The 202,298-nt window shown below is 40.2% G+C and overlaps 11 protein-coding genes, 1 non-coding gene and 1 pseudogene across 20 annotated transcripts; 8 read left to right on the plus strand and 5 right to left on the minus strand.

The window, feature by feature from the left end:
* Positions 1-5,757: 5,757 nt before the first annotated feature.
* On the plus strand, positions 5,758-22,965 carry samd10a (sterile alpha motif domain containing 10a). Of its 2 annotated transcripts, XM_086277772.1 has the most exons (7): positions 5,758-6,265; positions 7,833-8,014; positions 19,204-19,372; positions 19,459-19,599; positions 19,763-19,855; positions 22,063-22,185; positions 22,600-22,965. In XM_086277772.1, exons 1-6 carry the CDS (start codon positions 6,253-6,255, stop codon positions 22,158-22,160), a joined length of 696 nt encoding a protein of 231 aa, XP_086133898.1. In that variant the 5' UTR covers positions 5,758-6,252; the 3' UTR covers positions 22,161-22,185; positions 22,600-22,965. The 2 variants fall into 2 exon arrangements, with proteins under 2 accessions (XP_086133898.1, XP_086133897.1); XM_086277771.1 differs by lacking the exon at positions 19,763-19,855 and having other exon boundaries at positions 5,771-6,265.
* A 128-nt stretch (positions 22,966-23,093) lies between these two features.
* Positions 23,094-53,614, plus strand: LOC147306172 (uridine-cytidine kinase-like 1; annotated as a pseudogene). The gene is made up of 15 exons (XR_015126642.1): positions 23,094-23,183; positions 27,596-27,783; positions 27,989-28,095; positions 32,023-32,193; positions 32,433-32,504; positions 32,642-32,831; positions 32,933-32,994; positions 34,077-34,093; positions 34,300-34,398; positions 34,479-34,572; positions 36,585-36,647; positions 36,748-36,870; positions 37,096-37,203; positions 37,454-37,610; positions 40,453-53,614. The product of XR_015126642.1 is annotated as a uridine-cytidine kinase-like 1 (transcript).
* Positions 44,325-67,477, minus strand: LOC147306173 (uncharacterized). 2 transcript variants are annotated; one of them, XM_086277768.1, is made up of 7 exons: positions 67,118-67,477; positions 57,371-57,597; positions 56,374-56,431; positions 56,126-56,204; positions 53,975-54,321; positions 48,750-48,887; positions 44,325-46,736 (listed from the first exon to the last, which is right to left on the minus strand). In XM_086277768.1, exons 2-7 carry the CDS (start codon positions 57,502-57,504, stop codon positions 46,197-46,199), a joined length of 1,296 nt encoding a protein of 431 aa, XP_086133894.1. In that variant the 5' UTR covers positions 57,505-57,597; positions 67,118-67,477; the 3' UTR covers positions 44,325-46,196. The 2 variants fall into 2 exon arrangements, with proteins under 2 accessions (XP_086133894.1, XP_086133893.1); XM_086277767.1 differs by having other exon boundaries at positions 53,975-54,438.
* Positions 67,478-70,112: 2,635 nt separating this feature from the next.
* Positions 70,113-79,234, plus strand: nkain5 (sodium/potassium transporting ATPase interacting 5). 2 transcript variants are annotated; one of them, XM_086276918.1, is made up of 7 exons: positions 70,113-70,354; positions 71,310-71,447; positions 73,612-73,692; positions 75,274-75,471; positions 77,621-77,681; positions 77,817-77,887; positions 77,979-79,234. In XM_086276918.1, exons 1-6 carry the CDS (start codon positions 70,301-70,303, stop codon positions 77,870-77,872), a joined length of 588 nt encoding a protein of 195 aa, XP_086133044.1. In that variant the 5' UTR covers positions 70,113-70,300; the 3' UTR covers positions 77,873-77,887; positions 77,979-79,234. The 2 variants fall into 2 exon arrangements, with proteins under 2 accessions (XP_086133044.1, XP_086133045.1); XM_086276919.1 differs by lacking the exon at positions 77,817-77,887.
* A 201-nt stretch (positions 79,235-79,435) lies between these two features.
* Positions 79,436-88,798, plus strand: ythdf1 (YTH N6-methyladenosine RNA binding protein F1). 3 transcript variants are annotated; one of them, XM_086276915.1, is made up of 7 exons: positions 79,436-79,772; positions 79,862-79,981; positions 80,181-80,208; positions 80,711-80,805; positions 82,076-83,689; positions 87,100-87,144; positions 87,267-88,798. In XM_086276915.1, exons 2-7 carry the CDS (start codon positions 79,871-79,873, stop codon positions 87,279-87,281), a joined length of 1,908 nt encoding a protein of 635 aa, XP_086133041.1. In that variant the 5' UTR covers positions 79,436-79,772; positions 79,862-79,870; the 3' UTR covers positions 87,282-88,798. The 3 variants fall into 3 exon arrangements, with proteins under 3 accessions (XP_086133041.1, XP_086133043.1, XP_086133042.1); XM_086276917.1 differs by lacking the exon at positions 79,862-79,981 and having other exon boundaries at positions 79,436-79,810; positions 80,720-80,805; XM_086276916.1 differs by lacking the exon at positions 79,862-79,981 and having other exon boundaries at positions 79,438-79,810.
* A 4,213-nt stretch (positions 88,799-93,011) lies between these two features.
* Positions 93,012-103,536, minus strand: LOC147306176 (voltage-gated purine nucleotide uniporter SLC17A9-like). Of its 2 annotated transcripts, XM_086277342.1 has the most exons (14): positions 103,302-103,536; positions 103,046-103,205; positions 101,940-102,137; positions 101,672-101,811; positions 98,758-98,857; positions 98,545-98,669; positions 97,032-97,128; positions 96,812-96,908; positions 96,631-96,718; positions 96,495-96,529; positions 95,951-96,066; positions 94,624-94,679; positions 94,508-94,537; positions 93,012-94,413 (listed from the first exon to the last, which is right to left on the minus strand). In XM_086277342.1, exons 2-14 carry the CDS (start codon positions 103,168-103,170, stop codon positions 94,244-94,246), a joined length of 1,377 nt encoding a protein of 458 aa, XP_086133468.1. In that variant the 5' UTR covers positions 103,171-103,205; positions 103,302-103,536; the 3' UTR covers positions 93,012-94,243. The 2 variants fall into 2 exon arrangements, with proteins under 2 accessions (XP_086133468.1, XP_086133469.1); XM_086277343.1 differs by lacking the exon at positions 96,495-96,529 and having other exon boundaries at positions 103,046-103,536.
* Positions 103,537-103,683: 147 nt separating this feature from the next.
* LOC147306177 (glucose-induced degradation protein 8-B homolog) lies at positions 103,684-109,569 on the minus strand. Its single transcript, XM_086277344.1, has 5 exons — positions 109,343-109,569; positions 108,868-108,994; positions 108,578-108,774; positions 108,136-108,333; positions 103,684-105,000 (listed from the first exon to the last, which is right to left on the minus strand). The coding sequence occupies exons 2-5, from the start codon at positions 108,986-108,988 to the stop codon at positions 104,827-104,829; spliced, it is 690 nt and encodes a 229-aa protein (XP_086133470.1). The 5' UTR covers positions 108,989-108,994; positions 109,343-109,569; the 3' UTR covers positions 103,684-104,826.
* Positions 109,570-111,710: 2,141 nt separating this feature from the next.
* LOC147306178 (tripartite motif-containing protein 16-like) lies at positions 111,711-114,427 on the plus strand. Its single transcript, XM_086278449.1, has one exon. It carries the CDS (start codon positions 111,764-111,766, stop codon positions 113,453-113,455), a length of 1,692 nt encoding a protein of 563 aa, XP_086134575.1. The 5' UTR covers positions 111,711-111,763; the 3' UTR covers positions 113,456-114,427.
* A 3,575-nt stretch (positions 114,428-118,002) lies between these two features.
* Positions 118,003-123,682, plus strand: dnajc5aa (DnaJ (Hsp40) homolog, subfamily C, member 5aa). The gene is made up of 5 exons (XM_086277713.1): positions 118,003-118,161; positions 118,982-119,110; positions 119,192-119,405; positions 119,493-119,664; positions 120,566-123,682. Exons 2-5 carry the CDS (start codon positions 119,001-119,003, stop codon positions 120,667-120,669), a joined length of 600 nt encoding a protein of 199 aa, XP_086133839.1. The 5' UTR covers positions 118,003-118,161; positions 118,982-119,000; the 3' UTR covers positions 120,670-123,682.
* Positions 123,683-126,017: 2,335 nt separating this feature from the next.
* Positions 126,018-132,972, plus strand: LOC147306180 (tumor protein D54-like). The gene is made up of 9 exons (XM_086278022.1): positions 126,018-126,048; positions 126,958-127,067; positions 127,171-127,319; positions 127,551-127,598; positions 128,032-128,133; positions 130,690-130,716; positions 132,267-132,302; positions 132,396-132,444; positions 132,518-132,972. The coding sequence occupies exons 1-9, from the start codon at positions 126,036-126,038 to the stop codon at positions 132,593-132,595; spliced, it is 612 nt and encodes a 203-aa protein (XP_086134148.1). The 5' UTR covers positions 126,018-126,035; the 3' UTR covers positions 132,596-132,972.
* Positions 132,973-135,081: 2,109 nt separating this feature from the next.
* On the minus strand, positions 135,082-135,153 carry trnae-cuc (transfer RNA glutamic acid (anticodon CUC)). Its single transcript has one exon. It is a non-coding gene; the product is annotated as a tRNA-Glu (tRNA).
* A 561-nt stretch (positions 135,154-135,714) lies between these two features.
* On the plus strand, positions 135,715-138,314 carry ppdpfa (pancreatic progenitor cell differentiation and proliferation factor a). Of its 2 annotated transcripts, none has more exons than XM_086278201.1 (5): positions 135,715-135,874; positions 137,331-137,470; positions 137,546-137,623; positions 137,718-137,811; positions 137,906-138,314. In XM_086278201.1, exons 2-5 carry the CDS (start codon positions 137,419-137,421, stop codon positions 138,060-138,062), a joined length of 381 nt encoding a protein of 126 aa, XP_086134327.1. In that variant the 5' UTR covers positions 135,715-135,874; positions 137,331-137,418; the 3' UTR covers positions 138,063-138,314. The 2 variants fall into 2 exon arrangements, with proteins under 2 accessions (XP_086134327.1, XP_086134326.1); XM_086278200.1 differs by having other exon boundaries at positions 135,716-135,874; positions 137,331-137,433.
* A 7,464-nt stretch (positions 138,315-145,778) lies between these two features.
* nol4la (nucleolar protein 4-like a) lies at positions 145,779-181,417 on the minus strand. Its single transcript, XM_086276894.1, has 11 exons — positions 180,607-181,417; positions 167,892-168,047; positions 163,084-163,195; positions 160,691-160,800; positions 157,575-157,716; positions 156,595-156,887; positions 156,310-156,495; positions 154,253-154,441; positions 154,044-154,163; positions 153,710-153,899; positions 145,779-151,364 (listed from the first exon to the last, which is right to left on the minus strand). Exons 1-11 carry the CDS (start codon positions 180,946-180,948, stop codon positions 151,147-151,149), a joined length of 2,058 nt encoding a protein of 685 aa, XP_086133020.1. The 5' UTR covers positions 180,949-181,417; the 3' UTR covers positions 145,779-151,146.
* Positions 181,418-202,298: the final 20,881 nt, after the last annotated feature.

Raw genomic sequence — 202,298 nt, forward strand, 5'->3', positions numbered from 1 at the left:
TGAACAACTGTGTAGCTAGGAATAAAGGGCCCTATATACTGAAGGGACCTCTGGGTCCTTAAGCAACCATCCTCAGTTTTGATATGCAACGTGAAATGCTTGTATGTCTTTTGCCATGCCTTAAAGAATAGATGTTAAACTCATTTTACATTGTGGGCCACATGCACAGTACACACCTCACTTTGATCTTAAGTGTGCCATACCAAAGAAGCTCTCCAATCCATCATTCTAAGAAAGTTTAACTACATATGAACTACGCATTGTAAAAGAAAATAGACATTTTTATTGTAGGTGGTGAAAAAATGGGAAATGTTGTGTCATATAATTGTTTATTTATCACTTAAGTACTTTGCTAGTATTACTAGCATTGGGAGAGCTCTTCATCAATAGGAAAAGCTGCCAAACAAAAATTTTATTCCCAGTGTAGAGACCTTGATCAGTCGATTCTGGAGCCGGGCCTTGTGTTTGACACACCTGCCTTTAAAGAAACACTGTTAAAATTTTATTTTGGCAATGATTAAAAATTGCAACTTAGCTTAAAGACCAGAAACTGTGGAAACTACGTGACGGGTGCTGGCTGCACCTGTTAAACTCACCAAGTAAAGCACCGGGTGTTTAAGCTGCTGCCGTCTGGCAGGAGGTTCAGGCTGCTGAGGTCCCGAACAAATAGACTCAAGGACAGCTTTTACAACAGGGCAATAGCCCTGATCAATGTAAATAGCTGACCTGACTGGATACCTCCCTGGACTTTTTAGGGGGAGGTAACAATGTTTAAAACGATAACAATAATATTTATATTTATAACAAGGTGCAATAATAATTAATGTGCAATAATAACAGTGTGCAATACACATACACTTATTCTTCTTTTTTATACTAAGTTAATATACTGTGTTGTGTTGTTTGTTACGTTATGATGTGTCATATCGTGTCGTGTTGTGTTATATGTAGTGCCGACGTAGGACAGTTTTTCCAATTTCATTGTACTACTGTACTATGTATGACTGTGCAATGACAATAAAGAGTTATCTTATCTTATCTTATCTTATCTTATCTTATCTTATCTTATCTTACAACGTGTCTCTGTCAGACTTACTGACTGACTGAATAAGCAAGGGAGTTTCAAAATGTTAAATTCATTTTAGCTGGGTTGCTTGGTGCCCTTTAATTACTTTTACAGTGCAGCTTTTCAAAGCACTTTATGGTGCTTTATAATATAATAGAAAGACCCTGGAATAGTATAGACAGAACCCCAATGAAGGGCGAAGGAAAAAAGTTTCCATTTAACAGAAAGAGACCTTCGGCATAAAGGCATAAATACCTAGGCTGGTTAAACATTTGACCTAGACCTTTATTGTTAGCACCCAAGGTCACAGTTGAACTTGAAAAAAGAAACATATGGAGTAATAAAGCATCTGAAAGAGAATGTAGAGAGCTGTACAACATACTTTAATTTTTTTAATATGACGCTCTACGATGTCACAATAATGCCATAATATACATGTTTAAAGCGCATTTTCTCAGTCTAGAACACTTCTGCACATGCAGCTGTTAATGTTTGACTTTAAATCTTTAATAGAGTTGATCATTATTTCAGTCATGCATTGTTTAGTCCTTAATTCTTGTGCAACAACATTTTATATTAGTAGCAACCGGTGACTCGCAGTCAATGTTCATGTTCAGGGTTTGTGTTTAAATGTGAAGAAGACCAGCTTTCTTTTTTCCTGTCTAATAAAAAAAATGCTAAACTGAGGTTGTATAGAATGCATTTAACATAATATTAAAGAGATTCATTGCTTTGTTGTACCATAAAAACTTTATATGACTTATCCTTCTCCAATACTGCATGCTCAAAGTAAACACATTATTATAAATCACCCCTTTTAAGCTGATGTTACTTATTTTCTCAGGCAACGAGTTTGCATAATGTTTTAAGCAAAGCCAGCTTATCAGATTTTACAGTCTAATACCCCTACTTCACTACATATCAGAGAAGAAAGCCTTCTACACGGCTACCGTTTTTTGGAAGCTATAATTGGGAAATGAAAGCTCTCTGCACCAACACATGCATTCAATGGATTAGACCTTTGAGCTCTTTAAGAATCTCTGTCAAATAAAAACCACGGATTAAAAAAAGACATACTGATTAAACTACCAAACATGAATAAGAAGTCTCCTGATAATAGTCCTAATTAATATCACATGACCTTATAAAAACTGACAGCATTAACTGAGAATTTGTTTTTGTCCATGCAGGACTTAACTCATTAACATCACTACAATATTTTGACACTTTGAGGTGTTGATGGAGGCAGAGCTGGAAGAGGCACAGTTTAAGATGTTATGGTTTCAACTTGGAGTGACCAGGATGAGTACATCAGACAGCTCAGATTTAGCATTTTGGAGACACAGTCACAGAGGAGGGATAGAGGATATACTGGACAAAGAATGCTGAATATGGAGCTGTCAGGCAGGAGGCAACGAAGAAGAACAGAAAAGATTCATGGATGTAATGAAAGAGGATATGGTAAGGGATTGTGATAGAGTGAGATGGAGGCAGTGAAATCACTCTCTCTATAAAGAGAGTAAACTTTGTTCTCAAAATCCAAAATGTCAAACTTTATTTTTATTTTAAAGACATTCTTTGAATTTAATCTCAGGTAGAAAGAATTGTAGCATATTTTATGTGTCCATCCAACTTTTGTCATTATATATATATTAATATTACTTGAGATCTCTGCTTTCAAATTTTGGTGCAATATAAGTAAAATTGAATTGAAATGGTGTTTGATAATGTGTAAGACACATGGAGTAAAAGTACAGAATCCAAATCTTTAGAACAACAATAAGACAAAGCACTTTATTTATCCCCAAAGTTAGGAAATGACTGTGTTACAGCATCTTTTACTTTAAAAATATAAGTCTAGAGATCAGTTGGGTCATCATTTAATTGTCTGCTTGCTGTAGAATTCAAAACCAGCTCATGGAGCACTCCTTGATTGTCTGAATTCTCCACAAACTTACATCTGCTCAACATTCTCCTTTTAAACCAGACTAAAAATATGTCTCTGTTCTCGATTTTTTAATGAGGACACATTTTTTGTTGTGGAATCAATATTTCTTTCATTATTTAGTTTTTTACTTACTCAAATGATTTGTTTTTATGTGTGCAGATTCTAGGATTAGATTTTCTTTATTATTTCTGTCACATTTTCCCATTTTTTCTCCTTTTTGAAACATTTTGAGGTTAAAAATGCCATATTATCTGATCTTTTTAAAGTTAATTAATTATGCAGATTATCCAGTGATAAATACCTGGTATATATTTCACTGATCAAGCACCATGGACACCCCTGTGCTACCTTGATCTCTCTAATCTGCTTTCATTAACACACCTACAGCACTGAAACAGCAGGACAATCATGTTTTATGATAGAGGATTTAAAAAAAAAACTCAGTTTAATCTGTGCTTTTGTAAGTTGATAGCACTCATTTGTATTTGTTTGTGCTGTCAAATGAGTACAGTGTCATGATTTGAGTGGGTTGTTTCCTGATGTTCTGTAGAGTTCAGCCAAACCGTTATAAAACCAGAGCAGCCTGATATAAAAGCATGAAATATTTATAAATATACAAATGAGAACCAAAAGAAATTCTAGTCGAGACCTTCGGGGGCAATCCCTCAGCTATCTCCTGAAGCTCTAGTAAGGCAGAGCATAAGAAGATTCACTTTATCCTCATGTTTTTAGTTCCTTTTGGGGGGTTATGTAAATATTTTATGAGAAAACACCACAGTCTGGAACTGCAATACATTGAGTTGAGGTTAGAATATGAAATAAAATGGATGCATTGGTGGATGGATGGATGGATGGATGGATGATTGATTGATTGGTTGGTTGATTGATTGATTGATTGATTGATGGACTGATTGTGTCACAGCTTGGTGGCTCTGTGGTGATTGTGGAGGTGAAGAAGACCCAAAGTGTAGGATGCAAAAGGCAGAGTTTATACAAAAAACAAGTTTTTAATACTGAAGGGCACGTCAAAGTCCAAAACATAAATCCAAAACAGCTAGACGCAAAAAGAACAATGGGGACCAAAAACACCAGGGAATTTCACCTGGAAGGCAGCAAGGCAACACAAACAACACAACACCTATAAAAGGACAAAGGACTATAAATACTTGAATGAAGCAGGAGAGAAGTGAAGGAGGTGAAAACAATTAGAACTGGAAAAAAACAAAACTGACACAGGACATAAAAGAAAACAAACCTTCAAAGTAAAACTGGGAAGAAAAACTAAAGAGATTAACACAGACATGACACTTTAGGGAAACACTAATACCATTAACATTGATAAAAGACGCAAACTAAAACAAAAGATAAGATGAAAACTAAAACTCTGACAACTAACCCAAACATCATATCCTCAAACAACAGGGAGGCTAAACACAATTATTAACCAAACCCTGATGAGAATGTGATATTTTACAGTCTTTAACATTAAGAGGGATGAGTTAAAAATACAAAATAAAAGATTTTTCGTGCACTTAAATTTAGAGTAAGTGAACCTTTGTGCTGTTGTATCATCTATCCTCAGCATGTGCATACATTAAAGAGAAATCAACATGTGTGCATTCATTTTGTGAAGGGATTCAGGAGGGTCACGAATATGTTTAAAGGTGCTTTTGGTACGGCTTTTTGTTTTCTCTTGGGCAGGTCACAGAGGCAGGTTCATCTGCAATTTTGGCTGATAGGTTGATCTCAGTGCCAGCCTATATGAGATGATGGCTAAGCTGGAACACTTCTACACATCCTATCTGCAAATCTCACACAGCATGCACTGGTTAAGGTGCTTTAGACGGCCTATGGTTGCTACTTTGCAACCCACCTCCACCCTGCTGTTTCTGATTGTGGTTAATGACGCCTCTTCTGTGGGCTCTCTCACCTGAACTTTCTTTTTTTTTTCTCTCTCTTTTTTGTGACTGAATGATCATGAACTAATCACATGGCAGTAACTCAATGTGTTCAGGCCAATATGACCTGCTGAAGTTCATACTGAGCATCAGAATGAAAACGAAAGGTCATTTAAGTGATTTTGAATGAAGCATGTTGTTACTGACGAACAGGTTGGTCTGAATATTTCAGAAATTAGGATGTATTGAGATTTTCAAACACAAGCATCCCACTCAGGTACTAATCTAAAAAAGAGAAAAATATCCAGTGAGCAGCAGTAATCTGGGTTTTTTCTATGGTGTATTTTTTCTGTTGTTCGATATTCAAATGGCTGGTGTAAACAGCATGAAAGCAAGGAGCAACTCTGCCTTCTGTCAGTCTTCAGGCTGGTGATGGTGTAACAAGAGTGATGCTGTCATGTCTGTACAGACCACACTGTTGAATCTTGTTCGTATTCCTTTTGTTTTGAGTGAGAGAAATAAGAAAGAAAGACAGATAGTCTTTTCCATGGCTTTGATTGTATTTTGAGTTATGTTGGATGCTTAAAGTTTTGTGCTCTTTTGCTCCTACGGAGGTCTCTCTTTTACTCTGCGGCCAAATGTGGCCAATAAAGTGAGTGCAAGGGCAGGTGTGAGCAGGAACAGTCACCGTCCTGCAGCTCTCCTGCACAGACCCGACATAGAGGGTCCATCACAGGGAGGGCGCAGTGCCCACGGGCGCGCACAGAGCTCCCTTTCTTTAAGAAAAGGCAAAGGGGAATTCCTTATGGTGGATGCTGCAGCTATGAGAAGCCTTTTCATCCGGCTGTTTTTCAGAGTCTCCACTGGCTGCGTTAATTACAGGGCCCGGGGCTGCACTTTGAGCTCGCTGTGCTCATGCATGCTCTTGAGAAAAAGCCGCGCATCTGATTCTCACGACATGGACGAAAACCACACACAAATACGCACGCGCGCGCACATGCTCGCGCCCGCCTGAGCCCGCGGAACCAGTCAGCCAGCTGCTCGGGGACATTCTTGTCCAGTCTTCTGCAACTTCGGCTTCACAGACAGCAGCAGCCAGTGACACTGAGGACGACGTGAGCTGGTTTTAAGACGTGGTTGTTTGTTTATTTTTTTAAATTCCCACTTAGCCCAGCAGCTCAGGTCAGAGGATGTGGAGCGTCGCTGCTCCTGCCAGACCTCAGTGAAACTTTTGTCGGTGAGCGGAGCGCACACAGAGGGGAAGAGCTGGACCCGCAGCCCGTGTGTCGGTCACCGGAGAAGATGGGAGACTTCCACTAGGCTGTCTCCGAGAAAACATCATGGCTGTAGACGGTAGGAAGGTTACACTTCAATATTATTAATAATAATAATCAGTAACTCTTTTCTAAATAGTCCGACTCACATTCCGCCGAAATCTAAAGCACGCTGATTCCATTACTTTAACTCATTACTTGCTAAACCAGTTTATCTGTTACGTAAGTGGCCTCAGCTGGAAAGAGCTCTCTGAAATAAAGTGCAGCTAAACGCTGCCACATTAAACCTATTAAAAACAGACTCTGTCATATACATGCATTCAGACATTATAAGAATATTATGCATAAGAAAGGAACAGAAGGGGGTCGCTGATGGTCAGTGACACGGTGCTGAAATGGACAGCGCATCCAGCATCGCCACCATCATCTGTTGCTGTGGTCACTTTTCTGCCTTGGCTTGCTCTTAATTGAATTTACTCCCAGCTTCTGAAGTCCTGATGTGCATATTTCTGATAGGTAAAGATGTGTGCCAAGTCAAAATTTTAAATACCCCAAATAAGAGCTTTAATTTAACTATATTCATCCAAAATACAGGATTAAAGATATTGCAGGCAGGCCAGATACTTCATAATTTGTTTAGTAAGGATTTTGATCATGAAAGTGTTTCCTTTCCAGTACTGGCACTTTTTAAAGAGAAGGGTTTTTTTTCTCCATTTGAAGGGAAAAGGCTCTGACAAATAGTCTTAATTATGCATACTACATCCATGAAAGGGGCACATTTGTGTTTACAGCGGCAGCCTGGGTGAGTAACACTCTGAAGGAGGGTTCGTACATGCCTCGAGTAAAACCTCAAAGAAACCAAAAATCGCACACCAAGTTTTATTCGTAATAACCTGATAGTGCTGGTTTGCCTTGATGATTGCAGGACGCAGAATGGCTCCGCTCTCGGTGGGAGATGGTGAATGACAGAAAAGAGAAGCACAAAGCAGGAGAAACGAAGGCACTCTTTCATCTCCTCAAAACCTCGTTTCCCCCTGACAGCCTCTCTCGTTCTGTCCTCTTTTCAAATTCTCTTAGTCAACTTAAGATATTGAAAATGCACATTAGCGCACACGCAAACACAAGCTGCACACGGAGCTTCAAACGTGGTAAGAAAATCCTTCCAATCTGGCACATGAATGTGTAATGACCCGTGGCTTTCTGCCAGAATCTGTGCCAGTAACAGCGTGTTTACTGTAGTTGCACACTCTTTAATTACTGGATGTTGGGAAGCCACCTGCTGTTGAGTCAGTTTGGATATCTGCCTGCAGGCCTCATCCTAATGATGAGAAAGTGGCATGTCTCACAACTCTACAAGCTTTTCACAAAGTAATTGTGGTACCTGAACGCTGACTTCCAGGATTCATCTACGATTTTATCAAGGCTCAGATAACTAACTCAAGCCTGGTTTGTGTCAGTAGAGCAGATTTGCAGAAATTTGCTAAGGAGACCATTCCTGAATGGCAGGTTATCCATATGGTTTCAATCCTGCCTTTTGTTTCCAAGTCATGCAGAGCAAGGGAGTAGGGAAGTAGTCCCATGCTGTTTTTACACTGTCAGCAGGTCTGCCTGTCTAATCATTATACCCCCTCCCTTTATCTCTCCAGCTGCATCCAGTTTCAGTTTCTGCAGGCCAGCTGTGGAGTACAGGGCTCTGCCTGAGGACTTTAAGCACCAGCTGAGTCGACGGACAGGTGGGAACCTGACCTGGCATGACGGCCGTGGACAGAAAACAGCGGGAGGCAGAACAGTGAAGCTGCTACAGCAGCCGGGGACCGAGGCCCTGCAGGTACTGAGCACCTACATGACTTCAGCATGTCGAAAAGCGCACCTGGTGCATGTTGTCATAATCCCCTTAGGTTTTCTTTATTCTTGCAGCTCAGGGTGATATGTTTCTTTCTGCCTAATTAAGCTTGATGATGTTTGCCACAAATCCAGAGTTAGGAAAACCATATATATTTACTTTGGAATTCTAATATGTTAAAGATTAATTTAATTGCTAAAAAAATTAACAAGAAATGTAAGAATGCAAACCTAATCAAAGAAAAGGAGAAAGGTCCTGTGCCGATAGTTTCTCAGGTCAGACATTGAAACCTTTACTCTTTCACTCATTTTAGAGGTTTTTCTGATACTGCAGAGAAAAATAATGACAAGTTTCCGACTAAAGTTTTTCACGTGAACTACTGTATATGCCTATCTGAAAACACGGCCACCTATCTGGGCATGATTAGCTGGTTGCAGGCATGACTGCTTAAACTAATGGTCACAGATGTGACTGTGGTGAAATGTAAACAAGAGGGCCAGTCAGAAAATCAAGCATTTAAGCACCTTTAGCCAAATAAACAGACTCTATCTGGACATAGATGTAGAGCTTCTTGTAGGCCATACACTATGTCTATGATGTTACAATCCTATTTGTCCCAGTGGCTTTGCTGATCTGTGTTGAAGGCATCAAAATAAATGTGTGTGGATATATACACTTCTCTCTGTATCTCATTCCAAATGCATTGATTTTTGTAACACAGTTCACTACATGGAGATAACCACCTCAACGCACCGTGGATGACTTACAGGTGTTGTAATAACATGTAACATCCACAAGGACTCAGAGAAGACCAATATGAAAGTGTCATGGTCCTGGGCCATGTTGGCCCAGTGTTCTTAGTTTTCTTGTATGTTTGTATTTTGTTCCTTATTTAGGCCATGTTTTCTGAGTTGCCCTGTTGTGTTGTTCCCTAAGTGTTTTCCCTTCATGGCTTTTACCCCCTGTGTGCCCCTCTGTGTATCTGTGAGCCCTCGTCTCTCCTTATGTTTTATTCCATGTTTCCCCTGCCCATTATGTCCAAGTTCTCCCCGTGCTCTCTCTCTCCCCCCTGTGTGCCCTGTGTATTTATGAGCCCTCGTCTCCCTTTGTGGTTGTTTCATGTTTCCCCAGCCCGTTATGTCTGTGTTTTCCCCGTGCTCTCTCTCCTCCTGTCTGAACCTCTGTGCACTTCCTGTTTACTTTGTGACTCTCACGCCCGTACATGTCATGTTCAGTTCACCCCGCCCTGACTCGTTATGATTATCAGTGTCACCTGTATTCCCCGTGTGTTCCCACTTTCCTCGTTAACCCTCTGTGTATTTCTGTCTGCGTCTCCCTCTGTTCGGCGTGACGTCGTCCCTCATGCTGTGTGTGGATCTCCCTGTGTCTCGCTGTGAGTTCTTAGTTTGTGGCTTCCCAGTTTAGTTTAGTTTGTATGTTTGTTCTACCGGCAAATAAAGCTGTGTTTTGAGTTCATTCCCTCGAGTCTGTGAGTCCTGCATTTTGGGTCCAACTCCCGCCTGCCGCACAGCGATTCATGACAGTACGACGTCACCAGATATGGACCCAGCAGCACTCAACCCACCAGAAGAACTGCGTCTGGACATAATCTACTCCGTGGAAAGACTCCTGCATCTGTGGCTCGAACATGAGGGGAAGGAATTTCGCTGTGCTGTGGAAACCAAACTACAGCGTTTAATCTCTGGTCTTCCCTGGCTACTCAGTGCGCTCCACCCACTCGAACAGGATTTAATCCAAAATGAGCTCCACCTTCATCCCCCAGCTGCTACTGCCCACCTGCCTGAAGGGCCGGATGTGGAGCCGCTCGGCCCGTCAGAGCCATCATCTAAAAAGAAACGACGACCACGCCGCCAGCGCGCCACCCCACAGCCGGACATTCAGACTTGTACATCGCCGGCTGTGGTGAGTAAGGACTCTTTTTTTGTGTCGAACCGTGGAACTATTCGTTCAGGGGCTGTGTTTTGTGCTACGGACGGTAATGTGAACAGTTTATCAGCTGCCCAGCCTCCTGAAGCTCTCTTAGCTGCCCAGCTACAAGCTGCGTCTCCTGTGTCCCCGCTAGCACAGCCATTAACTCCACCACACGCTCCATTTTCACCTCTACCATCGCTTCAGTCATCAGTTCGGTCTGCCACTCAGTCGCCCTTAGTTCCGTCATCCACACTACCACCTGTTTCCCTTCCACCACCACCATCACTACACCCAGCCATTCAGGCTGCTACTCAGTCAGACATTCAACCCATAGCCCTGCCGTTAATATGCTCTGTAGCTGAGCCACTAGCCGCCCGACCCGCAGCCACTTCAGCCACTCCTCCACCCGTCACACCTCCACTACAACCATCACTGCAGTCTCTAGCGCAGTCTCCTGCAGCTCTGCTTTCCCCAGTGCAGTCTCCAGTGTCCCCAGTGCAGTCTCCAGTGTCCCCAGTGCAGTCTCCAGTGTCCCCAGTGCAGCCTCCTGCAGCCCTGCTTTCCCCAGTGCAGTCTCCAGTGTCCCCAGTGCAGCCTCCTTTAGCACAGTCACCCACTCAACCACCAGCACCACAACCGTCACTACCTCTAGTTCATTCCCCTGTGAAGTCATTAACTCCACCACCTACTCCACTCTCACCACCACCGTTACTACAGACATCAGTTCAGTCCCCTGTGCAGTCATTTACTTCTCCACCGTTAGCAGCTCAGGTCCCCGTGTGTCCAGCAGCTCAGGTCCCCGTGTGTCCAGCAGCTCAGGTCCCCGTGTGTCCAGCAGCTCAGCTCGCACCTGAACCTTTGGCCCAGTTCCCCGTAGCAGTGCAGTTTTCTAGCCAGCTTAACGTTGAGCCCGGGGTCCCAATTCTCTCTGGCTCTACATCGGCTCCTGCTGGAAGCTCGGATGAGCTCATCCAGCACTCCGCGGCTCCCGTGTCGCCATCTACCTCGTCCGCTGGGGGTTCCAGTGAGCCCAGCCAGCACCTCCTCATCTCCGCTGGAGGGTCCGAGGGGCCCGTTCAGCCGCCCGTCTCCGCTGGAGGGTCCGAGGGGCCCGTTCAGCCACCTGTCTCTGCTGGAGGGTCCGAGGGGCCCGTTCAGCCTCCTGTCTCTGCTGGAGGGTCCGAGGGGCCCGTCCAGCCTCCTGTCTCCGCTGGAGGGTCCGAGGGTCCGAGGGGCCCGTTCAGCCACCTGTCTCCGCTGGAGGGTCCGAGGGGCCCGTTCAGCCTCCTGTCTCCGCTGGAGGGTCCGAGGGGCCCGTCCAGCCTCCTGTCTCCGCTGGAGGGTCCGAGGGGCCCGTCCAGCCTCGCGCCTCGTCAGCTGGAGGGTCCGAGGGGCCCGTTCAGCCTCCTGTCTCCGCTGAAGGGTCCGAGGGTCCCGTCCAGCCTCACGCCTCGTCAGCTGGAGGGTCCGAGGGGCCCGTTCAGCCTCCTGTCTCCGCTGGAGGGTCCGAGGGGCCCGTTCAGCCTCCTGTCTCCGGGGGGCTGAATGCAGGACTCCTCCTGAGTCCTGCATTTTGGGTCCAACTCCTGCCTGCCGCACAGCGATTCATGACAGAAAGCCTTACTTTATATGTTTATGTAACAGAGACAGTGCATGTTAATGAACATTAGCAGGAAAATATAAGATCGTTTATTTAAGTAATTATGCTGGATTAATTTAGATCCGCATCCCCTGGGTAGCTTGCATTCAAAAGCACACAAAGACACACAAAGTCAAAAGAATAATCCAAGTCCTGCATCATCCAAAGTTAAAAACGACTATAGAACTGGTTTGCCACAATGTGCTGTTTGAAATGTGGATTAAAAGTAGGAATTCTGCTTTATTACAATTAATAAGCAATGGAAATATTTAGTTCTTTTTACTGACATGAGCTACTTCACAGTCACCTATGTTTTTAAGCATATACATTTTTAAAAATCCACTAAGATCAAAATATTGTTGTTGTTATTTGATGCTACCAGGATGAAATGAAAATTACTTTTTTGAAAATCAAAGCTTTTAGTGGCTTTTTTGAAATATGTTTGCACTGAATAAAGTGTTGTTCCACCTGTTAGTGGCCAGGTAGCAAAATCTTTTAACGTTGCATTTTATGATGTTAGATAACTTAGTAGAAGGACTTTTAAAGGTTAAATAGAGTTCATTTTGAGTCCAAGATACTTAAACTTGTTTACAACGTCATGTCCTCGCCTTGCAGTGAACACGCTGGAGTGTGTACTCTCTGCTGGTTGTTTTCTGCACATCATACACACTGTTTGATATTTACTAAAAGACATAATTCCTGGACCTGAGCCAGTGCCTGTGCCTGGGAGATTTTTCAAATTACTAATGCATCAATATGTTTAATAAATTGAGGGTAATCCACATCTACATAACTTGTCAGTATAATAACCATTTATAGCCATTCAGTTTCCATGGCTATTAAGCACTGTTGTATTTCACTAAAAATAACTACTGTGATTTATGTAAACTGCACCAATGGCGATATCAAGAAATTAGTGGTGTTATGTGTTTCTGGTTTTATTTTTTATTTTCCATTCCACTGACTTCTTGCATGCAGATATGAAAAAGTTGCACTGCTCATACAAGAAACTGCTGTGTTTGTTGCATTAGCAATATATGAGCACATGCAAAAACCCCTGCTGCCGTTTGGCAGCTCTCCTCTCAGATTTCTCCACGGAAAAGTCTGAAATATAAAAAAAACCTCATAGTCTGACAAATGCAGCCGGTCATCATCTATTGTTGTAAATGGACACTTTGTTAGTAGAGAATGAAAGTTGCCCTCTCCCCAGCGGGTTGGTGAGCTCTAACAGCCTTTTAGCTTTAAATAGCACAGGTCTTCCTATGCTCACACTATGCTGCACCACCACTGTGCTTGTTGACTGAGAGCAGAGAAAAGTTGAATTTATTTTGATCCTAACTGCCTGATAGTATCCAGCCTGTGCCTGTTGTTTCAGGATAATAAACAGTTAGCCATTTCTATAGATCTTCTCGCGTGAAAACGTCCTCATATCTACTTCCACTAGTCATTCTGTTCCGGTATAAATTAATAGTTTTTTGTTATCTGATACAGCATTGTCTCTTCACACAGCCAGTTTGGGCAGCAGAGACAATCCATTTATACTGTAAGCTGGCCTCATTTAAAGCTCTTGGTTACAAGTCAGAGAGCCCATGCCTTTGTCTTCACCCCATGAAAGGCTCTTTAAAAGGCTGTTACAAGCTGAAGCTAAAGCTGCAAACATAGAACTGGGCTGGGCTGATAACATAGTTGTATGCAATGCATTATGTCTTTGCTTCAATCCTCTTGGATGCACATAAAGTAGTGGTCTGTTTATTTTTGTCTCGACGCACATGAACTTAATCGGTGTTGTGTGTCTGTGCTGCATTGTAATGTGTTTACAGTATTTTCACTTCCTCCATTGTTAAGTTTTTCCACTTACTTTTTTTTTGGCATGCTGTTCTCGTATTCACTCTGTCAGTATGCATCTCTGCCACCTCTCACAGGCATCCAAACACTCATTATGGTCTCTATAGTGTTTTTATACTTCACAGCTGTGGACTCAGAGCAGCAAAATACATATAGTAACCGCTGAAAGGAAAATTATTTGGAATGTTTTTGGTAATGACTTCATAATTTATGTGTGTGGGTTAGTGAGAATTTTTAGTGAGAATATAAACTATATATTAACTTCTGATTCTAAACGCTCAATGCGTGCGCTTAATATGCCTTAATAAAAGGTCTTTAGAGTTAGTATTCCTCAACCTGTTTAGATTTATTAATAGAACCAGCGAGAAGAGGCTTTGGTGCATGTGTTTACTGAGATATACTTCTTAAGTTTTGCCCATGAGAAATAGGCCCATATTTGAGGTTTTAAAATATTAAACTACTACTGCAATAAAGGCTTCACTACACTAAAAATTAAACAATAAGAAACCAGAGCTTAAAACACAATTTAGAATATAAATAATATGAAAATATACATAGCTATACATATAAATACATAACTTTTGGTCCATATTGACGTGATAGCATCACACAGCTGCTGCAGATATGTCAGCTGTACATCAATGATGTGAATCTGCTGCTGCACCACATCCCAAAAGTGCTCTATTGGATTGAGATCTGGTGACTGCGGAGGTCATCTGAGTAGAATGAACTCATGCTCATGAAAGCATTTGAGATTATTTGAGCTTTGTGACATGGTGCGTTATACCCATCGGAAGATGGGTATATTGTAAAGGGATGGGGATGGTCAGTAACAATACGTAGGTATCAAAACTCACCTATTTAAACCTGTCAGCTGCAGTTCTTAGCTGACAGGAGTGGTACCTGGTGTGGTCTTCTGCTGCTGTAGCATATGTGCTTTCAAGATGTTGTGCATTCAGAGATGCTCATCTGCAAACCTTGGTTTTAACGACTGGTTCTCTGAAGCAGTTTGGGCATTCTCCTCTGACCTGAAATATTCAGACCAGCCTGTCTGGCACCAACAGCCACGTCATGCTTTAAGTTGGAATTTCAGCAGGTCGTTGAGGTCAAGTTGCTGCCATGTGATTGGCTGATTAGATATCTGCATTAACGAGCAGTTGAAGATGCATACCTAACAGAGTGGTCAGTGAGTGTATTTAAATTAGTCCTCAAGTGACCCTTATCCAACTAAATCATTGCTAGGATTTTGCGATGGTTCTTGTTCTGCCTCTAAGGGATCTCTGGCCTCAAAAAGTTTTACAACTCCTACTTTACATGACTGTGGTCAATTTTCACATATTCTGACATTTTACTGGGCAAACAGTCGTTTTATTCACAAAACAATTAATAATGAAAAATCATAACCTGCAGCCAAATTAGAAATGGAGCTTTTTGGGATTTGGGGGGATTGTTTTGCATATTGAAGGACATCTGACTCATTTTATTTTTAATGAATTAAGGGAAATGTTCACTCCTAATCAAACAATGTTTAAAAAATACCAATAAGTAGAAATCCTTTGTGCGATCACTCCAACCACATTTATTCATATACAAGCCAAACATGAGGGCTCAGGTTTTTACAACGGTAGGGTGTGAAGTTAGGAAAAACTGTTTGCTGCATAAATGGAAGTGATGAAAGGAAATCCAGAGGGTGAGAAGGAAGTCTAAAGATAAAAGCTCACCATAAAAGTATTCATGGTGCATTAGAAGTCAGTCAGAGCCAGAAAAATACTTGATTCAAACTCTGAATGTGTCTTTCTTTGTTATTTAGATCCCCATTAACTGCATTGCCACAGCAACAGTATCTGCAGCATGTCAGTGAAAATGATGCACATCACGTCCGACATGCCCGTTCACAAAAAGACTCGGCAGTAAACCTCCCAGTGAGACAAAACTGTAATCAGAAAGCAGTAAACACTCTGAAGTGAAGCAGAATAGGTCACTTTCTTGATCAGCATGGCATGTTTTTGGAGAAATAAAAGTTTAATATCATTAGCTGCTTGATTTATTGTGTGAAAACTTCAAGACAAATTATTGTTCTTTGTGTTAAACAAAATTTACACAGGGGGGGAAAACAAACTGAGTGCACTCGGCTCCAAACCCCAAATCCTCTATTGAGTGTTCAGCTATGCCAAATACAAAAACAAACAGAATAACTGGCTTCTTATTTATTGTTGGTGAAGAGCATATTCCAGCTAAAAACCATAATTACCATAATCTGAAAACTCTCACCAGGTGAGGCTCACACTGAGGACTACAATGTCGTGACAGAAAGACTGTAAATGTCGCCCTGTGTGCGAGTAAACCACACAGGACATCGTGCACAGTTAAAACTCCTCTATGTCTTTAAAAATTGTGTAACATTATATATTAGATTACATTAAACAACCCAAAAGTGATTATTGATTAAAAACGTCTCGCAAAACATTAATGTTTTGTTTGTTTCAGCTCACAGCTCGAAGCCCAATGTCATTCATTCTCCTCAAAAATAAATATTATGTATCAGTTTTGTGAACAGGTCAAAGGCATTTGTATATTTCATCACAAATTAATTGCTGATCACAATAAAGGAGACTTAAAAATAAGCAGGGTGGCATGGTGGTGTGGTGGTTAGCACTACTGAAGGTCCTGAGTTCAAATCCTCCATCTGGCCGAGTGTAGTTTGCATGTTTTCTCTGTGTTTGCATGTGTACTCTGGCTTCCTGATAAGGAGGAGAATGGATGGATATTGTTGATATACTTTCAGTATCTGTATGATTGCACTACACTCCGGTGTTAAAACCAAAAGCAAGCAAACTACTTCTTTTTTAGTTACTTCGATTTTTAGTGCAGATCACCATTGTGTTATGGAAAATCTCCAGAGTCTGTGATTCATGCAGGAGTGGAATACTGTCCCGTCTGTAACAACTGAAAATAAAAATACATAAATAAATAAATAATAATAAAGGTCAATCAAATGGACCACTACGGCAAGGCCGTGATGATCCACTTGGTAAAGTAAATCCGTTGGGCATCTTTCTTGGCCTTCAGACAGTAATTCTGATGGCTAAAAAGAAAAAAAAGGAGTTGAATACTTTCATTCTTCTTGCTATTATTCATATTATTACTAATATTATATTTTAATGAAATGAATCATTACTGACATCCTATGGATCAAAAAATTGTTGGTGAAGTGATGAACATGCTTAAAAAAATATATCAAACTCACCATTTTTGGTTCTATTTTGAGAATAAGAATGTTTTTAACACCACTGCATCCTGACATATCAGGCAGACCCTCCTGCAAAACATTTGCTCCACTGACTCTTGCACATCAGCCAGATGTGATATTTTTTATCTTGCAAATGAACTGCTGAACTTGCTACATTTTTAAAAAGTGATTGGCTGATCAAAGGCGCAGCTTGATTACAACTCCAGTTTTGCATCCTGTACATCTATAAGATAAAAGAGCTGAATCTCAACATGACACTGGCCTACATGCATGTCTTTGTGTGCTTTTTCTGCTGCTGTTGCTGCTGCTTGTTCGCCACTCTTCTAGGGAACTTCACAGCTACACAGATGTGCCTACACTGCCTATACATATGGCAACGATCGCCCCTGTGTTCTTTAATGAGGCTGAAACATGTTCTAGCCCTGTAGAGGCCCAAACTTGTCATCTTTTGATGTATATAAGGCATGTGAAATGAAATGTGATACTCAATATTCATCTTATAATCCTCCCAGCAGATGCTCACTTAATTGGCTGTGTGCACATGTTATGTACAGCGAATAAAAGACAGTGTGCAGATTTGTACACAGCGCATGATAGATGTGGGTTGTATGGATGCACAGCGGCAACAGCAGGCGAAAAGATTAAAAGAGCTTTAAGGTTCATTCAGGTTTTAAATGGAGTCTGAATTTTGTGCCGTTCCTCTGGATATATTTTCATGGGAGACATCTCCTAGCAGTCAAATGCCACCGATAACTGAATATCTTTGGCAGTTAATGAGAGATATGCCTGTGGTAGGTTATCTATCTCAGCACAAAGCACATCAGTACAGTATGTCCCCTGTGTGAACATGTTAGTGTGAAGTTTAAGACTTTCTTTTTTAAAAGATAAATTAAGGGATACAAGTCTCTAGTGTGCACAAGGGAGGTAGAACTGGCCTTCAGCTAATTGAAGGATGATTCACTAACTCAATCCCTGGCTCCTCCTGTTGGCATGTCTTAGATCTAAATACTGAACCCAAAGAAGTGGAAGTAGTGTAGTAGTATATCTGTGTAGGTTCTCAGGCATCCAGGTCATTGTCAACTATGGAGCGTGGAAAGAAAAGCAACTGCACTTTGTTATGTTTCTTGAAGACATTTTACCTTTTCAGTTGAACTGAGGAAGCTTCTCGGATAAGAGGGGAAATGTCTTCAAGAGACTTGAAGAAGTTCAGTTGCTTATATTTCCAAGCTCTTTACATTGGTGTAGTAATAGTGCAAAGGACTTTGAGTCATTGAACAGATCTCACCTCTGAAAAATGCTGTCTGTTTACTTATCTTAGTATCTCTCTATTTGAAAAATCTCCTTAAGCCTCTTTTTCACTAGCACATGCTCAGCTTGATTCAAGTCCATTTTGGGGGTTTTGCATTTGATGGCAGTACCTCGTACCAGGTTAAACTCCTTCACAAGAATCAACCTGGCATTTTTAAACACAGCAACAAGGGAGATGGCTGCAAACCAAGGAGCCTGATTCACCCACGCAAACACTTTTTTTCTGTGCTTGAGTGCTTTCTGTCTATCAATCACACACATTCATCAGAGAAAAACTTGGGGTTAGTATCTTTCCTAGGGATATTTGGCATGCAGAGTGGAGCAGCCAGGGATCAAACCACCATCCTGCCAATTAACCTATGACCTGCTCTACCGCCTGAGCTACAGCTACGTCTTCTGTGGTTGGTGCCTGTAGATTTCAAGATTTAAAGTTCAAAATAATCCTTTTTTATCTAAGACTGAGCATTGCTGTAGCCTCTGTGTTCTTCTTCTGTTAAGCTACTTCAGCTACCTGCCCCTGTTCTGATTGGCTGCCCCTCAGAAACACATGATTTTAAAAGGTGGTGGATGGTTTTCTGTGCTCAAAGCCAGTGTGTGTCCTGGTAATAACAATATTAGGTATATGCACTCTGTTTGACATCATTTGGATCCAAGAGTAGAAAAACTTTCTGAAGTTGTGTATTTAGTGCCATTTTAAACCTGAGATTTTGGTTTCACTCACCATGGCTCAGGGGGTTGTGAACCGGAAGGTTGCTGGTTCGATCCCCAGCTCTGTCTGTCTTGGTTGTTGTGTCTTTGGGCAAGACACTTCACCTGCCACCTACTGGTGTTGGCCAGAGGGGCCGATGGCGCGATATGGCACCCTCGCTTCTGTCAGTCTGCCCCAGGGCAGCTGAGGCTACAACTGTAGCTGCCTCCACCAGTGTGTGAATGTGAGAGTGAATGAATAGTGGAATTGTAGAGCGCTTTAGGTTCCTTGAAAAGCGCTATATAAATGCAATCCATTATTATTATTATTATTAATTTGCACATACTCTGACCTCAATATGTGCAGCTTTACCCAAGTTTGATGTGAATGTCCTCTACTCCAATGGTACACATATGACAGACATAAGGGGAAAAAAAGCATTAAATGTCCCCTTATATCACTAACCCTCTCCATTTATCTGTATGTTTTCCTGTCTGCCTTCTTATCTACAGTACCGCTCCAGTGACAATTATGGGATATATCACACAAGCCCAACACAGCCCAGCCTGATCCGTCCTGTTGTTCTTTGGTCTCAACAAGATGTGTGCAAGTGGCTGAAGAAACACTGTCCACACAACTACCTGACCTATGTGGAAGCGTTCTCCCACCACGCCATCACAGGTCTGAGATAGTAGAAAAACAGTTCCACTAGTGAATTCATGAATTACAGTTTAATTGTAAAAAATTACTTTGTCATCACCTTAAAGGCCGAGCGTTACTGCGCCTGAATGGGGAGAAGCTGGAGCGCATGGGTTTAGTGCAGGAGACACTTCGACAGGAGCTGCTGCAACAAGTGCTGCAGCTCCAGGTGCAGGAGGAGGGACGCAACCTGCAGCTGCTCAGCAGAGGTGAGAGTGTGTGTGTTTTCAGTCTTCCCAGTCCTTGACTTTGAAGACACAGTTTGACATTTTTCACATTAAAATTTCTGACTCCTATTCCTGTCAATTAAAAATTAATCTTTAGCTAGCAGTGGTTTAGCTTAGCACTAAAATTACATGTTTTATGATGAAGATAGCTGGAAAAAAAATATTGACGATGGCTCCATAGTTTGTGCTGCCGTCCCACAGCAGGAGGGTCCAGGTTCAAACCCAGGCAGGCAGGCAGGCAAGTTAAAACTTGCATGCTCTCTATGCTTGTGTGAGATTTCTCCACTCTGTTTTCTCCTGTCCTTGTAAAACCTGCTGCTGTAATTATGCGTATCTGTGCCAAGGATACATTTCACTTCTTGGTTGAATAACGTTGGAAAAATGTTGGTGGGTGTAGTTCCAAAACAAAGGGGCTTTTCACATGGGAGGCATTCTGCTGTGTGTCCACCGCCACCAGCCCTGCATCTGTCTGGGGTCAGGGAAGTGTTATGGCTCTCTGTGATGTAAATATGAGAACAGCAATGTAAACAAACAACACTTACACAATAAGCGGGTCTGTTTTCTATGTATTCCCATTCACTTTATTCAGATGAGACTACTGTGGTTTTAATATACAAAGCAACACTGTGACGGGGGCCCCACCCTGTGGGGTACTCGGGGTAGAGCACCTGGTGGCCCATGGTGACTGGCCAGATGGAGCCTGCAAGCAGTGCATGGGTCAGCCCTTCACACGGGTTCAGTAAAAGATGTGGTTTTCTTTGTTTCTTAAACCAATTTTTTGTTCACATGTCTGTGAACTAAGCACTGCGACTTCTCATTGAAAATAATTGAATGCTAGCAGTTGTTATAAGCCAACAGTGGAGTTTGACGTAACTTGGCTTTAAGATTAATGGAAAAGATTCGATGTCTTTAAATCATGCAGTGACATTTTTAGTCAAAATTCTGTTCAAACTAGAGCTAAGAGAGATAGCAGAGAGGATTTTCTACCATGCTTGTATTAGGCAGCAAAGTAAGACAGTAAGGCTGAAGTCCCAAAGCTAAACAACAGACATTAGTTTCCTCTGCCTGCACAAAGTCGCTGCTTACAGCTCATAAAACTCTCCTAATTAGAAACATGAGAGCCCAGTAGAAGTGGTTGCATCTTAGCTGTACATGATTGGCAGAACAAATGAAAATCAATCAGTTAAACAACTTATCAGAAACTCTTGGCTGGCTGTGCCTTTTCAGTCTTTGGCCATTTAAAAAAAGGAAGTAAAAGCTAAAGTATAGAAAGTCCCAGTTATTTGTTTTTGTGGGGGTTTAGGTGGAATGGATGGATGCCTGAAGAAAGAGTTTGACTCACAGCACCCTTTTAATTAACAGCAGATTGTTGGTGTTACATTTAAACAGTGTTATGTGTTAGAAGTGCTGGTAGGTGCTTCTTTTGCTAGCTGCTTTCAGGTGATTCCTGTCTTTATGTTAAGCTACTTTATGCCAACGGCTGGTTGTCGTCTAATGTAGATATAGACGCGTTAGGGATGTTATGATAGTAGAAATGTAGTAGTCAGTACTAATATCAGTGTTAGTTATATGATTGTTGATACCCAATTAGATAACATAGTTACAAAAAAGCGAGCAAACAAACAAACTGAATGTTCCTTGTATTTAAAATTATGGTGCCTCTGTCACTTCCAGACCTGCAGCCTCGGTACAGATGCTGTCTATGGTAGATGTAATAAAAGGACAAAACAAACTTGACGTGGATGGGTGTGTGTTTGTTTGTGTATCTGTTTTTTTGTTTTTCTTCTCTTTCAGCGACAGTGTGTCCTTTTGCTTTCTTTGTGCTTTGACCTGTGATCTTATCTTTTCTCCTGTTTGTCCCCTTTTCTATTTTCTTTTGTATTCTCTTTACTTCCAGCTGTCGGCTCAGGCATTATTACACCATACATGTATAAAAATAATTAAATAAAAAGAAATTGGCTAGCAAAAGGAGCCTATACAGAGTTGATAGTTTATAGAGCCTCTTGGCAAATCAAATATGTTTGGCACATCAGTGCATTCAGACCATGATTCTGCTTGCTGAAGCTTGTAGAAAAGAAAGGTTTAAAAACAAACATTAAACAATTATTGTCATATTTTGAGAATTTTGATATGAATTGGTATCTTCTGATGATATCCCTTAGACACATGCTATATCAGGCCTTGTGACATGTGTCTCTTTAGACTGAACATAAATGTTTGTGCTGATCTTTTATGCTCTAGTGAAAGAAAAGCAATAGTCATAATAAGCAGTCTGTTTTTAAAACTGACTTAATTTGCATGGACTATCCTGACACAAAATGGTATTTGTCACAGTTTGTGTTACTGTGTTAAGTTGTCCTAAATTATCTGACTGTTAAGTATTTTTCATGGTACTAACAGCTCAGTAACAGCTAACTGACATATATTCCTGATTTGTATCTACAGAAACCGTCAGACCTCCACAGTGTTGTTCAGATGGACTTGTTTTGTCTGCAGATTCCCAAAAGATAAAGTTAAAAGCCATTCATGAACCACAGCACTGAAGATAACAGACTCAAGACATGACAAGTATGGGAGTATTCCTGTTGGTCGAAAAAGCATCTGCAGAGAGCTGTAATATTGAGTTATTATTGTGTTTTATAATTATGTTGTGGAAATATTACAGTTATCAACAGAATATAAGCCTTTTGTACAGTTCTGACATTTATAGCTAACCAGAACAGTTTAATCACTTGTAAATTCAGAGGGTTTGGGATATGTACGGATTACATGGTCCAGCTCCCACTGAACAATATGGTGGCAGCAGTGATGTATTGTTCCAATAACCAGCAGGGACCAACACAAAATCTTTGTCTATACTTATCTGTGAGATCGAGCGGTGAAAGCTTATTATTGCACCTGTAAAAAAAAAAAAGTTTAAAAAACTTGCTATTAAAAGTAAAAAAAATATCTGAAAAGTGTTCATCGTTCTGTGTTTTGCAGGGTCCTTTGGAAGAATATCCTAGCTGGATGATGGAAACACCGGAGTCAGAGAACATATAATCACGTAACATGAAATGTGAATCAGATCTGTAGGATATGTGCATCCAGCGAGCTGTGGTCTCCAGAATAAAGCTGTTAACTGGAAGTTGGCAGCTTTTCATTCCCTGTCTGCACGATAAACTGATATCATCTTTACAGACTGACAATGAACTGTGATGAAAAAGCATCATGACAATCCATTTATCAATTTATTGCCGCCTGTGATTAATTATTAATTTACTGTTCCTCTCTTACCGTCTCTTCCTCTCATTCTTCTCTTTGAAACGTTTTTTAATGTCAGAAAAACAAATTAATAAATACAAATATTAAAATTTAGTCGTTTTTTTGCAAGTGAGTCGTTAGGCTCTGTTGAGCTGAGTGGTGTGTAGTTCCTTTGCCTGGGTAAGATACTACATTACCCACAATCCCTCCGCACAGCTACGAAGAAACTATCCATGGCTCTAACCAGCCGCTACCGGCTCCGAGGTCTCAGGATCCCAGCGGAGGCGAAGTGCGGTAAAAATAATGACGTCCCGCTCGGACAGGTACACGATGCTATCAGTATTTTTACCTGTGTTTGAATTTTTTTGAATCCTGAAATAATTAATGCAGTTTTTATTTTATTTTATTTTATTCACATTTTTATAGTCCGCAGCAGCTTCGTCCTGTATAACGCTAACCACACTGACGCCCCTTCTCCTCTCCTCCTCCTTCCTTCACCCCCTATAAACAGATGTTTACACACCATTCCGTTAAACCCTGTCTCTGTTAGTTAGTTATTAACTGATCAGTATCATCACGATGGGGGATGAAGGTGCATCAAATGCGCTTCAGAAATAGGTGAGCTGCATGCTGACACAGTCGTGCGTCACAGTCTCTGAAGTCACGAGTTCAATCTGTGATCATAAATAAACCTCTGCATTTCAAGCTTTATTACAAACATTAGCAAGGAAGTAATACCTTAATCATTTTTTCTGTTGGAGAAGTTTGAGGTGGCGCTCGTTAAACTTATTTTAGCCTGTTATGAATGTAATCAGAGTACTACACGCCAGACAGTTGTTGCAGATTTGTCAGCTGCACATCCATGATGCAAATCTCCTGTCCCAGCACATCTCAGAGGTGCCCTATTAGATTGAGATCTGGTGACTGTGAGTACAGTGAACTCATGGTCATGTTCATGAAACAAGTTTGAGGTGATTTGAGCTTTGTGACGGGACACGTGACATGATAATGGACAGAATAAAAATTAAAACGCAAAAAAAAACAAGAATAACGATCAAATAACAACAGCCAACAAAGACTCAGTGTCAAGATTCATCGTAAAGACGAATATTAAAGAACTCAAAACTCAACCCAGTGGTCAGACACCATAAGCATTAGAATGGTGAAGCGATATTGAAGATAACGAATGATAACGAATGATTTTTACAGTTTTCAGTTTTCTGTCTGTCTTCTGTCTTTGTCCTTTGGGTTGTTGGTCAGCCGAACTCCCTCTGTAAGGGCTGAGACTGACAGTTTTCGCTGTTTTCTCACATGACGTGTATCATAAGAAATCATTTTGCCCCATTTGGTTTTCTAGTGTTTCTGTTGATCAGGTCGGTGAACTGAAAGGAAGGATCAACAGAATCAGAATCAGAATCAGAATACTTTATTGATCCCTGGGGGAAATTATTTTGTCTTCTTAATTATAAGAAGACATCCATCATGGCTTCTTTTTATTTAGAGGTGGCTCTATTAATACCAGCCAAGCAGCTCTTTGCTGTCAGTGTTACAGTGATCCTCTTAGACGCTGTCACTCACTCTCTCGCAGAGAGAGAGAAAGCAGGACACGGAGAGAAGAGCAGATTTTTCAGATGATTAAGGCTTCACAGACGTGTGAATGCACAAAGTGAAAACAGACTAGAAATAGACCTGTATTTAACACGTTCACGGCCTCGGTCAGTGCTGAGGGCCGCTTGCTGTTGTTTTTGGGGAGGTTGCCACAGTGACGGGTGAGCTGGAGGGTAACAGGTTGTCGTCCGAAGCAGATATGACTCTGCTGGACTGCACAGGAGCCAGAATCTCCGGCTGCTGGTCGTTGAGGTCTGACCGCAGGTAAGATGTGGCTGACTGCAGTGTTGCTGCTGTTGTTTTCTCTCAACACAGACACCCTGCTGGTTTTCCCCCAACAAAGCTCACATACACACTGTGGATACATGTGTGAGTGCTATAAATAGTCTGCAACCAGGGGTTGTTGACAGGTCAGAGGGAGTGCCGTATCCGGATTAGTTTGCAGTGATTTGGTGTGAGAGCTGGGTTTATTTGGGTTGCTTGAAATGTGTCATTACTGCACATTTATAATGACCTCGAATATGCAAAACACTCATTAGTCTTCACTTCCATTCAAGATTTGTCCCATTTAGTATGCATGCGCTGTAGTAGTGCATCACATCCAAAACAAGCAGGGTACCGATTTAGTTTCTAATTATTGCCTGTGGGAGTGTATAAGTCCAGAAAGAGTCCCCAGAGAGCATGACGCAAAAGCTAAGCTGACTTTTCCATGTTCCATAGTTAACGGTGATGTGAGCCTAATCTAAATCACTGTAATCTAAGCTGCCGTGTACCTAATAAATTACCTTACAGTCTTACTACTACACTATAGGTAAAGCAGTATTCATATTCTTTATGCCAGTACTGCACCATAACCGTAAAAGAAATGACAATGTAACTTAAAGCTTTTGTTTTGTGGCTACAGTATCAGAACTTAAAATAGTGAAGAGAAAGAATCACAGCATGTGTTTATAGCATTGTTACGATAACAATAATACAGCTCCACTCCTACTGAGCTCTCACAATGCCTTTATACTACAAGCTGCAGTCACCCTCACGCACACTTTTTATCTATGTGCACAAATGCCTATGGATCAACTTGGCATTCACTATCTTGAGCGTACAGTGACGTTAGCTTTTCAAACTCTCAGCTTGCTGAGGTGGAGCCGGAACAGTATTCACTGTGGATTAATCGGCTGTATACTTTCTTGAAGCATGTTTATTTCTGTATTTGTAAAATGCACAACAGTAGTAGCAAATTTCCATCCTATGTAGGGACAGGGATAGCTCAGTAGGTAGAGTGTTGGCCCCATTATTGGAAGGTTGGGGTTCGAATCTGGCTACCCTGAGGTACCCCTGAGCAAGGTACCGTCCCTACACACTACTCACCGGGTGCCCAATGGCTGCCCACTGCTTCACTGAGAGAATGGGTTAGATGCAGAGAAGAATTTCCCCACGGGGATCAATAAAGTATACATTACTATAAACCACTATCTCTTTATGTTAATAAAGTGTTCTCATACCACCATGCTAGAAAAGCTCCAGTAATTCATATGTGTAATTCCTGAAGACTCAGAACTTCACTGGAGGGATGAAACGCCATTCTTCTTAATTATGGTGGCACAAACTGTCAGTGTAAAGTCTCCCAGAAACGCTCACTTATGTTTAAATGTGGTTCCTGTAAATCTCAGAGCATATGATTTATATCATCTTAGTACTGAAAGAGCTCCTTCTCATCAGGATAGAGATTTTCCTCAAAGAATAAAGGTGAGCAGTCACAACAGTGAAATTTTAGTCAAAGCAAACCTAAAAAACCTACCAGCAAAACACCCCAGAGCCACAAGACCCTCTCACTTTAATATGTCTTGTTATATATGAGGAATAGTCTAAACTTCACATTTACTGTAACCGTATACAAAGAAAAGCTGTGATTTCTTGCAATGTGAGAATCCACTCTCCTCCAGTCCTTGGGCAAGATACTAACCCCAAGTTCCTCTCTGATCAGCCTGAGTATGAATGTGTGAGAACGTTAGCTAGAAAGCACTTACATACAAAAGAACGGGTGAATGAGGCATGTTGTATGAAGTGCTTAGAGTGCTCAGATAGACAGAAAAGTTCTGGGTTACATTTTTAAATGTTCTTGATTTGTATTGTAATGAAAGTTGTATTTTTTTTTAAAGTTGTGCCAAAATGTCATGCAGTCAAAAGTGCAGCAGATGTCCTTAAACTGCTATTACAGAAAAACTGGATGTGGATATGAGATTTTACATCCTCTGTGATCAACAGCAGAGCTCATAAACAGTAATGTGTTTGCGTAAAGGGACAAAACTCTTTTCTGCTTGCACAGCAGGTGTTGGCATTCTAGAAATTGTGTCTTTCTGTTGTTGTTTTTGACCATGAGCTCCACATTTTTAGTAAAATATTTAAACAGGATGTTTAAGGATGGTTGGCTATGGTACAGATTTAATGCTTTCTAAATTCAGAATTATTGGAAGAAAAGAACTAATTAACTTTAATATGTATAAATGTATAATTTAATTTGTGTTTGTTTGTATTCCTATGAATGCGTAGGTATGAATGTACATGTATGTGTATATGGGCCAGTTGCATTTCTATTCAAGCATAAATTTGAGTTGCTTCTGTACAATTAGTTAAAATATCCTCCTGAGAACTGAGGAACTTTAACTTTTTTTGTGATTTCCTTCCTCTTTGGAGCTAAGAGAGGCCACCCAAAAACATGAGATATCATGGAAAGCCCAAGATGTCCTCTATTTACTACATTAAGACTTAGTAAGCTAGCTTAAATAAGTCAAAAGATACAGACCAAATCAATTCAATCCATCTATCTCTATTGAAGACGCCATAAGTTTTAGCTAACCTTTAACTCTTAAGACCATAAGCACAAAAAAATACGTGTTAGTGATGTTAGTGTTAGCACTGTGTGTGACTGTAAATTAGCTGCATCATGCAGAAAAGCCCAGTAAGTATTTTCAAAATAAATATACATTTGCATTAGAAATCAGAGAATGCAGACGACATCATTTGCTATAATAACTCCATAGGCCTAGCTGTGACAGTTTCCTTCCTGTTCCTTCCATGGATCGTTTGTTCAGGCTGTGACCTGCCCTGCTGTTTGCTGTTTTTGCAGTGGGAGCGGGGAGGACTCGTTGGACCGCCTCCTGCCCTCGGCTGGGGCCCCTCGCAGGAAGAGCGCTACCTCGCTGAGTAAAACAGAGCCTCCTCTGCTCCGCACAGGCACACGCACCATCTACACCGCTGGCCGCCCGCCCTGGTATGACGAGCACGGCGCTCAGTCAAAAGAGGCCTTTGTCATTGGTACGACACTCACTGATGATGTTGTTGGTCCTCCAGACTGCCAAGTCGTGGCTTTGAGCTGCAGAAGCTGTCCTTAATGTCCTATTCTCTCATATTATACCCATAAACATTTTAGTGCTATCACACATGCATACCAGCAGACAGCATTAGACACACTCTGAAAAACACAAATAATGGGCCTTTGAAATGCTGTGTGGATCTGCAGGGCTGTGTGGGGGCAGTGCCTCAGGGAAGACCACCGTAGCCAATAAGATCATTGAGGCCCTGGATGTGCCGTGGGTTGTGCTACTGTCGATGGATTCTTTCTACAAGGTGATGCCTGTTTGTGTTTTTTGTCTTTATCGATTTGGTAATTATTACAGATTATCTGTTGGCTTGTTAAAGGAAGAAATGATCTATGTGCAGAGAAAATCTTTCGGTAATCTTAGGAGCTTTTCCATCACAGACTCGAAGTAATCACTGTACTGCTGTCACTTGATTTAATAAGAGGTTGTGGTTTTGCCTTAAAATTACAGCCTTCGAATGACAGACTATTCATGTGCCGCAGCAGTGAAAATGAACCTACAGAGACCTGCAGGGGAAAAGGAACAGAGAACAATGGAGTAACATATTTCTGTTTAGGCGGAACCTGGAACAAAATGCACTGTAAGAACATCAATTAAACTTCATTTAAATCACCCAGTGTATACTAAACAAGAAAGAGTTTGAGGTTTCCACCAAGACTAAAGATTCCCTCCACAGCCTTTGTGAATTGAGTTTCTGGATCCAAAAGTATATCTCTCACTTTTTATTTTAATATGTGTAAAGAAGTCTCATTAACAAAACCCTGAATCCATATTTCTAGGTGAAACTAAGCTACACCACTAATAAAATTTTCATGTAAATTTGTTTTAGAACTTTTTGTGTAATCCTGACAACAAACAGAGCCAATCGCATAACTTTCTTGGTAGAGGTAATCAATTTGAGTCCCAACAGGAAACCAACATATTAGGCTGTTTGTTAAATCTTCAGAAAAGATGTCAGATTAATTGAAAATTTCCATCCATGCTCTAAACTGGCATGTAACTGATACAGTGCAGAAACATTGCATATTTTGTTTAGACAGTAGATTGTCCTCCATCTTGTTCAAACACAGAAAGTTCCCATTTGATGCTCAAGCCAAAACAAGTCATTATACGATCCACCATACTGTCTACACAGGATTATGGACCTATCCTGTAGGTTCATGCTGTCGCTAATGCTATAAACCACTGGATGCGCTCTACCACAGCGTCACGTGCTATTCATTACTGCAGACAGCTACGGCTCTCACCAGCTGTGAGTTACACAGTCAACAGTCCAGAAAGCACCCACTGATCTGTGATCTGTGTTTGTTTTCATAGACTCAACTTCTTTAGTTGAGATCAGTTGGGAAAACATAATCATTACAGATAGAGAGTCATAACAAGTTCCTCAGACCAACTTTTTTCTTGTAAGCCGCACACTCATAAGCAGAGATGTTCAGTCCTCTATAAGACTTTAAATCTTGCTCATGTTTCCAATTATTTTTGTGTTTTTTTGAGTGAAAGAGTGTAACTATTTGCTCTGCTGCAAAGGAACTCTTGATCTCAATTAAATTTGTCACATAAATAAATCTTAAGTTAGTAAATTACAAAGAGAAATGTTAATATTTATGTTTTCTGTCCCAGTGTTCAGAACCACATAATAAAAAAAATATTCATCACCATCACAGAGACACGAACCAATCATTTTGAATAAATCACATAAACTGTTATCAGGTTTAACATCTTAAAATGTGGTTTAGCCAAGAAGATGTATCAAAAGTATAATTTCATCTTTTGTTGATAGAGTCCAACATTTTAGAAACTGCAAATGTTTGTTGTCTTGTAGAGTTTAAAAGATCAGTAAAAGAAAAATTGTAGTTAGTTAGTTTATTTCGTAAATAAAATACATAGAAAATGTTAATTACCACTAACTTTCCAAATGGTAATTGAGCTAATCCACCACCCCTGCCATCCAGCATTAAATCAGTGCCATTGATTATTAAATTTGGATTTTTGAGCCCAGTAAATAATATTCCCGTCTTTATGCCACGGTCGGCAAGGTCTGTCATCTCAGTTGTGGGCAAATAAAGGCTATCTCATCTCATCAACATCATCAAATCTTCCCACTATACAAAGTGACATCAGAGTGACGTCTTTTATGTGTCAATTTTGGATGTCAAATTTTGGGCCACTGAAGGAGTTGTTTTGTAATGACAGGCAACGTCTTTTTTTTCTACATCTACTGAACATGTAGTGTTGATGTCCATAGGACCTTCGTGTACAGTCTATTTGTAGTCCCGATGTGGTCATTGTGGACCACTTTTCAACGTCAAACTTAGACACATTTTACACGCCATTTTTTTTCGTTGCATCTTAAGGCTTTTTAGTCCCGTGTGTCCAGAGGGTGGAGGACATGTTTTCTATAGCCTCCTGACTACCAGGAAAAAAAATGTTGTCCAATCAAAAAAATTTTTAAATCCCCCAATGTTTGTAAGGTAATTAGAAGACTGAAATAATTTTTTGGGGAAAAAAAAATTTACATTTTTTAGATATCACATGTCCACTGCAGAGGACATTGGAAGGCAAAACATGTAAAAATGAACTTTGATGGCAAATATTTGCTTCAACTCTTCACCAAGGAGAAGTTTGAACTCAAGGAACTGTAGTGGTTTCTTCCCCCAAAACTGCAAGTCATTGCTATACTGAAGCCATGAGTTGGTGATTGCCAGATCAAAAAGTAGAGAACTGCACATACTGTCAATTTCTGAGTGCGAGAGACCATCCTGTAGAAACTCAACATTCGGCAACAAGGTCCACGTCACCTATGTTGGTAGTGTACTCAGCAATTGCCAGTGGACTTGGCACATGGACAAACCTTTTGTTTTTCTTAGACCATCTTGTGGACATTTTTTAAACACTTCAATACTATACTAAAATGAAGTTAGAATTAAGCATACTATGTTTTAACGTGTTATTAAGAGACTTATTTAAAATATGTTAACAACATTTATAGCTAAAAATTGCTCAATAAGAAGTTTTATGCACTTACTTTTCTTCTTCCCATAAAATGTGCTTGCAGCGATGGCCGCCATGTTCCTTAATGAAAAAACTAAAGTTCCCAAAGCTCCACCCCTTCACATTTGGTATCATTGGAAAGCCCTAAATGTCCTCTGTAGATACCAAAAGGAGGCAATTCTGTAGTATGCAGTGCATGGGAGATATTCAGGTTTAGAAAGGTGCTCTACAGAGGACAAATTTGCATTGCTGGTAGTCAGGAGGATAGGCTACCAGTTGATTTTTGTTTACACCTTTATTATTACCTTTACATTTATTAATCATATAAATTTCCTGCACCTATCATAGACGTCCAGATGAAGTCCAAAGTTCAAATGTTGACGTCCAAGCTGGGTCATGGTTGGACGTCCAAATTGTAGACCTAGTTTGGTTGTGTGTAGTTGTCCAGAACTAGTTGTTGACCAACGGACCCAATATAGATCTGAACGTCTATCCGACGTCCAATGTTTAGTGGGATCAGTAAATTAAGACAAAATCAGGTATGCTGAAGTCTTACTTCTCTCTTCTGCATTCACAGACAAAGGTATCAGCTAATTAATAATATAATCTAAAAGTAATAACACAACTTCACAGAAGAAAATCTGCTGTTACAATTAACAACACAGCAATCTGTAGTTTTTGTCAGATAATTGCATTAATAAGAAGGCACCAATGCAATTGAGACGTCCATCTCAGTGACTGGCTGAGCTGAAATGAAGTCTCAGTCAGATGGTCCACGTTCCTAACTTTAGGCGTTAGCAAAGGATAAACGGGTCAGTTTTTGAAAAATTCACCCTCACTACACTTGTCACAAATGGGTACATTAACTTAAAACATCAAAGCTGTGTTTTGTGCCAGAGTTAAAACATTATTTGAATTCTGTCAAGTTCCGTATTTTAACTTTGGAGTCTATGAGGACTGACTTGTTTGCAGAGCCTAAAGAAGTCATTGGCCATTAGAAGAAGTGCAGTTGTTAGCATTATAATAAAACTGCATTTTCAGCCCAGGAGTTTAATGGTTCATATTTGTGGTAATAAGCTGATCTAAATGATAAAATAAACCCTCATTTAAAATCTTTAAATAGTTAATCAAGTTAATGAGGAAGATCCTCTGAAATTCATCTTTATTTTGTGTCTTTCAGGTTTTATCCCCCGAGGAGCAGGCTCTGGCCGCAAAGAACGACTACAACTTTGACCACCCGGGAGCATTTGACTTTGAGCTGCTGGTTTCCACCCTGAGAAAACTGAAGCAGGGCAAGAGTGTGAAGATCCCGGTGTATGATTTCACCACACACATGAGACATAAAGACTGGGTGAGTTTGGTTTTTATTGCTTTAAAGGAACCTCAGTGTTGATTATGCCAAAGATGAGATGGACCAGAAAGAACCCCAGTGTTGAGGCAGCATTCAAAGCTGAAAATGTATTAAACTTAAATGAAATTTAAATTTTTAAAAACTATGTGTCAAAGTGACACACTGCACCTTTAATCTTATAAAAGCTCAAACAACTGCTTTCTTCTTTAAAGACTCGACTTTCCCTCCTCTTCTTGCAGAAAAATGTGTACGGTGCCAGTGTGATCATTTTTGAAGGAATTATGTCCTTTGCAGACAAAGAGCTTCTTCAGGTAAGACAGTGCATTCTTTTATTTCCTTTCTTTTGAAGAATTCTTGAGTGAAGCAGACTAATCATCACCAGGAATTGTTTGTGCAGCTGCTTGGCTGAAATGAACATTATTGAACTGTTGGCTCTTCGCACCTGCAGCTCCTGGATATGAAAATCTTTGTGGACGCAGACTCAGACATTCGGCTCGTCCGCCGGCTCCGCAGAGACATCACAGTGCGTGGACGGGACATTGAAGGCGTAATCAAGCAATACAACAAGTTTGTGAAACCAGCCTTTGAGCAGTACATCGAACCCACCATGAGGCTGGCAGATATTGTTGTACCAAGAGGTGAGTCAGACAGACCTCGTCTTTCCTAAAGACCACCTAAACTAAAATGTTTGGACATATTTGTTAACACTGGCTGTTCTCGGCTTTTTGTTCCCTCCAAGGTGGTGGGAATATGGTGGCCATTGATCTGATTGTCCAGCATGTTCACAGCCAGCTGGAGGAGGTGAGTCACCAAATCGCTCCGTATACTTGAGAGCATGGTGCCACCATGTGTCTGAAGGCTGAAACATGCAGACTTCCAATTCTTTGTGGGATAAGTGGCATCAGAAGAAAATACATCGAGCAAGCTTTCACATTTTTAACCCTTTAACTTTGAAAAATATTGCCAGCAAACTGAATTAAAAACACAAAACCTGAGATTTGTTGATTTTACAAGTGTTATGTGTGTAGCCATGTGACCTCTACTGTTGTTCAAAAGCCAGTGAAAAGTCCTGCAGTTGTAGTGGATGACATGTTCCTTTATTGTGATGAACATGCTGAATCAGTCGAATGTGGCTCATTCTGAAACCAGTAAAAGCAGTATATGTGTTTGAGTCACATATGATAAAATCCTCAGTGCCCTGCTGTTTTAATAAATTATCTATTCAATTAAAAAAATAATTAGGAAGAAATGTACTCAGTAACTAAAACGAAAAACAAAGACTAGATGTGAATGTCGATTTTAGTTATCAAAATGCAAAGACAGAAGGAAACCAACTAAAATCATACAGGACTCTGCCAAAGTCTTGAGCCGTCCCTCATCTTTTTTGTGTTTAAATGCGAAAGAGCTGCAGTGATTTATTGAAACATGCAAACATACAGTATATAAGGCAGAAATAGAGTTTGTACAGTTCTAATGCATGCACGTGCAAAATATTTGGTGTGACCACCTTTATTCTTGAGCACAGCCTGAACTCCTGAAGCTTTTTCTTTAGGAATAGTTTTCCAAGCTTCTTGAGGGACGTTCAAAACTCTTCATTGGATTTTGGCAGCCTTTTGTTTTGTTCTGTGTCAAGATGATTCCACACTGCTTCGGTAGTGTTGAGGTCCCGGCTGTGGGGAGGCCGATCCAGGACTGAAAGTGTTTCATTTTGGTTTTTCTATCCAAGTGTGCTTTTGCTGCATTAGTAGTGTCAGGGCAGGATATTAAAAGGTTTTTTTTTTTAAATAGGAAAAACAGCATCACCATCCTTATCTTCTGAAACATTATTTTTTCCTCTACTATTATTTTCATTTATCGTCTCTCTCTGTCCTCCCTTTATGCAGCGTGAACTCAGTGTCAGGTATGCTGATACATATTTTCACTTCTGTGACTTTGGCCGGCTTATTGTAATTGGAAATTTTATATTCAAACTGTGTCCTCTATGGCTTCCACACTGTGCCCCATCTGCCCTCTCTGAAAACTCCCTGCCGCCTCAGAATCTCTTTTCTCTGATAGTGTGTCGGACTAACAAAGTTAAACCTTTTGATCTGATCTGCTTTGTCTCAGGGCACTCCTGGCCTCTGCCCAGCAGACGCAGCCGTTGCCCCAGACGCTCAGTGTCCTCGAGAGTACGCCGCAGGTCAGGGGCCTGCACACCATCATCAGGTAGTGACATGTGATCATGATGTCCTTCCTGCAGTCCTATAATTTGAAATTTAAAAACGTTTTGATTCCCTCCGCCGCAGGAACAAAGAAACCAGCCGAGACGAGTTTATCTTCTACTCAAAGAGGTTAATGCGGCTTCTCATAGAGCATGCTCTAACATTTCTACCATCTCAGGTGAGTAATCTTGGTTTGAATATCTAGAATCATTACTTTTTATTAATATGATTACCCTTGCATGAAAAGAGTTGCTCATAGTGATTAAAACAAACAAAACAAACAAAAAAACAGTAATTAATTCCCTCCAAATCTCTTGAGTTTCTCATATTTTAATTCATAGTTTTGGTTTCAAGCTGACTGCATTTTGAAGCTTTAACATTAGCGTTTTGGCCCCCACCGTGTTGGGTTTTTTTTAGAGCCACAAGTTACCTTGCATGGATAAAAGGGCTTGAGAAACAACATACCAGATAATTAATCCTAAATACACTCACCAAACCTGAATAACAAACTACTGGGATGTTCTTGACTACACAGCAAGCCATAACATTAGTCAGGTTATCAATCAAAATGCTCCAAAAGTCACCAACGGCACACACAGTGAAGCGAAGTGTTGTGATGAGTCTGACAGGTACCGTTTGGCTGCCTGTAAATCAGCGCAGCCACATCTTTTACTCAATCATCCTGGTGGGTGACTTATAAAAAACTCACCTGTCTCAGAGTTTTTGGAAGAGTCAAAACTATCCGTAGAGCCCAAAAAGCTTTTTTTAAAGCTGTAAAGTTGGACATTTTAAAATGGGAGTGTATGGGGATTTACTCGTTTTTGCACCCAGCCTCAAGTGGTCACTAAAGGAACTGCAGTTTTTTGCACCCCTCAATGGACACAAACACAGCAACAACAACAAAGTTGCAATGTGCCTGCTGGATGTATGAAAGTGCAATACATGTGTTCCTTTAAATAGTCAAACTAAGTATGTTATTAAAACATAATCTGAATTTTACATTTCATGTTTCGTAAGTCGGCTGTATCAATTAAAAAAGTAAAGTAAGCCATGGTGAACCCTGTCGGCTCCCAAATTTCAGTGATGCCTGTCACTGTCATGCAAATAAGAAGTTTTGTCTGTAACTATAGCGTTATGTTCCACATACTGTGTATGAAAACCACTTCATATTCTATCATGACAAAACAGCTGTAAAGCTTTTTGCGATTATTTTTCTTTCTTAAGATTTTTTTTTATTACATCTTTGATTCACTGAACTGCAGACAACCCTGTTTTCACTTTTTTCATCCTCATACCTTCTACTGTTTGCCTAGCGGTTAACAACCAAAACCACTTAACAGAACATATAATTATTTCTCTGTATTTCTCTGAAAATGTACTTGTGTTAAAGCTAAGTGAACACTATTAATGTTGAATTGAGGAATGAAAAGCTGCCCTTTTTGATGCGAACTCTTGTAATAAAACTTGTTAGGCTTACTGAGTAAAGCACCTCATTAGAGCCCCCTTCACAGTTAGCTCATGCATGTTAGTCATATTATCCAGAGGGCATGTTTCATACTTCACATTCTAAATCTGCTGACTTTACCTTTCTGCATAATGAGCTGATATTATTAGCTTCTCCTCAGTCACATAAAACAGTAACAATTAATTTCACTGGGGATTTTCTTTTAGTAGCTTTGCATAATTCACATTTTAAAAATAAACTTTTTTTAGGGGATTGAAGAGCCTAGGTGCAGCTCAAATCTTCAAAGCTACTCTCTCTTGGCTGCCCCTTGTGAACAAAATCTTTTATATCAGGTGGGCGTGGCTTCTGGGCGGACCAAAGCTTCTTGCTAGTTAGAGCTGTGTGCATGAGATGACCATGTCAGGGATTTCTGTTTTCACTGCCATCACACAGAGTGACGAAAAAAAAAAGAAAACTGCCTTACACTGAGTGTGTGAAGCTTGAGATTTTGATTCATAGGGATTACCTACTGAAAAAGAAACTAAATACGTCACTATGATACTCATTACAGCAAAAAATAAATAAATAAATAAATCTGAGAACTCTTGTGCAAATGTAGTGTTTGTGTTAAAGATCAGGTTTATATTTGTGTATTTTTTCTTTAGTGCCACTTTTTTATGTCGGTGTGTTTGTTTGTGGGGTGTTTGGTGTGTAATAAAACATCATTTCTTCTTCTGCCTTTGCAGCCGTGTTCAGTTCAGACCCCACAGGGCCATGATTACGAGGGCTGCAGTTACAACGGTAAAGGGGTAAGTGATGTTCTTGTTTTACAAGGTCTTGCTAGCTTCCAGTCGAATATGACCTCAGGGTTTCTGTCATCATGCTCGCTCTGCTGCCTCGTCTCCTCAGATCACCGGTGTGTCGATCCTGCGTGCAGGAGAGACCATGGAGCCCGCCCTGAGGGCCGTGTGCAAGGACGTCCGCATCGGCAAGATCCTCATCCAGACCAACCTCGACTCAGGCGAGCCAGAGGTAGAAAAATATGAGTCATTTACCATCAAATCCATGTGCGTGCTTTGCTTTCCAGACTTCACGCGCTCCTGGGTGTGTCTCAAAAATCACATCAAACAAAAGATGAAAATGTTTTGATTGTTTTTTAATTTTTTTTCCCTTCCACATGATGTGTGTCTCCGTGGTAACTACCCTTCCTGCTTTTGTAACCATGGTAACTGGTCTCCTCCTCTCTGGCCTCACCAGCTGCATTACCTGCGTCTGCCCAAAGACATCAGTGAAGATCATGTCATCCTAATGGACAGCACAGTCTCCACCGGCGCTGCTGCCATGATGGCAGTTCGAGTCCTATTGGTGGGTGGAAATTAGCATCATTACCCTGCAATAAGGCAGCAGTAGGGACCCTCTCCTCTTGGGCAGTCACATGTGTTTTATTACCCATCTGTGTGGGCATTGAGTAGATGTTATTCTTTTTCTCTGGTGCAGTTTGAGTTGTATTATTCCTGCAAGGAAAACCTCAAATGTATCCTTTCCACTTACTGAGCTTCTTAAAGTGATCAAGAAGCCACTAACTGTTGTTGCTGTGATGTGTGTGACTGAGCAGGATCATGAGGTGCAGGAGAATAAGATCATGTTGGTGTCGCTGCTGATGGCAGAGCTCGGGGTGCACTCTGTGGCCTATGCCTTCCCAAAGGTCAAAATCATCACCACTGCTGTGGACAAGGGCCTGGATGATTTTTTACATGTAATTCCTGGTATCGGTAAGCACTTCCATGCATCTTTTCATTCTTTCACGTACTGTCTTGTAAATTCAGATGGCCTGTGTTCCTACCTGTGCACACATTTTACCTGAAGTATTTTTTTTTACAGTTTGGAGTCAGCAGGAGAAAACTTTTGAATTATAGCTGACGTATAAAAATAAAAATTTAATGCAAGTTCATAAATCTTCATTAGCTTACCACACCGCCTTCAGCGTGCAGGTGTTGGGTTCATGATTTTAGCTTTGTGCAGGAAATAAAAAGCAGCAGACAAAAAGATAATAAGCATCTGTTTCTCTAGTTGACAAATTTAATTTCTTGTACCAGCAGTTTGTAATATTATGATTGTGTCATGTTAGATTTGAAGCAAACCTCTCTTTCTGTCACTACTGAGTGAGTGAGCAACGTGAACATCAGATGGCCCACTCGTAGCTTTACAAACAGAAATACTTACATGTGATTATGTAACTTGTCCTACAGAGAATACAAGTGAAAATACTGCAGCTGTTTTTTGAGGTGTACTAGACGTGATGGCACAAAATTTTTTGCAGGTATAGGAAGTATAAGATTACACCTGAAATCTCATAAAACTCATTTGCTTAAAGGCATTGCAGTCCTAAACTTTTCTCACACTTACCTGATAAAGGGACAAGTGTTAACACAAATGTCCGATGCACTCACATTGCATTTTAGCCGGTCTTTAATCTGCCTGCTCCCTAGTACAGGATCCATTTGGTATCAGATTGCACCAATGTCTAGCTAATCGTCTAGTACATTTGCTGCTAATGAGTGGTCATCCTTTGTCCTGCCTCCAGTTGCGCCATCCTGGCAGCACCCCACCTAATCCACACAGAGTATTTCTAGTAGTGACAGTGTGTTTGAAGCTGACTATTTCCTGAAGCATGCACATCAGAAAAGATAGCTGTGGAAACCTGATCACAGCCTGATCGTAGCAATGCTATTTGAAGTTCATGTGTGAAAATGCAGTTAGGGACAGCAGTGCCGAATGTGGACATATTGGAGATCCCACCATTCAGCTTAGCCAAAATCAGGAGTGTCTCGGTTCAGCTTTGCCGAGGACTGCAGTGAGTCCAAAAGAGTTGCAGAGGTGATATTGTTTAGCTGTTAAATAAAAAAGGGAAGTTAAAGAACAATTTGGTCTGCACTTTTTCTTTCAATGAGAAAGAACAAGAATTAAAACATATGGCGGCCTCTAAGGTCAAAGCACATGCAAGAAAATGCAAACAGGGAAATGCACAAGTTTATAAATGTTATAGTTACCGGGGAAAAAACAGATAGTCTTGTGCAGGCTAGTAGTTGTGAACATTCAGTCAAATCTGCAGATGTAACATAAATCTCTACCTATCAATTTAGACTCGTTATGAACTATGGGTCAAATGTGTATAGTTTGAAAGAAGCAAGTCTTGGGGCTGCATAATAAGGTTCAATCAAATAGTGCAACTTCATATGTATTTATATACATAGAGTATTGTGTCTGTGTGTTTATGCAAACTGATATTTTTAATCACACTGAGACAAAAAATAGGGGTAGTTGATGTTTTTATATGCTCAAAATGGGTCATTAAAGCCCGTGGGTAGGCGGTTACTAGGCAGCATGATGGTGTCATAATATATCACGTGTAATTCAACATTTGTGGATATAAATTAGATGTTAAGGTCATAAAATTAAAACAACAAGATGCTTTAATGAGGTGCTATTCTGTAGCATTTGTGTATTGTTGGAAGATTTATTATTCATCTAACTGATAACAGAATATCTGTAGAAGCACAGATTTTTTACCAGAAATTCTTCATTTGATCACTGTAACCGAGCACATATGTGGAAGTCGAGAGTCTCCTGAATGTTTGAGTGTTGTGTGTGTAAACTGATGTCCGTCCAAGCAGTTGTTGTTTAGATTCAAGCAGGTAGGAAGCGAGTCGAGTTTAATTAGAAAGTGAAAAGTGAACATAAAATCAATTTAACGTCCTTGAAAAATACCAGTGGAAAAATAGCTTTCTCTTATTGAGCCATTGCTTGTAAAAAAAAAAAGAAAAAAGAGAGAGATCTATATGAAAAGCAGAAATTCAGTTTAAACTTTCATTCAACCTTTGCTGCTATTGTCATGGTCCTGGGTCATTTTGACCCAGTGTTCTTAGTTTTTCTGTAGTTTTGTATTTTGTTTCTTATGTCCATTGGATTGTTTGGTTTGGTATTTGGATTCCCCCTGTGTCCATGTTTTTATTGTGGTGTTTGCTCTGGTACCGTGTTCCCATCCTATGTGTTCTGTGTTCTCCTCATCCCCTCGTATTCATCCTTCTTCTCTGCCTCTCTCTCTGCCTCTCTCTCTCCGTGCTCATCTCTGTATACTGTGTTGTGTTTAAGGTCCACATCTTGGTGTCAGTATCGTCAGTTTCGTGTCCTCCCTGCTCGGCCATGAGTAATTGTCTTCAGCTGTGTTCCCCGTGTGTTCCCACTTCCCTCGTTACCTTCTGTGTATTTATGTCAGAGTGTCCCTTTGTTCTGTGTTGCGTCGTCCCTCTAGGTTGTGTGCATTTTCCGTGTCTTCCCAGCGCCTCAGCTTTTAGTTGCTCCCAGTATAGTTTTATATGACTTCTTATGTTCCTGTTAATAAAGACCGGCCTTTGAGTTCATCCCCGTGTGTCTAGAGCCGTGCATTTGGGTCCTCTCTTGCCTTCACACAGCCGCCGCCTGACAGCTATTTAGCTTTACTATCTCTTCACACTGTGTTTTTCAGTGTGTCTTATCGTTACATATTTCTCTTGCCTGGCTTCGGGGGCGATGTCTGCTCCGCTCTGAGTGCACTGCTGTGTGTGTTTTTTTTAGGGGACTTTGGGGACCGTTACTTTGGGACTGATGGCTTCGACAGCTGGAGTGATGAAGAGGACCAGGAGCAGCTGCCACACTGACTCAAACATTTGTGAGACTCTGTGAAAGAAAACACAAACTACTTGAAAACTGTTGTGCATCCTCCTCTTCAGGTGTAGACTAGCAAAAAAAAATTGTTATATTTACTTTTGTGTACTGTAAAATTTTATTTTTTTTACTCCTCTGAAGATGATGTCTGAGTCCAGGTTTGTGCATGAGGGATATTTTGTTCTGCTCATCTTAAATATTTTAATACTGAACAGTAAAGCAGTGCCATTGCCTTTGAGGTGCAGTAAAACAATAATCCAATAACGTTATTAAATGGGTCCAGGTTGCACCAGCTGTTATTAAATCCAGAACTTAGTAAGAGCCAAAGAGTAAAGGAGTAAGTTCAAAGAGTAATGTACTAAATTTAGTTGGGCAATTAAAATATAGTGAATGTCTTCAGTAGTTTTGACTGTAGTAATGTGTAAATCTGTCATGCATATAGGGAGTTCCAGTTCAATACAGCAGCACCGTGAGGCAGCATCAGTATGGAAACATGCCCACAGTAGCAGGTAATGTTTGCCTTGTTCACAGTCTCAGTTTTACATATTACCAAGCCAAAGTACAGCAGATTGGACCAAAGAAAAGCTCACATATGATATTATTTGAATAAAAATTAGGAGATCACCAACAGTAAGAAGTTTCTAGGCTCGATTTCTGCTGATTGCTAGGCTGTCTCCCTGTGCGTGTGGTGGCTTTCCTCTTACGAGCTTGAAGTCCAGTCGCCTTCTTTTGAAGCTCTTAAGACTACCATGACCTGGATGACTGAGAGCCTGCAGACATGTGGGCTTTCCTCCAGTTTCCTTTCGCAGTTCTAAGACACGTTTGTCAGGTTAACTGGTGATTGGTGAACTTGTCTGTGGCTGTAGAAGTGGTTAAATAATTTAATTTTTCTTCATTAATGGACATTAATGAATACATGTAATTCATCTTATAATTGTTTGGAAGTTTCACATTTAAAAAAACCCCCATAAATTTCATCCTCATGGTGGTGCTAGATGAAAAGTTAGAGGTGCTTCTTTTTGGGGGTGAACAGCACAACAGACAATTTTGAAGGTATTTGTGTGATTCTTGAAGTCGCAGATGAACTGATCTCTATCGATAAAACCAGTTGTGTCTAAACGTAGCTCTGACTATGCTCCATTGGAGAAATGTGTGTTTTTAAGAAGAAAGACATTTCACACAATTTAGATTGAGTGTGAAACGTCTGATTGCATGAACCCTACCACCATTATAGGTCACGTGTTTGGTCATTAGTTTGACCATTTTGTGAGCATAATTTTAGACCTTTACTGTTATAATGTAATTCAACCATATCTTGATAGCAGCAAACTAAAACCAATTAACTCTTTTGCACTCATCTGAACGGCTCAGGCTAATATTATATTCTGGGTATTTGGTTCACATAGAACGCAGCAGTGATGTATAGGATTTACAGGCTATAAAAGTTAGTGTGGTGAAGCCTGTTATAAATTGGGGATATGTTCATTTGCACGTAGTTGTTGAGTCACTTGTATTTTTATAGCACATTTAAAAACAACTGGCTTGGACCCAAAGTGCTTTCCAGTTCAGGCAGGTGGATTAACAAAACAGAGGTAAAACATGGAAGGTAAAAACAGCATTAAGAGAGAAATATGGATAAAGGAACTGGGAACATATAAAAGTAATGGCATAAACACAGTGTAATTACACTTACACAGCATTTGATCCCCTTTCTTCCACATATCCAATTCATAGGATCATAGAGGGGCTGCGGCCTATTTCAGTTGTCATGGAGTGAGAGGTGGGATACACCCTGGCAAGTCACCAGTCTTTCACAGGCTAAGAGACACAGACAACCATCTACAGCCAATGCAGAACCTAACATGCAAGTCTTTGGATTGTGAGAGGAAGCCGTGGGTGCTGGAGGGACCCCACGCAGGCAGAGGAAGGGTTCCAGTCGGGCAGTGAATTTGAACCAATGCCAATTAAACCAATTAAATATTGGAAATAACATTGTTGTAGATCACTACTGTTTTTCAACTGAAAAGAGTTCTCTTTTGTCCTCGACATAAAAAAGAGCAAAAAGTAAAAAAGGTGAGCACTTTTTATCCAGTAGGGTTTATTGTGTCTTATAAATCAAATTAAAGCATTAAAATTTACTGTAAATACATAGTTACAAAGGAAACAAGTCTGAGTTTATGAATAGCTGGTGCAACAAGAAAGTGTTCAGTGAACTTTCACACTGCTCTAGAAGGATTTTTCTGTATGAAATGGGATAAACTTATGTCTGAAGCAGAGCTGTTGTTTTAATTTATAGTAAAGTCACATAAGAGGAGGGATTAGATAAGGATTTAAATGTAAAACATATAAATCTTGGATTCAGGGTATGAAAAACATGAGATTTTGATACAGATTCAGTTTTCATCCCTCACATCCACCACTCCAAGTTACTGCTGGAGTTTGACATTGTGTGTCTGTAAGGTGCTGGGTCACGGACGGTCACATGCTCATGCTTGAATACTTTAAAAGCTCCTCTCAGGGTTCACGCACAGGCCGCCTTGCTCCTCTCTGCAATGCACTTTAAGGCCTGAAGGGGTCAGTATAGCTCACATTAAGCTTCTTCCAGTATGATTTATAGTGTGTTTATTACCTTTGAGAAATGTGTTATTTTACAGCACAGGAAATGCACACGGACTCACCTGAATCACAATTTAGAGGTTTGAGGTGAGCAGCTGGAAACATCCTTGTGCTTCTCAGTTTAACTGACTGATCTGTTGCTGGGTGCGGTGTGTTAATGCTCACTTGTGAACATGTAAATAATAATGTTTCAGGGCTAAAAATGAGCAGTAAAAGATCACCTTCCTGTCGTGTTCGCGTCTCTTGATCCTTCTGGAGAAAAAACGGACTCCCCAGCCACTTTGTGACCTTATGCTGAGTGTTATCTCTCCTCTGTCTCTCTCTGATCCTCTGTTTTTTCACCATCATGCACTTTGACTGTGTCTGACGACCTCATTCATTCATGTTTATTCAGTCATTCATGCTCCTCACAGCGAGATTATCACATCACATAAGCTGTGAACGTGGTATCATCTTCACACCTACAGAATCTCCTACTCGTTTGTTTTGGGCTGTTTTCCTTTTTTCCTTCCTGTGATAGCTCTTCGCCGAGTGGGTGACACTGTGATCACGGATGTCATACGACGCACGCTGTATTCTCCAAGACAGCAGAAGACTCGCTCAGCCATGTGACTACTGCCTCAAGGTTAACCTGTTACCATGGAGACAAGCCCACCAATGAAAATTCAGCAGACGGTTGCGCTGTTGACTGCAAGCTTTTTGTTTTAAGGGGTGACCTATTTTTTTTTCCCTCCCCCTCCCTCCCCAACACTTCACAGCCACTCAGACGCAGACCCCGCTACTCTGGCACATGTGCACGTGCGCACAGACATGCACACTGATGGGAATGCTACTCACACACATGCACATACATGCTCCTCAATGAGGTCTGCAAGGTTGTGCACAGAAGAAGCAAAGGACAAAATGCACAGCTTTAGATTTAAATCAGTGGGAAAACATTATGTGTTTATAAATCATTTCCCTAAAGGGCCATTACAATTATTGGGATGCATTTCTAGAGATATTTCTTCTTTCCTTCCTAGGCCTAAATACTTGAATCTACAGGCAGCTTTTAAGATCACAAGATGGCAACTGTTAGAGAAATCCATCATCATCAGCAGTGCTTGGCAAATTCTGCTTTCTGTCCGTTTTAATAACCGAGACTATGAGATAAAGCATTTTTTTTTTAAAGTGCCACTTTATTACAAAAGTATAAACTTGACTGACATTTCATGAATAGTAATCTTGATATAAAACATTACAATCTTTTGCACTTAGCACTTAATTACACGCTTTTGAGTACAAGACCCTGTAGTCTGAATAGCAAACACACAACATTAGCTGCCACATTTAACTTAGCAGGGCTTTCCAAGACCACACCGTAGCTCCACGGCTTCGAAAAAACAACAAACAGAATACACTGAAATTTACATTGCAGCTGTTTTTGCAGTTTGTGTCACAAGATAAAGTCATTCCAAAAACACAACTGAACATAATAGAAAAAGATAGATTTCTTGACACTGATGATATATTTATTATTCTTTCTCTTTTGTCATGTACATACACATTGCATCAACATACAGTATAATCACATTGTTTGCTGGGGATATTTGGTCAAATGAATTTGTCATTACTGTCCAGGCTTTGTATGCAATTTCTGTGCGGTGTCCTCGGGGTGATGCTGCTTAGCCAACCATTTGCTTCACATTTCTGCAATATTTTTAACACTGATAACGGAGAGAGAGAGAGAGAGAGAGAGAGAGTTCGTCGATGGGGTGATGATGAGACATGACGTTTTGCTAATACACATCAGTTCTAGTGGAGCTTTCCATACTGCACTATGATGAAACCAAAGCAGACTCGTATGACCACGAGGAGGGTACTATGTAGATGAACAGTCCACAGATATGAGTGAGGACTGAACAGACGGGAGGATTGTGTGTATGTGTTTCTGTGTGCGTATGTGTGGGGTGGGGTTGAGTGGACTGTCTCCACCTTTAGGACTCGAGCAGTTCTCCTCAGTCTTGTTACATCTGTACTGTGTCTCTTTCAGGTACAGGAGAGAAAAATAATCCTCCCCTCTGCTGCACAGAGTCCCACTGAGCCAAAGACATCCTTAATCTATCTGGCTTTGAGCTCTACAGAGAAATAAAGCAACACACTAACAAAAAATAAACAACCAACGACAATAGAAAAAAAAAACATTCATATAGAGGTACCACATGACAGTGCTTAATTTTTTTTCATGGTTTTTTTTTTTTTTTAGCATGCAACTTGTAGCAGGCAAAGTGCAGAAACAGGATCAACAAAGTAAAACACTTCATTTACAGACGGCAGTGGAGACAGTGTTCAGTCCATGTATAATGAAACAACATGACGGAGGGGAAGAATCTGGTCGGCTTTTTAAAATGTGAAAACGGTCGAAATTAGTCAAAGCTTTTAGGAGGAATGCAAAATATGTGCAAATTTTTTATTTAATTTATAATACTCTCATAATTGTTTCTCTTGGTCCCTGAGCTTTCAAGTATTTTGATTAGTAATTCGTTCATTTATATCCTTTAAATTCCGTCCTGAATCACGTCTTGACCAACTACAGGGAAGGTCTGTTCACAACAGACTGAGTGCTACCAAAATATTTCACACAATGCTTTGCCTTTTTCCCCCAAATAGGAGTCCTACTATATGCGACTTTTTTTACCCGTTAGAATTGAGGAAGAATTTAGGCTTTTTACTTTATTGTGCTTTGCACATATGTATCAGTAAAATAGAAGTGCTACTGTTACCTACAGATTGCTCTGCAATGGTTTTGTGCTCATTTATTTTTCACTACCTTTGGATTCCTTATAAGGATAATAAATTGGACTTTTTATTCAGCCCAGGTCATAACAGAGCAACTTTACTACCTCAAGGCCTCTGGAGCCCGTGAAAGGCTTGACGTTATGACTTGAATGTAAACAGTATGTGTGGGTGAGCATGACAGGGGCTCAGCCGTCACTCCTTGTGGCATTAGCTCAGCTCCTTGTGTTGGAAGGATAGGGGGTCACAGTGCAGCCGCTGCCTCAGAGCCCTGTTACGTACATCTCCATGCCATCGTTGAAGGTGAAGATGGTGGTGGTGCTGGAGGTGGCAGAGCCCTGCTTCAGGTCGCCGATGCTCTCGTACAGGTTCTCCCCCGGCAGCAGAAGGGCTTTGGCAGGCAGGTGCTGTAACTTGGGTGTCTGCTGCGTTGGTGGCGGTGGAGGGGGCTGCTGCTGCTGCAAGGGCTGCTGGGCTTTCTTCCTCCTTGGCCGCAGGGTGGCACACATGTTAGGGGGTCTCTCTCGCTTCCAGGCGCCTCCGCCTTCCATGTTCTCATAGGCCAGATCACACTCCTCTGTCCCAATGGACTCGTAGCAGTGGTCGTCAAGGGGCCCGCCAACTGCTTTGCCCTCTTGAGGTGCCCACGTCTGGGGTTTGACCACTACACTAAACCCCCCATCCCGGTCTCGGTCCCGGTCACCTCGACCCAAGGTCCGGAAGCCGAGGTTGGCTGGGGGAGACCCCGGCACAGCTCTCTTCTTCTTTCCTGGTTTACACACCTTAGAGTACATCTCGGCCACCTGCAATCAAACAAGTTCAGAGATTATCTTCTGTAAAAAGGACTTTAAATAACCCACTCAACCTGCCATTTTATTCACACTATAGCTAAAAGTTGTGTTAGGCAAGCTGCGTAAACCTCCAGAACTGAAGAATAAAGCCAGCAAGAAGCACCCAAAACCTTATAATCTCTGCAAGACTTCACCTTTACCAATTTGAGTCCCTGCATTTGTACTTCTCACACATATTGTTGACCTTTGGAAGCTTTTAATCTGCAGTCATCTGATAAATGGTCTGTATTTGTATAGCGCTTTACTAGTCCCTAAGGACCCCAAAGCATTTTACAACCAGTCATCCACCCATTCACGCACACACCACCAGTAGGCAACAGGTGAAGTGTCTCGCCCAAGGACACAACGACCGAGACTGTCCAAGCCAGGGCTCGAACCAGCAACCTTCCGATTACAAGGCAAACTCCCAACTCTTGAGCCATGATCGCCCCACAATAAGTAATGTGCTTTTCTGAGTGGTAGAGCCTGTCAAACACATTAGTTTTTTAGTTTTGATAACTGAAATTCTTTGTTAGCACTTCTACATTGTCTTGATAGGGCCAAGGCCTAATAACTTGTCATTAGTGATCACGAGTGACTACAGCACTCTTTGCCAGCAGGATTTGTTTGAGAGCACTTGTTGGATTAATATTTGGAACAGTGAGGAAGTCCAAGGAATTCAGTGAAGCTCCAAGAAGGAGAACTGTAGATTTTCACAACTTGAGAAGGTCTCTTGGAGCCACTTATAAAAAACTGCGAAATCCAACATCATCATTTCAAAATATTGTGATAAATACACATTATTAAGATGTGTAACCACTTTTTCAAGACCTTCAAGAGCCAAGCTGTCACTCTCAGATGAGAGGAAATTGGTAAGGATATTCAGGAACCATCAAGGCTCAAGCCTGCCATGAAGTGGAAATTTCTGGAACACCAGCATCACTGTCCACAGTGAAATGAGTTTTACATCATCATGGACTAAGAGGGTGCTGACCAAGTAAAAAGCCACTGCAACAAATCTGACACCTTAAGGCTCCACTGAAATTTGAAGTTGCCCTCATGGCCAAACCAAATGCCTTCTGGAGAAATATTTTACAGTCAGACAAAGATGGAGCTGTTTGGCCACAGTGACAAGATGTATGTTTGGAGCAGTTCAGGTGAGGCTTTCAAACCTAAGAACACTGTACCAGCTGTCAAGCATGGTGGTGATAGCATCATGCTCTTGGGTTATTTTACTGCCGGTCCAGTATCACCTCAAATTAACAGCTACATGGTGGAAACTTGGACAGAATTGGGTGTTTCAACAGGACAATGTTTAGTAATGGATAAAGGAAAAACAGCCCATATGCTAGAGCCACTACAGGTAGGGAATTAGTACGTCTAAAGCTCACCAATTTTCTTTTACATCATTTATTAAACCTTACAGAAACCCAAAGAAAAAAGTAAGAGTTTTGGGTTTTAAAAAATCACTGCTCCCAGACAAGAAGTAGTCCTGGTCATACAGCAGCATACACAGTTTTATTTTCCAACAGACTAATCAATTAAGTTTCTTATCTGTACACTGGGGGAGTCAGGATGCACACAGATCCAGGCAAGCTGCTTCCTGTCATTTATGCTCAGTTATGTGTCTCCTGGGTCCTGCAGATATGAGGTAGTCTCTCGTAACCCTTGGTAAGAAAGCCATGGCTCCTTTACCTCTTTACCCCATAAAGACAACCTCCCCTATACCCTTAATGATGAGTTTTGAAACCTCAGTATAGGTCATTAAATGCGAGGTTTGACAACTCTTTTTTTCCAAGGCCAGACCTAGTAACCCATATAGGAGGAGATCATCCTCCCTAACTTCTAAGGAAAACCCAGTTTTTAAATGATTAAATCAATTAAATAATGTGCGTGAAACATCTTGTTAAGCATTCATTTAAGAGGGAATGGGGAGCTCTAAATGGGATGATCCATAGACGGAAAAAATAGAAACCCCCAGCTTACCGCAGCAGCAGACGGCTGTATATTCTCCACTGTGTGAGCACTCAGCGGGCCCAGGGCTTTATTTTGGAGCATGAGCATGTCATCATCCTCTGGAGGCTTCCAGATGTACTGCTCTCCGTTGCCCATAAACATCACTTCCTGTCAACAGAACAATAAATCACATTTGGGGCAGAGCTGGTCACATGGTCATGCGTGAATCTGCACTGAAAGAAATGAGCATTCATGAATTTAAAAAGCGGATTTTACTAAACAGACGCAACAGGGCGGATGCATGGCAAATTAACCCCTCTTAAGAATCCTGCGGCACATAAAAACATACTGGATGGATTTCATACAGGGGTGAATAGATTTTCCCTGGAAGGTGGAGCCTGCTTATATTCTGGATGACTCAATTTCAACACCTTGCGTCATCCACGGGAAAATCAGCAGTGAACAGGCCTGTGAGCAAACTGCTTACACATGTAAGCCTGTGAACTGTGCGTGCTGTTGAACTCAGGTCACAGCAGATAGAGCGACCCCCCTGACCTCACGCGGGGCAGCAAATGGTTTCCCACTGTTACCTGGAGGGGTGCACAAAGCCTTACAGCCACAGTAATAGCAGACAGTCTGCCTACACTCCTGCTGCTGCGAACATATGGAGGAGGTGACACTGCTGAGAGCAGAAATACCCCACTATCACCAAAAACTCTTCGACAAATAAACACCGCTCAGCGCCTAGACTTCAAAGAAATTCTAACATATCACAGCACCATGCATGATGTAGCCAAGTGCTCTGGAAACTGCAACACTGGCACAATTACAACCGAGCAGATCCTCTGCAGTATCAACAGGAACTGTGAAAGAAATATTCTGCAGATCCTGATCACAGCACCACAAACTGCATATTAATGCGTCGTACTGCTGCTGACAGAGAATAACAGAATGAAATAATGATCACAGTGACATTTCTGACATTTCTGTCCAAACAGAAACTGATGGCCCCATGTTCTATGGAAACTTGTTATCCGTTTACTTGGCTTCTGTCATGTCTATATGTACAATAGCAGTTGCTCATACATGGCTTCACACTGCTCTAAGCGATCAGTTTCAGACAGTTGATTTTTTTTCTCATGGCTCTGTTCAGTGTCAGAGATTAGATATCACTAATGTGGACATCTCAGGCACACAGCTTTGGCTGTGAGCACAGAAACCCCACCCACATCTTGGCCTAACCTTCTGGTTTAGAGCAATAGCCAATCAGAAGAAAGGGGGTTAAAGGAGGAGGGACTAAAACTGCTTGTTTTAGAAAGTGGATGACCTGAGATACTGCACCAAGCTCCAGTGTGAGGAGTGGAAAAAAATCCAAGGCTGATCTGCACAAGACACTAAAAACTCAGCAGATAATTTTTTCTCTCCCTCTAGACATCCTCCTTAACTTCCTTCAGTTCATAAAACCGACCACTTAAGGTGATGCTGTGTTTCTGTGGCTTATTGCACAGAAATATGTAGCTGTCAGGCATCAACATTACTTTGGGTTTTATTTATTTAGGAATCACTTTGCATTTATTGCTTAAATGATAAATATTACATGTTTTCCTAAGTATCGTGATGATTTGTAGAGAGGCATATCCGTCAGTCTTTGTCCTCTCATTTCTTGTGTGCATCTCAGCAAAGTGCTGCTAAGTTTTGCCACCCAGCTGCAAAATGTGACAATGCTATCATATGAGAAAAGGTAATTAACTGCATGTTTTGGCAAGCTAAGTATAATTTCACTAGCCACGCTAAGGCCTGATTATTGCCAGACCTGTTGAATCGAGAAATTACTCAAACAGATCCTTTTGGATAAAATGATTTAAAATATTTAGAAAAACAACACCGTGCCACAGTCTAAAGAAAATCAAGAACTACTGAGACACAAAGTCATGGACATCCATCAGTCTGGAGAGCATTATAAAGCCATTTCTAAGGCTTTGAGACCGCAGTGAACCACAGTGAGAGCCATTATCTACAAATGGAGAAAACTTGGAACAGTGATGAAACCTTCCCAGAAGTGGCTGGACTACCAAAATTACACCAAGAGCGCATCAATGATTCATCCAGGTCGGAAAAGAACCCAGAACAACATCTAAAGAGCGGCAGGCCCCGCTTGCTTCAGTTAAGGTCAGGGTTCATGTTTCAACAATTAGAAAGAGACTGGGCTAAAATGGCATCATGAGCGAGTTCGAAGGAGAAAAATAAACACAGATGAGTGAAAAGAACACAAATGCTCGTCCCACATTTGCCAAAAACACCTTGATGACCCACAAGACTATTGGGGACATATTCTGTGGATTGATGAGACAAAAGCTGAACTTTTTGGAAAGTCTGTGTTCCTTTACCGCTCGTGTATTACCACTGGTTATCAGTTCATGCCCAGAAGTTCAAGCACACTTGGGCTATGCAGCAGGATAATGATCCAAACCACATCATTGAGTCCACCTCTGAATGCCCCTAAAAGAACTTGCAGTTCTCGTTGCCGTGTGGCACAAGCTATTTGGTTTAGGAGGCAATTACTTTTTCACACAGGGTCAGATAGGTTTGGATGACTTTATTCCCTTAAAGAATGAAATCATCGTTTAAAAACTGCTTCTTTTATTTACTTGGATTATCTTTGACTAATATTAGAATTTGTCTAATATATATTTATATAATATAAAACATGAAAAAATAAGAAATCAGAAGGGCGCAAATTTTACTACACTGTACCTGAGAAGTTATTTTTAAGAATTATCTTGATTAAATTGAATTTTTAAAGTATCTCTCCCTCTTTTCATTAAAATGATCACTTGAGTGTTGTATAAAAACCACGTCTAAAAGTCATGTGGAGTCAGCATCAAGTATAAATCACACCTGTGACAAGTTTTAAAAGAATAGTTTAACATCTGGGGAAACAACCCGTGCTTATTTTCATGCTAAGAGTTAGATGATAAGATTTCTGCTGCTTTCATGTCTCTAACGGAAATCTGAAGCTTAGCTCTGTCCACAAGTAACAATATCCTATTATCAGGGCTCACTAATTAATTTGTTTGATCTAATTTGATAAATTCCCACTTAAAACTGATAAAACTGAACAGCAGGAGAAAAAGAATGGTTTTATTTCTATTTCTTTCCTTCTGTTGTAAATTGCTCTTTTTCAAATCAGTTCTCTAGTTCCAGGTGCAAACACCAGCTGTTCAGGTGTTAGTATTTTTATAATGTGCCTGAGAAAGTTTTATTTCTCTAAACTTGAATGTGTAATAACCTCAGAAAGTACTCAAAAGCTGTTTGCGCATCTTATTAGGGGTTGGGAAGCTCATCTTGTAACCGGAAGGTTGCCGGTTCAATCCCCAGCTCTGTCTGTCTTGGTCGTTGTGTCCTTGGGCAAGACACTTCACCTACCACCCAACTGGTGTTGGCCAGAGGGGCCGATGGCGCAATATGGCAGCCTCGCTTCTGTCAGTCTGCCCCAGGGCAGCTGAGGCTACAACTGTAGCTCGCCTCCACCAGTGTGTGAATGTGAGAGTGAATGAATAGTGGAATTGTAGAGCGCTTTGAGGGTCTCGAAAAGCGCTGTATAAATGCAATCCATTATTATTGTGTTGTAGATTCCATTTGAAAGGGAAAAATTATAAAGTGAAAATAGATCTTTGGATTTTTGTTGCAAACTTATTGAGATCAAAAATTGAAAGCTTATTTATAAAAGTGTTCTGACCCTCAGTTCAATGCTTTTTAAAGCCCCTCTGGCATCCTTTAGAGCATTGAATCGTCTTAGGTTAGTCTCTGAAGGCTTTGTACACCTGGATTTGGACAGCTGATCCCATTCGTTCTGGCTGATTTTAGTGGCAAAAACTTCCTCCTTCTCAAAATTATTGAATCCACTGTACTCCTGGGGGCACTCGAAGCTTTAGAAATGGTGTTGATCTATACTTCACCACATTTTTATCATGGAAGTCTACAAAGTTACTTAAACTTTATGGCTTGGTTTTTATCCTGACCTGCAGGAAGAAGCAATGTGCTTTTTGAAACTGTTCAGCTGATTTATTTTCTCATAAGTGGAGTTCGGTTTGACTTTAAAAACAACTGAAGGTTTATTAAAGCAAATTATTATTAATCATTATTTATGATCATTTCTCATGTTTAGTTTTTTGAAAAATCAATATAATAAAGGTGTTTTTAAGTTGTGGTGAAGATTGGCGTTAAAGCAAGCCTTTCTTATATATGGGAACATACCTGAGTGGTGAACGACAGGTATATAAAAGCAGTAATTGAGATGAGGATATCTGATATTGTGAGACAAACAATTCTGAAATGTTTAATAATAGTCTTTGTAGAAATTAGAGAATATTTAAGCGAGAGCTCCAACTGGAAAGTTATTTGTGTAGTTTAGATCATTCTAGTCGGTGTTATTTAGCATGTTAGTGGTTTCCCAGTAGATATGGGCAGATTTTACGGAGTTGAACATATTAAACATTTATGTGACCTTTGTAGCTTGGAAAAACTTGGAGATGAGTGTCATTATTTGAATGCAGTCAAAAATATCTGCCTGTGTATTTTAGGTTGAGACCAAAGGTTTGGAATAGTTGTTTAATACTTAGGATAGTTTACTGCCTAAACTTGCAAAAATTAGTAAAGAAATTGTATCTGTATTTGGATGTGGGTGATTTGTTGACAGTTTTCTTTTTTCTTTTTTGTTAACGATGATTATTGATGATATGTATTATATAACCCTATGTTTTGTTTGTTGTATATTTTCTCTTTTACCTCTGGAGGAAGTTTAATGGGAATGAAATAAAGTCTAAAGTCTAAATAAAGGCAATCTCAGCGTAGAAATGCCAAAAAACTGCAGTTCCTCTTTTGGTCATTTAAAGCCAAATTCAAAAGTGAGTCAATAAGCTTAGAGTTTAATGTTAAAATGCCCATTTTTACACAGCATAGTTACAAAAAAATATGGGTTAGGTCAATCTAGCAAATTTCCTCCTTCATGGAAAGTATACTTGTAATTATTCTCTATGACTTATTTGTTATAGCTACCCATTTCTGCTGCATCAATCTTTTTTTGAGGTTTGTTGCAACTTGGCTTCATACAGTCTACAAATGCATCTTACTAACCAGCTGATTACTCCAACTTCTGATCCAAACACGGTAACTTCAAATCTAAAATGTCAAACTCTTCCTATCAGATCATAAAGATTAGGTTTTCAGCATGCAAAACATTTAACCCTACCAACCTTTGGGAAGGACGGGACATTGAAGGCCTCGACGTTTCTACGGGGCAACTTGGTGCTGTGAGGGTGTGGTGGAGGAGGAGCTGGATGTGAAGGCGGGGCATGTCTTGGAGGCGGTGCCGGTGGTTCTCCCATATCCGTCCCGCTGTCCCTCTTTTGAGGCGCCTTATCTGCTTTCCTCAGCTTCCTGACGCAGGCGTACTCGGCCGTCTCCGGAGGGTGAGGGGGTGTCATGACCTGGGCCTCAGGTTCGGGGAGCCCTCCTTCCACATCGCCGTCTGGGTCTGGGGGCGCCGGGGTGTTGGCAGGGACGGCCGGAGGGGCCGGAGTGTCTGTCTGCCCGGCCCTGCCTACCATGGCGTAGAGGGCATCATCAGTACGTGAAGTGGAGGAGCGCCGGCCCACTTCAGAGTAAGTGTGCTCGCCGTCCTCTCCAGTCCCAGAGGGGATCTGGGGAAGCTGCCTGCCTTGAGAACGAAGGTCAGAGTTAGACCGGCGGCTGGGCAGCAGCAGAAGGTCCGTGCTGGCTAGCCTTTTCTTTTTAGATGCCTCTGCAAGGCACATACAGCCTGCTGTTCTACCGTCCGTGCAGCCGATACCCCCCTAGGGAGCAGAACTCACAAACTATGCTCCTCTTTTACCGGAAGGTTCAGCAAACATTTGTGAACATGAATAAATCTCTCACTGGTAAGAGGAAATCTGAAGCTGACAGTAAACTGGGAACTGACATAGATGTTTGAGAATATGCATCCAAATGGGCTTCATTCCACTGCAGTGGAAGCAGGACAAGTATGAAGCAGGACATATGCTTATATTTCTTCAAACTCTCTGAGGCTACTGTCACAGTGCCCACAAACACAGTTCCCCTGTTGACTGTCAGCGATGTAGCTCCAGGATTTATCTTGGCACTGTGATTTGTGTCTTTGAGAGCGAGAGAGAGATGCACGTTCATAAATCAAGACTGAACCGTCTAGTGGAATAAGGCTGAGTTGTAAATGTAATGTGAATTCTGTTTCAGGGTAAATTTCTCCGCAAATATGTCCTCAAATCTTTTCAGAAAAGAAGATTTGTGGATTTAGGGCCAGATCGGATAGTACGGATGTGGAGAAAAAATTTTGCACTTATTTGCAATATTTACATTAATTTTTTTTATCACCGCCAAGGAAGTTATGTGATTGGTTTAATTCTTTTTTTTCCTTTCTTTCTTTTCTTTTAATTTTTACTTTGTTGGTTCGTTAGCAGGATTACTCTAAAGGTTACGGATGGATGTGCATGAAATTTTACCAGAGATGATTAACTTTTGAAGTCAATCCAGATCCAGCTCTTCATCCAGGAAGTTTGGGAGGATTCTTTACCAGATAGGGCAAAATTGGACATTTTCACATCATAGCTTCACAAATACATTTCAGATTGAAATAAGAAAAAATCTGGAGATGTCATCGTGATGACCTCAAAACAATATCACAAACAAGTCTCAGGAGGGAGGGAATTTTCAGTCTCAGATGACTGTTTGAGTCAGACTGTGACCTGGAGGCTGAAAATGAGGACAAAATGAGTAAACAGATAAATATATGTATAAAAAAAATCCATTAAAGTCCTTTCAAGTGTTTCGCTTTTGAAGATTTCTTAAAATCTGACTGACTTTTGGAGTTGACCCAGACTTGTGTCCAGCAGTTTTCCAAGGTCTTCTTTACCAATACATGATTACAAAACTGGATATTTGTATAAATGTATAAATAATAACTATAAAGTTAAACAAGCCAAAACAGAACAGATAGTGGTTACATTTTATTTATAGTACTTCTACTTGTTATGCTGTTAATTGGCTGTTACATTTTTCAAATTATTTTCTGTTTTACCATTTCATGCACAAATTTGTTCTCGCTCTAGTGTATCTCCAGCTTTGGTGACTGACACGGATTTAAATTAACAAAACAATTACAAGCTTCTAATGTGTCTAAGGAAAAAATGAAATACCCCATCCCTCTGAAAATTCCCTCCAAACCCCCCCGCATAATATCAAAAGTGCTTTGTCATGCAGCTGGTCGGCTCCTAAAGAGCTGATATCATGGCGATGCAAGGTTTTCGTCTGACACCAGCGGCGTACCATATAAAAAGCCCAGGTCAGGATTAGTACGTAAAAGATGCACTCACTTTTGCCATTGCAGTTCATCTTGTTCATCTCAGTGTCTGATTTACTGATGGACCGCAGCTTCGACTGCCTGAGTATACCCTGACAACACAAACGCACACAAACAGACAAACACAGGGGCCAGTTAAACACTAATTAAGACTGAAGAGGTGCCCTCTGAATGATAGTGCGCCCTGCTGGATTGAGTTTATTCAGCTACCTCTGCTGCAATACAAACAAAACACTGAGGAGCATGTTGTCTGATACCTACCATGTCCATGAGGCGGTGTTTTCCACCCTCGCCGGGGACATTGTGTGTCTTCCCCTTCCTGTGACAAACACAACCACTCTGTCATACACGATTCAACACTGTGTGTGTGTGTGAGCCTTGTTTGTGTGCGGCTGAGTCATCCTATGACTGTGCATATGTGAGAGAGACATTCAAAGTACATTTGCACATGTGCATACCAGTGGTGGAGGATTACTGAGCACTCGAGCACTGTAGTGCAGGTTTGATGTTCTCTACTAGATTACAAGAGCCCTTCGACCACATTTAACCAGATTTCAGATTAATATGCATTTTTTTAAACAGCAAGTTGTTAAACTTTAAACCGGGCATGTCAACCTTTTTGCTTTTTTCCTCTTCAAATCAGTTTTGCATCAAAAATAAAGATTAGAAGAAATTCAAAGTTTAAAACCTTTTTTTTTTTGTTATTAATCGTGTTATGAACCCTCACTTCTGCCTTTTGACCCTTTGCAGGGGGCCTAATACTTATGCTTGAAACCACAGGATTAAACCACTCAAGTAGGTAAAAGTAGTTCCAGCTTGGATTTTGCCAGTGGAATAGAGCTTCTACTTTATTTTACTGGCACTTCTGCTGAAGCTTATTTAAAAGGTTTGAAATAGGGATTCATTGATTGTGACTCGCAGGGAATCATAATTTGGTCTAAAGATGCTGCCAATACCAATTTGTTTTTAGTCTTTATATTTTGTTTTTGTTGTTTAATTCTTCTTTGATTCTAGCAAAATAAAGTAATCTTTCTAAAGCAATATCTGACTTGTTTTAAAGTCTTTCTGCTCGTATCACACAATCTTTAGCTGCGATAACTGACAAATATGAGTAACTGGCATCCATAAATCTAAACTCATCCACCAATATACCAATATCATTCAAAAAGGCCAAGAGCAACCAATATACAGATCTTAAAAATGAACATCCTGATTCTGAACATGTGTGTACGGTCATTCATGCGTGCATAGCGCTCACCTCTGGCAGCCCACGCAGAGCACCACAATAAGGATCGTAACTACAAAGGCTGAGGCAGCAGCGATAGCACCCAGCAGCAGGACCTTGCCGTAGGGAGGAGCCGTGAAGTTCAGCCCGTCCTGCATGGAGGCCATGTGGGAGCGCTGGCGCTCACTTGCTCTCACACACACTCACACTCACACCCTTACACTCATGCACGCCGGGAAGTGCCACGGTCTCACTGGGATCTGCAGGGAGAAGGCACAGAGCGGTGCTTAATTACAAAGTGATCTAACCTTTACGAAACATTAAGTACGTTAACAAAGCAGCGGAGCCAAAATATTATATTCACGGTGCAGAAGGAGAGCAGCAGTTTGAAGAGAGAGTGAATTCCCATCCAGGATGAAGCACTGAAGTGAACAGACATTACGCCTCAGGCATGTGCTGCTGCTTTACCTTGTTTGGGGGATTACCAAGCTTTGTGTCACACCTACATAGACATCAACAGCATACCTGCTCGGCAGCATAGCATCTATGTCTAAACATTACCGCATCGATCCAACAATACATTTAAACGGGACCTACAATTTTTTTTACGTTTTTTTCCCTTTTCAGCAGTGAGTACATATAAAACTCAACCAAAGTTGTCCCTAAACCAATTTGAGCAGCCAAGGAACAGAACAACAAGCTCCTGCCTTCAGCTGCTACCTTTCAGTCATTGCCCAAGATCTGTGAGTAGTGATTGTAAGAACAAGATGGTGGATATGAGCGGCAAAAGTGAGCTTCCATCAAAGGGTATCGGGGCTCAGCCAAAAGGGTAAGATGAAGAGTATTTGGCAATGTGGGAGGACTTCTGGCAGAGAGAGTCTCTCCTTTACTGCACCAAAGGAGAAAGTTGAGGTAGTTCGATCATCTGATTGGGATGCCTACTGGGTGCCTCCACTGTCCAACTGGGAGGAAACCCCGGGGAAGACCCAGGTCACGTTGGAGAGATTATGTGTCTTGGCTGGCTTGGGAATGAATAAGTGTTCTCTTCTTGAAGAGCTGGAGCAGGTAGCTGGGGAGAGGGAGGTCTGGGTATCTCAGCTTTAGACTGCTGCTCTGGTCACCCAGACTTGGATACACAGCAGAAAAAGGATGTATAGCCAGATTTTCAAAAAGATTGCAGTACTTGAGTCGGCAAATCTCAGGCTACACACTTCTCTGAACACTCAATTTCAAACACTTGTTTTCTGCTCTTGACTCTGCATGATGGAAAAAAAACAGAGCAGATATCCTTAACATGGCCATCTCAGCCCAAACACTTATGGCTGTTAGCACTAAATGTGCACACACTTGCTGTTTTAATCTTTAAATTGTGAGGGCCAGCCAATTAGAAGGATGTTATAAAAGGAAGGAGAAGGAAGCCTTTTTTTAAGAAAGTCTATGAACTGACAGACTGCAAGAAGACCCAGAATAAGATAAACTCTTTAGAACCATGAATTATACAAAACTACTCTAGAAAAGTCCAAGAATGCAAACATAAAGTTTGAAACAAACATAATAGGCCCCCCTGTCACTGAATACACTGTTCTAACTAAAAAAAAAAAATCTGAGCAGTTTTGTGAGACACCGTGCTATTTTTCAGGTTGTTTTAAATGGTTAATGTAAATTTCCCTGTTTTGCTTGTTCTGCCATGAACAAACTTCCATATTGAGGAGGTACAATGAGTCACAGTAAAGCCGAACATGCCAGCATGCAGAGTGACCTGAAACACCGAAGGAGACAAGTGTGAAAGCGGAGCGAGCAGACACACACATCTCTCCCTCTTCCTCTCTGCTGCTTGGTGCTTGGCAGACAATTTTCACATTTGGCAGCATAATATGTTTCAAGTAAACAATAAAAAACACGGAGCTATAACAAAAAGACCAAACAAACAAGCCTAATCTCTGTCAAATTATGCCATCTGTCTACTATGACAACATCTTTTCATGTGTGTTAATGCGTGTTTGTCACTTGTCTATCAGCAAAAACGCTGCAGACTGCAGGAAACATACTGAAGTTGCATGTATCTGATTCTTATCTGTTTATTCAGTTTAAAGCTACGGATTTCTTTTTAAGCAACACAATCTATTGGACTGTGTCCTTTTAGACAGACTCTTTGTAAGGTTTGCGTATGGGCATCCTCTTTAAACAACGTAATTTAGTTTTGGATTCCACGCAGACAATTTCCTTCTATTCAAGATTTAATCACCACAGACTGAATTACTTTACCAATTTGTCTGGAGTCTTGTGAGCAACATGTATCCTCTCTGAAGGTTAACTAAAGCCTTGAACACCTTCGGGCTGTTTTTAGGAGGAACTACCACATTACCACTGGGCTTTTCAGAAACAAACACATCAGCCTGAAGCGGCTCCGGTAATTCAGCCCTCGCACTGCATTCTGAGTGTGAGGCCAAATAAGGATTCAGATCAAGTGTGAATTGCTGTTATACTCTTCTTCATTCTTCCTTGTACCTGTGCACATTCACTGTCACCTTGTGATTTGGTTGAATACAGTTTGGGGTTCATTTTTCTTTGGGACAGTCATAGATTTGAACTGTATTTCTGGTGATTCTGTCCACAAATATTTTATGTACCAAGTACCTGGTAACAAATAAATTACTAATTAGTCTCTCATCCAGCTCATCAAGTCTTAGACTACAGTCCTTGTTCCTTGTTAGGATCACTGTGCATGAACCAGAACCAGTTATCCACCTGCCACAGGTTCAGCTTTTAGAGGCCAGTCCAGCTTACGACAGATCTCAGAACAGAAGGAGGACTACCATCATCATCTTCAGTCCAGGATAGTGGAGGCAGGCAGCTAATTAATAATAACAGTTCTCATGACGTCGAGTTACTGTTTAGTCACTTCCTGTTTTGTTTTGAAATCTATGTTTGTTATGAACATCAGTTACTCCTTTCTTTACCCGCCTTTTCATGCCACAACTCCTACATAACTCCTCCAAGTTGACTGATTGCCCGATTTGTTATCACCATTCAGGATTTCATGCCATTTCTTACTGTCCCCTGTTTTGGCGACTTATGAATGTTTTTGTTTGTTTTATTTGTAATTTATGCTTTTTTTGAGCATTTGCCTATCTTGATAGATTTGTTTCCGCTCTCTAACTAAACACCTGTATATAACCAGTTAAAAGTTCTGAATTTTGGTCTCCTGTGTCTCCCTGTGGGAAGGTTGCTCTTGCCTCCCAGCAAGAAAGTGCTGTGTTTGAATTCACCATCTGGCTAAGGCCTTTCTGTGCGGAGTTTGTATGTTCTCCCTGTGTCTTCTTGGGTACTCCAGATTACTCCCACAGCCAAAAGATTTGCATCTAGTGGGGCTAGGTTAATTGGTGAGACTAAATTGCCCAAAGGTGTGAATGTGAGTGTGAATGGTTGCATGTCTCTCTGACTGGCAACCTGTCCACGGTGTGCCTCTTGCCTCATGGCACCTGGGCTAGGCTCCAGCTCCCTGTGATCCTGAATTGGATAAATGAAAGAACACGGATGGATAGATCCCTATAAACAAACAGTTATTCCAATTCATTCTGACTGGGGATGAAGATTTTGTTTAAAACCCTAAATGAGAACCTGAAATGGTTTGTCAAATCTTTTGTTAAATGTTGGTAGATTTCACTTGATGATGAAAACTTTGACCTTCTGATGGCCCTACAGGAGAATCACCAGACAAAATTTGCCTTACGGGAATTATAATTACCACTACCAAATTTTATGGCAATACATCCATTGAGTGCGGCTATATACTGTAATAAGTGGAAACTAAAAACTTTAAACATAAACCAGGTTTCAGCCAATATTGATCTGTTTTACTCAATAATGAATAAAAAATTGAGGGAATCACCAGTAAAATGTATACTTTGGGAATATTATGAAAATCTTACCAAATTTGATGGCTGTCTCTATCAGATATTTATTTTCAATTAAAAAAAAACTCTGCTGTGGCCTCTTCACAATAAAAGTCTTTGTTGTTCTCCAGTGGAGTTGTACTGTGAAGGAAATGTTGACTGAGTATTAGCCACATGAAAAAAAGCTGCGTGAAGTGTTGAGTTTAAAACAAAAAACAGTCAAATGTTTCTAAAGTTGCCTGAGAAACTTTGCACAACTCAGAGAATGGTGGGATTCTTCTCGCTTTTATATCAATGGTCGCTGCAGTAAACCCACAATATTTGATTACAATGACTATTATTGATTCCCGTGGCTCATGCTAACATTTATCCCAAGTTAACAAGAAAACAAGTCTAATCTCTCACATTTCATGTTATCTGATGTACCTTCATCTCTCCCACAGCCCTTAACAAAGCATGAGCATGTGTCTCCATGTTGGGGGAATGTACATTTGAAGCTATGAAGAACATTTAAATAAAAGTGACCCAAGTTTTAAAGGCAGACATAATGTCAGAAAGGGGCTTTTAACATTTATTTTAGTTCCTGCTTTCTTAGTCTTTCCTCCAATCGGTTGCTCAGAACATATTGTTTAACTCAGTTAATCACATAAAGTACAAACATATGGCATTTTTGAATGTCTCTATGGTATTGTAGGAGTTTTGCAGACTTTTGCTAGTTTGCATTTGTTCCAGTAGAAATCCAGAGATGAACTCAACTGTTCCCACCATCAAATCTAATTTGCACAAAACTTCCTACACGGTCGTGTTGATCGGTTTTTATGCGCTCTGGTTAATTTTTCTATTGCAAGTTCAGTGTGATCTAACCAGAGCGCTACACTAACGAGCTTTGTTTTCTTCAGTGATTGTTATTAGTAAGATCCATGTCACATTTTCCCACAGTGGGTAAAATGCAATTTTTAAATTCTCTGAGTGTGTCTCAGGAATCTGGTTTCAAAGCACATCTGACAAAACTATTCTGGCTGTGACCTGCTTTTAATGCCTCTTAATCATCTACCGGTGCTACGCCTTAGCTGAACAACTTCCAGAGCAAGTAGTCTGAAACATCATGTTGGATTTAAAGAACCATAGTCACCTAGGAGGCAATGACCAGTTAATTCATAGAGTAATTATATGTGTGCAGATTTGACAACAGAGCAGAGGAGTGGATATGGAGCGGGAGAAGATAATTAGAGAAAAGAAAGGGAAAAGATGTAGGTGTGGAGGAATAGAAAGGAGAGAGAGGAGGGAGGAAGACATGTGTGGGAGTCTTGTGGCAGGTGTTTTTGAAAACACTGAAAGCAGATGATGAAAAGAGGCTGTCACATTTCCTAACAAGGTTTCCCAGCCTTCCTTCCTTCCCTCTTGCTCCTCTGTGTCAGTGAGTGTGTCCACACCTCTCTGGCCATTCTTCTTTCTCTCTATCCCCTTGCCTTCGCCTGCGGTGTTGAGCCAGAGTGACGCCTCAGCACTGCAGTGTAATCTCTGGCCCTAGAGCTGCTTCGTATGAGCCAACCAATTGAACGTAGTGCTCAGAGCAAGAAATGGCCATCCACTGGCTGCCTTTATGCTACACAAAGCCCACCCTCCCTCCTGTCTGTGATGCTTAGTGTGCTCATTACAAACCACGGGCTCTATCCTTCAATACCTGCAGGTGTGGATTTGCCAGGTGTTGCCCTGACTGTTTATCACAAATGAGATGAGACCGTATGTGACCAGGAAACTGGAACATCATTGATCAGTATTGGTTTTGACAAATGTGGTTCTTTGATGATTCAAAATATCACATGGGAGCGCGATTTTGACTTTTGGGAGTAACAAAACGCTATTGATGTGGTTAAAAGCTCCCAAGGCTAGAGCGTAAGGTTTTGGATCCAGTTTTGTCTTCATATTTTGTATATCTTCATCTCTGCACGCATCAGGGGAGAAAAGGCTGCAAGCGCCGCAGCAGTCAGTCGATAAAGACAAAAAACAGTTAAAAATATCTGACACCGTTTCATTGATGTCAATAAATAACCTGTTTTGTTCAAAATATTTTTAAAACATGAATTGATCACATGGTCATAACGCATTGACTGTGGGAATGCAGCGATTATTCAGTTAACTGACTCACAGAAAACTGATTTGATGACTGACTAAGAGTTGAATTTTCACAGAGAGGATTTGTTATGTTTGGTCTAAGGAAAGAGTAAAAGTGACAGTGCGATATTACTACAATGCAATATCATACATTCACCACAATAATGATGGCATCACAATACAGCAATTCTACAACACATGCAAGCTATTCATCTGTGATGCATTACAATTACTGTGTAAATAAAGAAGAAAATATTGTATTTTTTGCTTAAAAAAAAGCTAAACTCCACATATTACTTAAAGCTGACTCATTATGCTCATTTTCATTTCCATATTTTTATTCTTGGAGTCTAATTGGCAAACTTTGCATGGTTCCCCTTTCAAAACAAACCCTGTTTCTCTTCCTCTGGGGCTCAACTCATCATGTATCTGAAACAAGCTGTTTTAGCTCCCTCTTTCAGGTAACTGTCTTCTGATTGGCTGCCCCTCATATGCAGAAAGTTTAAACAGCATGTGGATGGAGCTTCTGTTCTCACAGCCAGATCTGTGCCTGTGATTACCCTATCAGGAATATCTGCTCTCAGTGACATCATCCAGAGTCAAGAGTAGAAAAAAACTGTTTGAAACAGTGTGTAGAACCGTTTGAACTTTCATCTCACAGGGATTAGAAATGCACTGACCTCATTATGTAACAGTATATCTAAAACAGTTTCTTCTTTTCACCACAAGCTGACTTCAGCTTCACCTTCATTCATTTGATAAGCACCACTATGAGGAGTCATGAAGCGGTGACTCTGGTGAGTCAAACTGATGGCATGTTTTAATAAAAATAGTGAAATATTTTGCTGTGTTTTTATTGCATTCCTGTAATTTCCACCTTATGATAAACTGGTTGGCAAAAATTTAGAGTGTTTATCAGATGACGCAAAAATATTTGAGAAAACAGGAGATTTTGCACTGATCTCCGATGTTTTACGGACCACAGCGTGAATCAGAAAAGCGGTCGATAGCTGCAGGTCACCTGTTGACTTGGACCTGATTGGAATGGCTGCAGAAGAAGAGGGATGGTTTACAGGACTGATGTGGACTCATACTCTGTAACCATAAAATTTCACCCTTTTTTTTAACATGTACATGATTTCAAAAAATAACATGCTCATTTTCTCTATGTGTGGCATAAAACAAGCCCATGGGGATAAAATACAGAATTATGGTGTAAAACCCACAGGAAATGCATCTTCAGGAATACATTTAACGCTAGAAGCAAGTCATACTAGTAGGCCTTTAATTTTCTAGGAACATGTGTCATCCAGGGAAGGACGGATGTTGTTTTGCTGTGCTGTATTTTAATGTGAAGTGTACTTATTATTTTTTATATTGCATGTATTGGTTATATTTTGTGCAGTGTTTTATTTAGTTTGCATGTTTTAGTTATCGTCAAATTGTCCTGGAGAGACTCCGCCCTTTTCCCCGTTTTGACTAATTGGACACACCTGAAGAGGAAAGGAAAGGTAATTTACAGAGTGCTCAATGACACATAAAGGGTTGGAGCCGGTGTTCAACGGAGGATGCAACACGAAGAATGCGAGACAGACAGAGGAAAGACACAGACGATCAGAGAGTAGAGATGATCAGATGAAGCAGATGACCAGCGACTGGAGAGGAAAAGAGATTACCAGTGACTAGGGACGCGTAGCGGCAGTCAAGTGGCAATAACGACAAGAGCCAGCTTGTGCACTGCGGGAGAACAGAAGCAGTGAGACAGCGGTACCGATTCCAGTTTAAGGAAGCGGCGGGCGGAGTTGAGAGCTCTGCCCACCCGGGTAAGTCTTTGACTTATCCTTTTTATAAAGTAAACTGCCAAAGGAATAGTGACTGCCGTTCCCTCCCTTTCTTCAGTGCACCAGGACGTGGAATGCGGGGAGGAAGGCGAGGACTCCGCTGGGTTTCCCTCTTTTAATACTACGCTGGACCTTAGTTTTCTGTGACTTTTAGGCCGTGGTGGATTCCACTGGACTCTTAATGTTGTGTTATTGATTTTTATTGTGTCTTCCCTTGGCCAAGGTTGTTTTAATTCATTTTATATTTTTAACTATTTAAACATAATAAATTATATTTTTAATCTTACAGTTTAAATTGTGTGCTTTTCCCTCGGCGGCTCCACTGCTCTGCCCGCTTTGAGGAAGGTTTCCTTCCTTTTAAAAAACACAAACCATCTTGGAAACATAATCAGCCTTTCCGCTCCGGTGTCACACATGCACTGCATTCACATGTTTGTTCATTATTAATAATCCTGGAGCTCCTTTCAAACAAGCCCAGCCAGCCAACAGTGGCCTCTCCACCAATCTGCTCAGGTTTTGATAAACCACCTGGGAGTTCATGTGGAGCAAAAAAAAAAAAAAAACCTCACCCTCTGTGTGACACAAATAACAGCAGTGTGTGTGTGTGTGTGTGTGTGAGAGAGGGAGGGAGGGAGAGGAGTCTGCTATTGTGTGAGAATGTGAATTAGGTCAAATGTTTGCTTGCAACAACGACTAACCATGCCCCTGTGAGGAAGAACGCTGAAGCCCGTGTGGAAGAGGCTCCGTCTTTATCCGTGGCTACCCCTGCCTCTGACACCATGTGACACTTTCCTATCTAAATCAAATCAGAATAAATATAATTTCTTGAGATCATATGATTGCCATCCTATCCGAAGTGAGATGCTGGAGAAATGGTGTGTTCACACTCAATGATAGCCCTCCACGAAGGGCTTGCGTGCGTGCGTGTCTCAGGGGAGGTTGTATGTATGTGGCTCATGATGGCACCCACTCAGCAGGCATCAATCACACACTGGGTGACGGTTCGGCTGCTGGCTGCCCGGCTCGCCGCGCCTCCGGCTCTGGCAAACTGCAGTGATGCTGGTGACAACAGGTTACAGACCACGACTCAAATGAAGCCGCCTGAGACCGAAAACCATGCAGGGTGTGAACGGGGATTATTTAGGGTGGGAGGAGAGGTGGAGGAGGGGGTTAAAAAAAAAAAAAAGGAAAAGATGCCCGTGCAGGTAGATGCTATAGGCGGTTATAGAAAATGAAAAATGTCAGGCTGATGCAGTGTGCTTTTATCGTGGTTTCATTAAGCCTGTAGCTCATTTTTCCCTCCCTTTTCTTCTCCTCTAATCATCAAAGCGTTTCCGATTAATTCCAGATCAAAGTGAGGATGGTAAAGGATGTTGTGTCCCTGAGGTCAGGTGGTAACTTACACGACAAAGCCTGTCCCCACCACCACAACCACCCCAACCCCCTGCTCCCCAATTTATGAGTGCTAGAAGGGAGGGAGACGGGGGGGGGGGCTGCAAATGTTAAGGGCAGGTCTAACGTTAATGATCTTTTACGCTTTACAGTCAGAGAAAAACGCGTGATCGGAGGTTTCCTGTGCCCCTCTCTCGTCAAATCACTACTAAGTTCTCTGATGAATCCCTTAATTTCGGGGTTTAAATCACGCAAGACAGCGCAGTAACGCTGAGGTGGGTGCACACGTGTCTCTGTGTTAAATGTATGACCAGGGGAAATGAAGAAACGGCAGGTCGGGCACAAAGAAAAACAAGAAAAGCTGCACAGGCTACAGACCCTGGATGAATTAAGGATGTTGAGTACGTGTGCAGCTTATCGAGCTGAATGTATAGTCACATATCAATGACCCCCTCCGTTCACTCTCTCCCTCCTCCCTCCAGCCTGTCACACAGCCACGGGCACAGAGCATTGCGCTATAGCATCCCTGTACTCACTCAGCTCAGAGATTTTGGGAGGCGCAGCGTCAACCCCGGTCGCTTCCTTCAGTGTCTGCTTCCCCTCGGACCGGCCGCTCCCCGCGAGCATAATCAATCAAAGGCGATAACTTGGCTTTCCTGGGCTTCACAAAACAGGAATGCACCATATTGCATGTGCCATCCTTCGAGCGCCCGCTGACCCCCTCGTGCGCCCTGTCCGTGCTCCTCTGCTCCCCAGCCAGAAGGGAGGCTGGGAAGTGTTAACCTGCCTTTCTGCTGCCGCGGCTGTATCTCCACTATTATCTCCAAGGGCCAGGTTTTTCCTCCACAGTTCCTCAAGCCCCCTCCATCTCTGCTCGCATCCCCTCGACTCAGCTACTGTGCTTCCATGTGACACAGGCAGAGCTGGAGACCCCCCAATTATGATTTTTGTCTTTTTGATTCTAGCGTCATCCCTCGGCAGGACTTGGAAGTGCAGGTGGAGGTCTAATATATGGAGTGACCCTGGTTTAGGAGAGTTTAGGAGGGTTTCTCAGTCCCCGCTGTAAAATCAAATCAACGGTTCTGTTAATTCTGATGCAGAAAAAATACAATTTGATCTGTATCAAAAAATTTGGAAAATTCAGTCAGAATTATAGGCAGTGTACTGCTGAAAATGAACAAAAATAGTTTAAGGAGTAGTATTTTTGTCCTAGAAATAACTTTTCTGGGGTTGTTTAAATGGCTGATGTGTGAGGCAAGGTTTATGGCAGCCTACAGTAAAACCTTTAGTGTCAGAAAAACTGCCATGACCAATTTAAAAAAAATTTGAACCTGGACGTGAGATCACACATAAGCTTCACAGCACGATCATGGCCCCTATAAGAGCCTCTAGTGTGAGATACATTTACCCTATCCACTTAGGTGAAAGCTGGAGTCAGGGCAGATGAGATGAGATATATCACATTTCCCTAAAGTTATTTTATGTCCAATGTGATGTAATAAAGGGATATAAAAGTAGGCCAGTGATGATTTTTCACTGGTGTAGTTTGGCGTAACCTTGCCATACGCAGACCTTTGAAGCCTTTACCTCTACCACTACCACCACCTGCTGGTGTTTTCAGAGCATTGTGGAAGCGCAACCGCCAATCAGGGCGCAGTAGACGGTGTTGCTGTATGAGGGTCGATCCGTGCCACAGAGGATCGTAGAGGACAGGTACTTTAACACTGGAAGTTCAGTAAATGTCCTGAAATAGTTCATATGTCTAATTGTTGTTTGTGTTTCATACTGGCACTAAGCATATATTCTAAGTACTCATCTTCCTCAAACCCTGACCAATTTGTTTTTGCAGCTTCTTTAAGCAGAGATTTTTAGAAATCTGACTGACATCCTGCTTTTGATTAGAAAAAAACATGAGTGAGTGGGGGGAATGAGAAATAACGCATCAGAGTTTATTTTACACTTTTAAAATGTGCCAGTTTTTATCTAAAACTAAGATGTATCAAGGTTAGTCTAAGTGCTATTTTACTTTAAGCGGTGTTAATATTATTTTACTATTTTAGTTATACAAACTGAATTATTACAGCATCTGCTGTGCTTCGGTTCTGGCAGAAGAACATTGATTTATAAGGAAAAGAATGAAAATTGCTTCCTGGATGAACCCAGGGGCAGTACCAGGGTACAGTAGAAGATAAATATGGATTATTTTGAACTTTGAATCATACATATCATATTTTATGTGGGCTTGTTATGTCAATTTTTTTGTTTTTTATTCTTGGCCTCTACAAAAATGATTTTGCTTGCTTTACAGTATATTTTAGGCTACAATGTGAAGCCGTTCAGTCCTGGGAGGCAATGTAAATCCCTTTGGAGTTGTCTCTGGAACGATATTCGCTTAAAAACAAAGAAAAATGTCTGCCAAATCAAATATGCAGATCTACCCGCTGTGGTTCCCTCTAAGCTGAGCGAGTGAGCAATCGCGCACCGCTCACATGGTCTCCCCACACAGAAAATCTGCGCTGCACACACAAAAAAATCCAGTCTGAATTGGAATTAAAGTAAATACATGTATTTATTTTATTTCGCTGATTTTCTGTGCGCGGAGACTGTGTCAGCAGTGCACGATTGCTCACGCGCTCAGCTTAGAGGGAACAGTTGGGGCCCTTGCTAATAAGAGAGAAGCTACAGTCAGCTTTAATACCCTGTATTTGAACATATTGCAGTGCGTATTGCATTGCTTTTTGTTTGTTTGTCTGTGGTAGAAAGTACCATTTACTTTGCTGTTGTCTGCTGGGGTTGCAGGATCAGTGCCAGAGATGCCAACAGGATCAGTAAACTAATTCAAAAGTCTGGAACCATCATTGGCCAGAATCTGGAGGCATTTGAGTCAGTGGGGGACGGGAAGTCACTGAACAAACTGCTCTCCATCATACCCACTCCATGCCCCACAACAGAGGCAGCAGAGCGCCGTCTCCCTCAGACTTATTCAACCCCGTTTCAGGAAAACGTTCCCACCTTCTTTTCAAAACCGTCAGGCATAAGATTCCTACACTTTTAGAAGCTGTTTCTCAGATTTATAGTGTGCATATTATTTATTCATGCATTTTTTACTACCCTTCTGCACAATATCATCCTTACTTTGTTTTTAACTTTTCTTTAATGTAACCTCATTTTCATTTTTTTTCCATTTTTCTTTGTTGTTGTTTTTTTTAAATCATTGTCACAATATAAGATACTTACTAAGCATCTGTAGTACTTTTATTTTACCTAAACATACCACAGGTACGCAAATAAATGTGCAATTGTATCACATAATCTACATATGGCATATTGTGCAGTTTACAAGGTTGAGGTTGAACCGAATTGAAAACCAACAGCAACATGAAATAAATTCAGCAGTAAAAGATGAAAACACAGTCTTTAGTTTCACTGAGCATCACAGACACTTTCTGCCAAAAAAACATAAATAAAAGTTTGGTGTGGCACTATTCACCCTTTATACATCAGCCTGCCCTCCCCCTTCTCCGTAGTTTTCGCGCAGCAGCCTCCGTGTTTTACTCGTGGAGTAAAGGTACCTATCCTCACAGAGTCTGCCACTGGGTGTGAAGCTTCACAGGTCTGGTTGTTGTGTTTGAGCGGATTAAAAAAATCCTTATTATCCACATCCGCATCCCCACAACCACCATCATCAAACCAGCGGGGGCAGGGAGCAGAAGAAGAAGATGGGGTGCTGCTCGGCGCGATGCATGTTGATCCTCCTGTGTTGTTTGCAGCTGGTAAGAGCTTTTCGCACATGATGCTTCGACATAAACACATCTGTTTAGGCATCAGGCCAGCTGCTGTCTATCCCCTTTAATAACTCAAAGCAACCTAAAAGAAAAAAAAAACAACAACAACAACAACAGTAAAAATGCTATTTAAAACTGCATGTTAATGACTGTTATGCTTGAATCATTTCTTTGTTGTTTATAGTGAAAGAAGTTCCGCAGCATTAAGCTTTAAGGCTTCAGTTTTTTTAAGACTATATTAAATTTAAGACCATTTAAGGCAAACTGCGACCAAAAGCAGGTTAAACGGTTTTACGCATGTTCTTTCATTCACATTAACTCAGGTTTGTCATTCAATTATACCGCAACAGTTGGTAATAAATTAAATTATAGTAAAATTTGCTAGTAAAATCTAAAAAGCAGAAACGCCTAAACGAACTGCTCTTTTATTATTTGCCGTTTTGTTTTTTGTTTTTTCTGTTAGCGCTTCTGTTACAGTAAAGTCAATTTATTTGGGACTTTTGGTTCGGCCAGTTGAAAATGACTGCATTATGGCATTTTATAGATCAAACAATTAGCAGAATAGGCTGTAATGAAAATAGTAGGCTACTACTTGTTGACTGCAGCAAATCATTTATTTTCTGTAGCGGGCAATTTTAGTTGAAGGTGGAGAATAGCAGTGACCGCCCACCACCACAATAAAGGGCTGCTCCCACTTTGCCCTCCTCCTCTGTGTTTCCCACCCTGCCCCCTGTATGGCTCACTGGGACTGTGACCCCAGAGGACATGACACTATAAACCAGCTGTATTTCCCTGAGAATGCTTTGTCTCCCATGGCTCAGTTGCCTTGGAAACTTATAAAAAGAAAACAAGGTCAAAGATCATGGTCTAACAAGCCATGGCAGCATAGGCTCAACTGACACTCACTGCTGTTTTAAAATTCATTTAAAACTCTGCCCTGCAGATTACAGCGCTGGAGAGGCAGGTGTTTGACTTTCTGGGCTACCAGTGGGCTCCCATCATGATCAACTTTTTTCACATCATCATGGTCATCCTCGGCCTGTTTGGTGCAGTCCAGTACAGATCACGCTACGTTATAATGGTAAGTCTAATACTGAGTGTTGTCTCATAAGAAACAGCTGTTTTTGGTTTGTCATAAAAAAGTTCATTCAAGCTTCCCATCAAGAAGATCAGTACTGTGAATACACAGTAGTCAGGCTCAATATAATGACTGCTAACTTTATTTAGACTTACCAGCATCTCCACAGCTACTTAAATCATATGTTATATCCGGAGTTGGCAGCAGACCATGTGAACTAGAAGGCAACCAACTTTGACAGAGGAGTCAGAAGAGTGCAAAATTATCTGTCTTATATTTCAGGGGCAATGCAGGAGGGAAAAGAGGAGGGACAAATTCTCAAGGTGCAGAAACAGGTCAATGAACTCCCCACACACTGGGGCAGCTGACTGTGAGCACACAATATCTTCAGCACAAAGGTCGCGCTTTAAAACAAGCAGCTCAAGCTGACCTCTTTTTAGTTTAAGAGACATCAGGGCTACTTTCCAAAATCTGACCTGCACATGCCCTGTCCGCTCAGTGTGCTCCTTTGTCATACTGGTTGCCACAATTGCTGCAGAAACAGTAAGATACTCTGAACCAAATAATTAAATTGTGCTAGCACTGCAGAAACATATCTGTCTTATGGGTGTTTAAGTTTTTCATTACCAAACTGTTATGAATCAGTGTAACTTACAGCTGAAGTATATCAGGAGAGATCAGCTGAGTGGGCACAGTGACATTATTGGTCTCGTCTGAACTGCTGAGGCCTCTCTATTATGCCAGTGCTGGTTATATGTGAGATATATATGAGTGGCCACTTCCAGGGCTGAAAAATTCAGTTGTGCAAAGGCTGAAGTTCCTCCAATGACCACTAGACGCTGACTCCAAAAGCATATCAATCCCCTTTGACTTCCATATTAAAATGTTTTTATTGATGTATTTAAAGCCTAAAAGTTAAAAAATGTCCCTATAGGTATTTTCCCCTTTTCATAACAACTGCAGTGTGTATCAGTTATTTATAACTCATCTATTTTGATTTTAGTTTATGCTTTAGTTCAGTAATAAATTGCACTCAAGCATAAGTGTACGAACACAAAGAGATAATCCACCAGCCAGAACTGAGAAAAGCTTTGCAAAAAGAACAATTGCACAGTTATTCACAATATTATCTTATATATGTATACATACATACATACATACATACATACATACATACATACATACATACATACATACATACATACATACGTATGTATGTATGTATGTATGTATGTATGTACATACATATATACATACATACATACATACATACATACATACATACATACATACATATGTATGTATGTATGTATGTACATACATATATACATATATATATGTATGATAAACAGTGATATTTAATGGTTATCTTGCTGATGACTTTGCTCTTCTCATTAAAATATGTTTTAATTCTAGCTCTAAAAAACAATATAACAGCAGCCAGATGCTTCAAGATGCAGTCCAGAAACAAATGGGTAATGCAACTGTAGCTATACTCATCTTTTATACACAGTCACAGCCAATAACCAAAACGAGTCCTACTAGAAAACAACATACTAGAATATACCACTAAAAATGGCTTTTACACTTCCTTTTTGCGAGAATTACAAAAACAAGATGCAGTTTGTTTAGTGCAGATTGAAGTGCCATCTAGGCTATTTTCTCCCATTTTCATGTCATTGTACCAAGCTAAGCACTAAAATGATCAGTATTTTCTGCACAGACAGAGGTTTTCAGCCTTTGTTTTCCATCTAATGTATGACAAAAAAGGGTAAGACATTAAAAAAACATAATGAAACGCATTTAAAAAAAGCCCCACAAAATATCAGGTAGTCAGTGGAAAAAAGCAGCTCCCTGTGCTATGCAGCATTAACTGTGCTGGTAGTGTATGGTATGGTGTTTGTGACCAAAACCATCTCATGTTAAGTTTGTAAGAAAGCTGAGTAGTATAATAACACCAAGCAGCAGTGAGCTGGGTTGATCTGGATTATGCTGAATATGTCATGGTAGTATAACTTTACTGTATTTAACAGGAAAAAAATATACATTTTATTATATAGTGATATATATATATATTATATATATTTCACTACATCTCAGCCCAGCCAACCTCAACCTCAGTCCATGCTGTCATTCCCAGTGTAATTCTGTGCTTCTATTTTCTCAGTACCTGCTGTGGACGTTGTTGTGGGTTGGCTGGAATGTCTTTGTGAGCTGTCTCTACCTGGATTTGGGAGGGCTTTCAAAGGTAACTTTAATGGTCACGTACGTGTCAGGTAATTAGGGACCAAGAGCTCCTAAATACAATGTTCAGCTCTGTCCATGTCACTCTTTTCAAGATCTGCCTCCAATTACAGACTCAGAGTGACAGACACCTTACAGCAATGTGCCTATCCTCAGCCGCAAACAAGTCTCGTTAAGTTGTTTATGTACACTGTCTGCACTCGGGAAGACCAAACCCTAATTATAATTTAGGGAAATGACGACAAATGTTAAAAATAAAACTGTTCAGAATAATTTTCAAGTCAGTCATTCAATCTTGTCTTAGCTCCCCGAATACAAACAATGCTGTATTTTAATTTTAATGATGGTTGGATTCTGTTCACTGATTTAAAATGTAACATTTGGTCGAGTAAAACATTTCTTAGGCATTTCTCCTGCAAATCATCCCTGTGTAGTGTTTTCATAACTGGATCACTACAGTTATGCAATATTTATTAGTGTTACTCTGTTATATCAATTTGAAGATGTAGCAATGCAAGTCTCATCAGCTAGTTACATCACAGCAACTCAATGTATGTACACGTGTAGACATGGTCAAGACAATATGGTCAGAGGAGAATAAGCAGACTGCTTTGAGCTGGTACAAGGGCAACAGATACTTAAATAACCACTTGTTACAACCAACATATGCAGAAGAGCATCTCTGAATGAACAGCATGTGGAACCTTGAAGCAGAAGACCACACCAGGTGTCTTTCTTGTCAGCTAAGAACTAGAAAATGTGGGTAAAATTCACACAGGCTTACCAAAACCAGACAACAGAAGATTAAAAGAATGTTGCCCATCTCTATTTGTGCCAAAACATTCAGAATAGGGTCAGAATTTAGGTTAAACAATATGAAGGCATAAATCCATCCTGCCTTGTATTAGCGGTTCAGGTTGCTGATGGTGTAGTGTTATGGGTGATATTTGTTTTGGCACACGTTGACCCCTTATTGCCAATTTACCATTGATTAAATAAATAAATAACAGCCTACCGGTTCTGTATTAGTGTTGACCATGTCCATCCCTTTATGACCACAGTGTAAACATCTTCTGATGGCTGCCTCCAGCAGGATAACGCACCATATTACAAAACTCAAATTCATTTTGCTGTACTTAAACAGTGAACAGATCACAAAAAGAGCACCTTTGGGATGTGGTAGAATGAAAGCAGCAACTGTGTGATGCTATCATGTTAAAATGGGCTAAAATCTCTGAGGAATGTTTCCAGTAACTTGTTAAAGCTATGCCATGAAGAATTAAAGCTGGGCTGAAGGCAAAGGTCAACCTAGCACTGGCAAGGTGTACCTAATAACATTTCTGGTAAGTATATGCTTGTAGCAACACTCTTACGTGACTGGTGCATAAAGAAAAAGGACAAAAAGTAAAATTAGGTGAAATAAGACTTGGTTCTTAGTGCATGGATTCATTTTCACTAAAGTCAGAATAAAATTTGTACTGCATTGAGTTTTTTATGTTTTCTGAATTTTATGGATATCATGCTGCTTTTCAGGCTTAATAATATTAACAAAATGAACTACCACCTGTCTGTTTGCTCCCTTAAGGATGGTGATATTCTGTCCTTCGGTGTATCCTCACATCATTCCTGGTGGAAGGAGAATGGGCCGGGATGTGAAAGCGAGAGACTTCCCTCTGCTGGATGGAAGAACCAGCAAAATCCAGAGCTTACCACAGTGCTGAGCTGCTGGCTGGAATACCAGTACATAGAAATCCTGCACTGCATCATCCAGCTCCTCGTATCAGTGAGTCTTTAGTTTTGTTCAACACTTCATTTAACAAGACTTTAAAATGGCACCATTGCCAGATGTCGCCTTCACAGCAAGGGCTGGTTAAAAAGTGAAGTGGAAAAGCTGTCTTTTCATGTCATTAGAGCTACACTGGTCCAGAAATCCATAAAAATAAGATCAGCATATGTCACCCCATGACAACAAAACCAAATAATAAAATAGTATGGCAAAAATAAAAAAACATGTGTCATTACCCCAAAACATATGGACATAACTGTATTTATATATTATTTAATGTCATTTTAATTGTAATAAGCATGCATCAGTACACCTGGGAACTAACTGTTGCTTAGCAACAGAATCTGTAGATTAGTAACAGAGCCGATATTTAAGAATAACATCATATTATCACACTAGAGAGAGCTGGTACACACTTTCAGTTTGTGTATTATCTACAAAAGTGAATTACTGCGATATTAGGTCCTGTTTTTGAAAACATTTTGAAGCCAGTTCAATCTGCTGGGTGTGATTTATTTCAATTTTGTTCAATTAATGAATCTATATTTATGTCTTTTTTATACAGCACTTCATTTCTCTGGTCAACACTGGGTTAATTTACGTGACTAAAAGTAGTTTTAATTATTCACTTCAAACAGAATATAAAAAAATTGACGGTTGAGTCTGTTTGATATCAGATGTCGTGGAGACTCCAGCGACACTTAAAGTAATAGAAATCTTTATTAAGTGACCAACATGGTTTGGCTTGTGGCCTTCATTAGGGGACCCTGATGAAGGCCTACTTCCTTACACAAAGTATTGCATATGCTAAATACACTCAACACAGCAGCTCTGCCATAAATTCTGCTTTTATAAAGCGTGTTTTTCAGGTTTGCTTATGATTAGGAAAGGTTGTGTTTTTGAAATACCAGTAGTTGGTTGTGGTGTTCTGGACTCTATTACAAGTGCCTTAATTTCATTGATAAAAAAGAAAAATATAGTTCTGATTTGATTTTGGTAGATCTTCACTTCTAGTAATGTCCTCACACATTCCTATTTTGGCCACTTGCACTTGTGCATTTGTGATCTCCTTCTGTGCTCAACTTAAATTTCATGTTGATGAAGGAGATACTGTAGAATTGCAAGAAGCTGTACTTGCAAGTAGAGCAGGTGGACAAAGATTAAGTCTTCAGTGTCCTGTGAGCAGGCATGAAAGCCTCAAACACCTCAGGGGACTAAAGCATAAATCTACACAACAGTCTGAAACTGCAGGGTGCATTCATGGGTCAAAACCTTTATGAATATCATGAAAATGACCAGTATACTCATGTCTGTGCTTCCTTCACACTTTGAAACATAACTGTTCCACTGAATGCTGCTCTTTCCTCTCTGAGTATCAGGAGTATTAGCAGTGATAAACATAAAAGTTGATGCAAAAAGTGGATGCTATTTTGAGGTGCATGCTAAAAATCATTAAAATGCACGAGCAAGTGGTCCTAATAGAACATAAAGGTAGAAAGTTAAGAATAGCCAAATTTCTGGCAGCTCAATGGCAACTTTTTGATTGTACTCCATATATTGAAGACCCAATCACTATTAAACTGAAGACTTGGTCACATGATGTCATGTGATTGGTTGATATTTTCTCTGTATTATTGTGGGGTCCTTACCGTACAGTATAAATCGCCTTAAGGTGTATGCTGGTGAACATGTATATTAAACTGTGTTTGAGTCCTTATGTGAAAATTTCTTCTAGCTGATGAACGTCAGTTGGAGAAAAAGGTTTTGATTTAATAAAGTCATGGCAAGCAAGACGTAGTGCAGAGGTTACAATGAATCTTTTCAATACTAATTCTTTCTTCCTACGCACCTGTTGTTCATTCAGGTGTGCAGAGATTTTAAACCATTAATATCTAAAACAATTTCTTGTGTAATATTTTAAGAGTACATCTACAGACAGATAGTTTCTCTGAGTAGGAATGCAAATAAGATAGCTAACTGGAATTAAGAGGTAAGTTATTATTTACATGTTTTTTTCCCACTAACTCATAAAATCTTTCGCTGTCAGCAAAGTCTACTGTCTGCTTTGTGTTTTGCATTAATATTAAAAGACAGAAGATTTTAAAATATGCTGTTCTTTTCTTATGCTTTTGTGATAATCCTACAGCTCCCGGGATTTGTTTACGCCTGCTATGTGGCCAGCACATTTTCAGAAGAGGATGACAGCTGTAAGTGTCCTCCTGATCAGTGTCAAATACAATCTCATTTTCTTACATTATCTAATTTATTGGATAACAATCCATTACAAAGAAACGGCATGTTTATGCACGCCTTTCATTCATTTTGTTTTATGTTTATTTTAGTTAACTTCATTGGTGAGTTTCACCATCCATCCAAACCCTCTAAGTTGCTTTTCTAGTGTTACAATCCATTGGTAAGTAGCCCACATTTGTTTGCACTCATGTAAGCTAAGCTAGGCCCATCCTCTGCTGCACAATGTATTTCCTATGTTTTTTGTTTTTTAGATTATAAATAAAAAAAGTGAAAAGCTGAGAAGGAACTAAGAAGAAGATCAAACAACTCTGCAGAGTCTGATAGTGCGTCATCTCTGACATGGTCAATAACACTCACACAGAGATGCCGAATCTCACTGTGTACATTTCTCACACTGTGGCCTGATTCAAAAGAGGAGTCTCCAGTCTATTGCATGTTGATATTTTCTAGTTTTATCCAGTAGTAACGCTACCTCTCAGCATGTATGTGAAAGACTGTTTGTAGGTTCGGCTGTCTGACAGAATACTGTGGTTCTAAATTTGTACATATGCAGCTAGTGTTCTTTCTGATGTTTCATAAAATGTACAAATTATTATTATGTGTAATTTCAATTAGAAGAAGGGAGGACCCCAACGTGTATAATGTGTGTCATCAGTCAGTGGAATAAACTGTGTCCACAATTTGCCTTATAGTGGATTACTGCTAATGTTCATCTAATGTTTATTCATTCATATACAGTTTTACCTCCATTAGTGAAATGTAAGTACATTTACTCAAGTACTGTACATTACTTAAGATTACATTTCTTTGTGTGCAATTTTGTCTCGTGTACAGTTTAGATTAAAAAAAATGTTGCACTTGTTACACTGACAGCTTTAAATGCTAGCTACATTTAAAATTAATTATGTGAACTTATAAAATATGTTTCATTTATCACCAAACTACCAAACAGTAATAAAAGAAAGAGTAAAAAATAAAGTAATATAGCAATGTTGTCATTTACTTTAGATGATTTTGTACCACTACTGCACAAAAAAGCATTATGAATATAAGTGACTGTAATTTGATTATTCGTCCCATATTTTGGAAATTATTATTATTAAACATAGTGTTATAGTATAGTGTTCTTGGACCATTTTCAGTTGATTTTTTATTTATTTATTTGTTGTTTGCTTTCAAATATTTTTTCCCCTTAAGAGATTTCTTTTGTCATACTGGATTGTATTTTATTGAGCTACAGTTTATACTGTTCCACTTATTTAGGTTATTTTGATATATTTTGTGTTTAAAGATAAGATATACTGATTTATTTATCCCCAAAATTTGGACCTACAGAAACATTTTTGTCATGCATATTTCAGGATTCCGTAGCATTATCTCAAATGGTTCGACTTAACTAAAAACGTCCGAGAAAAATCCAAATAACTTCTGAGAAATTTTTTTATTTAAATTAACTTAATTTTTGACCTATGATTAGTAAGTTTTAAAAAAAATCGGTGGCAGAAAAAAAACTTCCATTCCTAGAAAAAATGTTTTCTTAAAAAGCCGTAATTAGAATTAGATTCCATACCTTTAAGAAATGATTTAATCAATTAATTTATTTTTAATTAAAAAAAATGAAATTAATGACATGAGCTCGCTCTGCTACTTCTGCTGCTAGGTAGCCTTGGACGCGTTTTTCACATTAGCGGCGTCATTTCCGCCCCGCAGACCCCGGATGAAGCTGCCGTTTGGGGCAAGTGAAGCAGGGCCACCGAGGCTGGTTGGGTTTTAATTTAGCAGAGAGGGGGGTCGGAGCGGATCGCAGCCCCGCTGGATTAATGTGGACAGGGCAGCGCGGAGTGCCAGCAGGGCTACGAGGAGCAAACAGTCCGGGTCGAGTAGAGACACCGGCTAAAAGCTGCTGCTAACTCTGTTTAACTGTTAGCAGCAAAGTAACGCAGAGCAAGCAGCCAGCTTCTCCGGCTAATAGCCTCTCCACACCGCGGAGTGTGCAGCTTACACACGGCACGTCTCATCGGAGCTCCAGTCTAACACAGCACCTGGTGAATGAATGATGTCTGCCGCTAGCATTGACCCTCAGGTAAGCAGCAAACAGGGGGATACCTTCAGCTTCGGGTTTATATTTCTGCAGGAAGGAGAGATGAGCATGGTGTGCACCCCTCTCTGGAGACGATGCCCCCGCTGCAAGCTAAGGATAGCTGGAAAACTACTCACTGCTGGTAACAAACCAAGGCCTGGACCACAGCTCCCAGTGGGTATCAGAGTGGCCCTAACATACCACATCGCCGAGCGCTGATGCTTTTTATGTGTCAGTGAGGTTTTTCGGAGGAAATGTCTGAATACATCTCAGTGTGAGGCTAGGGTGATGTCTTAATGCTCTGAATTTTCCAGTCGTGACCCACACAAGCTCTCTCTCTCTTTTTTTTCATCCTCCCAAAACGACTGATAAGACATCGAAAGGACAAGATGCAAGCAAAGGTAAGAGATGATGGATCTCTAGATGTTTTCTGTATCTAGAGGGGGACAAACTGGCCTGGCAGGCTTATTACTGAGTGCATCACCACCTAATATGGAACATGTTTCTGTAGCGGTTTGTAATAGTGATAACCACTGCAAAAATCTTTTAAAATTAAGGTACCTCACATATTTCAAAAGGTCAGCTCCTAAATGCTATATTTATCAATCAGGAAGACAGAAAAATCAATTTTAATTCTCGGTACTCATCATTCACGTTGACCTCTTCTCATTTGTCTACAGCTGTGTAGCACAAAGTGCACATCTTTTGGAAACCTATTTGTACATTTAGAGTGAATACATGCTGGTGTTTAGTTTCTATCATTATTAACTGCAATGTGAATATATCATGAGGTGTCATAATATTAAAAACGGGTATTTTTCTTTTTTTTTAGCTTTGTTTTTTTTTTTCTTTCAAAGTGTGTGTATAAGTTCCCGTGTGCAGCTTTGATTCTATTTATTGCAGCCTTTTCAGTTTCGGTGCAGAATGGCTCCCTCCATCAGAAGGATGCTGTCCATGATAATGACTTTGAGCCCTATCTTACCGGCCAGTCCAGTCAGGTAGGAAAACTTTATTGAATCCCACAGGGGGGAATTCACCTGTTACAGCAGCTCAAAAGTAGTGATGAGATGGAAAGCACTGAATAATAACAATGTAATATAACCAAACTAGTCTTTGAGTTTTAGGAAGTAAAAGAATTAACATATGATCACATTGGTTAAATATACATGTGCGCACATATGCATGTTCGATCTGTTGAAAGGGAAAACAGTGGGGTCACTGTTTCTTTTAACTTTTTGGAGACCTTATAAATAAAATGATTTTAGGATTTTAAGGTTTATCCTCTTATAACTTTGAATCAGTGTAGCGCTGGGCAGTATGACCAAAAAATCTGGTGAATTTTGTTAACATTATAAAAAAATATAAAACTCTTTAATGTCATCATTAAAAAAGAAATAAAATAAAATGAAACAGCACGACCAAAGGAACAAAAAGTCTGATCTTAGACTCTCATACCTAAAAATAGTATTTGGACTATACAGTCAAAACTAATATAATTTTTTTGGGCTGCTGTCTTTAAACAATGATTGTTTAGCTCATTAGCATTAATGTTTAAATGCAGCTTTCAAATAAAAACCATTTGAAATTATTCTTCCCAACTTTGTGGCATAAATTGTTCTGTCTCTGGGTAAAATCGCCAGTTAGCCTTGATTAGCATATTTTCTTCCCATCATGCTGTTCAGTGGTGTCATTAAGTAAGGTTTTCATTGGAATTGAATAGAGGGACACCTCTGGTTGATTGGTTCAGAGACAAAGTTATAGAGGCAAAGTTGAGATGGTTTTTGGACATGTGCAGTAGAGGGATTGTGGGTAGACTGGATAGATGGGTTCTGAATATGGAGCAGGAGGAAAAGACGAAGAAGACAGTAAAAGAAAGAGAATGTAGTGACGGAGGACATGCAGAAAGTTGGCGTGACAGAGGAGGATGCTGGTTTGTTTTGTGACATAATGTTTGCTTTGTTCAACAGCGTGACCTGTGGGTTTATAAGTGGTGTTTCCTATTATCACGTATGAGTCATGATTGCATCCGTGAGTCAAGTTGAGAAGAGGAAAGTAAAATATCTCAAATTCAACAAAGCAAAATAAAGTACCTTACTAAAAGGCGTACTAAATGGAGTGGAATCAGCACGACAATTATCAGGTGATTAAAGCGGTTCAGTATAACAGAGTGTAAGGTGTAGGGGACAGTGGAGTGTGGAGAAAAGGGTGAAAGAGCAAAACATTTACTTTGATTTTGTTAAAAGGATCTTTTTCTGTTTCTTTTTGCAGAATAACAGTTATCAGTCCATGACAGACCCTTACCTGTCCAGCTACTATGCCCCCTCTATTGGATTTCCTTATCCTCTCAGTGAGGCTCCTTGGTCTACAGGAGGTGATCCACCGATTCCCTACTTGACACCCTATGCCCCGCTCAGCAATGGAGACCACCACTTCATGCACGACACGGTGTTTGGGCAGCCGGGCGGGCTCAGCAGCAGCATCTACCCTCACAGGTTTAACTTCTTCCCAGAGAATCCAGCGTTCTCTGCCTGGGGCACCAGTGGTTCTCAGGGACAGCAGACTCAGAGCTCAGCCTACGGGGGGAGCTACAGCTACCCACCAAGCTCACTTGGAGGCACCTTAGTCCCTGATGGCCAGACAGGTTTCCATAGTGACACCCTAAGCAAGGCCCCAGGTATGAACAGCATAGAGCAGGGCATGTTGGGCCTCAAAATAGGCGGGGACGTGACTGGAAGTGGCTCAGGTGTGAAGAGTGCAGGCTCCGTGATCGGTGGCAGCGGCAGTGTAGCGGCTGCTGTTGCCACAGGCAACGGTGGCACACCAATGGGAATGCCCCCTCCGAAGCCGACATCGTGGGCTGCAATCGCTAGTAAACCTGCCAAGCTGCAGCAACAAAAGACCAAGAACAAGCCTCCTATAGTCGGAGGACCTCTGCCTCCACCTCCCATCAAACACAGCATGGACATTGATACGTGGGACAATAAAGGGACTGTGACCAAGATGGCCCCTCCTTTACCCCACCACCACCAACAGCACCAGCCCCAGCTTCACTCCCATGCTCCCAGTCTCTTGCCTCCCCTTCAGCAATCCCTGCATTCTGCCCAGTCCCTGGTGCAGCAGATGACCCTGCAGGGTCCGCCTCCGCCTCATTCTTACCAGAACCACAACTCTGCTCCCACACCTCAGACCCGCTGGGTAGCCCCACGCAACCGCAACTTGTGCTACGGTGGAGGAAGCTTGGACAGCAGCGGCTCCTCCAACGGCGGTGGTGTTGGTAATGGAGGGGGTGGGGTGGGGCCTCCAGACCTGGGATCAGAGTCCCACCCTGTGCTGGAGAAACTGAGAGCGGCCCATAGCTACAACCCCAAGGAGTTTGACTGGAACCTGAAAAACGGCCGCGTGTTTATCATTAAAAGCTACTCCGAGGACGACATCCACCGCTCCATCAAGTACTCCATCTGGTGCAGCACAGAGCACGGCAACAAGCGCCTAGACTCAGCCTACAGAGCCATGAACTCTAAAGGGCCCGTCTACTTGCTGTTCAGCGTCAATGGCAGCGGGCATTTCTGCGGCGTGGCGGAGATGCGCTCGCCGGTGGACTACGGCACCAGCGCAGGTGTGTGGGCGCAGGACAAGTGGAAGGGCAAGTTTGATGTGAACTGGTTGTTTGTTAAGGACGTGCCTAATAGCCAGCTGCGCCACATCCGCCTGGAAAACAACGACAACAAGCCGGTCACCAACTCACGTGACACTCAAGAGGTTCCTCTGGAAAAAGCAAAGCAGGTGCTCAAGATTATTGCCCAGTACAAACACACCACCTCCATCTTCGATGACTTTTCCCACTACGAGAAGAAGCAAGAGGAAGAGGAGGTGGTGAAAAAGGTAGACATGTCTTTGATATTAAATACAAATGAATGAATCTGTTAAGGTTTTGCTGCTGCTGTATGAAAAAAGTTAATGTGGGGGAAGAATGTTTTGTTCACATTTCTACTAAAATATCTTCTTTGGACCCTTGCTTTTCACTTTTGTTTGCACACATGCTCTACAGCATGTCCTGTGTGTTACTAGAGCTTCGCAATTGATCCGATTTTAATTTCTTGTGATTAGCAAATCAAGATAATCAAGAAGGTAATAAAGCCGCTATTTAAATCCATGTTTTCAAAGTGGGAAATCATAATGAATAATCACGATCTCAGTACTATCATTAATAAATCCATCCATCCATTCGCTTCCGCTTATCCTTTTCAGGGTCGCGGGGGGCGCTGGAGCCTATCCCAGCTGTCATAGGGCGAGAGGCGGGGTACACCCTGGACAGGTCGCCAGTCTGTCGCAGGGCCAACACATAGGGACAGACAACCATTCGCACTCACATTCACTCGCACATTCACACCTAGTGGCAATTTGGATTATCCAATTAACCTATCCCCACAAGTTGCATGTCTTTGGACGGTGGGAGGAAGCCGGAGTACCCGGAGAGAACCCACGCAAACACGGGGAGAACATGCAAACTCCACACAGAAGGACCCCCGGCCTGATGGTGGAATTGAACTCAGGACCTTCTTGCTGTGCGGCAACAGTGCTAAACACCGTGCCACCGTGCTCATTAATAAATCCTTTATTTAAAGACCTTCTCTCATTGAGGTGCACAAAAGAGTTACATTATTTAGTTCAAGACAGTTTAAGACAGACAGATACAGCAACACATTATTCGTTAATGTGCAAATTAAGAACAGCACCTACAATAGCTGTGACAGATACATATAAATAATCTGTGTGAAAATAAGGGTACAGGTAATATTTAACTGCCCTCTGGGCACTGCAAGTGCTGTGTTTTAAACAAAGAGCACATGCGACCAGGTAATCTTTGCAGCACAACCTTGCATGGAAACATCAGACATTGTTGCTGTCATCTGCTATTTAAAGAAGACCATCTCACTTTTGTCTCCCAGTGATGCAGTGCAGAGTGAGAAGGCTCAAAGTGGCCAAAGAAGCGCGCACATAAACAGTATCACCATACTCGAGCCTGTGGGTACATGCAGTGAGTGAGAAACAGGATTTCTTTCTTTATAAAAATACAGTTTTTGTCTTTAGTTTTCTTGACAGGTGTTCCTCACGGGTGTAAAAATTGACTAGAAAATTTGGGATTTTTTTCCATAATCGAGCAGCAGTAGAACCTGTTCAACTGCAGTCAGATCAGGCATCAAACGGTTTTAAACCTGCCAGCTTCATAGTTCCAGGTCTGCGTGATGTCTGATAGTGCCTGTTTGAGAACAATGCAGGTAACTGTCCTGTGAATTCACAACAAGCGAGTGGGCGTCATGTGTTCTGCCTCCTGCACGCTCTGTTCAGTCAGCTCTCTTGCCTAAACCAAAAATAGTATTTCCAGCAGTGAGAACCCATCTGACGCAGGTTATTTCCTGCTGTGTGCTGCTTGTGAGAAAGGACAGCTCTGCACAACGCTCAGACCTGATTCTGGTGACGGTGTCTGAGGTTCAGGTGTAAAAACTGCTTCAGATAAAAACTACAACACCCCTACCATAATCCTATTGTAGACTTACTTTCTTACACATGGATTATGCCTAATCCTAGACTAAATACAACTTCCTATTGTAGTCGACATTGAATTTTCTTTTTAGATTAGGACTGCGTTCAATCACCGACTGCGAAACCGACTCTTAATGTCTTACAACAAGGTGCTCAAGGTTCAAGGACCTTGAACCTTGAACCTTGTGCACCTTAACCGACTCTTAATGTCTTACAACAAGGTGCACAAAACGTGTACTTGACCTGATTTATGATGTTGCCTTATATGGAGTTATTTATGTTAACTAACCATAGACTTTATATAAAGATGGACATAGCCACATAATATTACCTGAAACTAGTAACTGAGCCCATTAAGTCATCAGGAACAAGTCAGAAGTGACCATATTTAGAAAGTTGCATGCTGAGTTATCAGCTAACACTAATCAAGCTTGATTTGTGAGTTGGTTGATAAACTATTAAGGTTTGAAGCACAGGTGCATTTATCTATACTGATTGATGTTGTCTTTTGGTGGCTACAGATGCAGCTCATCATGAGTTGTGTCATAGATGAGAAAAATACAAAAAGACATGTATAGTAGGTTAAGTGGTGATTCTGAAATGGTTGTGGGTGTGAATGGAGACCTGTTGCTCTTGGTTAAACCTCATTTATACTTCCCTGTTCACCCGAGTCCCAGTTTATATAAATTTCATCATCAGATGGTGAGCGCAAGATTTCATGTGGATATCAATGTTTTTTTTTGTTTTGGTTTTTTTTGTGTGTGACCATGGGGATTTGCATGCACCTCAGGCGGTGTACTTCAAAAAAGTATAACTGGAACGACTACTCAGCCATGAGGCTTCCACCTGTGTCCACAGTTAGTTTGTCACTAGTTTATCAGCCCACTGATAAACTAGTCACGCACAAGCCTATTATTATGTATTGCGTAAATTATGCTGTAAAGATTCATGGTTTTTCCTGGTTTTTATTGTGGATCATAATACCTATTGCGTGGTAATTATATTTTAAATAAAAGTTTTGTTGCAAAATTTATAGCATTTATGCTACAGTCCCACTAGTGAAAACAGTGGTTGGAGATCCCAACACTACCAAAATTATTGCCACCCATTGCGATAAGCGTACTCTGAAGACTCGCACTAAGTCTGCAGCACTTACAGTAACTGCTGTCTTCAAAGCAACTTTGGTGCCTCGAGATGGTGATTTAAAAATCAATGAGAGAGTCGGTGTGCTGGTCTCAGTTGGGTGAGGTCAAGCACAGCGATTTAACTGCATAATGACACAGGTGTTTGGTGACTTTGCATTTTTATAGGAATACAACCAGAGCTAAACCAGCTGATTCAAAGTCTTCTACTGCAAACAACTACGTTGCAGTCAAGACTCAGATTGATTGTAACATGTAGGCAACCTGTGTGCGTCTATAAACAGACAGCAATTGTTTGCAAACATTCAACAATCTCTCTGAGTGGTTGCAATTGTTTGGAGACAGGCTGCCTGCCACCAGATGAGCACTTCTAATGAAGTAAAGGGAACTTCTTGTGATTGAAATTGGTTGCCCAGCGGTTCATCATCCTGAACCTCTGGGCATCCAGACTACTTGCAACTGGTTGCTGACCGTAAATCACCAAGCAACTACTGAATTTTTCTAGTCGTGAGGAGATTTCTACTCCAGTGTGACTGAGGAGATGCTTCCTAGCATAATTCTCTGCTGAGAACTTCATTAAGTCTTCATGTGTTTTTTTTCTAACAGAGCTACGAGCCTGCCTCAATACAGAGTCGATCCCGAATCGATCAGGTAAAGCTTATCTTACTTCTTTCTCTCTCAGGTGGGGGTAAAGTTGGAATGAGAATATGAATTCTGTAGAAACATGGATAACGATTCGTTTGTTTTTTGTTTTTTTTAATTCTCTCTTTCAGGACCGTCAGAAGTAAGCTATAGAAATCTCTTCTGAAAGCTCAGCCGACGGTTGTGTTTGAATGGACATGCTGAAATCTAGGTTTAAAAAGAAAACACAAGGACACCAACAAACACAAAAAAAAATATCTGAAAACGAATATTTTTTTTTTCTATTTAATTTTTGCGACCAAACTATTTGAGCCACCGGTTCCAGTCTTCAATATGCGTGCAGGGATGAAGCTCGTTCCACCAGATGAATCGCTTCAATAATATCTATTTTCTTGTTTTTTCTGTATTTTTTAGCCTTATAAATCTCTATCGCTACCCTCGAACATCTGAAATTGGTAACTAATTCTAAATATCTGCACGTCTGTTTGGAAAAATCTCTCGACAACATGCTGCTGATATTCAGTGACTGTTCACTTTGTGGTTTGTGTGTTGGAGAAATGTTAAGTGCTTGTATTGCTTTATCTTAATGAGTGAACAACAACTTTATTGACAAATGTCTGCTATCTGTATGTGGCCAGTTGTATTTTGTATTATCATAAGACAAAATAATGACTTCTATCATGCCCCCTCCTCCTCCTCCTCCTGTTTTTTTTTTTTTTTTTTTTTCCCCTCATGTGAGGGGTCTCTGAAGGTTTCTATATGCATAGACATAATTGTGCAAAGGTGGTGGCATTAGAAGGCATTAATATTATAAGAATATATTGAAGGATGTATCACCAGGTTTAACGTAATGTTGAGAAAATGTGCGATTTTGTCATTACAGGGTGGAGCCGTAACGTTTCTTTGCAGCGGTAGTGTGGAATATTTTTTATTTCCAGTACTGTACCTCAATTTATTTATTTATTTTTTCAAGCTAGAGATTCAGGGAAAATAAGTCTGAAGATCAAACGCTCGTAAAGGTGGTCCTGCTCTCACTTTAACGATGGAAATTCAAATAATACTGTTTAAGTTGATTTTTTTTTTTTTTTTTTAATCAACACAGGATCTGCTTTCTTTCCCCTTTCTCTGTTTATGAAATTCTGGGCAATGTAGCATGCACTGCTTTTAGAACTCAAGCCAGGCCCGTCGTTTAGTTTTATTTGTTCTTTCTTAACATTATAATAATCTTTTCATCATTTCCATCACTATAACCTTCATCCTCGGAAAATGTAAGCTTTAATGTACTGGCATTTCTAACTGAGATCGCCTCAAAATGTTTAACTGTAGCATTATACTTAACTGATTTATTGTCAAGTGTATGAAAACGCAGAGACTAGCCTATATGGTATATGTTTGTGACTTTTTTTTTTGTTATTTTCTTTTTTTAATTGCTTGCTGTATTGTGTGTGGATGTGGGTGTGTGCGTGGGTGTGTGTGTGTGCGAGTGGAAGAAAAAGAGAGGGACTGTGGAGCAATCAGAATTATATAATGGTATTGGAATATAGAAAATTTATGCAAAAAAAAGTTTTAAGTCACCCTTGAATTAAATATCTATTGTATCAGAGGTCACTATCACATTCTTAGATTTGATCATATTCATTATTAAAGACATACTTATCTGTTGTTTGTGTTTCTGTTTTTATGACCATTCAAGGAAGTTTGTTTCTGAAAAATAAAAAAAGTTGCCACAAAAGCTTCGCGGACAAAATTAGAACGTCTCAGAGATCGATACGGCACGTCTCCAGTTGAGGTTCTCAGTCACTGATCATGGTGACGGTAGGAAGAAAGAACTCTTCTTTAACAGGAAGTGACCTCCAGCTGAAACAGGCACATGTGACAAGTTTGAGAACAGAAAGTATAGTATGGATGCTTGTTTCCACCAAAACAAAAACTTTTTCTCCTGGCACAGTTAAGTGAAAACTTCTTACATTATTTAAAATTTTTGACTATATTTTTGACATCTCAACTTTCTCTGATATTTTTACTAACTCGAAGTTTTGACTTAGGAATAGCAAAAACAAAAAAAGTGTTAAGAAGAAGCTTCCAAGTGTAGAGACTTGCTTGTTGCATTGATTGTTTTCTGGAGGAATTCCATTTTATAAAATGTTGATTAAAATAATTAATTGCAAATATTTATTTATTCGATGCTAGCTTTGCATCATTCAGTTTTAAATAGTCCTTATCTTATATTGAGCATTAGCTCTTCAGTTCACCCTCTGAAACAAGGTGTTTTAGCTCCCTGCTTCTAACTCAGCCCATGATTTCAGGTAGCGAGGAAAAGAGCTTAGTGGCTTTACTGACCAGAACAGAGGCACAGAGGAACCATAGGTGGTGCTGTGGGAAATCAGAAAAGCATGGTTCAATAACCATTAGGACCATAGACTGTATGTAAAAGATGAGCGTAGCTTTCAGGTCACAAAACTGAAGCCACAGCAGAAATACTTTCAACCTTCCATCTTTCTAATGAACAGCAGGGGGCAGCATCTGTAGTTTGAAAAGGTCCGGTTACATAAAAGTCTAGCAAAATTATAAATTTAACTTGTGACCTCAGTAAACACTTTCCTAACGAGTTTATGGCCTCCGGCACCAGTTTTACTTAACACAACATAAAGGTGATTTTGTCTGGTTATTATTACAGCCAGAAAGGATGACTGCATGGGGTGTGCTTTATTGGCTAAAGACTCCCAGCTTCTCCTTCAGACACACCTCCGATCTTTACAAGTTCATGTTTGAATCAGCAAATACATTATTTACAGTATATCAGCTGCTTGTTATCTGATGTCTCCATGAAGATCACTGGAATGCAGAGGTGTTTCCAGGATTTTTTTTAACGAGAGGACCCAAAAACAACAACATGAAGAAATCAATATTTAATCAGATGAAAATACAGATGCAGGAAATAGTCACAAATTTCAGGGTCTACTGAGGCAACTATTACCACTCTTGTAAATCCTATATGAGTAGAATACAAAAATCTAAATCACTGTATCATATGTGTGATTACTGGATTATAATCTTTGCATAATACTCATACTCATAATACTTACATTCTATAGGTAACGTCATCTATAGTATTACAGCCTAACATCTTAGTAGAGTTTTATTTCGTTAAGTAATAAAAGAAATAATGTGATAAAAGCTCTAAAATGAATGGTCTGAAATACAAAAATCAGTGTTTTTATTTAAGCTGTAGTTCAGAAAAGGAAAGTACCCGTAAATAGTAATACTGGAAGTATAATTACATTAAAATCTTTTCTTAATGTGGACAATGTGATTCAAATTTATTTCATTATCTGCTTGGTTGTTTTTAAAAAATTAGTTTTCAGTTAAGGTATCAAGTGATAAAGCTGTTGTACTCTTTAACATAATAAATACAAAGCTCATACCAGTTTGCGTCATGCTGTTTGTGTTTATTTTCCTCCTGAACACAGTTAAACACACATATGAGGACTTTATTGACATAAAGTAATGAACTGATTCATCCTCACTGATAGGAAAGCAGCGACAGGCTGAATATGAGTATTTTGTGGTTACGGGTTCTTAAAAAAATACTTCTAAACCGATAGAAAATGAGATTAAATGATTTTCTATTACTCGTGGTTAATTTTTGATCAAAAGCGATGGGATGAGAAGCAGCAGATGCGCTCCCTCCTGTCTCAGCAGCCCTCCGTCTCCGTGAATGATGCGGGGATGGTGCAGAGTTTGATTCCTCTCTTGGCATTCACCGCGTGCCTTAATTGTATGGCTAATAAATCAAGGTCCGCCGTGAACACGAGGAGCGGCAACCCTGGCTCCCTTATCGAGGAAAGTTGGAGCTTCTGACCGTCACAGACAGAAAAAACACACAAATAACCCGACAGGCCTGAGCGCCATCACTCTGCATCGCCGTTTACATGTCTTGAAAATATGACCTGAATTTCACACCAACCATCAACATAAATTAAAACACATCACACAATGCGCGCCTTCGTCTTCTTTCCCTCCTGCGCGACCGTGAATTATCAGTCCATCGTCCCCGGCGCGTCTTCATTCCGTGACACAGCACCTGTCCTGTTTTATTCTCAGTGATGGATGTGTGGAGGTGAAGCAGGCCAGACAATGCCGTCCACAGTCCGAGGCGGGCGGGCAAGCCCACTGGTGATGCTCAGCCAGGCTTTGAGTCAGAGGAAATAAAAACCTGCGTCAGCCCTCCGGACTCCGAGGTTTAAGTATCTGACAGATATTTTCGGTTTTCTGGATATTTCACATTTCTCTACAGCAAAAACCGCCCCCGTCCTGATTTGCGTGCGTCTTTCATATCCCGGTGTTCACAGCTGAAGCAGTAACGTCATGACGTGGATCCGCTATGAGACGCAAAGTGTTTGACCCCATTAAAGCGTCTACAGAGCGTGTTAATAAAATATATGGACCCGATGCCGAGCGGTACTGCAATGTTTTCATTTCTGTGGGCAGGAAAAGATCCGCATGCGCTGACCAGGGTGCTGAAAGCGGACCCGCTGGGAGTCAGTTAACCGCACAGGAGCCTCTATACAGCTTCATCCCCTAAATATATTCAATCTAATAGTTTATAAAGTTGTATTTTCTTCGCTGTAACCGCATTAAAATCACAGAAGAAGCTGCTCCTTGAGGACAACCATTCACACATCCTATAGACAAATGCAACATTTCTAATTATGCAAATAATGGAAAATATCACGACTGTGATAAATAACGAAAATGCATAAATTACAAAAATGAAAACATAAAATATGCCGTTTCGCAGCATTTGTGCAACACATGAGGAACAACGGCTATCAGTGACTCAACAATGTGCATTTTTAAGGGTCTGATTCCCTTTCAGGATACAGACCGACAGATAGAACTGTCCATCATATCTATGAAACCTGAAATGGAAGAGAAATTAAAAAGCGCAACAATGGTCCAGTTCCGATGAAGCTGAAATATATAAACTCACCGCAGAGGGCGCCTGAACACGCCGGGTGAGATCCATTCACAGATACGTCACTAAACAAGAAACAGAATAATGTGCAGCTCATTCATCAGCAACAAGAATTATTGATTTTCATATTTGCGTCACCAACGATCTTTTGCCTTATTTTCTTTCTTCTTTATTGACATACAGTACTTAAATGTATTAGATCACCACCCAGTGTAAGGTTTATGCCAGAGCTGCCTTAAATTAACAGTATTGGTAATTAACAAAATCATTTTTATATTTTTGCAATGGTCGGTACAAAAACAATAGTTATATGATATTATATTGTTATATTTATTGTGGTTATCCGTGGATTTTCAGATTTACAGTGCTGATTTATAGCTGAAAATGATAAAGTGCATAGCTGTTATGATCAAGATGCCAAATTACAGTTATTTACATGCATTCATGAACAATTAAAAATAACTTTAGTTCTTGAATGTTATGCTTTATTAATTCCTGACCTCCAGAAGTCCAGAGTGCCCGCTCAAATTTAAGCATAAAAAGGTAAATTTACTTTGCTATTGAATGTTAAGGTAACTTTCTGAACCAAAAACACTCTGTTTCAGACAGGTTTTGTTCTACTGGCTCTCTATGATGTCACAGAGAGCAATTATCTCAGACACAAGATGTGAAAACATGTTCCACACACCTGCTGTTTTGAACTCATGTTTGTGTGGGACAGCCAATCAGAAGAGAGCTGACTTTAAAGCGGGAGGACCAATACAACTGCTGCCTTAATGTGTTGTGGCCCTTACGATATCAATCAGAGGACGCCCTATGAGCACTTGGGAACAGTGAGAAGGAAAGACTCCCTTTAAACAGGAAGAATAAAATAAAAAGACATGTATGCCCCTTTATTTATTAAATTTATATTTTTATTTATGGAACAAAAAAAATAATTTTTTTTCTTCACGATAGAAGTGGACTTTTGTAGTGCACTTTTCCCAATTTAAGCCTGACACATTAAAAAAGTAGTTTTTATGTTACTTTTTTTACAAGACTAAAAGTTCCTATACAAGCCATATACAAGCCTATGCTTTCAAAAAAGTACTGCAACATTTTTACAAACCAAATGACACATTATTAAAATCAGCTGAATACACATTCCTAATATTGTAAACCAATGGTGAAAGTAAAAAGCCACTATTATGTTTTAAATAAAACCAAATTTAAATAGAAACTAAAGGAAAAACACCCACAAAACAAAACACCTTTTTGTAGATGTTAAATATCAACAACTGCACAGATCAAGTATAAACATTTAAAACACTTTTACGACCCAAACTTTACAGCACCATTGAAAACACCTGAATAAAGATGTTTATAATGTCATTATAAATACATATAAAAGAGTTGTTTTATTAATCCTGCTAAAGTTTAACATTAGGTCTTCAGTGCTGGTTAAAACTAAAGTATGCAACATTTAAACAAAACAAAACAAAGGAATTACAGATAACCTGAAACTCCTCCTATAAGCTCCTCCCACTAGACAAGACCCTGATCCTGAACCCTGATCTTCCAGGTAAAAGTCCTTCACCTGATGCATACTCTACCTGTTTTTATATACACTTTTTTGTTACCTGTTCTGAAAAGATCTGTGATTGGCCGAAGTCTCCCATCACATATTACATTTTCTATTAAACCCTGAAAGCAGCCCAGGAGTCCAGCTGCCTCTCAGAAAAGTTTAAATAACCTGACAGGTTATTGTGACAAATTATGACCTCTATACCCTCTTGATGCTCTACTTTCTAATACACTAAATCTGCTGCTTAATAATATAATATAATATATTATTTGGTAAGAGTGGCTAAAATTATTTTGTCAAATAGACAAAGTTTTCGACTCATATGCACACAAAATGGGGGGGGGGGGGAACTGCACGATAACTAAGGACATGTGCTCACCATTCAAAGGCTGCACTGCAACTATCCAAAAGTAGAACTTTAAACATGGCCAAACATACATACAGATAAACATTTTTGTGCGATGTATTGTGTATTACCTGATTCATCAATAAATAAATAAATAAATAAATAAATAAATAAAGACTAACATGTTCTGAAAAACGTAATTATCATAAATTACTCTGGGTCATATCTCAATAATCCTGGAATACTCCACTAGGTCCACACGGCGAGCACCTCCAAAGATGAGGAAGACACCGAGACCCGTGGCATTTACTAAAGTGATGAGGGCAAAGACCACGGACCATGACTGTGTGACTTCAATCAGGTATCCTGATAAAGACACCAGCACCACCCCTGTGCAAAACAGAAAGATATCAGCCATCAGATATCACCCCCTGTGCTCAGCAATGTACACTTCTACAGTAAAGGTCAGACTTTGGCTACATACCCACAAAAGAGCCCATCATATTCATAAAACCTGAAGCAGGAAAGAAAATTTTATTAGACATTGAAAAAGCCAGACACTGGGCCAGCTTGAAGAACCTAAAAACCACAGAAACTCACCAAACAGGGCGCCTGCACACGATGGTGTCAGATCCTGTACATTCACAGAAACACCACTAAAACAGAAAAATAAGAAGCAGACGAATTTGAAGGAATTTTAACAAAGATTTACAGCAGGAGCAAACACATCAGCTACTGTTTAAAAACAAACTATTGTGATTTTTTGGTTTTTGCTTCTTATCCAGTATGATAGGATTTACCACATCTGTTGCTTAGAGGGAACTAATGTTAAAAAATAAAAACTAATCTCACAAGTATTGTTTTTAAGCAATCATCTATAGTTGAACTTACTGAACAAATTAGATTTGTGGGGGGTTTACTTGAGTCTTTTGTGTTATTTCAATGAAATACTGTGTTTTGATAGGTTAACTATGGCTTTTCATTGACTTCTCTTGACATAACTTTTACAAATTCATTCTAAGCACTAAAACCCAACATGAAACTAAACAATAAAAACTAACAAATACAACCTGGTACATTATCTGGTTTTTGTGTGTCACAAAGCTTTGCTGTCAAGCACCAATATTTTTAAATAAGACACCAGCGAGATGCAGTGTTGTTCTGAGTCACATGGTAATAAATGTGGGCACTGTAGTTTATTTTGAGTCACTGTCACGCTGTTGCACCAAATGTGCCTTGCTACTGAAAACAGAAATACATTTTGAATTTTCAGGACCATTTGCCGAAGACCTACAACCCAGCTGACTCACAGAGCCACAAATCTATTTTTTTTCTTTCTTTACTGACACTCTGCATATACAGCATGGCCCACATAAGATTCAGTGTCTAAAGCTGGTAATGGGCTTTGGGCTGTGTATTAAAAGGTGTTTCTACTGAGGGCAATTAAATATGCTGTGTTAACTGTTGAGTGTGAAGAAAGTGTTGTCATGACTCATCTTTTAACCAATTTTAGCACTGAAAATAAATGACTTTCTCTGAATATTTTTTACCCTTTCTAACAAATGTCTCTCCACTCTTTGGCAAGAAGCCACTGCAGTAATGGTGACTTGTTTACTTCTGATACTCTCGTAGATTCATATAAGAAGTTACAATAATCCAAGCATGATTATTGTAACTTCTTTCTCAACACAGCACATAAGTCCTGGTTGATGGTTTGGATTAACAGGAGTCATTTTCCACACAGAGTCTACTGACCATATTATAACCTATTCTCATCTAGCGTCAAAAGCAGCACTGAGGTCAAGGAGAATGAGGATGGTGAGAAAGCCAGGATCTGATGTGAGAATGAGGTCATCAAATGTAAAAAGTGCCTGAGAAACCTATTAGTAGCTGGTCTGAGTATTTAGTATAAATCGGACATTTTTACCCGCTGGTGAAGGTGGTGAGACCCACAGCAGCACAAATGTAAATCACAGCTGCAGGAAATGTGACAACTCCAGAGAGAGGTAAAATAAACATACTTGATACTCCCATGGCAAAAAACTGAGGATCAGACAGAGAGACATACAGGTGAGTATTTAAAGGCACAGTCCACAGGCTAAAGATGAACAAAAGTGACAGCCGGGTGAGCAAATTTCTAATGGTTTGATTATGTCAATACTTAATGCAATGCACATGTTCATAGCTGTACTTCAAGATGGTCAGAATAATAAAACTGTGCACATAAAGAACAAGCGTTTGAATTTTTTTTGTAGTTTTTACACAAGTTTACACTTACAGAGCAGATAATGCAGCAGTAATCTAGAGCACTGGCATATAAACAGTTCTATGAAAGCTGCCAGGCTTGTAAATACATGTTTAAAACAGACTGCATAAATTCCCAAAGAACACTTCAGTAACTAGTCAGGACAAATCTCTCACCGCACACACGCTTTTATCAGTTCAAACAACAGCTACGCTCTCACACTTACCTGCATTATCTTTCTCACAGATGCTACACCATATCCTACAGATACCAAACCAGAACATTTCATACATCTTTAATAAAACATATTCTAACTGCAACATAACAAACATCACAGTAGAAGAGCGACCTTTTTTTGATACCTCGGTTAATGAGGAAATCTGAAACGTATCCTCCAACGAGTGCTGATGGGATTGCAGTTAGCCATGGAACAACATTATAGACCCATCCCTGCAGGAACAGACAGCTTCAGAGGGTTGTCATGTAGGTCCAGGAAACAGTGCACCATGCTTATTAGCTAAGTAGCAGTAATGGTGGAAATACCGTGGCATGAGGAAATGATTCTTTGAAGTATGTTGGCAGCCATGATAACAGTGTGTAGGATGTGCTGCACATACACATGTGAGCAAACACCATGGCCCTTAGAGAGAGAAGAAGATAGCGACCAGAGAGAGAGCAGAGGAGAGAGATGCGGTGAGGCTGGGAGACTCACACAAATATGAGGTGGTAATTATGAAAAAATAAAAGACTTTATAAGCTGTACCAGACAGGCGGCTTCTTAAAAAGGCTCAGCCAGGGTATTCTTGACAGACTCCACTCTGAGTTCTTCTTTGTTTCCATCACCTTTGGGGTAAGTTCACCTAAAACATACACTGAGCATGAGCTTAAACTACCATCTTCCATTACATTTGAGATTGATAGAGATATAAATATATCAGTAAATAAAACTAGCAAAAACGCTTTAAAACACATCGGTCTTCAGCACCTGTGTTTCATAACAAGTGCTGAAGACTGATTTCCATAAACTGGCTAACTTGCAGAAATATTTATTTTCAGTGTTTCACTACTAGACCTTCATCAGGCAAATTTTTATGACAAAAAGAAGCAGTGTTATTAAGGAAATGGCTGGAATCTTACAGCCAATCACCTTCCGCACCATAATAAATAGAAGAATGAATGCAGTGTAGTGTGTCTATTACAGGACTGTCACAGAGGGGCGTAAAACTATTCATGGTTTCTTTCACAGCTACAGCCAAATTAGATTCAGCTGTTAACCTAACATTAATGTCGACTGTTAGAGGAAGCACAGGCACAGCGAGTTCATGCAAACCCGACACAGAGGGGCCTCACGTGCAACTGCACCTAATATCTCTCTTCAACACAATATTTAAATGTTTGGGACAAAGACATAGCAGGCGTTTCTTCAAATTCTGTTTGTAGCTTTCAGTAATTTTGGAAGATTTTAAAGTATTTTTAAACACAAGAACTGAAGAAAAGTAGCTCGAGCTCTTTAAAAACAAGGTTACATTTATAAAGGAACTTGCAGGGATGTATCATTGATCTGCATAAGTGCATATAAACATAAAGGCCCATCAAATCAAACATATCAAATCAGACAGTTTGTGGAACTTCTAGATTAAAAAAAATCTCCTAGGGATCACCAGGAGACAAATATATGTCAATCCAAAAAAAGGATCCCTATCATAGAGACGCCAGATTAAAAGTCCCAAAGTCATTACACTTAAAGTCATTAGACATGAATTTATACATAAACTTTTATGCCAGTGAACTCAGGAAATGAGCAGCTGCCACAAACAGCTTCTCCATGCACCACTTTAGCATTTGGGCAACTGATTCCTATCATGATGTTTTTGAATCTACTCCTAATCTTCTGTTTTTAATATGAGCTTTGATTTTATTTTCTAATTTTCCACTTGTAATTACTCATTGGAATGTTTTTCAGTGAACAGACTTGCTAACAGACCTAGGGTGAGATTCAGACACTTCCTGAAGTACATCCAAGAAACCGGAGCAAACCACTCTGTGTGGATGATGGGCAGCTTTCAGAGGCAAGTGCCGTTTCAGGGAATACATTCAACCAGCCAGGTACAACATAAAATCTGGGATGGAACTGTGACACCAAAACTGCTTTTGTTTTCTTTAAAAAGTGATTGAAAATTATAAATAAATAAATGAAAAAATTTGAACTATCTGTCAAAGAAAAACAGTATATTAAGCCTCTTTGTTATTTAAGAATACATGATTCACTGCTGTACCTTTTAGTAAACACTGCCAAACAATGAGAGCCCAGAGTCCGGACAGGAAACCGATACTGTAGAACATGCTTTCCCAGCCATAGCGGTCGAGCATCAGGGTCCCCAACCCACCAGCTAACAATGTTCTGAAAGAGAAACAGAGATCAAGACAAAAGCATGCCATCAGAGATAAATGTATATTCATATGTCAGCTGTTATGTGTGTAAAACATACCCAAGATGTGTACCGCTTTGCAATGTGCTCATTAAAAACCCTCTCTCCCCTTCCACAACACGCTGTGAGCACAGGCTGGCCAAAGATGGGAAAAAAACACCTGTGAGAAATTACAAGACACTTTAAATTCACAGAGTATTCACCAATCAGCTACAACATTAAAAGCACATGACCACTGGGCGTTTCCCCTCTGAGGTGAATTCTGGTGTTTGGCATAGGGTGGTCAGGATCCTTTATATCCAGGATTAGTGTTGATAGCATGCGGCACATATCAACATACAGGAAATGAAGAAAAACTCTGGTGTTATAGTGGTGAGGGCCACAAGCCAAAACATGTCAGTCAAACAATAAAGTAGTGTAAGTGTGGGAGTATTAACCTCTCCAGACTTTGTCCTCTTCCTCTTGGACTGGAAGCTGGTGAAGTTGCACCCACAGTTGTGCACACAAAAGTTCACTACATTTACAGTCAGAAAAAGGACTGCTGTCGTTTCAGATCTATTATACATGTATGCTAGCCAAAAAAAGACACCTGCAGAACCCTGCAGAACTCGGGGGAGGAACTTGTGAGCCTGAGCTACCCCATCTACAATATGTTTAATAAACCTGGAGAACTGAAGGTTTTATTTGAAGGACTAGTTCAGCTTGTGGTCAGATATGGCTGCGCTTACTTTTGGAAAACTTATGCTAAACATTATGAATCACATTCCCCGAGTGGTAGCATGAAATCTGTACCAGGAACCAGCTTCCTTAAACTAGAGCAAGCTCAACATGCATCTGTCATTGTAACGGGTCATAGCCACGCAATTACTAAAAACAAAACAAAGCAAGCAAAAGAAAAAACACCATGTTGAACTTGTGTGATTTTACTCTGCCTGACAAAACCAGTATGTTGGCATGGCTACACTTGAAGGTTAATGGCATTAAAATGGCACAACACTCAGCTGGATATGTTTTGTACTTTTTGAAAGTGAAACCAGCAACAAGTCAAAAATTCTGTTTGAAAATCTGCCTGCTCGCACTTCTGACTGGGAACACTCACTTCCTAACATTTATGCTTGTTGCCTAGCAACTGCTCTCAGTCAAGAGAACAAACAAACCACAAATTCCCATTTTTATACTTTGGTTTTGAGCAGCTAACAAACTGGATAAAACAACTTAATTGCTGCAGCTTTTCGCTACTTGGAGTTGTTTTCATCACACTATTTATGCTGCTCATCTCAACAGACCAGTCACAGAGTTGTGATTTCATAGTTGCAGCTTGGAAAAACAAGACTAAAGTGTGGCTCATTTTATAATATAATATTTAAAGATACGATTGTTTTATCCTTTTGTCCACCACAAAGAGCTTTAACCCATGGGACTGAGTTCTGTGTGTCAGAGGAAACCAGAAGTATAAATGTGGAATTAAGCTGTGACCTCGGTAAACACTTTCTTGATTGCTTAATGGGTTTGATCACTGGATTTAGGCAAAACAGGATAAAAGATTGGGTCTGTTTTGCTAATTATGGTCAAAAAAGATTCTGCAGAGCATGCTCACTGAACTCTAACATGCGACGTCTTCTCTTTTATTGTTAGAGCCACAGCTCGCTCACCAAGTTTGGGTTCATAACACCAAGATGGTAAAAACACTCAGCTCGACGATGCATGACTAACTTTTGACTCATAGGTAGCCTGCTCAACCAGGTGACCTGTAGCAGTGTGCCCATTTCTGAAAGCTTTTCTTCTTTTTTGTTGGAAACTTTTGACATCACAGTAACATGATTGGTCATTTCCCATGATGGCCCAGGACTACCATTGATTACAAAGTTATGATAACATCACCAGCTATGGGTTATCAGATCCACCGTCCACCAACTGACTGTTTCCAGTCTCTCTCACTACTTTGTATTTACTGAACAGGCATCAGAGTGTTTTTGTCTTATTCAATGTTCAGCATGAGACTGAAGATGGGCAACAAGCTTGGACTGCAGTAATCTCCAGTGAGTGTTCTCTTCAATGCAGTGATTTGCTGGAAAGCATTAAGAGGGACTAGGAAAGACTGGTTAGGACAATGGGCTCTGCAGTTATGGCATGCAGCTTAAGCCCTTGCATCAGTGGTTGAAAAAAAGAACTAAATAGACAGCTGTCTGTCATGAGCTTGCTCAGTAAGAGACTCCTGTGGCTGTCTTGTACTACTTTGAGATCGAGGAAGTCTTTTGTCTGCTGGGCTGTCCAACTCTTCAGTGCACCACAGAAGGGGAGACAGATCAAGACACTGACTTTTCAGCCTAACTATCTGCAAAGCAGCGTAAAACTCTTAACCCTGGCTCGATTTTTTCTCTGTACACATGCAAATTTACACTTTTTTAGTTTAGTTTAATTCAGTTGCCTGTGTGAAAAAGACAAACTGGACTTCTTCTGTCACCAAAGAGGCTTCTTTAATAAATCCCTGGTAGGGGCCGACCCCTTTGGAGGTGGTCCTGAGGGTTGGGTCATTAACCCACTATTGATCATGTGATTTACACGAGCCAGTGCGTGAAAAAAAGGCATGGGTCATTATCATCACCAGGGGCAACTATGTTTTGGCTACCCACAATCCATGCTTGAGATTGTTTCTTCCACTCGCACCTTGGTGACCCCAACAGCTCACAGGATGGTGGGGTGGGACAATGTCTCACCGAGGTTTCATCCGGTGACAGTAATGATCCACACCGTTTTTCACACTTTGGCCCCCGTCACGGGTTTATTACCTGCCAGTTTTTGGAATTGACATTTTTGCACAGACAAGTTTTTAATAAATGTGTTGTTTTATATTGTATTGCTTTGCACCGTTATGTATATTTTTTGTGTTTTAATGTAAAGTGCTTTGGGATTTTGATCTGTATAAATGAATTGTACATTCTTACTAGAACATAATCACTGGTAGAATACTAACCTTGTGATATTCCCATGAGAAACCTGGCCACAGTCATGAGAGCCAGGGTGTGAGAGCCAAGATGGGCCAGCAGAGGAGTGCCAGCTGTGATCAGAGCCCATGATGATGCAGAGAAGAACAGGACACGCTCTCCTCCCACTCTAATAAACAACAATCATTCACAGAGCAACATCCTGAAACTCAAAATCTAACTTCACAGTAAACAGACCTGGAAGGTTATTTGCTCATTAAGCGAAGTCATGTGTGCTTTAACGCATCACATCCTTACCTGTCACTCGCGTGTCCTCCCAGGATCTGTGTGAGACAGTAACCCCAGAAGAATCCACCCAAAACCACCCCGGAATCAATTTTACTCCAATGAAACGTAGCAGCCATTGAGACGGCGCAGACAGGCATGGCCATCCGCGCACAATAGAGGAAGCAGGTGCCCATAAACAGCATCACGATCCATTTTCGAGCCAGGGATCTGTAAGGCAAACAGCTCTTGCTTATATAGTCAGATTTTGCAGTAAACTGCTTCCAGCGAACTGGGTGAGCGAAAACCAGTCTAGTGATGTCAGCAGCACTAAACAAAGAGTCTATAGCCACTGTGTGCACCTGCACTTGGACAAATGCAAATGCTCATACTGGCAAGTAAATATCCTCACAGAGATGGTGTTTGACGTGCTGGTGTGATAATGTTGGTTTAGTGCTTTAACGTGCTAATATTTGTTAATTAGTACTAAACACAAAACACTCCAGAGGCTCATGGACATCTCAATATTTTTGCAAGTAAAGCAAAGACAAAAGTCATTACATCTCAGGTGCAGCATAATTCTTTATACAGGGCTTCACAGCAGTCTGTGCAATAATCAAGAAGTTTAAATAATATATTTAAAAACACTGATGTCAATTTGTTGGTGCTACATCTAGTTGGTAGATGCTGAGAAACTCCACTTCTAAGTGAAAAATTTCACTTGTCGGTGATAAAATTAAGCTGATGTCTTTAGCAAAATGTAATCTCAGTTCATCTGGGAGTTGCTGAGACATTTGAGCCTGGACAAAGCCAGATGAACATGTAAAAACACACCAAACTAAATAACATACCTAAAAAAGATAAAGAACTACCAGTACCTTTGTTTTCACTACTACTGTGTATCATATCGGTCTTTACATTTCTAGTGAATAGTTACAGTACACATATAATTTCTTTTGTCACTTAGTATCCAGTTGCCATTGTTCTTATAAAAAACAAACAAAAAAAGGCATTGTGAGTTAAGACAGCCATTTAGTGTATCAAATGAGTACATGTTTCAAGTGAGCTCTCAGTAATACCCTGACAGACTACAATCTAGTCATTAGCTGTTTTCTTAGTCAAATCTTTTGCCGTCTCACCTTGGCCATAGGTTTCGGTCTCCCGACTCCTCTTCTTTACATTCATCAGGCTCACAAATCTTAGGATCCAATAAAGAACCATTAGAGTCCTTCTTGTCGGCTCCTGATGTGTGTTTGTCAGCCATTCAGAGAACGCTGCCGTATCTGTTATCTCTGCAGCCTTTCCGCAATAAAGAAGCGTCATTTAGCTGAACCTCATAGCCTCAGGCAGATGAGCCTAACAGGTCAAACTTGTTTGAAGAAAACTCAAATGCACCTGGTTGTGATTTGCAGTGCAGACAGCAGAGGTCTCTGGTGGTTTTAGTGGATACAACATTTGCATGTTTCCCCTATAAAGGGCAGATGAATTTCGATATGAATTTTAAATCAAAATCCAGGTAATTTAAAATCTTCAATGAACTTTTATCTGATTAAATTAACTTTAATTATTGCATCTTTTTATAATTTACATACATGTACACTCTAAACTCAGAAAATGGCAAAACAACCAGTTTATGGTTCACAAAAGTTTATTTTAATAATTGCAAATCTGAGCTTAGAAATGTGGAATAATAAAAGGGATGTGAGCTTTCTGGGTCAAAGCCAGTTTCTATAAAGACAACACAACCTTAAAAGAAATTAAGGATGGACAACTAGCAGCAAGTTTGTTTCTTTTTATAAAAATAAACAAACCAAACAAAAATAAACACGCACAAGTACTTTCCCCCCCATTTGGAAAAAAAAAAAAAAAGGGACACTTACATGCAGGTAAAGTGAAAGTACCAATGGCTTTGAAAAGTGGAAAAATGATAGCACTCTTCAAAATACCTGTTTAGGGACCAAAAGTATCAGCTTTGGGTCATTTTAAGTTACTAAAACAAAGCCACTGACTAAAGGAAACTGCTCCCGTCTGAATTAATTTCATACGCGAGGGGGTTGAACTAGACAGTAGCCATAACTGACAGCTCCATCATCCAGATACAGGAGCCCTTTCTCTCAATCCTGCATGATCATCATGCAGGATTGGCTGAACTTAACCAGAACGTTAAACCTGTGCAGCAGGAAAAACCATTTGGAGCATGTTGGAGGCAGTGCACACTGTAGATATCAGAAAAGGCCTCAACTCAGTAAGAAACCAACTCCATTTGGACTCCCTTCACCTTCTCAAACACTTAAATAATGAATTTACAAGGCATCCCATAGACACAAGGTACAATCAAACTTCACGGCGTAAAAAGCATGTGGCTGATTTTAAAGCTGACAAAAAAAAGAGGCAAACGAAAATGAGAGTAAATAAAATCATAAATATTACATTGTTAAAATTAGATAAAGTGTAGATTTCCATTTATTTGAAAAATAGTCACTTTTTCTCATTTCACCAGTCTCAAGAGTCTCAATCCCCCCCTCCCTCCCCGTTCTATGCACAGTACCAACAGTGCTCATTCACACCATCAACTTTTCCTGGCAAAGTAAAGTCTGGTGGGGAAAATGTTCACGATAAATAATACTACCATCGTAGCTTAAAAAGACAAAATATAAAACAGCAATTTAAATTTTGTTGTCTCTGAGAGCTACCTAAAAATCCAGGTTCTGTACTGAAACTAAATAATTTCTGCCACTTTGCAAATACAGCAATTTACAGTTTGCACAATGAGTTAAGTCTTACCTCTCATGAATGAAACATGAAAAAAAAGAAACACTGTAGCATTTGTTTTTACATATATGTTACCTGGTTGTCACACAGTCACTGACTGATCATAAATTAAGGGGAAGTGGAAAGTGGTGGTTCTTGTCTGTTGTGTTCACTTGGGGTCCTCGATGGTGCCTGTGCTAAGGTCAGTCATTTTGGGGTATTTCACCTTCTTCTGGTCCAGCTCATTTTGAGCCCACAGCAGCAACTTCAGCAGTTTGGCCAGTTTGGGTGTCGACTCCCTGTTTTCATAGTCCAGCACAGCCTGGTTCACCTCACTCCACACCTGTGCACCGAGATAGTCAAATTGAAATAAACAAATTTTTATTGCTGGCATTCACTGCGCTCTTAATGTTTATATTCAGCTTCACATGACTCCACAAAACAGGAATTAAAACACTCTGAGACAGCATACCTGGCAACCCTAACCATATTTTGAAGAAAGTCAGGACTATTTTTTAAGTTAATAATTTTTTTTATATCTGCCATTTAGAATTTTTTTTTGTTCCCTGTATGCCAAGACGTGGGAAAAGCTGATTTATTAATAAGCATCATGTCATTGCCAGGATGACTGACACATTTATTAGTGACTTTCTTAAAGTGTGCATTACCAAAAATGTCATCATGTGATGAAATGGACAACTTCTAAAATACAGTTTCTTAAATTATTGACTGCCTTGCTCCTGTCAAAAGCACCCTGGAGAAACAGCTAAAAGGTAAAGATGGCAAAAAGAATCTCCAGGAGATCTGAGAGAAAATACAGACAAAAGACAATTACAAATTAATTTTGTAATCTATAAAAATGCCCTTTACTGCTACACCAATGAAACCAAATCAGCCAGACAACCCTTCACATCCCAACTGATCAACAATAGCCAGTCTAATTCTGCTTTTTCATTTTAATGCATTGATAAACTATTTAATCCCCAAAACCATACCAACTGAATTTGTTTCAACAAATAAATGTGATGAATTTGCATCTTTCTACAAGAAAAGGTAACATCTCAGCCTTTCAAAGTAATTTATCTAGGATGGACTAGGGCTGGGCCATATCATACCGTTCACGGTAATACCGGTATAATGTTGGGCAACAATAAGAAAATGAAATATCGCAATAGAATATGGGTAAAACGCGCATGCGCAGTGCCTTTGTTTTTATACGCACATGGCGGAAAAAGCATGGCGGCGACGGAGAATGAGAAGAGCGAAAGCGGATCGTTGAATGAAACGGATGAACCAGAATTGGTTTGTAAAAATGCTGCAACTTCAGTGGTGTGGAACTGGCTTAGCTTTCGTCCATCAGATACACAACAAAGCACTATTTTTGCTAAAGCATGCTAGCAAAAATGTTATTACCGTGTTATTACCGTGTTTTTTTGGAAAATACGGCACACTTAAAAATCAATCCTTTGTTTTCTGAAAATGGACAGTGCTCCTTATAATCCCGTATGCCTTGTGTATGAATTCTGGTTGTGTTTACTGACCTTGAAATGATTTTATGTGGTACACGGCGCTCGAAAATCTGTCAAATGTTTTAGTACGACTTTGCTAAGCTATGAACCCGCACCGCTTGATGGATTGTCGGAGCATTACGGCTATCGTAGGCAAGAGCCTCGCGGAGTGATACGTACTGTGCTTCAACATAATATTACCATATTGTGTGTGTATAACCTCTTTTTAAGTTTTGTGGATATTCTACATGGTTATGCTGAGGATATGTCGGCCAATTTCCACTGGAAATGCCTTTTGGTTAAACTGTCAGCAAGGAATTTGCATTTGTACTGTTAAATTTTTATATAACTTTAATGCACACAAAAAACAGCTGCTTGTTTAAGTAAAAATACATTGATGGGTTGTTGTTGTTGTTTTTTTGCACTAATAAAGTTGTGGAGTTGTAAAGTATTTTGTCTAGTGTTAATTATATCGTCAGTTATATCGTTATCGCAAATTTTCAAATGTATATCGTGATAAATATTTTTGGTCATATCGCCCTGCTCTAGGATGGACTCACTTTCTGATCAAATTGCTGCCACAAGATCAATGTCCACTTTGTCACCTGTAAATTCTAAAGATCTGGAAGAAGTTATTTAAGAGTTAAAGCCTTGCACCTCTTTACTTGACCCCATCCCCATCAAACTATTCAAATCTGTGTCTCACCATTTAGAAATAATTTAGGAAATATTATTAATTGCTTAAATGTACTGTAATCCCACCATGACCATAGAAATGACTTCTATCCACTGGTAATTAATAATTATAATAACCTATTTCTATGTTTCATTTCTCAGCAAAGTATTTGAGGAGTTGCTCAAGAGTCAATCTTTTGTTTATTACCACCTCCCACTTGGTACTGTCATAAAGAATAATAATATAACCTGTCATTCTTATGCAGATGAAACACAGCTGTGATTATCTAACCTCTGTTCAAAAAATAATAATGTGATGGCATTAACTGTTGGATGTCTCAAAACGTTTTAGAACTTAAAAGAAATAAGCCAGGAAGCTTGTTGTTCCAAAAAGTCAGAGACCAAAAATACTGTTCATATTTTCATCCATTTCTCTGAAACGCAGTGAGCAAGTCAGGAACCGTGGCATAATTTTGGACAGTGATCTCAGTTTTGATAACCACAACATTAAGGTTACCAGAATTGCCTTCTGTCACTTTAAAAATACATCTAAGGTTAGAATTTTCACATCTCAAACCAACACTGAGAAAATGTACCGTGCATTCATCTAGGTGAGATTATTGCAACACTATTTGCAGGCCTGTCTAAATCACCACTAGGACATCTTAAGCTTATCCAAAATGCAGCAGCCAGAATCCTGACAGGACAAACACTCCATTGGCTTCCAGTACAATACAGAATCACCTTTGAAATTCTTCTATTAGTTCACAAAGCTCTCAATGGTTTGGCCCCCAGTACATCTCTGACAGTGTCTCCAACCCAGTCAGACCTCTCGGGTCATCAGCTTCAGATCTTTTAACTGGTCCCAGAATCAGATCTCAGTCTACTGAGTGTGCATTCAGTTACTGCAGTCCTGTTTTTTTAATAAAAGCTGCCTGCTGACTTGAGATCAATTATATCTGTGTGTACATCTAGAAATAGATTCAAAACCTTTCTATTCACACAGGCTAACAGTTTATATGCATTTTTCTTTTCTTTCATATGGTTTTGTTCTGTTTTGCTGGTTTCATTGCCTTAAGGGATTGTAAACCTACAGTTATTAAATTTCTTTAATTTATGTGTTAAGCCCAATGAGTTTCAAGTGATGAAATGTGCTATATAAATAAAATGATCATCATCTGGCTGCTGGATCTCTTATTCCAATTTCAGATCCACAAGAGTCTACAATACTGGATGCATGCAACATAAATGTCAAATAGATGGCCAGCTTTACAGTCAGACTAAAGCCTGCCCACCTTTTGCCGCTGCATCATGTTGAGCAGATCTCCAAAGGGTGACTCTTCTGGGTTGTCAAATGCCAAAAGGGCTAGCGTTCGCTCCATCTCTGTCAGACACTCTCGGCTCTCCTCCCCCTGCTCTGCCAGCTGTGTCTGAGCAAACTCCAGCGCTGACTCAGTTTCTCTTAGCCTGATTAACTCAATCAAATGTTGCTGCTGCAAGAGGGGAAACGAAGCAGTGAGTGTTGACGTTCAGGCTTTGTCTTGTCAAACTTTATCTAATATCACAATAACTTCCTTTTCCTGTGGGAGGAGAAAAAGAACATAATCTCATCACAGGCAATGGCAGGATAGGTTATTAGAGAAAATGCACTGCAAAGCAGAGCAGACCTACATCAGATGTCTTACTGTTATTTCCAACGTTAAAATTAGAGCCCTGCACAGCTTTTCGGAAACGCACCTGCAGATGAAAATACAGGTATCGATTGGTGTCGAGCAGCTCCGGGTGTAAGCTGTTAATGAGTGCAATAGCTTCCTGAATCTGGCCCTTCAGGATCATCTCTCTAATCTTTATCCTTTCATCCAAAGAATCCAGGTCCACACTCGGCTCGATACCAGACTCCATCCGGAACTTCTCTGCTGCCTCTTTGAAGCCCTCTTAAATCAAACACAGACAGACACAAAGAGATAAACAAGACTTTACAATTTGTAAATTCAACTTACAGGTTGTATCTTCAATCTATGCCTCACCTGTCACCAGGTAATTCATAATGAGCCGATTCATATCCGCCCTCTGTATGTGAACGTTGTTTAATTTGTCCATCCACTCTTCTTTTGTGATGTCCTCTGGCTTTTCGGCATAACTCATCATTGGATCCTGAAAAGTATTAAAAAAAAAAAAAAAAAAAAAAACACAAACAAATACTGTAAACGTGAGCAAGACTGACACAGCTTGGTCACAGTTTGTACCTACACGAAGATCGACGGGACAACCGTGCAAATAAGACCAATATTACAAAATGAACACGCACAGAAATCAAACACGCAACGGGTTAAAAAGTAAAATTAATAACACAACATTTCTGATGCCTAAATTGGTTTTACACGACTGAAAATCTTGCTAAAACATAACGGGAAAATTCTCCGAGGCTTTCAAAACAAACCCATTTCCTCCTGAGCAACAGCCCTGACCATTTAGCAGACAGCGAGCGTTTTCATGGCTTACCGTGCAAACACAAGGTCCGGCGATTATGCTTTCCTGCACGCGTTAGGAATCAATAATCAATAAGCACTGCTCAGCCCTCTCAGCGCTTTAGAAGAATAAAATAAAATCATAAACAACGGACACACGTTCAGGGTTTCCGCAGCTAGCTAACTAAACCAAGCTAATGTGATAACCTCGCGATAGATGCGTCGGTCTTGCGAGCTCTTCGATTGGCGCTAGGTGTGACGTCACGGTTGCCGAGGAACAGTAACGGTGAGTGCAGTGGGAGATAGTGATGGGAATTCCAACTCTTTTTAGAGAACTGACTCTTTCGGCTCGTCTCACTAAAAAGAGTCGAGTCTTTCGACTCCCAACCGACTCTTCAGGTTGTTTTGTTGCTTTAATTTATTATCAAGAACAATATAAAGTTATGCACAAAAGGAATTACAGTGGAACCCCAACTTATGAAGACCCCATTTAACGAAAAATTCAAGTTACGAAGGCACTTAACAGCAATATTTCTGCCCGTGGTACGGCAAAATGCCTGCGTAACGAAGTAGATAAAATGCAAAAAATTTTAAAAAATAAATTAAATTCCATAATGTTATGTACATGTGCACATACGTATGTATGCATTTATACGCATGCTTTCTTCAACCTCCGCCACCTCCTCCTCCACCAAGAACTTCGTCTTCAGCCAGCATCGCCTCACTCAAAAGGTGATGGAAAAAGGTGCTTCGACTTACGAAAATTTTGACTTACGAAAGACCCTCTGGAACAAATTAATTTTGTAAGTCGGGGTTTCACTGTACTAATGTAAAAAAAAACAAAAAAAAAAAACGTGGTTATTTATATATGTTTACATGTAAATATCCGATTGCAGTTTGTAGATGCTTCGGAGTTTGTATGTGTTTTGGAGTTTGTACGTGCTTTGTCTCTAGGGGCCACCATAAATATACTTTTATTTATTCACTCCACATGAAATGTAATAAACAAATCATATAATGCAAAAAACAACATTCTTCAGAGTTTGTACGTGCTTCTGAGTTTGTACGTGCTTCTGAGTTTGTACGTGTTTTGCAGTTTGTACATGCTTCGGAGTTTGTATGTGTTTTGGAGTTTGTACATGCTTTGTCTCTATGGGCCACCGTAAATATACTTGTATTTATTCACTCCACATAAAATGTAGTAAATAAATCATATAATGCAAAAAACAACAATTTACATACAACTATTTATATTTCAACTTTTAACTGTTAAATTAAATTTAACTATTAAAATTTTCAGCTTATCCTTTTAAACAAATTTAAAGTGAAACAACACAAAACACTGAAAACCACAACATAATTAAATATAAATTAAAATATACAAAACAAAAAGAAGATGCAAAAAGAAAGATCTGTCATATAGGCCTGCATGAATAAACTTCCTGAACTAAAAATTGTTGTGGATGATTACTCTACCTTTCTAATATGATGTTGTTGTCCTTGGCTCTCTTTCTCTCTCTTTCCCTCCACACTGTTCCTGTGCTACTGCAAGTATAACTACCGCCCCTCCCCCCTCTGCTCAGCGCTCGCGAGGAGCGAAGCGGAAAAAAAGTGCGAGAGAGAGAGAGGGTGAGAGAAAGAAAGAAAAAACACAGCTCCCAATAAGGAGTTGGATCGCATCGTTCACTTCAAAGAGTCGGCTCTAAGAGCCATTTCGTTCGCGACCGACACATTACTAGTGGAAGAACCAACCGGAACTACTGATTAAATTAAAAGTCGGACAGCATTTTCTTATTTAATGCGCCCATAGGTTCAGTTTGAAATTATACAAACATTTAGAGGAACAATACAGGCAAAAATAAAGAAAAGATGGACAGATACATGTCATAATATAAAAATATTAACTTGTGAAATCAAGCCCCTACCTCATTTTTAATCAACTGAGAATTTAGCAATAGTAAACTGCTAGTAAATTGTGGACTTTATTAATATTTATTAAAATACTAATATGTACTAATATAATAAAATTCTGTTATGACAAGAAACTATAGGAACAAAAATTTTAAAAAGAATATGTGTTCTGTGTGTCCCGTTCTGTGTGACTGGTATGGGAAATGCAGTTTATTTCATGTGTCTGTATCTGACTTTGGGTCAATTGCTGTTGTTTTAAATGTTATAGCTGTCTTTACTTGACTATATATGACATTTAACTGAGTACAGCCTAAACACAGAGTACTGTTCCTCTTCTTGGAATGAAAAACAGCTTCTAACACTTCTTCTTTAAATACCGGAGCTCCTCTCTGTCTAAACATTTGTGTGTTCCCTCCCCTTTGGACCTGCACTTTAGAGATGGGCGTAACCAAAATGTGGTGACGTGTATTGCGCAAACACGATTCTTACATTCAGTGGTCAGAGCAGTTTAAGTTCTCAGGAAACGAAACTCACACAGGCACAGATGCTGAGAGGTAAAATGGCACAGAAAGGAGTTCAGCTGCACCCAGAAAGCTTCTCTTGTTCAATCTGTTTGGATATACTAAAGGATCCGGTCACAATTCCCTGTGGACACAGCTACTGCATGGACTGCATTAAAACCCACTGGGATGAAGAGAAGAAGAGAATCTGCAGCTGCCCTCAGTGTAGGCAGGCCTTCACACCGAGACCTCTCCTGGTGAAAAGCACAATGTTAGCAGAGTTAGTGGAGGAGCTGAAGAAGACCGCACTCCAAGCTGCTTCTGTTTATCAGGGCTGTGCTGGTCCTGAAGACGTAGCCTGCGATCTCTGCACAGGAAGAAAACTAAAAGCTGTGAAGTCCTGTTTGGTGTGCCTGGTCTCTTACTGTGAGCAGCACCTTCAGCCTCATTATGATGTGGCTCTTTTAAAGAAACACAAACTGGCAGACCCCTTCAAGAGGCTCCAGGAGAACATCTGCCCTCTTCACAGTGAGGTGATGAAAATTTTCTGCCGTACTGATCAGCAGAGTATCTGTTATGTCTGCTCTTTAGATGAACATAAAGGCCATGAAACGGTTTCAGCTGTAGCAGAAAGGTCTGAGAGGCAAAGAGCGCTCGAGGTGAGTCGACTGCAAATCCAGCAAAGAATCCAGCACCGAGAGAAAGAAGTGAATGTGCTTGAGCTGGAGGTCAGGGCAATGAGTTTCTCCGCCGATAAAGCGGTAGAGGACAGTGAGAAGATGTTCACTGAGCTGATTCGTCTCATCCAGAAAAGGAGCTCTGATGTAAAGCGGCAGATCAGATCCCAGCAAGAAACTGAAGTGAGTCGAGTCAAAGAGCTTCAGGAGAAGCTGGAGCAGGAGATCGCTGAGTTGAAGAAGAAAGATGCTGAGCTGAAGCAGCTCATAGACACAGAGGATCACAATCTGTTTCTGCACAACCATCCTTTACTGTCACCACTCAGACAGCCTACAGACTCATCTAGCATCAATATCCGTCCTCTGAGGTACTTTGAGGATGTGAAAGCAGCTGTGTCAGAAACCAGAGAGAAGCTACAGGATATCCTGAGTGAGACATGGTCAAACTTCTCACTCATAGTCACTCAAGTGGATGTTTTACTGTCAGTTCCAAAACCAGAGCCAACGACCAGAGCTGGATTCTTAAACTATTCACGTGCAATCACCTTGGATCCAAAAACAGCAAACAAATGGCTGCTCTTATCAGAGGGGAACAGAAAGGCAACATTAATGAACCAACAGCAGTCTTATTCTAATCATCCACATCGATTCACTGCATGGTCTCAGGTTCTGAGCAGAGAGAGTCTGACTGGACGGTGTTACTGGGAAGTGGAGTGGATAGGGATAGGATCTCACATTGCAGTCGCCTACAAAAATATTGTCAGAGCAGGGTGGGGGGATGAATGTAAATTTGGACGCAATGAGAAAAGTTGGGCTTTGAGTTGTCACAAAAAAGCATATGAATTTTGGCACAACAACAGCCACACTTCCACCTCAGGTCCTCACTTCTCCAAAATAGGAGTGTACCTGGATCACAGTGCAGGCATCCTGTCCTTCTACAGTGTATCTGAAACTATGACCCTTCTCCACAGAGTCCACACTACGTTCAGTCAGCCGCTCTATGCTGGATTTTGGCTTTTCTCAGGTGTCAAAACCACTAAATTCTGCAAACTCAAGTAGAGAGGAATCTTTCATTTGTAGTGGCTTTAAAGTTGTATTTCACCATTACTTTCACACTTCATAAAGATCAGCTTTCAATCAAACATACACGCTCTTGTATGCAATTAGCTATTATGCTATATGGAAGGTTGTTTCTGCCACTGAAAAACAACATCCATAAAATAAAACCTTGGGTTATGTATACTTCCTCAGTGGCAGAAACAACCTCCCATAGGCTGCTGCTCTGCATGATTATTTTTATTTACAAAACTATTTCTGCACATGACATTGTAAACTGCTTTACATATTTGCCAAAAAATTCTTTCACTTTTGCCTTGAAAATAAAAAGCACAGTGTTATATGAGAGCAACACATTTACAAGAGTATAAACACAAATGTTAAGTGAAACACAAAATCCAAACTGTAACTGAGATGTTTGTTGCATTTTTCATTTTTGAATTTGTCTCCACATATGTTGCATTTCTTAATTTTTTTTCACTCCTGTATAAATGTTGTCTTTGTCGCCCTCTTAATGTACAGTTCACTTAAAACCAAACATAGCCTTTGTGTTTTGTTTCTCCAACATTAGTTTGACATTAATGGTAGAGTTTCCTCTATGATCTTTCAGTGCTTACACTACACTGTACATGTCTACTTTAGAGACATTTCTGAGACTGACCTGCTTGAGAACATTTTAGCCATGGATGCAAAAGCACATGGACTGTGCTACAGTTTCCTTTTTCATATGATGGACTGAACACAGGAGGTATCTGCTTTTGACTATGCAGAGATGAATCTGATCCCATTTCTACCTGTGTCTACTGTTTTATGATTTCACTGAAGTTTGCTCAACTTTAATTGTCAGGATATATGTTTACTCCAGCTCTCATGATGCAAAGGAATGAAACAGACTTATCAAATGTGCTTCGATTAGGTGCACAATGTGAAGTTCATCATTTTTCTTACAAATAAACATGTAATGACAAACGTGAACAGCTGTGCTTATTTGGGAGACACAGAATGTTTTGTAAACAACTTTATTTTGTATAAAACAATATTGAAGTCATGTCTTGACCCTGTGCAGTGTGTGGACGCTGTGCACACAATCGCCTCATTCACTGCAGTAAACACGCACGCTAGTTCACATGACTGACTCTGTCTCCATGGTTACATTATATTGTATATTATTAAACAGATTCCAAAGATACCGCCAAAGCCCTCTGCAGCTGTAACACTTTCACTCTTTGTAAATTATTTCATATTTTTGACAGTTATGAAGAAAGGACATGTTTTTTAAGGTCATACACTAGGCGGTTGCTATGGTGGTTGCTGTGGGCTAGGGTGGACGGCGCGTTCAATTCCTCATGTTAGCCGTCTGCCTTTGGAGGGCTGCGTTCCATTTCAAAGTGGCGACTGTCTGCTGTAACTCGAATTCAAACCCAACTTTGGTCTTTAAGAAAAGGCCTTTCATAGCCATTCACAACACACACACAAAAGCACTTTGCCTCACCATGGTAATGCAGCTTTACTAAAACCTGATATCTGATATAAAACAGAAAAATGAAGCAACTAGAGGTTTAATGATGAAGACTTGGGGGTCTGCAGTTCTACTGAATTATAGAATTGACTGAATTGGAGTTTAGAATCCACTTTTTTAGACTGTTACTGTTTCATTGTTCACCTTGTTACCTTGTTATATCATAAATAAGGTTTATCTATGTGAGTTTGATGAACTATGTGATGGTGTATTTTTCCAGTGTTAGTTCTGCTCGCTATTGTGCAGGTAGAATATGGTAAGTGTTCATAGTAATTCATAGAAATTCAAAAGCTGGCTCTATCTGCACCCCTTTAATATTTAATAAACTCTTAATTACAGTTAGAGTGTGGCTGGTAAAGATGAAAAGACATACAGAATGCAAAATGTCTGAGTTTGGTGATATTTGTGAGTAACAAACAAACCAAATAACTGATACCAAGTAACCAGGTAGTTAGAACTGGATGGCAGCATGTGTTTAGAGTGACTGCTTTATAGTTACTGTAGTTAGGTAAGTATACTTACCAAAAGCAGAAGCACACAGATGAACAAGAATCAGATGCTGAATGTTGCAGGAACATGCTCATGTGTGGTGGTCACTGAATGCTGCTCTGTTCTTTTGTCACTTGTCTCAGTCCTTCTGGAAGTTGGCATGTTAGACAGTCCAATAGTGATATCCTGTCAAAGATATCTACAGTCAAAGTTGGATGTTCATTTTTGTCTTTTAAACATGTTCCTGTATTTTAAAGTACTCTAATTTAAGGCTCAAATGGCTCTCTAAGCCATTTAAGAAAATGTAGTTTGTTTCCTGAGCGCAGGGCTGCTGCAGCTTGTGTTTCCCTCAGAGTGACTGACCTGGGTTAAAGATGGCAAACAGGATTTAAACGGAGAGCGATGGACACTTAGAAAACTGCACAGCACTTTAGAGGCGAACCCACTTTATGAGTAGCTGATATCCAATCACCGGCACACAGCTTTAAAACCTCCGCTGAGTTTTAGCTCTCAGTAGAGTTTAAACACTGGACATAATTCACTCAGGTTCTGTCTGTTGGGTCACATTTACTTCACTGTTTTATTTACAACTGAGAAAATCAGTTTGGCTCAGATTACAGTTAAGTTTCATAACTGCATAATTTTACTGAAGTTTAATGTCTCACTGGAGCACATGTTAGACTGAACCATCTGGTGCTCATATGTGTTGGATTTTTTTAACCGTGACTTTTGAATTTAAAAAAAAAAATTTATGCAAGGAGGAACGAGAAGGTTCCTCCTCGGATACTGAAAGACTCCTGTCTGTCCAGAAATATTACATTATCTGTTTGTTAATAGTTATTCAACTGTAAAATAAAAATAAATGAGGTTAATATATGATTTGTGAGGTGTTTTGTTTTGTTTTTTGATGTTGGTGTTTCGGTCATGTTACCTTTAACTCTCAAAGGCTTGTTAGAAACTATGAAACACATTGTGCAGACTTCTGGATGTTAGAAGAGAACTAATACTGCTCATGAATGAGACTAAAGGCAGGAAGCTGTCCTTTATAACTAAACATGTTAATCACACCTTCACATGTTTATCATAGTTTATTATATAGCAGGTGTATTTCAGTAATAGCTGATTTATTTCTGTATAGTGGTGTACAGTCACACACCTCACGTGGGCATTATGTATGATACTCCGAAACTATAATTTAAACAACAATTTTACATATATGATCTTAAAACAGGACACAGACACTGTAATTGCTGACCTCATATCAAGTGTGTATGTAGACTGAGTTTATGTTTGACGTTTGTTTTATATCCAATCTTAACTCTCAAACATTTAAACAGCAGCTAGTCTGCAGCTGAGAGAATACAAACTTAAACTGGTTTGATTTTTAAAATCAGCAGGAAGTGCCACATTTTCACTCAGTCTTTTATTTGCTGCATGTTTTAAGTGTTTAAAAGGGGGAATGATGGAGGAATGTGTTGTAAGTGAGCATTGTGCTGTAAATCTCTGCACAAACAGTGTGTTGCATTGTCAATTTGGTTATTGATTATTCACAAAATCACCAAATGATTAATTTGGTGATTTCTTAAATGTAAAAATTTTATTATACTTGATTCTAATCTGCTGCTGAGTCTCCTACTCTGATGGAAATGCAGATAACACAGAACACAGATGACGAACACCTGTTCAACCAATCACATTCATTCATTCATTCATTCACCCAATCCGAAATCATCAAAGCAATTTTGCAAAGAGGCTGTATCTTGACAATCCGACCAGATATCTGAAAAAATAAACCACTACATTCTCGGCTAAAAAAAAAATATTAAAAGCGTGTTTGCTGACACACAAACAGTTTTTTTCAGTACAGTTCAGTTAGTTTCTACATGCCAGGGTTGCTGGTGTGCAGAAACGGGGCCACCAGGCCAAAGTTTTGACTCGATCAGCGATAACCCCGCCCCCTGAGTTTAAGATAAGATAAGATAAGATAAGATAGAACTTTATTAATCCCTCGGGTGGGTTCCTCTGGGAAATTCGATTTCCAAAAAAGCACAGCACCGACAGAAGTTACAGAGTTACAGAATATTATATATATAGACACACACACACACACACACACACACACACATATATATAAATACAGAGGGCCACCCTGAAAGATAAAACTAATTCATGAACAGCCAGGGGTCAGGACTGCCAAAATGAATTAATTAAATACATCGGTAAATAATTAATTAAATGTGTCAATAATTAATTAATTAAATATTTATTTAATTAATTAATTCCAATTTAATTTAATTACACATTTAACTAATTATTTGATGGTGTATTTAATTAATCCATTTAGTCACTCCTGGCCCTCCATAGAACTCAGTATCCATTTTAAATCTTTCTTATACAACTTCCAGTGGGTAAATTAAATGTAATATTTTTTAAAGGAACTCCCTTTTTAGCTTTCACGACAAATGCGGAGCTGCACATCTTTCCTCTAGCATCCTCCCCGTCGTGCACGCGCACGTCGGGTCGTCGTAGGGTGGTGGGGGGGGCGGAGCCAGCGGACTGCTGCACTGTCCATGGTTGTGTAGTGGGAGCCAGAGAAGGTCCGGGTACGTGCGAGGAGATGCGGCCATAGTCACGCTGCACTGTCTAAAATCATAACCTGCTGGGATCGTTAGCTTCGCAGCGCATTAGAGCCTACTGAAAGGTGAGCCTCCTCCTGCATTTCCATTATTTCCTTTCTTCCTCGACACTCTGGTCCTTGTCCTTGAAAATAACTGCTGACGATCCATTCCTGTCTTGCATCAAGAGCAGGCCGGGGAAGCGAACCAACATGGATGCTGTGCGCTATAGCAGTGCTGCTGCTGATGCTTGCACGGAGATTATGCTCTCAGCATCGTACCCAGAGTCTAATCCTTCCTATAGACATCTTTTGGAGCGGGATGCGATTCGTGACGAGTGGAAATTTGACAGCCGTTTGACTGAACATGTAGTTTTTGATGAAAATTTAAGAAATTAGGCATTATAGGGCTTCAAACAGCGTAGTAGATGTTGATTTGTGTCGAGATGACACCCATTTGGAGGCTTCTGTCTTCTTTAAAGAGTGTGTTTTCTGGTCTTCACCTGATGAAGCCTGTGCTGTTGCAGTGCGTTGTCTCTGTGGGTGTCAGCTGCTGATTTACTTAAAGCAGCATATGCATCAGGGGTCCTGCCAAGATGTCACACCTTCAAAAATCAATAAGGAGAATTTATCTCCTGCTGAAAATCTAAAATTTATATCATCAAAATAAAAAAAGGAGAAAAATTCCCCCTTTCCAGGACTTTTTTTTCCATATATTTCCCACACAGCTGGGTGTTTCTAGTAAGTACTGGACATCTGTATTTCATCCAGACAGCACAGGACCAGCTGTTGCCTGCCTGCAGCAGAGAGCATGGAATCACAAGGGCCTCACTTTAGTTGAATGAATGTACATCCTGGTAAAACAGTCCAAGCAGTGCCTCTTAATTTTGTGCATTTCTGTGTGCAGCCTGTGGACGTGAGGCATCATGAGTGAGCAGCAGAGGCAGCGCTCTCTGTCCACCGCGGGTGAGTCTCTCTACCATGTGTTGGGAGTTGAGAAGATGGCCACGACGGACGATATAAAGAGATCTTACAGGTGAGGCTTTACTCTGGTCACCTGGCTTAGCTCACAGAAAGGTCTGATAACCTGTAAAGCTGACTGTGATGCATTCTGCAGGAAACTGGCGTTAAAGTTCCACCCTGACAAGAATCCCGACAATCCAGAGGCCGCAGATAAGTTCAAGGAGATAAACAACGCCCACGCCATCCTGAATGACCCCACGAAGCGTAACATTTACGATAAATATGGCTCTCTAGGCCTATATGTGGCAGAGCAGTTTGGAGAGGAGAATGTTAACACTTACTTTGTCCTTTCTAGCTGGTGGGCAAAGGTAAGACAGGATCGTTTACTGTTTGCTCTTGTACAACCTTTTACACCTGTTGTCTTAACCTTTATTTCATGAATCTGTTTCCTACAGGCTCTGTTTGTATTGTGTGGCCTGGCCACTGGCTGTTACTTCTGTTGCTGCCTGTGTTGCTGCTGTAACTGCTGCTGTGGAAGATGTAAACCACGGCCTCGAGAGGGCCAGGAGCAGGACTTTTATGTGTCCCCTGAGGACCTGGAGGCTCAGCTGCAATCTGATGAGAGAGGTGAGAACGAGCACCGTTTTGTTTGTTTTTTTTCTTCTCACAAGTACGTTTTTTTGTATAGCACTTATAAAAATAACAGTGCTACAAAGAGTGTCACAAAAACACATAAATCACACACACTCAAAATCCAAAAAATCTAACTCTTGCTGGAAACGGGTGGGAACAGTCTGCAGGCTCCTGCCTGAGGATCTCAGACTACACTTGGGGTGTTATGGGTACAGCAGCTCCAATATGTTTTCTGGATACAGGCTGCAAAGAGCTTTAAATGTAATAAGAAAAATCTTAAAATCTCTTCTAAAACAAAGAGGAAGCCAGTGCAAAGGCGTTCAGGCTGGTGTATTATGTTTGCTTTTCCTGTAAGAAGTCTTGCTGCTGGCTATTGAATCATTTTTATTTAAGTATTTTAATTAATAGCATTGTACATTTTACACCTTGCTAGTGTTTGATTGGACCCCTTTTGCCTTCAGAACTGCCTCATTTCTCTTTGGTATAGATTCCACAAGGTGCCGGAAGCATTCCTTAGAGGTTTTTGGCCATATTGACATGATAGCATCACATAGTTGCTGGAGATTTGCTGGCTGCACACTGGGTACACTAAACACACTATTATATTCAAGAAACCATATATTTTGAGATGATTTGGGTTTTGTGATTCCTGGTGGACTAAGCCAGTTGAAGACAAGTTCACTGTGGTCATAGAGTCAGCAGCACTCAGGTAGGCTGAACTACAAGGCAGGATGGAGCTACGCTTTTACATTGTTTATGCCAAATACTGACCCTAGCATCCAACTGCAGCAGAAATTAAGACTCATCGGACCAGACAATGTTTTTCAGTCTTCTATTGTCCAAGCTTGGTGAGTTTGTGTGAATTGTAGTGTTTGTCCTTGTGTTTGTCGTACAGAGGCTGGTGGTGAACCTATAGTGCTGCAGCCGTCAGCGACAGAGACAACCCAGTTAACATCAGATGGGCACCACTCCTACCGCACCGACCCCGGCTTCAACTAACCCTCCGTTCCCATCGATCCTGGCCTGCGGTCCTGCCTGCTTCCCTGCTCCACCTCAGTGAGATGAACGAAAGGGGCAAAACATCTTTCCACTTCAGAAAGAGAGCCATGCGGAGGTGAAGGGGACTAGTAAGCATGGCCCATGAAAGGAACTAATGAATTCGCATCCCTTACACCTCCCTCCCTGATCGGTCCGCTACGTATTTCCCCGCCAGTACGAGAAGAAATCCCTTTTATTTCTTCTTTTGTATCTCTCAGCCTTTACTCACACAGGTCGCCTGCCCTACCTTACCTTTCCCATAGTTTGCATTATGGTGTAGCATGCACTGTTTGGAAAAAAAGGTCTCCACGTTTTCTTTAATCCTTTGCAACATTTTTACTTTGCAAAGCCCATCATGCAGGTGCAGTTTTTTCAAATGAGTACAGTACATGAGGAGGGGATAAAGTTTACCAGATGTTTTATGCTAAAGGAACAGAGAGCCATGGCTCAGGGAGGTGCTGGTTGGAGAAGTGCTTGCTGGCTTAGGTGGTCGGTACCATCATCAAACCTCCAAGAACTAAGTTGTCATACATATTTACACTTTTCTCGTGTGATTCGCAATCGATATTCTTTCAGTTGAAAATGCCACCTGATGTTGTCAGACCTGCAGTGTGCGCCCCACCAGAGTGTTTTTAATGTCAATCATGAGGTTATTAAGGCACAGAGCTTTATTTGCAGACAGTTTGCTATAGATTTCTGCTGACGTTAGAGTTTCTGCTTTAGTTAGTAATTCGCTTTGGCATTTTCCTTCCTTCTGAAAGCCCCTCATCGCAGGACAGACTACTTCCCCCTGTTTTTCCTGCAGCACTGAGCAGGTTGTTATAATTGTTACTTTACATTAATGCATATTGTCTTTTAATGTATTTTAAATCAAATATGGCACATTTCAACCCCATGGTACAGTTCACTGTTGTTTCATCATATCACCAGCTACAAATTGACGATGACACTGGATACATAAAGTAAAAAAAAAAAAAAAAATCATACATAACCAACATGTTCTTATCTCAAGGAGTGATATAATGTTGTTTTGTCAGATGCCATAAATGTTTCCAGGTTAAAGATAAAATGTCCTTTGGTGACAGTGCCTTAATGCAATGGCCATAGTTAGTCCGTGAAAGTTAGTCTGGTTTTAGACACCTATGAAGTCTCTGTTAGGAGGCTGAAGGGGTGGAGGTGCATAAGTTGTAGTTTTGTCATGGAGGAGACCCTGGTTTGGTTCTTGTTTGAACTTATGCATCATGGTTTACCAAGTTGAAAACCAAAAAGCAGATTCAGAGAGCTTTAATTTTAACATAAATGTAAGCAGTCCAACAGAGAGCAGCGATTAGAGCACAGGGAGTCATCTGCTTATCTCGTAGAGATGAGTTCACAGACTGGAGAGAGCACTTTGGCAATGAGTAAATGGGCTCTTTTATGTGCAGGAGGTAATGAGTTGATGGGAAACAGGTACACCAACCTGCCGCTCAGCAAACAGGGGAGAGGACACACCTCTAGCTTGCTCGTGCACGGAATCCTACCAGGGACTGAGAGAGGCCATGGCACTTTGTGTTTTTCCTCTTTTAATTTTTGCTTTCACTCAGTTAGGTTTAAGCCCTAAAACTACTTGGTTGGCCTCCCTTTAAAATAGCAGCCTTGCTTGATGACGTTGGAAGTGACAGTTCTGTGTCACCAGTGCCATAACCCGGTGCATCGTGAGCTGCCACCAAAGGACACCTTGTGCATAAATGAGCCTCGGCTTTGACAAAACAGCGTTATCTGACACCCGACTAATGAGAATGGGCAGATGAAACAATAACATTTCAATAGATTGTATTTATTTTATGGTGACACATCCAGTCTCTTCTTCTCTTCTGTTTTCCTGTCCTTACCTAAGATTTGTACTAATAGTAAAACTATTTTTTAGAGCTACTGCAGCTCACTAAGACTGAGAGACCTTTATTTTATGTTAGTTTTATTTTTCTGCTACGTGAAGCCAAGGAGCTCCAGGTAATCCAGCTGGCTCTGATGAGAACTGCTAAAAGGTAGAAATAACAGATATTTATCAGCAGCAGTGCTGGTTAGGAGGGTGACATGTTTTTAACTCTAGATAAGGTTTAGGGGAAAAAAACATGTTACACTCTTTTGAGTTATTATTATAAAAAAAATAATTAGCATGGAGGATTTCTATTTTCAACTCATTCCTGTGTTTTGAACTGTCCGATGACTTTGATATTTTGTCCGATGCTGTGTGATCGTTCCTCATTGTCGGCTTTTCTGAATCCATGCTCATCAGGCATATCATCTGTGAGCCAGTGCTACAGGCAGCTCAGAGTAAAAGATTTTTACATACTGCTGAATTTGCATATATTGCCACACATTTTTGCCATAAATCGCCATGAACATCTTCGCCACTTTGTCAGTTTCATGACTGCTAATGATGTGTTTTTAATGGTTTACAATTGGTGAGCTCCCGTTGCCCACCCTCTGTTATTAACGGTATGGATGTTGACCTCTGTGGCCCTTGTATCATGTTTCCTGTAACCCTTGATGAAACGTAGATGTTCCTGTCATGGCTTTTTCATTGAGATACTGAAAAATGCTACTGTAAATGTTCTAAGTTGAATGCACTGTGTGTTTAAAAAAAAAATTGTAATGGATCAATGATCAGGAAATGACTCCATAAAAAGACAATATAGTATATAGTGTAACTATAGTGAAATGGTTATATGATGCATTTTTGGAATTTTATTTATTTCATACTTGGTCATGTTTCAGATGATGATCGATTATGATTTTAACTGGTATGGTGTTGTAATGTAGCCATTAAATTTTGCAAGGAATGGTTTAATGGTTAAGGTTGCTTGTACATACACTTGGCCCATATAAAGTATAAACCTTAACATTTATGTTGTAGCATGGTAACTGTGTGTCTGGAAGAAAACAAGTGGATCATTGATCTCATTTGCTCTTGGTGAATAAATGTTCCTCAACATTTTGACTCGGGTTTTTATCAAATTAAGTTACATACAGGTTTTTTGTTTTGACACGGATTTCAGATATTTACAGTAGTAGTAATGATATTACTCAGGTAATGTTTTAAGCCGAATAACCAACAAGTTAATGTCAAGTCTTGAACCAACCTTCATTTCTTTATATTTTGTTTCCAGGGAGCCAGATTTGTAATTTTTTAAGAGGTCTTGAGTGATAGTTGTCTGGACTTTTGAAGGTATGGCTGCTTTTTCACCAATTTTTCCGTCCAGTCGGTGTATATGTACGGAGCCCCGCAGGGGACATGGGAGAAAAAAAATGAAGACTGACTTTGCGAGATCCCGAGTTCGTTTTGTGAGATCTCGCAAAAGTCCGTCTTAATTTTTTTTTCTCCCATGTCCCCTGCGGGGCTCCGTATATATGACCATTTTCAGAGGATTTTTGTTTTTTTAAACCTGATACAGGACATGAGAGATGCATCTACTTGGCCACTGGCCCATCTAGCCTCATCAGAAATAGTGTCAGTGGAAGGAAAACAAGAAGAAAAAGCTCAAGTATGCCAAACTGGAGTGAAAATCAGCAGCAGCAGGTCTTATGGAGCAATGAAATCAAAAAATCTTTGGCCCAGTTCATTGTCATTTCTTTATGAAGGCGGTCAGGAAAGAGGTACAGCTGTGAGTGTCTACAGCCAACTGTAAACTCTGCACGATCAGTTTGGAGCTGCATTTCAGCTGACGGTGTCTTGTTGGTTTTTCACAGTTGCTGTAACATATGAAAGTACTGTCAAATTTTCAATCACCATGCAGAAAAGTAAGCATCTAAATGACAATAACTAAATAAATGTCATATTAAATATTAAAAAATAAGCATGAACACTGTTGAAATCCTTTACACCAATTTGTCTTTAAAATTATTATTATATTATTACTTTTAATTTAAAATATACTGCACATATATAAAAAGAATAATAAAAAAATTTAATAATTAATTTTGACAATGAAATGCTAATGCTAAATGCTAACATAACAGCTGTCAGTTATTACATTTTTGCTCACATGTGAAGGTATTTGTTAGATAAACAAATGTATCTAACTGTAATTAAAAATCAATTTTTTTTAAGCAAAAGGATATTAATAAAAAAAAAACAAAGTAATCTGACTTCCAAATAAATCATCCCTTACCTTCATAGTGTGGTGGATTGTTTAGCCAGCAGATGGAGACAAGTCATTCTTCCAACTTACCTCAGGATCCTTGTACTAAAACATCTCTCAACTGTTCAAACTAGCAATTTGATTTGATTTGAAACTTTGATTTCATGTACATGAGTATAGATTTTATTTGTGATTTTACCCTTGTTTTTTGAAGCTATACTGTGCAGGGGATAAGGCTAGATGCAGCATGTTTTTAGTTAAACTAATTTAAAGGACAAAGTAGGCATATGTGAACATCTTGCTCCTCTTCTTTGCATGGGTTTTAATCTGCATGTGTGGGTGGCCTGGTCAACCATGTTCACAGACAATGATTTCCTTAATAGAATCATACCTGTTTTAATGCAGTTCCACCTGTGGGCCTGAAGATCTCTGAATCTTTTGATGATATCATGAAGGGTAAATGGAAATATATTTAAAGTCTTCACAATTTTATGTTGAGGAATATTATCAAAATTGTTCCACAATTTGCAGATGCAGCTTTTGCAGACTGATGATCTTTTTGAGATCATCTGACTGATGAAATGAGTTAAATATGAGCTACTACTTTTCTTAAAATGAAGCATTGTCTCAGTTTAAATATTTTATATCGTCCTGAGAACCAAGGGAAAAAAAATATATTTCAGTTTAGCTGTTGTCCACTACAATGAATAGGCTGGCTCTCAGGAGGATATGCTTTCTATGATCTGTTGATAACATATGGGTTTATGACATTTACACAATGACACAAGTTATTTTAGAACTGGGGATGTATATTATTGTACAACATAAGTACTAATAATTATCTTTCTCTTTTGTTGTTTTAAGTATGTTTTGATGGTTAAACCTTTGACTTCAGTTAAAAAACTCTAAATACTTTTGTCACCAATTTGCAAGACAACGTTCAATGCTACTTTATGTAATAAAGTCGTATTAGATAGGACACTTCTTTTTCCTTTGCGTGAGTTTTAAGGAAGGTTTAATTGTGCTATAGGTTTCTTTAAAAAAAAATCCTGCTCGTGGTCATCATTGTTCCTGTGGTGTGTATGTGTGTGGGTGTAAGCCCATTAACAGCCTCGGTGATCCTGGCTGCCTGCCTCCTGCTGAGCTCAGTGGGGACAGTTGGCAGCAGCTAGCCAGTCAAACACTTGCGAGGTGAAACTGGCAGCAATGAGCAGACAAGGTAAGACCGTCTCGCCATGTCTGTATGGGACCATGTGTGAAATTAGCACCGACATGCATTTACTTTAAAGGTTCATGTTATCAGCTAACAGCAACAAATGTGCAACAGGTGAGGTTAGCTGTTAGCAGAGCAGCTACTTATTAGCTAGTTTTTTGTACAGGAAGAGGGGGAGGAGAGTTCAGCACTGAGGACAGCTCCAGTGTCTGTTTATATATGTCTACAAAAAGTGTTAAAAGTATGCAGAAGTTTCATATGTATCTATAAAAGGCTTTTCTGTGGCTTTTTGTACATAACATCTATATTAGCTATATCGTTAGCTGTGTATATGCTATACTGTGTATCTATACCTACATTTGGTGTATTTTGTTGTTGTTTTATGCATTTTAAAGGCATTTCTAAGTTAGATGAGGTTCTGAAGGCTAATGATATTTATGTCTGGTGAGTGCTATGTATTTATCTGTACAAATAAACAGGAACTAAACAGTTATGTAATAGGTGTTTCCATTTTACATGGCTTTATCTTATAGTTCATTGCCCTCATTGTTCGTGATGGGTTTTTTTATTCTCACTGAATATGTTCTCTTAGGTGTTTTTAATTAAATGTGAACTCTTCATCCAGTGCGCATTTTGTTGTTAATTTGCATGTTTTTCAAAGGCCTGTCTACTTCACAATCAAAGCACTAAATACTATGGTTTGTAGATTTGGTTAATGCAGCATACCTTTTCTATTAAAACATATATTAAATCAGATACAAATACATTATATATATAAGAGCCAGCTAAGTTAACCTGGGCTTCAGTTACACCACAATAGCCAATATTTTGTTAATAAAATAGTCAAAGGTAACAGGAAAATATCTATATGATTTTTTTAATTTATCTGGTCTTTTCCTCTTTGCTGTTTCTAAGGTTTTGGTGGAGCTTCTGTTCACTTCTCTCCGAGTATACTGGGAAATGGATCTTCACCCACAGATCTTACAGAGGAGGACTTAGATGCTTTACGTTTTGAACTTACAAAAGTAAAGTTATTCATGGGGGTATTTGGGACAATGTGGGATAGAAACCCTGCTCTAAAGAAAAATTGATATGTGTAACATCAGCTTTTTTTTTTCTTTCTCGCAGATAGAGGATGAAATTCAGGCCTTGAGGCAGGTGCTTTTGGCCAAAGAACAATACGCAGCAGACATCAGAAGGCAACTAGGAATGAGTCCGCTCGGTAACATCAAACAGAGCATATCCAAAGGATGGCAAGAGGTCCAGACCTCAGCCCCGTATGTGCACTTTGGTCCCCATAAACATAATAATGTTTGCTAATTGTTTGAAAACTATTGATAGTTTAACTGATTGAAAACACCTAAACCACTGTCGTGATAGATCGCTTACCACACATATCTTAGTGCACTTTTGTTACGTAACCATGGAAAGTACTCTAATGACTGTCGTAGGCTCTCTATTGTGTCAGCGCAATAATCTGTCAACCTGTGCATGTTCTGTCCATTCAGATATCTCACAGCCTCTGCAACTCTGGATGACATCAGCCACTCCAGTGTGTGAGTGTTCCTCATTATATGCACAAAATAATAAACGTTCTTACTATGTTTTATGACGCAGGGATTTTCCAAAGTTTTGTCCTGCACTCACATGCTAAAGAGGGATCTCTTCAAAGAAACAAGGGATGGGATTTTCCTTGTCAAATAGGATTGGTGCCCCGTTAATAGCCTCACAGCCTGACTTAGCACAAGGAGCAGCAGTATTAACGGGAAACAGGAGGACCAGCCTGAAGCGTTCATTAGAGACAGAGTGAGAGATCTGCTTCAGCCAGATGGACTGTCGCCAGTGACGTCTATGAGCTTATTGTTAACGACGTCTGAGTTAATACCTTTGTGCTCCCTGTATGCACCTGCCTGTTATGTAATATATTACAATAGCGAGAGACTTTTCTTAATTCAGATCCTGACTTCTACTGCTAATTTCTCCTTGTAGATATGTGAGGACACGGGACAGTCTCTCTCATGCAGGCCAGGTGACATCTGCTGCAATGTCTAGTGTGGGCGTGGTCATCACCAGGAGACTGGCACAGATGAGGTACACCCATAGTCAGTTCCTCCACTCAATCTTCATAATAAAAGGCTTTTTTTTTAAAAACTTTTTAAATTAGCTTTGTTCAAAAATGACTCGGTAGTGAGTAAAAAGTAATAGGATAAATGTCGTTAAGATTGTACTTCCTTTAAGTTCCCTTTAGCTTAAAAATCAAATGCCAGGCTTTTCTTGCACATAATGAAAGAGGACTAAGAGTTCACAGTGCAAAGGCTATCATAGGGGTGTTGGAAAAGCTGTCTTTGGCTAGTTCAGCTGGACAGATGGATGGATAGGAGGCCAACAGAGAGGCATGACAAGTGGACAGCATGTCAAAAGGGTGATTTGAAGTGTAAACTGTGGCTTTTTCTTTCAGCTGCTCCCTTATTCACGAGATGTCACCACAGCGGGTGGCTCTGCATATTTGATTTGGCAGATTTACATGTTAGAAAACACTATCAAAGACTGCAAGTTACAAGCATTGCAATTAGGTGTTGAGAGGAGGCAAATGCAGGACACTGAGGCAGACATAGTGAACAGAAAAACAAGTCTTACTCTGATTGTGCAGAAACACAAAATCATAGAAATAATAATAACTTTATTTGTATAGCACTTTTCAAAACACAGGGTAAAACTCGAGAGGAAACACAGGAGAGCAAACAGGAGAATGAAAAATAAGTGGGAAATGATGGACATGTGAAACAAATAAAACACAGCTAAAAACAATCAAAGCAATAAATAAAAGTAGGACTGGAAAATAAAATATAACTGATATTAAAAGGCATAAAAAAAGATCAACACTAACATGAAACATGGAATTAGGCCCCTAATGTAGATCAACAGGAGATAGAATGAGTGAACCAAAGGCAACCCACTCAGTCACACCAATATGCCAAAAGTCCAAAACAAAATTGATTGTTAAAGTGGCAAAATCGTGCCGCGGGCATACACAACCCGAAATACACAAGGAAATAGGACACAATGGGGTAACGAGATGAAGGTGAAGATAATCAAAGACACTTGAGAAAAGTAATTCTACAAAATTAAAAAAGTAAGTGAGACCTGTTTCGGAAACATGATATACAGGAGTTCACACAAGAGAATGGGAGAGGAAAGATACAGGGAATAAAATAAACACTAATACAAACTGAAACTATGAGCCCAAAGATAGGTTAAGGGCTCCTTAATTTGTGATTATGTTAGTTTTATTTCTGTATTTACATCCTAACTCTCGCATTAGGATTCACTTTTCTGTCTTAGTTTAGAGTTTAATGTTGCACAACTGAAACAGCTTGTATAATTTCACATCCGACATTGGTACTGATAATGTTAAGCGCACATGTAAAGTTTCAAATTATGGTACCGAGTACTGACTGAACAGACTCAGACGGAAGCAATCCTTATACATGCTGCTAACGTGTAATCCTGCATTAGTCACAATTATAGCTACTCTAAACTCCACAGGAAAAAAACATCAATACTAACAAAATCCTTCACTGTCGTAACCCCTAGAATTTGCTTTCATAACCATCCTTTCAAAAATGACAAGGATTTCTTCTGATACTAACATTTCCATTTGAGTCTGTCAGATTTTTAGAAATTCAATAAAAATAGCTGATTGTTAACAGGTTAATGTCAGTTAGACCTTCACTAATCCGGGAGTCTTTCATCAGTTATCTTACAAGTCTCTGGGTGCAGTAGGGAGTATGTCATGGTTTCATGGTGGTTTCATTTATGAGTAAATTGTATTTTATATCCAAATACCTTTTAATGGCTCTATATGTGTTTCTTATTTATTTTCCTTCATCAGTGGCAGATATTCAAAAATCTTATAATTGTATTAATTATCATTTTAATGCAAAAAATAGTCAAAAATACAAATTATATAAACAAAATTACATTTGCATTTTTATTTCTTACCAGATCAATTTTCCTTGTTTTATCAATGCTAGAAGAAGATTAAAACTTTTAAAGTGATGGTATGTTTGAGTGAGGTATGTCTTTACAGTGTGCTGGTATTGGTTTAAAACCCAGATTAGATGAACAAGAGATTGCTTGAGGGATTCTAGTCAGGGTGGGGCTTTTTCATCCTTTGCTACTTCCAAACTTATTTTTCCAACAGAATTTCTACAAACATCTTGTTTTTGAAAGATTTATGCAGAAAAAATCCAAACCAAAGCTTCTCCAGTAGTAGATCTTAAAATTCAAGGTCTGGTAACCGTGGCTCAATGCAAAATAGTTACAATACATTCAAAGCCTGTAATGTTAAAAAAAAATACATATAATAATTATATATTATGACCCCATACCACAGCACTGGGCCAGTTCCTGAAGAAAACTATTAAAAGATGTCAAATAAGTAGATTTAGAACTTCCTGACAGGCTCGAAATTTTGGTTGAAGTGCCTCTTGTGTTTATGTTCAACCACTAAACAGCTGTAATCCAATCACCGTGGAGCACCTGGCCATCAGCAGCAGTAGCTGTTGTTGTAATCCTTGTGGAAACAGAAGCTGATGTGATGTTATCTGTGTCTGTCTGTTTATCTTCATGCTGCAAACTCAACAGAGCTCTGCCTCTTCCAAGCCCACCACGGTAAGATCTGTGAGCGGTAAGACTGAAGTGAGCTGCATGAGAGGGTGTGACCTAAAAAGAATAAAGAAAGAAAAGTGGAAAGTGGTGATTTAGAGCGTTAGAACATCACACATTTCACATCATGCAGTCACTGAAATGGAACTGAAATAATCAGTGTGATTTAAAGAAGATGTTAAATTGTTTTGGGGTTTTCTTCATTTCTATCTTTTTAGATCCAGATGTTTGACATGTCAAGTGTTTTTTAAACAAAAACTTATTTTCCACCTTTTTTCTCTCAATTTTTTGACTAATTCAAGAATTTTGAGAACAAGACTTAAATTAATTTATAGTTCAATAAGGAGAAATTGTTTGAAAGAAAAGAACAAATTTGTTGCATGTAAAATGTAAGCATTTCTAGCAGTTATTCTATGATAAGAGGCAAAATCATGGAGCAGATTCCCAGATAAAGGAGACCGTAACTTCACCACCCAGTGTCTAGGCCAGAGGTCTGGAGCCTGTGGATCTGTTGCCCAGCTTTAGCAACTCCCTGTGATTTTGACAGAAAAATAAATAGTATAAAATAATTAATATACTGTTATAAAAATGTGTAATATGTGCCTACATCTAGATATCAACTGGTGCCGTATCTGGTTAATTTTGCTGAACATCAGTAGCAGTGGTTTCCATGAATGCAGACACATAAACACCTCATCATTTTCAAAATGTGCTCCAGCTTCCTTCCCATTTCCTAACGAGTCACCACAGGAGAAGAATCAGCATGCTTGTGATGCCCCAGAGGCTGGGTTTGGATCCTCTACTAGTCTTAAGCCAGAGATCTTTAATATAAGGTCAATCCTCTACACATATGGAGCCACTGAGCTACTGACTCCAAAAATGTGTCGTGGACAGATTTGTTTGCTTTCACTGCCCACGCTGATGTTTTACCATTATACTTCATCTACAGCTGGGCTTTCAAATTAAACTAAAACTGGTCTTCTTTTTTATTTTTAAAGTTTTTGAAAGCTATTAATCTGCTATATGTTAAACTTTCTATTATCAAAGTGGACTCCATAGTGCTGTAGCCATCACAATGATGGCCTAAACATGCATTTCTCCCTTCAGATATTTTTTTAGTTGTGTTACACAGATTAAGATTTGTGTAAAACCCTTTCCACACAATCAAGAGCCGAGCAATAAAAGTGCTTTTTATCTATATAAGATATGACATCATCATATTGGCCAGCAACCGCCTACAAACAGGCTAAAATTTCCCACTGGCATCTATGAGCCTGCAAAACTTTATGAAAACATAATCTGATTTTAATTTCATGACGCTAACATCTAATTAATCCCACAAGAGTTGAATTATTCATGATTATATTATTACATATATTATCACAGATAGATCTTCCTTTCTGAACTAATCTGAAACTGTTATTATAAACGTTTTAACCCTTATTGTACAAATCTACAAAATCTGCAGCAAAATAAAATGTATTTATTTATTTTTTGTAATTTTAAGGCTTATTTGTCTTTTTTAATGCTTAAGTGTCCTGCTTTCTGTTTCCCAGCACACTGAGCCACACCATAAGTGTGCCGAGTATGAGGTAAAACACCATGTCTCTTTAGATCTTTTCATATATGCATGGCTTAGACATTAACTTTGCTCATCTTTTAATATGTCCTTTGTCTTTCCTCAGGCATTCCTCTACATTCAGATCTTTTGAGGAAATGGTTGGCAATATGAAGGTAAACAGCAGGAAGGTGGATAAAACAGTTAGCTCTGTGCTTCTTGTTTTGAATACTGTCACTTGTTTCATAGGATAAGGTGACTGGCAGCACGTCAACTAATGGAAACGCGTCCGGGTTTGAAAGAAGATCCCATCGCCACAGTCAATGAGGAAAAACCAGTCTAATGTCAATAATTATTTTCATGACTTCTAAAGCTATAAAAGAAAATAATTTTGCTCCCTGTCTGTATGAATTTGTTTTTTGACTGTAATCTAAAACCGATTGTCTGATAGAATATGTTAAATTTTTAACTTAAGCTCATTTTGACATAAAACATTTTTAATATTCAATACTCAGTTTCATGGATGTAATTTATTTTGACATGTGTGTGCAGAGACTCATGCAGAAATCAGCTGTAATTTAAATTATAAGTATTTTTGTAATTGAACATTTTTCAATTAAAGTTAATAGAATGGTGTGCAGTCTTTTGAAATGGATGTTAAAATACATTGTCCATATTGTTTGATCACGGACAATATAAAACGATTTCACTTCATAGGTATGAACCTCTAGGTGGTGCAAGAGATACACAAGGGGTGTCAAGGCCATTTTAATTCTAGGGTCTCATACATCCTCATAGATGGAAATCAAGTGGGACAGACTTTGTTTTAGAAACTATTAAAACTTTAATCTTATATTTCTAATAACATAAAAAAAGTTAAATTATATTTATTATCTGCAATTTTCACACTTAGCAAATTTATTGATACACCTATGCTGCCTACCTACTTTGTGTCCATTCTACTTTACTTAATCAGCCTTTAGCTAAAAGCTGCAATCCCAAAAATGAAATCCTACAGAGAAGGACCCAATATTTATAGATCATTTATCATTTATAGATCAAAAGGTTATTATAAATATGTATACCTGGCTTATCATAACGGAACATTTATTAAAGTGTTGAAAATAAAAAGCCATAAAAGTGACAACCACGAATGTTAGCAAGCCTTAATGACATTAACCAAAAGCTTTATTGACTGACCAATGCATTTTCGGCTTGTGGCCTTCATCAGGGCCACAGTAACACATAATAGAAGTTTGCTTAAATAAAAGGCAGGAAACAGAAAAAAATCAAATTAACCAATCACGTCTTCATAGAAAAACCATCTTAAAATAATACATGTATGAAATACATAAGAAAAATATTACAAATATACAAAAAAACTATAAAATGATTACAAAGGAAAGTATTTCATGAAAAAAGGAGTCAGTGCAGCAGTTAGATTAAAAAACAAGAGTACATCATAACATGGAACCACATTTGTGGTAAGGTCCATGTAAAATCTCTAAAATATAAACTTAAAATGTAGACTTAAAACGAGATGTCTAGAAAGCTACTCTTTCTTTTGTTGATGAATAAATAAACATTACCCATGCGAGAATAATTGACAAAACAAAGTAACTGGTAAAAAAGAATAAAAACAGTAAAAAGGGTACAGTTCACAAAATCTCATTGATAGAAAAATCCTCATTCATACCTCTAGGGTGCAGACTCTATCCAAAATGCTTGTCTTTTTTCCTGATAAAATTAATGTTACCACCTCTTTGGTTTAATTTAATGGCTTCAATGCCTAGAAAGAATAAAGGTGAATTTGGATGTTTATCATTGAAGTGTCTTGCAACAGGGCTGGTTAGATCATTCCTCTTGAACTTCTGTCTTCATTAATTTGATCTTTCAGAGGGCGGGATGTTTCTCCTATATATTTTATTGCATGGGCACTGTATCATGTAAATTACATTTTTAGTTCTGCATGTGATAAAGCACTTAATGGCAGTGGTTTTGTCACTTATGGGATCTTTAAATTATTTAACATTTTTGATATATTGAAAATTTATGCATTACCCACATATGAAATTACCTTGTAGGTTATGGCTTATCAGGGTTTTATCTGGAGTATAGGGTCCTGGGAAGCTCTAACAAGCCTATTTTTAATATTTCTTCCTCTTCTATAGGTTATCATTGGTGGTTCTCTAAAGGTACCTAATAAGTTTGGGTCATTTTAAAGGATATGCCAGTGTTTTAAAATCATTTCTTTAATGTTCCTGGTTTTTGGTGCAAAGGTTGTACAAAAGACAAGTTTAGGTTTAAGTTTTGGAGATTTCTTACTTGCTAAATAGAAATCCCTGCTTATTGAATTCACCTACTCTTCTGCAGATCTTAACCTGTCCTCTTTGTAGGCTACTATCTTTCTTTAAATTTGTTCAACATCTTTTCTTTGCTCTTATTATATTCATCCGGAATTCACAGATATGTTTGAGTCTAATCAGTTGGCTTACAGGGATGCTTAACCAATTAACCAATACTAACCTGTTTTAAGTCAGCTGGTTTATCTATGAAGACATGATTGGTTAATTTTAATTTTTTTCTGTTTCCTGCCTTTTATTTAAGCACACTTCTACTATGTGTTACTGTGACCCTGTTGAAGGACACAAGCCGAAACGCGTTAGTCAGTCAATAAAGTTGTTTCTCTTCCCTTGAAGTGTTGCTGGAGTCCCTGCATTGTGAATTTTTTCATCCTCCCCACGCACCTTGTAAGCATGTGAAGTTGTGCCAGAAATGTTCGCTGTGATTAACTAAAAGCTCAAAATGTCTTGTTCCCTGACCGGGAATCGAACCCGGGCCGCGGCGGTGAGAGCGCCGAATCCTAACCACTAGACCACCAGGGAGCGATAGTCATTTTTGCGAATCCTGACCCTTTAAAAGAGACCTTCAGCTTTACGAACTCAAAGAAATGCTGTTTTTAACTGAGACAGAATAATGCTGCATTGTTGTCTCATGTGGTTTCCAGTACGGGAAGGGTAATAATTTCGGTTACCATCTCTACTTAGATACATGCTCTGAGTTAAGAAATTTATGAATGAGTCTTTACAAACGAACTGCTTTTACAATGCCTTTCAGCTCAACGTAAGGCCGAAAAACCCTTTAAAAACCACTCGTCCGCTACCTTGTTACTAACTCAAATTTCACCTGTTTTTGAAAACGGCTTGGCACTGTCTGCCTGTTCCCATTTCACCTCTAAACTGGCTGGCTAATGTGGATTATCCCACGAGTCTGTGCCAGCAGCGGGTTAACATAAGCCGCTCCAAGCCTGCTTCTCCTTCTCCTCAGTCTGGTGTCACCGATTACAAGGTTCCGCACGTTCAGTGGCCTCGAGCTACCACAGGCCACACCCCGTGGTTCCACAGTGGCACGTGCCAAACCCAGCTTGTATAAAATGGCCCTCGGTGACTCGGCGTGAACCAGAAGCGCAGCAGTAGTGACCGACGAGGTCATCACCGATAGTTCCTTTACAAATGGGCCATAGAAACAACTAGTACCTTTTCTAGTTCCAGCCATCCGCACCTTACAACCGCACCTGGTGACAACGACACCACCCCACTCTTGCAGGTAAGTCCAAATAACATCACTAGAAAAGCGTTAAAATATCAGCAGCTAATTATTTGTATGTTTAATTGTAACCTTGATATGTAAACTTAGTGAAAACAAAAAATGTTAATTGAAAAATATAGAATATTAGTTCATTATTTGTAAGTTAAAGGTGGTGTTTAGTGATGATCATTTTCAAACCATAAATTCAATTTCAAATTAGACTAATTCAAATTCAGTTTTCAAAAGCATTTATTCAAGTTACAATTCAGATTCAATCTGAGCAATTCAAATTCAAATTGAACTCATTCAAATTCAGTTTCTGATGGCACAGATTTCTGCCCATAGGTGTTCTCCAAGTCTTTTCAAGTTGCCTACAAACCATCTCACATCACTGGACAGGCACATTTTTATTCTAATTACCCGAGAGCACACTCTGGCTTTCTCTGTGTACAAAGCAACACAAATATAATGGCTATTAATGCACCAAAGTGAAAAGGAAAAACAAACTAAACTATTGTTAAAGGTATACCCGCTTACCGCAGAAGGCTGTGAAGGTCACAGTTACACAAACACTTTTGTGGTATTTTTTAATGTAAATCTGTATCTCGTGCATTTTTGTCTACAAATGCAGTAAATATTAAAGAAGGCAGGTGAAACTGCCTTCTGGACTGCTGGTGTATCTGTGCGTCAGCTCAGATGTTAATCTGGGTTATCAGGTGCAGACCTGTACCTGCTTCATGAAATCCCTACAGCCATCTGCTGCTCACCTGGTATTAAGCTCTACAGCCTTCAGCTGGTTCTCTGTTAATACGTGTTTTTCAAAAGGAGTCATTTTAAATAAATAAATGTAAAACTACAAATATTATTACTATACTATATTTAGTAATTAACTACCACTAATAGTAAGTTCATTTGGTGGAATAAAACAAACAGAAACAAAAATGCACTTACAAAATAAACTTAATTGCGAAGAAATATCATTAGTTAGCCTGCAGATGCTTATTGTGACTGAGCTGCCTCAATCAATGGGAAAGTGTTGCATTTGTCATAATATAATAGTACTTTTACAAAGTTAAACCTTTTAAAGCACTAAAAATGAACTGAAACCAGTAACAGTATGCTGACCTGGCATCTAAAAATAAAAGTTAAATAAATATATATAAAATTAATATAGGAAGCTATAATAAGTCTGGATGCAGGCCTCTGTTGTGACCTAACAGAACAACCTGATTTTTCTGTGTCAGTGGTCACGCAGCCAGCTCATGCTGACATGTCCTCACACATGTTTTGGTTATTTGAGTCATGGGAAACCATACTCCCTGAAGCAGCTGTTTCTGTTTTAGCACTCTGCACTCGAGGCCCTTAAACTAAGCACAGAGGGAAACGTGCAGCACAGATGTGCAGTATCTCTGTGGTACAACATGAAAGGAATAAAATTATAAATAAACTTTTTTTTTTCTGTGTTTGCCTTTAGGTTACCATTTTCCATCTTTGAGCGGTTTTCCACCTAAGGTCGGCAACAATGGCAGCAATTCCATCAAGTGGCTCCCTTATCGCCACCCATGATTATTACAGAAGTGAGTCCCATGTGGTTTATGTACATTTCATTTTTGTGTAAGTTTATTTTTTCTATTAATTTTTTCTTCTAGAATAAGACTTGAATAAAAAGCCAAACTGTGTTTTCTCCAGGGCGCATCGGGTCCACATCGAGTAACAGCTCTTGCAGCAGTGCTGAGTACACAGGAGAGGCCATTCCACACCATCCAGGTATTCAGCATGACCTGATTTTATATGCAAAATTTTTAAAAAGGAAAATCTTCCTCTCTCCGCATCAGATAACGTTCAGTTTTGCTCCTTGCAGCACTTCCACGGCAAGACTCTGACCACTGGTGGACTTCGTTTTTCTTTGCTAAACAGAACCAGCCCGGCATGCAGAACAGCTCTGAAAATCAAAAGTGAGCATTGTAATATTTGTGGAAGGCAGTTACCTTTGATTTTTTTTTCCTTGTAGTTGTTGGTTTTTAAACTGTGGCTTTTTCTGTGTTGCAGGAACAGTACCTACACAGTGGCCAACGGCCAGGTGACCTGCATCGCCAGGCAAATGGTGCTGAACAGACAGGTCAGCGAGAGCAGTGAAAACGGGAAGTCTGAACCAATGAGCCCTCCTCCAGTTACCCCATTCGCACCTTACTCACCCTCAGCTTGACCGTCCATCCCCATAGTCCAAGCAATGGAGATGGAGATGACGATGGTGATGGCAACGAGGGTGTTTTTTCTAACTTTTAGTCGGTAGAGTTTGCTTTTCCTGTTTGCCTGTATAAATTATTACATTTTTGTTATGACCAAAAGTAAAAAAAACAAACAAACAAACAATGTTTTTTCATATAGTTCTTCTTATGACTTGACAGTGTTATCATTAATACTATTACCAGTACTACTAATAAAATGCTTACAGTGAGCACTTGTGTGTCGCATTTTCTTTCTGTTATTGACATTTACAGACTGGTTGTCAAAAGAAACTGAGCTTTTATTTAGGAAACATTATGACAAATCCTCAGATTTGCAGCGGTTCATGGGATGTTTTTCTGTAGGGGGAGAGAGAGGCGCGCTGCTTACCAAGCAACCTTAATCTCTTTAACTTCGTTATGATTATAAATGATTATTACAAGGGGTATTACAGTTTATATAACACTTCACCTTAGCTTGAATGTGGGTCACCAAGCTCCTGGAAGACACACTGCTGCAGAGAGTAAAAGTTAGGACAGTCGGGCATGATTAACAGTTAAATAAAAATGCAGCGGGTTTATTCATGTTTTGTTCTGTAGATGCATAAATTCACTGAAAACAAATCACTGTTTAGACACCTACTACAGCAGCCATGCACCCGCTGCTGTTTGCCACCATAAAACCCACTCAGCATGAATGTAAAGCACTCCTATTAAAGCTCATGCTGCCATTGTTTTCAGAGACGGGCACATTATTGTAAAATATTCAAGCTGTTCATTCTCTAAATGCTGCAACCGGAGAGATTTTAAAGCTCCCCTGTGATCCTTTAAGACTTAAAATTCTACATGTGTTCTCAGTTTGTGAATAAATGTTGATTTCGTTTATATTTGAAAGCACCTAAATACCACATTAAAAGACAAAGAGATGTGCTTATAATCAAATTAAATTAACAATCACATTTTATTAGAAATGTGATTGTAGGATTAGTATGTGATTAGTAAGAGAAGAAGTTCAAGATGGTGATTAGATCCTGATATGCCGGCAAGGATTTAAGAAAATAATGTTTTGAAGTTTAGTGCAACACATGTCAAAGGGTGTAATGAGCTGCGTTCTAGCTTTTCGTTTTTGGTTCTTGTTGAATCCAGAATTGGGTTAAAATTCTGCTTCTCACATAAAGTGGATTGACAGGCCTCTTTGTACCACATCCTCCCACCAGAGAACTCATGCTGAGTCCAGGCTTATTTGTGGTTCTTAGAATGGAGACAGACCTGCTCTCCTCTTAAGATGTTAAGATTAAACTTTCCTTTTTGACAAAACATACAGTTTGGGCTGGACTGGGTGACTCTGAACTATCCTTTAGAAATGTAGTCAGCTGGGAGAAATCCAGTGATGCACACAATATTTATTCTCCACTCTCCTCTTCCCTTTTATTTCTTTTCTTTTCCTTTCAGGTTCATATGTCACTACTGCATTTTATTGACTGTTGTCTATTCCAGCTTTTCCACAATCATTAGAGTGTTCAGTGAAAGCGAATATTACAGAAATTAATTAATTTGGTCTTAAATTTATACACAACATTTTTCTGTGCATCACGAGACGAACATTATTGGTCACAAACAAAATCCTTAATGCTTTCATCATCTACCCAATGACATGTTGTTCCACAGCTCAACCATAAATGTGCTGGACTGTACGCTTTAAAAAGAGCTACTTTGACATCTTGTGCTGATGCATGCAGTGCTACACAGCATTATCATCATCACAGAAATCATTCCTGGTAGAGTATCTTTCATAGTCACCGCATTTAGCAACTGCTCTCTGAAACAGAATGAGGGGAAAATTTTGAATCTGATCCTCATTGGTTGTCGTGAGCATTGTTACATTCTTCTTGGTACTAATTTAAGTATCGGGGTCAGCTCATGCAACCTGAGCTACTGCTGCAAATTGGCAACATAAGGATGCAGAACTAAGTCAACCAAGTCATGGAAGATTGATAAGGCCTTTACCGATCATACATCCTGTTTTCCTCTTGTTTACAAGGATTCAGGTACACAGTGAGAAGAACAGTTGCCAACATCCAACCATACTTTAATTGAACTGTGAACTATCACCATAGCACATTTCCTTTAAAACCAGTCTTGTGTAGCTCTCTTATTAAGACTATCGTCATAAAATAACTATGTAACAGATTAATGATAACAGGAGGATCAATAGGTGTTTCCTTGAACTACAAGTCAGAGAAGCTTTTGTAAACTATAGACTGACAACTAAGAATAAACTGAGCAAAGTCTACATGCAGTACTGTCCTGTTCACAAGATAATCTATCTGGACAAACCAGAAATGCAAACAGTTCCAGTACTCTATGCTGATCATTTACAGCCGTGTCAAACATGATTCATGCAGTCAGAACTGGTACAACCTGTTCTCAATGCCCTCCAGAGCTGACCTATTCCTGGCGGTGTGTCAGGGAGGGCTAAAAATGTCTCATGATCCCAGCTGAGCACAAGCAAACCTGTGGCAATGCACTACCGTGGGACTTTCCCCTCGTGTTGGTCTTTTTAGTGACTCCACATGGTATCTTGAGTTTCTCTGTACAAAGTTTACAGACCAGAGTGAAGGACAAATACAGGTTAAAGAGGTTAAACAAAAACAACACAGCCCATGAGGGCATCCAGGAGCAGCAAATACAAGAAACACCAGGGTGTCCAGATCCTCTTTTATTGTCATAGCGCCATGTTCTTCTGCAGTATTTAATGAGTTTTGGTTGCTTATTCACTTTATTAATCTTCTTTCGGTGTTTTTGTTTTCCTATTTGTCTCCAGTGTTTCTCAGACTTTGCCTCTGTCTGTCTTGTCTTTATTTTAGTGTCTTTGTACTCCTTATGTCCACTGTCTTTTTTATTTTGGTTAATACACTTCCCTCCATGTCTGCTGTGCCTTGAGTTCCCTCCTTTGTGATTGTTTTCCTCACCTCAATTTTCCCTTATCTGGATTCCCTGTTTGGTTTATGCCTATTGAACTTTACACATCTTTAGTTCTAGATCAGCTGAAAAAGGCTGGTTTTATTGTTGATAACATTGCCAGCGTGAGCTTACTGAACTTGGGTCATTTCTCCACTAACCAATAAAAGCATAAACCCAAAGCTTTTGTGCAAATAGATGCAAAATAATTACTTTAAGTTTTGAAAATGCCTCGTGGTGGTGGTTTGGTTCCCTGCCTACCATTCTCTCACTTCTTTAATTTGCAAAGGTGAACTTTGAAGGATGAGTGAGAACTGTCTGTTGAAATGGGTCAAAATCATCATGCTAGCTCTTCTTTTCATGCAGAAATCCTACAGCAGGCTAATTTACAATATAAAATATGCTGTCTTTTTTTAAAAATGGATTTAAAACACTTATAATATCTCTGATTATATGACTTTTTAGTTGCACTTTTTAATATCAAACTATATCATTATGTCTATTTATAAAGATGGCCTAAGGCCTAAGAGGCCTAACTGGTTTTTGGTTTCCCATTTATATAATCCTAAAGATGTCCCTCCATCTAAGGATTTATTACAGAAGTACACTACTTCAGGTTTGTGTTATTCTTTAGGGTATGTTGTTATTAGACAGACTGAATGTTTTTCTCTATATGATGCATGTCAGTGAAATAGTTTAGGAAATCATATCTTTTCTGAATGCGGACTCTGTGCAGTGAAAGAGCCTGGCATGGCCGCAGAGCTCCCATCCAGACCAGACACTCTAAAGATAAATGGGGAATGTGGGGCAAAGGTATCTGGTTCATGAATCGATGCCTCCCCAAAGTCCAGCCTCTGACTCCCAACAAATGTACAACTTTAAACTGCTTTGATAAGATAACAGGAATAACAGGAATCAGCTTTGTTTGACTTCTCAAGTAAAAGGGTTTATACTGTTTGCAGGGGCACTGCTCGCATCCTTTTTTATGTCTATGTTTGACTGGCAGCATGGCCTAAGAACGTGGGTTCATCTGTCACTGAGGGACATTTCATGTTGAAATCCAATCCTGATTGATTTTCTCCACAGGCCACAGATGTTTGTCTGTGTTTTTGTTAGTATTTCTTCACAGGATCAAGTTTAGCAAACTGAAAAAAATCTGTTTTGATTTGAAGCGACACTCCGAAAAATGCATTTCGAAACACTATGATTTCAAAGGCTTTGCAGTAGCGTCTTTTATCCAACAATGTCTGAGTGAAATTTATTCTTAACTCTATGTAACAAAAAAAAAAAAACAATAAAGTGTTTGGAAATAAAATTAACATAAAAAAAATGGTGGTAAAATAGACCTTGGGTCGAAAACACTCATGTCAAATTGTAACTTGAACTTCATATGGCCTCTTTGAGGCTATACTATTATGTATGTTTGACTTTACTAGAAGATTTAAATGCCTCATTAACTGTTTTACTGGCGATGATTTGAAATAGTTCAAATGATCAGTTTGATTGTTATAGACTCAACGACCACCATGTTACTTTCAATATTAAAACAAACAAAAAAACATTCACGCACTTAGATACGCCAGTTCAGCTGCTACTAGCAGAAACTCACAGAGGAAAGACGATTTAAGTGAGTTTAAATGTGGCATAGTTATTGGTTGGACAGGCTGATCTGAGTAGTTCAGAAACTGCTGATTTACTGGGATTTTCCCCAAAACAACCATCTGTAGGATTTTCAGAGGATGGTCTGAAAAAGAGAAAAGTGTGCAGCAGTTGTCTGGGTGAAAATTTCTTGTTGATGTCAGAGGTCAAAGAAAAATGATCCGACTGCTTCAAGCTGATTGGAAGCCAGATACTGGAAAAATGTTTCCTGGTCTTGTGAGTTCTGTAGGAAGGGTCAGCAATTAGTATAAAACAAAATGAATGCATCAATCCATCCTATATCAAGCTGCTGTGTGTGGGTTAATTATGTGGGGGATATTTTCTTGGCACACTTTGGGTCCCAACTGCAGCAGCCTGCAGCCTACCTGAGTATTGCTGCCTGACCATGCCCGTCCCTTTATAACCACAGTGTACCCAGCTTCTGATGACTGCTTCCAGCAGGATAAAACACTATGTGTTATCCTGCTGGATAACACATAGTGTTTTCGATCCCCGGGCTCTCTGTCCTGGTCGTCGTGTCCTTGGGCAAGACACTTTACCCTACCGCCTACTGCTGTTGGCAATATGGCAGCCTCGCTTCTGTCAGTCTGCCCCAGGGCAGCTGTGGCTACAACTGTAGCTGCCTCCACCAGTGTGTGAATGTGAGAGTGAATGAATAGTGGCATTGTAAAGCGCTTTGGGTGCCTTGAAAAGCGCTATATAAATCCATTATTATTATTATTATGTCACAAAATCATCTTAAACTGGTGTCTTCAACATGACGGTGAGTTCACTTCACTCCACAGTCTTCAGATCTCAATCCAATAGAGCGCGTTTGTCATGTGATAGAAGACATTTACATCATAATACTGGCTTTCGATTGTCAAATGATTATTTTTAATTCCTAATAACATTTTAAGCCAGGTAAAGCCTTTAAATACTAATAACCGTTGAATAAGCTGACATGTATAATGATGTAAACAGACTTCTATTTTGTTTTGTGGGAATATTTACTTGTTCTGAGTCAGTGTACTCACTAGTACAAAGTCAATAACAGAGAACATGTGTCAATAGTCTGTCATGTGATTGCTGATTATTGGAACATTCACGCTTTACCTGTGCAGCACTTGCTGCACACTGTTTCCAGCAGTGAGCACCCTACGTCTCTGACACTCACGATATCCTGATGTCACAGCACTGATTATTTCTCCATGTTCTCATTAATGTACTTTCACTGTTTTCTGATTTGCAGTCTTTTTCTGCTTATCTGCTCCTATCTCTGGCCTATCTCAAGTTTAGTATTTGGGGGGGGGTTTGTGCTTCAGTGTAGGATGACTGATCATTTCATTTTTATTTTGATAAAGAATTTTGTTTGTGTACTTTTTGGTTTTCCTTCCTCCCACCATGTCTTGTTGTCCTCAACTAGACTGGAGAATATGAGCTTCTGAGTATCTAAAGTCCTTTCCTTCTCTTGTTTCTGCTTGACTCTTGATCCACCTGCTTCTGTGGTTTTTGTTTGTTCATCATTCTCGTCAGTCCTCACATATAAACCAATATTAAAGTGTTTGCAATTTCAAAGAAATCTCAAAAGTCCTGGTTTGTCACTTTTACAACCTTAGAAACTGAGGCCCCCACCTGTGTCATGGAACTGCTCCACCCCTCTTCTTCAATCTGGGGTTCTCAGGTCCTCAGATAGAGGCCTTCTCATGATCAGAAAATTAAAAAAGGGATTCTGCCTTCTAAGTATTAGCTCCAAAACAATGGATTAGCTTACCACTCTGTATTTGCTCACTTGACTCTTGGAATCGTTTAAAAAGCAGCTCAAAACTCATCTGTTCAAACAGGCATTTAAGTGTTTGTAATTTTGTACTACTATGTTTATGTTTGGCTTCTGTCCGTCCACTTTGCCTTTGGCATGGGCAGATTTGTATTTGTTTACCTATGAAAAGCACCTTAAATAAACTTTAAGTACTTATAATTTTGTTTTGTCGTAGTGCATTTTATTGAACTGTTTTGCTTTATTTCTATTTTCCTATAGATTGTATTTAAACTTTTGTGATAAAGAAACTTTAAATGAACATTTACACATTGAACTACTGTCTGTAAGGCTGTGCTACATGCAGCATTTATTTGGTTCCTTTGCAAACGTTAATCATTACTTTTCCATCTGCTTTCTGTGGCTCTGCTGCCCTCTTGTGCACAATATACTTAATACTGAATAAAATGAGTAAGTGTTGAAGCAGCTCTGTGTTTAATTTTTTTTTTTTATTTGAGCCTTCAGTTGATTCAAAATGCTGCAGCAAGAGTACTGCCAGGGAGTAGAAAGAGAGACCATATTTCTCCCATACTGGCTTCTCTTCATTGACTCAGAATTTAAAATTCTTCTCCTTACCCACAAGGTCTTAAATAATCAGGCCTCGCCTTATCTTAATGACCTCATAGTACTATATCACCTCAATAGAGCACTTCACTGTCAGACTGCTCATTTGCTTGTGGTTCCTAGAGTAATTAAAAGATGAATGGGAGGCAGAGCCCTCAGCTTTCAGGTCCCTTGTCTGTGGAACCAGCTCAAGAGACAGACACCATCTCTGCTTTTAAGATATAGCTTCAAATTTTCCTTTTTGATAAAGCATATATTCAGGATTGGATCAGTTCAGCATGAATCCACCCTTAGTTACGCTGTAATAGGTGCAGACTGCTGGGTGCTTCCCATGATGCACTGTTTTGTTTTTGCTTGCTATGTGTTTATTCACAACTTCGCATTTAATAATTACTTATTAATAATCTCTGGCTCTCTTCCATAGCATGGCCCTCCTCCCTGACCCTGGTTCCGCTGGAGGTTCCTTCCTGTTAAAGGGGAGTTTTTCCTTGCCACTCTTGTCTGGTGCTTGCTCATAGGAGGTGTTTTGATTGTTAGGATTACAACAATCTCACAATATAAATATAATACAATACATTTACAATATAAAGTCCCTTGAGGCAACTGGTCTTGTGATTTGGTGCTATATAAATGAACTGAACTGAGACTCTTTATTTTTGCAGAAATTAAAGAAAAAAAGTAAAACACCACGAGCCGAGGTCTCAGTTTGATAGCTCATCGCACTGTTTTATTCAATTACTGACATCTCAGGAGAAGAGGAGAGCCTTGCAACTCTGCTGTTGGTAAACCACTGGTGTTTTTTTTTTTTCATAGCGTTGATGCAACACTGAAAAAGCGCTATTTCCAAACAAACACAGGTCCCTCATTAGTGATATGTAAGAGGCAGAGAGAATCTCACCTGGACAGTTTTGCATGAAACATACAAATGAAACAGGTTCAACCTTTTTCTTTTGTCTTTTTGTAGTTTCACATATAATAATAAATATCCATACCTATAAACACTCCAAAAAATTAAGTCACAGGTACTGGAAAAAGCTCCACTTTTAAATCACAATGATAAATGTACAAAACAATAGACATCTCATATAAATGTTAATGGTTTTCGTTAAGAGATTTAAATCTCATTTCAGAGGAAATCAGCGGATAAAAACTAAACTTGGAGATTCAGTATTACCTGAGGTTTATGGGTTCCCCTTAAAAGGCCAGGAGAGGGGAATGGCTTTTATGTTACCGAGGAGATATTACAACAGGTCAAAGTGTACCTTTCAGGACACCTGTCGGGTTAAGGACAAGGAGTTTTCCCTGACAACGCGGCCGGGATATTAAAAGATTATGAGCACTTCATGTAGAAAATAAATGTACCTACACTCCATCGTTCTCCGTTTAGGCCACAATAGTCGTTTAAAACAGCTGATTAAAGTAATCAAAATCCTTAATTAATCTTTGCTGGTCCACTTTGAGAAGTTGCGAAGCTCCCGTTTTACTTAATATTAACTTTTAAAATGCTGGAAGCCACCACAACGCCGAGCCGACAGCAGCCAGTTGTCACGGCACACTCTGACCATGTGACCAGGTAGTCAAAGAGGTCACGTCTGCACTTGATGCAATGAAACAACAAAAAGAAAATACCTGGGCAAATGTACACAGATTAGAAGGAGAGGAATAAGTGTGAGAGGCAAAAAATATGTCGGAATAAAACGCGAAAAACAAACAAAAGCAAAATATTCTGAAAAACTGTACATGTAAACATCACACTTTCACTGAGTCCAAAACCAGAGGGGAAAAATACAAAGCTTCACACAGGTTTACAGTACAACCTCCTGCACAGAGCTACAGTCACTTATCCGTGCAGAAGAGGCAACAATTGAAATAATATAAATAACAATAGAAGTAATACAGACCACCACCAAATGATAAGTTAAAACAGGCAAGGGCTAAACCACTTAGATTTTTTTTTAAACAGCGCTGTACCCACAGAAAAAAGAAAAGGTTTAAAACATCTTTTATCACTCTTTGTACAGCTATACAGTACATTTATCAGACCACTTTAGCAATCCACAAGCTACCAGGGCATTTTAATCAACACCAATAGATTACATTGTCCAGTCAATACAAAGAGAAAATCCATTGGGCATTATCAAAAGAAACCAAAACGGAACAAAACAAAAACAACAACATGACAACTAATGGTTGTCGTTGATCACAGTAACTCTAGCACAGCTAAAATGTTGCTCAGCGTAGACTTGAGACAAAATATCGATCTGCAAGCAAATGTTTGGTTGTGAAGATGGGACGAGGTTCAACAAGGTGTCACATGTGGAGGATCTGCTATGGCTACAGTAACAAACAAGCAGGTTGGAGGAGACGAGGAAGACGTGTGTGAGGACTCACGTCCCGTGTACATCTATGATTATGTCTGTGTGAGGCCAGAGGGGTGTTTCATAAAGTAAGATGACCAGTTAAACCAAGGCTGTTTCAGCAACATCACAAATTCACTCACCTTTAGGAGGCTTAAACCATAAATTCCATATAAAAGATGGCTCTCATATGATTAATTGGTTTGTGAAGCCTCAGTTTAAGCATTTTGACTGAGACATGTTGGGATTTTTGGAGCCAGAAGTGATCGTATGTGGATAAGAAGGCAGATTGCTGAGATATCAGAAAGCCTGGGACAAAAACTGCATCCAAATAAGTCCAAGCATAGACACTTTTCATCTAGTTAATAAAACACTAGACTTTAACGTGCCAATCACAAACTTTCTGGATATTTGCACTGCGCAGCAAAAAATAAAATGTCTCAGATTTTCCCATAAAAAATTCTACAAAAGGCACGAACAGCTAAAACATGGCGATAACACAAATTAGCCAGGGTGAGGCCTAGCAGACTCTGATTACATCCCCTAACCTTGAGCTTTACAGCCTCAAGTGGTCACTAGAGGAACTGCAGTTTTTGGCACTTGGTTAAAATGTTTCCAGTTCTGCCCATTCTAGCCAATCATGACCATCTACTCCGTAAAAAGCGGGTTTATTAGGATGACTGGCACACCTGTAAGCTGTAGCCCAGTTTCAGTGCTGTATAACAAATTTCATTGCTATGGCCAGCTCTAACTAATTAAGTCTGAAAGCAATTTGGCTCCTTGGTTACATGTCAAGGAAATCATAACTAAAGTATATAAAAGCTGAAAAGATTTCAGACTAACTCTTACATTTCTCTGCTAATTTCAGGCCGCTGAGTGCGATTAGCTTTGATGTTTTTTCAGTCATTTTTTAAAGTGTTTACTATACCTAGGCCATAAGACAGAACAGCTCTTGAACTGCGACTTCATTGTTCAGCCCCAGAGGCCACTGCTAACCTTTTTTTTTTAAACTTTGCTGAAATTTTTCTTTTAAATCTCTTTAATATATCTTTCACGGTTATTCAGCCACGAACGTTACAGTTACTTTTCTGTTTTCTTATCTATGAACTAATCAAACTAAAGTTTGAAGTCGGACTTTACCAAAGCTAAGATTACTAGGTGCGGCACAGTGGTTAGCACTGTATGACACTTCAAACAGGCTCCAGCCCCTTGGGGACCTTAACTGAATAAGTGAAAGAAATCTGATTGGTCATTATCAGCTTTAAGGATGGTCTCCAACAAGGCTTATTCAGGCCTTTCATAACAAGCATTGTCCTCTATTATGAAACACCGCTCAGATGGACCGAACACACTGATGAGTTTAAACTCCGATAAAGGAGCTGTCTGCTGTTTTGTTTTTTGTTTTTTTGTTTCTTGATGAAAACTACCTCTGATTGTGACTTATGTCAGATTATCCTTTGTTATAATCATTTGTCAGAACTGAAGCTAATTATTCAAATGAGGTAAAAACACACTCAAATCATTGTGTTACCTTAATCCTGAGCTATAAAGTGCTTCCAAACTTGCAATAGATAATAGAATTTAAATGTGAATGTAAATGTGAATGCAGCCCAATCATGACATGGTAATAAAACACAGGTCCCGACTCACTAGCCAGGCCTGCAGGTGGTGAGAAAGAGGTGAATGACCCTGAAGAGACTGATTAATGATACATGTGATAGGATTTGTGATACATACAGAAATATAGCTCTCTAAACTTTGACAAATCAGTAAGGTGCGAGCCGCTTTCGGCTGCTCGAAGAGTCTTTGTCTGGAATGTTTCAGCCTACTGAATTAAATCGTCACAGATTGATGCTGTTTACAAACTGCGTCACTCCACTTATACACAAACAGGAAATCAACACACTGTCAACATCGACAGAAAGGATTAAAAGAACACACATAAACACACACACATACAGAACTGTCTTTGTGCTGAGTGACTCACCATTAAAAGTTGTGAGGCTGTGCTCTTGATCGGCTTTGAGTACTCGTTTGTGTCCTCAGTCCACACACATGCACAAACATAAACACACACACACCATAGCAGAGAGCTGGGAGAGTAAACTGTGATGTGATTACATCTTTTTCAAAGATTGTCTCTTGCTTCTTTTCAAACTGTGTGTTTTCAGACGTGTTTTTAATGAGACTGTGATGCAGGGTCAGAGGGGACGATTCAGACGGACGCGCGCCCAGACGAAGGAGTTTCTTTTTGTCTGAACATCCCGCCCGCTCGCGCGCTCACACGGCCTCCGCCGCAGTCTCTAATGGATGCATGTGAGCTCTATGTACCTTTTCTAAACGTAAGAATAGTCACTAAACACTTCCTCCACGAAACAACCCGCCCTCCCCTGAAAAAGACGTGCAACATAAAGTCCCGTTTTTTTCTGCCAGGTCCCTTTTTTCCTTTTTTGTCACTGACTGATCCAAGTACACGAAAGTGCCTCAGTTATGAGGTTAGCGATAAAGATCAGTAATCACAACAAACAACAACATTGAAATTGGCTACAATGCTGCATGGGATATCATTACTTTTTACAACTTGACAGTAACAGCAAGAGGGGAGGGTAGTTAACCCTCTTAAAATGCCTCATCAAGTCATTTCAGCAACCATTACCGATTATCTTCAATATTGCACCTTTTTCCACTTTTCTGGTTATAAAACCAAGAGTCTAAACAATAAATTCATCTCCTTTCTCTCCCTGACAGGAGTCTGTGACCTCAATTTGCATACCCAGGCCTCCGAAAAAGCCTCCTTCCCTTTGAGTAATGAGAAACTGCCCGTGATAGAAATATTCATAGTAGGATAAGTGAAAACGAAAAGGTGCGCTGGGTAATGACTCTTTGTCTCGTAGTCTGGAAATCACTCCAACCGAGCAGAGCAGAGGTATAATATTGACCACGCGTTGATGGATCTGCTTGTTTTGGTCAAACTTTACAGGTGAAAACTGTCAAACACTGTCACTGCTGATATTTTCGTGCTCTACTTTGTAACATTTTTTAATCTTATTATTTTTTTGGAGTATATATATATATATATTTATATATATATGAAAGTCAGCATATCCGACAGTAGCTGTTGAGGTTAACAGGTCAAGTGGCAGATCGCCACATCTTTTAGCAGCAATTCATCTGTGGACTTTCAGTTATCCGGTTATCATTTAGAAACGACTCGATTCACATGACCCAATCAAATCACGCCACTGTACAGCATATTTTACACACAAATAGAAAGAAATAATGATGCTAATTCACTGCTAGGAAACTATTCATTTGTCCAAACGTCTGCACAAATGAGCTGACTTGGCGTTACGGTGGTTAAGCTGATTCAACACCTCAGTCTGTGCACCAATTTTTCCTATTTTTCCTATTTTTTTTTTCACATAGATCATCGCTTCCTGAGACAAATGGAGGTTGAGGTGCTAAGATGAATTGAATGGGATGAATGGCTACAGATAACAGGGCACTATAAGGTCAAAGTGAACCAAATGCATAAATAAACATCTTTCAGCCTGTGATATGTTCTGGCCCGCCCAAAGACATAAACATGTGGGGATAAGTATCATACCTACAGGGCCCACTGTGCGCTGCAGTATCACTCGTGTACAACTGTGTCTTTGTATGTGAGAGTCTGCCCCGAGACGGACAGGCCGAGGAGGGGGCAGGGAGCTGGCACGGTGTGGCTCGGACTCAGTTCTGCTGCAGGATCAGGTTTTCCAGCTCGTCTGCTGAGCGGAGCAGGAAGGCCGCGGACTCCCGGTACCCCGCGATGAGCTGCCTCACCGCTGTCACCTCTGGAGGGCTGAGCTGAGCGGAAGCGCCGCCTCCGCCACCTCCCTGACCGTGACTGTTGGAGCTGGAGGAGGAGGAGTTTGGGCCGACAGATTTCATACTCAGATCTGTGGGACCTGCGGAGGCAAACAGAATATTTTAGGGAAGTCAGACGATACAGGAAATACATTTAAGTGGCTCTATGTTCATTTCTAGCCTCATCTTTGTATTTTTAGATCGTACTAAAGTGGCTTTGGATGGTTCACAGTCCAAAGAAATCTGTAATCCCTCAACTGTTCATGACAGACAGCTGCCCCTCCCTGAGCCTGCTGGAGGTTTCCTCTTGCTAAAAGAAAGTTCTTCCTTCCCACTGTCACCAGTGGGAGGGTGGTCGTCTGACTGTGGGGTTTTCTCTGTATTACTGCGGGGTCTTTACCTTAATATAAATCACTGAAAAAAATCAGTCTATTCTATTATATAAGCAAAAATGATGCTTTAAATGGGCTAACCATGGAAACTGGTGAAGTGGCAGTTAAAGTGTAAAGACGTCGAAGTAAAGGACAGTGAGAGATGGGGGCGTCAAGAAGCCTGTGATGATTTGGACACGTAAAGTAGCCGTCCTCCCCCAGATATAATTGTTTAGTCAGAGGGCTGGTTGAACGTCACATGTAAGCAAGAAGAAGAAATCTCAATTAAGGAGATAAGAAGAAATGGATGAGTGAAATGATGAAGGTGTGGCCTGAGAACTGCTGACAGTGAGTCCTCAAAAGGGAAATACTGCAGATTACAGCCTGCGTCATTTGGTGTAAATGTAAGTTTTGTGTGTATGCTGACACAATATGCCCCAATATATACCTGTAGATCTAAGGCAGGGGCGTCAAAGATAAGGCTCAGGGGCCAGAATCGAACAGTCAAAGTCTCCAATACGGCCAACAGGATGACTTTGGAAATGTGAAGAAGGGTATGGGTTTTGGACTTTTACATGTATTTTCATAAATTTTACAGCTTTTCCTACTGATGAAAACCTCCAGCGTCATTTATACTACATCAAAGTAATGAAGTAATACATGAACATTTAAATGACCGAGAAGTTTCATATTTTTCACTATCTACAATAGAAATTGCTATTTTGTGGCTCCACACAATTTAATAAGAAAAAGAAAAAACAGAGGGTAAAAAAACAAGAAAAAAACTTTGTTTCATTAACAGATCCGATCGGGCAGTTATTACTTACAATTTAGTCCCAAAAGTCAGGCTGCTAGATTTCATATTTACTATAAAAGTATTTCTCTATCATGTAGAAAAACTCAGACATGCTGTTGAAGTACTTTTTTCTTATTTGTCGATAACTGAGGGATTAAAGTTCTTTATAGCGACAAAAACAGGAGCTTCAATGGTCCGGCCCACTTAAGGTTGAAGTGGGTTATATGTGGCCCACAATGTAAAATTAGTTTGACATCGTTGGTCTAAGGGAGGAAGAAGTGACCTTTAGAGTATCAGGGTGGAATCACTTCATTGTATTTAACAGAGAAATTAAAGAGAAAATTGTGGGAGTATGTTATGTATCAATGCACATCAATGCACAGATTATTATTATTATTAGCTTTTTTAAATGTATCTGAATCCATGAACGTTAACCAGTGACTGGAAGAGGAAGTCTTCATATGTATATCCTCAGGCTAACTGGAAGCTCCTGGTGAAAGGCATCATCACCAGAATAACTCACCAGGTCTCAGATTATCTATATGCTAATCTTACCAAGTCACACTGGTTTATTTCAGGCAGGGTGGTGACCATTAAAAGAAGTCACAAAGCAGGCTTCTGAGCTGCAGCTTATTTCACAAAGGTACAGATGTATAAATGTTAGGTAGTTTTGGTAAATCTTAGCAAATGTGTAGAAGTCCTTTTGCCATTGATTACCACTGATTCCATTAATGACAGATAGCCATACAAAAATTCATCCTCATTACCATGCGCAAAGTCTACAAAATGTGGAATATGTGTTTTCAGTGTGAATGGACCAGCCATGGAGCATATATAAAAGGTTTTTTTATTTGTTTTTGGCTCTACCTATGTTTGTTTGTTTGTTTGTTTGTAACTTGGTGAGAGAAACCAAAGTCGATGAACTCTTATATGGCAACATTTGATTGTAAGAAGGCCACACCCAAAACACATCTATTGTCTATTTTACTATAAAGTAAACCCCAGTTTACAAAATGAAGATCAAGTTTCAGATCAAGGGGTCATAAATAAAGTGAAAAGTAGGGTCATTTTTCCCCAAAGGCCTCTTTAAAATGTGGCTTCCGTTTCCTAACCAGAGGTGATGCCCCCTGCTGGCCATAAAAAAGAATACATGTATTTTTACACTAGCTTTTATATCTAGTTCATTAAATACAGTCTCTTAAATACTGTGGGTTTCCTTTTGACCCTTTCTTTTACAAGTTATGAAGGCAGATGATACAATCCAATGAAAGCGACTCACCGTTGGTTTGCGCAACATCAGAGTTTTGCTGGGTGCTGCCGACCGTCCCATATCCCCGCAGATTATAGTTGAGGCCTCCGTTGGTGTAGAGCTGGTCTTGGGCAAAAGCTGCACTGGAAATGGAAAATCCCGAAGGAGCCACGGGGGCTGGGTCCCTCAAGATGGGTTTGTCAATAGAAGCTGGCTCATCCTACAAGAAATTAAATATTTTCAGTTTAGGCAGAACATTGGATTTTGTGTTGTGCAGTCTGCTGTTAATGACGCATGGCCAGCCGAGCACATTCCCAAATCCCTGCTGGGCAGATTCACAAACACCAACTGCCAAGACATTTACCGTCGCTTGGTAGACATCGAGCCGCATCCTCTTGGCAGCATTTCGGGTTTCGCTCTCGCAGGCGGCAGCGAGGATGTTCTCGGCCATGGCAGAGGTGAGGTGGGGAGGTGTTGGTCGTATCTGGCAGTGGGGCGAGTGAGAGGTTTTCATTATGAATGTGAATAGTTATGAGCTGAGCAGAAAACACTTAATCTGGGGGCACTTTGTACCTCAAAACCGCCTTTTTTCATGCGGCGACAGGATTTGAGGTAGGTGCGGATGCGCTTGCGGGAGCGCTCCTGGAATTCTGGGAACTGGCGGCTACAGGACTCAATAATGGCCTGGATCTTCTCCTTGGGCTGTTTGGAGATGGGCACCATGCGGTCCAGATTCTCATCCACGAACAGACGCACAAACATCTGACAGAGAGAGAGAGAGAGAGAAGGGGGAGGGGAGAGAAGGGATGTAGAGCAGAAAAAATCGTGGGGGTGCAGGGTAGAGAGAGAGGGGTGTGAGAGTCAAACAAAAGAGGGAAGGAAAGGCAGGGGAGGAGGTTGGGGGGGGCAGTAGAGGTAGAGTGGAAGAAGAGAGGATAAAGAGGGAGGGGGAGGTGATGACAACAGGAGGGATGGAAATTGAGTCACTGCTCAAATCCAGGGCAATATTTCTGGTTGTGTTGGCATATTTGGAAGTCTACTTTTGCTATTCTACTGGTTTCTTTTCAAACCAGAAATGCACAGAAAATGGATTTCACAGAGTAAATAGGATAGTTTGGAACAAGCTTGTATATGCAAATTCTTCCCATCTAGAAAACTTGTAAATATCATGCCCCACACCCACCTCCACTGCACCAGTAGAAACTGTGGTGTAATGAGCGCCAAACCCTGCAGAGACCCCTCTGTGTCACATAAAACTACATTTCAAAATATCAATTGTCAGTCTGTTTCTTCTTTGATACCTTTATCAACCCTTCTTACTACCACCACATTATTATTTACTTAACAAGCTACTTTTAGCTGCTCCCTTATTCACGAGGCATTACCACAGCAGGTAGCTCCACATATTTGAGTTTTTAGGGATTTTTGTCTCCTCCCAAGATCAAACCAGGGGTCTTTTGCTTGTTAAGAGAATGTGAAAAACTACTACACCACGAAGCCACTTAATAAGAGTACTAATACAAATGTTTTGGGTCATGATTGCCATGATTCATCCTTTGTTATTTGTTTGTTTTCACAATAAAAAGAGCAAATGCAGAAGATATATTATAAATAAATGTATATTGCTGAAAACAAGGTTATTATTGGTAACTAAATCCTCTAAACTCCACCTCTGTCACAAATGAGATAACAATCTCAAGCGAAAGCTTTCAGCGTGTAGTAGAAGATAATCTACACCCCTAAAAGTGAAAGCCACTGTGTCCATAACACCACCAATCAGAAAACACACATCAGATCACGTGACATTTAAACAGGTCAAATTATCATTATGTTGTTTGTACATACCTGATATGACGAGTACAGTCAAATTATTTATTTCATATCTATTTTTTTAAATACATCATTTCATATTTATCTTTATTTATTCTGAGAACAGTTTATGGTGTAGTTATTGTGTAAGGTCTCCTGTTATTGTCAAGCAATAAGGTGTTCTGTTTTACTGCTGGTCAGTTTGTTCCAAGTGCATCTTTACTGAGTTTTGTCCTCTGTCTTGTCCAAAGAGGCGGACTTTGAGGTTTAAAAAGTGCGCATGGACATAATGAATTTTTGTTGCAAAAGACAAATTTGCTACTAACCAGTGAAGTGACTTAAGTTCCATATCTGAAAAATTCATTTAATTACTAAAATTCTTGTAATTTAAATTGAAGAGAAGGTACCGAACCTGAATGTGGAAAATAAAATTAAAAAATTATTCTTGTGATGTTCTTAAATCTCTGTCTGACAAATACCGCCCATATCGCAAAAACAAAAATTAAGAAAATGATTAAAACTAAACATTATTTACCTCACTTCAAACTACACTAAGCTGAAAGCAAAAAATATTAAACTGAATAAAAATAAAACCTACTGAAAAAATACAAAAACTAGACCCCGTTGTGCTGGAAACACATCATTAAACCATAGGCTGTCATCTTGTGAGACTGATTCAATATGTAGCAAAGCAATAAAGAATAGCATGTGCGCGGAGTAATAATACATATGATTTAACATCTGTGCTGACAGGCTGATGAACAGCTCTGCGCTGTATTTTCCATCCACATTAATTTAGGTCTGCTGCAAATATTACTTACATTGAAGGCTTTAAGTCTCTCAGGGTCCAGCCCCTCAGCGTCATTAATCTTGTCGCTGTCATCATGGTCATCATGATCGTCGTCATCGTCGTCAATTATCTGTGCTCGAGCAGAGGTCAGGTCCTCTGCGCTCATGCTCAGCTCAGTTTTCACAGAGTCATAGCTTCCTGAGCTGTACGGAGGGGACTAAACACAGAGAAACACACAAAAAAAATCCATTGTTGTGGATTACACAGACACACGGGAGTTTATCGTGATCAGTGCACATCATGTTTCTGCTGTTACCTTGTTGGTGTACTCGGTTTTTATGGGGTACTTCCTGTTGGGGTCTGCAGGGTAGGAGTTTGGTGGCGAGCTCCCCGCTGGCAGCAGTCTGTCGCTCAGATTCACCGGCTGCTGATCCTCCGAGGAGGATGAAGATGAAGTGGTGCTGAAGTCCAGGGGAGCGCTCACCCCGTTCTCTGCTACCTCCCCGTACGATGCCCCACCATCTGGGACGTTCCCACCCACGGCTAGCACCTCTGGGGAGGTCAGAGCCGGCAGCCCGTTGGCGCTGCCACTCTCTGAGGAGTCGTCATCTGGCAGAGGGGAGGGAAAGAGACACAGACGCAGATACGAAGATGAGCTGTGCAGATGTTTTCATAATTTAGCATTAATGTGGGGCTGTTTACTGGAATAGATTTTAGAGTGGGAGTTGGAGTAGGAGAGGGGACTTCCTGCCTCGTGCTCTGCATAATGAAATTGTGAAGGAAGTGTGCAATGAGGTCAACTGTCACCACAAATGAAAGTTAGAGTAAAAATAGGGAATCTTAAGAGTTTTGCAGGGGAAAAAACAGAAAGAGATGAGGAGGGACCAATGGGGAGAGGGCGAGCCTTCTTTTCCTGCTGTGTGCAGCTTTTAAAGCCAGTTACTGCTAAGATCTCTGCACGTGTCACACCTAGGTTTGGCGAAACACAGAATCAATCCCTTTCAGTGACTTGCCCCAATTTTTTCTCTCTCCTAATCTGTGAAGGTTAACATCGGCCTTTGTCCTACTTCTCTAAGCGGGGTGACGAGTGGATTGGGGCTGTGGTGGTGTCCCACCCTCTGTAAGACTGGATTTATGTGGATTAGTCCACTAAGAACAAGGCAAGCTGTTTCCTGCATAACACCAATCTGTAGCCTTCCAGATGTAAATAAAGATAAAAGGGGAAAAAAAATCACAGGGCGGAGTATGATGCTGAGATAAGAGAGGACTGTGCTGCGGCGGTTTGCAGCCACTTACCATCTTCTTCTTTAATGGTGGCTGCCGGGTTGCTGACCCTCTCTCCATTCGGTGGGCTCGACTCAGGCACTGGGGGCTGCTCAGCTGCGACCCATGTGGGCTCAGCGTTGTTCATGTCCTCGCTGCTCACCGAACTGTCATCCTGAAGGGAGGCGGCGTGAAAGAAAGACAGCGAGAGAGTGGAAAAGAGAAGTGAACAGGAGGGAAGAGGGCGTGGAGTGGTCCCTCACAGTTCTGACAACTTTGATTACAGTTTTTGCTGCTAAGGGACAGGTTGATACCGACCGAGTTTATCACAAACCGATATGTGCTTCGCCCTGTGTTAGTCCTTCCTTCAGTTTCTATAAGAAGCTAATGTGAGGCTTTATATTGATGGTGGGGATTTTTTTTCACAGATAATATCCTTGTTTTTGCAAAATGATGGCCATTTAAATTGCTTCAAGCTTCAAGCGCTGAAAATGACTGAGTGGAGTAATTTATGACCCCATTATATTTTATACAGGAATACCTTTTAATGGCTTTATTTGTGTTTATCATACCTATAACATTTCCTTTATCCAGTACAGAGATTCAAAAATATTCCAACGTCATTAGTCATAGTTTGTAAACATGCTTGTGCAAAAGGGAACTGAATGCGGAAAATTATACAAGCAAATTATGCTAAGAGCTTACAAAACAAATGTTTTTTTTATTTAATATTATAAAAGCTGTACTTATAGTGTCTCCATAGTGCAGAGGTTAACACATTCAGTTGGGAATAAAAAAGTCTCGGGTTCATTTCCAGCTGGAGGAAAAAAATTCCCATTAGGGTGGCGTTAGGAATTTTTTTTTTTTTGTGAAATCTAACAGCTAAAAGTAGCTATCCTCTGAAAAAAAGATGCTTATAGTGTGAGTCTATCACAGTACAATTTAATGGGATAAATGGGTGTTATCATGTTACATCATACTGTTTTTGTCATTTGTTACTTCCGTGTTTCTGTTCCAAACTAAATCTAAACAAACATCTTATTATATTCAAAATATTTTTTGCAGAAAAATTTCAAATATTTTTTTGCAGAAATATATCAACACTGCTTAGGAAGTCTTATTATCAAATAATTACCAAACATTTTACCAATTCCAATAACATTAGTCTATAATGTTAAAATAAAACATATGTACAACATGTATAAATGACCCCACACAACCTTTTATTATTACCTGCTGCACCAATTCCTGTAAACATTCCTGTAGGAAGCATTTTTATGATTAAAAATACCAGAATTGCACATATAAATACATAAATTTGCTGGCTTGAAGGTTAAATTCTTCCAGCGAGGTCTCACTGAGCCCAGAATGTTCAGAGGAAACATCACAGCCACCAACTTCCAGTTCATATGTTTTTGGTGGATATTTTTTGGCTAAAAAGTGATGACATCAAAGAGCAGAATAAAGCAGGAGACTCTCTCTTTTAACTAATATTTTTCTTGGAGCACTGCTATTTTTAACTGTGTTATGCAGAAATCCTGAAGAAGCTTGTTCTAGCGTAAGACAAACATGAGTAAGCCACGAGGGTGAGGATTAAGCGAAGGAGCGCTAAATAATCTCTCAAACTATTCACAGACTGTCCTGAGTTGGCTCCAAACTAAATGCATGAATCCTATTTACATTTCATACCAAAGCTGAGCTTCAAAGTGCAACCCAGGCCGATTTAATTCATGTTCGCATAAATGACCTGCATGCACGCTGTCATGTGTCTCACTCAGAGGGAGCACAACTACCAATGTGTGTCGTGAATGGAGCAGAAATGCATCTCGTCATCTCATTCCCCCCCACACGAGTACACAAATAGGCCTAAACTCCTGGGAATACTCTGTTAGGGGGTTCGTGGAGGACCAAAATGCTCAGTGACAGCTCTATTAGGCACCAAGTGAGCCGTGGAGCATCAAAGAGAGAGAGGGGAGGGTTCCTAATTACATGTTTCTAAGTAGCTGAATGTGTAGCATCATTAATGTCTGTGCTTAGAAATAGATACATAATTTAAAGAGAGGCAAGGTTAACTTTTAAAACAGGCTCACTTCATGCATTGTAGGTTAGATGCATCACTCTTTGAAGATAGTAAAGCTTACAGTGCAGATGAAAGCTTGCAGATGTTTGTCTTAAGATGGACAGAAATCTGCAGAGATCTGCAAAAAAAAATCTATTTGTCTTTGGAGCAAATATCTCAACCTCAACCCAAAATATCTTCTATTTTACCAACTTAACAATTAAGAAACACACCTAGAATACTATTTAATGGCAGACCATTGACTTTCTGTTTATATTTGAAGGCCTGTGACAAACCAAAATGGCCTCTTTAAGAGCACAACAGTGAGATGAAAAGGGTGGAAAACAAATCAAAGACTTGGTTTTGCCGCATGTTCTTTCACTCATTACATCTGCCGTTTGTTTCTTTACCAGACAGAAAGTGAGAGATGAATGTTAGCAGCCAACAAAGTTCTGCAAAACAACATGCAGGCAGCTGAGAAGTGAAGCTCCAACAGACTAAACACACAGTCGTGAATTTACTTGTGATCTGCTGCATTATGAAACAGCTGCTGCTCTGAGCTCCAAAACCAGTGCTGCACAGATATGGAACAAATTACTACAACGCTGAAATAAACCTCTGTGATGGTTAATAATTAAATTATTGGCCTGCTCACACTCTTGTCTGCGCACAGATGCGACCAACAGTCTGAGCGTTTGTTAATTTGTACTCACCTGCGAATCACAGTCTGGGTCATTGTTCCGGATAATCCTAATTATGCGTGAGTGAGGTCTACATTATCAGCATCAAGTGCCGCTCCCTGCACTTTAGTGGCAGCAGTTCCCGAGTGTTTCTGTCACAGCTACACATGGGAGTGGTCTCTCACATGACGTCACCACAGATTTACTAATCCTCATTTCACACTGGGCTGCTCCCCCCTCTGATTGTTTCGTATTACGTCCTATTTTCCCCGTACAGAGCATGTCTCCCTGCTGCCTCTAAAGAAAATAACGAGGTGACTCGTGCAGTCGGTGCAATTATACCTGGGGTGGAAAAGCTTTTATCTCTGCCCACACCTCACAAAGATCCACTTAGAGAGAGAGGCACTTACCCTTTCAGTGGCAGTCATGCACTGCAGTTTCATTTGTTTCAGGTAGGTGGCAGTTAGAGGCATGTTGTAATCGATGAGGTCCGGGACCAGCGAGGTCGGTCTGTCGTTCTCTGGTGAAGGAAAGCATAACAAACATACAGTTTATTGTGTAATTACAGTACAAGCATGAATTAAGGTAACCTAGTCATTATTATAATTGTGTTGCTGCTGTAATTATAATATTGAGGTGCTTTAATATTTATACTATTTAATATTTATACACTAATTATTAGTTATTCCACTACATTTACTTACTTGCTACTTTGAAATATAAAATATGTGATCACATTATAAAATATTCATTAATGAGTTACTACTGAGCCCATGTTAATACATCACTCTTGGGGTACTTGAAGTATATTGACTTTGCTATTTTAGTTCTCCACTCCTTTAACTAGCTTTCTTCTGATTGGTTGCCCCTCGCAGCAGTTTGTTTGAACACTGGGTGGGTGGAGCTTCTGCATTCACGGGCAGACTTGTTGTTGTGTTTCATTTCACTCAGAGGTTTAATTTCAGAGCTGGAAATGACGTTACTTCTAGTTGAGAGCGTTCCAGTAGCAAATTTGAAAAAGCAAATGCTGCTTAGCAAGGTACAGCCATTCATTCATCACTAGCATCACTGTTGTTTTGGGGGTTTTTTGTGCTTAAAAACACAGATAAAGTACGTTCATGGATAGAGCCTTATCAGTGCTCTGTGTATGGCTTATTTAGCGAGTCACAAACACACATCAGTGGCTGTACAGATGACTTCTTTTAGAGTTTTACCGCCGTTTATGTGAATTGCTGCCATCTTACATTTTTAAGTTCGGGTTGGTGGGACTGCTCTGACTTTCTGAATTGGAAGACTGACTTAAGGGGTGTTTCAGTTCAAAGCTACAACTGGAAAGTGTCGCTGAGATGACCATATTAGGGATCTTCCCTCTCAATTACATCATAGAGAGCCAAGAGTAGAAAAAACTGTGAGTAACAGAGTGTTTAGAGGAGTCTAGAACGTTAGCTTCTGGCTCACAGAGATTACTTGTGCATACAGCATACTTAAGATTTAAAAATTCGGCCATATTTAATATGAACATCTACCATTCTAACTGTATCAGAGAAAAGCGCGATAGATCCTTGTATTTACACTGGGTCAGCTCAGATTCTGTGATTTTATATCTCTGTCTGTGATGCTCTAGCGTGGACGTCAAAGCAGAAGAACCTCACGATGTAATGCAGTCAGCTGTAACACTACCACATTCTCAAAAACTACAACAGAAATGAGATCAGCACATAAACAACTGCAGTTTGCAGTACTAGCAATTAGTGTCTGTCTCTTGAAAGAGTATTTATTTAGCTAAACAACTATAAAACTTGAGAAAGAAAAATAAAACACAACAAAAGTGCACGGTTTCCGAAAATACAACTCACCTGCTGGAATTTGGAATATTTTAAAACAGAAAAACTACTATCTTTCTGTACACGAGTTAGTTTTAACATCATTTGTCATACTTAGTGAGTGACAGCTTTCTGGGGCTTAAAAAATAAAGTTTATTGGTGTTTATTAATATCCATTTTCATTACAGTTATGCTATTCTGGCTAGAAACAGCCTCGGGTCTTGTTCAGTTTCTTTTAATATAATTTGTCACCTTTTACTCTGACCCCTTCTTAATGTCTTTTCATTTTATACATTGTCTAATACAGTGAACCCCCCTCTTTTATCTGTCTATCATCTCTTTTTCTTATAGTTTTGAAGAACTAGCACAAAGACTGGACTGGCTTTTCTCCCTTTGCTGAATCCCTCTGTGGAGAAGTTCTAAAAGCTCTCAGTTAATCGTGCAGACAAATGCTTTGTGTACAGCAGAGTTGCTTCAATACCCTGCAAAAGAAATCCAAGTCTCTGCTGTAGTTAACACCAGAAACCAAACAATGTGTCTGGCAAGGTGCCTGCAGTCTCCACACCGACCACTAGAGGAACTCTGTGATCATTTTAGAGGCTGTGTACGGTCCCAGAGAGCCGGCCCTCTTGAGTCTTTGTTACATCATGTCAGTGATGGATACACACATATGTTTTATTAATGAGGGTTTGATTCAAAACTCTTCAAAGTACAAATCCCTCAGATCATATCAGCTCATATTTAGTGTCTGACAGGACAATGTAGCATAATTTCTGTCATCCAGATGCCAACCCCCTCTATCTTATCTCTGTCCTATGTGATAAAACACAGTATATCTAAGAATATCATGATCACGTGATAGTAATTAGCTCTTTTCCATGTCAGTGTGTCAAAGCATCTCAGCATTAACAACTCTTAAAGGTTGATCTCAAAAATAGTGCATCAGTTAATGATGTCTCTGGGTTAGTGTGTGCCTTTACCTTTGAACTCAGCAGTGCTGGGGTTAATGTGCATCCTCTTCTGACACTCTCCACAGCTCATTAGGAACCGAGTCACCGCCTCTCTGGGCAGGAAGGCGTAGGTCTCTGCAATCTGTGCCGGGGTAGCAAGCGGAGGACACTGGGTTAGCAGATTTGGCTCAGGCTGTGGCTGAACTCAAACTGTGTGCAGGTGTTTTTTTTTTGGTTTGTTTTTTAAATTCCTCTATGCATGTGTGAAAGCATGGGGTCAGTGATTATGTGTTATCTCGACATGGCATGAGGAGGAATCCTCCCTCTAGGCGATCGCTGGTGCTTTTGGATGGCCTAATTCCAGCTGCAGCCCCCCTCCGTACTCCTGCTTTGATACCGTAAAACACAAGTGGTGCTCATCTTTTCCGATTCCCTTTCTCTTCCTGTTCTCTGGGGAGCAGCTAACTCATATCTACACCTCTCCTCTCATGTTCAGCCTTCCTTCCCTGTTTGTCCCCACTGCTGCCATGCCACCCTCCCCTCCTCACCCCCTCTGGCGTTTCCCTGTAAAATGCAACCTTCACGTGACCATGGAGAGGCAGTGGGGGTGCCCACCACCCCTCACGGCCCCTAGAGGCAGCTGAGAGGGAAAGGCCACCCAGAGGAGCGTGCACGTCCCAGAAGGCCACAGTGACAGTTCCATATTATGCCCGGCCCCAGTGATGCTGCCTGCTCAAAAGGGTACACTCTATGAGACATGACAGGACCTCTCTACGGGGCAAGAGGAACTGGCTTTATGACTTTTTTTTTATTCCTGGGGGGGATGGCAGAAGAGGAGGGGTACCAGTGTCCTGCTAACCCCCCCATCCACCCACCCAGCCATAAATGCTGCCGCTGCACCTCTATGGCTGCAGACAAAGCCCCTCATTTTGTCAGGACAGCTTACACGGCCCGAGACCACACCTCAGTCTGCAGCAGAAACTAACAGAAGCTCTTTGTTCTAAAAGGATGAATAATGTGGCAGAAAAAAACATTTGTGGTTTGATCCCCGCATCGACTTTGTTTACTTAAAGCTAAAAAATATATATATATATATATATATATATATATATTATGATTCCCAGACTCACAAAATTTGGCCTTCTTTGATTCTCCTGCTTTTAGCCATGTGGATGATCAGAGTCTGGGACCCCCTACAAAGACCTCACTTGTTGCCTCTTCTTTTCAAATCCACTAATCACATTGGGATTATTTTAAGCTCTCTGCAACTGTGGGCCACATTTCACACAAAGGAAAAGAGAGGTTGTCAACACGCTTTTTATAGTCTCCCAAAAAAATCTGTTTTTAGTTACGCAATATTTCCAAGAGCTTCCACAGGCAAATATTCAGGTGAGAAACAGACAGATGATTATTAACTTTGGATAAAAATTACAGCTGCTAGAGCTAGCCTAATGCACAATACTTCTGCATTAGGCACGGATTTATTTTTTCCTTTGAAGAAACTTTATTATGAATTGTGCATTTTCATACTTTTCACGCACAAATGAGTTCACATTACCCAGTACAGCTACATGAAGTGCTCTACATCTTCCCAAGTAGTTTAATCACAGTGGTAGAAAAGTTACACTTGCAGGCCTCACAGTTTTTCACCAGTGGAGGGAGATTATATCTAGATTTTAGATCTTTATTTGTATTGTTTTCTCAGAATCACAACGAGTTTCAAATGTTAAAAAGCACACCAATCACAGTCAGATATTGCAAACTAAATGCAGGCAGGCTTGAGTGAAAATTTGTGCGTTTCCATTCAGAAATCATGGCTGTGTAGTGGATTACGAGTACGTCGATGCTATAAGAGAAAAAACACGTTTGTAACGCTTTACGGACGCCTACTCGGCTACAGTTTAGAGAGTACAGTTGTGGTCAAAAGTTTACATACACTTGTAAAGAATATAATATAATGGCTCTACCGAGTGTCCCGTTATTTCTAAAACTCTAATTTTTCTCTGATAGAGTGATTGGAACAGATACTTCTTTGTCACAAAAAACATTCATGAAGTTTGGTTCTTTTATGACTTTATTATGGGTTAACAGAAAAAAGTGATCACATCTGCTGGGTCAAAAATATACATACAGCAATGCTAATATTTGGTTACATGTCCCTTAGCCATTTTCACTTCAATTAGGCGCTTTTGGTAGCCATCCACAAGCTTCTGGTTGAATCTTTGACCACTCCTCTTGACAGAATTAGTGCAGTTCAGTTAAATTTGATGGCTTTCTGACATGGACTTGTTTCTTCAGCATTGTCCACATGTTTTCAATGGGGTTTAAGTCAGGACTTTGGGGAAGGCCATTCTAAAACCCTTATTCTAGCCTGACTTAGCCATTCCTTTACCACTTTTGATGTGTGTTTGGGATCATTGTCCTGTTGGAACACCCAACTGTGCCCAAGACCCAACCTTCGTGCTGATGATTTTAGGTTATGTTGAAGAATGTGAAGGTAATCCTCCTTCTTCATTGTCCCATTTACTCTCTGTAAAGCACCAGTTCCATTGGCAGCAAAACAGCCCCACAGCATAATACTCCCACCACCATGCTTGATTGTAGGCATGGTGTTCTTGGGGTTAAAGGCCTCACCTTTTCTCCTCCAAACATATCGCTGGGCATTGTGGCCAAAAAGCTCGATTTTTGTTTCGTCTGACCACAGAACTTTCCTCCAGAAGGTCTTATCTTTGTCCATGTGATCAGCAGCAAACTTCAGTCGAACCTTAAGGTGCCGCTTTTGGAACTAGGGCTTCCTTCTTGCACGGCAGCCTCTCAGTCCATGGAGATGCAAAACACGTATGACTGTGGACAATAACACCTGTGTTCCAGCAGCTTCTAATTCTTGGCAGATCTGCTTTTTGGTGATTCTTGGTTGACTCTTCACCCTCCTGACCAATTTTCTCTCAGCAGCAGGTGATAGCTTGCGTTTTCTTCCTGATCTTGGCAGTGACGAAACAGTGCCATGCACTTTATACTTACAAACAATTGTTTGCACTGTTGCTCTTGGGACATGCAGCTGCTTTGAAATGGCCCCAAGTGACTTTCCTGACTTGTTCAAGTTAATAATTCGCTTTTTCAGATCCATGCTAAGCTCCTTTGACTTTCCCATTGTAGCGTTTGTGGGCGTTTGTATCCAATGAGCCCTATTTAACTGGCCTAAGAGAAGTCAGCAGCTGTAGTCACTCATAATCACTCACAAGAAGTTAAGAGGCCATGCTATGAAGCTCAGTTCACTGACAACTTTGTAAGTCACCAAAATTGCTAATTCATGTTGCTGTATGTATATTTTTGACCCAGCAAATGTGATCACTTTTTTCTGTTAACCCATAATAAAGTCATTAAAGAACCAAACTTCATGAATGTTTTTTGTGACAAAGAAGTATCTGTTCCAATCACTCTATCAGAGAAAAATCAGAGTTTTAGAAATAACGGGACACTCGGTAGAGCCATTATATTATATTCTTTACAAGTGTATGTAAACTTTTGACCACAACTGTATATCAATCGCTATGCCAATGCCTGCTAGCTGCAGGTTTTTAGAAGGCACTGATGCTACATTTGGGGGTTTTTTTAGTATCTTTTTACTGTTAAATAACTCATCTTGAATGTAAAAGGCAAAGTAGTACATCAGTCCCAGTGAATGTGTCAATCATCAAACAAGTGTGCTGCACAATGATGCAGAAACAGGAGTATCTGAAACTACAAATGCTTGTACAAAATTTCATGAATTAAAGTGACGTTGGATGGGAAGATGTTCAGGTATATATCATATAAGCTTCTTTATGTTTTATATGTTCATAAACAACAACATGAAAGGGTCGTTTTAACATGTCCACCCACGGAAACACAGACAATTTGTTAAGGTAATTATCTCTGACAGCGTTGTGAATAAATTCATGTAAAATGTGCAGTGTTGTCATCTCGCGATGGGTCGAAACCCTCAGAAAATTGAGCTGTTCAATGTGTGTTTAATTCTGCAGAAGAACTCTTTTTTTAAGTGAACAGATTCCTTTTAAACCCTAATCCTGATCGAACAATAAATAAAAACTGAAGTATATTAGAGACGAAGCAGTGTATCAGTTACATGTTAAAGTGTCTAAATGAATGCACCTCCACCAGCCTCAGCATTAAAAATGGGATTTTTTGGCTCTGAAAACTGGCAAATTCCTCACTTCATGAATTTGCACAAGAACCAGCTGCAATGAGACTCTGCTGTTTGTGTATTTGGTGTAAGGCTCGTTGACGTGGGATCTTTCAGCTCCAGGACATGTTGGAAGATGTAATCTTATTACTCCTGTTACAGCTAGTGAAAGGAATGTTGCATGTCTCAGCATAATTTTTCCCCAGAGGACGAATTTTGTTGATGTTGGTGGTCAAAATTTGAATAATCCAAAACTCACTGACCAAATATTTAAAATAAAAACTAAACACATTGGTCTCAGCTGCACTTTGTCTTTATAGCTTTTAAAATACTTCTAAAGATAAGCACGGTGAATCTTATAAACATATTTCTGTTAATAAAATTTTTGGGAGCTTGCAAACTTCAACATGTGAACAACCTCTCATTTTTCTGAGCTGAATATGCTCACTCTCCTGTTTCCCACCACAGGCAGCAGCACTACTGCTCGTCGTAAGGAAACAGAGGAGACAAGAGGAAATAAAATATGATGTTAATACTGCCGAGTTTATATTGACTTCATATAATATTTGGCTGCTGTTACTGTCAGCCCACACACTATCAGCAAGGAGCAGCATGATTACTTGCACCTTGCAGGCACCTGGTTGTGTTTACTCACCGCTTTGTAGGTCTTCTTTTGGCCTGCATGTTTGGGTGCTCTGCCGGGATCGGCGCCCATCTCCACATGCATGGCGTAGATTATGTCAAAGAAGTCTTCAACCACGGCTACGCGCTTCAGGGAGGAGTTCTCCTGGGTTGAATTTCCATCAGAACACTAAAACACAGAGAGACAGGAGTTTATTATGTAGTCAAGCTTCAGGACTTCTTATTTTACATTTTACTGTCTTCACGGCACACAAGGAACTTAAATGAACGACAGAATGATTTGAGCATCGTCCAAGGGACAACTAGAGCTGCACTGCACCCTTGTGTTTAACGTCACAGAAAAAGGTGTTTCAAGTCTTCAAAATCCACTTGACAGTTTAATAGCAGGACATGCCTAAGCCCTCGTGGATTTAGGAAGGATGCTGAAAGTCTGTGAGTATGGCCCATCTACATCCTCAGATGAACCATCCACACTGTTGAAAACACAGCACATGATGAGAATTGCTGGCCAAACCATGTTTACCCCAAGAAATTTACATTTATGAACTGCAGCACCATACAGCCCCATTCCTTCTGGAGAGTCTTCTACAAAGCTGGAAGTGTGCAGAGGTGTGGCTATGAACAGGGATACTTGGTTGGCTCTACACCGCCTGAAATTTGATAGGCCGACCTAGGGCCCACCATAAATTTGTGTTCTTGCATGAAAGCAACCAATTATGGATATTGTTGGAGAAAAGGCGGGTCTGACGCCAATACAGTAGATCCATAAAGTTTAAAGTTCAGTACATTCTCTACTTTCTAAGTCCTCGCAAAGCTGAACTTAGAACAAAGGAGGTGTGAGACACTGATTTTAAGTCACTGCCATCTCCATCGCTACGGGGTTAAATCCTGTGCTTTAATTTAGCCAAGATATCGTTAACGAGGCAGCCACGTCTCCTAATAAACGGTTATGGAGGCAGGAGGTCTGCCCACAATTAAAACCATCAGAACAATTAAAATGTTTTTGAAGTGTCGTCGGGCTTTGGAAAAGAATATTCATAGGAATTTAATTTAATGAGCATGGGTGGGAAGCTTTGAGCAAAGGTGAAAACTAGGATTAAAAGGATTTTTCCTTCTTGTCATAGTTTGAATAAATAATAAATTAGGTAAGTTGGCTATAAAATTGTGTGCATACATGGGTTTTTATGTTTTAATGCAATACATAGGCTGTTTGTAAAAAGATGGGCTTATGAAATATGTGCAATAGCACTTAACGGATTTTCATTTCAGATTTTACTTATTTTCCCACATAACTGTAAGTAAAGAAAAAATCATTCAAACCTACAAATATTCCATTTTGTAAAGCACGTTGGTTTGCTATTTATTTCAGATTTCTGATGGGCCCACTCTGACTTGCTTTCTGTCCCCAGTTTAAAATTAAAAAAAAAAACCCTGTCCAGCTCACCTCCTGCAGTCTTTAAATGTCTCCGTTAGGTGGAGAAGTTTGGGCCCCGGCTGGGTCTGCAACCATCACCTCATCTCTGCTATGTTTAAAAATAACACTGTACAAGACCAACAGTCCCTCCTACCACCACCTCTGGCAGCCATCCTGCCTCCCGTACTGCTGACCCTGTCGCCATAGAAACTGCCACTGATTTCTCTCGGGCAGGTGTGCTGGGCAAAGGGTCATGTGACACACCATAGAAGTAGGATCGCCAGGACAACGGCCTCCATCCGCAGCACCACATGGGGCTTTCCTCTCCTTCCCCCCCCCACCCCCCACCTACACCCCCACCCCTTCCTCCTTATCTTCCCCTCTAAACAACACCTTCATACAGAACACTCAACACTTTGCATTTTCACCAGATTTTGTCGTTACAGCCGAGCACCTGCTGATATTTTTGAACGCAAAGTCCTCCAGCGAGCGTAAAATGGAACAAATGGATCTGGACGTTTAATTAGTTTTTTTTTTTTCTCCACCTCTTCCAGGCAAATACGAGACGGGCTCTCTGACATTTCCTGGAGATTGGGTTCTAGCTGGGGAGTGATCTTTTCGTGTTTGAGTGAGAGGAGGGTCCCGAGTTCAAAAAGTTGTCCCCCTGGCATCGAGGAATCACACTCCCCCGCACACCCCACCTCCTCCTCCTCCTCTCTCTCTCCTGTGACATTTTTGCACACTTCCTGGGATCTGACATTTCCTTTTTTTTCTTCTTTTTTTTTTGTTTTCCCCCAACTGCGTCCTCTCTCCTGCTTGCATCTCTTCATCCCATACCTCCGTCCCGTCTCCCCTCCTCCTCATCCTCTCTCTCCTTGCTCCTGCTCTCCCAAGTGCGAGGTAATGATCGTTGCCATGGCAACTAAAACCAGCTCACAGAGCGGGTTTGTTTTAATCCGGCCCTCCTCTCCCTCTCTTTCTCTCTCCCTCCACTCTCCCCTGTCAGCATGGGCTAAATGTAATGATAATAAATGAAATAATAGCGATCCTCCGCCTCATCATCACAGCTGTAATCTATCGCACTTGGAGGTATCATCATCTTTCCCCTGGTGACATCACCACCACCACCGCCACCGCCACCACTGAAGCTGCTGCTGCTGCTGCTGCTGTTTGGGACAATGGTGTCGGCCCATTCACGCTGGATTTGGATAATCTCACACAACTGTGGGGTGTGCAGTGCACCCACACCACTGCTGCATCCTGCACTGAATTCTGCTACTGCAAAATATCCACAGCACTCACCGGATATTCTGCTGGGAGCGTTTTCTCTGACCTGAAAGAATCACACGCAGAAAATATTGCAGATCATCACAGTCAGACCTGCTGCATGAGCCTGAACCATAACCAACATTTGTTTGTTTGTTTGTTTGTTTTTTTGCATCTATTATTTTCTCTCTTTCTGATCTGTTTGTTAAACTTGTTAAATAAATATGGAGACATTATTATTTTGTTGTGTTTATTTTAAATTATATGTTGGGCTAGTTTTATTTGTTTCTTCACTTTTATTGAAATATTCTACTTTTTACTTTCCAAGCTTTTGTTGTTGTTATTGAAAGTGTGTCTATTTTAAAGCGGCTGTAATGTCGCAATTTACTTAATATTCCCATACATTAAGTCTATCTGTCTATATATAAAAATAGATAAGTAAGAAACTGTACCTGGGGGCCTGTGCTGTCAGCCTCATCATGAAAAACTAGGCGACTGTATGTCAAAAATACATCGTCTGCAAAGTGAAACACATTCTTTCTAATGGCCACCAGGGGGCGACTCATGTATTAAAAAATAAATAAATGACTCCTCACTTGATCTATGATCTCGGCTGTTGCTTAGTTTGAGTTTATTAATTCTTTCCCGTGTTTAAGGTTCTGTGAATGTTCATCTTGTAAAAAGTGGTGTCCATTAGAGTCCAAATGGGAAATAAAGCGGCTGTGCTAGATGGCAGAACTACGTCAGCCCTCGTCATCACCTCTGATTTCAAAGAACCAAAACGGTGACAGCCAAAACGCCAAAATTTAGGCAGAAGGAGGAAAAAGAGATTACTTGATAAAAAAAAAAATCTGCTGGCTGAGACCTGCAGGGATATCCACTTTGATGAGCTGTTGCGAATAATAGAGCTGCTGAAAGTAACTTTAACTACTAAATGTTAAAAGGTAAAAAATAGATTAATGAATAAATGAAATCAACATAAAAAACTGCAGTTCCTGTAGTGGCCACTTGAGGCTGGTTTCAACCTTCAAACAGACCCATGGTAAAACGAAATAAACCAGTTTACAGCCTGGTATCAAAGCGTCTACACAGTTCTATTACTGAGTTTATAACAAATAAAGTAAGGTAACTGTTTTTATATCTCCTGCATTTGACTTGCCTTAAACGTAAAGTTTGCTTAGTGAGTGCTGCGGACAGTTTTATCAGCCTGCTCAGCGTCACTTCTACTAACCTAAATCCCTGAACTGGACTTGTTTACCATCTTTGTGGTGTTGATGCCTTTATATGTCAAATAATCTGGCCTCCTCTATGATTTATTTTCCCCAAAGCCATTCCAAGAAGTCTGTGCTCCAGTTTGGTGAGTTAAGCTGGATTTTTTTTTCTTTTTTTTATGCTGTTTAGTGTTTATTAGCAGGCATCTGCGTCTCTGTTTTGCATCCCTACAGTTTATAGCTGTTTAATTACTAACCAAGCTGATAACGGCGCACTCCACCTTCTTCCCCAAATGTGTCTCATTCGAGTTTTAAAAAAAACAACATAACGTTGGCCGAAGTACTAAAACTGAGGCTTCAAAGCTGGGCTTCAGAAACCAAAGGATCCCACAGTGGCTGTAGCTCTCTTTTATATACAGTTTTTGGTGAGAGCACTGAGCTAAAAGTGCATTTCCTGCTTCATGAAGGCCCCTTCTCGGGGCTTCCCTGCGTCAATGAGTTGGGTTTTTCTTAGTCAACAGAGAGTTAAACATTCACCTCTAACCACAGCCTGCTCTCAGTGTGTGTTTAAGCGCAGTATATATGTCTACCGGGCAGAGCTGAAGCATCTCTGAGGAGAACAGCTGTTGAGCAGAGCTGTAGATATTTGGTCTCTTCAGCAACATGCCGCTCTAAAGCGCAAAGGAGACATGTCAGCATCCCTAATCGGCAACAACACAGCAAAACTCTCACCCTCCTTCTTCGCCTTTCCTCCTTCCCTCCATCTTTGTAATCCCATAGGACTTTGCTCTCCCCAGTCACTGTACAACCAGCCCCCATCCCCTGCGCCTCCCCCTGTCCCGCACCAAACCGCTCTGTTGCTAGGAGACTGGAGGGGTTGAGTCGACTGCCCCCACCCCCGCTGGCAGTCGCGCGCACACATACACACGCGCACACACACACGCACACACCAACTGTAGCCGAGAGTCGCCGAGGGGAGAGAGGAGCAGTCCTGCACACAGGCAGGTCAGGAGGAGGAGGAAGAGAGGAGGAGGTGGGGGGAGGTTCAGGGGAAGCAGCTGGGTCACAAAGACAGGCCGCCAAAGATAGAAGAGATGTATCACACAAGAAATTAGCTCCATGGCCGACCAGATAAACACGAGTGGGACAGGCCGAAATCTGAAAATCAGAAATCTAATTAAAGTGAACCTGCAGGTTTCCAGCTCTGTGCAGCTTTGCATGATTCACAGTTTAAAATAAGCCTTATTCTCAGTCCGGGTCCTGGTGTCGCTGGGTTTAACCACTGCCTGAGACAATAGACTGTAGATAAAAGACAGATGTAGCTGCTGTGATGATCTCCACTGTTTTCTCTTCTCTCATGTTATCACTTTGGCAACCACCATGTTGTTTTTCTGAGCGAAAAGTGACCTTGCTTGGATAAAATGGTGGGGTGCTAATTCAACAGACTAATAAAATACAAAAAGAGACTTTGAGGATTGTATACACTGCACACTAAGTCATACTATTTGATTTATAATTTGATTAAAATGCTTCAAAAGGCGCCAAAGGCACAAAAAAGAGGTTCAGAGGTCCTATTTGGAGAGTAAACTTAGCTAAAACCTGTTAAAACAGCCAAACAGCCCCTATTTTTAAGGCTTACGACTCTCCAGCTGCCTGACTCTTTTCTTAAAAATAGGGATAACTATCCACAAAGTCCAAAATATTTTTCACCAGGCTGTAAACATGGTTTTAACATTGAAGTCTATGCATATTGACTCACTGTTGGAATTAAGCCTCAAGTGGCCACCAGAAGAATTGCAGCTTTTGCCTCTCCACTCCTTTTAAGTCATCTTTCTTCTAATTGGCTGCCCCTCTCAAGCAGAATATTACAGTGTAAACAGCAGGTGTGTTAAACCCGAGTGTTATAAGCTTTTAGGCTCACGGGATGGTTGCACATACACTGACCTCCTTATTTAAAACTCATTATTTAAAAAAGAAATCCACTTTAGCGACAGGCAAAAAAGGGAACTGCATAATAGGTCCCATTTAAAGTGAAATGCAACTTCTATTTTGCAGGATTGTTGCACAATTAGTAGCGTAAATTGATGGTGCAGGGATATGTGCTCAGGTGCTTTTATGTGTGTGTCTGTTTACATGTGTGTGTACCCAGAACACAGGGAGATGGCTGTGTCAACAGTACTCATGACTCAGATGATCTCAAGGCAGATGTGACAACAGGTCATCTTTTAAAGTCCCATCTCCCCTCTGTAAATCTATCAGCTGGCTAATGGGTACATAAATGGGCCAATCCTTGTTCCTCCTGCGCCTGTATGTGTGTCATGGGGACAACACCGCAAGACAAAGGTTTGTCATGGAAAAAAACTGGGATAAAAGAAACTCTTACCTCAACACTGTCCCCATTTTTATAATATAAAACGCCCCCCTCCCCTTCTATTTCTTTTCTTTTCACTATCATCCTCTCCTGTCTGCTTCATTTCATAAAGGCCCGTCATTAAATCCACATTAGGTGCACCGAGCTCAACCCCTCTGTCCGACGTCTCCGTGTGTGTGGGTGTGTGTGTGTCTCGGTGTGTGCTCGTCCCTCTCGGCTGCTCCCATGATGAACATTATTTGATAGAGTGTGTGACATCCCCAATATCCCACCAAGCCGGAGACACAGACGGTCCCTCTGGCCCCCAGCAGACTGGCACTGTTGACGTTTCAGTCACTGACTTAAAATGGTATGTAAATGACTCGCACATACATCATCACATCCCAGAGTCCATTTAACCGTTTTCAGGCTATTATCATGCTGTCCCAGTTCGTTAAACGTTGGCCTTGCAAAGGTATTAAAAATGACAGCAACGGTGTGGTAGGGAGATTATTGCCGTCTTTAAGGCTGTGTGTGTGCGCAGAGCACAACTCAGACTATCTCCCACACAGGGGGGAGGCCCCTGGGCCAGTTAAAAATGGTGTTAATTTCTCCTCCTATGGGAAAGCAAAGAACGGTCTCTCCATGGCAACAGAGAGGGTGCTGAAGGGAGGAAACACAGAGCATGCGATCAGCGACCCCCTCTTTGTACGAGCACACACGCTCGCGCACAGTATGGATTTTGTCACCCGTTTACAGTAAGTCACAGTAACGCAGCAAAGTCTGAGATAACCACATGAACAAATGCTGCCATAAATATACTCTTTATGGATCTTTAATTGACTCCTGTTTAACAAAGAAGACCCCAATGAGACACATCTCCAGCTTTGAGGGCAGTTTTTTTTTGTTCAGCCCCTCTTAGGAGCAAAGCATGGGCTCGGAAGTTCAAATGCTCAGCTGCTAAAAGAAGAATCACCTCAGCTCCTGTTGTGTTATTTTATACATGCAGACGATCTGCGTTTCCTTGGCTATAACGGTACTAAATGGGAATCGAAACACTCAGCAGCAACGTCTCTTCCCAGAAATTATGACCCAGTGTGAAAGCCCTTTGACTATCTTGTACAACAGTTGACTTAAGCGGGTTTACAGCTGATGCATTCGTCATTTCTGGTTCACATTATGACACCATAACTATAATCTTCCTTTTTTTCCTTGTTATCTTTTCTAAACGTTCAAGCAATTTCCCTCTCCGTCATCTGATTGATATATCATAGAAATGCCTCCAGCCTGGTGCACAACAATCAAAATGTCACTAAAGTGCACCATGCCAGCAGTTGTGACGTCTCGTTTGGCGCTCCAACAGGAAAGAACAGTGACATGAAATGCTCGGAGGGTCGTCAGCTATTGCAGCTAATGCCTAGGCCTTCCTGGAGTGATAAAATCTGTCCCAGGATCTCTCTCCTGCTTCCACCTTCTACCAACCATCTTCGGTCTTTGTGTTTTGTTAGTTTATTCGCAATAAATCATTTTTTATTTACAAAAATCTCCTGTTCGGACTTCTTCCCTGTCTCTTAGTTTGAGCCTAACCCTAACAGTTTCATATAGGAACTATTTTCTTTCGAACTGCACCCACAAACAATAGGATGTTTGCAGCCAGCTAATGGGCATTCAATACACAGGGTGTCCTTGGACGTTTGTGTTCCGATTTAGTCATTTTTCAACATGCAGAGATGCATTTTACCCCAAACTTGGATCTTTTACTCAATGTAACCAAGCAGTTTCCAGTCTCTAAACATAACCTGTGAGTCAAAGTGAAAGTTAAAGGCTGTGAAAAACAGAACAACAATCACCAAGTAAAAAAAGGAAGAAGTGCAAAACAGAAAGGACCCGATAAGACAAGAAGCCCAGTCTCCTAATGACTTATGAGACTGCTCCCACCCTCCTATTGCAGACTTTGTGTGTCTCTTCTGCCAATATTTCCGTGGACACCTTGTTTTTAATAATAAGACCCAGGGTGACATGTGACAAAAATGCATTATATTACACCCAGGGATAAGAACATGTTGCACTTCCTGTCACAAGCAGGAGCCTGTTATCAGTGCGCAGTGATACGATTGGTGGGGATAGTTTAGTACAAAGAAAGTAGTCCCAAAGTGAAACTGCCCACCTCACAAAGGTTTGTTGATTTTTTTTTATTGTTTTTTTGATTTTTCTTAGTCACCAGGTTGTGATTTCTGAAAAGAGACATTGCTGTTGGTTTTATATATATATATTCAAACTGTTTGAACACCACAGAGCCATTTCCTTTCATTATATTCAAGACAAGGCAGACATCTATACTGTTCGATATCTCCAATACTGGGTAGATGACTCTAAAACATTCTAGATGGATAAATAACAAAACAGGCCAGAGGAAAAATAATGATATTTGATTTGGGGGTAAACAGCCACTTTAAAACCTTTAAAACAAATAAATAAATAAAAGGAACAGGGAAATCACTATTAGAGGTGCTCGGGTAATTTCTCTGCAGCTCTGATGAAGAACGAGATGTGAACAACTGCGTTGATTCTTGTTTGGGCTGCTGAGCCTTTTGCCATTTGAACCCACGAGCGTGAGCCCATGTGTTGCTCCTAATAGGTGCTGCCAGAGAAGGATGAAACAAAAAAGGCTGGACAAAAGCGCTGGAGACTCTCTATGCAAAAAATAGCATTAATGCAAATGCTGCTGAATAATAGGGCCAGTATTCTTTTGACTCTGTGGCCCATCCACAAAAGACGGGCTCTCAGGGGAAACGCGGACTAATTAATCAGATAATAATGATGATGTTCCTCATCCCATCTGACGTGGGCGAGGAGCAAACATTTAGTGCCCATTTTCCGAGACATGGATAAGGACTAACAATGTGGGGACGTCCCGAGACAAACCCTTATTTTAGGAAATAAAGCTTCATTCAGTTCTTCAGTCTGAAAACCTCTTTCTGTGGTAATCATGTCTTCCTTTGATCATGTGCTGTCACTTTGTGGCTGTAACTAATGTTTATTGTCATTGTCAGCTATTGATTGATGTGGGATTTTGTCAATAAAATGTCAGAAGATCTTGAAAGGGGCTCGAGGTTGTGTCCTTTTAAATTCTTTCTTTTATCAGCGCAAAGCTCGACATGAGTGGAATAAGAACAAAAGCAGGAAATTCTCACATTTAAGAAGCCCAAAGCAGAAAGACAAAGACAAGTATTCAATTCTTTAAAAGAAAAGGTGAAAAGGCTGATTGACAGACAATAATCTGTAGCTTTATTGATCAGAAGTCAACTGCTTTGGACAAAAAAAAAGAAAGAAAGAACAATCCTGACTATGATGACGTTTCACTGTTTTCTGCTTGTTTAGATGCTGATTTCTGCTGATAGGCTCTTAGTTTTTACATCGTTTGTTTCTCTTTTGTCTATTAAACGGTTAAATGGGCTTAAATGAACACTTATTTTGTCTGGTTCACAGTCTGTGCCAGCATGTCCTGTGCGCACAGTTCGAGCCCCTTTCATGTGAAGTACTTCTGTGTGTCTCTGTGTGAGAGCATGTCCACCAAAGCCGTGAGACATGAACAGAGATATTTACAGTTTTCAGTAGGCATGGCAACAAAAAGCAACAGCTCGCAGTTTTTCAAAAATTTTCTTCAGTACAATGCTCATGTCAGCTGAAAGGAAATGCACAGGGCGATTAAGCCCCATTTCTTCACTCAGGAAGAGGCTTGTGCTCATTTTGTGTAAAATTCTGTGGTGCATCTCTGTGTCTGTTTCTGGTCCTATCCCCCTCCTCCTCTGTAGCGTCCTCTAATCAGGACATAATGAGAGCTAAACGAGGTTGCATCTCCACACTGAGGGCTGCTGGATTCTCCGAGCAGTTGCAGGGCTCTGAGATGTGCAGAAAGAGGGCGAGACAACAGGAGCAGGAGGACAGAAAATAATTCTGTGTCCCGGCTTGAAAAGAGGCATCAGCGCTGAGTCTGTGCTACTGTGCCCTGTCTTTCTGTCCTGCCACACACTGAAGCCGCCTTGTATGCTTTGCTGACACACAGAAGAGACCTTCTCTGTCTGCACATCAGCCACCAACCATCCCTACCCCCACCCAGCCTCCCGTCATTTAGCCCCATGCCTGCTCCCACACAGAAACTTGGCACACCCTGGGAGCAGCTGCAGAGGGGCTTCCAGTGCTCGCGCTCCAGAGATACGTCCCCGGCCCTGCAGCCCTGCGAGCAGGCACTGACCATTGTGTGTGCGTGTTTGTACATGTGTATGCGTGTTCCTTTTCCAGTGGCACCGGACAGCCTATTTATAAAGCCCACGAAGACCAGCTGAATCAAAAATCGGGCTTTCTATAGCAGTCACATGCACATGAATTGGTTGATTTGTGGCTTCTGACTCATCATCAGAAGCAGCTTTTGTTGGCTGATGTTTTGTTTGTTGTTTAAATTTCCCAAGTGCAGCTGAGTCAGGGGGAGGTTTCCCCCTGCCTTCTGATATTAGCTACAAAAGTGTGCACACTCCTCTCCAGTAAACATTAAGGTACCCTGTTTTTAAAAAGAACCACACTTTTAAGGCCTTGTTCAGATTTTATTTCAGCTCATCTGCTTTTCACATGGATTTTTTTTTTAAAGCTGATCAGGTTATATTGATCAATATATTAAACTGGTATCAACTAGAAATGGCCAAAAAAAAAAACAGACAAAAGCTCATCAACATCACATTTCAGGCACCATCTGCACCTGCGGAGTCAGATCACACCTGCCCTCCTGCTCAGGGGGGAAACACAATATTGAGCCGAGATTAGAGGAGTTTTGTAGTCTAAATCGTCCATTCACACAGGTAAAACACCTGTAGAGGGATCAGTGCTATTCAGCTAAAAGTCAAAGGACTCTGTCTCTGACTGGAGCCAGAATCTTCTCCGGTTTGTTCGCAGGAAATGTGTTTCTGCTCTTTGAGGTCCGGAGAGACTCTGTCCCAGCAGGCCGGGTGGGGGAGATTATTCCTGAAGGCGCTTATTTAAAATGGTGGTTGTCTCCGTGCTGGCACAGCAGGCCCAAACACCATACATAGACATGGGCGCGCGCGCGTGAGCACAGCCAGCGTGTTTGTTTTCCGCGTGCAGGAAAAGCTGCTGGGGCACTGGCTGACAGTTCATCATGCACATGTTTATCTGGCCAGTCCGACAAATAGGCCTAATAAAACTTAACCCTTGAAGCACCTGCAGCTTCACTGACCTGACTTCCATTTTACAAGCGAAACATCGCCACACATCATCCAGGAGAACGGAGAAGTGAAGTCTGAGTACTAACTGTGGGCGTATGTCGCTATCAGCCCAGAGCAGACGCTTTTGTTTCCGCCACAGCCCCTCACGTGGTCACCAATTACGCACCGCTTATACTCTCCGCTAAAATGTGGAAATTACCTGCAGTGAGTTTCTCTTGAAGATAATCTTAGACGAGCTTACAGAGCTTAACGTCGGATCGTAGACTACAGAATAAAATGCGGCAGAGGCGGGCTGTCCTGGGCTGCACAGGTGTTGCCAGAGCAACGAATGCCTGTTAGCCGATCCGCATCCTGCCCAGGACAATGAAAAGTGGGGACTAAACACTCGGGCTGTTTGCCACGCCGTGCCATTTCGTTACAATGCCCCCTCTTTCAGTACTTTAGAAGCCTATCTTTGCCCTCCCGAAGAAAGAAAAATCAGCCAGGTCGACGCACGGACACAGCGCGTGCTTCTTGGTTTAGATGGGACAGTGAGTGCGTGTGTCCTTTGATGAATCGCTGACAATGAAACCTGCTGAGCTTCTCGGCATGAAAAACGCTGAACGTGATCATCTTAAGTTTGGATTTAAAAAAAAGAAAGAAGAAGAAGCTTCTGCAGCTCCTCAGCTGGTAACACCAGAGCAACCTGACACAGACCCACCAACATGCCGCTGCATCCACGTGCGCGCGCACAGCATCACCATACCGGGCTACACGAGACCCGAACTGCAAGGTTCACGCAAAATGCTGTCAGTAAGTAAATTATCTCGTGCTTTGCACCCGGCAGCGCTGACAGGACTTAAACCTCGCTGGTGAGATGCTTTTGCTTGATAGCCTCGACTCCCTGTTTTTTTTTTTTTTGTTTTGTTTTTTCAAATGCGATTGCCAGGAGGCACCGGCGTTGCTATGGCAGCAAGGGATGACAGTAGGGCTGTTCTGGTTGGGATGTGGACAAAGTGAAGCTTCATCGGCAGGGATGAGGGCGAGACGGGACGACAAAACATTTCAAGTTGGCGTTTTATCCGTGTGACAGGTGCATGTGTGCACCCTGATATAATGATAACTTATAGGCGGCGACGGGACACCTCATGCTCATGTACACGCACGTTCCCTCTCTGTGCCACACACACATATGCACAAGCATGCACACGCACGCACACACACACACACACACACACACACACACACACACACACACACACACACTTTACCGTTGACTTGACCGGGACGTATAAAACGGGCTTCCCTGGAGCTCCTTTCTTGTTGTGCTCTCCCAAAACGTTGGTCCCGACCTGAAATCCTTTAGACTTCACCCAGAATTTGAATTTGGCGTTGATGTGGCTGTTGTCGACATAAACGCCATCCGACTCGTCGTTCTGCAACAGTGTCTGCATGATTTTGTTGTATTTTCGCCGGGTGACGGTCTTTGTTTTACCGGAGTCTCCATAAGTCCGGAGACACCAGTCCTGAAATTCACTGAACATCTCCGCCTCTAAAACGACCGGACTCCGGCTCCTTTTGGGTGCCTCCACGCACGCCTTTTTCGTTGCCATTGCTCCCCCTCTCCCTCTCTGTCTGAAACCGTTCAAACAGCCCAGGCTAATAAAGAACAGACTTGAACGGGTGGATGTCTTTCTCCTCTGGTCCCCGCTGTCCCGCGTCCAGGAGGCTCGGTTCAGGTTTGGGGACGCTACCTCTCTGTGGCTTCTCAGTCAAACTGACCCGGACAGCAGCACACCTGTTTGCAGAGGAGCAGTGCTGTCCCGAACCGCAGCAGTGAAAAATGTCACTTCCTCACATCATCCGCTGAGGAGCAGAAAGGGGGGCTGTCCTATGCTGAGCGGGTATCTCCCACCTGTGCGTAAAACGCTCCACACAAGGGTAGGCTATGAAAAAAAAGCCCACAGTCCTCGCTAAACAACAAAGAACACAGACAAAAGCGTGGAAACAAACGTCTCTCTCAGTTCCTATCGACCTACTTTCTAACAGACAACACTATTTTCGAATGCGGGTTGCTCAACCCCTCGAAAAAAGCGCAAAGATGCTCAGAGTGTACCCCTGTATGGCCATGCATCCGATCAACATGCGCCACCTGGGACTGTTTCTGCTCCTAACACCTGTTTGAATGGGATTAGCTTTTGCATTGTGGGCTTTTTCTACCACGTAAAGGGGGAAAAAACAACACACACTCAAATCTGCATTACACTGGTAATTTGCTGCAAAGCCTGCGGTTTACAAGTAGCTTTATGTTGCCCAGCCGCAGAGAAAATGTCCGATTTGGAGACACGGAGGATGGAAGAGGGTGGAGGCAGAAATCATTCTTTAAAAAAACACCGATGAAGGATTTTAAATAGGAAATACTTTACGCAGAGTGTGATTCCAATAATGTATAAAGTGCTTTTTTTTGTTCTTTTTTTTTTTTTTTAAATGGGCGTTAAATCTGAATAAAATATCAATGTATGTTTTGGAAGTCAGCTTAAGAACATTATTTATATTCACGATGAAATCTTCAAAAACAATAAAAAGAAAGAAAAATGTGTTCCGAACAAAGAATAATGAGATTATTTGTGACTTTTATGTTTAGTGACAGTGTTTGAACAACCCAGCTTGCGCGTGTCTACAGATGTTAGAGGAAAAACAGGCTCATTTAGGATCAGTGGTTTCCTCCTCGGTGCAGTTTTCTACCGTGTGTCGTGCTCTCTTTGTGTGTGTGTGTGTGTGTGTGTGTGTGTGTGTGTGTGTGTGTGTGTGTGTGTGTGTGTGTGTGTGCGCGCGCGCGCGCTTGTGTGTGACTCCTCCTGGCCTGTGCATTACAGGCCCATGCTGGCGGTGGTGACTGCTGCTGTTGCCATGACAGCAGCGCAGCAGTGTCTCCGGCCGTGCGGAGGGTGAGTGGGATGCCCCGTCCTCATCTTTCCATCCTGACTCAGACAACGGTGTGCTGCATGGGCCGAGAAGCCACACCACGACTGAATGACGAGAAGCTCAGATTGTCAGATACAGGGAAAGAAAGAAAAACGAGCTCACTCACATGTTGTGTGTGTGTGTGTGTGTGTGTGTGTGTGTGTGTGTGTGTGTGTGTGTGTGTGTGTGTGTGTGTGTGTGTGTGTGTGTGTGTGTGTGAGTGAATGCATGCGTGTTGAGTGACCGAGGCTTTCGCCAGCTTTCATTTCGTTTCATCATGTGGTCTCGTGCTGTGTCTTCTATCAGGACTGGCCTGCATGCAGGATACGCTCTGGGAGCTGCCCATCCATCTCTCAGGGGAGACGCCACGTCTCAACACAGGCTTTTATTTTGAAATGCTGAGTTTAGGACAGAAACATTCAGTTTGTTATTACTTAAAACTTGCACTCAGGGAGTAAATTGGTGTTCTCCGGGAGTGGAGGTTCTTATGTGCAACTTTCTGAGAAATTCTGCAGCACTTCTTCAGCACAGTTTTTTATATATATGTATATATATAGCACAGATTCATAGCAACAGTGGCTTGATTGTGCTTTATGTTGCAAAGGAAAGATCCATCAACATTAAAGGGTGTTGTGAGAGTGGACAAAGGAGTGAAGCCACTCTGTCCCCATCACAAGGAGTGCGTTTTGAGAAACTCCAGCAAAAAGTGTAATTTTTACTTCATCCTAATCAGAACTGAGAGAGTAAAATCTTTATAAATGATCTTATCAGCAGGCTGTGATGTTATTAAACCTGCTCGAAACAGACACAAAAGAAAAGAAGCATAGCAGAGGTATGCTTTTTTCAGTTACCAATGAACAGCTGGTATTGTACAGGTGAGTTTAATGTGGAAAACTATCTTACACCCCATTTTTATGCTGTTTCATGAGACTGCAACAGTCACTTTAATCTACCACAATCTGATTTTCTTTTTAAATTAATTATTCTGTCTATAAAATAGTTTTTTATAGAATAAAATAATAGAAATATTTTATAGAACAGTGAGACTTCTAGATTTTCACCGTTTAGGTGAACATCTTCAAATTACAATTACTGAGTTATCAAAATATCTGCATTTATTTTCTTTTGATTCATTTAAACTTAATGTTTTTTGCACCACTTTGAATATGGTAATGTTTTATATTTCACCTGAGGTGTTGAGATAAAACACTTTCAAAATGTTTCCCTTCATTTAATATCAACAAGCAAAGACAAATTCTCACACTGTGCTGTCATCACAAAGAAAACTTTTATTTCTGTCTCACATGTCTGGCTTTAGGTAATGTCTGTAAAACTGACAATAATTCAGATCTCTGGCTTTTATGAAAAGAACAAACTGGAAGACAAACCGTCCTTAACTGCAAAATAGAGCGAAAGACAAAAAATTCTCCCCACTTTCCTTTCATCACACTTTACAAAACCATCAGAGGCACAATTTGTCCCTGCAGGCCATGTGTTTGTCTCTGTTTATGCTATCAAATGTGATGCTTTAGTACATTAGTACATACATTAGTAAGAATCTGGGTCATCTTGATCCCAGTAATATAACTGGTTCCAACCTTTCATATTATCATGCATTAGATTAACCTGGGTCGAAAGGGGCTCAGGCAACAAGGCTGGTTCACCTGTGGATAAAAAACAGGGACATGTGGTTGCTTTGCCTGTGTGTTATTCTCTGCTTTATCTCTGAATGTTGTCTTATGTGTCATTCACAGGTTTTAGTTCCACATCTGCACATATTTGCAGAACTTTACCATCATTTTTATTGTTTTGAGGTTAAACTCGAGCTTCTATTGTAGAAACAGCTGACCGGTTGTTAACCCATAAATCACATCGGTGTTGTGCTAAGCCACACAGGGCATGTTATTACCCTGTGATTTTACCATATTGGATTTTTCTTATCTGAAGGATGTTTTGAGCCCTGGAGAGCTGAAATCATCTAGTATGTAACATACTTTAAAGATTCTTGGAAACTGAAAGGGTGAAAGAGCAAACAGTGGTAAACACGTAGCTTTATCTCACAGGAAGTCCAAATGAGTACTTGCTGTTTATATTTCGAGCTCTTTTGGTAAAACTGTTGGTAGATCTGTACTCATATGTAACATAATGAATGCACAGCTTGTAATTTTACAGCGTGACAAAAAGGACTGCAGAATTCGCACATATTAAAGGATTCAGGACTCAGATTGCCCTCGTAGCTTCCTGTGAGCCAAGAACATCTCTCAGCGCCACCATCCGTGCGCGTCAGCTGTTGGACCTCTGGGCAGGGTCATGCCTCCTCACTCCTAATGAGGCAAAACTGCTGTAATTATGCTCACAATCTCCCACTGAGCGCTTTCTGTTCACCATGAGGTGGACTGCTGCTGTCCTGGGGGGCCACAGCAAGGGCTGTCTCGCGCTGAGATACCTCACGTTCAAAAATAAAACCCAAGTTTTCGACACACAGGCAGGATGACAGCATTTTCACACCCTTGCTTGAACCTCAATAACTGCTGCTTCAACTCAACTCTTTTATCGACCTCACTGTCCACACGCAGCGCTGTCTCTATTAAATTAGTCTTTCCTGCTAATGCCCCTTGCGATGTTGTCAGCGTGCTATCCGCTGGTGGAGGCAGGATTCACAATCAGAGACATTATAATAGAAAGAAATGGCACTCAAAGGACCATGAATTGAAATCTATGTGAGAGGTATGTAACTGCTAAGGCGGTGGTGGAATTCAAGTCCAAACATTTGGTGGCAGCAACACCAAGTAAAATTCCCTCTTCTTTTAACAACAGTCCACAGACATCTGGGAACTGAGGAGACCAGCTGCTGGACATTTGGGAGAGGAATGTAGTCCCATTATTGTCTGATAGATACTTCCAGCCTCTCAACAGTCCTGGGTCTTCTTTGTCCTGTTTTTGGTTTCCAAATGTTGGTAAGAGGACTAACTGCAGGCAGGCCAGTTCAGCAGCAGTCTTCTAATATGAAGCCATGCTGTAGTAACAGCAGCAGTTTAGCGTTGTTCTGCTCAAACATGGGACACCTTCCCTGAAAAAGACATTGTCTGGATGGGAGCATATGTCGCTCTGAAACCTGTTTATACGTTTTGGCACCTTGCTTTTCTGGTGCAAGTCCAGATGTGCAAGCTAAAGATTTTTTTGGGCACTAATGCACCTCCATAGAATCAAAGATGCAGGCTTTTGAACTGAGCGCTGATAACAATCTGAATGGTTGCTGTCCTCTTTATTTGGATGCAGCATCCATGTTTTCCAAAAGAATGTCCGATTTTGAGTCATCGAACCTCAGAACAGTTTTCCACTTTGCTTTGGCCTGGATCATATTCACATATTGATTTTTCTTTGCATCACAGAGCTTTAATCTGTATTTGTGGATGAATCATGTTCACAGACACTTTCTGGACGTGTTCCTGAGCCCATGCAGTGATTAAATTATGGTTTATCATGCAGGACCACCTTAGGGCCCGAAGATCACAGGCATCCAGTATTAAATTTCACACTTGTCCCTCACACACAGAGATTTCTCCAGATTGTCTGAATCTTTTGATCATATCATGAACTGTAGGTGATGAAATATTCAGTCTTTGCATTCCAAAATTGTTCCACACTTTGCAGGTGCATTTTGTTCCAGATTGGTGAACCTCTGCCCAACTTTACTTCTGAGAAAGTGTGCTTCTCTAAGATTCTGTTTTTATACCCAGCAATATTACCAACTTCTCCCGCGGTTTCTCTTTAGTACCACTTACTTTTCCAGCCTTTTCTTGCCTCCTATCTTAACTTTCTTAAAAGATTTTGCTGGCATGAAATTCATAATGAGCTAACATTTTTCATTAAATAGTAAAATGTCTTGATTTAAACATTTGGCATGTCTTTTATCCTCTGTTGTGAATAAAATATAGGTTTATGACATTTGAAATCCATTGCATCCATGTTTTTTACACACCTTTTTTTGATGGGGTCCTCTAACTTTCAAGGGGAAAAGCTTTTTAAAACCTTATTCTGGAGCAAGGTCAGCAAACTATTTAAAGCAGTTTTTATCTGATGTGACTGGTGATTCCGTAAATCCAGCTTTTATGTATCCAGCTGTGTGACCAAGATGGCTGTAAGTGGTAAGAACTCATCCTAGAAGACGATTGTCAGAATTTATTGGAGGGTCATTGTTCTAGTCATTTGTTTTTCATAAGAAAACATAACACTACAGATCCAGTCTATATTGTAATCTTATCATGTCATAAACAGAGCTGCATGACACTGGTCTGTGAGCACAGGTCCCACTAAAGTACGTCAGGCCCTTATTCCACCCTCATGGAGTCTGTTCCTGACAGTTTGACTAGAAACACGCACGAATAGCCTGCTGGAGGTCATTTAGTATGCTCCTCCTCTTCCTTCTCACACAAAGGAGCAGATCCCGGTCCTGCTGCTGGGTTCATGACCTTTCCAGCTCTCCTCGTGTAATGGCCCCTCTCGTGATATCTCCTCCATACTCTCGAGACTGTGCTGGAAGACACAGCAAGACACATGTGGATGTGCCATCATGGAGGAGCTGGGCTACCTGAGATAAGGACACTAGCAAAAAGTAAAACTAAAGGCAAATTGCTCAAGCGGGATAAGGAGAGAGCAGTTGTCCTTAGCCACCACCTTGTTGCCTCTCCAGTGCACCTGGTGTCACTTTCATTTGCACTAAAACACGTGAAGCTAATTCTGCTTCCTCAGATAGATAAAACCTAAAGTTTTACTGACTTTGTGTTATACTGTGAGGATTGAGTGTTCCCTTAATTTGTCTGTGCAGAAGAAGATTTTAAATAAAAAGGTTTAAAAAAAAAAGTCTTAGTTAAGCTATTTCTGGTATGTCAGTCTTAAAGGAGACCATTGATTTTCAAAGAGCAGACATGCTTCAGGTGTAAGCACTTTTAGACTTTCAACAAACAGATCCTTATTTTTAATAAAAGTGTGTTTACTGTATCCAGGGATTTCTTATCTTTTCTGTTGTTTTCATAAAACAAAATGCTTCATCTGGGTTTTTCTTGAGTAAAAACGGGGTATGTGACTGTTGAGGTGTTACAGCTTCTTCATATGTGCCACTAGATGTACTTAAAAAAGAAGGGAGCCCACTCAGGGAGCCCGGATTTTCACGCTACACCACTCATATAAATATTCAAGTTGAGAACACGGAAACTCTAATTCACTACAACATGTAAGCAGAGGTATCGCAAGCACTGATGGTATCTCTGAATGCTACATTCAAGGTTTTCTCCTCGGGGGTATTTGCACTGCTAACAAGATTTCTTGTGTAGTTGTAGCGTAAACAAACAAAATCTGTCTTGGATGAACCTGAGCAGAGCTTAAGGGAGGACATACAGGGGGCGGCCTCACAGTAAACAGAGACGGGGAGACAGACAGCGGCACAGAGCTGAGAGTGTGAGACTGAATAAGAGGATGAGAGGCAGGCGCACTGAGGGGGAGTGATGGTGAATCAGCCTCAGTTAGGATGACAAGTTTACCCTGCTCCGCCGGTGTTGATCTGCGGGCGTGATTAAGTCTGAGTGACAATTTGATGGCTAGTGCCTCCTGATGGAGGAGCTGAAAACTGCACCTTCTTTGTGTCCCCCATTCTGAAGCGTACCTGTCCTACATAAGATGTAAACGTTAAAGAAAAAAATGCACGCAAATGATCAACTGCTTCATTTGTGTGTCTTGATCATCATATATTGTTTTTGTTTTGTATTGAATCACTCTTATGTTTTATGTTCCCTTTCAGAATAAATGGTTAGCGTTTCCACTCATGCACAATAAACTGAAGGAAATAATTAATGTTATTTCGTTTTCGTTATTTTCGGTGGTTTAAGTACTGAAAATAGCTTAGTCAGTTTTACCAGGACTAGTTTATACCACCTACTTATTAGGCAAACCTTGCTAGTACTGGGTTGGACCCCTTGATCCTTCAGAGCTCGCTTTAGTTTTCATGGCGCAGATTCAACATTCTTCTAAGATTTTGATCATATTGACATGATTGCTTCACACAGTTGCTGGAGATTTGTCAGCTGCACATCCATGATGTGAATCTCCCGCTCCACCATATCCCAAAGGTGCTCTGTTGGACTCAGATCCGATGACCGTGAAGGCCATTTGAGTCCAGTGGACTCATTTTCATGTCCGGGATACCAGTTTGAGATTAACTGAGCTTTGTGATATGGTGTTATTCATCTGAATGTCGCAAAGTCATCAGTTTTTTCAGTCTTCTGTTGTCCAGTTTTGATGAGCTCCTGTGAATTGTAGCCTCACTTTCCTGTTTTCAGCTGATGGCACTCGGTGCGGTCTTCTGCTTCTGTAGGCTGTTTGCACACTCACAGAAACTCATCTGGTTGTAATGAGTTTTTAACCACACCTTGCAGACAGGTTAGTGTAATATAAAGCAAGATTGGTGATTGGTTTGGAGCTAAAGTGATTACAAACCCCACCCTAGAAAAAAAAAAAGAAACTAAACCAGAAAGGAAACTTAACTGTAAAACAAAATAGAAAGAAATTTGATGAAAAATAGAAAATAACTCTGATTCAAAGTGCATTAAAAACTAAGATTAAGCCAGCATGAGAAGAACAGTGAGATAAACGCACACGAGGAATCACAACGATGAAGCTTTAATAATAAAACTAATAAAATAGGATAAAACTCATGTCTATTGTAATGAGGTGGAACAATTAAACTGCACTTTTTACATTAGCAGCAAGTGAGAATGTCCCAAATTATTGTGTGAATGATCAAATCAAATTGAATATTTCCTAAATTGTTTGAGATCCACAATACAACATATACCATGAACTTTACAATTATAAGACTCTAACTGCACAAATGTGATAATCAAATGTTTGGATCATTTATTCCTCTGGATTTAAACATTTGCACTATAATCGTTTTGTAATTGTATGTTATTGTAAAAAATATTTTCTGTTAAATGTATTATGAATATCATGCATGGATATATTTTTAAAGCTCCACCAAAGATTTTTTTAGCCTGAGCCAAAAGAAAATCACTGTCTTTCTTAATTAAAGTTTCCTTTACTCTAACATAAGATTGATTTCTGATAATCCAGCTAAAGCCTGGCATAAACTGAGCTTGTAAAACAGGACAACGATCCTAAGCACGGCAGCACATCTACAGCAGAATGTCTCATAAAGAAAATAATTAAGTCTCGCAGTGATCAAGTCAAAGTCTAGACCTCAACCTGACTGTTATTGCTGTGGTGGGACCTGAAGAGAGCTGTACATAAACAAACGCCTACAAACCCCAATGAACTGAAGCAACATTGTAAAGAAGAGTGGGCCAAAACTCTGCCAAAATTATGTGAGAGAGCGATAAAAATCATACAGAAAACAATGACTTCAGATTTATTACTGCTGAAAATGGTTCCATAAGCTTTTGGATCGTGGTCTGTACACTTCTTCTAAAGTAAGTAGGCCCACTTACATGATGTACTTGGGGATTTATACTTCTGCATTAAACACCATAGGGGAATCCTTACTTATAATTTCATCGTTATTAAAATATAAATCTTTTTAACTATTATGCACACTTTATTATTATAAATAAATCGATAAAAGAATCAAAATAATCTCCAAAAGCAACATTAAAGCAATGCATTAATGAATCAATAACTTTGATCTGCATTAAAATAAACAGCTGCTCTCTGGGGTTTTTGCAGTTTCACTGACCACTGCACAGTCTGACCTTGGAGTGAATTTGCTGGGACGTCCACTTCTGGGAAGATTGGCAACTGTCTTGAGTGTTTTCCACTTGTGAATAATTTCTCCCTTTAGAAAGATGAACTTCAAATTGTTTGGAAGTGACCTTATAACCCTTCCCAGACTGATGGACAGCAGCAGCTGCTTTAAGATGCTGTTGATGTCTTTACTCCACAGCGCTGTGTTAACACACACCTGAATGCTCCAGACCCGACTACCAGACTTTACTTTTATAGAGGTGCTCATGCTGGCTGATGATTAGTTAATCAATTATTAGCAGCGCTTTGCTGCTACTTACCTGCTTAATTCCTATGGTAGCAGTAAAAGTGTATGAAGATTTTCACACACTGCTTCTGAGTTATAATTTTTGTTAAATAACTAATGATATAATTTATTATACCCTTAAATGTAAAACCTTAGAAATGGAAAATGGTGGACTTTCTCTTAAGACGACTCAATATGATACTCAATATGTGTACTTTTACTGTAAAATAATTTTAATGTTAGTAAACATGGTTAAATCATCAATGTTGTTTCACAGTTCATCATTTTTTCCACATACCACGGAGATCAGGTCAGGCCCTCTTTACAAAGTAAGAAATATTATCACAATCAAGAAGTGAATTGCTCACATATTTTTAATGCATTTAATTGACACCTTATTTGATTACGCAATGCTTGTGACCACACAGCCACGTAATATCCTCTCTACATGTCATGGTTCAGTGAGAAACAGGACACAGATGCAGGATTATCAGGCAGAACAGGTAAACATATAACTGATCTTTAATTTAAACTGGAAACCAAAATCTGTAAGATGAGAAAAAAAATCCACAAAGAAAGCAACTACAGTCCACTGAATCGAAGACATAAACTGGGAAACACAAGGGCAGACAAACAGAATCCAGAAACTGGCTGGTAACACACACAAGGAGGGATAACAGACACTCTGACAAAGACTGAAGGGAAAGTAAGGCTATAAATGCACGTAAGAGGCAATCAGGGAAACACCAGGGAAACGAGATGCAGCTGAAATTAATCAATGCAATGACAAAACGAAGTTAAACTAAACACAAGATTCAAGAAGCAAATGATAAAATATAATAAAATAAAACACAAAGTAACTAAACAGGGAAACATCTAACGACTTGACATGGGAGGGTGAAACTCAAATAAACACCAGGCAGTACAAAACCATAGAGAATAATGAATAAAGGAAAACTCAAAATAAGCCGATCATGACACCACATACACAGATCGTACCAGTCGCTTCCTAAATAAACAGAAAGTTTTTTACTTTACCTATTTTAACTTCAGTCTCATTGTGTGTTGCATGCTGAATGTAATTGTTTGAAATGTCACAGCCATCAGCGCTCTACCCCCCTGCAGTGTTAGCATCATAAACCTGTGGTGCAAACTGTTTATGGAGTAGATTTAAAAGTAAAAAGTAGGGTTGAAACTCTACTGTCATTTTTATTCTTCTCACCACAACTGAGGTAAAAGGGTAATATTAAAAAATCCCTGTGCTAGAAAGATGTCCTGGGCAAGACTGGTGATTTTGGCGTGTACCTGGTGTGGTCTTCTGCTGATGTACCGCATCTTTTTCAGTGTTGTGCAGAGATGCTCTTATGCATACCTTGTGTCTAATGAATGGTTATTTGAGTTACTGTTGCCTTAGTATGAGCCTGAAGCAGTCTGGCAATTCTCCTCTGGCTTTTTCAGACATGCTCATGGGCTTTTTCCAGTGAGTGGCAGTATTTACTGAAATACTCAGACCAGCCTGTGCACCACTAACAACCATCTCATGTTTAAAGTCACATAAATTACCTTTCTTTCCCATCCTGATGCTCGGTTTGAATATCAGAATGTTATCTTGACAGGCATAAATAGACTGAGCTGCTTCCATGTGATTAGCTGATTGGATATTTCTGATGCTTTCTATTGGTTGCGTTTTTCAAAAAAAGAAAAGAAAAGAGAAAAAAAAGCCTAGACTAAAAGAATGATCAAAAATAAATACACCCAGAAAATATTTATTTGGGTGTATTTATTTGAGGGATGGGGGAATCCAGGAAACACACCTGCATGACAAAAATCACATAACCAAACAAAAAAGCCTAATCCAAATTTCTCACAATATTTTACATTGAGATGGATTCCTGGGACAAGTAGTGCTACTATAAAAAGTATTATTCAAACCAAAAAATTAGGGATCTCAAAAGGGATTTTATTGAAAGTGGATAAGACTAAGATTTATTTATTCCTTCAGTCATTATACTTTTTGAGTGTTTTGTCTCTAATTCTTCTCATACGCTGCTGAGATGGGATGAGATTAAGCTGTGTAAAGGAGAGAGGGAGCCGGCTGTCTGCATGTACTCTCTATTATATCAATTCCCTCTTTGTCTGCTCAGTGTGCCGCCACATGGAACAGAAGCCAGAAGTTGCATTACCAGCCTGGCGTGGTGACGGTCACACTGACAGTCCTTATGGGACCATGAGGCGGTGAGGCAGGGAGCAGTGGGTCGGGGGTCCGGGGTGGCGGCAGGCCATCGGGACAGCGCAGCCGCGAGGTAGCCAGGAGACGGCAGAACGGGCACCATGGAAACACAAGCGGCCCCGGCAAATCATGGCAACTGGTAACTAAGTAACAGGAAACGATGGGCCATGCAGGGTGGATGATTGTGGCTAATCATGAGGGGAGGAGGGAGGGACAATGACGGGCCATGGCTCTCTGCAGACCTCTCTGCTCTGAAGTGCGAGCTCGCTCCCTCCCCACGTGCGCCGGGTTGACACGGAATTAGAGAGCTGGAGGGGAGCGGGGTGGGGGGTGTCCACACTTTCCTCACTGTCATTTTCTGTTCAAATCCATGAGGGGGTGTGGATGAGCACACTGCACGAGGAGAGGAGAAATGAGGCGAGTAGCAGCCATTAAACTTCCTTTTCTCTCTCTCTCTCTCTCTCTCTCTCTCTCTCTCTGTGTGTGTGTGTGTGTGTGTGTGTGTGTGTGTGTGTGTGTGTGTGTGTGTGTGTGTGTGTGTGTGTTCGTGTTTAAACAGCTATAATCAATAACAGGCTAACAGAGAATTGAAAACTCTTGTTCTGCACCAAAACTTATTGTCTTTTCCAGATAGACCCATACGTTTTTGGACAATTACAGTGGGCTTTTAATGTTTCTTTGTAATTTTGTCAGTAGATCAGTCAGGATGGGACTGAATGCAGGCTGTTAGCATTAAATGAGGGTAAACAAAGCCACTGCATAAATAATGTTTAGGAAGAACATCCATTTTTACACACAGGCCACCACATTACAACATGCTACCACCCATAGCAGCTAAAGAGCCAGATATTTCATCAGGGGGTGGTTGAGACCAAAAACAGATTAAAAGAAGAGTTTGTTCTGGAGTTATTAATCTTTTCTTGTTTCTGCTGCCCCCAAGTGGCCCCACCCAAAAACTTCTCACTGCAGGTTTAAATGTGGCAGTTAATAGGAAGTAAAAGTTAACTGTGTATTTATGACTTGCTCCCTTTTACACAACAGTCTTTAAGCTATGTACCCGCTGTCCCTCCCTTTCAGGCGACTTCCCTGTCTGCTGCGAGGGGCCCCAGAGGAAGCCTGTTATCACCTCACAAAGCCACATTGTGTGCATGACCTAACCACTGCTCATAAACTAAAGCTTTATCTGTGACACAACATCTGCTTACTAAATTGACAGGCACGAACAAAGTGGCTTCAAAGTCTGCAAGTCGAGCCATAAACAAGCACAGGGTGTCAAAAAGCCAACAGTCATCACAGCAAAGCCCCCGAAGCGTGATCTGAACAGTCAAAAACCTCGATTTTCATGTGGCCGAGGCACTCAACCACTGCCCTCTAACATGTGTGGGATCCATCAGCACCACCTGGATTTGGTTCCTTGATCACGCTGATACTTCTCAGCTGTAATAGGCTCAGTGTGGAGAGGCACAAACACTCCCTGTTGCCCAGACACTCCACAGCTCTTATTCAGCCCTCTTGATTGGCTGTGACATGCTTACGGCGGCCCCCTGTAGCTCCACTGACATCCACTTTACAACGGCTGTGTGGCACATCTGATTGCACCTGTCAGGCTCTGTCCTTTTAAGCCTTATCCCCTAAATGCTCCCGCTGACCTTTGTCTCTGTTTTCTTCCCCTTTTCAGATTTTTCCTCCTTGTTCTCAGACCACTTGTTACTCCCTCTTCTCTGCCCACATTCTTCTGAGAGATCTTTTGAGCATCCCCCCTGAAACATGTTGATATTAAGTGATTATTATTGTAATGACTGTTGATTGCATGTAATAGTTCATGCGCTCTGTCGGTATTGCTATTTTATTCACGAAACAGCAGGAGTCCATTTCTGCGGAGCAAATCATCACAATATGGTGTCTGAAGTTCCTTCACCTACTGTGTTTTTCACATTGAAATTCAACTATTTAACTACAGATGCTAACAAACTGCAGTTAAAAAACCCCAATATAAATTAGCTTAAAGTCAACCAATAAGCTTGCTTGTTTTTTTCTGCATATGATTATGATGGTGGCTGCTCATGGACAAAATCTGAAATCATGTAGGTGGCATAGTAGAGTCATGTGAAAAAGAAAGTGTACCGTTTTTTAATTCTGGGTTTCTTCATATCAGGACAAAATTTAAAAAAATATCTGGTCATCTGGAAGTCTTCAAATTGTTTAACCTACATAAGATACATTACACCATGCCGTTATTTTTCTAACAATAACTAAGGCAAAAAAAAAAAATGCTTGAGCTAATTGTTTTCTGTATGACTTTATCAGTCTCCCACTTTGTTACAGCTGTTTCAGTTCACTGAGGTTTGCAGGTATTGATCCTAAGGTCCCACCACTGCATTTCAGTCGGGTTAGGGTTTGGACTTTGACACCTTGACTATTTTCCTTTTCAGCCATTGTGTTACAGATTTACCCCCGAGCCCAGTTTGAGCCAAGCTTCAGGTGTCAGGCAGACAACCTTATATCTGATTCCACAATACTTCGGTCCACAGAGGTGTTCACGGGCAACTCAGTGGCTGCAAGGTGCCCAAAACAAGCCCAAATCACTGTGCTTCACAGTTTGTGCGAGGTGTTTGTACTCATATGATTTGCTCCGTGTTTTATTTGTTGTTGCTTTGTGTTGTTTTACCAAATATGGTGCTGTATATTAACGGTCCAATTTCCACTTTTTTTTCTTTTTGTTTTGTTTTGTAAAACCGGATCATTTAACAAGTGATAATTTTTTCTCTTATGAATATAAATAATCGGTATGAGCCAAAAGCTCACACTTCAGACTCCTCTAAAAAAGTTTTTTTTTTTTACTTCTAACTTTGCATGATGTCAGCGAGATCCCTAATATGCTCATCCCAGACAGTCAGAGCAATGCTGGCTTAAGGGAGGAGCTAAAACTTTATGAATTTCCTTCTGGGATGATTAAAGTTATTCTTATTGATTTTAATCTTAGCTCGTTTTGGCATTAACTCCAAGTAGGTCCTGCCCTTCCTCACATGTAGCATGCAGCAACACATAATCTACTTCAGATGTTTTTTCACTACATTAAATAGTCTGCTAGGGTACAGCCTGGGTTAAACAGAGAGCAGACCAGACAAGACACCCATTCGCTTGCTCTGAATTCTCCAAACAATGACCTGCACTCTTCTCACATGGGACAAATCTTACATTACAGATTTTGTATTAGTCAGGTTAAAGACCCTTTAATGCAATGGTAATGTCTGAAACTCATAGCTACAGTGAATAAGCTTTAGTAAGGTGCTGGGCTGCCATATGCCATAACAGCTCCAGTAATCTTTGGCACTGATTGGGCAGAAATGTTTTACTGTAGGATAAACCAAGAGATAAATTCACTTTGACCCACAGCTATTACTGACTGAATTTAGCTTTTTTTTTTCAGGGTTCAAAGGCTTCAAATCATTCAGTCCAGCAGTTTAACTAGTTTGTCACAGATTTGAACATTACTATGACAGGATTATGGACATAATGATGTTTGTAAATGTAAAAGGTGTTTTAAAGCAATAAAATAAATATAAGATAATTATTTAACACCCTAAAATAATCTATATACATGATTAATGACATTAATATGATATGATGTTCCGTATATGTGTGAATATGGTTACAATGTATAGACTGAAGATAAACATTGGCTGTGTTTTCCAGTGAAAATTAAATGTGAATTTTAGAAATGTTAGAAATTGAAGTGTTTTAAAGTTTTTCTTCATACAGCAACACTAAAATAAAAAACAACTAAACTTTGTGATTGCATTTACATGTCATATTAAAATGTTATTTTTTAAAGAAAACATTTTCTTAAATGCAAAAATATATGAACAATCTCAAGTACAGTCAAAGTTCAGTGTAAATTAAAATAAGATGTATATGCAATCTAATCGAAGGCGGTACATTTGGTGTGTGTTCATGTTTTTGTGCATGTGTGTGTGTCTGCATGTGTAAGTGTACACATGAATGAGTGAGGTTGTGTATAAGCCTTTAAGGGAGTATGTGATGGCTGCAATGTAGAAAAGCGAACAAATCAGGATTCTGAAGTTTCCTTTTTTTATTCGGACAAAAAATAGAATAAGTCAGGGAACATGTCTCTGACCTCTGAGCGCTTTCATGGGGTAAAAGATACTTTTCAAAAATTAAAACCTATGCTGAAAGCGATAACCAATCCCTCTCTTCTTCTGTTCCTACACCACTTCTTTTTTCCACATGTGCTGTTTTGCTTTTTTACAATTACTCTTGTCACGAAACAGTTGCAGCAGGGACATTTTTTCCTTTTGAGGGCCAAAATAAATTAGCTGGAACAGTGTGAAGAAACAGAAATGCTGGAATGTTATTTAGGTAAGAGCTGCTGTTAGCATGCTTCTCTTAGATCAGATTAGCAAATCTATCGCCTCTGATCATGCATCCCATGAAATATTTGAGTAGTTTTTGTTGGGTTTGTGGTACTTTTTGCTCCTTTTGTGGGAACGGTTATAATCAACACTCTTCCTTTGTTTTGACCCAGCAAACAGTGAATACACAAAGAAATCTCCAAATGAGCTCATCTTTAACTCACATTTTATCATTCTTCTCATTTAACACATTGCTAAGACATTAACCACATAAAGAAAAGTGAAAATGCCGTGATTTCCTTCTCTCCACTGCGATAACCCCCGACTTTGGGAGGATGGGCTAGCCGTGAGGTTGTAAGACAAACAAAGCCTACCCTGACCCCGTGACCCCACTGTGGGATACAGCTCACCACAGATGGTGCAACAAAGACCTTCATAAAAAGCCCTTCAGGGGTAATTTCTTGTTTTCACTTACTAAAACAATATTTTGCATTTTAAGAGCGTTTTACATAGATTTTATAGTAGAGAGCCATGGCACACAAAGAATCATGAATTTAAATCTGTGGGAGAAATATGTAACTGCAAAGGTGGTGCTGGGAGTATTTTAAGGTGGAAAAAATGTGCTTTTTAGCAGACCTTTTTATGCCTTCTTTAAATCAAATTTGACAGGTGATCCTAGACATGGACTTTTTATGTCCCTGTGACCAATGAAATAAAAATTAATATAGAAAAAAGTCTCAAAATAACAACACAAGTAAGTATTAAGTTGCCTCTCAAGTGGCAAGACATGCTACTAGGAGCATTTTGTTGCTCCACGGAAAACACGGCATGGGCACACTGCCTTAGCTTTATGCCTTTTACTTGATTTATATTTATTGCAACAAAAAATCAGACACAGAAATTAACCTCTGGACAAAACTTCCACCTTAAACAACCTCCAAAAACTCAATCAGTTACAGTCTAAAAGTCTAAAAAGGCAATACCGAATAAACTATGATCATGGTAGCACCAGATCAACTTTTCATTGACTGAGCTATAATGGACATTTTGGAAAAACAATGCATCATGGTAATGATGTGAACGTCCTACTCTACCAGACACCAAGTGGTGTCACCTGACTATTTTACTGACAGCCTTTTTTCAGTCTTTAAGCAGTAAAAATTCTCATTAAATGCAGTTTTTAATCCTAATCCCTATTTTGTTTATTACCTTCTGTCACAATGTGGCTCATAAGGCTATAACAAAAGGGCAAGACAAATTGTTTTTCCTGTATTTTATCAATAATCAGTTAATACAAAAGCAAAAGCAACTTACAGTTATGTGAAAAAGAAAAAGGGTTTTAAGGGTTTTTCCCCCCTGTTTTATCAGGATAAGGTAAAAAAAAAAATCAGCTGGTCCTTAGCAAGTTCTAAAATGATTGGTCTCTCACATTGTTGTGGAGGAAGCCTGGCAGCATTGCTTCAGTTTATTGAGGTTTGCTGACGTTCGTTTATGCACTGCTCTCTTGAGGTCCCACCATAGCATTTATGGACTTTGACCGGGGCATTGCAACACTTTGGTTCTTTTGTTTTTCAGCCATTCTGTTGTAGATTTACTCATCTGCCTCAGTTTCTCTGAGCATTGCGGTCTAACCTTGGGGTGGAGTTGTTGGGTCATCCACTCCTGGGAAGACTGGAAACTGTGGACTTGCAGTTGTTTGGAAATTACTTATACCTTCTCAGATTCATGAGCAGCAACATTTTCTTGTCTTTCATCCTTGTCAAGGTGTTAAGACTCACCTGACTGCTTCAGACCAGCAAACTGACAAAACGTCTTCCTCCTGTTGATCAGTTTATCAAGTGCAACATTGTCTGGCTGATGCTTACCGTCATTTGGTATAAGTACGGATGTACTTAGTTTTTCACACTCCTTTTGAACTTTGCCTACATGTTTTTGTTAAATGAATAATGCCACCTTGTAATATGTCATGTGTCATAAAACCTTTGTCTGAGGTTTTATTTACCTAATTTTAGAACCTGCTGAGTTCCAGATAATATTTTATTGTGTCCGGAGAGTGTGCTTTCTAGTTCACATTGTTGTAAATACATGACCAAAACCAAAACCAAAATAAAACTAATGGTGCAAGGAAACAACATGAAGGAACAAGAAATTAAGAGGTCATGTGACACAGCAGCAAAAGAGGAAGTGAGGCCAACAGATTTCTCCGGTGGCGCCAATAATTCCTGTTTAACTCACCATGGACCACATGAAGCACACGCACTGGGGTAACTCTGAGATATTTCCTCCTGAGCATTGTTTTAAAATTGTTTGAAATCTATAAAATATGAAAACACTCATTAATCACCACAATATTGTATCCAAACAGTGCATAATAGTGTGAGTCTATTAAAATTGGGACTTTCATTTCAATTTTACAAAGTGCATTTGTAATATTTAAAGTTTTAAACTGTGAATATAAGAATAATGTAAGAATAAAAGAACTCTTTCACTCATTATTGTGTCATATTAATGCCTTTTATAGTACAATATTCAATAACAGTGCATCAGTTATAACAGAGGAAAAACTCTATTTTAATCTTAAGTTTTTCATTTAAGCTCTGTTACAAAGCAGGGAAACAGGGTTGTTACATCAACTAGTTTGATTGTACTCATGTCCTTTTTTGCTAATTGCTGGGAGTAAAGTGTATTAACATTTTCTGCTTCACCAATATGCAAACTATCCTGGTGATAACAGCAGAATACAGTGGTTGCATGTGTTTATCCTGGATTTAGAACCCTTGCTTTGTTAGGTGGACATATTTTCTTCATGCTGTGCTTTAAATGTCAATTACATTTCATCTTAACATAGTTATGTTGAATCTATATGTTTCCATGGTTTGTGTGCCCCAGTGGTGGGACATGGGATAAAAACAGAAAAGCTCCAACCAGGCTCTCTAAAGTCTCTTATAGTCATTTTAAAATGACAAGGATCACCCTGAGCAGTCTATATTTCTTTGCTCTACTCATGATGGGTCCTTTTGCTCACCTGTCTATAAATACAGCAAAACACATATTGTTATTTTGGAAAGTCTGTTAGCTTTTAGTCTAGTTGTGGCAGACTACACTGTGGTATTACACAAAAATTACAAGTACCAGGACATTTGGGCTGTGAGAAGTAAAGAACTGTGCAACTTGATTTAAAAAACAAATAAAAAAAGAGGGAGAGAAACTAATGTGGAACAGAACAAAAGCCCAAATGTGATCTTAATGCAGCAGAGGTCAGTGTTTCATTTTCTTATCTGAGGTCACAGATGACAAATGACAGACACTGCTTTTGTATCATTTTAATTTTTTTTACTTCTCAACATGTACATCAAGCATTGCTTTTGTTTTTAATTAATTAATTTTTTTTAACTTTTTGATGCTTTTGCCACTTTTGCCAGTAAGGACACAGGAGAGATTCTTGTTAGTATCAACCGTTATGTTTGACTGAACAAAATATGACTAAATATCAATATGTATCATTTAATACTGCCATCTGTAGCTTTAGCTGGCTATATTTGAATTTATTTTGCATTTGGCATGCTTAGCTTTAGAGTTTAGCATTTGCAGCTATGATGGGAATAAACTTGGATTAACAATTATCTGGCGCGCTAATGTTAGCTTCTGACACAATTAATTCCCAAATATGTTAACTAGTATTATTTTATTCGAAGTTGGACAAAATTACAGGCAGGCTTTAGGACCACCTTCAGGCACAAAGGCTTTTTTCTTTATACAAAAAAAAAAAAAAATAGCACAAAGGCTTTTAATTGTAATCCCACAGTCTTCCCCTTTCTCAGATCCTAGGAGCTGCAGTCACCCTTGCTAGCCGCTCAGCCTGTGCCTGTTAGCCAGCCAGTTGGAGTCAGCTGTTACTGTTGACTGGTCAGCTAGTACTATCAGAGGGTTACTCACTGAAAGCTGGGCAGTCAGATGGTGCTGTTAGGACTATATGCCTCTGCTCTACAGAAGGTTTATAAGATGTGTGAAACAGTTCAGCCACATTATTTATTTATTTTTTTACCAGGGAAATCATGAAATGACACACTGAATCTGATTCATGTGAAACACTTTATTTTTTAAAGGAATAAAAGACAGACATCCTTTAATCAGCTATGAAACTTGCTGGTCTAGTTTATAGTCACAAATTATTGAGACATGCAGATTTAATTAATTAATTTTATTTATCAATCGAACTGCAACTTGTGTGATGTCATGGTCTGTGAATGTTGTTGTTTTTAGTCCTCATTTTTTCATATTTGAGATTTTTTCTTTTTTTTATTGCAGCTAGAGTTAGTTCTTGATATTTTGGAATCCTAATTTCTGTGTAGCATCATTGCCTTTGGTAGAATTTGCATGTGTGCTTGTCATTCTGACTGTAGACAGGATAGTTTTAAAAGAATTCTAGTGAATTTTGAACAAACTGTAGAGTGGGGTCATGTTAGCAATCCATCAAAACGTCCACCAGTGTCTTCATGGTCAACTGGTTGAAAGTTGAAAAAAGCCTTATTCCTTAGAAACTATGATTATTACAAGTGTGGTGTGCATTGTCAACAAATAGTAGGTACCAAAAAATATTTAAACTACAGTTTTTATACTTGACCTCTGACCTCTCCTTCAAGGTCAATAGATTCATCTGAAGGCTAAAGTGGCAATAATGCTATAAAGGCCAATTAAAAACTATATTAATTAGAAATATCCTGTCTCACAGTGATGCTGAAAAACTAGTTAATGCATTTATTACTTCTAGGCTGGACTAGTGTAATTCATTATTATTAGGATGTCCTAAAAACTCCCTGAAAAGCCTTCAGTTAATTCAAAATGCTGCAGCAAGAGTACTGACAGGGACTAGAAACAGAGAGCATATTTCTCCTATATTGGCTTCCCTTCATTGGCTTCCTGTTAAATCCAGAATTGAATTCAAAATCCTGCTCCTCACATACAAGGTCTTATTTAATCAGGCCCCATCTTATCTTAATAGTAGTACCATATCACCCCATTAGAGCAATTTGCTCTCGCACTGCAGGCTTACTTGTTGTTCCTAGAGTATTTAAAAGTAGAATGGGAGGGAGAGCCTTCAGTTTTCAGGTCCCTCTTCTGTGGAACCAGCTTCCAGTTTGGATTCGGGAGACAGACACTATCTCTACTTTTAAGATTAGGCTTAAAACTTTCCTTTTTTCTAAAGCATATAGTTAGGGCTGGACCAGGTGACCCTGAATCCTCCCTTAGTTATGCTGCAATAGACGTAGGCTGCTTGATTCCCATTATGAGTTGAGTATTTCCTTTTCAGTCACGTTTCTCACTCATTATGTGTTAACAGACCTCTGCATTGAA

Source organism: Aulonocara sp. 'chitande type north' Nkhata Bay, linkage group LG20 (genome assembly GCF_057382095.1).
Source record: "Aulonocara sp. 'chitande type north' Nkhata Bay isolate Kocher_YH1m ecotype deep benthic linkage group LG20, A_spYH_male_GT1.1, whole genome shotgun sequence".
Classification (NCBI taxonomy): domain Eukaryota; kingdom Metazoa; phylum Chordata; class Actinopteri; order Cichliformes; family Cichlidae; genus Aulonocara; species Aulonocara sp. 'chitande type north' Nkhata Bay.

Bases quoted from the DNA above. Each gene is read 5' to 3' on its own strand.
- samd10a (XM_086277772.1), top strand. The intron at 19,373-19,458 runs GTCTGAGATAGT...ATCACCTTAAAG, and splicing joins CTCCCACCACGCCATCACAG to GCCGAGCGTTACTGCGCCTG. The intron at 19,600-19,762 runs GTGAGAGTGTGT...TTTATGATGAAG, and splicing joins CCTGCAGCTGCTCAGCAGAG to ATAGCTGGAAAAAAAATATT.
- LOC147306173 (XM_086277767.1), bottom strand. From the start codon at position 57,504: ATGGCCTCCATGCAGGACGGGCTGAACTTCACGGCTCCTCCCTACGGC. The intron at 54,439-56,125 runs GTGAGTGCATCT...TTCGTTCTCAAG, and splicing joins GATGAACTGCAATGGCAAAA to GCAGGCAGCTTCCCCAGATC. The intron at 48,888-53,974 runs GTTGGTAGGGTT...TTCTGTTGACAG, and splicing joins ATGTCCCGTCCTTCCCAAAG to GAAGTGATGTTTATGGGCAA.
- nkain5 (XM_086276918.1), top strand. From the start codon at position 70,301: ATGGGGTGCTGCTCGGCGCGATGCATGTTGATCCTCCTGTGTTGTTTG. The intron at 71,448-73,611 runs GTAAGTCTAATA...CTATTTTCTCAG, and splicing joins GATCACGCTACGTTATAATG to TACCTGCTGTGGACGTTGTT. The intron at 73,693-75,273 runs GTAACTTTAATG...TGCTCCCTTAAG, and splicing joins ATTTGGGAGGGCTTTCAAAG to GATGGTGATATTCTGTCCTT.
- ythdf1 (XM_086276915.1), top strand. From the start codon at position 79,871: ATGAGCATGGTGTGCACCCCTCTCTGGAGACGATGCCCCCGCTGCAAG. The intron at 79,982-80,180 runs GTGGGTATCAGA...ACGACTGATAAG, and splicing joins GGCCTGGACCACAGCTCCCA to ACATCGAAAGGACAAGATGC. The intron at 83,690-87,099 runs GTAGACATGTCT...TTTTTCTAACAG, and splicing joins AAGAGGAGGTGGTGAAAAAG to AGCTACGAGCCTGCCTCAAT.
- LOC147306176 (XM_086277342.1), bottom strand. From the start codon at position 103,170: ATGGCTGACAAACACACATCAGGAGCCGACAAGAAGGACTCTAATGGT. The intron at 96,909-97,031 runs GTACAGCTTATA...TCTCTCTCTAAG, and splicing joins TTTAAGAAGCCGCCTGTCTG to GGCCATGGTGTTTGCTCACA. The intron at 96,530-96,630 runs GTATCAAAAAAA...TGGTATCTGTAG, and splicing joins AGATTTCCTCATTAACCGAG to GATATGGTGTAGCATCTGTG.
- LOC147306177 (XM_086277344.1), bottom strand. From the start codon at position 108,988: ATGATGAGTTATGCCGAAAAGCCAGAGGACATCACAAAAGAAGAGTGG. The intron at 108,775-108,867 runs GTGAGGCATAGA...GTTTGATTTAAG, and splicing joins TATGAATTACCTGGTGACAG to AGGGCTTCAAAGAGGCAGCA. The intron at 105,001-108,135 runs GTGGGCAGGCTT...CTCGGTGCACAG, and splicing joins ACATGATGCAGCGGCAAAAG to GTGTGGAGTGAGGTGAACCA.
- LOC147306178 (XM_086278449.1), top strand. From the start codon at position 111,764: ATGCTGAGAGGTAAAATGGCACAGAAAGGAGTTCAGCTGCACCCAGAA.
- dnajc5aa (XM_086277713.1), top strand. From the start codon at position 119,001: ATGAGTGAGCAGCAGAGGCAGCGCTCTCTGTCCACCGCGGGTGAGTCT. The intron at 119,406-119,492 runs GTAAGACAGGAT...TGTTTCCTACAG, and splicing joins TTTCTAGCTGGTGGGCAAAG to GCTCTGTTTGTATTGTGTGG. The intron at 119,665-120,565 runs GTGAGAACGAGC...TTTGTCGTACAG, and splicing joins GCTGCAATCTGATGAGAGAG to AGGCTGGTGGTGAACCTATA.
- LOC147306180 (XM_086278022.1), top strand. The intron at 127,068-127,170 runs GTAAAGTTATTC...TCTTTCTCGCAG, and splicing joins TACGTTTTGAACTTACAAAA to ATAGAGGATGAAATTCAGGC. The intron at 128,134-130,689 runs GTACACCCATAG...CAAACTCAACAG, and splicing joins AGGAGACTGGCACAGATGAG to AGCTCTGCCTCTTCCAAGCC.
- ppdpfa (XM_086278200.1), top strand. From the start codon at position 137,379: ATGGCAGCAATTCCATCAAGTGGCTCCCTTATCGCCACCCATGATTAT. The intron at 137,434-137,545 runs GTGAGTCCCATG...TGTTTTCTCCAG, and splicing joins CACCCATGATTATTACAGAA to GGCGCATCGGGTCCACATCG. The intron at 137,812-137,905 runs GTGAGCATTGTA...TCTGTGTTGCAG, and splicing joins AACAGCTCTGAAAATCAAAA to GAACAGTACCTACACAGTGG.
- nol4la (XM_086276894.1), bottom strand. From the start codon at position 180,948: ATGGCAACGAAAAAGGCGTGCGTGGAGGCACCCAAAAGGAGCCGGAGT. The intron at 156,888-157,574 runs GTAAGTGGCTGC...CCCCTCTGCCAG, and splicing joins CACCATTAAAGAAGAAGATG to ATGACGACTCCTCAGAGAGT. The intron at 154,442-156,309 runs GTAAGTAATATT...TCTCTCTGTCAG, and splicing joins AGAGACTTAAAGCCTTCAAT to ATGTTTGTGCGTCTGTTCGT.